The following is a 281757-nucleotide window of genomic DNA, read 5'->3' on the forward strand; positions in this document are numbered from 1 at the left end:
TGCCAAGAAGATAAAAAGTGGAGATAGCATGGAAAATGTGATATGGGGGAGGTTAAGTGACCCCCCAAAATCCTTGCAGGTTCCCCTCTTGTGGGGCGCAGCTTAAGGGAAACTGCAGAGGAGAGAAACTGAGCTCTTAAGAGGGAAAGGAGAAGCAAGAAATAGGGCTTTGGAGGCGCACTTTTTAATCTCAAACACTAGAGGGCAATCTCATCCCCTATAAGCATGTTTTGTTGCCTGCAGGACAGATCGGTGGGAGGATGAGGGGGCAGGGCAGCCCAGCTGTTGCAAGCTGTCATTCTGTCCAGCTCTCCATCCCTTTCTACTGGGCTCCCCTGCAAGTGCAAGCAGAAAAAGCAGCAAGCCAGGAGAGGATAAATCCAGCTTCTCTGCTGGATGAGGGTGAGCCAGAGCTGATTGAGCCTGACCATGCCTGGAGCAAAGGGAAGTTGGGTGCGTCAGGCACTGCTGCTTCCGGCTCCTTCTGTGATTTCAATGGGCTAAGAGTGTGCTTTGTGGAGTCTGAGTCAGCCAGGACGCTCTGCCAGGGTTCTTTTTCTCTCTGTGGCTTCCATTGGTTGCTGCCGTTTTACTCTGCGATGACAAGAGTTTATCAGCACAGCCCCATAGGCTTTCTCTATGGGGCCTTTCAAGGCTGAAAGGGGAGGAGGCGTTCCCCCCGTCAACACCCCTCCTTCACGGGGGGAAGGGAGGGGCAGGGAAGAGAGAAACCAGGCTTTATTGGGGGCTGGTGACAGTGTCTGGCATATATCGCCAAAAGCCAAGCTGGCAGAGAAGGGGAACCCTGGACGGTCTGGGGTGGTTTCTGGGGATCCTTAAGGTAGTTTTCTGTATGGCTGAAGATCCTCAGCTCCAGTTTTGCATGCAGATCCCTAGTGTCTCCTGCTTAAAGGATTTCAGGTTGGAAGCATTGAGTGACCTTGGGCTGTCTTTCAGCCCAACTTACCTCATAAAGGTTATTGTGAGGCTAAAACAAAGGGGAAATGAACCGTGTATGTCACCCTGATCTGTTTGAAGGAAGGTTAGGATAAAAATGTCCCAGAAAGAGCGCTCCAGAGCAAGCTTGGATCGCCGCTGCCAGACAGAGTAAGAATCGATTTGCGCCCTCTTTTGCTCAGGCCAAGAGGAAAGTGTGCAAGGCACCCTCTGTGGGGCAAGTCCCAAGTTCTTCTTTGTTACCCACCCACCCCACCTTTGTCCTCTCCAAAGCATCCATTTTCTCCAGAAGAATCCAAGCTGCTAAAAGGAAGAAGAAGAGCTGGTTTTTATATGCTGACTTTCTCTACCCCTTAAGGAAGAATCAAAGCTGCTTACAATCACCTTCCCTCCCCCTCCCCCCAACAGACACCTTGTGAGGTAGGAGGGGCTGAGAGAGCTGTGACTACCCCAAGGTCACCCAGCTGGCTTCATGTGGAGAAGTGGGGAAATAAATCCAGTTCACCAGATTAGCCTCCGCCGCTCATGTGGAGGAATGGGGAATCAAACCCGGTTCTCCAGATCAGAGTCCCCCGCTCCAAATCGCTGCTCTTAACCACTACACCACTTCTGCCCCAGCTTTTCCCTTCAGCCCCCCTCCCCTCTCCCTGGCCACCTTTCCCTGGCCTTTGGCACCTGCAGCTTGCGAGTGCGGGAGGGGGGCTATCCATCAAGAGCTGCTTGGAGAGGTTGTATTGGCTCCGGGCCCTGCGTCTGCATGCCAAACTCTGCCTTCTGGGCTGCGCTTCTTACTCATCCCTTCGTTTCCTCGTAAATAGGAGAGATCTCCTGGGACAAGCTCAGGATATGCAGCTGTGCCGGGAGAGGGGATGCTGTGCAACTTTTGACCCTCTTGGATGTGTGTGGCGAGGCGGTGGGGGGAGTGGGGGGGCAGCCCCTGGCCCTCGCTTTGGCAGAATGCAGCCTGGGGGGGCGCAACGATGCCTACTCTGTCCACACCGCCCTCCAGATCTTCACATTGCCTCTGAGTCACTCCGGCTCTTATTTTCAGTGGCGGCTTTCCATGGAAGCCCACGCTGGGCAGGGCCCCGGCTGGGAATAAACACTCACCGACTGACTCACAAAGGCCACTGAGAGCGGGTGGGTGGGAGACGGCAAATGCGTGCGCCGCAACCTGGGGAAAGCTGGAATAGGAGAGGAGGCAGCTGCTCAGTTGGGCTTGGCTGGGGGCTGGACCTTTGTTTCTTTGGCAGCCAGCCCTGGTGGGTTTGTGTTCTGACCGGAGGGGCTGCTTCTCTCCATTGTTTTTCACCAGCCGGTTGTGCCTTGAGCGATGCTGAGTGGCTCACTGTGGCTTGCCTCTTGATGTCCAGACACCAGGTGGAACTCCCTGCCCCAGGATGTGGTGATGGCTGCCAACTTGGAAGGCTTTAAGAGGGGAGTGGACATGTTCATGGAGGAGAGGGCTGTCCATGGCTACTAGTAAAAATGGATACTAGTCACGATGCACACCTATTCTCTCCAGGATCAGAGGAGCATGCCTATTGTATTAGGTGCTGTGGAACACGGGCAGGATAATGCTGCCGCAGTCATCTTGTGGGCTTCCTAGAGGCACCTGGTTGGCCGCTGTGTGAACAGACTGCTGGACTTGATGGGCCTTGGTCTGATCCAGCAGGGCCTTTCTTATTATGTTCTGAAGTGATGCTCCCTCCGTCTTCCCACTGTAATAATCTCCTCTGTGTATGTGTGTGTGTGTGAGGTGGGTTTAAATGAAAGAAGGAATGCTACTGCTGAATTTCTGTGGAAAGGCTGAAGGGTGGCAATCCTGGCCAGCCCTCCTTCTGGCATGCACAAATGATACATGAGGCAGGAAATGCTCAGATGGCGCTGTGATGAGCAGGGGACGGGCCTTTTCCATGCACAGCAGGGTGGGGACAATTAGCTGGTGCTGACTGTTCAGAGCTTTAAAAAAAATGAATCCAGAATCAGCAGCTGGGGTTGGGACCCAGCTAAGAGGGTCCAGATGAGGGGAAGCTAGGGTTGCCAGATCTCCCCTGGTCATCGGCAGGGGTGGGGGGTGGGGGGGGGGCTTGGTTGCCAGATCCAGGTTGGGAAATGCCTGGAGATTTGGGAGTGGAGCCTGGGGAGGACAGGGACCTCAGTGGGGCACAATGCCCTAGAGCAGTGATGGCGAACCTTTTAGAGACTGAGTGCCCAAACTGCAACCCAAAACCCACTTCTTTATCTCAAAGTGCCAACACACTGTGAGCTATGCTCCCCTCCAACCTAGCTCCTCTCCAACCCCACCACTGGAATCACCTTCGCCACAGACTCAATATGCTGCCATCTGCGCCGCACCCTCATGCCACATGTGAGCTGCCCGCCATGTGAGCCGCCCTTCCGCATGTGACAGGGGAGGGAGGAAGTGCTCCCATTGGGCTGCTGGGCAGAGGGGCGGGTGATGTGAGAATTGCCCTCAGGCACGCGTGGAGAGGGGGAGGGGAGCAGCCCGGCCCCGTGTCCCTCTGGCTTTCTAGTAATGAACTCAGGCAAACTCTGTGCTGGGGCGATGGTGCGTGTGCCCACAGAGAGGGCTCTGAGTGCTCCCTATGGCACACGTGCCATAGGTTCGCCACCACTGCCCTAGAGTCCACCCTCCCAAGCATCCATTTTCTCCAAAGGGACTAATCTCTGTAGGCTGGGGATGAGCTGCAATTCTGGGGAATCTAGGTCCCACCTGGAGGACTGCATCCTTAGGGGAAGCCTGAGGCTCCCCACTGCCATCCAACAAATGTGACCTAGAGGTTACTGTGGGCAGGGCAGTGCCAAAGGTCAGGATGGAGAGTGACCTGGCAGGTGGTGGTCATGGTGAGCATTTGTCTTTTTTGTGGCTTGGCTCCATGGCATTGCCCTCTCCCTCTTAGTTTGCAGACTGCTAGGATCCCATTGCTGGGTATGGAGCTGGGGGGGGGGGGTACATGGCCTTCTGTCTACTTTCTTGTGTGCCAGACCCTATTCACATGAACACATGAAGCTGCCTTATACTGAATCAGACCTTTGGTCCATCAAAGTCAGTATTGTCTGTTCAGACGGAGAGGGGCTGTGGCTCAGTGGTAGAGCATTTGCTTGGCATGCAGAAGGTACCAGGTTCACTCCCCAGCATCTCCAGTTAAAAGGAACAGGCAGTAGGTTATGTGAAAGACCTCAGCCTGTGACCCTGGAGAGCTGCTGCCAGTCTGAGTAGACAATACTGACTTAGATGGGCTGAGGGTCTGATTCAGTATAAGGCAGCGTCATGTGACTGGCAGCTGCTCTCCAACTTCTCAGGTCAAGGCTTTCACATCACCTACCACCTGATCCTTTTAGCTGGAGATGCCAGGGATTGAACCTGGGACCTTCTGCCTGACAAACATGTGCTCTGAGCCACAGCCGCAAACATGTGCTCTGAGCCACATGGGGTTCATTGCAAAATCCACACTGTCCCGAATCTGCAGCAAGACTAATCCCATGGTCATGGGAGTAGTGCAGACAGGGTTTCCGCAGCGGGGAGGGGACGGTGCACACAGCATAGGTGGTAGGATTACCAGTCTCCAGGTGGGACCTGGAGATCTGCCGGTATTATAATTGATCTCCAGGCGGCAGAGATCAGTTCACCTGGAGAAAATAGCCGCTTTGGAAGGTGGACTCTATGGCATTATACCCCACTGAAGTCCTTCCCCTCCCAGGCTCCTTCTCCTGAATCTCCAGGTATTTCCCAACCCAGAGCTGGCAACCCTAGCCTGCATGTGTGGAGGAAGGGAAGGGAGCTGCCTTGTCTTCCATGTACAAATTGCAAAAGCAGCAGCCTGATGCTTTGGAGGGGCTGTGGTTCAGTGGTAGAGCATCCGCTTGGCATGCAGAAGGTCCCAGGTTCAGTCCCCGGCATCTCCAGCTAAAGGGACTAGGCAGATAGGTGATGTGAAAGACCCCTGCCTGAGACCCTGGAGAGCCGCTGCTGGTCTGAGTAGACAGTACTGACTTTGATGGACCAAGGGTCTGATTCAGCCCAGTGAATTGCAGGAGCCTGGAGAAGCCGCTTCGGCCTCAGGGTAGAAGCTAGGATCTCAGCTCAACACGCCAGGGAGGCTGGAGCACTCCTGGATAGCCCGGGTGTTCCAGGAGTCGAGCCCAGGACGGTGGTCTGGGATGCCCAGACTCTTCTTCGGAGACGCACATCTGCCTAGCACGTGGGAAGGGCCACAATTCAGATTAAGCCTCTCCTTACCCTCCCAGGAGAACGGGAAGTTGCAGCCCCCCGCCATCTAGATGGAGATGCAAGCCAGCCGCTCTATGCCTCCCCCCCCCCCGCAACACACACACCGGCAGAAGTGAGCTGTGTTCTCCCCCAAGCCAAAGAAACTCTGGCAGAATCCTTGCCAGTTTGCGGGGGGGGGGGTTGCGGGTTTACCAGGGGCATCATTGATCAGATTTCTGGAATGGGGGGGGGTTGCTGGTTAATTCCTCCTGGAACATCTGCAGAGACGCTTATTCAACTGGTGTCTCCGGATGCTCCCACGACAGCTCTTCCGGCCAGCCAGGCCGCCTTGTCCTTCTGGGCTGTCTGAAGAGGATCCTGGCCATTCATCCCTCCTGCCGCTTCAAACGTCTTCGGACGTGCCTTTCTCCGGGTCCGTAGAGCATTGCAAAGTCTGGGATCTTCTGAGGGCATTGGCCGGCCAATGGTAAAGGTGGGAGTCTCTGGCCAAGCCCGCTGAGGGGGTCTCCTGGCCCCTGGCATGACTCTTCAGATCTCAGGAGCCCCCTAGACCTCCCGGGAGAGTTACAGTGCAATCCTGTGCAGAGCGACTCCAGTGTAAGCCCATTGAAATGAATGGGCTTGGACTGAAGTAACTCTCCTTAGGCTTGCGCTGTAAGCGTGTGCTATGCAGGGCCAGGTGGGATCTGCCTTCAAGCTCCTGCTGTTCAGAGAGGCAAAGCAGCCCGACCAACCCTGCCGGAGTGAGCCAGCCCCGCAGTTGGCGCCCCCCCCCCCCCAGACCTACCTTCTCCCAGAGGCTGAGGCATTCGCGGTGCCAGCTAAGCAAAGGACTCCGGAGACTGGCTGAGTCCTGCTTGAGATGTCCAGAGTCAGGAAGAAAGCGGGGGGCCCTCTCAGGCACAAAAGGGGGCTTACTCTTTATGGCAGCCTGGCTGGGGGTAGAACTGCTCTAGGCAAGCTGTTCTTGGCATCTCAGCAGTCAATAAATGCTGGGCGGAGCTGAACAGACAACCCACAACTAATGTGGGAGCCAAGCAAGAGACGGCCCCCTCCCTTTAGATCTACTGTTGTCCCTTCTGGCTGGACAAACTTTCTTCCTTTTTTTACTGGAAACACACACACACCCAATAGCCTAGCATCTGGATCAATGCCTAAGGCTTTGGAGACAGCAAACAGAGCAAAGCTGGGCAGGGAGAGCTTATAGCCGGAAAGGGAGACGACTGGTTCAGAAAGGAGGGAGCTGCCAAAGGCCACCGCGGCCAAAGGGCTGTTGCATCCAGGAAACGGCAGGCCAGTTAGCTTAATGCCTGTTCCAGATAAACTAGTGACTATTTCTGTCAAAGAAAGAATGATGAAGCATGTACAGGAACAAACCCTGTTCGGGAAGAATCAGCAGGGCTTCTGCAAAGGGTAGTTCCGCCTCACCAAATGCTTGGATTGCTTTGGGAATGTTAACTCCTGCCATTATTCAAGTGGCTTTGTACACCCTTAAGCGCTGTGAGAAATCTGGATCTATGCTCTCATAACAAGCTGGTGGAAATGTCTGGGAAATGTTCTCAAAAGGCTTGTGTCAGAGTTGGTCAGCCAGCAGTGGAGAGCCCTGGGATAGGTATGGGGGAGGGGCTACTCTGCTTTCTTCTGCTCAGGTGTGATCACTGTGATGTCCAGGATGGTAGAGAGCAACAAAATATTAAGAAGAGGAGTTGGTTTTTAAATGCCAACTTTCCCTACCACTTAAGGGAGACTCAAACAGGCTTACAATCACCTTCCCCTTCCCCACCACAGATACCCTGTGAAGTAGGTGGGGCTGAGAGAGCTCTAAGAGAGCTACTTGCCCAAAGTCACCCAGCTGGCTTCGTGTGTAGGAGTGGGGAAACGAATCCAGTTCACCAGATTAGCCTCCGCTGCTCAAATGGAGGAGTGGGGAATCAAACCCGGTTCTCCAGATCAGAGTCCACTGCTCCAAACCACCGCTCTTAACCACTACATCACGCTGGATATTGCAAACCAAGGCAGACTGTGAAGAGCTCTAGAAGAATAATTACCAATTGGACAACAAGCTGCAAATGAGTTTCTCTTGAAGTAAATGTCAAGCCAGATGCATTTTAACAGAAATCCTGACTTCACATGTTCAGCAACATCTTCTGGTGGTGACCGACTGGGAAGGAGATCTTGGGGTTGTAGTGGACAGCTTGATGAAAATGACCGGGATGGGGGCACTGTATACTAGAAATTATTAGGAAAGGAACTGAAAATAAAATGGACAATATTGCAACGTTTCTGTATAGATCCAGTATCATTTGGATCCTGTATTTGGAACACTTTGTGCAATTCCGGTTGCCGTACCTCAGAAAGGATATTTTTGGAGCAGAAGAGAGCCACCGAAGTGATCGAAGGTTTTTGGGAACTTTCCCCGCTAAGAAAGGCTAAAGAGTTTGGGGCTTTTCAGTTAAGGGGAAAAAAGACTACCGACATGACAGAGGCTTATAAATTAGAGAAAGTGGATATGGCCATTTCCCCCCCCCCCATTCCCCTCCAAGTAATAGAACTAGAGAGCACCAGCCGAAGTTGATGAGTAGTAGATTGAAGACAAGGAGTAATTCTTCACGCGCCACATTATACGTTTGTTGAACTCACAAACAGCATGGAATAAATGCCACCAGTTTAGATGGCTTTAAAACGGACGAGCGGGCTCCATAAAAGATAGCTCTGTCATGGTCATTAGCCAGGATGGTGCCTCTGAATCCTGGGGGCATGGGCAGGGGAAAATATTAGGCATTCTGAGAGTCTGCTTTTTGACATCCCAAAGGCGTTTAAGCTAGCTGATGTGGGAAACAGGATGCTGGTCTGGACGGGCTTTTGGTCTTGTGGCTGCAGGGCCTTTATCGGACTAAAGCTCGCTCTGAATGGCTGGGGATGAGATACGTTGGTGAAAGTTATAGGCAGGCAGTACCAGGAGCTCTGGTTTCAAATCCCCATTCTACCATGAAGCCCACTGTGGGGGACCTTGGGCCGGTCACAAGGCTGTGGTTGGTTCCCAGTTTCCTGAGTTGCAATTCCTAGGTGATTATTTGTGAATCCAACCACAAATGTTGATTATACTTTGAAAGTTCTGAACCCCAGAATAAGCCATGGGTTACTCTGATCATACACACCCAGGCAATAGGGACTGTGACCTGCAAAGTGGCATACCTGGGTGGCCCGGTCCAAGAGGTTCAAAATTAGGTGCCCTCAGAAATTTCAGTGCATTGCTTCAGTAAGATATGCTAAATAAGAACAGCCATGCTGGATCCGACCAAGGGCCATCCTGTTCACACAGTGGCCAACCAGGTGCCTCTAGGAAGCCCATGAACAAAAAAACTGCAGCAGCATTATCCTGCCTGTGTTCCACAGAACCTAATAGAATAGTCATGCTCCTTGATACTGGAGAGAATAGGTATGCCTCATGACTAGTAGCCATTTTTACTAGTAGCCATGGATAGCCCTCTCCTCCATGAACATATTCACTCCCCTCTTAAAGCCTTCCAAGTTGGGAGCAATCACCACATCCTAGGGCAGGGAGTTCCACAATTTAACTATGCATTGTGTGAAGAAATACTTCCTCCAGCTTCAGCAGATGACCCTGCATTCTGGTATTATGAGAGAGGGAGTAAAGCTTCTCCCTGTCCACTCTCTCCATACCATGCATAATTTTATAGACCTTTTATCACGTCTCCCCTTAACCGCCTTCTTTCCAAGCTAAACAGCCTTAAGCGTTCTAACCGCTCCTCATAGGGCAGTTGCTCTAGCCCCCTGATCATACAGAGCTAGGACAGGTCCAACCCTTCTACACCCCCAAAAAAGCTTGGACCACCCCAAAATTATGCCTTCCCAGATTCTAGGGACTATGCCCAATGCAAAGGCTGGTTCTGGTAAGAACTGCTCCAAAGCAGGGTACCTCCAAGGGGAAATAATGAGTAAGAAACCAGGGGCAACTGCATCCCCAAAGTGTTGGACCTCAGGAAATCATAGAATCCCAGGCTCTGCGGACTGTGCCCTACAAGGGGGTGCAGATTGTGCCTCAATAAGCAGAACACCCCCAGGAATCTTATTAGTTTGTACTGCTAAAATGGCCAGGATAAGCACCAGACATGGAGGCCCTTGGCTCAGATACTAGGCTTTGGCCTGGGCACATAATGGCACTAATCTGATTCAAGGTGACCCAAAGATTATTTGGCAGAGAAGAACGTGGCTGCTCTTATTACTGGTCCAGTACATCTTACCAAATGGAACCCTGTGTGATTTCCTTGAAACTTTACCTTGAAACCCAGGCTTTGGGCCCAGGTACGCCCTGTATCCCCTTGGAGGGTGCAGTCCTCAGGGTTTGGGGTGAACACATGAAGCTGCCTTATACTGAATGAGACCCTTGGTCCATCAAAGTCAGTATTGTCTACTCAGACTGGCAGTGGCTCTCCAGGGTCACAGGCTGAGGTCTTTCACATCACCTATTTGCCTAGTCACTTTACATGGAGAAGCTGGGGATTGAGCCTGGGACATTATGCATGCCAAGCAAATGCTCTACCACTGAGCCACTGTGTTTGATTTGGGTTGGCCCAAAGCTGGCCCATGACCTGAGTTCGATCCTGGTTTCAGGTAGCCATCTCAAGGTTGACTCAGCCTTCCATCCTTCTGAGGTCAGTAAAATGAGTACCCAGCTCGCTGGGGGTAAAGGGAAGATGACTGGGGAAGGCACTGGCAAACCACCCCGTAAACAAAGTCTGCCTAGTAAACGTCGGGATGTGACGTCACCCCATGGGTCAGAAATGACCTGGTGCTTCCACAGGGGACCTTTACCTTTTTTTAAAGCTTCTTTTAGGGTGCAGCCACCCCCAGTACTTTCCTTTCTCCTGAGGGCACCCTGCTTTGGATCAGTTAGCACTAAAACCAAACTTTGGAGTGGGCATCAGCATTGTTGCCCTACAGGACAGAGCTCCCAGAATCTGGGGATACACAGTTTTGGGCGCCTGAAGAGGATTTTCAATGACGGGGGCGGGAGAGACTCTCTGCCCCTCCCTACAACTTCTAGGAGCAAGATAATTAATGCCAAGTAGTGAAAAAAATAAAAATGCTACTGTCTGCAGGTTTTGGATTACCTGGGAGGAGGCATAGTTACTTGTGGGTGTTTTAAACTGATCCATAGCCATTTCACTGTCGAAATCCATCTGCTTCCTGCTCCATAACTGATGTGACTTGGAGCCCGGGTGCCACCGCATGAACAAACCAGGCAGGATGGTGTTGCTGCAGTTGTCTTGTTTGGGGGCTTCCTAGAGGCACCTAGTTGGCCACTGTGTGAACAGACAGCTGGACTTGATGGGCCTTGGTCTGATCCAGCATGGCTTTTCTTATGTAACAGAGGTGGTTTGCCATTGCCTTCCTCTGCATAGCGACCATGGTATTCCTTGAGTGGTCTCCCATCCAAGTATTAGCCAGGAGCGACGCTGCTAGCTTCTGAGATCTGATGAGATCAGGCTAGCCTGGGCCATCCAGGTCACTGAACCAGCCCTCGGCTAATCTAGATTCGGCACCAATACAGAACTTTTGACAAATATAAAATTCTGCTTGTTAACACAACAATATATTGGAAATTTTGCACCTGGAAAAAGTTTAACACCCCCCCCCAAGTCAAAGGCTGTTCTGTAAATAGCAAGAAACGCTCCAGCCAAGGACATCTTGCCCATTTGAATGATCAACAATCCCCTCCCCTCATTCTGCTGCCCATATACCACAGCAACCCAGAACTCTTCCAGTGGGGCTCGTGCACCCAGGGAGCTGGAGGCAGGGGTGGACTCCCACTCCCCCAGGTGGTGGTGGTCCCTCGTGGAGCGCTGGAGAGGGGCTGTTCAGGGGCCCCAGGCCAGCACCGGTGGCTCCGACGACGCTTCTGCGTCCATTCCAGACAACCATGGCTGTAGACTGTTACCACTCCCATCCACACAGTAACAATCTAAAGCCACGGTTGCCCTGGAGACACGGGATGAGCTGGCAGCTTTGTGAATGGAATCCTGAAGACGGGGTCATTGCTGTGAAGAAAAGCTGGAGCATGAGTGGTGGGGAAATTAGCGCGCACACACCCCACCCCAAGCTACCAGGCACCATTCCAACAAAACCCCTAGTCCTTTTTCGCTCCAAACCGCATTCCTTCTCCCAAAGTAGTTAGCGAAAATGGGTCTGGTCCCCAGTTACAGCAGATATTGAGCCGATACCAGGAACCACCCACCTTCACTGCTCCGTCTAGCGCCACTGCTTAATGAGGAAGAAGAGTTGGCTTTTATATGCCGACTTTCTCTACCACTTAAGGAAGAATCAGACCGGCTTACAATCACCTTCCCTTCCCTCCCTACAACAGACACCCTGTGAGGTAGGTGGGTCTGAGAGAAGGTGACTAGCCCAAGGTCACCCAGCTGGATTCATGTGTAGGAGTGGGGATACCAACCCAGTTCTCCAGATTAGCGTCCGCCACTCAACAGACACCCTGTGAGGTAGTGGGGCTGAGAGAAGGTGACTAGCCCAAGGTAACCCAGCTGGCTTTGTGTGTAGGAGTGGGGAATCAAACCCAGTTCTCTAGATTAGAGTCCACTGCTCCAGACCACCACTCTTAACCACTAAGCGCAGGCCCATTCCCCACTCTGGTACAGCACAGTCTTTCCTCTCCATCTAAGTCACAAGCCTGAGGGTAAAAATGTCATGAAATGCAGCCTTTGCAAAACCCCAAACCCTACCTCACCAAGAGACCAAGCAGGCTGCCTTCCCCCCACCCCATACTACCTGCTCTTTCAGCCAAGCATTATGGAGAAATGGTTTAATGCTGTCATGAACATGCATTTGACCACCTTGGGTCTCTGCTGGCTTCTTCTGTGGTTTCTTCACTGGCATCAAGTCAAGCTGTGGCTGAAAAACAGGATGGCTTTCTAATGCCTGACATTTAAAGAGCAGCTTGAGACTGGAGTATGGCACTGACTGAAACAGATGAAGGCGCCTCCCTCCGAGTCAAACCCTTGGCCCAGGTAGCCCAGGATGGTCCCTGGCAGCAGCTCCCCAAGGCCTTTCCCACTGTCTGAGACCTTTGAAGCTGGAGATGCCAAGCTCTGAACATGAAATTTATCTGATGCATGAAAATACATGACACTCTGCAATTATGACGGTTCTCTGTTGTGGCTCCCACCTTGTGGGTAGTCAGGGAAGCCCCCACATTTCTGTCATTTTGGAGAATGTACAAAGCAGGAATGTACAGGATGGCAATTTAAAAAAAGATTAGAATGATAAAGGAACCACTCAGGAAGTTCCTTATATAAGGGGTAGTATTGTAGTCTACTGCAATGTTTATCGGCCATGTCACATCCCCTTTTTTACTGCTATGACCTTTACCTTTGTAACCCCCTTTCTTCTTTATGGTATGTCATGCCTCTGGCAGTTATTGCTACCTTCTTTTGTTGCCTGGTTTTCCAGTTCAGTAACCCCAGCCCTGCAGCATTGTTTATTGGAGGTCTTTGCTGTCTGATTGAATTGTTTTGTCCATATTTTGTAATCCATCTTGAGTCTCGTTGAGAAAGATGGGCTATAAGTGAACTTACTCATAATAACGATACATTAACCTTGCTCGGCTGTGGGCGCTTTTTTGAACGCTGGAATATTGAGTGGGTGCCGATGCAAAATGGCTTCGGCAGGGGGCAATCGCACAATACTGGGAAGTTCCAAGCCAAGGGAACTTCCTGCAATGGGGACAGCTGTTTCCAGCTGTTTCCAAATGCAAACCCAAAGGCCTCTTTTGAAGCACCCTCAGCTCCAGCGAGGTGGCAGAAAGCCAGCATAGGCCCTTGGATTTGGGGAAGGAGGAAGTGGGTGCCAGGAAACATCAACAGGTGCCAGGATGGCCATCAGCACCATGTTGGAGATCACCATTTATGGGGGAGGAGGAAGAAGAGGAAGAGGAAGAAGAAGAAGAATTGGTGTTTATACCCCACTTTTCTCTACTTTTAAGGAGTCTCAAAGACAATCACCTCCCCTTCCCCTCCCCACAACAGACACCTTGTGAGGTAGATTGGGCTGTGAGAATTCTCAGAGAACTGTGACTAGCCCAAGGTCACCCAGCAGGCTTCATGTGGAGGAGTGCGGAAACAAACCCGGTTCACCAGATTAGAGTCCACTGCTCCTGTGGAGGAGAGGGGGAATCAAACCCGGTCCTCCAGATTAGAGTCCACCGCTCAACTACTACACCATGCTCCCTTCCATTGAAGCTGGAAATAATCTACTGTTCTCACATGCAAGAGTGAGCACCAAAGGCCCAGTCCCACTGAGCCATGGAGAGCGCAGCAGGTGCTTGACCCCAAGTGTGCCAAACTAGGATGGAAAGTTTCTTCTACCTCATTCTCACCTCTCCATGTGGCATCAGCCCAAGGGTCGGATTTGGCCGTGTTGGGTCAGGTGCTGCTCAAAATGAATAGCACGCCTGGAAGAAAGAGTACCGTCTAGTTCGTGCCCTTGATGCTCCCGCGGCGAGAGAAGTGAGACCCAAGGCCGGTACCCGCAGCCCGGAGCTTGCGTTCACTTTTCACACACAAGTGCCAGGCAAGTTCCAGAAGTTACAGGTGCCACCTTGAATCTGGGAAAGTGCCTCCGGCTTCTGTACAAAGGTTGGCCATGCTGGGAACACACCTGCTCTCCTCGTCAGACACAGAGATCATTCTTATCTTTGGGATAAATCAAAGGGTGCTGTGGTGTAACATGCCTCGGGGTGGGGTGGGGTTGCCTGTTCCGGCAAAAGAATTAACTGGACTAGGAACCAAGGCTGCCGGGGTATTTCAGAACGGACCCCCCAGAACAAAATCCTACTCCAAATACCTTCTACAAACAAGCTCCCCAGGCTGCTGAGGGAGCAAAAATACTTTAAGGATTTCTGAGAGAAGATGCCTAGACACATCTTGATGGACTTGTGTGAACCCAACATCTTGATCTAGCTTGTGCTCCTTCTGAAACCCCGAAGCAGCCCTGTACAACATCAAGCCAAAGCCTGCCAGCCTCTGAACTGCAGCTCCTCAGGAGCTAAGCCCCTGAGTAGTTCCCCAAGCAGCAAAAACTGAAGGCTTATTCAGCTTTCGGTGGTGGGTTCTGCTAAGCTTTGGTACTGAAGCTTCCTCCAAAACTTGAATTATATATATTATTTTAAAAAGTTAGAACCTGAGGTTCCAGAGAACCTAATTGCCACACATCCATACACAAAACCAAGACCCCACAGTATGTACTTGGGTAGATGCAGGGCTTGACCACAGGAAGGTGCTTTACACAGAACCCAAGCCTTGGTCTTTGAAGGTCAGTGCTGACCCCTATGACTGGCAGCAGCTCTCCAGGGTCTCAGGTAGAGAAAAGTCCTCCTCATCACCTATTTTCTGATCCATTTAACTGGAGATCAAACCTGGGAGCTTCTGCATACTAAGCGGTGGCTCCTCTTCCTCTCTGCTCCTTCAGACGGTCGGGTAAAATTGAACTTGATCTCACTGGCCTCTTCAGGGTCACATGACTCAATGCCTTGCGAGGATTGGCAACTAACTTCAGCCCCATCCTGCAGTGCCGCCGCTTCTTCTTAGAAGAGGCTTCCTTCCTTCAAGCCAAGCCATACTTGGGCCTCCGTGATTGGTTGATCTGTACTCTCAGCCACCATTGGCTGGCAAGAGTCACAATGTGTGCCCAAAAGGAAGAAGGCGAGTCTACTTTGTGTGTGTCCCGTGCCCGTTTTTAAACCCTTTGGCTCCAGTTCACCAATCCCAATGAACACATGAAGCTGCCTTTTACTGAATCAGACCCTTGGTCCTTCAAAGTCAGTATCGTCTACTCAGACTGGCAGCAGCTCTCCAGGGTCTCAGGCAGGGGTCTTTTACATCACTAACCTGAGTTTGATCCCAACAGAAATCGGTTTCAGGTAGTCAGCTTAAGTTTGACTCAGCCTTCCATCTTTCCGAGATCGGTAAAATGAGTACCCAGCTTGCTGGCGGTAAAGTGTAGATGGCTGGGGCACTGGCAAACCACCCCATAAACATAGTCTGCCTAGTAAACATCGGGATGTGACATCAACCCATGGGTCAGTAATGACCCGCTGCTTGCACAGGTGACCACTTTTACCTTTTCACTTGCCTGCTCCCTTTAACTGGAGATGCCGGGGATTGAATCTGGGACCTTCTGCATGCCAAGCAGATGCTTTACCACTGAGCCATGGCCCCTGTCTTAAAACGCTATGAACACATGAAGCTGCCTGATACAGAATCAGACCACCAAGGTCCATCAAAGTCAGTCTTGTCTACTCAGACCTGCAGCGGCTCTCCAAGGTCTCAGGCAGAGGTCTTTCACATCACCTGCTTGCCTGAGATTGAACCTGGGACCTTCTGCATGCCAGGCAGATGCTCTACCACTGAGCCACAGTTAGTGAGAGATGCCTTCCCCCCAAGATATCCAAACGGCTGGAGGGCTAAAGGCCAGGCTTACTTGGGGCCCTCCGAGAAAGCAGAAGGAAGAGCAAGTGACAGATCTAAACCAGTGTGGTAATCAGCACCATGGAGAGCACCCGCCAGCTGGCCGACTCCTCTGCTCTTTGCTCCGCCATGTCCCAGGCCAACCCGTATTGCCTTCCTCCCTTAAGGCCTCACTCTGTCTGGGTCCATCAAGTAGGAACAATCCCCTGCAAATTTGCCAAGAGCTGCAGGGGCTGAGGAGGGAACCTCTGGGCCTCTTCGAAGGCTCGACCCTTTGCTCTTGCAATGTTCCTGCCTCACATGAACCTGCCTTCTACTGAATCAGACCCTGGGTCCATCAAAGTCAGTATTGCCTACTCTGACCAGCAGCGGCTCTCCAGGGTCTCAGGCACAGGTCTTTGACATCACCTACCTGACTAGTCCCTTTAACTGGAGATGCTGGGGGTTGAACCTGGGACATTCTGCCTGCCAAGCAGATGCTCTACCACTGAGCCACAGCACCTCCCTAAATGCATGAAGCCGCCTTGTACTGAATCAGAGCCTCGGTCCATCAAAGTCAGTTTGTCTACTCTGACCGGCAGTGGCTCTCCAGGGTCTCAGGCAGAGGTCTTTGACATGACCTACCTGACTAGTCCCTTTAACTGGAGATGCCGGGGATTGAACCTGGGACCGTCTGCCTTCCAAGCAAATGCTCTAAAAACTGAGTTTCCAGGGGGCCCCCAACCCAACCCACCCGTCCTATACCCTCCCTTTCCCACCCCTCCCATCAAGCATCGGTGGACCCAAGGGCAACCTTCTTCCCCAACAACCTCGACGCCTGAACGGGAGCCCCCCCCCCCGCGCGGCATTCCTGGTTCCCCCTCTCCCTTGGCCTCTGCGCCCATCCACGCCACCAAAGGCCATCGCTCGGTTCTTCTGCTTCCTTGGGATCTCTCTGAATCAAAGCCCTCCTGCCCCGTTAAGACACCCTGGGCAAGGCGTCTCGAACATCCTAGTTGCTCCTTCCCTGCGCGTCCGCCACTGAGCCTAGAGAGCATAGAATCATAGACCCGGACGGGACCACCAGGGTCATCTAGTCCAACCCCCTGCACAGTGCAGGACATTCACAACTACCTCCCACCCCCACAGCCCCAGTGATAATGGGGGTGGGGGTCCGTCTCCCCAGGCAGCAGGTATGGAAACTCCACCCAGAACACCTGGCAGGTCCAGGCCCCCGCACAGACCTCCCGTTCGCTCCTGGCGGAAGGTCAGTTGTTGCGGCCAGACTTCAGTAGCCATGACTGTAGACTGTTACTGTTTCTCCCACAGTGCTTGGCAGTAAGCAGTCTAGAGCCAAGGTCCCGACGCGCTGACCAGAGTCTTCTCCACGACCAGCTCTCCTCTCAGCGGGCCACTGGCTTGCGAGGTGGGGTGTGGGGAGAAGAGGCGGAACCTTTCCGATCCAGCTGGGGAGGGTTCCGCTGCTTTCTGGCTCGCCCAAAGCCCTAGAAGAAGCGGGGGCAGCCGTCCAGGACCACCCACACTGGACAAACGGAAAGGCAGGCCCTCCTCAGCACCAGCCCTGATGGGTAGCCCCACTGCCCGGACCCCTTTCAGCCGCGCTCTGTGCAGCCTGAGCGCCATCGGTCAGAGGTAGACTGCATCTGCACAGAGAGGCTCCATCCGGCTGTCACGGTTAAATGGGCCGAACCTCCATGAATGCCGTCTGATCCTTTCAAAGAGGCGTCTGCTAAGCTTGTGGCCAATCGGCTCCTTCCCCCTTTTGCTCGTTTCCGCGTCAGTTGTAGGGCTGGATCCCAACCACAAGGAGATACCCCCTCCCCGCATTATTTTTCGAATAGAAGTGTGTGTGGGGGGTGTTCCCCCTCTCTGGAAGGGGGGAGAAGAACCTAGCAGAGCCAGATTCTGCGGGAAAATCGGGGGAGACGTGTGGTCCCTTCTTCTGGCCCTCTTCGGGGAAAGGCAGCTAGGAGAAGCTTGTAGGGAGAGAGGGGGAAGGGGGCGTTGAGGGTTTAAAGGCTGGGGGGGCTGCAGGAGGCGAAAGGGGGGAGACCAGTCCCTTCAGAAGGAAACAGTACTCGGGTATTTCATCCGATATTCCCTCCCCAACACCGTCCCCCAGGAGGGGTCTTCCTTTCAACGTTTTTTTTTTTTGGGGGGGAGAGGGCGGCTGGAGCGGAACCCAACGGAAAGCAAACAGGTTCCGGGGCTCCTCGCTCCAGCCGCTCTCTCATTTGGAGAGGCGGGAGCCTCCGCACACAACTCTCCCCCCCCCCCCAGGCTCTCGCAGCCTTGAACGAGCCTGCGGAAGAAGGGAAGCAGCCTTGACATTTCGGGGAGGGAGGGGGCGCCTCCAGCCATTGTTCCGGCTCAAGGTGAAGCGCCTTCGCAGGTAGAGTGGGGGCGGAGCGGCGCAGAAGCTGCAGCATTGCGCCCCTCGGACCAAATCGGGGGGTGGGGTGGGGGTGGAACAGGTAGAGGCTCCGCAACAGGTGGCAACGGGGGAGATGCGCAGGAGGAGGGGGCTCCGAAGGGTTCCGTCCTCCCTCCCCGGCTCGAGGATCGCGCACCCGCAAACTGGGGTGGGGGGTGGGCGAAGAACGAGGCTCTGGCAGCCCCGCATCTCCTGGCATTCACAACCCCCCACCCCAAGTCTCCGTAGCTGGGTCTAGCCATGCTCGAGTCCAGGAGCACGTTAGAAACCATCAAGATTTTCGGGTTTCAGCTGTCGAGAGAGAGAGAGAGACCTGGGCCATTTATGCATGGGAGGTTTTGCCTCGGATTTGCCACTCTCGAGATGCACATTTCCCCCATCTGAATTCTCAGAACTCTGCATGGGGGCTTATTGTTGAGTTCCGAGAATCTGGATGGGGAAGATGTGCATCTAGAGAGCGGCAAATCCGAGGCAAAACCTCCCGTGCATAAATGGCCTTTGCTTCCTTCCTCAGATACAGCAGAGTCTCGATTTGTTAATTTCTCCTGGCCTTTGGAGAGCTCTCGGCCTGGGCAAGACACCTCCGGTGGGTCCGAGGGCATCTGGCCGGTGGGTCTAGGGTGGTCTGGCCAAGGGGGCGACGCCCCAGGTCCGGACTTGGTTCCCCCACCATCTATTGCTCCGCCGCCCCCCAGGGTCTCCCTAGCTTCTTCTCCTTGTGGGCTCCGCAACTTGTACCCCTTCCCCTAGGGGGCCGACGCTTGCCAGGCCAGCGCAGTGATGGGGGGGGGGGAGGCTGATCCCTTATGCCTGAAGACCTGGCATTTCTTGTCTCGCCCCCCCCCCCCCAATTGGGGGAGGCAGCAACTGCCCGGCCAAGAGCCACGTGCTTGGCAAGCCAGCCAATAGACTCTGGGTGAGTCATGCATGAGCCCAGGAGGTGGTATTCCGCCTCCCCCCCCCCCCACAATTGCAAGACAGGGCGGCTGGGACGGGACTGTGCTGCAGGGGTCGAAGCCCCCCGACCCAGCCGCTCCGGCTGGCTGGCAACGGAGAAGGGGATCTGGGGGGGGGGGCTGCACTGCCCCTCTAGCCTCTTACCTGCACCTCGACGGCGCGTCCCACCGGCTGGGTTCTCCGGGCATGGGCGCCCTCCTCTGCCAGGCCCGGTTCGGATCCGGCTGCGCCTCTCGGCTGTTAAAGCTCGTCTCCAGCCCGTCGGGGTTTTTATAGAGTCCGGCTCGTAGTAACGGGGATCTCGCGGCTCATTCATAGAAAAGCATCAGCCTACACAATGACGTGGGCGTGACGTCAGCGGGAAATTTAGGGAACGGGCAGAGGCAGCTATTTATATCACGGGGGGGGGGAGAAGGAGAGCAGGAGCAGCAGAAGGGGGGCAGACTCCCCTTGCGCCCCGGTAGCTGAAGAAAAGAGGGGGTCATTGGGGAGGGGGCGCTGAGCAGCCCTAGACTTTTAAAAATGCCCATCAGGAGAGCAGCTTGTGCGGGGCCAGCTCGAGGAGGGGGGTTCTTACAGACCCGCTCTCTGCCCTTCCTCCCCCCGCCCCGGCACCTGCCAGAGTCCCAGCGGGGTGGCTAGCACAAAGGAAGCCTCCATGTTCAACAGCAGTCTACCTCTGAATTCCCGATATGTGGAGGGGGCCTGACCTTCCTGACCTTGATCTTGGGAGGGACTTCTTCTTGATTGCTTTGGGATTCGGGGACTAAACTGGTGGGTCCTCTTCCAGCTCCTTTGACGTTTGGGGAGGGGCCACTGGTAGAGCATCTGCTTGGCATGCAGAAGGTGCCAGGTTCAAATCCGGCATCTCCAGTTAAAGGGACTAGGCAAGTAAGTGATGCGAAAGACCTCTGCCTGAGACCCTGGAGAGCCGCTGCCAGTCAGAGTAGACCATACTGACTTTGATGGACCAAGGGTCTGAGTCAGTAGAAGGCAGCTTCATGTATGTGTTCAAGAAGAGCAGAGCTTCCGCAGCGGTGCAGAAGAGGGAATTCTGCCCCGGGGAACTTCTCGGACGCACCGAGCCACAAGCTGGGCTGGTCAGAATGCCCCCCTTGAGTAACCCGGCGCCTGGTTCTCCCGACCCCAAGCCGAGCGCCCTGGCATCCCCTCCCTGGCAGAGCTACCAGTTTCCTGCCAAGGCGCAAGGCAGCGCAGCGCGCCAGGAAGTCACGGAGATGCCACCGTCCCGGTTAGTTTTTCTTTCTCCTTGATGCCAGGCAGACACCTGCTCCTCCTCGGGTAGAAACTTGCTTCCGGCTGCAATCTTATGGACCCTTTCCTTGGAGTAAGCCTTATTGACCTAACATGGGGCTTACTTCCGAGTAGTCTTCGGATGGCGCCTTCGGTTCTCCCTTCCCTGGGAATGAGACGGTAGCGCGAAGAAATCTCTGCGCTACCCAAAGAAAAAAACCCTCTGTCCAGGGAAAAAAGGCTTTCCCGGCCATTTATGCAAGGGAGGTTTCGCCTTGGATTTGCCACTCTCTAGATGCACATTTCCCCCATCCAAATTCTCAAAACTCTGCATGGGGGCTTACTGTTGAGTTTTGAGAATTTGGATGGGGGAAATGTGCATCTAAAGAGTGGCAAATCCATTTCCCCCATCCAAATTCTCAAAACTCAACAGTAAGCCCCCATGCAGAGTTCTGAGAATTTGGATGGGGAAAATGTGCATCTAGAGAGTGGCAAATCCAAGGCGAAACCTCCCAGGCATAAATGGCCCCACACTCTGCTCAGGCTTGGTCCTGGCTGGGTTTCAGCTTTGTCAGGGGGGAGCAGATGTGGGTCCCCTACCCCTGGAAACAAAGATCCCCCTCCCCGCCCGGAGAGATGCTGTCAATTAAAAAGACAGAGGAAAAGGCCAGCAACTAGGCCTGGGAGGGAAAGCCTGGGTCGCTTGCAAGTCTGGGACATTTTTTTGCAGAAAATAAGCATGTTCCAATCTTCCTGGCCCAGCTGAGCCTACTCAAGTTTGGCCCTGGGTCCTAGGATACCAAAGAGCAATCCTAAAGAGTTACTCCAGCCTAAGCCCATTCATTTCAGTGGGTTTAAAGTGGAATAAGAGTCAGTGTGGTGCAGCGGTTAAGAGCAGCGGTCTCTAATCTGGAGAGCCGGGTTTCATTCCCCGCTCCTCCACATGAAGCCAGCTGAGTGACCTTGGGCCAGTCGCAGTTCTCTCTGAACTCTCTCAGCCCTCAAAAGGCAGGCAATGGCAAACCACCTCTGAATGTCTCTTGCCTTGAAAACCCTACGGGGTGGCCAAAAGTCAGCTGTGACTCTACCGCCAAACTGGAGGAACTCTTTTTAGGATTGCACTGAGTTCAGATCCGGAGCACGTCGGGCACCAGCAGCTGAGGCCTTTCCCAGCGGTTTATCTCCCTGCCTTGGAAAAGCTTCACCGCCTTCCATTCTTTAAAGTCAGAGGGTTGTTGATGGCAGAGCCATGAAGAATAGGTGGAACCTGGGGGCTGGGGTGGATTTGTGGGTGCAAGAGGCAATGGCCAAAAAAGTACGGGGAAATATTTATTACAACTAGTTTTTAAGGCAATGCTATTTATTTTAAAAAATATTCCTCGTTCTCTGCCCGGCACAGGTTATTTCCCCCTGTTACCCTCACAACATCAGAGGTAGTGACTAAAATCCACCCAGTGATTTCTTTACAGATGGGTCTTCCAGTCCGACACACTAACCACTGCACCGCACTACGTTGTTCGATTTAAAACTTGAACATCTTCCTGTGTCGACTTGTGTTTTTCCCCCGATACAGCTAAATTAGTCAGCATCTGCACCAGGGAACCTTGGGGGGAAAGTGACCGGGAAATATATAAACTGGGGTTTTAACAAGCCTATTTATTTAGAAGAATTAAGTGGTCCTATTTCCGCTGCCGAATTAATTTTATTCTAGGAAAGCTAAAATAGCCTGAAAGCTTGGATTATATTGCTGTGCATATTTATCCACAAGTAAGTTTCACTCAAACGAGGCACATTGCTAAACGGGAAAGGGCCAGTGGCTCAGTGGCAGAGCATCTGCTTGGCATGCACGTCCCAGGTTCAATCCCCTGCATCTCCTGTGAAGGACCAGGCAGTAGGAGATGCGAAAGACCTGAGACCCTGGAGAGCTGCTGCCAGTCCGAATAGACAATACTGGCCTTGATGGACCAATGACCTGATTCAGTATAAGGCAGCTTCCACCCGATTCAGTACAACTGGTATCTCCAACTAATGACCAGGCTGTAGATGATGTGAAAGACCTCAGTCCCTGGAGAGCTGCTGCCAGTCTGAGTAGATAATACTGGCCTTGATGGACCAATGACCTGATTCAGTATAAGTCAGCTTCCACCTGATTCAGTATAAGGGGCATCTCCAGTTAAGGACCAGGCTGCAGGTGATGTGAAAGACCTCAGTCCCTGGAGAGCTGCTGCTAGTCCGAGTAGACAATACTGGCCTTGATGGACCAATGGCCTGGTTCAGTATAGAGCAGCTTCTTGTGTGTTTTAAGGGGAGGGACTGAGGCTCAGTAGCAGAGTATCTAGTTGGCATGCAGAAGGCCCCAGGTTCAATTCCTGGCATCTCCAGTTAAGGACCTGGCAGTAGGTAATGCGAAATACCTGAGATCCTGGAGAGCTGCTGCCAGTCCGAGTAGACAATACTGACCTAGCCAGAACCCTGGTCTGATTTAGCACAAGGCAGCTTAATGTTTTCATCTGTGTTCAGGCAGGTGCAGGATTGCCGCCTTGGTCAAGCTCAGGATCTACACTGAGAAGGCAAGAAAAGCCTGCCGGACCGAGCAAGGGCAGCGGGCAGAAGCCCGGGGGTTTCTCCACTCAGCTAAGCGATGCCCTCTTCGTGGGGGGGGGGAGTCTGCTCTGCACCCCCTCTTCCGGGGGTATGAAGAAGTACCAGGGGAGGGGGGGGGATCTGTCCTGAACGTCCTGAAAATCCCCTTCCCTGGGCGACCTAAAGTGAGAGCAGGTCCCAGCCTCCGAAGGGTGGGGCCCATCCGGTTCTGCTGCACCGCGAGCTCTCCGAGGGGCGCTTGCAAGACATGGCAGCCAGCCCCCATTTGGGAGGTGGGGCTTTGGGGAACGGAGCCTCTGGGGGCCCAGCAAGGCGCCGCCTGGCAGGAGGGGCTGACAGGCAGGGACCCCTTCCCTCGCCGCCCTCCATGCCTCTCTCTTCCCTCTCAAACTTTCCCTTCCTGTTGGGTTCTGAAGTGCTTGTTAGACGCACTATGTGGGCGGCCACTCCTATTATCTCTCCGTGAAATGCAAGATCCAAAGGCGGTGGGGGGGGGGAGGCTTTGACGGGGAGTCTGCAATTGGGGGGAGGGGGCTGTGTGCAGCGGGGCAAGCTCCCTCGAGACAGAGGCCCTCGGGGATGCGGACCGGGGATCTGCGGTCTCACCCATCTTCTGCAGAGAGAGCTTTGCACCTGCTCTCCCTGGGGAAGAAGCCCCCCCTTGCAGGCCTTTGCCTTGCAGCTTTGCAAGCGGATACCCCCCCATTCCCATTTCGCAGATGTGGACACTGAGGAGGACCGCCTGGTCCGAGGCTAGAGGAGGGACCAACCCAGCTCTGACACCGATACTCATAAGAACATAAGAAAAGCCCTGCTGGATCAGACCAAGGCCCATCAAGTCCACCAGTCTGGCCAACCAGGTGCCTCTAGGAAGCCCACAAGCAAGAGGACTCCAGCAGTATTATCCTGCCTGTGTTCCAAAGAACCTAATAGAGAACAGGCATGCTCCTCTGATCCTCGAGAGAATAGGTATGCCTCAGGACTAGTAGCCATTTTGACTAGTAGCCATGGACAGCCCTCTCCTCCATGAACATGTCCCCTTCCCTTCTAAAGCATTACATAAGACCATAAGAAAAGCAGTGCTGGATCAGACCAAGGCCCATCAAGTCCAGCAGTCTGTTCACTCAGGGGCCAACCAGGGGCCTCTAGGAAGCCCACAAACAAGACGACTGCAGCAGCATTCTCCTGCCTGTGTTCCTCAGCACCTAATATCATAGGCATGCTCCTCTGATCCTGGAGAGAATAAGTATGCATCATGACTAGTATCCATTTTGACTAGCAGCCATGGATAACCCTATCCTCCATGAACATGTCCACTCCCCTCTTCAAGCCTTCCAAGTTGGCAGCCATCGGGTCTCCAGCCAACCCCTTGGAACTGTTCTGGGATGCTTTTAATTCGGGGTGAGGGCACAATCAAGCTCCCAAGGTGAATTTGATGCCCATTTTAACAACCTTTGGCCAGGAGTTTAACATTGCAATAAGAGCTACTGGGGTGGTATGGGAGCCATGCTCCTCTGACCTATTTGTTTTGATTTGGGAGAAGCCAGTGGCTCACTGGTACAGCATCTGCTTGGCATGCAGAAGGGCCCAGCGTTCAACCCCCCTTCAATCCCAGCCCCCAATTAAACGGATCAGGTAGTAAGAGACATCTTCTACCTGAGACCCTGGAGAGCTGCTGCCAGTGCGAGCAGTCAAGACTACCTTGATGGACCAATGGTCTGATTCAGCATATGGCAACTTCATGTGTCATGTGTTTTTCAGGGGAGGGGCCATGGCTCAGTGGAAGAGCCTCTGCTAGGTATGTGGAGGGTCCAGGATTCAAACTCTTCCCTTCAATCCCAGGCTCGACCTCTAGTTAAATGGATCAGGTAGTAGGTGATGTGAAAGACCCCTGCCTGAGACCCTGGAGAGCCTCTGCCAGTCTGAGTGGACAATTCTGACCTTGATGTACTGATGTTCTGATTCAGTATAAGGCAGCTGCATGTGCTCAAAGAAGTGGGGGGGGGGAGGTCTCAGCGTTTTTCAGTGAAGGCCCCTTTGAAGTGGGAATCCTAACTGGTAATTCCAGAATAACTAGGGCAGAGCCTGGAGAGCTGCTGCCAGTCTGAGCAGACAATACTGGCCTTGATGAACTAATGGCCAGATTCAGTATAAGGCAGCTTTGTGTGTGTGTGTTTTAAGGCGAGGGACTGTGGCTCAATGGTACAGCATCTGCTTGGCATGCAGAAGATCTCAGGCTCCGTCCCTGGCATTGCCAGCTAAAAGGACCAGGTAGAAGTGGGTGTGAAAGACCTCCACTTGAGACCTTGAAGAGTTGCTGCCAGTCTGAGTAGACAATACTGACTTTGATGGACCAAAGGTCTTATTGAGTACAAGGCAGCTTCATGTGAGCCCCAGAACATGCCTGCTGGCCCTCAGAAGGTTGGAAGGAGACCACCTCCCCACTCAACCCTGCCTTCATGCAAGGGTGCCAGGTGGTCCCTGCCTCTTCCACTCCCCCCTGTTGCCCCCCAGGACCAGCCCTTAGGCTGAAACATTTCAGGTTGCTGCCTGCCTTGCCTCTACTCACAGGGAGCTACCCCCTGCTGGCCCAAGCCCAGACTGCTTTCAGATAGACCAGGGCAAGGGGCCGAAGAGTGACCACCCCACTGCCAGGGTCTGGGTGGCTCACCCAATGACCACACCAGGACTTCCTGTGCAACTGTACACCACATGCAAGCTTTGTTCCCTTTCGAAACAAAGAGTTCTGGTGCAGGAGCACATGGGACAGACCCAGAGAATCCAAATGTCATTGTAACTCCTACAGGGGCCATGGCTCAGGGGTAGAACATCTGCTTGGCATGCAGAAGGTCCCAGGTTCAGTCCCCAGCATCTCCAGTTAAAGGGACTAGGCAAGCAGGTGATGTGAAAAACCTCCACCGAAGACCCTGAAAAGCTGCTGCCAGTCTGAGTAGACAATACTGACTTGGATGGACCAAGAGTATGATTCAGTAGAAGGCAGCTTCATGTGTCCAAATATCTTCTCAGAGTAGGGGCTATGGCTCAGTCAGAGATCATCTGCTTGGCATGCAGATGGCCCCAGGTTCAATCCCAGCATCTCCAGTTAAAGGGACTAGGCATGTAGGTGATGTGAAAGACCCCTGCCTGAGACCCTGGAGAGCCGCTGCCGGTCTGAGTAGATAATACTGACTTTGATGGACCAAGGGTCTGGTTCAGTAGAAGGCAGCTTCATGTGGTCAAATATCTTCTTAGGGGAGGGGCCATGGCTCTGTGGTAGAGCATCTGTTTGGCATGCAGAAGGTCCCAGGTCCAATCCCAGCATCTCCAGTTAAAGGGACTAGGCATTTAGGTGATGTGAAAGACCCCTGCCTGAGACCCTGGAGAGCCGCTGCCGGTCTGAGTAGACAAGACTGACTTTGATGGACCAAGGGCCTGATTCAGTAGAAGGCAGCTTCATGTGTCCTGCCCAAGCATCATTTGAGGACTTCCATTTGGACATGCAAATGGAAGAGGTGGGTGGGTGGATGAGAGAGAGAGAGACCAGGGCAAGACCTGGCAGAGTGACCAGCTTGTGGTCTAGGCTTGGTTGGCTTCATCCCCATGCCCTCACCCGGACTTCCTGTCCAATTCTAGGAAGTGACTTCTCTCTCTTATTTATTTTAATTTATAGTGTGCCTTGCTCCGGGCGGATTACAACGGGATAGAGCCATTCAGTCCTTTCAACATGCCCTTTACAAAATACGGGAACGTTGGGGTGATAACATAGGAACCTAACAGCAAAGATTCCCAGCTAGACAACATGATGCAGCGGGGCTGGGACTGACTAACTGGAAGGAGAGCGACAAACACACCACCCCTGGGCTCGTTGTCATGCGCCACTCGTCACTAGATGCTGTGTTCAACAGGTGGTGCACATGCGCACAGGGCTTCCCAATACGAGGGGGCTTAGAGCCAGAGAGTGAAACCGTCCCCAGCGGCCTCCCCTACCCCCAATACATGTATGCAAAAACCAAGTTCTCCTGGTGAGAACAGTCAAGCAGGGGTTTTATTCCAGGGGTTAACACAGTTGAGAGACTCCACACGTCATAACCTAGCCTGGCATTCATGGATGCCATACTGAGCTCCAGTGTGTGTGTGTGTGTGTGTGTGTGTGGGGTGTCCGTTTGCAAAGTTGCTCTTTGCCTTCTGTCTTGCATGAAAAGTCCTCATGTTGATCTTAACCCCCCCCCCCCGGCCTTTTTCTCAGAAGACTAATCCTCAGGCTCCTTGGAAGAGTCGGGATGCCCATTTGCCAGACTTGGCTCAGCACCCCTTGGGCGGGCACGGGGCTTCTTGGCTGGCAAGGAAGGTCAGGCTGGTTTGCTCTTCCCGGGCACGCAGCCGCCCACTTGAGAGACAAAGGCCGGCCCCGATCCACGGACGCTGCCGTCTTCACCGGGGCCCGAAGCTCCTGGTTGGCTCCGTTGCAAAGCAGGAGGAGGGAGGGGCCGTGGCTCAGTGGTAGAGCCTCTGCTTGGCATGCAGAAGGTCCCAGGTTCAATCCCCGGCATCTCCAGTTAAAGGGACGAGGCAGGTAGGTGACCTCTGCCTGAGACCCTGGAGAGCCACTGCCGGTCAGAGTAGACAATACTGACTTTGATGGACCAAGGGGGTCTGATTCAGTAGAAGGCAGCTGCATGTGTTCAGGAGAGGACCGATTTACGCCAGTCGCGGTCAGCTGGAATGGGCTGCCAGGCAAAAAGATCGGAGGGGTGGCGAAGACCCCTCAAGGGGCGCCTGAGGACACGCACCTTCCCTCCTCGGACCGAAGGACTTCCGTTTGGGAGGCTGTCAAGCCCAGATCTCCAGAACCGGATTAATGGGGGGGGGTTTTGCTCACCATCACTCACGATGACGGTCTCTCTCCCCCCCTCCCCTCATTTCTGCATTGAGCAGGCGGTTCTGATGGGCGACAGCCGTTATGAAAATGAAGGGGGGGGGGTCGATGCCATGCCAGCCTGGTAAGGGGGGATCTCGTCTTTCTACGTAGGAAGCCCACTGGGTGCCCCCCTCTCGGTCATGGAAGGAGAGAAGCCGCCGGTCAAGATCCCAGGACAACCGAAGAAGCCACCGGTCACTTCCAACGGACCAGCCCGCTGGTTGCCTGCAGTCAAGGGAGGGGCCAGCAGGGCGTTCTCTGCCCCCCTCCCCATATTTTCTTGCACCGCGCTGGTTGCATCGGTGGGCGAAATCTCGACAACGGCATGCATTGCCGGGGGGGGGGGGGGAATAGAAAGCAATTCTCTTTTGCAAAGGATAGAAAGCAAGACTCTTTTGCATGGGCCCCTCCTTTGCCTTCTTACTTTTTTTGGGGGTGTGTGTGTGTTCTAGACAAGACCAGCTACGTCCTCCTCGCCCCCCACCCCGCCCGGCAGCGCTGCAAGCCTCCCTCCCTGTCACTTCCTTGTCTCCAAGGCTCCCCCCACCCCCGGGCCTGGCTTGGGTCGGGAGGTTTTGGTTCTGACCTCACTCCGTGCCCTGGAAAAGCATCATCGGGGTCTCCTTGGCAACAGAGGCAGCGCTGCGGAGGGAGCTGTGAGCCCACCGGGCTCGGGCCGGCCCCGACGGCGCTAAGGCGGCCCTCCTCTTCCAGCTTTTTTTTTTTGCTCCGGCTCCACCGGAACGCGCCGGAACTGCTGCAGCGAGAGGAGGGAGGGGAAGGGAAGGAAGGGAGCCATGAATGGACGGGGCGGACGGAGCTGGGGGGGGAGAGAGAGAAGGGGCTCCATCCGCGTCAGTCCCCGGCTGCCATCCTCCGTGCCAGGCGCAGGCCAGATGCCGCGGGGGCTGCCCCCAGCGGCTTTCGACGTGTCGTCTTCCCTTTGTCTATTCGATTTCTCCAAACGTTTCCACCCCGCCTTTCCTTGGTTCGCCCTGCGCCCCTGCTCAAGAGGAGGTTCTCTGAGCCTGTGCAGAGGGCGCGTTGGGGAGTGTGCGTCCCCCTCCCGTAGAATCATAGAGTTGGAAGAGACCACCAGGGTCATCTAGGCCAACCCCCTGCACAATGCAGGGGTTTCGCAACTACCTCCCCCACACACCCACCAGCGACCCCTACTCCATGCCCAGAAGATGGCCAAGGTGCCCTCCCTCTCATGAACTGCCTGTCATAGAATCAGCATTGCTGATAGATGGCCATCTAGCCTCTGCTTAAAAGCCTCCAGGGAAGGAGAGCTTACCACCTCCCGAGGAAGCCTGTCCCACTGAGGAACCGCTCTAACTGTTAGAAAATTCTCCCTAATGTCATCATCAATTTTATTAATGTTTTAGTCACAGACCGAAACATTCTAATGTCTAGACGGAAACTCTTTTGATTGAATATTAACCTGTTGGTTCTGGTTCGACCTTCTGGGGCACCCTCCTCTATATGACAGCCCTTCAAGTACTTGAAGATGGTTATCATATCCCCTCTCAGTCTTCTCCTCTTCTAGCTAAACATACCCAGCTCCTTCAACCTTTCCTCACAAGACTTGGTCTCCAGACCCCTCACCATCTTTGTTGCCCTCCTCTGGACACGTTCCAGCTTGTCTACATCTTTCTGAAATTGTGGTGCCCAAAACTGAACACAATATTCTAGGTGAGGTCTAACCAGAGCAGAGTAAAGCGATACCATCACTTCACGTGATCTGGACACTATACTTCTGTTGATGCAGCCCAAGATCGCATTTGCCTTTTTAGCTACCGCATCACACTGCTGACTCATGTTCAGTGTTTGGTCTACACTTTGGACCCCTCCCTTGCTTGGTGTCTGTACTTTGCCCTTCTAGAACCAACAGGTTGTAAAAGCCTGCCAGAGGCTCGCGCCCCCCGTTTCACGTACAGCTGCTCGACAGGCAGAGGTTCAGCAGGTGAAGCCACGCCCGGCACCGAATCGACTGGCCAAGAGATGCTGCACCAGTGTGATTTGTACCAGCCACAGGCCTTTCAAAGCACCTGACGCTCACACGTCAGGGAATCTTCCTGCCAGGGCCACTCGCTTTCCGCTTCCCAGGAAAAGAACCTGTTCTATTATAACGGTGCCTGTGCAGCCCCCCACCCCGGATTCCAGAGGTCACGCTTACATTGCATGTGTGCAAACAGCCCCTGGTGGGTGGAAAGGGCCCTTAAGTCGCAGGTGACTTATAGCGACCCCTAGTGGGGCCGTCAGGCAAGAGACGTTCAAAGGTGGTTTTGCCACTGCTTGCCTCTGCATAGCGACCCTGGACTTCCTTGGTGGTCTCCCATACAAGGACTTACTAGGGCCGAACCTGCTTGGCTTCTGAGATCCGACCAGATGGGGTACCCTGCCTTTCCTAAACTGGGGAGAGAACTTGCAGGAGGCAGGGCCCAGGGACCACCCCCCTTCTGCTGGGCCTTGACCTTTCTGGATACTTAGCAAGCAAAATTAAGCAGGTGTGCTCAGAAGGGAGGTCTCGTTTTATTCAATGGCGTTTACTCCCAGGCAAGAGTTTTTAGGATCACAACTCCTGTGGGTCTCTGGGGACAAGGGGACCATCTTAAAGGCAGAGACCACCGGCAGGCCCAGGAGACAGTTAAGATGGGAGGGGGGGAGAGGCTCAGACTGCTCCTTCCTTGCCCTGAAGGAGTTTTGTTGAGGCTAGAAGAGTTCTTTCCAGGACTGCAGTACCCTTTGTTAGATACTGACGTGAAATTTCATGTAGATGCTAAAGACGGATTGTGGGTGTGTGTTAAGTGCTGTCAAGTAGTTTCCGACTCATGGCAACCCTATGAATCAATGTCTTCCAAAGTGTCCTATCCTTAACAGCCTTGCTCAGATCTTGCAAACTGAGGGCCGTGGCTTCCTTTCAAAGAGTCTGTTGATTTCTTAAGGTAAAGGTCCCCTGTGCAAGCACCGGGTCATTCCTGACTCATGGGGTGATGTCACATCCCGACGTTTACTAGGAAGACTTTTGTTTGCCAGTGCCTTCCCCAGTCATCTTCCTTTTACCCCCAGCAAGCCGAGTACTCATTTTACCGACCTGGGAAGGTTGGAAGGCTGAGTCAACCTTGAGCCGGCTACCTGAAACCGACTTCCATTGGGATCGAACTCAGGTCGTGAGCAGAGCTTGGACTGCAGTACTGCAGCTTACCACTCTGTGCCACGGGGCTCCGTCGATTTCTTACCTAATCAAATTTCAATCTTTGCTCGATTTTGAATTGTTCCTAAGGTTGTACCTAAGAGCTTGTTGTGTGGTTGAAGTCTCATGGCTGACAGATGCTTTCAAGCAATGTTTAAAATCATGAAACAGTACAAATCAGATAAAAGCAACGGAACAAACAGGCTGGAGTTTATGGAAAACTAGTTCTGTGGGTTAGAACCAAAGTGGACTGTGCACAGCATGGATTGGCTAGTGACAGTGTATTTGCAACCCTGCCCATCCTTGGATCACCTGTGCAACTTTTAAAAGAATGGACTGAGTTTTAACATGAAAAATGAAAGCCCAGTATACAGACATAAAAAGCAGAGAGAGAGGGGCCCAAAGCATGATCCTGCACTGAGCAGGGGGTTGGACTAGATGGCCTGTATGGCCTCTTTTAACACTATAATTCCATGTGGGAAGCCAGCCTAGCCAGCCACTGAGGTGGTCAGTGGTCACTAAAACCGAGTAAGCAGGTCTACAGCCTGCAGTACCATGGAGAGAGGCTGAGCGGATGAGAAACAATAGGCCCCAATCCCTTTTGGAGGCATACCTGAATGCCCTGAAGGTCTTAGCCCTGGTTCACTCATGCAGGAGAAGGAAAAAGCTGAAGGAACTGCACCGTTTCAGACTGCAGGTGAGAAAGTCTCATTGTAGACAGTTCCTCTTTGCTAAAACCTCCCGGCAACTAGAAATCTAGCCCAGCAGGGTAAAATACTCTTGTCTCTTTTTCTTCTGCTGGTTGTCTGCTTGCAAGGTTTTTTTTAAAAAACAAACAAACATAAGGGAGCATTTAAAAAACTGCAGGCTGGAGGTATGTAGTCTGTTCTCCAAACCAGTGTTCTGCTGCTTCCTTCCCTTGCACACGTGACCAAGGAACTAGAGAATGAGATGGGTCTAGTGAGGAAGGAGAACAAACCTTGGACAAGAGGGGGTCCCTGGCACTTGGCAGGAAACCCACATAGGGGGACATTTGGCTTCCAGTTAGGGTTGCTCATTCGCCTGCCTGGCCTGCTCCCCTGCAGGAAACTAGCAGATGACCATGGGCTCCAGTAGAAGCCTCTTTAAAGGCAGAGGAGTATGAGCTAGTAGGAAAGTTGGCAACCTGCTCACAGTTGCTTAATACACCTGGCCACTAGCTGTATAGCTGGGTCAGCCTTGTGACCTTGTAGGGTTGCCAACAAGCCTGGAGAAAAATATCCTGTCCCTTTACAAAAACCTGAATATGAGGGAATGGGCTGTAGAAGTTTTTCATGGCATGCAGGACATCTTTTTCTCCAAGCAGCAGGCAGCTGGAGACCTTGGAGATTTTCTAGCCAACTGTAACTTAGAGGTTAATGCACCCCATCTGACTTACTCAGGAAAACAATAAATCAACCCCCTCCCCTAGTTCTCAAGCACAAGTTCTTCCCACCCAGGCAAGTGTTTTGTCCCCTTGTTTCCTGGGAAGCATCTCCTTCCTACAACTGCCCCTTCGCTTCTCAACAGGGTGGCTCTCTCCTCCTTCCCACTATGTTGTTTGTGTGGGGGGGGCTTATTGCTCTCCATCATCAGCTGTCTCTGCTGCAAAGTGCAAAATAATGTTGATCTCAATAGCCAGCGTGGTGTAGTGGTTAAGAGGGGCGGATTCTAATCTGAAGAACCGGGTTCGATTCACCACTCTTCCCCCTGAAGCCTGCTGGGTGACCTTGGGCAGGTTACAGTTCTCTCAGAACTCTCTCAGCTCACATGGAGGCAGGCCACGGCAAACCACTTCTGAATGTCTCTTGCCTTGAAAACCCTACAGTGTCTACCATATCTCAGCAGTGACTTGACAGCACTTTACATACACAATAGCAAAGTTTAGACCTTAGCAGAGAATCTACTTAGGACAAACAAATTATCTTCACAGTCTGTTGTTTATGTGCGTTCAAAATACTCCCCAACCCGTTCTCTTTTCCCCAAACATTTCCATGGTGACCTTGATCTACGCTTCAGGTATTCAAAATAGCTTTGGAGTGCTTTATTCATTCAATTTATGCTATAACTCAGTTTCTATTTCTGATATTTCTTCTTTGGTTGTGTGTTGGTTTTTTGATTCTAGAAGAAGGATCCTCTAGAAGGGCCAGAGGCAGCTTGGTGTAGTGGTTAAGAGCGGTGGTTTGGAGTGGTGGACTCTGATCTGGAGAACCGGGTTTGATTCCCCACTCCTCCACATGAAGCCATCTGGGTGATCTTGGGCTAGTCACACTCTCTCAGCCCCACCTACCTCACAAGGTGTCTGTTGTGGGGAGGGGAAGAGAAGGTGATTGTAAGCCGATTTGAGTCTTCCTTAAGTGGTAGAGAAAGGTGCATATAAAAACCAACTCTTCTTCTTTTTCTTCTTCAGAGTGAGGCTTAACAGTAGCCAGGGCCTAACAGAACCCCAATGATTGACCAGACTTCAAGCCATTCCGGGTAACAAAGTTTGTGTCCACCATCATCCTTGCCTCCTTGTAGATCCTTGTAGATCCAAACTCCCCCCTTGTTCAAAAGTAGTCATCAAAATGGAAGCAAACAGCTGGGGGGCTTTTAATATGATCTGGGAGGGTTGTAATATGATCTGAAAGAGCCAGCTGCATGTCCAGAGGGAGGGGGAACAGATATTTATTTATTGCCCTCATTGATTTATAGTCCGCCTTTCTCACTGAGCCTCAAAGTGGATTACACAGAGCAAGAATCAAGAGGAATGGGCTATCCAATAAACTATACAATAAATGTTTGGATTGCAAAAATCTGAAAAAGGAGCAGATATACGGTGACAGAACTGAAACCAACCATCTGACAGCAATGCTGATTCTGTGAACTTAGGCAGATCATGAGAGGGAGGGCAGGAAGGGCTGTGTCAGTGCTTGATTCTCCTGGCCCTTTCTTACATGCCCAATGTAATGCTGACCACCACTTTGGGGTCAGGAAGCAATTTTCCTCCAGGCATGATTGGCCAGAGATCCTGAAGTTTTTTTTTTTTTTGGTCATCTTCCGGGCATGGAGCAGGGGTCACTGAGTGTGTGTGTGTGTGTGCGGGGAGGAATAAGGAGAAGGAGAAGAAGAAGAGTTGGTTTTTATATGCCGACTTTCTCTACCACTTAAGGTAGAATCAAACCGGCTTACAATCGCCTTCCCTTCCTCTCCCCACAACAGACACCCTGTGAGGTAGGTGAGGCTGAGAGAGCTCTAAGTGCTGTGACTAGCCCAAGGTCACCCAGCTGGCTTCATGTGTAGGAGTGGGGAACCAAATCCAGTTCACCAGATTAGCCTCCGCTGCTTGTGCGGAGGAGTGGGGGAATCAAACCCAGTTCTCCAGATCAGACTCTACCGCTCCAAACCACCGCTCTTAACCACTACACCACGATAGGCAGAAGACAGGCAGAAGAGATCAAAGACAGTCTAATGAAGGTGGGTGCCATCTACAACATCAGACAAACTCAGCATCAGCAAAGGATTACATGATGACCGAACAATATGATGAGAAAAATCAATCCACATCTCTAAAAGGTGGATCTGGTCGAACTGTTGGCAACTGGGAAGTGAGAAAACCCAGTTCTCTGTTTAGGCCAGTAGAGAGAGCACATTCAGTCTCTCGATGGAGTCTAATTCTGCAGTTTCAGGTTGGATTATTCCTTCCAAGGGTTTTCTTTCCTTCTTTCCCTTCCTTCCTTCAGTGGGAGGACAGGGTTTTTTAGATCAGCAACAGAATGTCCTGGAACATTACACTTCCCACCCCTTTGTTTCTGAATGTTGTGGTTTTCATCATCAGCTTTGCGTCCATTTCTTCTTCTTCTTCTTCTTCTTCTTCTTCTTCTTCTTCTTCTTCTTCTTCTTCTTCTTCTTCTTCTTCTTCTTCCTCTAGATAACTGATCTTCTGAAATCACCACACTGCATTTCTGTCTCTCTCCCATTGCCTCATCTTATGCCTCGCCCCCCCCAAAAAAAACCACATTGCCCAGACAGAACCAGCTGAGCCTGACAGGAGCTTGTCCTTTCTCCACCTGGCCCATAACCTCCTGGTCCTGCCCACCAGGGTTCAAAGAGCAGAGATTGCATCCCTAATAATTACTAGTCAACAGGGAGCACCAAATGCTTGAGGTAGCATTCATAGCTATTGCTGCCAGTCGCTTGCCTTTTCTGTTTAGTAAAGTTCTAGCCACTTGCCTGTTTGTTAGGTGAGTGGAAATAGGACATGCGGGCTCTTGCATAGGCCTGGATATATATATATATATATAAAGTCTCTTTAATAGAGGCTTAATGTGTGGAAATGGGCATGGGGGCAAATAACATCTCCTGGTAAATAACATCCTAATAAGCCTCTCCGAAAAGGACAGGACATAATCCTCCAGCTGTGACTCACCCAAGCTCACGCTGGAACAAACCTCATCAGCCTTTAAGGTGCTGCCAGACTTCTGTTCTACTTGAATGTAAAAGCCTGGTCTTCTCTGAGAAGGGGGGTGGGCGGCTCAGATGATTCCCTGCCCGTGCATCATCAGCTGCCAATGGCAAGGGTGTGTGTGTGTGACGCAGTGAGGCTTTGCCCTGAGCTGGGTACCGCGAAGCAAGCTGGGATACTAGCACTGAAGCAGGCTCTCCTTGCAAAGCAAAAGAGACGTCCATTGGCACCTGAAAGCCTAGCGACGTTGATCCCATCTGACTTTGGGGGGCAGGTGAAAGAGCCTGAAACTGGAATGTGCCAAGACGAGGCAGGATCCAGGGACAGTCTGGGGCCGCAAAGCAACCCCAGTTCACATAAGCTGTGTTTCTTTTCTGCGTCTGAATAGATCCGGGCCAGTAGGGTTGCCAGCTCCTGGTTGAGAAATACCTGGAGATTTTGGGGATGGAGCCTGGGGAGGGTGAGGTTTGGGGAGGGGAGGGGCTTCAATGGGGTAGAAGGCCATAGAGTCCACCTTCCAAAGTTGCCTAAATGATCAGGGGACTAGAACAACTGCCCTACGAGGAGAGGTTAAAACGCTCAGGGCTGTTTAGCTTGGAAAGAAGGTGGTTAAGGGGAGACATGATAGAGGTCTATAAAAATTATGCATGGTATGGAGAGAGTGGACAGGGAGAAGCTTTTCTCCCTCTCTTATAATACTAGAACACAGGGTCATCCGCTGAAGCTGGAGGGTGAGAGATTCAAAACAGATAAAAGGAAGTATTTTTTCACACAACGCCTAGTTAAATTGTGGAACTCCCTGCCCCAGGATGTTGTGACAGCTGCTAACTTGGAAGGCTTTAAGAGGGGAATGGACATGTTCATGGAGGAGAGGGCTATTTGTGGCTACTAGTAAAAATGGATACTAGTCATGATGCATGCCTATTCTCTCCAGGATTAGGGTAGCATGCCTATTATATTAGGTGCTGTGGATCACAGGCAGGATAATGCTGCTGTAGTCATCTTGTTTGTGGGGTTCCGAGAGGCACCCAGTTGACCACTGTGTGGACAGACTGCTGGACTTGATGGGCCTTGGTCTGATCCAGCATGGCCATTCTTATGTTCTCCAGGTGAGCTGATCTCTGTTGCCTGGAGATCAGCTGTAATAGCGGGAGATCTCCTGCCACCACCTGGAGGTTGGCAACCCTACTGTCCAGACAGAGTCTCTCCTTGCTCCTCCTCTGTGGGATCCTGGTTCTGGCTTGGCTGCCCTAAGGGGGGGACTGCTTATAAAACTAGAAAAGAGCACCTTAAAGACTAACAAAAATATTTTCTGGTAGGGTATGAGCTTTCGTGAGCCACAGCTCACTTCTTCAGATACTGTACTTCTTCAGATGCTTATAAAACTGAGAACCTCATATAACACCCCCACCCCCACCCCCTGCACCGCCCGGCGGACGGAAAAGATCCGGCCGGGAGCTCAGGGTTGCAGGGGCCAGGGGGAGATTGCACTCTGCACATGCTCGAGGGGTGCCCTGCCGAACCTTGGTACTGTGGCTCGATTGGGGCAAGGCGGATCCAGCCCGGAGGCCTCGGCACTAGACAGCCCCCCCGTCCCCTTCCAGGAGCAGACTGCGGGAGGGGTCGTGGGGGGCACGTCCTTACCCGGCGGCCAAGGGCACCCGCCCCTCTCTGCCGCCACCTCCGTCACCGCCCGGCGTCAGCACCGCCCGCCTGCCCGGTCCTGCCAGCAGGGCACCGAACAGGTCTGGGTCTGGTGCTGCCCCCTGGTGCACCAGGCGGGAACTGGCAGGCGGGCGCTTGCTAGCCGCGCGCAGCCTGGGAACAGCTCGGGAGCGCATCAGACGATGGCGAAACGCCTCTGCGCATACCAAGAGTGCATTTCCGCCCAGGCGATCGACTAGGGTTGCCAACCTCCAGGTAGTAATATACAGCTAGACACTTCTGCGTATATAGTCGTTGAACCAAAATTCACCCAGAAAACAAATATTCCAAGCAGTTTCAGTATAATTCCAATGTTACCATCATAATGCAAAAGTCATATCCAGGCACCGGTCATAAATTACAAAGTCACATGTATTGCTCGCAAGTAGGTGCATACAAACAGGTAAGGGTATAATCCTGGTTTTAAATATAGGCAAGTAAACATATCGTATAGGTAAGTAAACACATACTTCTGGTTTTAAATATAGGTAAGTATGTGTTTACTTACCTATATGATGTCTTTACTTGCCTATATTTAAAACCTGAAGTATGTGTTTACTTACCTATATGATGTGTTTACCGGTACTTGCCTATATTTAAAACCAGGATTATACACTTACCTGTTTGTATGCACCTACTTGTGAACAATACATGTGACTTTGTAATTTATGACCGGTGCCTGGATATGACTTTTGCATTATGATGGTAATATTTGAATTATATTGAAATTGCTTGGAATATTTGTTTTCTGTGTGAATTTTGGTTTAACCTCCAGGTAGTGGCAAAAGATCTCCTGCTATTGCAACTGATCTCCAGCCGATAGAGATCAGTTCCCCTGGAGAAAATGGCCGCTTTGGCAATTAGACTCTATGGCATTGAAGTCCCTCCCCTCCCTAAACCCCGCCCTCCTCAGGCTCCGCCCCAAAAACCTCCCGCCAGTGGCAAAGAGGGACCTGGCAATCCTATGATAGACCTCCCCCGCCGCCTCAATCTTGATGTCATTAATGCCATTCATGTTTGGGGTTGCCAGGGCCCTCTTCGCCATCGGCGGGAGGTTTTTGGGGTGGAGCCTGAGTAGGGCCGTGGCTCAGTGGCAGAGCATCTGCTTGGCATGCAGAAGGTCCCAGGTTCAATCCTGGCATCTCCAGTTAAAAGGACTAGGCAAGTAGGTGATGTGAAAGACCCCTGCCTGAGACCCTGGAGAACCTCTGCCTGTCTGAGTAGACAATACTGACTTTGATGGACCAATGGTCTGATTCAGTAGAAGGCAGCTATGTAGCTTCATTGCTGCTGCACAGTACTTTGCGACCTGGGTGGTGATTGGTGAACTGTCCCCCGGCAGAAACCTTTGGGTCCTCACCAGAGCCCATTTCCATAATCAAAGGGTCAATAATATTGAAGCGGGCTGACTTGTAGAGAGGACATCTGAAAAATATACGCTCAATGGTTTCCAGCTCCCCTGTGTTACACAGGCAAAGTCTCTCCGCCCTGGGGATCTTCTTAAATCTCCCTTCTAATACGGCAGATGGTATCTCAATTACACAATGCAGCTCATTCAAATATCTTGGGAGTGTCATTTGGAGAGACCTTAAACTAGAAGCCCTACTGGGCAGGAGGCCACCTGACCCCACCCCCTTTCTGAAAACACTTGGCAGGCACCAGGAAAGGCGTTGGCTGCTGGCACCATCGTGCCCCCAAGCATCATGTCAAGGACCTGCGTGTGAGTGTTGAGAGCAGAGACCCAGCATGGCATAGTGGATACAGCGCTGGACTAGTATCCTGGGAGATCCTGGTCTGAATCCCCACTTCTGTCATACCAGCTTGCTGGGTGACCTTGGGGCTGTCACAGACTTTCAGCCTGGCCTTCCTCACAGGGTTGTTGTGAGAGAACGGAAGGAGAACGATGTTCTAAGCGAGATATAAATAAATAAAAAAGGAAGACATAATGCAAAAAATTCGACTCATCGGCCCGGAACAATGGAATTTCAGCAAAGGAAGAGGGAGTGTATTTCTCCTCCACACCCCAAGGCCCCACTGTTTAGAGCAGGGGTGTCAAACATAAGGCCCATGGGCCGGATCCAGCCCCTTGAGTGATCTTATCCGGCCCGTGAGCTGGCCCCAGCAGCCACACACACCCAGTCCCGATCTGGGCTGGCAAGGCCTGGCCTGGCCCAACCAAGGGACATTTATGTCATATCTGGCCCTCGTAACAATTGGGGGGGGGGCTGTGGCTCAGTGGTAGAGCATCTGCTTGGCATGCAGAAGGTCTCAGGTTCAATCCCCGGCATCTCCAGCTAAAGGGACTAGGCAAGCGGGTGATGTGAAAGACCTCTGCCTGAGACCTTGGAGAGCCGCTGCTGGTCTGAGTAGACAATACTGACTTTGATGGACCAAGGGTCTGATTCAGTATAAGGCAGCTTCATGTGTTTGCATGTGTTTATGAGTGCGACCCCCACCCCTGCCTGGTTTAAAGCCTGTTGGGCTTGTGTTCAGAAGTTGCCAACGGTATTGGCTAAGATTACACTTGTTGTCCAGTACACTTATTGTACACTTATTGGTATTGTCCAGGCTGTAGCCATGCAAGGGTTAACACCTGATTGCCCGCACCCGCTGGCGTGGCATGGGGAAACAAGCAGGAAGATTAACAGCAAGCTGCCTCCCCCCCCCCCTCCCCAGGGCTCCTGCCTGGCTGCTGCACACTGTGAGTGGTTTGGTGTGGGCAGGCCAGACACTGCTAATGGAAGCCAGGTGTGTGCGGGGGGGGGGGGCTTTGGAGGAAGCTCGGAAATGGTGTGTGTGTGGGGGGTTGCATCCTGTCCAAGAAAGCTGGCCTGGCCCACGTGTGAGCATGCGCCGAAGCCACATCAGCTCCCACATCTGGCCTGCGTTGCTGCGTGGTGATTAATTGTGGGGAAGGGGCTACGGGCAGACCACCCCGCCAAACCAACTAGTTAAGCGGAGCTGGCTCCAGTGTGCCGAACTCGTGAGGAAGAACGTGCCCTTTCCCTGCAGTCCCAAAGTGTTTGGCGCTGCCAGCCGCGGGGCAAAGAGATGAGTCAGGCTGCCCGGCAGGGGAGCGAACGTTTGTCTGTCGTCGCCATCAATGGGGTTTCATTCCACAAGTAAGACAGATAACAAATTGATGCTACGGAGACATCTGATGAATGACCAGCTTTTCTATTCTCTTTTTAAAGAATTTTTAAAAAAATATTATTTGTAAAACACATACAATTCATACACATCACACACTCCTTAAACTCCTTTTTCCTTTTATTTCAAGTTCATCTGACCAAAGATCTTGAGCGCAACATACATAAGATAAAAACAAAATTTACAACCTTATAGAATGTTAATTATAAACGATACAGCCTTAAAATCTTAGGATTCATAAATCATTTTAAAATTACAATTAAATCATATTAAAATAACAATAAATAAATAGCTTTATAGGGATAGTGGTATAAACAGTAAATTGAGACTATCTCCGTTTAGCACATAATTTAACTTTATCGTGTCTTTAAAGGCAGTACTATTGCCACATATTTGGCGACACCTCTTGTTATTTCTGGGTCCGAGTCTCCCATCAGTAATGAAAACACCCAGGGGTCAGTAGGATGATTATGGTCATTAACGCATGGGCAAGATGTCACTGGTTTATCTCTCTCCCATCTCACACCATTTTATTCTGTGATGGTGAAATTAAATGCATGGCGTTTCCCATTCCACACTTTGTGCGCCACCTGAGGCTCCCATGCGTTTGGTATGGGTGTCTTGATAGAACAGGAGCAAACCAGAGGGCCCTGGGTGGCCTTAAACTCCATATCCATGACAAGATCCTCCTCAAATAACAGAGTGGGGCGAACACATTCTATATCAGTTAATGTATTTCTTATTATTCTGGACTCACGCTATATTCTTTACTAAAGCAAACACATACGCATTTATTCTCTATCTTACATTTAATCTAGATTATTTATATTCATTTGTAATTATGTTGATTTAAAGCATTAATACTCCTAGATAAGGCTAATAATTACTATTTTTGAAGTACCATTAAAACCAAATATTTCAATATCAGATCTACTGTCTACTATTATATCGGTACATAGTAACCTAAATGGTCATCAAACTCTCTAATGGTAATTAAAATCTGAATGAATATATCTCTATCTCTATCTATTACTGTTATTTTGTTGTTGTTGTTGTTAGTACATTAATAATAGCATTTTTCTATGTAGATATGTATTATTTTGATACATAGTTAAAATATATCTTCCAAAAATTCTTGCATTGGTCTTGTGTTCACAATATTAGTCAATTTGGCTATCACTGCATATTCTGCTAATTTTCCCATCCATTTCCAGCTTTTCTATTCTCAACGGGAGTCTGGACTTTTCTCATGTGACTTCTCTGTCCAAGTAGCCTTTAGAGCATCGTGAAATCTCACTGGCACCTAAGCCGTCTCATCCAGTGACGTTCATAATGCATCCTATATTCCTTTTGAAGATTCAGCAGAATTGGGTATCCTCCGTCATACTTTATTTATCTTGCCTTTCTCCCCAATGGAGACCCGAAGGGGCTTACATCGTTCTCCTCTCCTCCATTTGCCCCTCACAACGACCCTGCGAGGTAGGTCAGGACCCTGAAAAATACATTTCTGTCCCGTCCCCCACCAACTTTTTAAAATAATCAACATCTAGCTTGATGAAGAATTCCGTGGAACCTGAAAGCTTGCACACTATTGTGTCATATGTTGGCTGGTGCTACTTTAAAAACAACAACAAAATATTACACAGTTATCGCTGAGTCCCACAACTCCACCTTCTGGTAAAGTCCAGGAGAAGCCAGGCTGGATTTTCCTTTGGCTACTTCTGTGTCCTAGCAAAGAGGTGTATCTTTTGCAACTTCAGGGAAGCAGGAAGGAATCTGTGAAAACAGTCCTGGAAATGGATGGGAACTTCTTGCATGCGGTGCCCTCCTCCCCTCTCCGGGGTGGCCAACCAAGCATGTCTATCCACAAGTCCCTATAAAGCCTCAAGGAGGCAGCTGTCTGCAGGCTGTTGAGCAGGTATGCTGGTGCGATTTATACATAGCAGGCCAATAAATCACCTGGATAGGGCCTGGGGGAGCCATTCTTCCCCCCCAGCTGTACAGAGCCCTTGCCAGACCCTCTCTGAAAACTGTTCCCAACGTCTAGATGAAGAGGACAGAAGGAAATTCCAGGGAGGTGAGGGCCACTGGACACCCCCTCTCCACCCCATGGAGGTATGTGGCTGTTGCTTTTGGTGTGCGTGGCTAAATATGTGACACCAGCGCGGTGTAGTGGTTAAGAGCGGTGGTTTGTAGCGGTGGACTCTGATCTGGAAAGCTGGGTTTGATTCCCCACCTCTCCACATGAGCGGCAGAGGCTAACCTGGTGAACTGGATTTGTTTCCCCACTCCTGCACACAAAGCCAGCTGGGTGACCTTGGGCTAGTCACAGCTCTCTTAGAGCTCTCTCAGCCCCCCCTACCTCACAGGGTGTCTGTTGTGGGGAGGGGAAGGGAAATTGATTGTAAGCCGGTTTGATTCGCCTTAAAAGGTAGAGAAAGTTGGCATATGAAAACCAACTCCTCTTCTTCTTCTGTCTTGTTCCAGGATCATTTTTGAAGTGGGTTTAGTGCCTACTTTTTTTCCAACTTGGAGATGCCACAGATTGAACCCAGGGCCTCGGGCACATGCTGTGCCACTGAGCTAGATCCTCTCTGAGGCCGTCCTTAGGCTCAGGGCAGTCCACAGCGGGCACCTTGGTCCTCACACACCTGGCAAACCACTGACTTATGCCAACATTCCCTCAATTCTGGCAGCTGAGCCAGAACTGCCGATCTCCATGCGACAGGCACAAGGGACTCTTGCAGACAGGACATGCATAAATGCCGTCAGGTCACAACCAACTTATAGGCCCCAGCAAGGGCCTTTCAAGGCAAGTGATTAAGCAGAGGTGGTTTGCCATTGCCTTCCCCTGCGGAGTCTTCCTTGGAGGTCTCCCTTCCAAGTCCAAGGAGAGCCAGCGTGGTGAAATGGTTAACAGCGGTGGTTTAGAGCCGGACTCTGATCTGGAGAACTGGGTTTGATTCCCCACTCCAACACATGAGCAGCGGACGCTGATTTGGTGAACTGGATTTTGTTTCCCCACTCCTATGAAGCCAGCTGGGCGACCTTGGGCTAGTCACACTCTCTCAGCCCCACCTACCTCACAGAGTGTCTGTTGTGGGGAGAGGGGAAGGGAAGGTGATTATAAGCCGGTTTGAGTCTCCCTTAAATAGTAGAGAAATTCGGCATATAAAAACCAACTCTTCTTCTTCTTCTTCTCCTCCTCCTCCTCCTCGGCTGCATACCTCGACTGGAGGGACGGAAGGTCCCCGGTTCCACCCCTGGCATCACCAGTGAAAAAGGAGCAGGCAGTAGATGGTAAGAAAGACCCTTACTGGAGACCCTGGATAGCTGCTGCTAGTCAGTGTAGGCAATACTGCCCTTGATGGACCTAGGGCTGGGCTCAGAAGGCAGCTGTGTGGGTGTGCATCAGTACGGGGCCAAGAGTGTCAGGACTCTTCTTTTATTATTCTTTTTTAGCTTCCAAGATCGGACAAGATCAGGCTGTACCATGCTGCCTTCCCTCCCAGACAGACCTAGAAATAAGCATTACTGACATGGGGGGCTGTGGGGTTCCCTTTCAAACAAGAAATTCCTGACTGCACTATATGGCACTGCCAATGGAGAACAGCACAATGGAATCACCACCAGGAGAGAAAACCCTTCCTGCACAGACTTGGCTAGTTCTGTTTGGTCTGTGCCTTGGCAACAAGTCAAGGAACTGCAGAACCCACTGAGAAGATCTGTTTGGCTGGCCAGGACTTTTCTGGTTTGGTTTCCAGCACTGATCCCAAGACATTTCTGCAGCTGATTCTCAGGTTTTTTTGGCTGCTGAATTCCTCCCAGCATTTAACAGCCCAATGGGGGTCAGTGTGATGGAGCAGTTAGAATGTTGGACCATGCCTGGGAAGGAAGCCACGTTAGTCATGGTTGCAGAAGAAAACCGAGGCCAGAAGAAGAAGAAGAGTTGGTTTTTATATGCCAACTTTCTCTACCACAAGGTAGAATCAAGCTGGCTTACAATCACCTTCCCTTCCCCTCCCCACAACAGATACCCTGTGAGGTAGGTGGGGCTGAGAGAGTGTGACTAGCCCAAGGTCACCTAGCTGGCTTCATGTGTAGGAGTGGGGAAACAAATCCAGTTCACCAGATTAGCCTCCACCGCTCATGTGGAGGAGAGGGGAATCAAACCCGGTTCTCCAGATCAGAGTTCAATGCTCCAAACCACCACTCCGAAGAAGAAGAAGAAGAAGAGTTGGTTTTTATATGCCGACTTTTTCTATCACTTAAGGAAGAATCAAACTGACTTACAATCACCTTCCCTTCCCCACCCCACAACAGACAACCTGTGAAGCAGGTGGGGCTGAGAGAGCTCTAAGAGAACTGTGACCAGCCCAAGGTCACCAGCTGGCTTCATGTGTAGGAGTGGGGAAACAAATCCAGTTCACCAGATTAGCCTCCACCACTCATGTGGAGACGTGGGGAATCAAACCCAGTTCTCCAGATCAGACTCCACTGCTCCAAACCACCGCTCTTAACCACTACACCACACTGGCCCTCCTTAAAGACTAACAACATTTATTTCAGCATGAGCCTTTGTGAGTTCCAGAGCTCCCTTCTTCAGATGCTAGGAAAAGGAAGTTCTTTTCTGCATTTTTATAAGGAAATGACAGAAGGGGAGGAGGAAGACGGAGGAGTTGGGGGCAGAGAGAAGCCTGCTTAGTGTGAATACCTTTGCCAATCTTTCTGGTGTGATTCTCTGCATAAAGGACTGGAACAGGATTTGGTTATTATTACCCATAATGGGGGTGAGTGTGTTGGAGTGAGCGACTCAGTATGCCTGGACATTGGGGGTGCTACCGTACATCACTCTAAGTGTGTATAAGTGTTATCTCCTTGAATGAATGAATGAATGAATGAATGAATGAATGAATGAATTTATTTTTACAGTATTAGCCAGAACACAGCACCAAGTTGCAAACATGTAAGTAAGTAAAATAATCTTGTTGCAAAAGGAAATATCAAAAGATTAAAAAAACTAAAATAAATATTTACCAGTTAAAATTAACCAATATCGTTATTAATGTTATTAATCTTTGCCAAACGGATCTTAATTGCTGTGGAGCAAAATTTGGCTACCTGGGAAAGACAAAAAGAATCCCCCTCCCATAGAAGAAATTTCATTTCCTCTTCCTTCGAGTTAAACTCGACTAAATTAATAAGAGGATAAATCAACTTCTGCCAAATACCCTCATAATAACTGCACCTGAGAAGGAAATGGCTAGTGTTTTCAGTTTCTCCTGCCCCACAAGGGCATTCCCACTGTGCTCTTGGAAGCTTCCTAAATTTTCCCTCCAATGATGCTGAGGGCGGTCCCCTTGAATGGGATGTCCCTCTTTTTGTCTTAGGGAAAGAGGGGCCATGGCTCAGTGGCAGAGCATCTGTTTGTGCATGCAGAAGGTCCCAGGTTCAATCCCCGGCATCTCCAATTAAAGGGACTAGGCAAGTAGGTGATGTGAAAGACGCCTGCCTGAAACCCTGGAGAGCCTCTGCTGGTCTGAGTAGACAATCCTGACTTTGATGGACCAAGTCTCTGATTCAGTATAAGGCAGCTTCATGCGTCTTAACCTGGAAGCTTCCCTCTGACCCTTCCTCTCTCTGTGGCCATTTGTGCTTGGTAATTAGCAGCGCGTTCCAGGCTGAACTGCCCCGCATATATTTTTTTTAGCTTTTCACGCTGAACCTTCATTCAGGAAGTGACTGCAAAGCCGGCGCATACCTGCTTCGCATTTCTTAAGAGCCCCTTTTACACCACCTTTTGTGTTTTCTGTGCCCCCACCTCAAGGAATCCCTTCAAGGATGCATACAAAATCACAGCCGTGCGTTAGCTATGCAAACGACAGTTGCTTGTGGCTATGCAAACGAAGGAAAAGGTGAGTGGGGGTGGAATTTCTCCTTTTGCTTCGGGACCGTGAATAGGCATTTTAAAGGTCGCATTTAAAAAAAGAGCTTTGAGCGAGCATCAAAACTGACCCTGCATAAATGGCCTGTGTGTCTACTTTCTTACCACTCTCCACATGGATCTTCATGGAGTCACATGTACCTACAGCTCTCTCCTCTAGAAACGATGCTTCATGATCCCATACCCATGATGCCGGATCAGCTGGCCACATGTGACAGGGAAAAGTACTCTTTAGATTAGGTTTCTCTTCCTTCCTTTCGACTGCAGCTTGAATGTGAGCAGAATCTTCTTGAATAATAAATGTAAGTTTTACTTTTTGCAATATACTTCCTGGGAGATTTATTTGTGTGTGTAAAGTGCCGTCAAGTTGCAGCCGACTTATCGCGACCCCTTTTTGGGGTTTTCATGGCAAGAGACTAACAGAGGTGGTTTGCCAGTACTTTGGAGATTTATTTACTGCCCTCAATATCATGCTTCTATGACTGGGCAAACATTTCTTAATATTTACCAAATATCCCAATAGAGAGAGGTTAGAGGTTTCAGCCTCTCTCAAATGGGATATGGACAAACAAAACTGTAATAAACAACGAAATAAGGAAGTAGCAGTCTGAAGCGGAAGAAGAAAAAGAAGAAGAAGAAGAAGAGGAGGAGGAGGAGGAGGAGGAGTTGGTTTTTATATGCCAACTTTCTCTACCACTTAAGGAAGAATCAAGCCGGCTTACAATCACCTTCCCTTCCCCTCCCCACAACAGACACCCTGTGAGGTAGGTGAGGCTGAGAGAGCGTGACTAGCCCAAGGTTACCCAGCTGGCTTCATGTGTAGGAGTGGGGAAACAAATCCAGTTCACCAGATTAGCCTCCGCTGCTCATGTGGAGGAGTGGGGAATCAAACCCGGTTCTCCAGATCAGAGTCCACCACTCCAAACCACTGCTCTTAACCACTACACCACGCTGACATCTGACATCAGTGATGGGCTATGCTATGATACAGCATGTTAAGGACAGCCAATTAGAGTGTCTAAAACCATCCTGTTGAGCTGTAGAGCTGAAATTAAAGTGAGTAAGGAAATTCAAGTCTCTGTTAAGGCCAGGATGACAGGTTGGGTTGAATTTCTTGATGAGTCCTATTTCATCACTTTCACGTCGTACAGTCCCTTTGAAGTTTGTTTTGTGTGTGTGTGGATAGAACAGTGACGTTCAGATCTGCAACAGTATGCACAGGAAGAGTAAATGTCCCCCCACTGGTTTCTGAGTGCTGCGATTTCTTATGCCACATTTGTGTTCACTGATTCTCTTACGCATGGACCAACCCATTTGTCCGATGCAGATAGTGAAAGGGAATTCCTGGCACAGAATGGCATATATTAAATGGGACAATTTGCAAGTGGATGAGCCTGAGATGACGTAGCTGCTGTTATTGGACCCGTAACAGTCTTAGGTTAATGTAAATGGGGGCAAAGGAGAGCTGTGACTAGTCCAAGGTCACCCAGCTGGCTTCATGTCGTTATAATCTGACTATTGCACACTTTTATGAGTAAATTATAATCTGTACATTGTACACTTTTAGGGTTTCTTTTTTGAAACATGCACAGTTTATATGCCCTTTATATCTTAACATTCTCATTCCAAATAATACATAGACTTCACTGGCTTCATGTGTCAGAGTGGGGAATCAAACACGGATCACCAGATTAGCGTCTGCCGCTCATGTGTAGGAGTGGGGAATTGAACCCGGTTCTCCAGACTAGAGTCCACCACTCTTAACCACTATGCAGCAGCCCTTGCTGGACAAAGCCCCACGGTGTGAACCACACTTCAGGGAGCTCTGCTGATAGGGGTTCGAATCACCTCCTGAGCCCAGGTTCCCTCCTGCCAGAGGCATACACAGGGAAAGAAGGAATATATTAGGTGCTGTGGAACACAGGCAGGATGGTGCTGCTGCAACCGTCTTGTTTGTGGGCTTCCTAGAGGCACCCGGTTGGCCCCTGTGTGAACAGACTGCTGGACTTGATGGGCCTTGGTCTGATCCAGCAGGGCTTTTCTTATGTTCTTATGTTCTTAAGTGGCGCCACTCCAGCCTCAGCAGTCTTCTGCAGCTTCCCCAGCAATTGGGTGGGGGAGAAATGGACAGCAGATGCGACATCCTTTCGCCAGGGCAGCCGCAAGCGGACGTGCAATTGCAGAGTCACAAAATGCATCCCTTGTTGGATTATGAGGGCTTCGTTTTGCCCAAATCTCTGTTAAATTAACAGAGTGCACAAAGGCTGTTGTGAGCAGGAGAAGCACATCCAAACCTCTGTGTGTGCCAGGAACAAAACTGCTTGGAGCCTTTTGTCTATTTAACTAATATACTGCATTTATTGTAGGAAACCCATTTCTGGATAGGATAAAGTATAGTTCCCTATCTATTCTAACTAACTAGGATGGAGGGAGATCCAGGACTTGCGTCCTTCCTTCATGGTGACAAGATGGAGAAGAGGTGCCTGCGTGTGTGAGGAGGTGAGGAAGAAGCAGGAAGGAAGGAAGTTCCCCTAAGAGTAGCAATCTACACATCAAAGGGATAGGTCAGAGCAGTAGAGAAAGGATGACCCAGTGTCTTGTCCCCCCCCCCCCCGCTCTCTCTGACTCACTAGTCTTGTCCCTCTCAGGAGTCTGAGATTTAGAGACAGGGCAAAGTCCTTCACTTCCAGTATCCCTTCCAACCCCCCACAAATAGCTCACCGAGAAAAGGTGGTGGTGGGAGGTGCCATCAAGTCACAGCCCACTTAAGGTGACCCCATAGGGCTTCACGGGAAGAGATATTCAGAGGTGGTTTGCCATTGCCTGCCTCTGAGTAGCAGCCCTGGGCTTCCTTGGCGGTCACCCATCCAGCTACTAACCAGGGCCCACCCTATTTAGCAGCCAAGATCTGATGAGATCAGGCTAGCCTGGGCGATCTGCGCCAGGGCAGAGACAAACAGAGATGGTTGCCATTGCCTGCCTCATCGTAGCAACCCCAGACTTCCTTGGTGGTCTCCTGCCCAAGTTCTAACCAGAGCTGACCCTGATTAGCTTCAGAGATCTGAAGAGTCAGAATCAGGGGAAAGGTACCTTTGTGGTAAACAAGAATCATAGAATCATAGAATTGGAAGGGACCACCAGGGTCATCTAGTCCAACCCCCTGCACAATGCGGGAAACTCACAACTGCCTCCTCCTCCAAGAGGCTTGGGTTTAGATGAGCTGGCGTGGTGTAGCAGTTAAGAGCTGTGGACTCTAATCTGGAGAACTGGGTTTGATTCCCTACTCCTCCATATGAGCGGCAGACTCTAATCTGGAGAACCGGATTTGATTCCCTGCTCCTCCACATGAGTGGTGGACTATAATCTGGAGAACCGGGTTTGATTCCCTGCTTCTGCACATGACGCCTGCTGTGTGACCTTGGGCTAGTCACAGTTCTCTCCGAACGCTCTCAGCCCCACCTACCTCACGAGGTGTATGTTGTGGGGAGCAAAAGGGAAGGCGATTGTAAGCCGCTTTGAGACTCCTTAAAAGTTAGAGAAAGTCAGGGTATAAAACCAATTCTTCTTTTTCTTCTTCTTAGATCCCACTGTCGGGGGTGGCCATGTTTTAACCAGGCCATGTTTTAGCTAGCAACAGGCAAATGGACCAGAACTGCCACACCTCATGCTGTTGAAAGCAGTCCACTAACTGCCTACCCAGCTGGGCATGCTGAGGACCCTTCCTTCCCCCTTGCAAGAGCATCCTGGTGCCAACAGTGGGCACACCATTCAGCTCCCTGAAATATAAGTGGCATCTAAAGTCAGCTGAAGTCAATGACAAAGAGGGGTGGGAACCAACCTCTGCCTACCAAACCCCAATGGAGTGCACATGCAACTCTAGAGCAATCCACACATTTATGGGACAGCCTCGGGAGTTCTGAAAGCAAAGTCAGAGGAATGGGGTGCCAACTCCATTTTCTCCATTTGGGAGAAAAGATGCAGCCTGGTTTATGGCGCCTAAGAATTTTAGAATACAGGCTGAAGAAGCAATAATCTGCGAAAAACTTTCAGAATTCCGGAAGACGTTTCCCATCTATTATTTCGAGTCTTCTGTGGAACTGGGGCTTGCTCCCCTTTCTTGTAAAATATACAAGCTCCAAGACGCGTTTATGTTCAAGTCTATGTTGACACTATTTAAGACTATTGTACTTCGCATCTCCTATGAGAAGTCCGTTGTGACTCGTTTTTGGAGAGTCTGATATATCTTGTCATATTTTTGTGTATATATTTTTGTGTATATGCTTTCTGTTTGCACTTCACTATTGTCTTCACTGTATTGTAATACACCGTTTGGTACCTTTTGCATACAGAGCTGCATGCTGGTTCTTATTTAGCTATTATACTGTACAGCGTAGGTGGTTTCTTGTGTTTAACTCCCTCATCCCAGCAAGGCTCCTGTGCCTTTGTGAGTTGTGTGAACTGATGGCAGAGTCACAGGTAGAGCTATCCCTCTCGCTGCATGCCCATGAGAAGAAGAAGAGAAGAAGAGTTGGTTTTTATGCTCCACTTTTTCTCTACCTTTAAGAAGTCTCAAAGCAGCTTACAACCGCCTTCCCTTCCCCTCCGCATACCAGACACCTTGTGAGGTAGGTGGGGCTGAGAGAGTTCTGAGAGAACTGTGACTAGCCCAAAGTGACCCAGCCGGCTTCATGTGGAGGAGTGGGATATGCGTACTCACATATGACACTTTGCACAAAAAGGGAGCGCTCTGCACAAGCAGGCGAGGCGCAGTGGAGTTATATCTCTAACCCCTACTCTGCTCAGATCCATTATAGGTTTCCCAGTTCAGGACACAGATGCCGAAAGGGAGCCCCTGAGGCTGTGGCATCTCAGGTGAGTCAGCAAAGGGAGTCCCTACCTCGAACTGGGAGGGCTGCAACTGTTCCCCATGCATTTACTCTGTGCATTGCCTCAATCATTCTGCCTCCTCAACAGTTGCCAGCAGTAATTATGCACAGTGTAAAAGCGGAGGGTGGGGTGGCAGCAGATTAGCTGTCATGCTTGTACAACTGTAAATTGTACCCCCCAGGGTTGCCAGGTCCCTCTTGGCAACCGGTGGGAGATTTTGGGGGCGGATCCTGAAGAGGGTGGGGTTTGGGGAGGGGAGGGACTTCAATGCCATAGAGTTCAATTGCCAAAGCGGCCGTTTTTGTCCAGGTGATCTGATCTCTATCGGCTGGAGATCAGTTGAATTAGCAGGAGATCTCCTGCTACTACCTGGCAGTTGGCAACCCTACTGCCCCCCCTTGCAAATGCAGGGACAAAAACCTCGGTCCATCAAGCTCAGTATTGTCTACTCAGGTCTCCCATGCTGTCAGGATGACTTTGGGTCTTTGTGTTGATCACGCATGCCATTTCCAACTGTCAGATGTCGCCTCATTCTCCCTTGCATTTTCCCGCATTTCCCCCTTGTTGGGGAAAGGCAGGGGGAGCGCGAGGCGACCTCTGACGGTCGGAAACGGCATGCATAATCAACACAAAGACCCAAAGTCATCGGAGGGGTGACGGTGGGTGAAAGAGCCATGCATAAAAGACCTCAGACTGGCAGGGCCTTTCTAGGGTCTCAGGCAGAGGTCTTTAACATCTCCTATTACCTGATCACTTTTGACTGGAGATGCCGGGGATTGAACCGGGAACCTTCTGCATGCCAAGCAGATGCTCAACCACTGGGCCATGGCTCCCCCTGTGCATGGCAAGAAGCCCGAGCCAGACAGCCTCATGCTGCTTGCCATATCAACTGAACTGCCAGAGAGGTGGTCCTTGAGCTGCTTAGCAGGGTTGCCAACCTCCAGGTACTATCTGGAGATCTCCTGCTATTACAACTGATCGCCAGACGATAAAGATCAGTCCACCTGGAGAAAAGGGCTGCTTTGGCAATTGGACTCTAGGGCGTTGAAGTCCCTCCCCTCCCCAAACCCCACCCTCCTCAGGCTCCACCCCAAAAACCTCCCACCGGTGTTGAAGAGGGACCTAGCAACCCTACTGCTTAGTAGGGCTGTGGTTGGCTGCAGAATCTTCAGCTGTGCTGGTGCGGGGCAGCAGCATGGGAGGCGGAAGGGGGGGAGAACTTGTATTTCCCCTCGCTATGTGTTCTATAGGATTTTAAAGAGTTATGCATCATGTTGTGCCAGCATCGGGGGCGAGGCCAGGCCTGAAAGGCTTAGGATACCAACGAAGCCTATTCCTCCCCAAGATGCCCGTGGCACGGCCCTGTTTGGTGTCGTCACCAGACTTAAACCAGCACGGCAACACAACTTGGCACTAGTCTATCACCGGGATATGTTGTTGCATCTTCAGGATACACGAGGCAGGGCTTAGCAACCATCCCAGCATTCAGAGGCAGGAATGAAGTCCAAAGTTCTTTTAATTTGTACTGAGTTCTTGCAGTTGCTTTATGCCTCATGGGAGTTGCCTGGAGCATGCCAAAGGAACGAGGCAGAGACTTGTTATAAACCGGCCAAAAATAAACACAATAGTAAAAGCCAGGCGCAGAGTGGCGCAGAGCCCCGTGGCGCAGAGTGGTAAACTGCAGTACTGCAGTCCAAGCTCTGCTCACGACCTGAGTTCGATCCCGACGGAAGCCGGTTTCAGGTAGCCGGCTCAAGGTTGACTCAGCCTTCCATCATTCCAAAATGAGTCCCCAGCTTGCTGGGGGTAAAGGGAAGATGACTGGGGAAGGTGCTGGCAAACCACCCCGCAAACAAAAGTCTGCCTAGGAAACGTTGGGACGTGATGTCACCCCATGGGTCAGGAATGACCCGGTGCTTGCACAGGGGACCTTTACCTTTTTAAAAGCCAGGATCTGGAAGGCAGGAAGTCATCGTAATAACCTAGGGCATTTCTGAGCAGGTAAAGTACATCTCTTTCCCCACTCCTCCACATGAGTGGCAGAGGCTAATCTGGAGAACTGGCAGAAGCTGGCTGTCCTAGAGAGCCGGTGTGGTATAGTGGTTAAGAGCAGTGGTTTGGAGTGGTGGACTCTGATCTGGAGAACCAGGTTTGATTCCCCACGGATGCTAATCTGGTGGACTGGATTTGTTTCCCCACTCCTACACATGAAGCCAGCTGGGTGACCTTGGGCTAGTCACAGCTCTCTTAGAGCTCTCTCAGCCCCACCTACCTCACAGGGTGTCTGTTGTGGAGAGGGGAAGGGAAGGTGTTTGTAAGCCGGTTTGATTCTTCCTTAAGTGGTGGAGAAAGTCGGCATATAAAAACCAACACTTCTTCTTCAACCCACTTTGGTACCCATGGCAGAAAACCTAAGGGGATCCCTCAGTCAGTGAATATGATTCAATCAGGGGTCATTTGGCACTGTTTAAAGGGGTCCCAAACCGCAGCCCTACTTTTACTTTTTCCTCTCACGTTAGCATTTGAGGTGAAGAGAGGAAGAGCAACCAAGTCAGCTGATGCAATTCTTTGCCACTTCCAGCTGCTGGAAACAGAAAGTGCTTGCTGCATATCAACGGCTCTGATTCAAAACCCTTGCTTGCCGTTCCAGTCCTGAGTGGAGCGTGTGAACAGCCTTCTATAATAGTCGGGCTTCATCCATGGCCCACTGGGAGATGATCCTCCCCCCACACCCACACCACTCCAGGGAGGGGCTGTGGCTCAGTGGTAGAGCATCTGCTTGGCATGCGGAAGGTCCCAGGTTCAATCCCTGGCATCTCCAGTTCAAGGGACTAGGCATGTAGGTGATGTGAAAGACCTCTGCCTGACACCCTAGAGAACTGCTGCCAGTCTGAGTAGACAATACTGACTTTGATGGACCAAGGGTCTGTTTCAGTGTAAGGCAGCTTCATGTGTTCTCAATCATTTGGGAGGGGCTGTGGCTCAGTGGTAGAGCATGTGCTTGGCATGCAGAAGGTCTGAGATTCAATCCCCGGCATCTCCAGTTCAAGGGACTAGGCAAGTAAAGTGATGTGAAAGACCCCTGCCTGAGACCCTGGAGAGCCACTGCCGGTCTGAGTAGACAATACTGACTGATGGACCGAGGGTGTGATTCAGTAGAATGCAGCTTCATGAGTTCAGCACCCAGCAGGATCCAACTTCCTGGGCATTAGTTACTCCAAACCACAAGCCCAGCCCTTCCCAGACCACCAGCGTCACCTCTTTGCCTTTGGGATGCCCAGTGGTGCATAAACGACCTATGGGTGTATGTTAACAGAAACCAGAATTAGCAATGTATAATTTGATTAATTATGTATGACAAATTTAGCCTTTAATATAAACAAGCAATGATTTATTATATTGAATAGTAAAAAGCAGTTACCAACATCGGCTCTCAATAATAGCAGCTATCTTATCTTAGGAGAGCAATCTACTGATATGTGGCTTGTTTGTTGCTAATATTCAACACTCTTCGGAAGATTTAATATACTGGATGTAGGGATAGTATGTATATTATATTTTTCTTTTTTTCAATAAAAATTTGTTGTTTTTTTTAAAGAGAACCCAGTTCACCAGATTAGAGTCCACCACTCTTAACCACTGCACCACGCTAGCTCTTATGAATACCTGAAAAGAAATGCCATTCAGATCTAAGAGGCTGCTTTCCATGGTAATGCTTAAGCTGGCAGGTAATGCCACCCGTCCCCTGACTCCGGCTTTCCTTTAGGGACCAGCTCAGTTGGCTTCTTACAGACAGGTGATGTTCACACACACGCACATGGAGTCCCGTGGCTTTGAAAGGGCAGCGATTGTGAAAGAAACAGTGGGAAAGGGGAAATGAAAGACGGGTCTGCAACCAGAGAGACGCTCCCATGCTATGCTGGCAGCTTCCCTCTTCCTTGCCCCAGGCGTCCCTCCCCCTCCGGCACCCATTTCTACAACAAGGCAGAACAGCCGGAAGGTCTAGAGTGTCTTGAACTCAGGGTCCACTGTGCGGAAGGCAGGGGAAGAAGTCAGCTGGAATGGCATTCTGTGAAGGAAGTGGCTAAAGCATCCCATAATAAGGTATAAAATAGATGGGGTTGAACAGCAGTAGCAACTGAACAAAACCTAAACCAAATTTGTTGGTTTAATTAAATAGATTTTACATTGTCAGTCTCTAGCAAGAAAACGTCCTGTTGGTTTTCAGTTTGTACCTCTGTGTGTGTTGTACCTAAAGTACCTAGGGTTGCCAGCCTCCAGGTAGTAGCTGGAGATCTCCTGCTATTGCAACTGATCTCCAGCTGATAGAGATCAGTTCACCTGGAGAAAATGGGTGCTTTGGCAATTGCCTCTATGGCATTGAAGTCCCTCCCCTCTCCAAACCCCGCCCTCCTCAGGCTCCACCCCAAAAATCTCTAGGTATTTCCCAGCCCGGAGCTGGCAACCCTAAAAGTACCATCAAGTCACAGCCGATTTATGGCGACCCCTTATGGGGTTTTCCAGGCAAGCGACTAACAGAGGTGGTTTGCCAGTGCCTTCCTCTGCACAGTGATTCTGGAATTCCTTGGTGGTCTCCCATCCAAATACTAACCAGGGCTGACCCCGCTTAGCTTCTGAGATCTGATGAGATTGGGCTAGCCTGGGCCATCCAGGTCATGAGATCTCTCTCTGCCCCTCTTCAAAGAACATAATTCATGGAGAAATCAATGTATGTGGTGGGGGAGTGGCACAGCCTTAGCCAGAAATATTAAGGTCAAGGGCATAGGGTCATTGAGTGCATGGAGGTCCCCATTCATCCCAAACAACCCTGAGCCTCATTGGATGGGGCCTGGTGATGTCATGGGGTGGGTCCTGATGTTGTCACATTGACACATTGCATTAATCGTGGTACTTCCATACACCACTAGGTGCGTACCCCCTGGGATCTGTGTGTAGTCCCAATCATGCTTCAAGAGCCAGCAGAATATCTACCATTCATAGAGCTGAACAAGCAAAGGACAGCTTTTACACTAGCGAGATGCTCCGCCTCACCTTCGGCAATTTTACAAGGCAGATTTAAGAAGCTTCCAATAACAGAATGGGTGTGCCCTTGTAAATTGGGGGAATTGGAGTCTATAGAGCATGTTTTGCTCAGGTTCTCCTTCTACGAGGAAGTTTGTTGTAAGTTAAACATTCCCCAGCTAAGCCAAATCACAGTCAGCTCAGATGAAGGGAGAATTAAGGGTCTCCTCTGGGAAGGGAATGCCCAGATGGCAAAACTGGTAGCCAAATTTTGTGCAATAGCATATAAAGTTCGACCCCTAAGGTTGGGCAATTGCAATTAGATTAAATCATAATTTGGTCAATTTTAGTCTATTATAAATTATTTGGAAATTTTAATTAGGAATGTTTTTGGTTGGACTGCTATAATTTTTTTACCTTTTGTATAAATGACATATGTGTTTTCACTGGCTTATGCTGTTAATAATAAATCTGAATCTGAGTCCCAATCATGCAGCTTTGAAGAGACGCAGTGTTCGACGGACTAAAAAATAAAAGTAACATAAAAGTCAGTGATGTGCTAAATGGACAATGGAGTTTAGCGCCAACTATTGCCTCCCATCTCTAGTTCACATGTGCAGTCGGTGCCACAAGCAGACATGGGCAGGAGTCTTTGAAAAAGCTGCATATCTGCAAAATGGAACCCCATCAGCAATCCAAGGAATGTGATGTGTGTGTGTTAAGTGCCGTCAAGTCGCTTCCGACTCATGGCGGCCCTATGAATCAAAGTCCTACAAAATGTCCTGTCTTTGACAGCCTTGCTCAGATCTTGCAAATTGAGGGCTGTGGCTTCCTTTATTGAGTCCATCCATCTCTTGTTGGGTCTTCCTCTTTTCCTGCTGCCCTCCACTTTTCCTAGCATGACTGTCTTTTCCAGTGACTCATAATGTGGCCAAAATACGATAGCCTCAGTTTAGTCATTTTAGCTTCTAGGGTCAGTTCAGGCTTGATTTGATCTATAACCCACTGATTTTTTTTTTTTGTGCGTGTGTGTGTGTGTGCGTGTGTGTGTGTGTGCATCTGATCAAATACTAGGAGTCCTTTCTCGTTTCAATTACAGTCTTCGGTCAAGAGATGTTGCAGGGTACAAGGTGCGTCAGTGGGGGGGGGAGTATGATTCAAAACTATGTTGGGAAAGCTGGGGGGGCAGATAGCGATTAACCAGTGCCTTGATTACTAAAGGGAGCCCCGTGGTGCAGAGTGGTAAACTGCAGTATTGCAGTCCAAAGCTTTGCTCATGACCTGAGTTCGATCCCAATGGAAGTCCGTTTCAGGTAGCCTGCTCAAGGTTGACTCAGCCTTCCATCCTTCCGAGGTCAGTAAAATGAGGACCCAGCTTGCTGGGGGTAAAGGGAAGATGACTGGGGAAGGTGCTGGCAAACCACCCCATAAACAAAGTCTGCCTAGAAAATGTCAGGATGTGACATGACCCCATGGGTCAGGAATGACCCGGTGCTTGCACAGGGGACCTTTACCTTTTGATTACTAAAAGGGGGAGATTTCTCAGTTCGCTCAGCCTCCAATCACTCCTTCCAATCCAGAAACAGTCCCCTAGTGCCAGGCAGGTGGGTGTTTGTTGGGGTTACTGTGTAGTGAGGGGAAGCCCATGTGCCGTAGCTCAGAAGGGCAGTAGCTCAGTGGTAGAGCATGTGCGTGGCATGCAAAAGGTCCCAGGTTCAATCCCTGGCATCTCCAGTTAAAGGAACCAGGCAAGTAGGGGATGTGAAAGACCCCTGCCTGAGACCCTGGAGAGCCGCTGCCGGTCTGAGTAAACAATACTGACTTGGATGGACCGAGGGTCTGATTCAGCATAAGGCAGCTTCATGTGTTCATGTGTGCAGAGTGTTTGGAGTCTCACCACGCAGAGGAGGGATTAGTTTCGACTCATTCATATCAGCTTCTCCCAGGACCTTCCTGCAGTGAAATGGGGTAGCACTTCAGACCACCCAGATCTTGGGACTTCTCAGCTCTTTGCCCTTCTGCCGGAAGTACTTCCTTTTCTGCAAAGAGAACCTCTGGAGTTTAACTTTGCCCAAACTTTATGCCTCTTCCACCGGATTGTCTTATGCAGTCCGGTTGAATTATTGCTTTATATTTTTGTAGCCCTCCTTGAGTTTCAATGAAAAAAAGGCTGGCTATAAATGAGGAAAATCAATCAATACATTTTGGAGAATGAAAGGCATTCTGCATGTGCTCAGAGGTGTGCAGTCATCCACAGGCAAGTTACGGCAAGGTGGTGTGCAATTAATTATTAAAACCAGAAACCAGGCTGGGTGAAACTGGACATTTGTTTTTCTGCTCGCTTTTGTCCCTCCGCACCTTCCATAGTCTCTCCTACTCCTGAGGAAATTTCTTACCATAAACAGTGGAGGCTGCCCCAAAATGGCATAAATCTCACTCCACTTTTCCACTGAATGTTTTCAACCGTGACTGCAGATCTTAAAGAGGAGAGAAACAAGAAAAAAGCAAAGGCCTTTGTGGGGGAAGCTGATGGGACAGAGAGAGCAGAAGATATTGCCTTTGGTCAGGAAAAGGATAAATGACTTGCAGCTCCTCCATTCCCATTCCTCCCCAGGAAATCTGAGCAAATGCTGTTTGCACATTGCCCCTTATATCTCCACAATAAAAAACACCAGAGACTTACTGTAAAAAAATTAAAGCTAGGAATTTGGGGAGGGGTGTAGCATATTTCTAAGGGGCACTGTAGCTAAGTTGGTATAAGCATGCTCCCCCCGCCCCACCCCATGCATAACTGCCAGTTTATAAGTATGGCATCTAAGTGCTCACAAAGCATATGCACATAAGTTTCCTCCCAGGGATGCTGCAAAGGTCACGGTCAACACGTTTGATAGGCTAACATACTGTGTTCGACAGCTGCAACCACACGTGAAACAAAAGGCAGTTTTTTTGTCCTATCCACCCTCTTCCTCTAATGGCTGCGGAACAGCTTTGCAGTAGCTTCTGTGGTGGAGTTTCATTTCCTTGCCTTATTGTGTTTGTGTGTGTAGGGGGGTCTTTTGCATCTGAACTGCAGGTGAAATGATTCAACCCCATGGGCAACAATGGTTGGTCAAATCATTAAAAGACATGGGGAGGCAACCACTACTTCCTCATAAGGCTAAGCAAAAACATACGTGTGTGAAATGAAATTGACAACAGGAACAGGGGACCTGACTGCCCACAGGCTCTGCTGAGGGTTATATGCTATTGGGAGTGCCATCCTAGGCTTATTATGCATGGGTACTTGGACTCACGTTCGCTCCCTGTCTGACTCGGATATTCCTTGGAATTATGCACATGTTTTCCTTCCGTGAGAAATGAGATCACTGCCAGCCCTAACAATGTCCGGCTCTTCCCATTCCTCTGCTAATACGACTTTTCCCTCTAACGTGAGCTCAGCCCGGCTCAAATCTCAGTGCAGATGGGAAAGCAGGAGGAACAGCCAATCACGAAGCAGCATGTAAAGAGGCGGGGATTCAAGTGCTTCCTGCTACCTCGGAGCTCTTTCTGAGCAAAAAATAAGGCTTTTTAAAAACGAGGCTTAGATTCCCCCCCCTTTCAGATTGCTCCATTTTTTGTTTTTTGTTCTTAAAATGCTTTTTTATGCCGCAGTTGGGTTTTTTTGGGATGATTATCTTTCACAATGAGCACTGCGAAATGAGCCAATTACAGAGCGGCATTTAAAGGGGCGGGACTTGATTTGAGACTGGGAGGCTGCCAGTGCATGAATTCCCAATAGGAAAGTGTGAGTCCAGCAAGCAACGAACCTCAGGTAAAACGCCCATGCAGAAATGGCCCTAGACAACTGATAATAACCATTCGACTTTGTTTTGGTCATTGACTTCTAGAAACCTGAACAGCAGACCCTTTTCTCCATGCTGTATCTCCGCATCTGAATGGACACAATTTTTTAAGAATTTTTTGTTTCATCTGGAGACCATACACCATGGCCACTTACGCATGGGAGGTTTTGCCTTGGACTTGCTGCTCTCTAGATGCACATTCCCCCCATCTGAATTCTCAAAACCCTGCATGGGGGGCTTATTTTTGAGTTTTGAGAATTCGGAAGGGGAAAAATGTGCACCTACAGAGTGGCAAATCCAAGACGAAGCCTCCCATGCATAAGTAGCACATGTGTTTTGACTCCGACTGACCTCCCCTTTTGGCCTGCTGTTACTAAGCAAGACGTTACCTGTATGATCAAGCGTTAGCACCCAGGGAAGGCTCCAGACTTCGATTTGGTACCTAACAACTTATTTAAGAGTAACCCAATGCGATGGGCCATGATTTTAGCCCTAGTTTTTTCTGAGATCAGTCACGCGGGAATGATCCCCCCCACAATTTTTTGGAAACCTTCCATCATAGTGCCAATTTTCAAGAAAGGCTCCAAGGTACATCCAGCTAATTACCACTCTATCAGTCTCCTCTCTTCAGTGGGGAAGGTATATACTTCGTATTTATATTTTAAATTGGAGGAATGGATAACCTCCAAAAACATTTTAGGACATGAACAAATGAGTTTCAGGAAGGGCTTCGCCCCTCAAGACCATTGCTTGATCTTAGCCCATTTAGTTGAAAAATATACCCTGTTACCTAAAGGTAAACTATATGTTGCATTTATAGATCTGGAGTAAGCTTTTGACACTATATCTAGGGACAGATTGTGGGGAAAACTGGAGCACACTTCAATCGATGTGTACATTTTGTGGATGCTTTTACTGATTATGTTTATGGGGCTAGGTTGTTTTTTTACTTATAAGTGCTTTTAACATGATTTTATTGTAATTTTAGGGTAACTTGTTGAATTAATGATGTGTAAACTACCATTTTGGAGGACATTGATTAATAGGGTTGCCATGAGTCGGAAGCGACTTGACGGCACTTAACACACACACACACACACACAAACCACCCTGAGCCTGGATTTGTTGAGGAGGGCAGGATAAAAGATTAACAAAATAACTAAATAAATAAATAAATAAATAAATAAGACTTCTAAAAATATAGTATTCATTTATAATAATTGGCTGACTGATTCGCTCATTTTTTAAAATACAATTGGCGGCTGAATGCTTACCTTCTGCTATGCTAGAGGGGAAATTTAAGAAGACACCCTGGGAGGAGAGATTCTGCCCTTGCAAATCAGGGGACTTAGAAACTGTTGAGGATGCTCTCCTGAACTGCAATTTTTATACATTACCCCGTTCAAAGTTTATTGAGCCCCTCTTATCGAGAATGGGACCTGACAGGGCAGGAGAAAGGTTTGAGATGCTCCTACAAGGGGATATCCTTCAATCACTCTTCAGGTTGCGAAATTTTGCATGGCAGCAATGAAAATTCGACGCCATAGAACAGCCTCTTCGCGCAATTGACAGATGTGTCCCAGCTGTAATTTTCTTTTTAAGTGTTATATGACTCGGACTGTAATTCTTTGTTTGTAAGAATTTATTAGCCCATATTTTCTGTTTTATCTTGTTTTATCTGGCCAAGGGGCGTAAATAAATTATCTATCTATCTATCTATCTATCTATCTATCTATCTATCTATCTAGCGGCTGAATGACATGAAGAGACAACAGGACTTGGGGTGAAGGCGATCCCCACTGGGCTGTATAAGAATGAACAGGCACGAAAACACTGGATTGCACCATACTCTCTGAGGACACGAAAAGTAACCCAATGAACAGGCTCAAACTGCTTGCAAACAGCTGAAGTGGCCAATGAAAAAGCGACTCCATGATCATGAGGGTGGGGACAGACCATATGAGCCAAACCAGTGAATGTTCAAGCATTCCTAGCCTCCCCCCCCCCATTGGGAATACCACCGGGGAGCACCCAGGAACATTGCATGCATGCATGTTTAGAGGCTGTTCTCATGACAAGAATTGTGAGAACTATACAGGCCAATGTGGGAGTTGTTATAATGTTAATGTGAGCATTTATTTCAAGATTTTAAAAAATGTGATTGGTAATAGTTTTAAGTATAGAAGTCTGACACAGGGGTCCATTATGTCAGTAAGAGGATTGGGGGCGGGGGCTGCAGTGATATGATAAAACTGACAAGAAATCATAAGTTCCCTTTCCCTGCTGGACAAAACCATGTGCAGGGACCTGCCAGGACCTAACAAACCCCGTTCCTCCTGGTTGCAATCTGCGAAAGGAGGCATTGTGTCCGGCCCAGGCGGGCAGGGCGGGTTGCAAATGGCTCAAAACCTAACCCCCCTTCCTGCAAATAGTTCACTAGATGAGGAAATATCTTGGGAGAGAGGGGAGGGACCAAAACGTTTGTGGCATCTAGTCCAACACACCCAGCCAGAGATGCCTTTGGGAGTTTGCAGCGATTCCCTTCCCTGGCTGCCTGGCCTATTCACAGGCCAGCCCTCTTCCGTGAATGTGCCTATCGCTGGAATCGCAAGAGCCCTGACCAGGATGACCCAGGCTAGCCTGGTCTTGTCAGATGTTGGAAGCGAAGCAGGGTCTGCCTTGGGTAGTACCAGCCGGCCCGCCCCCCTGTGGCTTTACCTCTCCTTGGAGATTCAACTTGAGGAAGAGTGCTTGCTACATGACTCAGTAGCGTGTATCCTAAATTTTAAGTACTTTTTGCTAGACAGTGGTTTGTGGGAGCCCAGGCCACCTCCCACATTAAAAAAACAACAACCCAACCATTAGAACAATATATTAAAAAGGATAAAGCAGGGGTCTACAACCTTTACATTAAAAGAGCCAAATCCCATCAAAATGCAAAGGGAGAGACCAACAAAGCCAGCCGAAGAAAGCCCCTTTGCAGAACTGGAAAATACACCGCTCAATAATTTGAATGGGTAGTTTATATAGCCTATATAGTTTACAAAGAGTCCAAACAACTTTTTTTACTATTTGTACTAACCTGTGGGTAGAGCATAACGCTAAGGGTTTTCATGGTAAATTATGCTGTGCTAGTCTATGACTGTTTTTTTTAATAAAGGTTGATCGATACACAGCTCGACATTACTGAGTACTGACCAGTTGATTAATAATCCGTAAAGCCTTCTGCAGCCCAAACAGAGATTGTTAGGAGTCCTTTAACAGCAGGCAGGTCACAACAAGTCACACATGTACAGGGGAGAGCCCTGCACATGCGTTTTAGTGCCCTGATATAATATGTGCGCAATTTGCAATTGGCTTCCGGACAACCGTTCACCTCCCTGATCATTTCCTTCTCTCTAACTCATCTCTAGAAAGCCCTTCAGGCCTACACAGTCGTCCTCTGCGGTTCCCTCTGCAGACTGGCAATTCCAGCATCCCACCACCCCTCCGACATATCCTAATTTAGAGGTTTAATTTTCTTTTCTTTTCTTAAAAAGAGAGCCATATTTAGTTCCCCACTAAGCCAGATGTTGTTGATCTCAGGTAGAAAGGAAACCTTACAAACCGACCAGTCAACTCTCAGGGGAAATCAAAAGCTTGCTCTAAAGGGCGGCGGGGGGGGGGGGAATGCTTTCATTTTCTCCTAAAGACAAGGGAAGAATTGCACAGAGTTGGAGCCACAGCGGGTGAGGCCCTGCTCCTAGCCCGGCTCTGCTGGGGCGTTGTGTACATCAGGGCATTCCGGCAGTGCCCACTTGCAGGGCAGGAGACGTTTCAAGCCAACGTTGAGCCCTCTTTGAGACGCTTAAGCCCGACGACTGTGGATTTGTTTGGAGGACCACCACCTTGACATTGTGGGTTAAGTGCCTAAGGGCTGGGGAGGAGGGATGCTTTGCATCCGTTCCCCGCGGTGGGGTAGGATGGGGTGGGGGGAGAGGAAGCTCTGATGGGCCTGGACTTGGGGGGTGGGCGTGAGGGGGAAAGGCATCCAGGCTGTCGAAGCCCCGACCTCCTTCTCGCCCGGAGCGACTCGGATGCTGGGGCCAAGGAGGGTTTCCAAACGCCCTGCGAGGGCGGCCAAGGAGAAAGCGCCGCCGGCTCCGCTGCAGCCCGGCCCGGCCCCGGGGAGCCGAATCCCCCTTTCCCGGCCCGTCTCGGATCTGGAGGGGTGGGGAGAGTGGCGTCGGTGGTCGATTTTGGTTGCTTTTGGAGTCCTAGGGGCGAAAACGCACGGGCGGTTTTGCCTTGGATTCGCCCCTCTCGAAATGCGCATTTTCCCCAGGCAAATTCTCACAACTCAGCCATCAGCCCCCATGCAGAGTTTTGGGCATTCAGATGGGGGAAAAGGCGCATCGAGAGAGGGGCAAATCCCCGGCAAAACCTCCCCGTGCGTTTTCGCCCCATAGCTCGATTTTCTGTTTGAATTGAATGGGCTGGATTTTTAGGGCTATTCAATGCGCTTCGCCCCTTCTCGGGAGACGGGACGCTCCGAGAATCTCCCAGCTCTTTCCGAAACGAATGGCTCGTTTGCTCAAAACCAAACGCCCCCCCGGGTTTGCCCAAAGAAGGGCTCGTTGTGCAAAAACCCTCCCGCTCCCCCCCTCCCCAAACCCCCCCAACCCCACATGTAGGTCGCGGGTGGATTTTCCAGCTCAACTTTTTCCCCCCAGAGGTTCTGCGTGGCTCTTAAAAATCCAGCCGAGGGGTCCTACAAGGAACCGCGATCCGTATTAAAGAGAGGGAATTGGGGGGGGGGGGTGTCGTCTTTAACAATGGAGGGGGTGTGGGAGGCTGGATGCCCGAGGTGGGACAGTCGGGGGGGGGTGCCTGTAAATGGGGTCGTTCGGCCTCTTTTCGAAACGATTGCGCAAATTGGGGGGGGGGCGCTAAGAAAGGGCGAACCGACGGCCCGACGGCCTCACTCCGTTTTCAAGCTCCTCGTGCAAACCCGAACCAACCCCCCCACGCCAGTACTTCGCGGAGTAGCTCTGAAAAGCTCCCTTTTTTGGGAGCAGGAGATTAAGACGGTCGCTCCCCCCACCCACTGCAAGTAAGCGCAGAAAGAGGCTTCTCCCTCTCCACCCCGGGGGTCTTTCCGAACTCCCCTTCGGCTGTCCAACTCTGTCCTAAAGGGAAGATGGGGAGGGGGGGCAGAAAGAGAAGCCAGCCCGGCTCGCAGCACCTACCTACCTACCTCTCTGTGGCTCGGTTCTCCCCCCCCCCTTTTTTCCCCTCTGTCCCTAAACTCTCCCCTCCCGTCGGGCGCTTCCAAGCGGCTGCAACCTAAGGGAGTGGGGGGGGGGGAGATCTCCCCAAGGGCCCTTTGGCCCCGGCTCCAGCAGCATTCGCGCCGTCGGAGCAGGGCTCGGGCAGGACCCCGCTGCGCCACTAGGTGGCGCCGTGCCTGAAGGGAAAGCCCAGAGGGAGCCGGAGAAGAGCCGGAAAAATGCAGCGCCGGGAAGGTGGTGCTGCGGGCGCTGGAGGCTCCCCGCGCGGGAAGCGCAGAGGGCGTCCAGGGAGGCCGAGGAGGCGGCCGGCCCCTGCCAGCTCCCAGCCCGGGCCACTCACCTCGGAGGCCGGAGACGATCCTTCCTCCCTTGAAGGTTAATCGCTGGGGAGGGGGGGGGGTTTGAAGGCATCTTCTGCACGCCCAGCCGGCTCTTCCCCGCGCGCCGGCCCCGCAGGGCTGCGAGGCCGTCCCTCCCCCGACGGCTGAGAGGTCCGGCCTCCCCCCCCCCGGCCGCCTCTCCCCTCCTACCTGGGGCTGTTCCTTCGGGAGCTCCGACGGGGCGGCCCGGGGCGGCTCCTCCTCCTCCGCCCCCTCGCTCGCTGGCTGCCTGGGAGGCGGAGGAAGCGGCGGCGGTTCAGGCCGGGGTCAGAGGGAGTTCGCGGCCCGGCCTTTACCTTTCTCCGCCGCCGCGACGCTGCCGGCACCGGGGGCCAGGCTCCGCCGCTGCCGGGCTCGAGGGGGCGGCCGGGACGCAGCCGCCGCCGCCGGGCGAGCCATGCGGGGCCACCCGGACCTCGCCTGCCTGGCGCACTCGACGGGGCTCCCGGGTAAGTGCTCCGGGAAGGGGCCCCGACGGGACCCCCGAGCCGTTCCCAGGCAGGGCTTGCGGGGCTGGGGGGCAGCTCTCGCTGGGCGAAGCCGAAATGTCAAAGCGGAGCGGGTGGGGGAATTCGATTGGAACGGGAACCGAATCTCCTCCGGGAAAAAGGAGTGGGGTTTTGGGGTTCGGGGGACTCGCTGCTTTGTGGCGCGTCCCGTCGCTTCTTCTCAGCCGCCCGGGGGTTGCAGGGAGTTCGCCCTGGGACCGGCCAGCCCCACAAGCCGCTCGCTCGGGGACCGGACGGGCCTTGTCGGGGTGTGGGAGCTCAGCCGCCTTCGCTAACTGTTCCGGGGTTCCTGGAAGGCATTTTCTCTTGCCCACCCCGCAGAGGGTTGCCACCCCGAGAAAAGCGTCTGGCGACCCTCTTGGCGCTGTGTCTGCCCTGTCAAAAAAGAAAGAAAGACAGGGACCCGGTCAAAAAAAGGAAGACATTTATGCCTGGGAGGTTTCGCCTTGGATTGGCCGCTCTCTAGGCGCACATTTCCCCCATCTGAATTCTCAAAACTCTGCATGGGGGGCTTCTTGTTGAGTTTTGAGGATTTGGATGGGGGGGGGGGAATGTGCGTCTAAAGAGTGGCAAGTCCAAGGCGAAACCTCCCAGGCATAAATGGCCACAAAGAAAAGAAATCCTCCGGTTTTTGTCTTGCTTTTCGAAGTCGTTTTGGACGTTTCCGCGCCAGGCCTTTTCCCCCCGGCGAGTTTTCTGCTGCGCCTTTGCCTTCCATCCCGGCTGGGGAGAGGGTCCCGCTTCCCTCGCCCTCTTTCTCCCCGGTCCGCCGATCCTGCCTGCCGGGGCCGGAGACCCCACGGCTGTGGCGTCCAGCCGGGCCCGAAGGCTGGCAGGGTGGGGTCGGGGTCCGACCGCCCGGCGCTCCGGAGCCGCTCTCCGGCGTCGGGCAGCTGGGGGAACCGAGGGGCGCGCCGGGGTCGTGGCCTCCTGCTGGCCCAGAAATGTGGACCCGGGGCCGACCCGCCCGGGCCCCTCGGGAAGGACCCCCGACCCGACCGATGCCTTCGAAAACTGAAGGGCTGGAGGAAGAGAGGCGCTGGCGGTGGGAAGGGCGCTGCTTGGCGTAAAGTCCCGCCATCGAGGGATCCGGGTAGAGAATTGGGGGTGGCATTGCTATTCGGGACCCTGGGCGGGGTCCCTTGTGAGTCCCCACGGCAGCCAGCGGCCTGCGGCTCTTGGACCGGAGGGTGGGAGCGAGGACCCCTTCGGCACCCCCGACGTGACTCCGAAGACAGGAGCGGCAGCCGCCGGGGGGGGGTTTCCTTGCAGCTGGGGTCTCCGCCGGCGCTGCCCCCCTTCCAGGTGTGCCTGCTCGGCCCGGCCCCCACCTCTCCCGCCGGGAGGGGGCGTGCGATGCGATCGGCGGAGATACCGGGGGGCCGGGCCCCCTCCTCCTCCTTCCTTCGCCCGCCTGCGAGGGAAAGCCCCTCTATAAGGGCGGGCGGGCGGGCGGGAAGGCGGCCAGAGCGGCGATGAGAGGCGCCCCGGCCTCGCCCACCCTGGCGGCAGGTCGCGGTCGCCGGGGCTCCTCTGACGGCGGCCTCTCTCTCTGTGCCCTCCTTGCAGGCGGCGGCGGCGAGGGCGGCGCGATGCTGGACGCCTCGGAGCCGTCGGGCCACTCGCGGCAGCTGCTGCTGCAGCTCAACGTGCAGCGGACCAAGGGCTTCCTCTGCGACGTGATCGTGGTGGTGCAGAACGCGCTCTTCCGGGCCCACAAGAACGTGCTGGCGGCCAGCAGCGCCTACCTGAAGGCCCTGGTGGTGCACGACAACCTCATCAACCTGGACCAGGAGATGGTCAGCCCGGCCGTCTTCCGCGCCGTCCTCGATTTCATCTACACCGGCCGCCTGGGCGAGGCGGAGGGCGAGGCGGGCGGCGGCGTCGAGCCCAGCCTGGGGGCCGTGCTGGCCGCCGCCAGCTACCTGCAGATCCCCGACCTGGTGGCCCTCTGCAAGAAGAAGCTGAAGCGCTCGGGGAAGTACTGCCAGTTCCGAGGGGGCTTCCCCCACCTGGGCAAGCTGCCGCGGGGCCTGCGCGCCGCCACGCCGGTCATCCAGAGCTGCTACTCGGCGCCGCCGCCCCCGGCCCCGCCGCCGCCGCCGCCGCCCCGCCCCGTCGAGCCGGGCAACCCGCTCAGCACCCACTGCGGGGAGCTGTACGCCGCCGCCTCCGGGCAGGGCGGCGCGGCGCTCCACCCGCACGGCCTGTGCCCCCCCGAGCGCCTCTGCTCGCCCCTCTGCGGCCTGGACCTGTCCAAGAAGAGCCCCAACGGGCCTGCCCTGCCGCCGCCCGCCCCCTCGGAGGGCCGCCTGCGGGAGAGCCGGGAGAACTCGCTGCCCCCCGGGGGGCCCGACAGCCCGGTTCTGCTGCCCGCCCACCCCTCTTTCGGAGAGCCGCCCTCCTACCGCGGCAGCCCGGGGCCGGAGCCGTCGGGGCGCGGGGAGGCGCCGCCGCCGCCCGAGTTCCTCTACCGTTGGATGAAGCACGAGCCCCTGGTGGGGGGTTACGTGGAGGACGAAGACGACGACGAGGAGGAAGGGGACTGCCGGGGCCGGCGGGACAAGGGCGGCGGGGCGCCGGGGGAGCTGGAGCGCAAGGCCGAGTCGCCCTCGCAGCGCCGCTACGCCGGCCTGGACGGCGCGGAGCCCGACGGCGAGGCGGAGGACATGGAGAACGACAAGAGCACCAGCGAGGAGACGGGCTGCAGCAGCGGCGGCCCGTCCCCGGCGGCCGGCAGCCTGGAGCGCTACCTGGGCTACGAGCCGGAGAGCTTCGGCGGCGACAACCTGTACGTCTGCATCCCGTGCGGGAAGGGCTTCCCGTCGTCGGAGCAGCTCAACGCGCACGTCGAGGCGCACAACGAGGAGGACGAGCTGTACCGCAAGGAGGCGGCCGAGGCGGCCGGCCAGGGCTCGCCCTTCCTGGACAAGCCCCTGGGCGCGCCGCCGCTGCTGCCGTCGGGGGCCGCGGGCGGCGGCGACCTGCTGCGCCCCTACCGCTGCTCGTCGTGCGAGAAGGCCTACAAGGACCCGGCCACCCTGCGGCAGCACGAGAAGACCCACTGGCTGACGCGGCCCTACCCCTGCTCCATCTGCGGCAAGAAGTTCACCCAGCGGGGCACCATGACCCGCCACATGCGCAGCCACCTGGGCCTCAAGCCCTTCGCCTGCGACGCCTGCGGCATGCGCTTCACCCGCCAGTACCGCCTCACCGAGCACATGCGCATCCACTCCGGGGAGAAGCCCTACGAGTGCCAGGTGTGCGGCGGCAAGTTCGCCCAGCAGCGCAACCTGCTCAGCCACATGAAGATGCACGCGGCGGCGGCGGCGGCGGCGGCGGCGGCCGCCTCGACGGGCCCCGACGGCAAGCTCAAGCTGGACTTCCCCGACGGCGTGCTGGCCATGGCCCGCCTGGCCCAGCAGCAGCACCCGGACAAGGACCTGCTGGCCTCCCACTTCTTGGCCGCCGCCGACCCCAAGATGGCCATGGAGAGCCTCTACCTCGGCCTCAGCCCCGACAAGGCGGCCGAGGTGCTGGCCCAGGGGGCGGCCGCCGCCGCTGCCGCCGCCGCCGCCCACCTGCACAACGACCACCACGCCCGGACCATAGACCGCTTCTCCCCGCCCTGACCCGACGGCCCCCACCGCGACTTGAGGGTGTGCTTACCGGGAGTGGGCTGGGGGGGGGGGGACCGCGTCTGCCGGCCGGAGGGACTGCCTGCCTTTGGGCTAAAGGGCGCGCAGGAGGGGTCTCTCCCCCCGCCCGCCCCGTCTTTTTGGCCTCTTTGGACCTGCGCCCCCAAGTACAGGGAATCGTGAATTTGACCCTACCTCACATGCGCCCCCCGACGAAAACGCTCCCTCCTGTATTTTGAGGGGTCCAGAAAAAGGAGGGCGACGGGGGACCCCGGACTGTGGCCCGCCAGGTCCGAGAATTGCCGGCTGGACCATTTTGGGGGGGTGGGGGGAGCTGTTGTGTTTTTGAACTTTCCCCGCCTCGCCTGTCCGAGATCAGAGCGCCGCGGAAAGGCCTCGACTAGTTTACTGGGGGCAGCAAAGAGGGGTGTTTGGTGTGAAGGGGGGGGCGTGAATGATTTCCCCTACCAGCCCAGCGACTGCCCCCCTTCTTCTGCCTGATGGACTCTGCTCCTCCAAGAGGCAGAGAAGAAACTTTTCAAAATTATTGAGGGGGCCCATTTTATTCCCACCCCAGCCTTGCCGGAGGGAACCCCCCCTACCTGGCTCAGGTAAGGGGCCTCAGCCATTATGGGGGAGCAGTGTGCTCCCTCCCCTTTGCAAGCAGACAATCCAGGGCTCTTGCTCGCTCCTTCAGTCTGTTTGAGGATCCCCTCCGGGTAGACCTTCTGGAGCAGGCATGCCTTGCCCCACCACCGGCTCTAGGGCCACCCTTCAGGGCTGGTTCCTGGAGCCGTCACAAGCAGGGGCTGCTGCTCTGGGGGTGTCCCTGAAGGGGAAACGCTGGCCGCTTAGGCCCAAGGCCCCTCTGCCTTGCTGCCTGCTTGGGAGACGGTTGCCCCTCCGCCAAGCCATCCGGGTCAGCCGGAGGCCATGGCCAGGCGGTCCCTTTTTGGGTGGGTGGGGGAGTCGGTCTAGAAGGCTCGGGCGGCTTCTGTGATAGCAGCCCAAGGGCTGATGTCGGCCTTCGGCCCCCAAACCCCTTTGCAATGTGACAGATGCTCATGTGCTCGCCTGTGGGAGGTTTCCCCACGGCAGACTCTGGAGCCCGCAATTAAACACTGCCCTCACCCGCACCTCCAACCACTTCTGAAGCCAAAGATTCTTTTGAGGGGGGGGGAACTCCCTTTTCTTTTTCCCAAGGGAGGACAACCCCCCCAAAGCTACTGTGGCTGGAGGGAACGGCTGCTTCACCTCCCTCAAGGGGCGGGAAGGACCCTCCCTCTGCTTTAAGCAAGGGAAAACCCGGCTCCTGCCATGTGCAATTTCTTAAGACCAGCAGGGAGGGATGAGTCCGTCACTTGCTGGTCACCAGCACTTATCAGGAGGGTGTGTGTGAATGTGGACCCCCCCTCCCTTGCGGCTTTTCTCCATTTGTAACCAAAAGCCGGACAATGTGAAGCTTCTCTTCGCTTTTTGCGCACCAGGCAAAAAGCCCCCCCCCAACCCATATGGGTCCGTGACTTCACCTGAGCCAGCTGCCCCTCTCCCGAGCCAAACCGAAGTACTCAGAAGGGGCAACTCCCCGCTGTGCCTCAGGTAGCTTTTTTGTACAGGGGATATCCTTCCCTCTCTTTTATACCAAAAGCAAACAAACAAAATGCCAGCAATAAAAGTTTTCTTTTAACACACAAGGCCTCCCTTGCTTGTGTGGGGTGGGTGGGAGTGTCTAGGCCAGAGAAGCTCCTGTGCCCACCTACATGGGATAGCAAGGAGGTGCCCAAATGCCAGGGGAGACTCTGAGGGTATGGGAGAACCGGTAGGGAGGCCTGACCTTGGGGGAGGGAGGGATCAGGTTTAAACTCCTGAGCAAGCCTGCCTCGCAGGGAGCAAATGGGACACGCTATCCTGAGCTACTTAGGAAAACGGCACTATGCAATGTGATGCTCTAAATCCTTTTGCTCCCCCTTCTCCCAGAATGACTGCTGGGAGCACACAGCGGGCAACCCCGGGGAAAGGGGCAAAACCTGTTCTGCAGAAGGGAAGAAGGGAGCTTTCTCTCGAGAGCTTATACCCCAAAAATCTTGCGTGGAGTAGTGGTTAAGAGCAGTGGTTTGGAGCGGTGGACACTGATCTGGAGAACCAGGTTTGATTCCCCGCTCCTCCACATGAGCGGCGGAGGCTAATCTGGTGAACTGGATTTGTTTCCCCACTCCTCCACATGAAGCTAGTTGGATGCCCTTGGGCTAGACACAGCTCTCTCAGCCCCACCTACCGCACAGGGTGTCTGTTGCAGGGAGCGGAAGGTGATTGTAAGCTGGTTTGATTCTGCCTTAAGTGGTAGAGAAAGTTGGCATATAAAAACAACTCTTCTGCTCCTCCTCCTCTAAGGTGCTACTGGACTTGAATCTAGCTGTTCTGCCAGCGTGCCTTGGTGCTTCAGTGGCTGGCGCCAGAGGAACTGGTGCCATTTGCTGTCGAGGCATTGGGCCCTGCCCACCTCAGCTTCTTTCAGAGAAAAGGGCACAGGGTGGCCGGCCTCTGAGGCTGCCCCTCCCTCGTCATCAGCCATGCTAGACGCTTCTGACATCAGGTCGGCCCTCTTTTCAGCCACTACCATATTTTCACAGCAGGAAGAGAAATGAGGAGGAAGTAGCGGCTCCCCCATTTGCACTTTACTGGGTTCCGACAGGGTCCTAAGGAGAGGCACAGTAGTTCCTGCACTAAACCAGATCAAGGCTTGACATTCAAACGTACAAACTTTGGGCTTCCGCAGAATTCTTCTTCAGATTCCCGCTTGCTGAAGTGCCCTGTGAAAGTCAAAACATTGCATAGGGCCATAGAGTTGGAAGGGGCAGAACAGGCAATGTAGTCCAACCCCCTGCTCAATGCACGATCAGCCTAGAGCCGTGTTGGCGAACCTATGGCACGGGTGCCACTTCCGGCACGCGTAGCCCTCTCTGCCGGCACGTGCGGTTCCTCCAAGCCGCTGGCCTTTCCGGCTCTGCCCTACCCCGGATGGGGGAAAATGTGCATCTGGAGAGTGGCAAATCCAAGGCAAAACCTCCCATGCTTGAGTGGCCTCTTTCTTTCTCCGTCCTTTTCTTTCCCTACTTTTCTTTCTCTCCCTCGCTCCATTTCTTTCTCCCTTTCTCTCTCTTTTTCTTTCTTTCTCTCCCTCCCTCCCTTCCCTTTCCCCCTCCCTTCCCTTTCTCCCTCCCTTTCCTTCTTTCCTTCCTTCCTTCTTTCCCTCCAGCGGCTTCTTCGGCGCCCTCTGGGTCAGTGCGGGCGGAGGGGCGTGCAGTCCTTTTCCACCTTTGGAATGCCCACAAGCCATCCTCCAAACACCTTTCCATTTGTCTTGATATGTAGAGAGAAAACACTAAGCAACTAGTTGCCAATCTCCAGGTACTAGCTGGAGATCTCCTGTTATTACAAGTGATCTCCAACCAATAGAGATCAGTTCCTCTGGAAAAAAATGCCACTTTGGCAATTGGACTCTATGGCACTGAAGTCCTTCCCCAAACCCTGCCCTTCTCAGGCACCACCCCAAAAACCTCCCACTAATGACAAAGAGGAACTTGGCAACCCTAGCCTCTCCCTCTGGGCCCCCTCTGGGGGTGGTATTCAGGTTAAATTGCCACACTGGCACTCGGTGATAAATAAGTGGGTTTTGGGTTGCAGTTTGGGCACTCAGTCTCTGAAAGGTTCGCCATCACTGGCCTAGAGCATCCCTGTCAAGTGTTTTACTGTGTTCTGAAACAGATTAAAAAAAAATGATGGAGGTTCCTTGTGACCACAGCCAAGCCTAGCTCCCTCCATCACATCAGTTCTTCTCCAGTCAAAGGCCTCCCTCTCTGGGAACATTCCCCTTCTTCTCTTGTCCATGAAACCAGGCAGGACACAGCCACATTCCCTACTAAAACTTTATTAAGAAAACAACGTTAACACAAATCAGCAAAACCCTCCATCAAACCCAGGCAGGCAACAGCAAAACTAGGGGGCAGCTTCCTGGAGAGAAGCTGCTACGTTCAGCCCTTCTTCCTCCACTTGGATGGATCCTCGCCTTTGCTTAGGGTGCAGGCGCCAACGATGCTGAGCGCAGAGCCCCCCATGGGCAGAAGAGATTGTTCCCTCTCTGGACCAGCTGGTAACAGGCTAGGGAGCCGTCCCCCACCCCCGCCAAACTCCCACCAGAGGCCAAGCTATCACGTCAAAGGTGTTTCCCAACACGCACCAAGACTCCGCTCACTGGTTCGGAGCTGCCCCTGACCCATGGCTCTGGGGCAGGGCAACAATGCGGCCGTCTTGGTCCCTTCTCTGGATACCCTCTGACGGATGGGACCCCTTCCCCACAGGGGGCAAACCCGGCCTTAATGTCTCCTGGCAGGACAAAGCCCCACAGCGAAGCATCCCCCGACCAGGTCACCAAAGAGGCTTCAGAGGGGTGTCTGTGATAGCTCTAAAGTCCCCCCCCCTTGTTACCTCATGTCCTCCTTCGCAAGGAGACCACCATGCCTGCCTGCCAGCTTCAAGCCTTTAGTTTCCCCTCACAACCACATCAAGTGAGAGGGGCTAAGTTTACGAAGGGGGTGAGGTGAGGGGTGACAGCCAGAGGACCCCCCCTCAAGGGGGTGGAGGGAGGGGTGTCACAAATCTTGGGGCAACTGCACAACAGACGGAGCGGCACAGGGGCACAGGGGGGCTGGCCAAGGGGCCAGGCTGGGCCCGGCAAGCTTGGCACAGATAACCCTGAAAAGGGAGCTTGCGCTGACACGGTGTCCGGGCGCTGCCGTTAGGAGGGAAGGGGGAATCGGGCCCAGCAGAAACAGTTCACAACTTCCATGCTCCGTAGTGGCCTCACCTTGGCCTTCTGGACGGAGGAGCTGAGGGATACTCCCCCACCCCACCCCACCTCTCCTGGGGTGCTTTCCTCCCCATCCAAAGGCCCAACGATCCTAAATGTTCTAGCCCCCAACCTTCCCAGCATGCCTCTCTCTCTCTCTCTCTCTCTCTCCTCCTCCTCCTCCTCCTCTCGCACCCACAGCACGGCCATTCCGGTGGGGTAGGAGAGGCTGCATTTATTGTTCCGGTACGGCTGCAGTGGCAGCGGCTCGGCCCGAGGCCGTCCGCCTCAAGGCTGCCGCCCTTCCTGGAGGCAAAGAGCTGCGTGGCTTCCGGGGTTGGCCTCGGCCTGCTCAGCCCTCCTGCGCCCACCTCAGGAAAGTGGGCATGTCTCTCACGGGCACGTTGCGGGTCAGCGCCTTCACACGCAGGTTCCGGTCGTCCGTCAGCAGCACCACCTCCCGCAGCAGCCGGATGGGGTCATCTGGAAGAGTGCGGGGTTGGGGGGAGGGGGTTAACAGGGCAGGCCTGTGCCTCGGGCAAGGCCCGCCAAGCCTCAGAGAGTGTGCGTGGCCCGCGGCCCGGATCCCTTCGGAAGGGGCTTAACAATAACCATCCCCGTCTCAGGCCAGGCGAGGAGGCAGATTGTTACAAAACAGAGGCTGTCAGAGTGTCAGGCCCCATCCGCCGTAATCCCCTGATCGCCCGGTCCTGCCCCAGCGAGGCGTAAACACTCAGAAACGCCTTCTCCGTCAAGCTGACAAGTTAAGCTGAGGAGAATTCGGCCCCAAGAAACGCACGGCGGGGCCTTGGGCAGCTGCTGCCCTCCCGCCTTGCAAACTGCTCCGGCACGGCCCCCGTCGGTTGGCGGAGGCAGAAGACAGCAAAGAGCGCAGAGGCAGGACAGGGGAGAGGCCGGGACCCTCCGCTGCTGCCCGCCGGGCCGACCCGCTCCCCCAATTTCAGGGGGGTGAGGTTAGTCTGAGTCACCCCACAAGAGTCACCCGGCTGTGGGATATGTTTAGCCTGAAGAGGAGAGGTGATATGATAACCATCTTCAAGTACTTGAAGGGCTGTTATATAGAGGAGGGTGCCGAGTTGTTCTCTGTTGTCCCAGAAGGTCAGAGCAGAACCAACAGGTTGAAATTAAATCAAAAGAGTTTCCAACAGTTAGAGCGGTTCCTCAGTGGAACAGGCTTCCTCGGGAGGTGGTAAGCGCTCCTTCCCTGGAGGTTTTTAAGCACAGGCTAGATGGCCACCTGTCAGCAATGCTGATTCTATGACCTTAGGCCGATCATGAGAGGGAAGCCATCTTGGCCATCTTCTGGGCATGGAGTAGGGGTCACTGGGGGTGTGTGGGGGAGGTAGTTGTGAATTTCCTGCATTGTGCACGGGGTTGGACTAGATGACCCTGGTTGTCCCTCCCAACTCTACAGTTCTATGAGGAGAGTGGGAATGTGGGTGAGGAATGGGCAGAAGCCCCTCCCAATATGCTTTGCTTCACTTTGAACCAAGGCTCCCCCCCACCCGGCCATCAGCTCTGCAACTCCAGGCCATAAACGTGCCTGATCCCCGGGCCGAGCCAGACCCCCTGCAAGCCCCCCTCCCCAACACACCTTTGCTTGCTGGCATGAAGTCCTTGGCCTTGTCGTTGCAGTAGTGGAGGCAGCAGGAGAGGATCAGGTCGTCGTTATTGCCCTGCGGAAAGGCAAGGGACAGAAAGCCACCCTCAGGCTGGAGGGAAGGGTGCTTGGGAGGGGGGGAATCCAGAACTGGCCCATTCATTGGCTACCTTTGGGCTGGCTAATTGATCGTATTTGAAGATAAACATCCGTATTGCCAAACCTTCAAAATCGGGGCCTTTCTAAGATAATCACAATGTAATGAGCTGCAGCTGCTAGCAGGGAAAGCTCATTCCCCAGCGGCAGAGCTGACACAGCCTCTCCATTCAACAAGTGGCCCGTAACTGTCAGGCTTTTTGGTTGAACACACATGAACGCATGAAGCTGCCTTATACTGAATCAGACCCTTGGTCCATCAAAGTTAGTAATGTCTACTCAGACCGGCGGCGGCTGTCCAGGGTCTCAGGCTGAGGTCTTCCACGTCACCTACTTGCCCAGTCCCTTTAACTGGAGATGCCGGGGATTGCCAAGCATGCCAAGCAGATGCTCTACACTGAGCCATGGCCCCTCCCAAATGACCGAGAACACCTGAAGCTGCTTTAAACTGAATCAGACCCTTGGTCCATCAAAGTCAGTATTGTCTACTCAGACCGGCAGCGGCTCTCCAGGGTCTCAGGCAGGGGTCTTTCATGTCACCTACTTGCCTAGTCCCTTTAACTGGAGATGCCGGGGATTGAACCTGAGACCTTCTGCATGCCAAGCAGATGCTCTACCATTGAGCAACAGCCCCTCCAGTTACTGTCAGGCTTTTTGTGGTCAGTCCCAAAAAGGTGTGGACAAGAAAGCTTGCAACCGTAGCTGGAGGCGAAAGAACAGCAGGATCCGGCCACCAAGCAGACCTAGGAGACGGGGATGCCGCTGCTGGGATGGGCCGCCTGTCACCCTCCTCACAGGAACTGCCCTGCTGGACCAGGTCCCAATGGCCCATCTACAGCAGCATCATGTTCTCGCCCGTGGCCAGTCAATTGTTCCTAGGAAGCCCGCACAACAGGGTGCAGAGGCAACGGCCGGTCCCTGCGATCCTCTGCAGCGCCTGCGTTCAGAGGCAGACTCCACCGTTACCTATGACCTGACCTCTCTTCCCCCAGTGGCTGTGGCCATCTAGGGGTTAAACAGCTTCGAAGCTAAGCAGCGCCTTTTCTTACCAGTGCCACCGAAATGACGCAAACCAGCATGCAAGCTTTCGAGTTCTCCAGAACTCTGCATCAGGCTGGAGGTATTAATCAAAAAGAAAGTGGGGAGGGAATAACTCAGGCCATGGTCTTGACTTATGGTCTGAGATCTCTTTTTTTCTCCCCCGCCCCCTTTAAAACATCCAGGATGATGCTGAGTTCCGGGGGGATGTGAAGGCTCTCGAGCTGTTTTGTGTTATTTCGGTTACTCCTAAGAAAAGGAATCCCGTGCCTTCTGTGCCCGGATTCTGCTTCCCAGCTGCTGCTCCCCTTGGGAAGCCCAGACCAGCCAAGACGGACAGCAACGGCGGGGTGACTCCCGCTTACCTTGGGTTGCCAGCCTCCAGGTACTAGCTGGAGATCTCCTGCTATTACAACTGATCTCCAGCCGATAGAGATCAGTTCACCTGGAGAAGATGGCCACTCTGGCATTTGGACTCTACGACATTGAAGTCCCTCCCCAAACCTCACCCTCCTCAGGCTCCGCCCCCAAACCTCCCTGCCGGTAGCGAAGAGGGACCTGGAAAACGCTTACCTGCTGCCTTGAAATGTCCTCGCTGCGGAAGGAGATGGATTCCAGCTCGTTGCCCCGGCTGGTGAGGGCTCGCATGTAGCTGTCTCGTTGCTCAAAGCGGGCCTCCAGGAACTCCACGGCCTTGCGGGCCCGCTCCTGCAGCAGGCGCGCGTAGCCCCCAGCCCGGTTCTCAGACTCGGGGCCCTTGGCCAGGCCATCCAATTCGTTTATTACTGACAAGGAAGAGAGAGAGAGAGAGAGAGATGCATTTGGGGTTTTGGCTGGCAAGTACCAGGTAGCATCTAAGAAGCCCTGGGGCTCTGGGACACGGCCAGCCGCTTCGGACCCCCACAGCTTGACTGCTGCACCCAACCAGAGGAGAAGACAGGGGCCGGCCACATCAGGCCTCCCGCTTTGGCTACGGGCAGCAAACTAACACCTCTCCTTGCCCTACAAGAAACTTCGAAGGGACTCCCAGGAGTTTGTTCTCATCGAGAGACGGTTTTGGGAGTGCACGGCAGAGCGAGTGTGCCTGGCAGAACACAAATGAGTCTGCGTACATGCAGGGGCGGTGTCTGGGTAGGCCACGTGTCCGCGAGCACCTCTTTTCCACTCGCCCAGCCTCATCTCCGAGATGGTTAATCCAGCGGCTCTTTCCAGCTTCCTCGCCAAGCGCTGAGATCAAGTGGGAAGTATGCATTCCTCGGGGACTGGGAGGTGGGGGGGAGTGGGGAGAGAGAGCAGGGGCAAAGGCCTCTCTCCTTAGTGCTGTGAAACTCACCCCCCCACTCCCCACGTTCTCTGGATTTGGTGCTGGTAGCCCTACCCGCCCAGCCATCAGGATTCCTGCGGCAATCTGGCTGCAGGGCGCGCACCTCCCCCCCTGCAAAACACGGCTTCTTGCTCTCCAAGCCTGGATGGGGATGGTTGTGGTGGGGGGGGGAGAAGTCCAGTGCAGGGAACATCAAATGGGAGAGAGCGGCTGCTGCGCCATCCTGAACTCCGTTTCTCAGCTGCTTCCAAGCCAAACAGCCTTCAAAGGAGAAGCTTGTTTGCACTCCTGCCAGAGCTGGCTTCCCCGCAGCGGGGTCAGGGGAGCGTGGGGTGGGGGGCGAGCCAGCAAAAGCAGCCCTGGGGAGAGGCTTGGGTGGGCTTTCACCCGCCTCGGCTGCGGGAGCCCTGCCTCTGAGCAGAAATGGGCTGTGGGGGTGCCGGTTCTTTCCCCCCGCCTGGCCAAACTCTTCTTGGGCAGAGGGTTCCTTCTGTCAGTCAGCGATGGCAAAGGATCCAAAAGAGGGGATCTCCAAGCAGGGATCCAGAGGCAGAAGCGTTTGCCCAAGGGGAGCAGGATCGAGAGGGAAGGCCGAGGCTGCAGCTGGCTCAGCATGGATCCTTGCTCAAGCCCCCAGGAGCTCTCTATTTTTTTTTGGGGGGAGGCTGATTTGTGTGGCTGGATGGCAGTTTGACAAGGGGTCTTGCTAACCCTTCTGACCTCCTGACAGGCAGGCAAGGCACTGAGCTCTCTATGTAGCTGTGGCGGTAGCCCCTGAGCAGGTACCGGTGCTCCCCGGGCTCTAATCCTCCCGCTGGACTTGGGCCTTCCTGACCTGCAGCCACAGGCCAGATTTCCCCGCTGCTAGGTGGGGTCCTTTCCTTTTATTTCAAGCTCGTTTGACCAAAGATTTTGAGTGCAACATACATAAGATAAAAAACAAAATTTACATCTTCGCAAAGCCCATTGGGTTTGATGTTGATGGGGTGATAATGAGCCCCCACAGACTGCCCTGTGGCAGCCAGTTCTCCCAAAGGTAGTGGGATTTTTAATTAAGCAAATGCGATCAGGTAAGAGCCCCGTGGCACAGAGTGGTAAGCTGCAGGACTGCACTCCAAGCTCTGCTCACGACCTGAGTTCGATCCCAATGGAAGTTGGTTTCAGGTAGCCGGCTCAAGGTTGACTCAGCCTTCCATCCTTCCGAGGTCGGTAAAATGAGGACCCAGCTTGCTGGGGGTAAAGGGAAGATGACTGGGGGAAGGCACTGGCAAACCACCCCGTAAACAAAGTCTGCCTAGGAAACGTCGGGATGTGACGTCACCCCATGGGTCAGGAATGACCTGGTGCTTGCACAGGGGACCTTTACACAGGGGACCCCTGGGCCTGATTTAATACCAGTAGACCTGCTGAAAGCTAATTTGGTATGGTGGAGTAACCTATTGGCCCCTCTCTTTACTCAAATCAATGCTTCAGGAATCATTCCTACAGTCTGGAAACATGCAATAATAGTACCTATACATAAAAAAGGGGCCAAAAACGATCCCATAAATTATCGGCCCATTAGCTTGTTGTCAACCGTAGGTAAAGTTTATTCAGCTTTTTTGCATTCTAAGCTCCGGAATTGGACTGATACAGAATCTATACTGTACCCCGAACAAGCTAGGTGGGGCCTTGCTGCCGGGCCCCAAAGCAGAGGAGGCCGGGCCGCCTAGGACGGTTGCACTCGAGGCGAGAGATGATTAGCCCCCCCCAACACACACACGGGGGGGGGGAATTGGCTGCTGACCCCTTCCTCCAGGCTTGGCGAGAGCAACGCTCACTCCCAGGCGAGGGAGCGGCACGCTAGTGTGCCCAGCCCCCCCCCCGCGAAACAGACCACCCAGCGGCAGCGGCAGCCGTCGCCTGCTATCTGCCAGGGCCAAGTGTTTACCAATAACAGGAACCAGCTTTGCTGAATTGCCGGACTGCAGCTTTATAAGGAGAAAAGTCAGAGCCGAGCCAGCGAAAGGACACGGCCCGGGACGGGGCCTCCCTCTGGTCAAAGTTCCCAGCGAAACGTTAGAAGGGGAGTTCTGCCGGATCGGGCCAAAGCTCCGCCTAGCCCAGCACCGTTTCCAGCGTGGGCTGGCCAGCGGGCTTTGGAAGCTCGCCAAGCAGAGCGAGGAAGCAACGGCCCTGCAGCTCCAGGTAGACTGCTTCTGGCCACGGAGGTTCTGTTTAGCCCCACCACTGCGCTTGGTCCCTTTTATCAGGGACCATCCTTCACGGGAGGAGAAAGTCCATTTGCGACCTGACAGCAGCGAGTTCTTCAGGACGAGCCAAAAGCAGTCATTCTTCACATTAAACACATGGAGCCCTGTCAAGACGTGAAGCTGTGAGGGCAATCACCATTCGGATAAGCCTGACGGCCAAAAACTAGACGTGATGACGGCCACGGGGCCAACCTGTGCCTGCCGATGCCATTTTCGAGGAAAACCGAGCCATTTAAAAATTGCTGCGATGGGGCCCACAGCATGGTGGCAGCAGGGGTGGATCCTGTCTCCACCCCCGAGCCTTTTAATGTGATGTACCGGATGCGGCCGGGGGGGCCCTGCCGCTTTGGCGCTTTAAAAGGAGCGCGGGGGGGGGGGGACAAGATCCCCTGGTACTGCTGCACCACGAGTCCAATCGGAATCAGACCCTCACAGCAATTTTTAAATGGCTAAATTCTCTAAAATGGCACCGACGGCTGCGGGTTTGTCCTGGGCCGCCATCCTGTCTAGTTTGACTCTTAAGACACATCCCCAGGGAGATAAAAGCTTTCCAAGGGGCTATTAATCATGATGGATTTTTTTAAAAGCTTCCAGATCCAGAGGCAGTCTATCTGGTGATCAAATAACTGCAACAGGGACGCTGCTGGAAGTATTTGACTAGTCACTGCTGGAGACAGGACACTGGGCCAGATCCAATGGGGATATTCTTACTCTCCAAGAAGCCTGATTCGGCAGCTTTTCCCAACCCCAAGGGACAGATACCCCACACTCACCAATCAGGGGCACCACTATGATGAACTGCCGGCAGTCCAAAAGTTTGGTGAGACTGTCCAGGTGGTCAATGAAGCCGTTGGTGTCCGGTACCAGGAAGACGGGGCGGATCTCCAGTTCCATCTGCCTCACTTGAGCTTGGTCCTTCAGCACCGCCTGCAAAAAAAAACCACCGTGCCAAGTCAGCCTCGACAGCAATCACAGACCTGGGTGTTAAATTGCAACAGGCCCAAGAGTGACTTAACGGAGATCATGAGAGGGAGGGCATCTTGGCCATCTTCTGGGCATGAAGTATGAGTCACTGGGGGTGTGGAGGGGAGGTAGTTCAGAACTGTTCAGGGGGTTGGAACAGATGACCCTGGTGGTCCCTTCCAACTCTATGATTCTGACGACTGTCCCCACAGAGACCGATCACGTCTTCTTGTACAACTCATAGAATCATAGTTGGAAGGGACCACCAGGGTCATCTATTCCAACCCCCTGAACAATTCTGAACTACCTCCCCTCCACACACCCCGTGACCCATACTTCATGCCCAGAAGATGGCCAAGGTGCCCTCCCTCTCATGATCTGCCTAAGGTTATAGAATCAGCTCCTCCCTCTCCACATTCTGCTCACTTTATACAGAATTCATCCTGGTAGGTGCTAACCACTTTGGGACCACTGGAAACCACATGAACACACATTAAGCTGCCTTCTACTGAATGAGACCCTTGGTCCATCAAAGTCAATATGGTGTACTCAGACCAGCAAGTGGCTCTCCAGGGTCTCAGGCAGGGGTCTTTCACATCACCTCCTTGCTTAGTCCCTTTAACTGGAAACGCCAGGAATTGAACCTGTGACTTTCTGCATGCAAATGCTCTACCACTGAGCCACAGCCCCTCCCTCTTGCTCTGCCCCTCTAGCGGCTTTTCAGATTCCATACATCTCTCACCTCCAGATGAGCTTGAGGCTTGCAAAGTATGCGTATTTTTTCTTCCCTCTCCCAAGAGCAGTTGGTTTTCATATCTTGTTTTTCCCTGCTATAAGGAGTCTCAAAGCAAATCGCCTTCCATCCCCCTGCCCCACAACAGGCGCCTTGTGAGGTAGGTGGGGCTGAGAAGAATTCGGAGAGAGCTGTGTCTAGCCCAAGGTCACACAGCAGGCTTCATGTGGAGGAGCGGAGAATTGAACCCGGTTCTCCAGATTAGAGTCCACCGCTCTTAACCACTACACTACGCCGGCTGAATTCTGCAAAAAAGAAAACCTCCCCATGATCCTAACAATGCAAATGCAAAGATGCACCGGTCACCAGCAACATACCCGCCCGGCACATTAAAAATCCAGGCATGGCGCCACATGTGCTTCCCAGTACCCACATGTGCAGCTGATGCCCAGAAGGTGTCTCCCTGCGCTCCTGCCCTAGACTTCCAGGCTCCTGGCTGCCCTGAAAAAGGCCCTGTGCTGGCTGTCACGTCCCATCCTGCCCCCTAGGCTGGCCAAGGAGAGGACGACCGGATGAGAATGGCTGCGGGGACGGTGCCAAGTTCCCCCCCCCTCCCCATTCAAGGAGCTGGAGGGGAACTCGCCTCAGCAGGGTTCAGAGGCCAGAAGGAGGTTTATTTGTGTTTGGCAGCTGCTGGCCAAGGGGGTATGAGGGAGTGCCGACTTCCAGCCAGGCACAACGGGGGTGGGGGGGGGGTGGGAGAAGGGGCTTTATGCCAGAAAGGAGGGTGCCTGCATCGGAGTGAGACCAGGCTTGGCGGGGAGGGGGGGGGGAGAGCAATACCAGGAAGCGTTTCCGTGTCAGAATCTGGTATCCTCTGCTTGCCGGCATGTCCCCCAGCCTGTCCCATCTTGGAAAAGGCGCCACTAATGGCCTCTGAGCGTGTGCAGTCTGCACTTCTCCTAGCCTGTATGAACAGACCCGAGATTAACAAGCGGGGCTTCCGGGGAAGAGGGCCGGGCCCCTCTCGGAAAGAAGAACGTGCGCCGCCGGGGCCGGTGGCAGACGGCGCCTCTGCCCTGCCCGCTCCGTGAGATGGGAGCGGTTTCCTCGATGTCAATGGGGGTCGGCCGGCTCTCACTTTGAGGACCGACGTGCCCGCTGTCCAGTCGTGGGCCATCGGCTCTTGCTGCCACCGACGCGGCGGAGCCGCTCTTCGGGGGGTTGCCCTTCCGCTGCTGGCAGGTGTGTGAACTCCGGCTCATTGTTTCCCCGGTGTGGAGGGCAAGCAGGACAGGGCTATATTTAGCCAGTGGCTCCCACCCCTCCTGCAGGAGAGCAGCTGGGCCTTGCAAGGACAGGAGCAGAACTATTCTTGGCAGTCCTGTCAGAATGCCCCCCCCCCGCCCCACGGGAACTGAAGCTGCTGCTGCTGCTGCTGCGCCCAGAAAAGAATAGGGGTTGATGAGAGGAAGGGCTTGTTGTGTTTCAGGTGGGATGTGCTCAGTGGCGCAGGAAATGCTGCCGCTGCTTGCACAAAGAGCTAGGCAGCCAGTGCAGCATCTGAGAGGCAGAGCTGGAAGCACATCTCCAAGGGCACCATTGCTAGCTCCCCACTGCCAGCTCCCCAGGGACGGTTTTCAGCACCCTCATCTTGAACCCAGAACACAAGAGAGCAGAAGGGAAAAAAGGCCCTCTGAGCTTGTGGAGTGTTCCTAAAATCTGGATTTAAGGGGGCAGGGTTTGCAGCGACCCCCCCTTATTATTTGTCACGTGCGACAAGCACACCCCACCTGCTTCCCCTAAAGGCAGTGCCTGGCGGATTTCCCAGGAGGCCTCTGCTCCAGGTCCCGATTCAGGCACGCTTAGCTGTGCGAGGCGGCAGCATCAGGGGCCTGCTAGCCACAGCCCCTCCTCAGGAGAAGGTCACTGACTGGTGTGGAGGGGCCCCGAGGCTCGGCCGTGCTCTCTTGGGGGGGGCCTCACACAACCCAGAAATTGGCCTCTGACCTGCCAGCCCCCCTTCCTACATTCATCCCCCCTTCCCTCAGGATCACTAGCGGAGACCCAAAGCGGCTAAGAGGGGCCTGCCCTGTTCGGCTGAGCCGGAACCTTCCAGGGAGAGCTGGAATCAGGGAGCCCAGCCACCTGCTCGGACAGCTCCGTTCCTTTAAACGAGGGGGGTGGGAGAAAAGGAAGAAGCGCCGAGGCCTGAACACCATCTCTTCAGACTTGAAGTCCACCTTCCCAATTCCCAGACCTGAGCAGAACTCGCATTCCTTCTCTGAGAGCACCACATCTGGAGTCTCTGGTCCGCCACACTCCTGTCCTCAGGAGCCAAACAGGGAATCTGCCAGGGGAATCTGAGGCGGGGGGGGGGGGAAGGTTCAGTCCCCGGCATCTCCAGTTAAAGGGATTTGTGCACTCAGACCGGCAGCGGCTCTCCAGGGTCTCAGGCAGAGGCAGGGGTCTTTCGCATTCCCCACTTGCCAAGTCCCTTGAACTGGAGATGCTGGAGACTGAACCTGGGACCTTCTGCATGCCAAGAGGATTCTCTACCGTTGAACCACAGCCCCTCATTCCCACATGACGGGTCCTTGCCGCCATCAGGTTCGGACCGCGGGTGTCCTTTTCTAAAGCGGTGCCGCCGCAAGGCCTTGAGCAGATTCGGCACTCGGGCTCCACCACTGCCTGAGTGGAACTGAGCGAGTTGCATTCTCTCTCTCTCTCTCTCTCTCTCTCACACACACACACACACACCTCTCTCGCTTGCTAGAATCCAGGCCTGTTCCCCCTGGCAGGCAGAAGGCTCACTGCGGCAGGCAACGGTGGGCCTGGAGAGCAAAGAGCGGTGGTTCTGGGCCTGCAGCCAACAGCCAGCGGGCACACATGTGCACGCTCTCCCAGTAGGGCCTTCAGCGGCCCTGTTTTACAACCACCTCGGCACAGACTCCAGAGTTCACGCATATGGCTAGACAGATGTGTTTGGCCGGCGTTCAAGGCTGGGAAATTAAGAGTTATGGAAGTGAAGGGCCCTGGGCACTGCAGAGGATGGAGGGGGGGGGAATTTCCCTCGGCTGCTGAGGAACCCTTCTCCGGGCTTCAGGGAGTCAGCCAGCGAGCGGGGTCGAGAGAAAGCCAGGCGGCCAACGCCCGTGGCTGGACTCGCTCTGAAAGGGCCAGCGCAGAGAGGCTTCAACTTTGTGTGTGTGTGTGTGTGTGGGGGGGGGTGTCAATGGGACTGCTGGGGCTCGATGAGATATTGTCCAGTTCAGCCGTGGTTGGGGGAGAAGGCTGTTTTAGGAAAGGTACGTCCAAAAGGAAGTGGGCCCGCATGTTCTGAAAAGGCTGGTCCCGCTGCCCCCCAGACCCTCTGGGCCAGCCCCGCAGCCTGCTTTCGCTGGATCCCGGGGAGACTGCAGGCTGGTGGGAGAGAATGACCAAGCCCCGCCCCAGCATGGTGTAGTGGCTAAGAGCGGTGGTTTGGAACGGTGGACTCTGATCTGGAGAACCGGGTTGGCTTCCCCGCTCCTCCACATGAGCAGCGGAGGCTAATCTGGTGAACCAGGTTGGTTTTCCGCTCCTACCCATGAACCTGGCTGGGTGACCTTGAACTTGTCCCACTCTTTAAGTGGCAGAGAAAGTCGGCGTATAAAAACCAACTCTTCTTCTTTTTCTCCTCTAGGACTGGCTCCCTGCAGGGGCACAGTGGAATTCTATACCTTTCCCCCAAGCGGACATCTCTTGGGAGGATTTTGCAAAGTGTTCCCTCCCCGCCCTCCTCCCTGAAGACGGGCTACACACCCAGACAGGGGAAGATCTCGGTCCTTCTCATGCAATACCCTGAGGTGCTTCCCCTCCTGCCCTCCCCAGCCCACCTGGATTTTGTCTTGGCGGCGCTGCTGCTCAGCAACCTTCCTGGACAACGCTTGCTTCCTCGCCCGGAGCTCCCGGATGTCCAGCTCTCCACCGCTGCCTTCGGCCTCCGAGTCATCTTCAAAGGCCTCGATCCTGACATCCTCCTCCTTGTTGCGGAATGGGCCGCCAGAGAGAAACGGGGGGTGGGGAGAGAAGAACCATTGCGATGCAAGCCGGGATGGAGGATTCATATGCCTGTTGCCTCTCCCTATGAGAAATCCTTGGAAGCGCAACCCAGGAAGGCCGCAGAGTGCTGGGGATTCCCACCTCCCTTTTCTGTACTACAATTCCCAGAATTCCCCAGAAGCCCGGCTCAACCCGTCCCTCCAGAAATGGCCAGGGTGCTGCTACCAGAAGAATTTCCTGCCGATGTGGGAAAGAACACAGCAAGAATGTGCGCATGGGGCACGCAGCCAGCCTCAGCGCCCTCGCTTATACAGACAAGCGCCCTGAGCACACACATTTGTAACATGTACACTTCCCAAGGTTTTACCAGTACGAGCGAGAATATTCTGCCGCGGACGGAATCCACAGAGGATCCTAACCTTGCGGGCCCCTACAACAAGCACTGTGGGCCCCGCAGGGCTGGGGCCAAACACCCCCACCCTACCCTAAGCGGCCTCGTCTCCTGCGAGGTCCTACACAGGACAAGCGTAGCTCCGTAGAGTGGCTGGCAGGGACGCCACATACACGCAGGCACGGCCTGTAGAGAACCCCGGGCTAAAGGAACAAGCCGGGGCAGAAAAAACAAGAGGAGAAATTCCTTAATCACATCAGGATGTGAACGGTGAGGGAGGGAGGGTGGGGGGAGAGGAGGAGAAGAGCCAGCACCAATCCCTCTTCCTGTACGTGTGTTGGAGGCTGCTGTTCAGTGCTGTCCCCCCGCCCGCTCCACCGCTATAAACTCGATCCTGAGACTGAACCCTAACCCCCCACCCCGCTCTTCCTCTCCACCCCCTTCCTGCTGCGCCGGAGCTGCACATTATTAAAGCTCTGCTCCCCCCACTGAATCGTATTTGCAAGGCGCATCTGGAACTCATCGCTGTTGCCAGAGAGCCAGAGAGAAAGGCTCTTGGGTGGGACTGGCAGGAAGGGGCACATGAGCGCAGCATGCTCAAGAGACATTGCGCAGCCTTCTCTCCCCCCCCCCCCCGTTATAAATAGCAGGCCAGCCCAGGCCCACTGGGGGCCTCGCTCCTGCCGTGCATGCCCTCCCCACCCAGTACCTGATCTTGCAGTTGTTTTCCCTCTTGGCTTGCCATTTCCTTTCCCATGGCGTCTGGGACGGGGGCCACTGACACATACTTTCCACCCTTGAATGCCAGCAATGGCTCTTCTTGGCCACAAAGGGCTTCCAGGAAATACTTCAGCACCGTGACCCTCTTGCAGTCGGCCGCAATAACCTACAAAGTGGGGATGGGGGGAGAGGAGAGAGGAGGAGGAAAAACAAAGTCAGAGCACTGAGGGTGGGTCAGCGGGGGGGGGGGGAGAACGGGATGGACACTCAGAGGCAGAACCTTCCCGAGACCCGATTTCGAGTCTCACCTTTGCCATGGATATCAAAGAGGCATCTTGCACGCCACGGGCAATTGCAAAGCCGTGGCCAAAGAAGGAAGTTTCCCCCTCTCCTCCTGCAAACTCATCCAGGAGGGGCTGTGGCTCAGTGGCAGAGCCTCTGCTTGGCATGCAGAAGGTCCCAGGTTCTATCCCCGGCATCTCCAGTTAAAGGGATTGGGCAAGTAGGTGATGTGAAAGACCCCTTCCTGAGACCCTGGAGAGCCGCTGCCAGTCTGAGTAGACAATACTGACTTTGATGGACCAAGGGTCTGATTCAGTATAAGGCAGCTTCATGTGTTCAGGACTTGACTGTCACCCCAGCACCCCTCTCAGTGGCAGCTCGTCTCCACCTCCCCCCCCCTTCACAGCCCATGTGGGGAGGACATCCGTTTGCCCCCTTCAGCCAGAGCCAGAAACAACCTGGGAGGCTGGGCAGAGCCAGCCTCAAAAGTGACTCCCGCCCAACCCCTCAGTGGGCAACTGATCGAGAGGGGGAAAGGCAACTGGAGCTCTTCCGTTTGCCTCTATCACCCTCGAGTGCCTGGCAGCTTCTGCTGCAGGGGGGCGAGGCCAAGGGCTCTTTGAGCAGCGGAGGGTCCAGGTGAGTGCAGGGGTGGGAGGCGAGGGCAAAAGCCCCTAGCTGCCAGCTGGGCTGGAAGGTGAGCAAGGGCGCAGCTTAGTCTCAGCTGCCGGGGCGTGTGTGTGCATTCACATGAGACAGAGACACTCTCCCTAGCAGCAGGGGAGATACGAAACAGACAATTGGCACCCTTTACAGGAATAAGCTTTGCAGTTACACAGAAGCCTTCATCAGGCAGAGAAGGTATTTTTTTTTCATTGGCATTTTAATCAGTTTCCTCATCCATCCTGTCCCCGCCCCCCCCAAACCCTATCTTCTTCTCTTCCTAAATTGAGAACAGAGTGATAAGAAAGGGTGAGAGGATCCAGCTGGCTCTCTTAAGACTTCTCAGGAACTTTCAATACCATCAACCACAGTATCTTTCTGGATCATGTGGCTGGGAAGCATTTTAAGGCAGCTCTATTCTTTCCCAACTGGGAAGGCCACAGAAGAAGGCACTGGGAGAAGACTACAGCCAGAGCCCAAAGACCTAGTATTACCCTACCTTGTTAACATCTACATGAAGCTCCTGGGTGAGGCACCCGGAGACTTAAGCCCAAAGAATCATCAAGATGCTAAAATCCCCAGCTCTCTATCTGTCTGTCTCCTTTTCTGCCCAATTCCAGGGAAGTGCCAAACATAAAAAACATAAGAAAAGCCCTGCTGGATCAGACCAAGGCCCATCAAGTCCAGCAGTCCGTTCACACAGTAGCCAACCAGGTGCCTCTAGGAAGCCCACAAACAAGACGGCTGCAGCAGCACCATCCTGCCTGTGTTCCACAGCACCTAACATAACGGGCATGCTCCTCTGATCCTGGAGAGAATAGGTGTGCATCATGGCTAGTATCCATTTTGACTTAGTAGCCATGGACAGCCATATTCTCCATGAACATGTCCACTCACCTCTTAAAGCCGTACATAAGAACATAAGAAAGGCCATGCTAGATCAGACAATCAAGTCCAGCAGTCCACACAGTGGCCAACCAGGTGCCTCTGGGAAGCCCACAAACAAGACGACCACAGCAGCATTGTCCTGTCTGTGTTCCACAGCACCTAACATAATAGGCATTATCCTCTGATCCTGGAGAGAATAGGTATGCATCATGACTAGTATTCATTTCGACTAGTAGCCATGAATAGCCCTATCCTCCATAAACATGTCCACTCCCCTCTTAAAGCCTTCCAAGTTGGCAACCATCACCACATCCTGGGGCAGGAAGCTCCACAATCTATACTATGCGTTGTGCGAAGAAATACTTCCTTTTATCTGTTTTGAATCTCTCACCCTCCGGCTTCAGCAGATGAACCCCCCCCCCCCGGTGTTCTAGTATTATTACCCTGAACTACCGGCTGGATTATGGATAGGCAAACCAAACGATACTCATCCCAGGAGAGATGGAAGCACCATGGGGCACAGGTATACAAGTTTGTTCTGGGTGGAGTCAGGGCTCTGACAGCGTTCCAGGATTTGCTGCTGTTCCTGGATGAGCAGACGGCAGCGGTGGCTGGGGTGTCTTTCACCAGACTAGACTGGTTCGTCCCCAGAGTGCGGCCATCATCATGCCTGCCTTGGTCACACCCCAGCTGGATTACTGCCTTGTCCTCTACAGGGGGCTGCCTTGGAAGCTGAACGGAACACGGTGCATTGAGCCGTCACTCCTGCAGAGGTTTTTGAGTCTGCTACTTAACTTTGTTAGGTGACGGTTATATGGTTTCATTTCTATTTTTGCTGCTGTTAAAACGGGCTTTTTTAAATGGACCGTTCGAAATTTGCTACTACAAAGTTTGCAGTGCCTTTTATTGCCATTCCTGCTGCTTTTTGTATTGATTCCCCTCCCTCCCACCTTGTTATTTTTATTTCTGTTCACCACAAGCTGCCTTGGGTACTCAGAGGGGTCAAAAGGTGGGGCGTGAAGTCTCCAGATGAATACGATAAAGGCAAAAAGAAGAGAAATAAAAGACCGTGCCCTTCTTTAGGACATTTGCCAGAAAGATTTCTGGGAGGAGGTGACGCGAGGAGCGCTTGCGACCTCCGTCAGTCAAGCTGGCCCAAACAAAAGCGGCCACATAGCCAGCGAGGCGGCTCTCCTCTCCAGTAAGGCCCCACAGGCACAGTGGAGAGGTATGGGGCATGCTTCAGGGGCTGTACATGTCCATTTAACCATGGTACCTAGACAGAACCTGCAAATATGCAGGCAATATATCTCTGGAGTCCAGGTTGTAGGGTCCAAGGTGGAGATGAGCTGCTGCACTGCTTGTGAACTTGGGGTGGGGGGGGGAAGGGAAGAAGCTGGCAGGGGGTCCGGCTGCTGGAAACAGAACGCTGGACCAGACAGCCCTTTGGCTCAACCCAGCAGAGCCTCCCTTGCTTTTTATGTGCTCAGAGGATGATTTTACTCGGCTCCTCCTTTGCATCTCTGCTCCCACTCTTCTTTGCCAGGGCTGCGCCAGTCACCATCCATGCCTTTCTCCCCCCCACCCCCCGCTGCAAGCAAAGCAATCCCAGCAGCAAGGAGAATGAATGGGTTGCCCATGTTTCCTTCTCCCTGTCAGAAACAGGAAACCCCTTTCCATGGACTGGAGGCCTGGCTTAGAGCAGAAGGGAGAGGAGACCCCTTAATGGTCAGCACAGAAAGTACCCCACAGAAAAGCTCAAGGCTCCCTGGCACATCAGCCACCTGAACCCATCATAGGTAAAGGTAGTCCCCTGTGCAAGCACCGGGTCATTCCTGACCCATGGAGTGACGTCACATCCCGACGTTTACTAGACAGATTCAGTTTACGGGGTGGTTTGCCAGTGCCTTCCCCAGTCATCTACTCTTTACCCCCAGCAAGCTGGGTACACATTTTACCGACCTCGGAAGGATGGAAGGCTGAGTCGACCTCGAGCCGGCTACCTGAAAATCGACTTCCATCGGGATCGAACTCAGGTCGTGAGCAGAGCTTTTTGACTGCAGTACTGCAGCTTACCACTCTGCGCCACGGGGCTCTCTCGAACCCATCATATGGCAGGGAAAAGAAGGGGAAAGGAACCTCCCCTCCCATCCACTGGCCAGAGGCAAGCACCAGGGGAGAGAGGGATAAAGATGGGGGACAGGCAGAATCCAGGCCAGGTGGTGGAGTGTGCCAGTTCAAGGGGTGGGGGAGGATGCCCAGTACAACACAGGCGCGCCTGATCTGGGCACCGATTCTCCCTGTGGGGTAATGCTGGCTTCCTGGTTGGTGCAAGGCGCACTGGGAGAATGTTCTGTGGAAGGCTTGGAGCACTTCGCTGTTTTCACACAGCACATTTCCTATTTTGTTTGCCATTTGTAACACATGATTGCTACCTTCCCACAGCATTACTCAAGACCATGTACAAAACAGCACCACCAACAGATGTAAAGTCAGTGCACCTACGTCACAAAAAACTTCTTTAAAACAGAAAGGGAAGGAAGGAAGAAAGGAAGGAAGGAAGGAAGGAAGGAAGGAAGGAAGGAAGGAAGGAAGGAAGGAAGGAAGGAAGGAAGGAAGGAAGGAAGGAAGGAAGGAAGGAAGGAAGGAAGGAAGGAAGAAGAGGAAGGTTGGAACTTGGAATCAGGCCTTAAAAGGATTAAGAACTCAATGGATTCGTTTCCAGTTATCTAAAATTACCTACAGAAGCAGCTGGGCTTGACAATGCTCTCTTGTAGAGGTGTGTGGGTACACTGCGTAGTTACAGAACTGGGGCTCAGAGCAAACACTTTGCACAAACAAGGTCCCAGAGAAATCCCCGGCATCTCCAGCCACTTTATTTAATAGGCAGATGTTTATTTACTTCATTAACCATTTGTGCCCCGCATTGTCAGACACACTTGACTTCCAATGTGACTTACTATAAAAAAGAACTTATAGTGAGTTACAATAATACAATCACCACCACAAAGACACTTTAAAAGCACTAGTGTCAGCTAATAAAACAATTAAATAAAACAAACTAATGAATTTGCCGACCACTGACCTAGGAAAACAGGTAGCAGCACTCTCAAAAATCACCCCAAGTTTCCGTGCGCGTGCACACACACACAAATCAGTTTCTAAGCCCCAGAAATTACTGTGCTGTGGACAAGTTAGAGAGGGGTACAGTTGTCAGGACTCTCTTTGCCGCCAACGGTAGGTTTTTGGGGTGGGGTTTGGGAAGGGGAGGGACTTCAATGCCAAAGAGCGGCCATTTTCTCCAGGTGAAGTGATCTCTATCGGCTGGAGATCAGTTGTAATAGCAGGAGATCTCCAGCTACTACCTGGAGGTTGGCAAACCTAGAGAGGAGGCGACCCTGGACTTTATCCTGAGTGATGCTGAAGAGATGTAAGCATTGTTGGGAATAGCGACTGAGCGCTATTCAGTTCTGCAGGTATGTATGAAAAATTACCCCTTCAAAGCCCAGCCCAGCACAACCACATTTGGTTTCAGTAGAACAACTTCTAAAAAAGGAAGGGGCCAGCCAGAAGGAAGTTGAAAGGGACAGCAAAGAGGGGCAAGATATAGTCAGGATCCTTGGAGGCTCTTGATTTAAATCAAGGATAATCCAAGCTCAGATAGCATATATGGTGGAAAGTGCCCTCAAGTCTCAGCCAATTAATGTGACCCTGCAGAGCAAGAGATGAACAGAGGTGGCTTGCCATTGGCCGCCTCTGCGTAGCAACCCTGGACTTCCTGGGGGATCTCCCATCCAAGTACTAACCAGGGTGAACCCTGCTTAGCTTCCTATATGATAGGGCTAGCCTGGGCCACATCTCTCACTCTCTGCATATAAGAACATAAGAAAAGCCCTGCTGGATCAGACCAGGGCCCATCTAGTCCAGCAGTCTGTTCACGCAGGGGCCAACCAGGTGCCTCTAGGAAGCCCCCAAACAAGACGACTGCAGCAGAATTATCCTGCCTGTGTTCCACAGCACCTAAGATAATAGGCATGCTCCTCTGATCCTGCAGATTAAGAAAGATGCAGTCAAAGCTTAGAGGATGCCAATGTGGCTAATCAGCTAAGTCAAGGAAGCCATAAAGGACACAGCAGCTTCCTTTAACAATCAGAAGTCTGGTCCAAATGAGCACAACACAAAGGAGCTCAGACTTGTGGCACAACAAAAAGAAGGCAGCAAAACGAGAATCTGAGGAGCAGGTTGTAAAAGCAAAAAAACCCCATGTATTTAAATACACCAGAAGCATGCAAAAACAAACAAACAAACAGAGATGGGCAATTGGATAATATAAGATTGTGAAAAGAAGACAAAGAGACTGCAGATCAACTGAATGAACTCTTTACATCTGTATTCACTGGAAAATGTGGGGCAGTTACTCATCCTGGAACCATTATTTTTGGAAGGTTATTTGAAGAATGGGGCCAAACAGAGAAATGCCAGAGTAAGTTCTAGAGCCTCCTGTCAAATTAAAAAGTAATAAGTCACTGGTATCCACATGGGGTTTTCTCAAGAACACCTCCAGAATTCAAATACAAAATGGCTACGTCCCATATGTGCAGCTTGCTACTAAAACTGGCATTCTTACCAAAAGAATGGGAAGTAGAAGATATAATGTCTGTATTTTAAAACATATCCAGTAAATATCGGACCAGATAGGCTAACATCTATTTTAGACATATTGTTATTAAAAGAAAAGAAAAGAGGAACATAGAGGAAGAAGTACTACTAAGGAAGGATCAGCATGGCTTCTTTGACCAGTAGTTCTGAATCACCCAACCTCTGGACTTTTTTTCGGGAGTTTTAACAAGTATGTGGAATGGGGTGAGATGGCAGACACGAAACAGTTTGGAGAAGTCCTACACCAAAGGCTACTGAGTAAACTTAGTCATGGGATAAAAGGGGTGCTGATGTGATAACAATCATATGCCCCCACCCCCAGCCCGACAACCCCCCTTTCTCCCTTCCCAGCTGTCAAAAGGGGGGGGGAAGCCTTACAAAGTGGTGGTGGTGGGGTTCTAAATGCAGAGCCTGCCTGTCATTTGGGAGGTGGAGATTAGCTGCAGGCAGAGCGTCCACATGAACACTCCCCTTTCAGCCGTTGGGCAGTTCTTCCTGAGCCGGTCCTGGGAGGCCCACAAGTTGTGCCTGGAAGGAGCATTATGTTGTGGGGAGCTTCCTGTAAAAAGCGGGGGCACGCTGCAGTCCATTTGGGTAAAAAAAACCTGCGTAGAAGCCCAAGTGACCAAATGAAACCAATTTCAGAGCAGTTTGCAAATTAATCATTGCCACTTGGGAATATCTGGAATGATAGTTCTGTGAAGGAGGCAGGAGTGCTTAATAAAACTATGATTCCAAGGATTCTTTGGAAGGGAAGCAATAATAATTAAACCCTTTCCCAACCACTTCGGAATTTTAGTAGACCTTAATGATTTGGTGCTAGAACTTATGAATTTGGGCTCTGTACCCAGGCATGGCTTCCAAAGGTTTGATTCTGGCCTCGAGAAATTTGAAATGTGTTTCCAAGCCTCCTGAAAACCACCATGAAGAGGCTTTGGATGTTGGGTGGGACCCCCTGGCTTGCGAGAGAGAGCTTAGATTGACATGAAAACGTGAAACTGCGTTATACTGAATCAGACCCTTGATCCATCAAAGTCAGCATTGTCTACTCAGACCGGCAGCGGCTCTCCAGGGTCTCAGGTAGAAATCTTTCTCATCACCTACTTGCCTTGTCCCTTTAACTGGAGATGCCAGGGATTGAACCAGGGACCTTCTGCATGCCAAGCAGATGCTCTACCACTGAGCCACAGCCCCTTCCCACAGTTCCCCCTGTGCTGTGTCAATACTAAAACAACTGCAGAATCTCTCTCTGGGATGGCTGACTCAGTGCATCCCAGCAAGGTCAAGATGGAGTGATCAAGAGGAAGGTGTCATGGAGACCTACTCAGGACTGGAAAGAGATGGAAGGATTCGGCCTGCCTAGCACAGTCTTATGGCTCAGCATCATGGTGCCCCAAAGCCACACATATCTTCCTCCTTGGTAACATAAGGAAAGAGGCTGTCTTTCCTCTTGGCTAATTACTGACAGCCCTGACCTGGATGGCCCAGGCTAGCCTGATCTTGGCAGATCTCAGAAGCTAAGCATGGTCGGCCCTGGTTAGTACTTGGACGGGAGACCACCCAGGAATACCAGGGTAGCTAAGCAGAGGCAGGCAATGGCAAACCACCTCTCAATGTCTCTTGCCTTGAAAGCTCTACTGGGTTGCCATAAGTCAGCTGTGAGTTGACGGCACTTTACACACACAGAATTATTGACACCCTCCACCAGCTCTAAGAACTGGTTAAGTCAGATGCAACCTTTACTTACATTACATTTATATTGTGCAAACTTCTAAGTTATTTTAATGTTTCGATCAATCACTTCCTTGGGGACTCTAAGCTGAGTGGAAAGGTGGCATAAAAATGTTTAAATAAAATATAATAAATAACCCTTCAGATTGGCCGCATATGGAATTAGCAGTGTACACAAAGCCCTACCCTTAGAAGAAGAAGAGTTTGTTTTTATACGCCGATTTTCTCTACCTTTAAAGAGTCTCAAACAGGCTCACAATCACCTTCCCTTCCTCTCCCCACAACAGGCACCTTGTGAGGTAGGTGAGGCTGAGAGAGTTCGGAGAGAACTGGGACTAGCCCAAGGTCACCCAGCAGGTTTCATGTGGAGGAGTGGGGAATCAAACCCGGTTCTCCAGATTAGAGTCTGGCGCTCATGTGGAGGAGTGGGGAATCAAACCCGGCACTCCAGATTAGAGTCCGCCGCTCATGTGGAGGAGTGGGGAATCAAACCTGGTTCTCCAGATTAGAGTCCACCGCTCTTAACCACTACACCATGCTGGAACATCTGAAGCCACCCACTCTACCCACCTCACATCCTCTGACTGGCAGAGGCCCTCTAGAGCCTCAGGCAGAGGGTCCTGCCCGGGACGGCTCCCTGCGATCCTTTTACTGGCGGTTAAACCTGTTAGCAGAACATGTGCTCTACTGAGCGAAGGACTCTCCCCTTCGGAAAGGCTCAGCCCGGATGCCATCTGGTTCTCCACAAGGCATTCCACAGTCCTGGGCCACAGATGGGGCCCACCCAGTCCTTACAACTGCAAGCTGGTAGCAGCCAGAAGAAATCAACCCCGTTCTTGAGCAATCTCATCCTTCAGCCAACCACACCTTCAGCATGAGGCTTTCTGATACGTTCTGGGTTGCTGCCTGTTGCAGTCCCATTGGTGGTCCTTCACGGAGACCATAAAGGTGACTGTGGCATTCACACGGAACTCTGGCTCACTCTCACTGCCCAAATAGCAGCCATTCTTCAGGTTTGGGGATTTTGCACAACATAGTTGCCCTAATAACAGCCATGCTTCAGATTTGGGGGATTTTGCACAACATAGCTGTCTGGTCGTTCCCCTTCTGGGTTTTCCCTTGTTCCGCTGCAGTTTTCCCCAAACCTGCTTTTGTATGATCTTTCACACACAAAAAATGACCCCAAAATGGGGTCGGGGAAAGAGTGGAAGAGAAGGTGCCGGTTTCCACACCTGGCATCATTGCTTCTCCCACCCTTCCCCTCCCCTCACTTTCAGTAAGCTTTCTGCCAACTTCAAATAGGCAGTTATCATGGTTGTAAGGAGTCCCGTGGCGCAGAGTGGTAAGCTGCAGTACTGCAGTCAAAAGCTCCACTCACGACCTGAGTTTGATCCAGACGGAAGTCGGTTTCAAGGTAGCCGGCTCAAGGTTGACTCATAAGAACATAAGAAAAGCCCTGCTGGATCAGACCAAGGCCCATCAAGTCCAGCAGTCTGTTCACACAGTGGCCAACCAGGTGCCTCTAGGAAGCCACCAACAAGACGAGTGCAGCAGCACCATCCTGCCTGTGTTCCACCGCACCCAAAATAATAGGCATGCTCCTCTGATACTAGAGAGAATAGGTATGCAGCATGACTAGTATCCATTCTAACTAACAGCCATGAATAGCCCTCTCCTCCATGAATATGTCCACTCCCTTCTTAAAGCCCTCCAAGCTGGCAGCCATCACCATATCCTGGGGGAGGGAGTTCCACAATTTAACTATGCGGTGTGTGAAAAAATACTTCCTTTTATCTGTTTTGAATCTCTCACCCTCCAGCTTTAGCAGATGACCCCGTGTTCTAGTATTATGGGAGAGGGAGAAAAACTCCCTCTCCCATAATACTGAGTTGATGGACTCAGCCTTCCATCCTTCCGAGGTCGGCAAAATGAGTACCCAGCTTGATGGGGGTAAAGGGAAGATGACTGGGGAAGGCAGTGGCAAACCACCCCGTAAAACAAAGTCTGCCTAGTAAACGTGACATCACCCCATGGGTCAGTATTGATACAGTGCTTGCACAAGGAACTATCTTTACCTTTCGATTATGGTTAAAAAACATTGTGATACACAAACGACCTATTTAAAAAAAACTAGGGAGAACCCGCAGAGTGGGGGGAAGACAATGGTGAGCACAAGGGGAGTTGCCTTTTGCGGAGACTCCATGCCACTGAGAAAAGCTGAGGCTCGAAAGGGGTGCCCCCCATGTTGCCACCCTCAACAGGCCTAGCACAACGGGGTCCCACACCCCTCCCGAGCGAAGGTCTCCACCAGCATTTCCAAACCATCAAATGGTATTGAGATGGGGACGGGCGGGCCACAACCAGCCAACGGCAAACTGGGTTCATTTTATCACTTTGCTTGTGGGGAGGTAGGATCACTCCAGGCATTCTCAGTGCTTCCAGGCACTTGGCCAGGCACTTTGGCAGCTATCAGAAACCTGCCAGAATGAGATAGCCAGTGTGACATAATGGTTAAGAGCGGTGGTTTGGAGTGGTGGACTCTGATCTGGAGAACCGGGTTTGATTCCCCCACTCCTCCACAGGAGCGGTAGACGGTAATCTGGTGAACTGGATTTGATTCCCCACTCCTACACATGAAGCCAGCTGGGTGGCCTTGGGCTAGTCACAACTCTCTCAGCCCCACCTACTTCACAGGGTGTCTGTTGAGGGGAAGGGAAGGTGATTGTAAGCCAGTTTGATTCTTCCTTAAGTGGTAGAGAAAGTTGGCATATAAAAACCAACTCTTCTTCTTCAGAATGGCAGGCAGCTGAATATTCTGTCCTCTCCCCCATGTGCAATGAACAGCCCCCCTCCCTATCAACAGCACGGCCAGCCAAGGCCGAAGGTGGCCGTGCTACATCCAGCAGCATCTATAGCTTCTGGTTGGGCTTGGCAAGCATGTGGGTACAGCAACTGAGGTGTGGAGGACCATGTGGAGTCTATCTTCTCTAGAGCCCTAAGGCAAGGCCCCTTGTGCACAAAGACCGCTTCCATGAGATGCCTGCTGTGAAAAGCAAATTCGGGAGGGAACCCGAAGGCCACAACCCATTCAACCCCCTGCCCTAGAGCAGGAGGCAGCTGCTGCCATTCGAGAAGAGATTCGACCCCCGCTGACCCCGTCCGGCAGGCAAAAAGGGTTTCCTTAGATCTGTCTCAAGTTTATGATCAATGCAAGGTGCTGAACTTGGAGAGGAAACCAGGACAAGGGGAGCAGGATGCGGCATGCCAAGCGCCCAGAGACTTGGGGCCTGAGCTCCCCTGGCATCTGATTGCAGCAGACAGCCTCTGAGTGGAGCAGCGTGGAAAGGAGAACGGGGCAGCCCTCCAGGCTCATTTCTGACACCTAATTAATTACCAAGTAGCATCATAGCAAAAACTGCCAGCAAGTCTCGGCATGAAACAGGGGGAATGAACTCTACAGCAAACAAAAACATTTCCCTTTGCCTCCTGCTATATCCCCAGGCTCTGGTGGGTTTCTTTTGGGGGTGTCAAAACCAGATGGAGGTGGCGGGCTGTCCTCTGCTGGCTCACACCACAGATACCTGTCCCATACGATGCCCAGTGTGAAGGTTACATGCTCATCTGCTGGACTCTGATCTGGAGAACCGGGTTTGATTCCCCACTCCTCCACATGAGCAGCGGAGGCTAATCTGGTGAACTGGGTTTGTTTTCCCACCCCTATACATGAAGCCAGCTGTGTGACCTTGGGCTAGTCACAGTTCTCTCAGCCCCACCTACTTCACAGGGTGTCTGTTGAGGGGAGGGGAAGGAAAGGGAAGGTAATTGTAAGCCGGTTTGATTCTTCCTTAGGTGGTAGAGAAAGTCGGCATATAGAAACCAACTCTTCTTCTGCCTCTCTTTCCAAGGGACTCATTAGACACATTCTCTCCCCCCACCCACCATTCCCCAACTTCACTTATTATTGGGGCCAAGGAAAGGGGGAAATCGATCACCAATCAATCACCAAAGTCACCAGAACCCATCCACCCCAGAAGTCTAACAGGTGCAAAAATGAGTCTGGGGCCGTGTGACCATTTCCTGTATCTGTCAATCGAAGTGTTAGATTGCATTCAAAACTTTGGTTTGTCTGTAATAAGAATGACCCTGGTTTACCTTCAGGGGTGTGTGCTCTCCCTCTGTCCTTCCCCTGGTACATGGAGCCGATACAGAACTCTTTCCCATTTGAAAAAAGAAAACGCAGTATGAGGAAAAGTCCAAATCGGGGCTCACTTACAAACTGCATCTTGTTCCTTACCAGCAAACCAGGAATCTAAACTGAGATTTAGCTAAAGGGCAAGAAACAAATTTCAATTTGTTAAAGAGCCCCAACGGAGACATTTGCACATATTGGCCGGGGTGGGGTGGGGGTCTTCTAAAGCTTGTGAGCAGGAGGGAAGGAGCGTGCATAAGCCAGGCTTGTTCTCATCATGAAAAAATTGGGACTATTGTGTTCAGAAAGCTCTCCTCTGTGCTTTTGGCCAAAGAAATAAAACCAATTTGAAAAGTAGGCTGAAGATTGGAAGCAGGTCTTGTAAAAGGAACTGTAGAAGAAGCACCGCTTCTGGGCCTCGCCAACTCAAAATAAGCAGAACAGGAATCAAGGGCCTGGAATAAGTACTTCTCCCTGCTGGCTCAAGGCCCTCGCCTCTCTGGCTTACTGGGAATTCCCTGTGCTCTGCCCGGGAAAGCAAGTATATATGAGTGCGTAAAGTGTCATCAAGTCCCAGCCGACTTATGGCAACCCCAGCAAGCTTTCAAGGCAAGTGAGAAGCAGATGTAGTTTGCCATTGCCTTCCTCCACAGAGTCTTCCTTGGTGGTCTCCATTCCAAGTTCTGACCCTGCTTAGTTTCTGAGATTTGATGAGTTTGGGTGATACCATGCCGCCTTTTCTTCCAGGAAAGTAAGCACGGTGCACCCTAAGCACGAGACCAGCCTTCATGGAGATACAAGAGCTGCTTCTACTTGGTGTGGTGTAGTGGTTAGGAGTGGCGGACTCTAATGATAGAATCATAGAGTTGGAAGGGACCACCAGGGTCATCTAGTCCAACCCCCGGCACAATGTAGGAAATTCCAAACTACTGCCCCCCCCAATGATCCCTACTCCATGTCCAGAAGATGGCCAAGGTGCCCTCCCTCTCATCATCTGCCTAAGGTCATAGAATCAGCATTGCTGACAGATGGCCATCTAGCCTCTGCTTAAAAACCTCCAGGGAAGGAGAGATCACCACCTCCCGAAGAAGCCTGTTTCACTGAGGAACCACTCTGACTGTTAGAAAATTCTTCCTAATGTCTAGACGGAAACTCTTTGGATTTAATTTCAATTCGTTGGTTCTGGTCCGACCTTCTGGAGCAACAGAAAACAACTTGGCACCATCCTCTATATGACAGCCCTTCAAGTACTTGAAGTTGGTTATCATATCACCTCTTCAGGCTAAACATACCCAGCTCCCTCAACCTTTCCTCATAGGACTTCTCTTAGAGCTCTGTCAGCCTCAGCTACCTCTCAAGGTGCCTGTTGTGGGGAGAGGAAGGGAAGGAGATTGTAAGCCGGTTTGATTCTCCTTAAAAGGTAGAGAAAATCGGCATATAAAAACCAACTCTTCTTTTTCTTCCTTCTCTGGGTAGAGACCCCACCAAGCTCCCCACTAAGCCAGAGGACTTCCTCTCTTACACAGTCCCCTCCTGGTGACCCTGGTATCTATCCAGGTGCAGCTATTCTCCACCAAGCCAGAGGCATCACTTTCTCCCGGGAGGCTCCTTGATGTGAATCCAACTGAGGCAAGGACATGAAAGGGCTGGTTGCTGTGCAGGTTCTTTCCATAAACTCACAAGAATGCCGGTGTTTAAATGCAAATTTCAGTATTCGCACAGGTTTGTTTTTTTTATATTGCCAAAGATAAAAGGAAAGCGAGGCTTGCCTGAAGGTGCCTGTCAGAGATGGGCCCTTCTGAATACTTATGAGGGGCTACGGTTACCTTCGGAGGGTCGTCCTGGAACACTGGGACCAATGGTCACGCGTTACCTTCACACAACAAATACTAGCTTAGGGAGTATACTACAACAGGACAGAAGAACAGGAGATTCAAGGCAGACAAAGGAAGTACTTCTTCACACAGCCACCTAGTTAAATTGTGGAACTCCCTGCCCCAGGATGTGGGGATGGCTGCTAACTTGGAAGGCTTTAAAAGGGGAGTGCACAAATTCATAGAGGATGGGGCTATTGACAGCTTCTAGTCACAATGGCCACTTTTCATGATGGGCATGCCTCTTTATGCCATCTGCTGGGGTGCATGGCTGGAAGATGCAGTTGATCATGGGCCTCCTAAAGGCAGCAGGTCGACCGCTGTGTGAAGAGAATGTTGACCTGAGGGGCCTTTGGTCTGACCCAGCATGGCTCATCTTATGTTCTCCAAAATGGCCATTGGCACAGGGGGTCTCAGTTTTGGGCACTGCAATTAAAGAAAGATGGAGACAAGCTGGAATGTGTCCAGAGGAGGGCTACAAAGATGGCGAGGGGTCTGGAGACCAAGTCCTATGAGGAAAGGTTGAAGGAGCTGGGTATGTTTAGCCTGGAGAGGAGAAGACTGAGAGGTGATATAACCATCTTCAAGTACTTGAAGGGTTGTCACATAGAGGAGTGTGCCGAGTTGTTTTCTGTTGCCCCAGAAGGTCGGACCAGAACCAATGGGTTGAAATTAAATCAAAAGAGTTTCCATCTAGACATTAGGAAGAATTTTCTAACAGTTTGAGCGGTTCCTCAGTGGAACAGGCTTCCTCGGAAGGTGGTGAGCTCTCCTTCCCTGGAGGTTTTTAAGCAGAGGTTAGATGTCCATCTGTCATCAATGCTGATTCTATGACCTTAGGCTGATGATGAGAGGGAGGGCAACTTGGCCATCTTCTGGGCATGGAGTGAGGGGTCACTGGGGGTGTGGGGGGGAGGTAGTTGTGAATGTCCTGCATTGTGCAGGGGGTTGGACTAGATGACCCTGGTGGCCCCTTCCCACTCTATAATTCCATGAAAAAGTAACAGACACATTCACCCGGGATCAATGGCTATCAGCCAAAAGAGCAGGGGGTGGAATCTCTGCGTTCCAAGCTGGGATGCTCCGGAATGCCAGTGGCCCCAGACTGCTGGCCGAGCACAGCCAAATGCCATAGAAGCCCTGCTTTTTGAGGCTGGCTGCTGAGAACAGAACATGGGTCAGATGGGCCATGGGGGCCCGATCCAGCATGGCGACGCGAGACCAGCTCTGCAAGTCTTTGCAGGCAACGAGGCACAGCTTTGCATTGGCATTTTTATGAGGAATGGCGCACTCTACGATGCCTGTAGGGCACTGCAGAAATTGCTCTCTGTCCTGTCTCTGTAACCGTACAGATCTGGAGCAAACCTGGCTCCCAGTTTCCACAGACTAGAGTCTACCTACAGCTGCGTTTCTCATCAAAAAAAAAGGCTGACTGAGCAGCTGGGATTTCCAGGAATCGTCCGGCTTGCTGCTGGTACTGCGTGGCTCTTTTCAGTCAATTTGCTTGCTGTGGGTTTTGTAGTTGATCGAACTGATCATGGCTTCTTTTGGGATTCTGTGTGTGTTAAGTGCCGTCAAGTCGCTTCCGACTCATGGCGACCCTATGGATCAAAGTCCTCCAAAATGTCCTATCTTTGACAGCCTTGCTCAGATCTTGCAAATTGAGGGCTGTGGCTTCCTTGATCGGTCTTCTTCTTTTCCTGCTGGGATTCTACTGTTCCTTTATTTAAGGGTGCCCTCTGTGAGTGAGTGAGTGAGTGAGTGAGTGAGTGAGTGAGAGAGAGAGAGAGAGAGAGAGAGAGAGAGAGAGAGAGAGAGAGAGAGAGAGAAAAGGGGCAGGCTCAATGAGATACACTGAGAAGGAAAAAAGTGTTGTTTAGGGGGGTTTGTATTTCTAATCCGTTTAGTTGTTTTGAAGTAATGAGAGCAGGAGAAAGACAGTTGGGCAAGCATGCACTCCATTTCCACCTGAAGGACTCCAGCAGCCAGTTATCAATCTTTACCTTGCACCTGGCAACCTGATCCAATCGGGTAGTGGGGTGTTGTTTCCAAAACCGGTGTCCCCCCCAATTTTTTTTCTACACCAGCTAAGCATGTGAATGCCTCTTCCCTGACACTATTCCAGGCCATTTGCTGAACCAGCACTGGAGACCTACAGCGGCGGTTTGTGACCCTTCCTCCAGGGAGGAGGCAGCTAACATGACGCTTAGCCCGGAGAGGTGGTCTTTGGGGATTCCAGCCACGAGCTGCCTGACTCAGGTGCCATCATTAGTGTGGTGTAATGGTTAAGAGCAGAGGTTTGGAGCAGTGGAGTCTGATCTGGAGAACCAGGCTTGATTCCTCACTCCTCCACATGAGCGGTGAGGCTAATCTGGTGAACTGGGTTGGTTCCCCACTCCTACACCTGAAGCCAGCTGGGTGTCCTTGGGCTAGTCACAGCTCTCTTAGAGCTCTCCCAGCCTCATCTACCTCACAGGGTGTCTGTTGTGGGGAAGGGAAGGTGATTGTAAGCTGGTTTGATTCTTCCTTAAGGGGTAGAGAAAGTTGGCATATAAAAACCAACTCTTATTCTACTGGTTGAGTCTTGAGAGAATTCTCCATCAGAAAGGTTGCCTCTCTCTCCCTTGCCCGCTGAAAAGAGGTGAATGCAGACAGAGTTGCGACAGCCTCTTTGCTTCCCACAACCACAATTTTGCAATCCAATCTGCCATGGAGGAGCTAGAAGACTCCCCAGTCACCACTAAGGGCCTCTGGCCTCAGTTCTACCAGCCAAAAGTGGTGCCGTGTGCCAAGCAACCCAGCACCTATTCCCAGGAAGGGCCAGAGCTCAATGGTAGAGCATCTGCTTGGCATGCAGAAGGTCCCAGGTTCAATCCCTGGCATCTCCAATTAAAGGGACTAGGCAAGTAGGAGATGTGAAAGACCTCTTCCTGAGACCCTGGACAGCAGCTGCCGGTCTGAGTAGACAATACTGACTTTGATGGACCAAGGGTCTGATTCAGTATAAGGCTTCATGTGTTCATATGTTCTAAGCAGATGCCCTGGCAAAGGGGAACAAGGAAGAGATGGATAGGAGAGGCACGTTAAACATAGTGGGGCAAAGGAGGCGAACCGCTGGGGATGGACGCATTGTCAAAAAGTCCACACTCTTCTCATCTGGCAGGGGAGTGACACTCGGGCCTCCACAAAGACACCTACTGCAACCTGACATTCCACCTGCTTCCCTTCAAAGAAAGTGCTGACCATTAGAAAGAACTTTCTGACAGAGCAGTTTTTCAGTGGAAAAGTCTTTCTCAAGAGATGGTGGGCTCCTTTTTTTAAAAGCAGAGGCTAGATGGCTGTGGCTCAGTGGTAGAGCATCTGCTTGGCATGCAGAAGGTCCCAGGTTCAATCCCCGGCCTCTCTAGTTAAAGGGACTAGGCGAGTAGGTGATGTGAAAGACCTCTGCTGGAGACCCTGGAGAGCCGCTGCTAGTCTGAATAGACTTTGATGGACAAGGGTCTGATTCAGGATAAAGCAGATAAGTGTGTTCATGGCTAACTGACAGCAATGCTGATTCTGTGAACTTAGGCAGATCATGAGAGGGAGGGCAGGAAAGGTTGCGTCAGTGTTTGGCTCTTGTGGCCCTTTCTTACATGCCCAGGCAGGGAAATGCTGATCGCCACTTTGGAGTCAGGAAGCAATTTTCCTCCAGGCCAGATTGGCAAGGGATGCTGGAGGGGTTTTTTTTTTTTTTTGCCATCTTCTGGGCATGGAGTGGAGGTCACTGGAGGTGTGTGTAAGGGAGGGAGTTGAGAATTTCCTGCTTTGTGCAGGGGGTTGTACTAGAAGACCCCCGGCAGTCCCTTCCAGCTCTATGATTCTACACACCAAGCACTGGGAGGGGGGGAATGGATACTCCATTGGTCGCAGGCATCACAAAAATTGTGCTGTGGCCAGCCTGTCCATTGGGATCTGGGACTGCTATGTTCCAGGCGGGTGGGGCACTGCTAAAAGTGGTACTTCTGTCCATGGCCCCCTCAACAGAGGGCCACATCTTTTTCAAATTTGATACAATTATCTCCTTGGAAGTTACTGCATGCAGCCCTCTTAGGATCTGAAGCAATTAAGAGAAGATAAATTCCTTTTCATGGAGCGAGCTGTCAAACGGATGAAGCAATTTCATTCCCCATTTGAAGTGGAAGTTTTGGGTCATGCCTAGTTTATTTGAAACGGTGCCATCACCTCGAGCGGCTGATCTTATCTCTCTCTCTCTCTCCCCCCCTCCCGCTCCCCCCCTTCCAATGGCAGGGCACTGCCTCGAGTGATGACACCTGGCACAGCGCCAGCTCCTCCCCAGACACGGCGCAGGAAAAGGCTGCTGGGGGCTCCAATCCAAGGCGGGGGGGTGGAAAGGGGGGAGGAAATAGTGTAGGGGGTGGGGGAAGCTGGGAGCGATACGTGGCAGTGGGGGGGGACATGGGGGCACCGGAAGGCGAGGTTTGGTTTCTCATGGTCTTCCCTGCATGTCATGGGTTGATCTGGAGATCGATGCAAGCCCACAGTGAAAACATCTTAATATTTTGCAGCCGCTGGGCAGGCAACACCCAGATGGGGGAAACTGGCCTCCTCGCCGTCCGAACCGCAGAGGGAGTGGGGAGAGCACTCAAGCCCTGTTTCTGCCTCCAAAGCAGACTTGTGCCATCACTAAACCTTGGGGTCTTCTGGGACAAAAGGGTGGCAGTGGGGCCAGCATCAGATGGGAAGGGGCCGTGGCTCAGTGGCACAACATCTACTTGGCGTGCAGAAGACCCCAGATTCAATCTCCGGCATCTCCAGTTAAAGGGACCAGGCAAGAAGGTGATATGAAAGACCCCTGCCTGAGACCTCGGAGAGCTGTTGCCGGTCTGAGTAGATGATACTGACTGTGATGATTATGCCAATAAAGGTTATCTGATTCTGATTCTGACTGTGATGGACCAAGGGTCTGGTTCAGTAGTAGGCAGCTTCATGTATTCTTAACCCTTTAGGAGAGGGGCCGTGGCTCAGTGGTAGAGCATCTGCTTGTGCATGCAGAAGGTCCCAGGTTCAATCCCCGGCATCTCCAGTTAAAGGGATTAGACGAGGTGATATGAAAGACCCCTGCCTGAGACCAGGGAGAGCTGCTGCTGGTCTGAGTAGACAATACTGACATCGATGGACCAAGGGTCTGGTTCAGTATAAGGCAGCTTCATGTGTATTCATGTTTCTCCTCTCTCTTCACCTGACCCCCCACAAATGGGACACTGAAGACCCAACGCAAACCTCCCAGCCCATGGTTGGCTCTGAACTGCTGACTTCTTCTTTTTTGCTGGGGAGTGGGGAAACCAACCCAGTTCTCCAGATCAGCCTCCGCAGCTCATGTGGAGGAGCGGGGAACCAAACCCGGTTCTCCAGATTCCACCGCTCCAAACCACCGATCTTAACCACTACACCACGCTGGCTCTTAAGGGAAAGAAAGCAGTTGCCTGATATGGTGCTGAGCCAGGGACACATTTGGGGGTGGGGGGGGTGGGGGTAGAAGGGGACACAAAAGCAAAGTGATACAGCGTCGCCTCTCCAAAGAAAGGCCAGTGTCCTGAGCGGATCCAAAAGATGGCCTGCAAAGGTAGGGGCCAATACTCCCACCCTCAGGGCTGCTTCCCACAGCTGGCCCTTCCCCTGCTGCCCCCTTCCCCCCAACTTGCAGCAAGCACCGAGGGAATCCCCCAATGAGCTTTTTGTACTGCCAAGGAGAAGTCCATATGGAACAGGGAAGATAACTGGTCAGAAACAGCTCTGGTGCCATTTGCGGGGGTGGGAGGGATTTGAAGCTGGTTTTTATATGCCGACTACCTCCACCACTTAAGGAAGACTCAAACCGGCTTACAATCACCTTCCCTTCCCCACAACAGACACCCTGTGAGGTAGGTGGGGCTGAGAGAGCTCTAACAGAGCTGTGACTAGCCAAAGGTCACCCAGCTGGCTTCGTGTGTAGGAGTGGGGAAACAAATCCAATTCACCAGATTAGCGTCAGCCGCTCATGTGGAGGAGTGGGGAATCAAACAGGGTTCTCCAGATCAGACTCCACCATTCCAAACCACCACTCTTAACCACTACCCCACGCTTGCCCAAATTTCTACGTGGAACTTCCTGAGCAAGTCTGTTCCCTCCCCACAGGCACCCCAGTCAGGTTTGTCCCCTGACAGCTGCTCTAAACATGCTCTAGTCAACGGATCCTATCTGTTCTAAGGGCTTCATTAATCATTTCAGCCTGTATACATCTGCATATGAATAAAACAATAGTTTGTCAAGAAAAAAAGCCCAATTCCTTCTATTTCAGATGATGCAGGCACCATCTCGGAAGAGGCAGACAGCAACTCTCTTTTAAGATAGGGTTTGCCGTTTTCAGTTTTTCAACGCATTCAAATTCAAAATTATCTATGTAAAAAAAAAGTGCAGCCTCAATAACCTTTTCAGAAGATCAAAATGTACTATGAATTACCCGATTAAACACTACTGCCTAAATTTCACCGTATTCTTTTTGCTCTGACTACAAGTCCCTGATGAAGAGATATAAGTTAACTTAAAAACCTGAATATTACTGTGGTGGAAAGTGCCATAAAGTCACCACCGATTCATGGCAACCCTCTAGGGTTTTCAAGGCAAGAGGCAAACAGAGGGGGGGTTGCCATTGCCTGCCCGGGGAAGCTTCGCCTTCCTTGGTAGTTTCCCATCCAAGTACTAAGCAGGGACGACTCTGCTTAGCTTCCGAGAGTTGATGAGGTCAGGCTAGCCTGGGTCAGCTCAGGGCACATTAACAGGTTTATTATAAGTAGAGAGCCAGCGTGGTGTAGTGGTTAAGAGCGATGGTTTGGAGCGGTGGACTCTGATCTGGAGAACAGGTTTGATTCCCCACTCCTCCACAGGAGCGGCAATCTGGTGAGCCGGGTTGGTTTCCCCACTCCTACACATGAAGCCATCTGGGTGGCCTTGGGCTAGTCACAGCTCTCTCACTCTCAGCCCCACCTATCTCATAGGGTGTCTGTTGTGGGAAGGTGACTGTAAGCCGGTTTGATCCTGCCTTAAGTGGTAGAGAAAGTCGGCATATAAAAACCAACTCTTCTTCTTCTAGGTCTGGTCAAAAGGAGCACCCTCCTCCACCTTCATTTTCTTCGTTTTCCAACATACAACACCTTTTGGCTTGGAAGGGGAAGGAGGTGAAGAGGACATCAGCAGCAGCAAAGGGGGACAGGTGGGAAAGGAGAAGGGTTAGCTGGCATCTGGGGACTGAACGGATGGAGGCACGACAAAGTAATTTTTAGCTCCTCTGGGAACTGAAGTCTCCCTCCCAGGAGAGGCTGGGCCCCGCTCAGTTCCTCCTGTTCTGGTGCTGGGTTCTGGTGCTCCTGCAGGGACTGCTCAGGAGGGAGGGTTTTACTCCTGCAGTTCCCAGATTTCTTATGCCCCAGAGTGCAGGGGTCCTCACATTCAAGGGGCCCAGGGGGAAGATGCCCTAGAGCAGGGGTGTCAAACATAAGGCCCACGGGCTGGATCCGGCCCCCTTAGAGCTCTTTATCTGGCCTGCGAACCAGCCAAGGCAGCCACCATCACCCACTCTTGATCTGGGCTGGCGAGGCATGGCCAAGTGACATTTATGTCATATCCGGCCCTTGTAACAACTGAGTTTGACACCACTGCCCTAGAGCTCTCTTCTGCTCTGCTCTGAGCGGCAGCATCACCGGAAGCATTCACCAGCACAAGCCACTCGGCAGCTGGAGCACCACGTTTCTTCGACCAAACCTGCCCAGCAATGTGGAGGTGGCTTGGGAGCAGAGCCCAGAGGTGGCAGTTAGCTAAGAATTGCCAGCACGGCCATTTAAAAATGCCTACATCGTCTTTCTGCAAACAGGGTTCACAGGGACAAGCCACAGTATGAAAATCACAGCTCCTGGCTCGGCATGCAATGCCATCCCCAAGAGATGGCGAGTGGCTGCCCCTTATTTCGTGGGCAAAGAGCAGGAAACCTGGCGGCAGCAGGCAGCACCCTCTCCCGCACGAGGCCCTTCTTTCAACCCGTCCCCGTGACGCCTCACTTCTCCCTGCAGTGCGAGGCAACTCTTTCCAGAGCGCGCACCCCCGCTTTTAGCTCAGGGCACCCTGTGGGAGGCAGTCCCCCCACGTGTGCAGTCGCACCTGAGCACTGTATGACAGGCCCTTCAGCAAGAAGCGCTCCGCGGTCCTCCCTCCCCGTCTACCTGCACAGCTGTTTCCTTCCTGGAGGCTGCAGCCCCCAGTGGGATGCAAGAGGCTTCTGTAGGTGCTTGGGAACAAGACGGAACAGAAATCGCTTCACACCTGGCTCCAGGAGTTACAGAACGCTGGAGCGGAGCCAACACAAGCTGGCAGCGCATCAGCTCCGGCGGACATCAATTAAGCGGGCCGACAGCGGGGCGGCTTTCCACAGTTTGCAGCGCCCCAGAAACCTTCAGCAGTCCCAGCACCGGAGAGTTCCAGGTGAGAGCCTTTCCCTTGTAATCCATGCCTGAGATTTATTGCTCCATTCAACCCCCCCCCCAACCATGCTTTCTTCTCTCTCCCCTCCCGTTTTGAGACATTCGGAGGCTTCCTCTAGGGCTCCTCTCTTCGGCCTCCATGCTGCACTGGCTTTGCTTCTACAGAGGTCCCCCTTGCTGAGCAGGGAAATGTGCGCTTGGAATGTTCCTTTACGATGCTGTGATTGGTGGGAGCCACCAAGCAGATGCTTTAGGTTGGCAAGCCAAAGCAACTGGCAAGGCTCGGGACTGCCTACCCTCGGCCTGGGCGACAAAGGGGCATAGTTAAATTGTGCAACTCCCTGCCCCAGGATGTGGCGAAGGCTACCAACTTGGAAGGCTTCAAGAGGGGAGTGGACATGTTCACGAGGGATAGGGCTATCCATGGCTGCTAGTCAAAATGAACACTAGTCATGATGAATACCTATTATCTCCAGGATCTGAGGAGCATGCCTATTATATTAGGGGGAGTGGAACACAGGCAGGATGCTGCTGCAGTCGTCTTGTTTGTGGGCTACCTAGAGGCACCTGATTGGCCCCCGTGTGAACAGACTGCTGGACTTGATGGGCCTTGGTCTGATCCAGCAGGGCCTTTCTTATGTTCTTCATCATTTGTTTATTACGGTCAAAGACCAGCTTGCACAAAAAGAAATATCATAAGTAATTAAAATGTAAATTTAGTTACCTCAACTCTTGGTAAAATAGTATGTTTAACATGAAAAGTCATTATAACAGCTTCTTCTGCCTTATAGCGCATGCCCTGGCACAGAATCTCGCAACCTGATAGGTAATATCTTTAACAGAATCATCTAATAATAAAGTAGAATAGCTAACTACTTATGTTCTTATGTAAGGCTTTAAGAGGGGAGTGGACCTGTTCACGGAGGATATGGCTATCCATGGCTACTAGTCAAAATGGATACTAGTCATGATGCGTATCTATTCTCTCCAGGTTCAGAGGAGCATGCCTATTATATTAGGGGGAGTGGAACACAGGCAGGATGGTGGTGATGCTGCAGTCGTCTTGTTAGTGGGCTTCCTAGAGGCACCTGGTTGGCCACTGTGTGAACAGAATGCTGGACTTGATGGGCCTTGGTCTGATCCAGCAGGGCCTTTCTTATGTAATTTTGATTGATGCACTTTCAAGCCCCCAGCTTCCCCCAGCCAACTCCAGCAAATGCCCCTCAAGGGCCCCAGGCTGCAGAACTCACCCTTCTGGCCTTGATCCAGGTATGGAAGCCCCTGGGCCTTCAGGAAGCTGAGCAAGGAGTAAAAGGAGAGCCTCGGGGGGGCTAGGGGGTCAAAGAGGCTGGCGCCTTGCCTGGCAACGTTCAACAGGAGGGCCAAACCTCTGTCCAGCACATCCTACAAAAACACACGGCTGGCCCCAGTTGCCCTGTACAAGCACCACCCAAACCAAGAAGGCTGGGGTCGAGGAGAAGTGATTGGACAGACAGTTCAGAGCGCTGTATGCTCTACAGCAGCAAAGGAAAACCCTGAGCTTTGAACTGTGGTACTCCGAATTCTGCAACAAGAAAAGCTAAACTCCATAACCTGAATAAATTAGTTAATCCACCCTAGCAATATGAAGGCTGGGGGGGGGGGAGGAATAGAAAGATCCCGGGTAAAAAAACTTCGTTTTCGTTAGCAGTTTGATTCCCCCCCCATTTTTCCAACAGAAAAATATGGAAATCTTGGGAGCATTGTGTGTTTGTGTGTGTGGGGGGGGAAGCAACCTCATATGAAACATTCTCTTCTTTAAAGGTAAAGGTCCCCTGTGCAAGCACCGGGTCATTCCTGACCCATGAGGTGACGTCACATCCCAACGTTTACTAGGCAGACTTTGTTTACGGGGTGGTTTGCCAGTGCCTTCCCCAATTGTCTTCCCTTTACCCCCAGCAAGCTGGGTACTCATTTTACTGACCTCGGAAGGATGGAAGGCTGAGTCAACCTTGAGCCGGCTACCTGAAACCGACTTCCGTTGGGATCAAACTCAGGTTGTGAGCAGAGCTTGGACTGCAGGACTGCAGCTTACCACTCTGCACCACAGGGTCCTATTCTCTCCTTTGGAATGAGTTAAATGCTACTTAAGACAAGGTTTTAGTCACTTCAGCTGTATAGTGTACGTAAAACAATCCACAGCACTAAGATCTATAATGTATATTATTCTTGGAGAGTTCAGAGGCACGTATCCAACAACACAGTTCCTTCAACGGGATGGCATTTCCGTTCCCAAAAGAGTGTCACTGATTGCTACTGATTACCCCCACTACAAACCCCTACTGGCTCTGATGACACCCAGGAACAATTTGGGGGGGAGGGGTTAATGGGTTGCAGCAGGAAGGAGAAGTGGGAAAGTCTTGCTCTACAAAGTTCACGGATGCTTGGATATGTGTGTGTAAAGTGCCGTCAAGTCATAGCTGTCTTATGGCGATCCCGTGGGGGTTTAAAGGCAAGAGACGTTCACCTGCCTCCGGGTGGGCTGAGAGACTTCTGAGAGAACTGTGACTGGCCCAAGGTCACCCAGCAGGCTTCATGTGCAGGAGTGGGGAACCGAACCCAGTTCTCCAGATTAGAGTCTGCCACTTTTAACCACTACTACACCATGCTGGCTCATTGCTTGGATATACACCAGGTTATAAAATTTAACCTTGATGTCCAAATAGGCTAACAGTCCTATTGTGCCTGTAAGAGATTTTTCTAAACAACACATATTCTTCAAGACAAGATTTGTAGTAAATATAGTGCCTAATGAAGAGTTCAGTATTACATGGCATTTGTTTTTGAATTCTGCTATGGACCGACACAGCTGCCTACTTTTTTTTTGCCTATAAAATTTGTATTTTCCATTTTCAACTTTTATTTTTTTCCCCTACCTCTCAAGGGGCGAAAACGCACGGTCGCTTTAGCCTCCTTTCTTCCCTGTTCCAGCCAGGATTCAGCCAGGATCGAACTTAAAGGAGAATCAAACCAGCTTCCCCTTCCCACAACAGACACCCTGTGAGGTAGGTGAGGCTGAGAGAACTGAGACTAGCCCAAGGTCACTCAGCTGGCTTCATGTGTAGAAGTGGGGAAATCAACCTGGTTCACCAGTTTAGTGTCCATCACTCATGTGGAGGAGTGGGGAATCAAAGTCGGTTCTCTAGATTAGAGCCCACCGCTCCAAACCACTGTTCTTAACCACTACACCACGCTGGTTCTCTCTCAAAAGCATTCTATGAAGAAAAAGCAAAAAACAGAGCAATCTTAAAGGGGAGGGGAAGAAAGCCAAACCTTGTTTTTAAAAAGCCTTTCTTCTGCTCAGAAAGAGCTCAGAGGAAGCAGAACACATTTGAATCCCCGCCTCTTTACATGCTGCTTTGTAATTGGGTGCATGTTTTCTGGGATAGAAGCCAAGCTTGGGTGTCCCGCGCTTTGCATTATACATGGAGATTTCAGCTGGGCTGAGCTCAGGGGAGAGGGAAGAGTTGGGTTAACAGAGGAAAGAGAAGGTCTGGGATTTGTGAGGGCTGGCAGCGAGGTCATCTCTAATGGACGGGGAATCAAACCCAGTTCTCCAGATTAGAGTCTGCTGCTCATGTGGAGGAGTGGGGAATCAAACCCAGTTCACCAGATTAGAGTCTGTCACTCTTAACCACTACACCATGCTGGGGTTGAGTCTCGGACCTTCTGTCTGCAAAGCAGACACTCTACGTAGCCAGCAGGCAGCTGGGTAACCCCCATGGTGCCCACCCAATATTTCCCCACAGTTCTGGCAGAGACCAAGGACATTGGGGAAGGTGCGGGAAGAACCCCAGGCCTGCAAGGAGGGAGGGGGGGGATCGGTGGGCCCCAGCGGGTGGCAAGGGCACTAGCAGGGCCTCCTCTTGCCCCCCCCCCCAGCTGCTTCCCTGTCAGCTCTTCAGAGGAAGGCAGACAGTCCTGCCTGCTTCCTCCTCACGCAGGGTCCTGCGGCCAGCCAGGGTGGGGAGGAGGGAAAAGAAAGGAGGCTGCTCCGAGCGTGATGCAAGCCATTTGGAGCGGAGGGGGAGCACTGCCAACGCAAGCTGCGCTCTTTAAACAAGGGAGGAAATGACCGTATATACAGCATGCCAGCAAGCAAACACACATAGACACACACACACTCTCTCGCACTCTCTCTCTCACACACACACAGCAAAGGAAGTCAAGAGGGGGTTTCATGACAGAGCTGGATGTCAGCGGCTAAAAGGTCGATATTTTCCCTTAACACCCTTTCTCAATGACTTAATCGTGTTCCGTTTGCAAAAAAATGCTTCCCAAGAAGAAAAGCGGGGGGGGGGGTGGGGGGAGAGGAGAAGAGGGGGGAAGAGAGACACCATAGGGAGGAGGAGGAGCCCTCTGCCCCGGCCCTGACCTTGTCCGAGGATTTCTCCACGTAGCAGGGCTCCTGAGGGGCAACCAGCAGCGGGACGAAACCCGAGAGCAGCTGATCCTCCTCCAGGCTGAGCAGAGCCAGGTCCTCGTCCGGGTCCTTGTAGAGGGGCACTTCCGACTGGTTCACGGCCGTCAGGATGTTGCAGAAGTCCGCCAGCGTGGCCCACACGTCCACCGTGACTCTGAGAGGGGCGAGGGAGGAGAGGGAACATCAGAACCTGGGCCCAGCATGGCCAGCCCGAGTGCTCTGGGTGCAAGGGATGCCGCCCCGTTGTCTGGGGAGTACATATGAACACATGAAGCTGCCTTATACAGAATCAGACCCTTGGTCCATCAAAGTCAGTATTGTCTACTCAGACCGGCAGCGGCTGTCCAGGGTCTCAGGAAGAGGTCTTTCACATCACCTACTTGCCTAGTCCCTTTAACTGGAGATGCCAGGGATTGAACCTGGGACATTCTGCATGCCAAGCAGATGCTCTACCACTGAGCTACAGCCCCGCCCCTCCCCACTTTTACCCATACTGGTAATGTCCCTTAGAATATATTTAGGGACCTTTACATTAGTCTTCTGGGAGGGAAGGCGGCATGGTGAAGCCTGATCTTGTCAGATCTCGGATGCTAAGCAGGGTCGATCCTTGGAGGGTAGACCACCGAGGAAGACTCTGCAGAGGCAGGCGAGGGCAAACCACCTCACTTGCCTTGAAAGCCCCTTGCTGGGGTTGCCATAAATTGGCTGTGATTTGACGGCACTTCACTCTCTCTCTCTCTTTCACACACACACACACACACACACACACACACACACACACACACACACACACACACACACGTCTTCTCATTTGGCCCATGGAGTTTAAATCAAATCCTATCAAACAAGACTCTAGTTCTCAGTGCTGAGAATTTGGTTAAAAACCTGGGAATATGCCCTCAAACTGACCCGTGAATACTTACTGTGAGCCAGCGTGGTGTAGTGGTTAAGAGCTGTAGTTTGGAGCCGTGTACTATGATCTAGAGAACCGGGTTTGATTTCCCCACTCCTCCACAGGAGCGGCAAACACTAATCTGGTAAATCGGGTTGGTTTCCCCTCTCCTACACATGAAGCCAGCTGGGTGACCTTGGGCTAGTCACACTCTCTCAGCCCCACCTACCTCACAGGGTGTCTACTGTGGGGAAGGTAAGGGATGGTGATTATAAGGTTGTTTTGATTCTTTCTTAAGAGGCAGAGAAAATCGGCATACAAAAACCAACTCTTCCTCTTCTTCCTCTCTGAGGTAAGGAGGGCATCTGGAGAGAGGAGCTGGCACACCCTGGACCTCAGACGCACCCTGTGTATCTACCTCGACCACACACAGGACATCAGAAGGACAGACACACTGGTCATCTCCATCTCTGGCCCCAACAAGGGCAAGAAACTGTTCAAGACGGCTGTCAGCCGCACTTGCGCAAGTGCATCGAGGAAGCATACAGAGCCAGTGATGTTCAATTCCCGAGGGAATCACAGCACATTCCATAAGGAGCACGGCCACATCGGCGTCCTTCAACAAGAGGCATTCGTGGAGATGATCTGCAAGGCGGCCACGTGGTCCTCAGTATCCACATTCGTGAGGCACTACTGCCTGAATACCTATTCCTCTGCGGACGCAGCCTTCAGCAGCAGAGTGCTCCGGTACGACACAGACGACGGCAGTTGGTGCTCAAACCCTTGCTAATGTTAAGATTGTCCCCTCCAACACTTCTGTGCCCGGGAGGAGGGTTTTTGCATCAGACCTCTCTGCCCATTTACCAGCCCTCTGTTGAAGAAGAAGAGTTGGTTTTTATATGCCGACTTTCTCTACCGTACCACTTAAGGAAGAATCAAACAGGCTTCCAATCACCTTCCTGTCCCTACAACAGACACCCTGTGAGGTAGGTAAGGCTGAGAGCTCTAAGAGAGATATGACTAGCCCAAGGTCAAGCAGCAGGCTTCATGTGGAGGAGTGGGGAATCAAACCCGGTTCTCCCGATTAGACCACCACTCCAAACCACCACTCTTAACCACTACATCATGCATACTTCAGTGTGTGTGTAGGGGGGGATGAGACTCGGCTTAGACATTGAACACCTTGCAGAAGTCTGCATCCCGAGAATGCCAGAGCAAATGTGTGTGTGTGTGTGTGGGGGGGGAGACAGAGGAAGCACCTCCGAACCCTAAGCACATTCCAAGACCAAGTGTCAAGTCAGTGCTGCTGTCCGGGGAAATTGGGGGATGCTTTCGCTCCCTCTTCTTATACTCCCAAAAAAAACATGAAAGTCACACACGTGCATATATAGCTAGCATTACACATTTTGGTTTGCAAGACCTGAACAGGACTATAAGCGACAGGATATTTTAGAGATTGTTGATTCAGACAGTTGGCATAAGTCGGAAGCGACTTGACAGCACATAACACCCAAACGCTTCCAACTGCAAATACCTGTAATTCTACACCACAGAAACCCCTGGCCCTTGGCAGAACCACCCCCACCACCAAATCAGACCAGCCTCCACTTGGACAATGAGGAAGTCAAGAGAGGAAAGGGAGGGATGGGAGCAAAGGCAATGCCCTGGACTGAGGCGTACTTGCAGGGGGAAGTGGAATCTTGGGGGCAGGGAAGTCTGAGGCAGTGAGAGACGTTCCAAGCTGGACAACGGGGTGAGTGGCAGGGCAGAGCACAGTGCATTCTGACCCATGCACTCTTCCTAGATCTGCCCTGCCACCAGGATAAGCCAACCGTGAGGTGCTGGAAGACACAAGCATGCAGCAGCCGACGGGGCCTGAGGGGCCTGCAATGGCACCACAACCTGCTTCATTTTTTAATACAGCATCCCTTAAGAGCCAGTGTGGTGTAGTGGTTAAGAGCGGCAGGCTCTAATCTGGAGGGCCGGGTTTGATTCCCCACTCCTCCCCATGAGCGGCGGACTCTAATCTGGAGAACCGGGTTGGTTTCCCCACTCCTACACACATGAAGCCAGCTGGGTGACCTTGGGCTAATCACAGCTCTCTTAGAGCTCTGTCAGACCCACCTACCACACAGGGTGTCTGTTGTGGGAAGACGAAGGGAAGGTGATTGTAAGCCGGTTTGATTCTTCCTTAAGCGGCAGAGAAAGTCGGCATACAAAAACCAACCCGTCTTCTTCATCTAAACCTTTTTTAAAGCGTTCCTTTAAAACAGGGAGAAAGAGGTGGGTGAAGCAAGAGACACGACCTCTTCGAAGGGCAAGAGAAAGGGGAACTGGAAGCAGGAAATGGAGCCACCCCCGTGCCAACCTCCCCCTCTCTGCATGATCTTCCCCAGGACATGCTCCAAGGCCAGGGAGGGGCGCACAAGGGAAGGTTCTTGGCAAGGGGACCTGCAAAAAAAACCCCCTAACCCCTGCATGCCCCCCCTTCTCTGCAAACTGCTCCAGGTGGACAATGTGCACTCGTTTATTTGCTGGAACCAACATGGGGGCGGAGGGAGGCCATCGGGCTGAAATGAAACATCTTGTTTTCAAGACTGTCCTGGGAGCTTGGGCGGAATGAGCTGCCATTAATCAAAAGCCCAGCACAGCGGCACCATCCGCAGGCCCGTGCCCTGGCCGTGGACCGGCACGCCAGAGGGAAGGAGGGACCAGGGGTCTCTCCCTCTCGGCAAGCTCGCCCCGAGCCAAAGGCGAGAGAGCTCTCCGCTCGCCCCGAGCCAGGTCTGGCTGTCAGAAACGTTTAAAGGTGGAAAAAAACCAAACAGCCCCGCTGGGTTTTTTGCGGGGAGGGAAGGCCGCGGTGTCCGAAGGCCCTCCTGATGTAATGGGAAACGCTCAGCCTGTGCCACCGGCTTGAAAATAAACAGGACCGCGAGGGTTAAAGGAACTGAACTTTCCACGACCCCGATCCGCTCCAGAGGCAAATAATAAGAGGAACCATCCCCTTGCCCTGTGGCCCGGAGTTTATCCTTGGGGCCAGGCTGCGGAGACAAGCGCCGGATGCGATAGGGCAGCTTGTAGGCACGCTGCCCGAGGGGCCCGGCGAGGTTGAGGAGGCTCCATCCTCACCCCACTGGCAGCTCCCCGAGGCAAAGCACACTCCCGCCGGACCAGCGCTGTCCAGGAAGGAGCTGGGGACGGGATCAGGGAAACCTCCCCTTCCCGCACAGAACCTCCTGCTGTGGCCGTGGGCAGGCTGTCCCTTGCTCCTGATGTCCCAGGAGGGAAGGGGCAGCAGAAGTTTCTCTGACGGATGGGCCGGTTTCGAAGGGAAGGCCTTTTACACCCTGGGCATCGAGAGCAAACGCATGATCCAGCTTCGCTTTACGAATCAAAGGTCATCTTTCTCTTGCAGCTTGAGGGCAGATTAAAAAAAGCACACTTGATAACCACACATTGGCCGAAGAGCCACACAGCACAAATTGTGGCTGCTCAGACTTCACGAGCAGCCCAGCCGGGATGAAACGCAGAAAGGGGCGTGCCTGGGAGTGCCCGTTGCTGGCCTTGCCCATGGCAATTTTGGGCTGACCCTTCCTTGGAGGCGGGCTGACCAGTGGTCCCCCTACAGAGCCCTGCCAATGGCGCCCGTCTCAGAGGCCACTGGTGACCACCAGAAAACTGGATGCTGCCTACTTTTGAAGCAGAGGGGAGGAGGAGGAACAAGAAGAAGAGGGAAAAGAGGAAGAAGAAGAAGAGGAGGAGGAAGAGGAACAGGAAGAAGAGGAACAGGAAGAAGAGGAAGAGGAGGAGAAACAGGAAGAAAAAGAGGAAGGAGGAACAAGAAGAAGAGGAGGAAGAAGAGGAGGAGGAGGAAGAAGAGGAGGAGGAAGAGGAAAAGGAAGAGGAAGAAGATGATGATGAGGAGGAACAGGAAGAAGAAGCGGAAGAAGAGAAGGAGGAGAATCAGGAAGAAGAGGAAGAAGAAGAATTGGTTTTTATATGCCGACTTTCTCTACCACTTAAGGAAGAATCAAACTGGCTTACAATCACCTTCCCCTCCCCACAACAGACACCCTGTGGAGTAGGTGGGGCTGAGAGAGCTCTAAGAGAACAGTGACTAGAGCACTGTGACAAAGCCCACCCAGGCACAACCATCTCCTCTCCTTGAACACCTGGGCCGGCCAGGGAGACTGGGGAAAGGGCACTGAGATCAAGGCCACTCCAGGTTTGCCAGGTTGACCTGGGGAACTCGCGCTCTCCTCACGGGCACAGCTTGGGAAGCGCCTGGTGCGTGAGTGGGTTCTGCTGAAACTCACCTATGGGGGTAAGCAGGCGGGGGGGGGAGGCAGTGGTGGGCCTGGGCAGATCTGCTGCCTCGTGGGACTCGACTGGTGCAGACCTTGGCCTGCCTGGGGGCCTTCTCATGCAGGCGGCGATTAGCGCCGAACACAATGACCCCATGTTCCAGGCCTGCAGGGGCCCCACGGAGGTGGCCGTTTCCTGTGCAATACCAGCCTGTTTAAACACTCACACACCAGCCCCACAGCTGCAGAACAAACCCGGAAAGGCTGCGGTGGAAGGAGACCAGCGCTGCGCTCCAGATGGCAAAACGCTCGGGCCTCTCCGCTGCTCTCGGGTACGGGAGGGGGGAAAAGATGGTTCAGCGCCCCCACCCCCGGCCATCGCCTGCCCCGGAGCAAGACTGTCCTCACAGGCGGTCCTGAAGCCCACCCTCCCTCCCCCGTTTTTAGAAGAAGAAGAGTTGGACTTTCTCTACCACTTAAGGGAGAATCAAACCGGCTTACAATCGCCTTCCCTTCTCCTCCCCACAAAAGATACTTTGCGAGGTAGGTAAGGCTGAGAGAGCTCTAAGAGTGCTGTGACTAGCCCAAGGTCATGCAGCAGGCTTCATGTGGAGGAGTGGGGAAACCAACCTGGTTCATCAGATTAGCCTCCGCCGCTCATGTGGAGGAGTGGGGAATCAAACCTGCTTCTCCAGATCAGACTCCACCGCTCCCAACCACTACTCTCTACCACTACACCATGCTGGCTTCCAAGAAAGGCGTCTCCACAGCCTCCACTGGGAAACCACAAAGCCGAGGGCAGAGAGGCCGACTCTGCCACACCTTGGTGGTGATTCCTGGCGCAACAGGTGCCACATGAACATGGCAACGCAACCCCAGGGAACACCATCTGGAGGGATGGCTCAGTGTGTACGATGTCTTCACTGGGGTAGAATAGCAGCAACGCTTGCATATTAAGGAGGCTGATTCTGGAAGTTAGTTCTGAGCGCAAGGGGGGAAAGGGACTGCTTGGCATGCAGAAGGGCTGGGGTCGCCAGCTCCAGGTTGGGTAGGCTGCCAACTTCCAGGTAATATAAAAAAGACTCAAGGTACTGGATGCTAAACATTTACTTGTGAAAATGACATCAACTTGAGAAACCTATTTAACGTCATATATACAATTGCAATATTTACAAAACATAGAAAAAATACACTCCTGCTATTACAACTGATCTCCAGCTGACAAAGACCTGTTCCCCTGGAGAAAATGGCCGCTTTGGCAATTGGACTCTATGGCACTGAAGCTCCTCCCCTCCACAAACCCTGCCCTCCTCAGGCTCTGCCCCAAAAACCTCCCGTTGGTGGACAGGGGGACCTGGCAACCCTAAGGTTGGGAAATACCTGGAGATTTGTGGGGCAGAGCCTAAGGGGGGTGGAGTTTGGGGAGGGACTTCAATGCCATAGAGTCTCATTGCTAACGTGGCCATTTTCTCCAGGTGAATTGATCTCTATTGGCTGGAGATCAGTTGTAAAAGCGGGAGATTTCAAGCTTGTACTGGGAGGTTGGCAACCCTAAGAAGAGCCCACGTTCAATCATCCAAAAAAATTATTTTAAAGGATTTCAGGAAGAAGAATTGATTTTTATACGCTGACTTTCTCTACCACTTAAGACAGAATCAAACTGGCTTACAATCACCTTCCCTTCCCCTCCCCACAACAGACACCCTGTGAGGTCGGTGGGGCTCAGAGAGCTGTGACTAGCCCAAGGTCACCCGGAAAGCTTCATGCGTAGGAGTGGGGAAACCAACCCGGTTCACCAGATTAGTGACCACTGCTCATGTGGAGGAGTGGGGAACCGAACCTGGTTCTCCAGATCAGAGTCCTGATCTGGAGAACCAGGTTCGGTTCCCCACTCCTCCACATGAGCAGTGGTCACTCCAAACCACCACTCCTAACCACTATGCCACGCTGGGAAGTGGTACTGGGCCTCTCTGCCAGAAATATTAGAGCCACTGTCCATCGCAGCACAGAGCAATAGGTGAAATGGACCAAGGGCCCGCCTCCATCTCTGGGAACTCTGGCTGATGTGCCACCAAGACAGGCCCACACAGCTCACAAGACAAGCCCACATAGGGATTCCTCCTCTTTTCCCACAGGAAAACCTTCAGCCCCCAGTCCAAAGGAGCAGGCAAAGGAGTCTTCCTTTGGCTGCTTCTGCCATTGCACGCACTTGCCAGTTTCGAACTCTCCACCCAGCCTCTCCGGCCTCCATTTAAAAAACTTCTCCTCTCTGGACCGTGGCAGAAAATACCCCTCCCCTCCCCAGTCTGCCTCCAAGCACCGGGAAAAGTCCTTTCAGAGCCTGAATCAGCATGCCAATTCAAAGCCCTTGGCCTCTCGGTATCATTCATTCTCCTTCCTGGATACAGGTTTTCAGGGAGCATGGGATTTCCCAGCACATGCATGAAGAACATGGAGCCTGAGAGCAGGCAGAGGTGGACTGCAGGGAACAGCCAGGGTCAAGGGGCAGGAGAACACGTTCCAGGCTGTCCGAGCTCAGGTTTTGTCCTAAGGCTCCACCGGGTTTCACCCTACACCTACTTCCGATCTGATTCCCAAAGCCTATAAGTGAGCAATTCACGAAGAAGAAGAATACGAAGAGGAAGAAGAGGAGTTGGTTTTTATATGCCCACTTTCTCTACCACTTAACCGGCTTATAATCACCTTCCCTTCCTCTCCCCACAACAGACATCCTTTGAGGTAGGTGGGGCTGAGAGAGTTCAGAGAGAGCTGTGACTAGCCCAAGGTCACCCAGCTGGCTTCAGGTGTAGGAGTGTGGAAACAAATCCAGTTCACCAGATTAGTCTCCGCCGCTCATGTGGAGGAGTGGGGACTCAAACCCGGTTTTCCAGATCACAGCCCACCGCTCCAAACCACTGCTCCAAACCACAAATCACACCATGCTGGCTCTCATGAAGAGGGAAGTGCTTAGATTCTTGGGGTGCTGAATTTGGCAGCTTAGATTCTTGGGGTGCTGAATTTTTGCTGCTTCCTATACCTTGCAGGCATGACTGCAGAACTGCAAAATACTACATGGTGCACCTGTGTGAGAGAGAGGTGCGTGTCTTTTGGGGGTTGAAAAACAGAGATCCCCAAATATTCCGCTTTGCACCTGATGCAGTCCCATGGCTACATAGGATATGCACAGCCCTGATTTTCTCTCTCCCCCACCCCAACTGAATATACCGTCAAACCTCTTGGAAAGGTCACGGCCCCCCTGCGCTTGGCTACTCTCCTTGCCCCCGAATGCAGGCTTCCTTCCTAGGCCCGAGGAAATGCCTGCTTCCCCGTGCCTGGTGCTCCAGCAATGCCACATCCTCTCTCCCCGCCCCCCCCTCCGCTCCCGCCTGCATCCAACGGGAGAGCAGAGTGGAACGCAGCCCCGTTTCCACCAGGAGGACTCCAATCCGGGCGGGTGATAAATGCACTCCAGCGCCAATTAGGAAGATATATAGCATCGCAGTGCGGGCAGCCTGGTGAGGCGCGGAGGGCTCTCCAGAGTCCCAGCTATGTTTCCCATTATGTAACCCTGGTCATGGGCAGGCCGCCAGACTCCAAATGAAAAAGAGACTCTGGCTTGGCACAGCTTCTATTTTCCTATCCTCATTCAGGGTCAGCGGAGTGTCATACAGCTGCAGAGAAAGCTCTGGGGATTAAACCTGGGAATGGCTCCAAAGGCTGAGACCCGGGTTCAAGTACCAGCTGAAAGCAATAAGCCAACTGCCAGAGCCTGCACAGAGCTGAGCAGAGCCGGCCTCGGCACCGGGGACTCCTGGGAAAAACGACCGCCAGGGATGGAGAAAACAAGGAGCGCCCCAGCCGGCAGGCCACTGTAGCGGCTTGGGGTGACGGGGCGGGGGGGGAGGCTTCTGAGCCTCTCTATGCTGCTTGAGGCACCTCCGCGAGGAGGATAGCGCCCCCCCCCCGGGTTCCCTCAACCGAACGCAGCAGAGACAGAAGGTGCTTAAACCTGAACTGGTCAAGGGAGGGGAAGACAGGACAGAAGTTCACAGGGGTTAATTCCTGAAAACGAGAGATGCCAGAAGTAACGCCCTGGCAGTTCAGCCAGCGAATATCGGAGGCGGAGGAAAAGAGCGCTGTGGTTGCTCTCAGGCATCGACTGCAGCAGTGCGCCCCACATTCCGGTGCTGGGCCCAGGCTCAGAGCACAAGTCCAAGAGCTTAAGCCCGGCCCTGCTCCCGTCCGTCCCCCCACCCCACTTTTCTGCGCTGCTCACTACTTGGCCTGCGTTCATCACACCTGCACGCAAGACCCAGAGTGGGCAAGAGGCCTGCCGGGGTCCCGGGGAGCCTGGGAGACCTCCCCCTCCCCGCAACGCAGAAGACTGCTGCCCAAGAGCTGATAAGGGTTAGAGGAAAAGAGCTTGGGGAGAGCAGAAGGCAGGGAGAGGGGAAATGCCCACTTCGGGAAGATGGGGGGGGGGACACCAGTTAGCCTGTAAACAGAGAGGCCTGGGTGCGAGTCCAGCCTCCGGCAGGGCTTGGACATGCCCTTGCGCGCAGTCTCTGGTCCCTGTCTGGAAAATGGGACGGGGGCAACTTCCGCGCGTGACTCGCACCCCTCCAGCGCTGGAAGAGGGCAACAGGAGTCAGCCGTCTGACCGCCATGCCGGTGCCGGTCCAGGTTGGAGCGCCTGCCCAAAGATGGGCAACGGTTCACATGAGCAGGCAGCAGTCCCCACCCACCTGAACCAGCCGGCAACACAAAACAGACGCGCTCCCTCTCCCCAAAATGGGGCCCGGCACTTCCTGTGTGAGATTTCCATTTCCTCAGCCAAAATGAAAAAGCAGCAAGAAGTGGTGGCAATAAAATGGGGAAGAGGGCTGGGGATGAACGGATATCCTGCCAGCTCCACGCGGGAGCGGGAGCCCATTTTTAGCTGAAATCTCTTTGCTGGATGATTCCTGATGTGCCTTCTCTGTCACCCCAAGCCCTGCCTCTGTGGTGGTGGGGGGGAGAGAAGGGAAGCTCTGGATCTGGTGGAGGGCGGGAAAGACTGCAAGAAAGTGGCAAAAGAGGGAGCATGCTCAGATGGTGCCTTGTGGGAGAAGGTTTTTTTTTGGGGGGGGGGTCCATTCCCAAAAGATTCAAATAACCAAACAGATGTAAATAGTATTCAGCCAGAGCTGTTAACCCTTTGAGACGCACTGAGCCACCGGCACCCAGCTGCCACAGCTTTGGGGGGCAAGGGGGGGCAAGGGGGGGCGAGGGGGCACGCTGCTTCCTTGGTGGGAACACCAAGGATACTCTTAACCCTGGGGTACACATGAAGCAGCCTTAAACCGAATCAGACCCTTGGTCCATCAAGGTCAGTATTGTCTACTCAGACCAGCAGCGGCTCTCCAGGGTCTCAGGCAGAGGTCTTTCACATCACCTCCTTGCCTAGTCCCTTTAACTGGAGATGCCGGGGACTGAACCTGGGACTTTCTGCATGCCAAGCAGAGGCTCTACCACTGAGACACAGCCCCTTCCCAAAGTACACATGAATCCATGAAGCTGCCTTATACTGAATCAGACCCTTAATCCATCCAAGTCAGTATTGTCTACTCAGACCGGCAGCGGCTCTCCAGGGTCTCAGGCAGAGGTCTTTCACATCACCTCCTTGCCTACTCCCTTTATCTGGAGATGCTGGGGATTGAACCTGGGACTTTCTGCATGCCAAGCAGAGGCTCTACCACTGAGACACAGCCCCTTCCCAAAGTACACATGAATCCATGAAGCTGCCTTATACTGAATCAGACCCTTAATCCATCCAAGTCAGTATTGTCTACTCAGACCGGCAGCGGCTCTCCAGGGTCTCAGGCAGAGGTCTTTCACATCACCTCCTTGCCTAGTCCCTTTATCTGGAGATGCCGGGGATTGAACTTGGGACCTTCTGCATGCCAAGCAGAGGCTCTACCACTGAGACACAGCCCTTCACCTAAGTATCTGAGCTAGTCTGATTTTCTGGGCGGACAGCATAGGATACAAGAGTTTCAAATAAATAAAGAAGGAGAAGAGCCGGCGTGGGGTTCTGCTGGACCTGGACTGGGTAGACCTGGGCTCGAAGCCTTACTCAACCACGAAGCTCATTGGGTGACCTCTCTCCACCTCACAGATTAACCTTTCCATGCAGACCGTGGAGGTGGACAGGGGCTTGCTAGGGGGTGGCCTCTACATCATGATGAAAGAGGCCAACCAGCTGGCTCCAGGGTGTAGTGAATGTAGTGAAGGGATCATGAATCGCTAGGTGTCCCCTGGACACACGAAAGGACTTAACAACTCCTGCCCCGGTGGTGAATGTCTCCTTTTTGGGCATGGTGCTCAAGCAGGACACTTCCAGTCTTTCTTAGAGGAGACCCATACCAGTCCATATACAGTGGAACAGCCTTGCTCTCTCTGACCAATGACCTTCGCCAGCAACCCTACTGGTGCTCCTAGATTGCTCCCTGGCTTTCAGAGCCAGCGTAGTGTAGTGGTTAAGAGCGGAGGACTCTAATTTGGAGAGCCGAGTTTGATTCCCCACTCCTCCACATGAAGCCTTTTGGGTGACCTTGGGCTAGTCACAGTTCTCTCAGAACTCTCTCAGCCCCACCTACCTCACAAGGTGTCTGTTGTGGGAACAGATGAAGGCAATTGTAGGCCGCTCTGAGACTCCTTAAAAGTAGAGAAAACCGGGGTATAAAAACCAACCACTACAGAGTGGTGTAGTGGTTAAGAGCGGTGGTTTGGAGCAGTGGAGTCTGATCTGGAGAACCAGGTTTGATTCCCCACTCCTCCACATGAGTGGCGGATGCTAATCTGGTGAACCAGGTTTAGTTTAGTTTACTGCTGTCATGGTCATAGACCAGGTTGTTTTTCCCACTCCCACACATGAAGCCAGTTGGGTGACCTTGGGCTAGTCACAGCTCTTAGAGCTCTCTCAGCCCCACCTACCCCACAGGGTGTCTGTTGTGGGGAGGGGGAAGGCCAGGTGATTGTAAGCCGGTTTGATTCTCCCTTAAGTGGTAAAGAAAGTCGGCATATGAAAACCAACTCTTCTTCTTCTTCCTCCTTCTCAATAGGATTCATCTGGACAGGTTGGCTGAGATGAAAACTACGAAGAAGCTCTGGGCCACGGGGTAAAGCAGGAACAGCCCCTGGGTGAAGATTGAGGCTTTCCCCAGAAACTTAAAGCGTAGCAAGTGAGACACTGCAGGGAGGACATTCTGCGGGCAGAGGCCTGAAAGTGGGCACCCCAGAGCACGTGTGTCAGAGTGCTCTGAGCTTCTTGCTTCTAGAGCAGGGGTCCCCAACCTTCTAGAGCAAGGGTCTGGGGCACCGTGGGCCAAACATCCCGTCAAGTTGGCCGGTGGCAGGAAAGTGGTGCTGCTCAGCTCCACGACATTTGTACAGTGGAGTCCCACAAGGCTCCACCTTCTCCCCAGGCGCCTGTTCAACATTTAGGTGAAACTGTGCAGAGATCGCCAAGAGAACCTGGGGCAAATTATCACCGACTTGCGGACACTGTGACACTGCAGCATTGTGGTTAAGAGAAGGAGCTGTGATTCAGGAGGAGCCCAGCTCAGATCTCACCTGTGTCACAAACCCACTCAGTGGTTTAAGGAAAGCTGTTTGTTGAAACTGGGCGGGGCTTTTGCCCAGACAGGCTTCTGAGTGGCCATTAGTGATCTGATTGGCTGTACAGATTTTTTAAAAACATTGCTTCAGCAGCAGCTGCCACCACACCACCAGGATCTTCACTGTATGACTGGAGGTAAGCTGCAGCTGCTACTTTGTGGATGGCTCTGCCTCCTGTGGCAGCCATTTGCGGCAGCCACTTTGTGGCTGTGCCCACCACCCTGTGCCAGAATTCCAAAGAGGCCTGCAGGCTCAAAAGGCTGGGGACCCCTGCTCTAGAAGCAATGTGCTCGAGGCACTCTCACACACTTGCTCTGGGGTGCCCACTTCTGGGACTCTACCTGTAGAATGCTTTACCTGCAGTGGGTTGCTTGTTATAATTTAGGCTTCTGGGAAAAGCCTCACTTTTCACCAGGGCTGCTCCTGCTTTACCCCTTGGTCCAGATCTTCTTGGTAGTTTTCATTTTTTGCTCTTCTGGTGCATTTCAGCGTGAGAGCCAGCATGGTGAAGTGGTTAAGAGTGGTGGTTTGGAGAGGTAGACTCTGATCTGGAGAACGGGGTTTGATTCCCCACTCCTCCACAGGAGCGGTGGACTCTAATCTCATGAACCGGGTTGGTTTCCCCACTCCTCCACATGAAGCCAGCTGGGTGACTTTGGGCCAATCACAGCTCTCTCAGCCCCACCTACTTCATAGGGTGTCTGTTGTGGGGAGGGGAAGGGAAGATGATTGTAAGCTGGTCTGATTCTTCCTTAAGTGGCGGAGAAAGTCAGCATATAAAAACCAACTCTTCTTCTTCATTAGGAAGCTGAATTATTGATGGTTGCTTCATTTGTTCATGTAGTGTTTTACCTGATCTCTTTATCACACTGCGATTTTATAGACTGTGTTGTGAGCCATCGTGTCTATTTTCTAATGGACAGTATGGGATAGAAACATTTTAAATAATGAACCAACCTCATAGAGATGTTCTGGGTATAGGGAGGAGCGGAAGCCTTCAGGAGCTCCTTGAAGAAGGCAGAAGAGACAGATTGGACAGGTAAATAAATAATCGTACAGGTAAGTGGAAAGTGCCATCAAGTGGCAGACGACTTATGGCGACCTTGTAGAACTGTCAAGGCAAGAGACGTTCAGAGGTGGCTTGCCACTGCCTTCCTCTGCACAGGGACCCTGGACTTCCTTGGTGGTCTCCCATTCAAATGCTAACCAGGGCCGACCCTGCTTAGCTTCTGAGATCTGATGAGATCAGGCTGGCCCGGGCCATTCAGGCCAGGGCAGGTAAGTGAATAAGGGTAAGAAATTCAAACTGCCCCAAACACAAGCTGATACACAATGGGGAAACCAGAATGCCCTTGCCTTTCTGGAGGAGGACGAAAGGGTGGTAAGGCAGGAGGGAGGGAGAGAAGCACAGGGCCTGGAAGGACTGACATACGGTCTAGGCAGCTCCAGAGCGCTGGGCGGGGGATTCCAGGTGTCTGAGTGGCCCAGCATCCAATCCGACCAGACCTTGATGCTGGGAAGAAGCTCTTTGACGTCCTGCGGCAAGGAGGAGACCTTGATGTCACCCTCGGTGGAGCTCCCCTGGTGCCCTGCTGCCAAGAGAAAAAGGGGAGGCCTCGTTAAGGTTCACCTCTCGGCCAAAACTCCTCAGAGCCATTGGCAGAATCTTCCCTGCCATCTCCTCCTCCCTCTCCAGTCCTCATCTTGATGGTCTGAGGCAGAGGGAGACCCCACTGGGCCAGACCAGTGTCTTGTTTGTGGGCTTCCTAGAGGCACCTGGTTGGCCACCGTGTGAACAGACTGCTGGACTTGATGGGCCTTGGTCTGATCTAGCAGGGCCTTTCTTATGTTCTTATGACCGAGATCAACAACCCCAAGCTGTGTGCTGTAAGGAAGGCTGAGGAGGGCTTGAAAAGTTAAGGCAACATGTTGGCCCCATGTTGGCCTCTTCATACATGAACACATGAAGCTGCCTTAAAGTGAATCAGACCGTTGGCCCATCAAGGTCAGTATTGTCTACTCAGCCTAGCAGCAGCTCCCCAGCATCTCAGGTAGAAGTCTTTCATACCACCTACTGCCTGGTCTTTTTTAACTGGAGATGCCAGAAATTGAACCTGGGACCTTCTACGTGCAAAGCAGAGGCTCTTGAAATGAGCCACATCCCCTCCAAGACTCAAGAGCAAAAAGGCTCCCTGACGTAGCCAGCACTACAGCTTTGACAGGCCACGGGGAACCCAGAAAACTCTGCCCTATTCCTGATTTCCAAGTGGAGGGTTAGGCACCAAGGGGCCATGTTAACTGGGCTGCCCATTCTTCCAGGAGGTCATCCAGAAAATAGTCATGGGTCCTCTTGAGTGCTCAGAGTGAAGCATGCCTCCAATTTCAATGCACACAACAAAACCTGTTTTCAAGTTTCAAAAAGTCTACAAAACACTAGTGGTGGGGAAAAAAAATTGTCCCCCCCATTTGGGTATATTGCACCTGCACAACATTGGTGTTCCCAATATTCCCAAATTCCGGTACCAATATGGTATTTGGATTTGAGTTTTTTTTCAGGAATCCAAATTGGGGGGGGGGGTGTCTTTTATTCGCTATGGGGGAAATGTCTGGGTGGCTGGGTGGGTCGTTTTTGAAGGTACAGGCACCAAAATTGCTGCAGAGCTGCTAGCGCCTGTCCTTTAAGTAACCCCTCAAATTTCAAGTAGATTGGACCAAGGGGTCCAATTCTGTGGGCCCCTGAACAGGGTGCCCCCAACCATCCTCCATTATTTCCTATGGATGGGGGGGAAGGAAAAAAACCCCTCCAAGCTGCTTCCAGGCAAAAGCCATGCCTGCAAGCGGCATCACTGGTCAAACCACGCCTCCCATGGAAGAACCAACACAACAAGCCCAACAGAACCATTTCAGAACCCAGGAATCCCAGCAGAACCACAAGCCAATGTGCCAAGCCAAACAGAACTAAATCAAACCAGAGAATCTCTGCAGTGGAACTCAAGGTTGGGGGATTTTGCAAACCCAGCAGAAGGAAGGGCAATGCAGAATGCCCAGGAGAACCCAGTGTCAGTCTGACAGTGCAAGCTCGACAAAGGTCATGTCAAACCAGAGAATCTCTGGAGTGGAAACTGGGGGCAGGGGGTTTGTAAGCCCAGCAGAAGAAATGGCAATGTAAAGAATGCCCAGCAGAACCCAGTGCCAGTCTGTCAGTGCAAGCTCAACAAAAGTCATGTCAAATCAGAGAATCACTGGCAGCATTCCACATTGGGGGGGGGATTTTTGCAAGCACAGCAGGACCAATGACAGAATGCCTAACAGAACCCCAGTGCTAGTTTGGCAGTGCAAGATTAACAAGGCTAATGTGCATCCAGAGAAACACTGACAGCAGAACACATCCACGCCGGGGGTGGGTTGGTGGGTTGCAAGCCCAGCAGAACCAATCACGGCGTCCAGAATGCCAAGCAGAACTCCAGTGCCAGTCCAGCAGTGCAAGCTCAGCAGAAGGACTAATGTGCATCCAGACAGAGCAGAAGAAACCCAAGCACAGAGTGAGCAACAGTGTAAATGCAGCAAAGGGAACACAAAGCAACACTTGCAAAGAAAAAAACCCTCCTGAAACTGACAAAGAAACCTGAAACTGACAGTAGCAGCCCTCTAAACGCCCAGAGGCTCAATCACAAAGGCAAGGCAAGGGAGGGCAAAGGAAAAAACAGTCCCCAGGAGCCTGAAAACACTGGCTCCCAATCTTCCTGAAAATGCTGAATATTTGGGGGACTTTTCAGGACCTTTTTTTTTTTTTTTTGGTTTTCTAAAAAATCTCAAATATTTGAGAGAGCCAAAAGTACCCCAAAATACCACAATAAGGTATTTTCGGGCATATTTTTGGCTCAGTTTCACCCAAATGCACACCCCTACAAAGCACTATATAGCTCCCAGCACAAGAGGCCACTACATGAACATTGAGGATAAAGCCAAATCCTGTCAGTAGAACAGCTAGGCCAGAATAAACGAAGCAAACATGCATGTCTTTGCTTCTTTTGTGCCTAATTCGTGGGGATGAGCAAATCATAACTCTGACTCGCACAAAACCCACACGCACCAACCAACAGAAATCCTACCACCCCCACCCCCGGTTTCTGTGATTTCACCAGGCATCATCATGATCATAACAACCAGATAGTACTTTGAACGCTTCTTAAAACTCAAGTTGAACTCTGAATCCAGTACCAAATCCTGCACTTGGGTGGGTGGGGTGTGGTTGCAGGAGGCCAGAATACACATAGCAGCAGAGCTTGGGCAGGCTTCCATTTAAACAAAGTCAGGGATTAAAAGCACCCATATCAGAGAGGCTCTTTTATATGTTAACAGGCAGAAGAGCAGAGGTGTGTGTGTGGGGACGACGACGAAGGGTGGGGTCTTCTTGCCTGAATGCAAGCTTCCTTCATTCCCTTTGATATCTAGAAGCTGATGCCCAAGTGCCAAGATTGACTGCCACAAACTGCAGTGATGGCTACTAGGATATATGGCTTTACAAGGGGAGTGGGACCACTCATGGAGGAGGGGAAGTGAAACAGTGACCGTTAGCTGTGTTGACTAAATTAGGCCACCATAAGAACATAAGAAAGGCCATGCTGGATCAGACCAAGGCCCATCAAGCCCAGCAGTCTGTTCACCCGGGGGCCAACCAGGTGCCTCTAGGAAGGCCACAAACAAGATGACTGCAGCAGCATTATCCTGCCTGCAATCTCCTCTGATACTGGAAAGAATAGGTATTCATAATTAGTATTCATTTTGACCAGTGGCTATGATTAGCCCTCTCCTCCATGAACATGTCCACTCCCCTCTTAAAGCCTTCCAAGTTGGCAGCCATCACCACATCCTGGGGCAGGGAGTTCCACAATTTAACTACCCGTATTTTCCGGTGTACAAGACGACTGGGCGTATAAGACGACCCCCCATTTTTACAGTTAAAATATAGGGTTTGGGATTGTCCCGAGTCCGCGGCCTAGGGCCAGCCCTCGGGACTGCGCCCCAACCCCGAGGCCGCCCCCAGACCTCCTGGAGCGGCCCAACCCGAGTCCGCGGCCTGGGGCCGGCCCTCGGGACTGCGCCCCAACCCCGCGGCAACCCCCTGTCCTCCTGGGGCGGCTCAACCCCCGGGGAAACAACACCACTTACCGGGGCGGGAGAAAGAGGGGGCGGGGGCGGCCGGACGAGCTGGCAGCACGCCGGGAGGCAGGGCTGGCGGGAGGAACAGGAGGAGGCCGGGGGCCGACCTCCCGGCATGGAAGAGTCTGTGCCGACCCGGCCCGGCTGGAGCAAATCCTGGAGGCGAGGCGGGGAGGGAGCCTCCCCGGGCAGCGGGAGCCCCGCAGCCAGAGACGCCGGCTGTAGCCAAGGCTCAGCCCCGGGCTCCGGTGGGAGGGTGGGAGCCCGAAGCGGCGGGACGTGGCTCTCAGGGGGAGTCGGCGAGGGGAGAAGGGAGAGGGGAAGAAGAGGGGGACGGGGGCAAGAGTAAGGGCCCTCGAGAAGGGCGAGGCTAAAGGCGAGGGGAGGACTGAGCCGACGGCCAGTGGAGGGCGGGGCTAAAGGAGGGTTTGGAGGGGAGGGAAGCCCATAAAGACAGAAGCTGAAGCGGAGGCCGGGGAGGAAAGGGGGCATGTTGGGTGTGCTAGGCAGCAGCAAAAACACCCTGTGCCGGGAGAAGAGAGTGGCCACCCCAGCCCCGGCCAGCCAGCCGCCTGCCTGCCTTGCGCTGCCACTGGAGCGCAGCCGAGCACTTCCCTCCGTGCACCCCGGTGCGCCTGGCTCCGACTCCGAGCCAGGCAGTGAGCGCCCTCGCCAGGCTCGCCTCCCCTCCCTCCTCCGGCAGACATGGACAGAGCAGAGGCGGCTCCCCAGGCAGATTCTCCAGTCCTGCTCGGAATTCAGCATCCGGCGTATAAGATGACACCCGGCGTATAAGACGACCCCCGACTTTTGAGAAGATTTTCCTGGGTTAAAAAGTAGTCTTATACACCAGAAAATACAGTATGTGTTGTGTGAAGCATGCAGTCTATCTCTGATAGGGATAGCTGCTGGGAGGCAATGACGGGAGGAGGAATCTTGGCCTGCTTCTTCAACATCTGGTCAGCCACCGAGGGAAACAAGATGTTGGACTCGATGCACCACTGGTGTGACCAGCAGAGTTGCCCTCAAGTTCCCAAGCTCAGGCAAGCAAACTGTGGACTCAGCAGCGGAGCAGAGCCGCCTGGCCCGGCCTATCCTTTCAAGCACCAATCCACCCCTGCCCAGCTTACCGAGGGAGGCTTCTTGTAGCAAGACGGTGCAGCGGTTGACTAATATGGCAAACATGGAGAGCCCGAAGGCTGTGGCCTGTTCCTGGATCACTGAGCGGCAGTCTTCAGCGAGGCACTCTGTGGGTGAAAGCAAGGAACGGGTGAGAGTTCAGCACCAGGACCCAGCAGGGCAGAGCAGAAGGCAATCCAGTGCAGGCCCATTTTCTGGTGGGCTGGCTCATGGCTGCCAAGCAAAGAATGCTGAAAGAGGCAGACGTCAGCCTGATCCAGACAGAAAAATTCCCAACTTGTGTCATAAGAAAGAGCAGTGATGAGGGAATCGTTTTAAAGTTAATTTTAATTTATTCATACCATTTTTCTCCCCAACAGGAACCCAAAGGGGCTTATAACATTGTTCTTCCCTCTTCCACGTTACCCTGACAACCCCCACCCTCTGTGAGACAGGTTAGGCTGAGAGCGGGAGTGACAGACCTAAAGTCACCCAGTGATCTTCCATGGGAGTTGGCATGTGAACTTGGGTCACTCCGATGCTAATTGGACACTAACCACTACACCATACCGGCTCTCATTTCACTCAGTTTAGTGCTGCCTTGGCTGATGAAAGTTCTTGAGCCTGGGGAAGGGCTGTGGCTCAGTGGTAGAGCATCTGGTTGGCATGCAGAAGGCCCCACGTTCAATCCCTGGCATCCCCAGTTCAAGGGACTAGGACCTCTGCCTGAGACCCTGGAGAGCCACTGCCGGTCTGAGTAGACAATACTGACTTTGTTGGACCAAGGGTCTGATTCAGTGTAAGGCAGCTTCATGTGTTCATGTGTTCTTAACTGTTTAGGAGCGGGGCCGTGGCTCAGTGGTAGAGCATCTAATTGGCATGCAGAAGGCCCCAGGTTCAATCCCTGGCATCTCCAGTTAAAGGGACTAGGCAAGTAGGTGATGCGAAAGACCCCTGCCTGAGACCCTGGAGAGCCACTGCCGGTCTGAGTAGACAATACTGACTTTGTTGGACAAAGGGTCTGATTCAGTAGAAGGCAGCTTCATATGTTCTTAACCTTTTAGGAGAGGGGCCGTGGCTCAGTGGTAGAGCATCTGGTTGGCATGCACAAGGCCCCAGGTTCAGTCCCCAGCATCTCCAGTTAAAGGGACTAGGCAAGTAGGTGATGCAAAAGACGTCTGCCTGAGACCCTGGAGAGCCACTGCCAGTCTGAGTAGACAATACTGACTTTGTTGGACCAAGGGTCTGATTCAGAGTAAGGCAGCTTCATGTGTTCATGTGTTCTTAACTGTTTAGGAGCGGGGCCGTGGCTCAGTGGTAGAGCATCTGGTTGGCATGCAGAAGGCCCCAGGTTCAATCCCTGGCATCTCCAGCTAAAGGGACTAGGCAAGTAGGTGATGCGAAAAACCTCTTCCTGAGACCTTGGAGAGCCACTGTTGGTCTGAGTAGACAATACTGACTTTGATGGACCAAGGGTCTGATTCAGTTTAAGGCAGCTTCATGTGAACTCTTGCTTGGTACCTTTGAAAGACATCAGAGGGCCACGGAGAGGCACTAAACAAAAAGGCAGACCAACTTAGGCTGAAGTCAGCTTCCTCCCCGCCGGTGCTCTCTCTCTGCCACACGCAAGCAGCAGGATGCTGCCACTAGACAAGAGGAAGACAGGAGGGCTCTCCATGAAGGGCTCCATGCAACTCTTGCTGCCCCTTCCTCCTGTGAGTGTTTGGTTGGGAGGAACAAGCAGAAACTCTGGAGGTTCTAATTGGGAAGTGCTCTGCCTCACACATGGAGGACTGCTAAGTGGTCCAAGCTGGTAGAATGCTGAATCTACCTGGACTCAACGAATGTGCTAAAAGACAGGCATACGGACTGCTCTCCTGAACCAAGGAGAAGCAGAGAAGGCCCGAAGCACTGGATGAAGGTGGGAAAGAGCAAGGAGAACTGGAGAAGGTGTCCACAGGCATCAGCTGAAAAAGGGGCCCCCATGACAGAAGGGCCTATGGTCACCAGCCAAGGCAGCACCAGCAGCATCTCTGCCTGCACAGAAGAGCAACGTGGAAGCAAAGCGCAGCGAGCAGTGAGCGGTGCAGCTGGTTGCAAAGCAACCCTGGATACCCCCACCCCTGCTAGAACGGCCGGGGATGTGTCTATCCTGGGAGTGAAGGATGCTCGACTGGAGATCACGGCCACTGGGAACTGCCCTTGTCCAAAAAACAAGCCTTTGTCCAACCTTTAGTAAGCAAATCTTCATCCAGCTCTCTTATAGACAAGGGCTGATTCCTGTGCAGATCCAAAACACACATAAACACACACGCAATGGGGCCAGCCACAGCTACCATTTGTGTGTGTGAAGTGCCATCAAGTCACGGCCGACTTATGACAACCTCAGCAAGGGGTTTCCAAGGCAAGTGATCAAGTGGAGGTGGTTTGCCATTGCCTTCCTCTGCAGAGTCCTCCTTGCAGGTCTCCCTTCCAAGCATCAACCCTGCTAGCTCCTGAGATCCGACGAGACTGGGCTATACCGTGCCGCCTTCCCTCCCGCAGCTACCGTTTGGTAGACTACAAACCCCAAGGAACTCCAGGGTCTATAGAAAAATATGATTTGCTAAACAAAAAAGGGGGAGGGAGTAAAATTACCCCAGATGTTAAGAGCAACGTCTGCACCTTCAGCCTGACCAAGGAAAATACAGTTCCAGCAGCATTTGTAGGTTGCAAGCCAAACTGGCACCAAACACTGACAGAGTGGGGCTGGCTGCCAGCCCCACGGGAAGGGTGGAAGGGTGTGTGTGTGTGTGTGTGTGTGTGTGAGAACCAGTGGCAGCGGAGATGGGGGGAAATGGAAGCAGGGGGGAAGGGGGCATCAGAGAAAGACTATGATTTCCTTGCAGGTAGATTTCGAACACTGATTTTTTTTTAGTCCGCCACTCACCCAAAGAGTCTTGCGGCAACTTACTACATCAAAACAATATAAACGAGTTAAAAACATTACAATAAATAACAAATATATTAACATTAAACTATTAAGCTGGACAATAAGAAAGCTGACAGGAAGAAAGTAGACTCCTTTGAAATGTGGTGTTGGAGGAGTGTGTTACGGATACCGTGGACTGCCAAAAAAACCAAATCAGTGGGTTATAGATCAAATCAAGCCTGAACTGACCCTAGAAGCTAAATCACTAAATTGAGGCCATTGTATTTTGGTCACATTATGAGAAGACAAGAGTCACTGGAAAAGACAGTCATGCTAGGAAAAGTGGAGGGCAGCAGGAAAAGAGGAAGACCCAACAAGAGATGGATTGACTCAATAAAGGAAGCCACAGCCCTCAATTTGCAAGACCTGAGCAAGGCTGTCAAAGATAGGACATTCTGGAGGACGTTGATTCATAGGGTCGCCATGAGTCAGAAGCGACTTGACGGCACTTAACACACACACATTAAACTCTTAAAATATGGCGCCTGCACCATCCCATTAGTAAAACACCCCAAGCTTGCGGATTACACTCCAAAGCCAACCTAAACAATTTGGCCTTGCATGCCCTGTGGAAACTAAACAAGTCCAAGGAACGCCCCCCCCCCCATCGTCCCCCCAGACCTGGCTTGGTTATTTTAGTGGAAATTGCTCAGCAGCTTTGAAGGCTATCTTTGCAGCCACAAGGACTAGAAACTTGCTTTTTCTATCTCTTAAAAAAAGTGAAAGATTCTTTTAAAAAACACCCCAAAACTCTGGAGCAACCGGCAAGTCCCACGTTTTGGCAACCCTCACCGCACAACAGCAGCCTTGCAGAATCAGTGGCAATTTCAATCACCATTTTTTTCAGCACTGCATGAAGCTTTTTCCATTTTGACTTTAAAATCGACGTTTGCATTTCCCACATCTGCCAAATGGCCCCTTGTCTAAACGGCAACTCACTGGCACTTTCTGTACCACACAGATGTTCTAAAGTCAGGCAACAACCTCCTTTAGCAAGACCGACCAACGCTTCACAAAACAGCGGGCAAACCTTTGAGTTTCCCAGAACTCTGTAACTTTAGATGGTCAATATACAAAAAGCGGGGGGGGGGGAGAGGAAAGAAAAAGACATTTCAGAGCATGGTGAGAAAAGCCCAAAGGCTGCCATTGGTGCCCTGATGAGTGAGAAGCAGGTTTTAAGATGCACCAAAGGCTACTGGGAAGAGGAGAAGGAGAAGAAGGAAGCAGAGGAGAAGAATTGTTTTTTATATGCCAACTTTCTCTACCACTTAAGGGAGACTCAAACCGGCTTACAATCACCTTCCCTTCCCCACAACAGACACCCTGTGAGGTAGGTGGGGCTGAGAGAGCTCTATCAGAGCTGTAACGTGCCCAAGTTCACCCAGCTGGCTTCCTGTGTAGGAGTGGGGAAACAAATCCAGATCACCAGATTAGCCTCTGCCGCTCATGTGGAGAAGTGGGGAATCAAACCCGGTTCTCCAGATCAGAGTCCACCACTCCAAACCACTGCTCTTAACCACTACACCACGCCGCTCCCTCCTCTCTTTAAGAGTGTTAAAGCCGGCGTAAGTCAACCTGCCACCTCCCCAGCACAGATAAGAACCTGCAGGGCCCTAGGAAGGCAGGCAGCAGGAGGACAGAGTGGTATAGGGGATTCTCCCAGCAACAAAGCTAAAGATTGACTGCTACAGATGCAGAAGACATCCCCCCTCCATAAGCAGAATCCCATCGGAAGATCTGAGACAGCGGAAATTTACAATGCAGAGGGCCAGCAGTCCTCTCCCAGGTCAAGGCCAAGTATGATTGAGCCAGGGGGGTCAGCTGACAAGATCTGCTTCCATCATCCGTACTGAGCCTGGTGCGGGACGCCAGAAAGAAGGGCCAACGGCACCCCAGCAGAACCCGGAGGAAGGCTCCTCGCTCCCTGCCCTCTGGACGGTCCCACGTTTGGACCTGCCTGCTTGTCCTGGTGCCAGGCACTGTTCCGGCCTCCATAAATCTACCTGGATCCTCTTACGTAGCGGGGGGACATTTTGGTTTCCAGGAGAACATAATATTCATGGAAAACATAAACCAACTGTCGTCAAAGTTGTCGGGGCTCAGGAAATGGAGCGGCCGGGAGAAGGCTGCCATGTGGCCGGATGTTATGCGTTTCTAATTAGCGCGATACATCTTTCAGCAGCCGCGAGTGTCCTTTTGCTGGGAAACGGAGAGTGCTGCCGTTGTTATTGTAACTGTCAAGGAGTGCTTAAACAGATAATCTCCAGGAAAAGTGATAAACACAGCCCTCTCCCCACCAGGGTGTGCTGGACACCATCACCAGGCCCTCCTAGAGGGCAGCGTGGCCAGGTCACGAGAAGCAACGGGATAAGGCTCCCACTGGAGATGCAGGGGGCGCCGGGGGTGGGTGGGCTGTCCGCTGGGGCAGGAGAGGCAAAGATGTCAACGCCAGAGCTTCTGCTCACAAGTCTGGCTGGACTGCAAGGAAAAAACAAGAACTGGGTTACGGAGCGCAGCCCGGCCATCCTCAGACCAAACGCCGAGCCGTCAGGCTGATTCAGAGGCATCCTCATAGAATCAAAGAGTTGGAAGGGACCACAAGGGTCATCTAGTCCAACCCCCTGCACAATGCAGGAAATTCACAACTACCTCCTCCACACACACCCAGTGACCCCTACTCCATGCTCAGAAGATGGCCAAGATGCCCTCCCTCTCATGATCTGCCTACGGTCATAGAATCAGCATTGCCTCTGCTTAAAAACCTCCATGGAAGGAGCACTTACCACCTCCAGAGGAAGCCACTAAGGAACCGCTCTGTTAGAAAATTCTTCCTAATGTCTAGATGGGAAACTCTTTTGATTTAATTTTAACCCATTCGTTCTGGTCCGACCTTCTGGGGCAACAGAAAACAACTTGGCACCATCCTCTATATGACAGCCCTTCAAGTACTTGAAGACGGTTATCATATCTTCTCCTCTTTGGGCTCCTCACCCCACTCTAAGCCACAACTCCTCATGCAGGCCTGTCTGCAAATGTCCAGACTAGCAAAGAGTCACATGGGTATTCATTTTCACCTGTCTCTTCGGCCCACTAAGGTTGGTGGGCAATGTTTGAGTTCCCCAGAATGTTTTGCCAAGCAGAAAAATTCTGTGAAGCTCAAAGGCATGCACAACCTTAACCTAAGCCTGTGCACTAAATATCTTGACAGATATTATAAAAGAAGGCTTGGCCTGAGGGCTGAGAATTAGGGACTGGGAAGCAGCAGAGAGAGACCAGGGTAGCACAATTTCATCAGATCTTGGAAGCCAAGCAGGGTTTGGCTTGGTTAGATAAAAGAGAAGGAGAATGAGGAAGAGTTGGTTTTTATATGCCCATTTTCTCTACCTTTTTAAGGAGAATCAAACTGGCTTACAGTCTTCTTCCGCTCCCCACAACAGACACCCTGTGAGGTAGGTGAGGCTGAGAGAGCTCGAAGAGCATTGTGACTAGCCCAAGGTCACCCAGCAGGCTTCTTGTGTAGGAGTGGGAAAGCCAACCCGGTTCACATGAACACATGAAGCTGCCTTCTACTGAATCAAACCCTTGGCCCATCAAAGTCAGCATTGTCTACTCAGACTGGCAGCGGCTCTTCAGGGTCTCGGGCATGGGTCTTTCACATCACCTACCTGCCTAGTCCCTTTAACTAGAAATGCCGGGGATTGAACCTGAGACCTTCTGCATGCCAAGCAGATGCTCTACCACTGAGCCACAGCCTCTCCCCAGATTCGAGTCCGCCACTCATGCAGAGGAGTGGGGAAACCAACCCGATTCACCAGATTAGAGTCTGCCGCTCACGTGCAGTGGGGAATCAAACCTAGTTCTCCAGATCAGAGTCCACTGCTCTTAACCACTACGCCCCACTGGTACTCCAGGAGGTCCAGGGTTGCTATGCAGAGGCAGTCAATGGCAATGAATGCCTCTTGCCTTGAAAACTTTGTGGGGGGTCAGCATAAGACAGCTACAACTTGACATCCCTCCGCCCCAAAAAAGAGCCAGAGATCTGCTCCAAGGAGAAAAGGAGAACAGCGAGGAGATGGCTTCCTGGCCAGCCGGGCCAGTGAAAGTGAAGCAATGCAGGGAGCCGGCCTTGCTCTGGCTCATCAGTGACCCAGCGGCAGCAGCTGAGAAAGACACCCCCTTTTCCACCAGCTGGCTAGCCCGACAAGGCGGGAGGAGGCAAGCGGACACCACCTGGAGGCATTCGGCCGCCGCCGCCCTTATCGCAGCTCAGACGCTGGGAGTGTTTGTCTCGTGAGTCACTCGCAGCCAGACGGTGCTGGCACTGCAAAGCCCCCCCCCCAACCCCCACATGGCTGGGTTTCTGCAGGAAATGGGCAAGAGAGGAGAGCATCAAAGTGGGGTCGATGCTCTCGGAGCACCAGGGAGATGCATCGGGAGGACAGCATGCAAACCAGACAGGAATGCAAGCCCCCCAAACTGGGTGGGAGGAAGGAGAGGCGGGCCTGGCTGGGGACGTTTCCCTGCAGCCCCAGCACCAAGTGAATCACAGGACACGCAGCAAACACGTAGCTCCTTCCAGCAGAGGCAAACCCTTTACCCTCCCCAGTGCTTAAGTGTCCCATTTAGGCTGGCTGTTTAAGGCAATGAAATCTGTCAAAGTCTTCCATTCCCCTAAGTGCCAGAAAACCAATATGGTGGGACAAGGGGTGGGTGGGTGTGAGATTTGCTGGTTTGGGGGCAGCAATGAGAGGCAGGAGAGCTGGGACCAAGGGCAAAGGAACTGTGGGGGGGAAAAACCCGAAAGTCTGAAACATTACAAGACGCTGTCTTCAGGTTGTTAAACTAAATCTTCTCCCAATCGGAAAATCCACTCCCCTAAAAGAGGGGAGGGGGTTCCTCTCAGCAGCCCAACAGAGGCAGGGGTCGCCAGATCTCACCACTGATGCCTCTACGCTTCTAGAAGAGCAAGTCTACCTCTTCTCCCTGAGCTCAGAAGAAGAATAAGGATGCACTCTCCTCCCCACTGCAAAGCAAAACCAGTGGCCTATGAAACTCCCTGCCTGGTGGGAGCCCTTCCTTTACGGAGCTCACAAAGCTGCAAAAGAGGGCATCTTAAAGCCCAGCATATCTCAAGGCCCCATCTGAATTCCGAACAAAGGCCTGGGAAAAAAACAGTTTTATTTGAGTGATTCTGCCGGGTCACAAATGAAATGTCTAAGACACTTCTTTGGAGAGTTCTCCATTCAAACGGAATATAAATTATTACACTGCAATCTTCCAAGTCAAGGTTCCAATGCAATCCTCCTGGCTGGCGACCCTACCACAGAGCCCAGAAAAGAAGAAGAAGAGTTGGTTTTTATATGCCGACTTTCTCTACCACTTAAGAATCAAACCGGCTTACAATCACCTTAACCCTCCCCTCCCCACAACAGACACCCTGTGAGGTAGGTGGGGCTGGGAGTGCTCTAACAGAGCTGTGACTAGCCCAAGGTCACCCAACTAGCTTCATGTGCAGGAGTGGGGAAACAAATCCAGTTCACCAGATTAGCCTCCACCGCTCATGCGGAGGAGTGGGGGAATCAAACACGGTTCTCCAGATCAGAGCCCACTGCTCCAAACCACTGCTCTTAACCACTACATCCAAAGCCAAACGCACTGCTCCTTCCACCTGGGTTCTGTTGTATCTTTTTGCAGACTGGGGGCGGTTGTGGGGAGTTCTGGGTTCTTGTTGTCCCAGGACAGGCACTTCACCATTCATGCTTGGTAAGGATCAGTGCCTGTGGATCTTGTAGGAGGAGGGGGCAACTGTCAATAGCCCCCTACTCGCTTTTCAAAGCACAAGCGGTTATGCTCGGGGAAGGGGGACAAGGTGATACATGCTGAGAAGTGGGAGGGGGGGCATGAACGGAGCAGCACTCCCCATGGAAGCTATTAGATACTCAACACTTCATTTGTTTCTCTCCCCCCCCCCACACCTCCACCCGGGGAGCACAACTCCCAGCTCTAGGACAAGAGGCTCTCCTCTGACGTAACCAGGAAGCAGCTGCAAAATTAAGGAATCCCTCCTGACATCATAAAAAGGGGTCGACGGTTTACAGGGGAAAGTATAAAAATTAATGACATATTCCCAGCCGACGCTGCAGGCCTGCCTGAGACTTACACAGGAAGCCGAGCCGCACAAGGTTGTGCTTCCTCAATCGCTTGCCCGGGGAGACACCCCCTCCCCTCCCATTAGAGCACAGATGAAGCTGGTCTGGGGGAAGTGGGGGTGATTCTAAGGACAGCCTCGGGGCTGCCCCCCCTCCGAACTTCCCTCCAGGGCGCTGCCCTCCAAGGGACAGAGCGGGCCTTGAGCCTGCGGGGCTTTTTCTGCTGGAACGGGAAAAGTGGCACGGGTGCTAAAATTAACCCGGTCCTCTTCCCGGAAGTATCTGTGGAAAAAGGCTGCCGTTTATAGAATGTGTTATTCTCTAAAATTTCCTGAAAAGGCCCCTAAAGCCCAAACATGCCGAGAAGCCATTTCCACATGCGGTGGGACAGAAAGTCCAACGGTTCAATGAGGACCACTGGCGGGTTTTCTCCCAGCTACACACCCGTAGGGGAGAAGCTGTGGCTAAGGGAGGGGCTGTGTCTCAGTGGCAGAGCATCTGCTTGGCATGCAGAAGGCCCCAGGTTCAATCCCCGGCATCTCCAGTTAAAGGGACTAGGCAAGTAGGTGATGTGAAAGACCTCCGCCTAAGACCCTGGAGAGCCGCTGCCGGTCTGACAATATTGACTTTGATGGGCCAAGGGTTTGATTCAGTAGAAGGTAGCTTCATGTGTTCAAGCAATATGCAGAAATTTGCTGGTGCTCAGTCAGACAGATGCCCACCCAAGGCCGTCCACTCTGGTCTGAGAGTTTTCTGCAGACTGCTTCAACACATGAAGCTGCCTGATACTGAATCAGACCCTTAAGTCCATCAGGGTCAGTGTTGTCTACTCAGACTGGCAGCAGCTCTCCAGCTCTTGCCAAGACAAGCTGGAGGGATGGATCCCACTTGAGCCCCACTGCTGGCTGCACCCTAACAGGATGCCACCCTAGACTCCCCCGACCAGGGCCTCAGAGGACCTCAAAATCCATAAACATGCTAAGCAGCTTCTCGTGCACACTCCTCTGCCCCCTCTCACAAGTCCGGCTGGCAGCCCAGTTAGATCCGTACAGTCTGCAGTGAAAGAAAGCTGGGGAGACAGGCAATACACTCACCTGGCCTCGCCAAGAGAAGATCACGGCTACGCTAAGCCACAGACTAAATTGAGGCCATCGTATTTTGGTCACATTATGAGAAGACAAGAGTCACTGGAAAAGACAGTCATGCTAGGAAAAATGGAGGGCAGCAGGAAAAGAGGAAGACTCAACAAGAGATGGATTGACTCAATAAAAGAAGCCACAGCCCTCAGTTTGCAAGACCTGAGCAAGGCTGTCAAAGACAGGATATTTTAGAGGACTTTGATTCATAGGGTCGCCATGAGTCAGAAGCAACTTGTTGGCACTTAACACACACAGTTTGGCCCCATGCCCTCACGATTCTGGCGCAAGTGGGCACAGGTGGGCAATGCCTGTCGAAACCTCGGAAGGATACATGAACCCACCATATTCGGAAAGGACCTGCACGTGTACTTCTGGTTCTATTGATTCCCTAGCACACGCACTCCTGGAATGTTGTTTTTATAAGGATCCAAGATCAAGATATATGATTCTTCCTCTAACAGATAGGAATAGTAACCCTGAGTCTGAGCTAATACCCTATTTACTGACAGCGATCCTAAGGTTACGTTGGTAGTGGCAAAACTTATCACAGTCCTTACATCCCTTAAACAACAGATTTAGAATTATGCTGCTCAAGATTTATGAATCAAGGAGCTTCAAGGGGGAAAGGAAAGGAAAACTTGGATGCCAGAGTATCATCTTTACGACCCACATCAACGCAGAACTTTTTCCCTGGCCACGTTTATCATGCCATCTGCGATTTTGGAAGGAGGATTTTGGAAAATCCCGCTCTTTCAGATAGGCTTTACCCCTGTGGGGACAAATGCATTGAACCAATTGTACATGTCTTATTCTACTGTAGATTTTATGCAGAAATGCGCAGCAAATTTTTAAGCCCTATTTTGACAAATAAGTCAAATTCTTCTGATTTTAAAAATATTGTCGAAGGCTTTCACGGTCAGAGTTCATTGGTTCTTGTAGGTTATCTGGGCTGTGTGACCATGGTCTTGGTATTTTCTTCCTGACGTTTCGCCAGCAGCTGTGGCAGGCATCTTCAGAGGAGTAACACTGTCCTTCAGTGTTACTCCTCTAAAGATGCCTGCCACAGCTGCTAGCGAAACGTCAGGAAAGAAAATACTAAGACCACGGTCACACAGCCCGGATAACCTACAAGAACCAATCTCCTGATTTTCTTCATGCTCTTTTTTAATTGAACACTCACTCTCCTGTAACATAGGAGAGCCCCGTGGTGCAGAGTGGTAAGCTGCAGTACTGCAATCAAATCTCCGTTCACGACCTGAGTTCGATCCCAATGGTTTCAGGTAGCCGGCTCAAGGTTGTCTCAGCCTTCCATCCTTCCGAGGTCGGTAAAATGAGTGCCCAGCTTGCTGGAGGTAAAGGGAAGATGACTGGGGAAGGCATTGGCAAATCACCCTGTAAACAACGTCTGCCCAGTAAACGTCGGGATGTGATGTCACCCCATGGGTCAAGAATGACCTGGTGCTTGCACAGGGGACTTTTACCTTTTTAACATGGAGAAAGTGGCACAATTTCTGAGATTTGCTGTGAAAGTTCGCCAGCAAGTTAATTAGAGGGTTTTAAATTAATTTTAGCATCCTTTTATGCTCTAACCTTGTTAGCAATGCTCCACTGCCACAATTTTATGGTATTATGTAGCCACCCCATGTTTTGATTTTATGTCAATAAAGGAGATTGTGTGTGTGGGAAGCCAGAGTACCCTCCAATGCCTTGTGATTGGCAGGAGCTGAAGAAATTGTGAAGATTAGTTAACCTCTGCAAGGGAAAACTCAGCCCAGGTGCTTGAAGTGTGGGATTCAGACAGGCTGCAAAAACCCAGTGGTGCTGGTTTCACTGCACAGTTTTGACGGAACTCCTTTCCCTACCGGAGGTGCTGGGACCACCCATGCGCCTCCAGAGCTATGCCTATACCAAACCAAACTTATTTAATACAGCCCAATAAAAATAAAAATAGAATCAATACAATAATTCAAACTTCCAGAATATCAATTAACTGATGGGGGGGGGATTTTAAAATTGTAGAATCACAGAATTATACAATACTTTATGAAACTTATTGCTAAAAAGCCTATATATGGCTTCCCAAAGTTTCCCTAATCTTATAGGCTATCCGTCCAAATTTGGCGACCTTAAAAGTGATCTCTTGATTCTTATCTGCTACCATTACTAAGAGGAGAGTCCTTCTATTTTTACCAGGATGGCGGGAAATTATGGGGATTTGAAACCAGGTCTCCCAGCTCCTAGCTTGACACTCCAACCACTAGAGCACACATATTTCTGTTTTTTTTTTTTTTTAAGCTCTCATGTAGGCAATGCCTGTTGAAATCTCAGAAGACTGAAGGCTGGGGGGGGCAGGAGGTGGAGCTTCGGTGTCTTACAGATTTCCTTCCTGATCCCTCCTGCCAGCGTGGTGTAGTGGTTAAGAGTGGTAGAATCTAATCTGGAGAATTGGGTTCGATTCCCCACTCCTTCACATGAGAAGCCTGCTGGGTGACCAGGGCCAGTCACAATTTTCTCAAAACTCTTTTGGATCCACCTAGAAGAAGACGAGTTGTTTTTTATACCCTGCTTTTCTCTACCCTTTTTAAGGAGTCTCAACGCAGCTTACAATCACCTTCCCCTTCCCACAACAGGCACCTTGTGAGGTAGGTGGGGCTGAGAGAGTTCTGAGAGAACTGTGACTAGCCCAAGGTCATCCAGCAGGCTTCACATGGAGGAGTGGGGAATCAAATCCAATTTACCAGATGAGAGTCTGCCACTCGTGTGGAGGAGTGGGGAATCAAACCCAGTTCTCCAGATTTAGAGTCTGCCGCTTGTATGGAGGAGTGGGGAATCAAAGCTGATTCTCCAGATTAGAGTCTGCCGCTATGTGGAGGAGTGGGGAATCAAAGCCAGTTCTCCAGATTAGAGTCTGCCGCTCTGTGGAGGAGTGGGGAATCAAAGCCAGTTCTCCAGATTAGTCTGCCACTCATGTTGAAGAGTGGGGAATCAAACCCACTTCTCCAGATTAGAGTCTGCCGCTCATGTGGAGGAGTGGGGAATCAAACCCAGTTCTACAGATTAGAATCCACCATTCCTAACCACTTTACCATGCTGGCTCTCACAAGGTGCCTGTTGCATGTGTGTGGGGGAAGGCGACTGTAAGCTGCTTTGAGACTCTTTACGGTGGAGAAAAGCGGGGGTATAAAAACCAACTCTTCTTCTGCCTAGCCAACCCAGAATAAAACTGTGCAAAATGAGGAATTACGTAGATTGGCTCAATCGACGGGATTGTAATTTCTTTTTGCTCCGCTTGTGGAGTCTCTTCCGACCCCTGCCTCCCTTCTGAGGCACTCACACCCCTGCGCCCCCTAAGCGTCCCTCGCTGGCCACAGCGACACAGCCAGGGCAGCGGCTGCCACTGCATTTCCTCACAAGCCGGGGAAGGCGATCCTAGCGCGAGCTTCGGTTTCAACTTTGACCAGCAGCTCTGAGACTCGCACTCAACTGCGCGGCCGAATAAAATATTTTTTCATAAATTTAACGCCAGCATGTCTGTGTTTGGAAACTCTGAAAATCCATGTTGTATGGTTTACTGCACTGGAAAAGGTGCCAACAGAGTTTCAAAGGAAGGGAAGTGTATAACTGTTTCCTTTCAAATGTATTTTCCAATGGGATCCATTGAGGGGGGAAAAGCTGGAACTAACTAAAACATTATTAAAAACTGTTACGGAGAGAGACACAGAGATGGAAAAAGATAGACAAAAAGAGAGACAGAGTGAGAGAAAGAACCAATGTGAAACTGAGGAAGAGAAGGAGGGTTACTGCCAGAACGGGGGTAGGCTGCAGGTCGAGCCCCCCCCCCCCCCGTAAGGTGACCTCTCTGCTCACAGCCACAACTGGTGGTTTTGAGATTTCAGTGCTGCTGGCCCTGGCGCACCAGACCGCCAACCACACCACTGGTGGAGAGCGCCACCTTGGCAAGCTGCTAGCCCTCTGCGTTCAAATCCAGCCAGACAGTAACTTTGATCGCTACTGAGTGTTTTTTTTTTTTTTTAAAGAGTCAAGTCACAGGCATCATGCCAGTTAAGTACATTTGCATGCATCTCTTCTGCCTCTGCCGGGGAGGGAACGGGCTGGGCAGCTAGCTCGCTTCGAGACTTCAAGGGGATGCCAGCAGCCGCCCGCTTTCTGAGCCTATCGACGCGGCCACGGAGGATGCGTCGCTTGCTTTTGAGCTCTGGGAGCGGGGTGGAGGAAAAGGGAAGCCGAGATCGGGACAACGCTCGGCTTCACATGCGCTGCACGGTTGGGAAATGCGCACCACCCCTGACCTTCCTCTCCCTGCGCTCACAAGCCCGATTGCAGGAGTTGGTCTGGCGAGAGGCTCGGGCGGCCGTGCTTCTCGACACGGACATTCCATCGAGGGACTGAGGCAGCCTCCCCTTTCCAAAGGGCCTTGTCTGTTAGGGGGCGAGCCCTGCCGCTACCCCCAGAGCTCGGTGCGTGTGTTTTGCAAAGCCCTTCCGCCACCGGCCTCCAATTCTTCAGGGTGCCTCATCTGCAGGCTGCAGCGCACATGTGGAGGGATGAGGGGAAAAATAAACAGACAGACAAAAGAATGAGGATGCCCTGCCAATTCCAATCGAGCAGTGTTTCGTTTAAATGCTTATCAAGCTGAGAAAGAGCAGGGTTCCTGGAAGAGCAGGCTTCCTTTCTTCCAGTGCCAGCGTCGGACACCCTCCAGGACGGGCACAGGCCAGGCATGGTGGCAGGCAGCCCACCCCACCCAGCTCGGCAAGCAACCCCTCGACGGCGGCTGGCAAAAACAAAAACAAACCAAGCCCCCCCTCCCCAAAAAAAAAAAAAAAAAAAAAACAGAGTGCAAGAAGACTTTATGTTATTAATCTCGGATCTGGCTGCTGCCAGCGGGCCAAATTACCCACCAACGCTCTCTGCTAATAAAACTCTTTTTTAAAAAAAGCTCCAATTGCAGCTTCTGCCAAAGTGCTCAATGGAACAGAAAGACGAGGATCCCTGCTCCACATTAAGAGGGCAGCGCTGGGGAACTGGCAGGACCGGGGGCATTGAGTCACCAGCAGTCCATGCAACACATCGCCCCCCCTTCCCATGGCCTCTCCCTTGTGCCACAGCTGCTGCGCCAGCCAGCCGGGCTTCCCTTCTGTGAGCTGCGCAGCCAGGCATGCCCTTGCAGGGAGCAACCGAATGGGAGGAAGCAAAGCCACTCCCGGCCAAGTGACACGCAACGCTGGAACTCCAGCCGTGTTCTCTGGCTGGTTGGGGGGGGGGGGGTAAGACGTCTGGCTGATTCTGATTGGGCCGATGGTGCTGGGGAAAGGGTGTGACTCTTCGAGAGCCAGCGTGGCGTAGTGGTTAAGGGCGGCGGACTCTAATCTGAAGAAAGGGGTTCGATTCCCCGCTTCTCCAAATGAAGCCTGCTGGGTGACCCTGGGCCAGTCGCAGTTCTCTCAGAACTCTCTCAGCCTCGTCTACCTCACAAGGTGTCTGTTTTGGGGAGGGTAAGGTGATTGCAACCCGCTTTAAGGGTAACTGTCCCCTGTGCCTACACTTTAACCCAGCAAGCTGTGAACTCATTTTACCGACCTCGGAAGGATGGAAGGCTGAGTCAACCTTGGGCTGGCTACCTGAAATCGACTTCCATCGGGATCGAACTCAGGTCGTGAGCAGAGCTTGGGCTGCAGTACTGCAACTTACCACTCTGCGCCACGGGGAAAACTGCTTTGAGACTCCATAAAGGTACAGAAAAGCAGGGTATAAAAACCAACTCTTCTTCTTCCTCTCAGAGTTACTTCCCTGCTGGGGAGGGGCCGTGGCTCAGTGGTAGAACCTCTGCCTGGCATGCAGAAGGTCCAAGGTTCAATCCCTAGCATCTCCAGTTAAAGGGACTAGGCAAGTAGGTGATGAGAAAGACCTCTGCCTGAGACCCTGGAGAGCCGCTGCTGGTCTGAGTAGACAATACTGACCTTGATGGACCAAGGGTCTGATTCAGTATAAGGCAGCTTCATGTGTTCATGCCCCTTCTGTATGCTTCAACCCCCAGTAGCTAATGGCGGCAGGGATCCATACTGTGCCTGTCTTTTTTTTCTTTCTATCATGGGGGGTGGGGATTTTTTGATCAGCTTCTCCTTCCCCACTACCACAGCGTCCCGCTACTATGTTTCCCCACACCCAGTGCCTTTCAGGGCCAAATTACACATCAGGAGATCAAATCATAGAACTCCCAGCATCCCGTGTCCTTTGGCCTTAATGGTGTTGCATTTTGAAAGCTTTTGACTGGCACAGAAATTGTATCTCAAAAACTGGGGGGGGGGAGATTAAGGGCCTTGTGAAACATTAAAAAAACCCTTATATGATCCCTGCCTAAAGTGGCATAGAAAAAGATGATGAAGAAGAGCTGGTTTTTATATGCCGACTTTCTCTGCCACTTAAGGGAGAATCAAAGCAGCTTAGTTACCTTCCCTTCCCCCCTTCCCCTCTCCACAACAGACACCCTGTGAGGTAGGTGGGGCTGAGAGAGCTGTGACTAGCCCAAGGTCACCCAGCTGGCTTCGTGTGTAGGAGCGGGGAAACAAATCAGTTTCAGTTTTTCAGTCAACCTTTAATGGCATGATATGCAGAAACAAATCCAGTTCACCAGTTTAGCCTCCGCCATTCATGTGGAGGAGTGGGGGAATCAAAGCCAGCTCTCCAGATCAGAGTCCGCCACTCCAAACCACCGCTCTTAACCACTACACCACGCTGCCTCTAGCTTTGTCTGTTCTCAGAGGTCAACGACACACCTCCTGTCCAAGACCCTCCTGGCCTGTTTCTAACAACGCACGGCTTGTGATTGTGGAAGGGCTCGACCCCACAGCCCGAAATGGGACAGCAGAGCCCTGATTGAAAGCTGCTGCCAGAACCCCCTTTCTGAAACACCCAGGTCCAGGGCACCAGCAGCTGACGCAGATCCACAGGCGCAGTTCGGAAACACGGCCCGGTTCTTGACCGGGATTACTTCAATTTGGGAGCTAATTGACTCCAGCTGTGAGCGAAAGAAAAGCCAGGCGTTGGGATCAAGGTGGCTCGGAAGCATCCGCACGAGCACCGAAAACGATCCGCACACGGAGCGCTACGAAAGAGAGATGCAACAGGTTGGTGCATTTCGCTCCCACAAGAAACAAGTTTGTGGATGCATGCCCCCCCACCAACATTCCGACTTTTAAAGTGTATCGTTGAAGACTGAACCTTTTGCAATAGGCAGAGAGAAGCGGGGGGGGGGGAAGACACCGAAGGGGGGGAAAAAACCCGGGTTGATAAAAGGAAACGAGGGAGACGCGAACAATTGAAAACTACCTAAAGCTCGGGAGAGGCTTATTTTATTAGTCCTTAATAAATATCTTGCAGATTTCCTGCAGGAAATACACCAGATCACATGTAGAATAGTTTGATACTGATGTCAACGGCATCAACATATGAAATCTATTAGGGGTGAAGCCACAGCAGGGCGATCAGTGTGCAGAAAAGCTGCACGGCACAAGGGTGGGTGGGGGGGAATCTCACGGCCCTTCCAAATTCTTCGAGAGGTAAAAAAGTCAGCCAAGACACAGAGAGAGAGAGAGGGAGAAAAAAAATCCCACATCCTGCTTTGGGCTGCCAGCAATCTGAAGTGCCCAGAGATTAATTCTATGTCTGGCCTGGAAATGTGACTTTAAAGCAAGGGGGGGGTGTACCGGGGAAGGTTGGGGGGAGGCCAGGCTAACTGGGGCTGGCACCACGCCATGAGCCCCCTCCACACCCCCAGCCATGTTTCAATGTAGACAGCAGTAAACCCCAACAGACATCAGCTCCTCGCTCTGCCAGGGGCTCACGGCAACAGCAGCTGCGGCGCGTCTCGCTCGGCAAATGCAGATGGGGCTGGGCAGGCTGCTTCTGCTCTGCACACTTTCCAGAGGCAGGTCGGTCTTGCTGGCCTTGGCCAGAGGGGCCCTTGCAACCTGAGCTCCCAATGTCCTGGCTGGGGAGGTGCCCAGAGAAAACCGTCTAATGGAAGGCGGCTTTGCCAACTAGCAGAAGCCCCTTCGGCTCACAGAGAAATGCAGAGAAATGTTGGGAGAGGTCGCAAAGATGTGGTACCCAGGCTGGGGGAGAAAGGCCAGCTGCTTTTCATCTTAGAAGAAGCCCCTGTGAGCTTTAGGGCTGGTTCCCAGTGTCTCAAAAAGAATGTAAAACACTGGCACTGGAAAGACTGCCAAGGAGGCACACAGCCACCAGGAAACTCCACATAGTGCATTTGGAACATTTACACACAGGGTGGTGCAGTGGTTAAGAGCGGTGGTTTGCATCTGGTGGGTATACCAGAAACTAAAGCAAACTGACTGCTTCTGGGCACTGGTACAAGAGATCGAAACACCCCAACGGTTTACTGTGGGGCTGGAAGCTGCACAAAGCCAACGAGGTGGGGTAGGGCTCAATACTCCTCAGCTCTCCCTCCCCTGAAAATCTGGAAGGGCAAAGGGCACAGGGAGGCCAAGGATGGCACGCCCCAGCCGGTGACGATAAACCTGACATCAACCACGTCTCAGTCTATCACTTCTGAGGTCGGCTGGCAGACACAAAGCTGAGAAATGGCAAGCACAAAGACCTAGAGAGTCCTGCCACTCTGTGGACAACCAGGAAGAGTTCAAGCCTGGAGGGTGGGGTGTCCCTGGGTGCCCCTCCACCACTGGCTGCATCTCCTGGCCTTCAAAGAGAAAGCAGCAACATCCTCAGCTTGTGCTCATCCACAGAGACTGGGGAGGGGGAGGCAACTAGGGAGCAGGCTTTCTCAGCTGCCGCCTCCTGGCTTTGGAATGCTTTCCCCGTAAAGGTTGCCCTGGTGCCTGATCTGTGGATACTCAAGTGCAAGGTCAAAACATTTTGAGCCAGCATGGTGTAGTGGTTAAGATCGGTGGTTTGGAGTGGTGGACTCTTAATCTGGAGAACTGGGTTTGATTCCCTGCTCCTCCACATGCACAGCGGATGCTAATCTGGTGGACCAGGTTGGTTTACCCACTCCTACACATGAAGCTGGGTGACCCTGGGTTAGTCACACTTCTCTTAGAGCTCTCTCAGCCTCACCTACCTCCCAGGGTGTCTAGTGTGGTGAGGGGAAGGGAAGGTGACTGTAAGCTGGTTTGATTCTTCCTTAAGTGGTAGAAAAAGTTGGCATATAAATTCTTCTTTTTATTCAACCATTTTTGTCTCTTTTATGGCCTACTGGCCCATATTTGGTAGGTTTGTGCATTTTTAGCATGTTTTTATGCTGGAGTGTTTGGCTGCTGGATTTCTCTTGCTGAATGAATTCGTGTTGTCTCGTTGGACCTGTTTTCCATTTGATGCTGCGAGAGCTGCCTCAAGCAGCTTCCTGCAAAGGTGGCACCTCCAGTGTGGCCACTAGGCGAGGCAGACATCACCTCCCCCCACCCTGAACAGACCCCAAGGCCTTGACCAAGAGGTGAAAGGGCGGGACGAGCAACTATCAAGAGATGTTCTCTTAGAATCAGGAGTCACAACTTCCAAGTGGCCACAGAGGCCATGCACACATTGGCAGAGGGCAGCAAGGACGTTCCAATGCTCCCGTATAGGCTGTAGAAATCAGGGAGCCCAAATGGCTGCCTTCACATGCCAGACTGACTCCACTTGGCCGGATTCCCAGTTCCAAGTCTCAAAAGGGCTAGTCAAGCCAACTTGCAGGTGGCAGAATAAGCCACTGGAGGTGGGCTGGGGGTGCCTTAGAATCATAGAGTTGGAAGGGCCCACCAGGCTCATCTAGTCCAACCCCCTGCACAATGCAGGAAATTCACAACTACCTTCCCTACACACACCCAATGACCCCTACTCCATGCCCAGAAGATGGCCAAGATGCCCTCCATTTCATGACCTGCCTAAGATCATAGAATCAGCATTGCTGACAGATGGCCATCTAGCCATTTAAAAACCTCCAGGGAAGGAGAGCTCACCACCTCCCAATGGAAGCCTGTTCCACTGAGGAACCGCTCTGTTAGAAAATTCTTCCTAATGTCTAGATGGAAACTCTTTAATGTCAACCCACTGGTTGTGGTCTGACCTTCTGGGGCAACAGAAAACAACTCGGCACCCTCCTCTACATGACAAGTACTCGAAGATGGTTATCATATCATCTCTCAGTCTTCTCTCCAGGCTAAACATACCCAGCTCCTTCAACCTTTCCTCATAGGACTTGGTCTCCAGGCCCCTCGCCATCTTTGTTGCCCTCCTCTGGACATGTTCCAGCTTGTCTACGTCCTTCTTAAATTGCAGTGCCCAAAACAGTCAGTTCTTGCCAGACACACCGCTATCCACTTTGCCAAGTCTAGTTGTGCTGCTGTTTCAGCTGCTCCCAACGTGGAAAAAAATGAAGCCGGCAAAGTGAATTGGGGTGCAGGCAACCCTTCAATGAAACATTTCCAGTCTGCCTCAACCATCTGTGCCCAGATGCTTTTAGTCCTGGTGCCCCCGTGCAGAGGAGAAGCCCCTCAGAGCATCACATGCAGGATGAAGAGCCGACAAATGGCCGGGGAATTCTTGCTTCAGTTCTAACTGCACCTCATAACTGGCTTTGCTTGTTGCTATCAGAGCAGCCTTGCTAGTGCCTGCCGTGCCTTTCCCAGGGCTCAAAGTGAAGCGTGCCGTGAATGTCACGGCTATCCAGGCCTGGGAGCTGGACTGGTCTGTAGGACTGTCAAATGTGATCGGAAAAGTGATCCATTTCTACTTTAGAAGAGGACGAATTCTCACTAGTGGGGCCAAAGTGAAGGCCGCTTTGGCCTCTGGAACAAAACAGAAAATAGCAAAGAAGGTCTATCCTTCTAACATTAATCACATTCATATCCTGGCGGCCTCCCAAGAAGCTCAGAGTAGCATACATGGTTCCCCCTTCCTCCAACAACCCTGTGAAATCAGCCAGGACAAGCGTGATTGGCCCAAGGTTGGCCAGTGAGCTTTGTGTCTGAGTGGGGATTTGAACCAGAGTTTCCCCATCAGTAGTGTGACAGATGAAGCACTATGTCACGCGGGCTCACATGAATACATGAAGCTGCCTCATATTGAATCAGACCCTTGGTCCATCGAAGTCAGTATTGTCTACTCAGACCGGCAGCGGCTCTCCAGGGTCTCAGGTAGAGGTCTTTCACATCACCTATTTGCCTGGTCCCTTTAACTGGAGGTGCCGGGGATTGAACCTGGGACCTTTTGCATGCCAAGCAGATGCTCTACCTCTGAGCCACAGCCCCTCCCACTGAGGGGGAGCGGAGGCTCTACCACTGAGCCACAGCTCCATGCCCTAAGTGATTTTATTAAATTGGAGGATGTCGCACTTCTTTCTACATCTCAAATTAAAACCTGCGTTCTGATTTATTTACGACAGGGTCCCCAACATGACTCCTGCTGACCCCTTGCCTGGGACCCACCAAGTGTTCTTAGAAAGGGGGGCAGGCTGGGTGGGGCTTTTGCCCAGCAAGGGTTTTGGTTGGCCACTGGAGATCTAACTGGCTCTGTGGATTCAAAAAACGTTGCTTTGGCAGCAGCTGTCCCCACAGCACAAAGACCTTCACCGTGTGGCTGAAGGTAAGCAATGTGTAAGCAAGAACATAGCTTTAAACTATATGTTCATGTTAAGCAGAGGACTTGCCTGAAATGTTGAAGAGTTAGAACATAACAACATAAGAAAGGCCCTGCTGGATCAGACCAAGGCCCATCAAGTCCAGCAGTCTGTTCACACAGCGGCCAACCAGGTGCCTCCAGGAAGCCACAAACAAGATGACTGCAGCAGCACCATCCTGCCTGTGTTCCACCGCACCCAAAATAATAGGCATGCTCCTCTGATACTAGAGAGAATAGGTATGCAGCATGACTAGTATCCATTCTAACTAATAGCCATGAATACCCCTCTCCTCCATGAATATGTCCACTCCATGAATATGTCCACTCCATGAATATGTATATGTTAATAGTAACCTTGAGTTACTATTAAAGAGTTTACGCATAAGCTCACTCCCTGACACATTGTGCTTGGATCCACTTCCTGAAGTAGCCATGTTGGGGCAGCGCCCACCACCCTGTGTCAGTATTCCAAAGGAGACCAAAGGTTCGAAAAGGCTGGTGACTCCAGATTTAGGATATTTCTAAGATCTCTTCAGAATCCTAATCAATGCGGCTTACAATTTTAAAAAGGTAAAAAGGTAAAGGTCCCCTGTGCAAGCACCGGGTCATTCCTGACCCATGGGGTGACGTCACATCCTGACGTTTTCTAGGCAGACTTTGTTTACGGGGTGGTTTTCCAGTGCCTTCCCCAGTCATCTTCCCTTTACCCCCAGCAAGCTGGGTACTCATTTTACTGACCTCAAAAGGATGGAAGGCTGAGTCAACCTTGAGCCGGCGATCTGAAACCAACTTCCGTCAGGATCGAACTCAGGTCGTGAGCAGAGCTTTTGACTGCAGTACTGCAGCTTACCACTCTGCACCACAGGGCTCTTGGTTTACAATTAAAACTACCTCACAAATATACATTAAAAACCAGTCATTGGAAGTAATGGTGTAAAAAACTATCCATAAAACAGTAGCTGCCCATCAAAAAGCTGCTAAGATTAAAAACCCCTACTTAAAAGCCTGGGTAAAAAGATGAAGTTTGGTCTAGTTGCTAAAACAAAAGTAAAGTAGATGTCAGGCAAGCCTCAAAAGGAAGGGAATCCCAGAGGCAAGGTGCCACCACAGAAAATGCTGTGTCTCTAGTCGCCACCTGCCTCACCCCTTAAGACAGGGTCACAGAGACCAGGACTTGAGAGGCAGATCTAAATGGCGGGCTTGATAGTATGGGAGGAGATGGTTCTTCAGATACCGTCCTTTTGACCCAAAGAGTTTAAAGCAATCATAACTGGAAAACGGAATGCAACAATCCGGGGGGGGGGGGAATTAAGCACCGACATTCAACAATCAAACATACAAAAACTTTTTAAAAAACCTTTTGTCAGAAAAAGCCAACGCACCGCACAAAACAAGTTGTTTCAGAACGTTCTAAGAGGGTGAATCATATGAATCGGGATCTCCCCTACCACAGGAAATTCCCTTGTTTGAAGAGCCGCTACCAAAAACGCTCATGCTCTGAACACGTTCCAGAGAAATGCCTTTAAAGGCCCACTCCAACACTGGGAATCACTAACTGGTAACATCACGTGGTGCTACACATTCCACGCCGCTAGCTCCAGGTGACAACTGAACTGCTATGTTCCAGACTGGCTTATAGCCTAGGAAATATGCAGATTTATTTAAATACCATCAGCCAACGACTCAGTCAAAGGGCAGATATTTAATCAGCTCAAAGTTCTGCCGGTGGTTATTTTGCGAGAAGCTAGCTGCCCTCAAACCCAGCATCCAACAGGAAGGGGAAGGTCTTTGCAAAACCCCATTTTCCTCCCGCGACGAGGCAGTGGGGCTCGACCTGTCCCAGACTCGCCCAGAGACATTGGACCCCCTCCCATCTCTCAGGCTGCTGATGGGCCAGTGGGACTTGAGAATGGGGACTGGAGACCACTTCCCCACAAGGCTGTTTCTGCTCCTGGGAGCCTGAGGTTTAGTCAACGCTCATGGGAGCCTAATTTTAAAACGCCACCAAACTGAGGCACACAGCAGAACCGGGAGTTATTTTTACCGCCAGCCAACAGAACTTGGACTGCTCGGAGACCTCGTACGTGAGCAGTGTGGTTAAGACCGCTTTCCGCAGTTGTCTTGTGGGTTCTTGGGCCCGTCTGTGGAGACTGCAAGTGCGACAACCGCATGGGGCTGGCGCGCTGGGCTCTGCGCAAGGCCCGCTGGGAAAGGGACCTTGCCACGGATGGCAGGGGGGCTTCATTTGATTCTGCAAGACCTCTGCCGTCGCGCCGCTAGAAGGGGCAGCGGTATGGGAAGGTCATTCCCCCACACACACACACATGTACGAAGGGGCTCTCCGGCCCCCAGTGTTCAGAACTTGCCCCTCTCTGCTAGCTCAGCTCACCAAAGGCTGGGGAGATTAAAAAGGGGGGAGCAATCTGAGGGTCCTGCTGTAGAACAGAAAGCCACAGAGACAACTGAGGGAAGGTTCCCAGGTTTTTTTCCTACCTTGTGTGTGTATTAAGTGCCATCGAGTCGCTTCCGACTCATGGCGACCCTATGAATCAAAGTCCTCCAAAATGTCCTGTCTTTGACAGCCTTGCTCAGATCTTGCAAACTGAGGGCTGTGGCTTCCTTTATTGAGTCCATCCATCTCTTGTTGGGTCTTCCCTCTTTTCCTGCTGACCTCAACCTTTCCTAGCATTACTGTCTTTTCCAGTGACTCTTGTCTTCTCATAATGTGACCAAAATACGATAGCCTCAGTTTAGTCATTTTAGCTTCTAGGGTCAGTTCAGGCGTGATTTCTTTTTTGGCAGTCCACTGTATCCGTAATACTCCCTCTAACACCACATTTCAAAGGAATCTACTTTCTTTCTATCAGCTTTCTTCAATGTCCAGCTTTCACACCCATACATAGTAATAGGGAACACGATGGCATGAATTAACTTGATCTTGGTGGCCAGTGACACATCCTTACATTTCAGAATCTTTTCTAGCTCCTTCAGGGCTGCCCTGACATGGCTGCTTTGGAGGATGGACTTTATGGCATTACACCCCACTGAAGTCCCTCCCATCCCCAAATCCCGTCCTCCTCAGGCTCCACCCCCAAATCTCCAGGTATTTCCCAACCTGGAGCTGACAACCCTATTCCACAGTTTCAGACACTGAGTGGGCTTGGCCACAGATAATACCTGGCATCTTTTCAACTGGGACCTTGGGTATGCAAAGCACATGCTCTGCTGCTGAGATAGTCGGTCCTAGCAGCTCAGATCTGGAACATGTGAAGATGAGAATACCCCTGAGCATGCACAAAGTCACACAACCAAGTAATCACATTCAGCTCCCAAGGGCTTGCCTGTAAGTGAACCCCAAAGATCAACATATGCAAAAGCTGGAGGCCAACATAGGCCACATGGTTATATCACAACCAAACGCTGCACAGCCAGACTGAGAAATGCCCCTTGGCTGCTTGGGTGGGAAGCCACAGAAGACCAGTATGTAGGACTGTGGTTGCCTGTATATGAGGGGAGGGATCTATAAGGAGCAGGGAAGTGATCCTGTCGGTGGCCTATGAACTATCTCCAGAGACACTGCCCTTCAGTGTTACTCCTCTGAAGATGCCTGCCACAGCTGCTGGCGAAACGTCAGGAAAGAAAATACCAAGACCACGGTCACACAGCTCGGATAACCTACAAGAACCAATCTCCAGTGATTTATTGGAAGTATAATCCAATCATACGGTAAAACAGAACAGTATGTCTGAGATGGGTTTGATTCCAGGAATTATAAAACAAATTATTAAAAAGAGAGAAAGAGGAGCAAGAGAGAGAAAGCCCCACGGAATTACAGCTTGGAGTAAATTGGGCACAGGTGGGTGGGGGAAGGGCCTTTCCTTCCCCCTTCCAAGATGCCCTGCCACAAGGCCCGGCTTCAATTAGCTCACTTGCAAACCAGAAATTGATTTCCCCTCAAATTATGGAATATATATAATATATATAAAACATTTTCAGTGTGTTTGCAAGTCAGGATAAAGGGACCCACCAACCTCCCTCCTAGGCAGATCTTTGAATGGCTACCAAGCAGTCGGATGTGGCCACCCAGAGGTGGATTCGATGGTCTCCCCAGCTCACACGGGGAGGGGGAAAAAAGAGCCCACACATGCTTCCCCTCTGAGCAAATTTCCAAAGAATGTATCTCCTGGTTCTGAGAGTCCGTGGGACTTGTGGGGGCAGGCAGGCACACACCCTTTCCCAACAGATTTTCGGTGTGGGGGAGGGATGGCTGGGCACCAGTGACCAAACTGTGGGAAAATACGCAGGTCTCATCAACTCCCAAAAACTCTGTGGGCACACATGACTGGTGGCAGAACATAAGAAAAGCCATGCTGGATCAGACCAAGGCCCATAGAGTCCAGCAGTCTGTTCCCACAGTGGCCAACCAGGTGCCTCTAGGAAGCCCACAAGCAAGATGGCTGCAGCAGCGTTATCCTGCCTGTGTTCCACAGCACCTAAGATAATAGGCATGCTCCTCCGATATTGGAGAGAATAGGTATGCACCGTGACTAGTAGCCATGGTTAGCCCTATCCTCCATGCACACGTTCACTCCCCTCTTAAAGCCTTACATAAGAACATAGAAAAAGCCATGCTGGATTAGACCATGATAATAGGCATGCTCCTCTGATACTAGGGAGAATAGGCATGCATCATGACTAGTATCCATTTTTACTAGCAGCCATGGATAGTCCACTCCCCCTCTAAAAGCCTTCCAAGTTGGCAGCCATCACCACATCCTGTGGCAGGGAGTTCCACAATTTAACTGTGCAGAGCAAGAGACCGACAAATCTGACCAGTAAGGACAAGTCGCAGGGACGGTTCTGGGGCACAAGCCACCCAGAAATTCACAAGAGCTGCTCAGGATTCCAACGGACTTCTTCCACTGGGCTTGTGAAGAGGAACTGCCTGGTGGACCGGGCTTCACATTTCATTTGCTAATTAAAGACAGAGGGTGGGTGAAGGGGGTGCCGTTTGGATTAACCACCTCGGAAACAGCACAAATGCTGCTGGGAGCGGGAAAGACATCATAGCCTTCCTCGGGCCAACTGCACTGCCTGGGGTTCACACAGCTCCTTCCCGTGGAGAAAAGCAAAGCCGCAAAGGGATTCAGAGCCACTCGAGAAACAGGAAGAGGGGCTCTTGCTACCCCTCTGCTTTTGGAAATCAACATGATCTGGGAGCCTTGCTGGGATCCGCCGCCACCTGTATAATATTCAGAAGGTTTCCTGGGTATGAGCAGCCTAATAGCCAAGGCTAGCTTGATCTCATAATACTAGAAGTTTGCATGGTATGGACAGGGAAAATCTTTTCTCCCTCTCTCATAATACCAGAACGCGGGGTCATCTGCTGAAGCTGGAGGGCGAGAGATTCAAAACTGATGAAAGGAAGTATTTTTTCACACAACGCAGAGTTAAATTGTGGAACTCCCTGCCCCAGGATATGGTAATGGCTGCCAACTTGGAAGGCTTTAAGAGGGGAGTGGACATGTTCATGGAGGAGAGGGCTATTCGTGGCTACTAATTGAAATGGATGCAAGTCATGGTGCATACCTATTCTCTCCAGGATCAGAGGATAATGCCTATTATGTTAGGTGCTGTGGAACACAGACAGGATGCTGCTGCTGCAGCCGTCTTGTTTGTGGGCTTCCTAGAGGCCCCTGGTTGGCCACTGTGTGAACAGACTGCTGGACTTGATGGACCTTGGTCTGATCCAGCATGGTTTTTCTTAAGTTCTTATGTTTTTATCTCATCAGAGCTTGGAAGCAAAGCAGGGTCGGTCATGGATTAGTACTTGGACAGGAGACTGCCAAAAAAGGCTGGGGTTGCTAGGCAGAGGCAGGCAATGGCAAAACCACCTCAGCTCGTCTCTTGCCTTGAAAACCACATGGCCATGGGGTCGCCGTGAGTCGGCTGTGACCTGATGGCACAATTCCTGGGTGTAAGAACCTGCAAGATCTGAATTTGGTGGCTTACCCCGACCAGAAGATAAGAGGCCCAGGTGAGCTAGCCCCTCCATCCTGCTTCTGTACCCGCAAAAGCAAGCAGCCCCGACCCCACCCACCCCGGGCCCGGCTATTACCTTTGGGCTGAGCATTGTACACAGCAAACATGTTGATCGCCATGAGCTGCAGCATGCGGGTGCTTCCAATGGGCGGGGGGCTGTGCTCCAGCAGTGCCTGGAACTCACTCAGAACCTCCGCAGCCACCATGGGGAACGTCTCCATTCTGCAGGTGCCAAGAGAAGAATGACATGAAGAAGAGTTGGTTTTTATATGACGAACTTCTCTATCACTCAAGGCAGAATCAAACTGGTTTACAATCACCTTTCCTTCCCCTCCCCACAACAGACACCCTGTGAGGTAGGTGGGGCTGAGAGAGTGTGACTTGCCCAAGGTCACCCAGCTGGCTTCATGTGTAGGAGTGGGGAAACCTACCCGGTTCACCAGATTAGCATCCGCCGCTCATGTGGAGGAGTGGGGAATCAAACCCGGTTCTTCAGATTAGAGTCCACCGCTCCAAACCACCGCTCTTAGCCACTACATCATGCTGGCATCTAAGCCACATTCATGGCTGGCAAGTCACCCCTATTAAACTTCTCAGGAGATTTTAAATACCGTGCCCCACATTTGCTACTTCTGGTCAACACCTTTGCTCCCCACAACCCAATTTTTACAGTTTGTGGAATTGGCAGCCCCATGGCTTACGGCACATGAAAAATTAGGCCAGTTGCCTGCAGTGCATTCTACCACCTTAGGGTCTTCCCCTTCGTTCTCCTGTGTGAATCTGCTCCATTTCACAGGGTTGCGACAGCAGTGTAGGTACAATGCAGGAGCGAACGTAACCACCCTACATTTCTTAGAGGAAGGGCTGGGTTTAAACGTGGTTGCTATGTGAAGTTTTCTCAATGAGAACAGCTAGAGAGGCTCTTGGGAAAGCCCCGGATCAGGGCCTACGGAAGATGACGAGGGACATCTCCTGACTCTCTGAGCAGTTCATTCTCTGCCCCCCCCACAGCTCCACCTAATCCTTTTCCTTTTTCAGAAAAGAGGGGAACTGTGCTGAGCATTGACTACCTATCCCGTCCAGGGGACAGACACACTAGTGTGCTGTGCAGCCACATGTTACAGGCCTCCTGTGCTCATTGACTATTTTAGAAAGAGCAAGTTCCTAGGCCTCAGCATGGTGAGGATGAAAGGCAGCGGCAGTTATCTGCCCAGAACATTAGAGGAGAGGCCTGTGCAAGCTTGAGACGAGGCAGAATTTCTCAGCCTCACACCTTCATTTGGAAGATAACCAGCCCGAGCTTCCATACAGGGTTGAACCGTGTGTGTGTGTGTGAGAGAGAAGAGGAGTTGGTTTTTATATGCCGACTTTTTCTACCACTTAAGGGAGAATCAATAGGGGCCCCGTGGCACAGAGTGGTAAGCTGCAGTACTGAAGTCCAAGCTCTGCTCACGACCAGAGTTCAATCCCAACGGAAGTCGGTTTCAGGTAGCTGGCTCCAGGTTGACTCAGCCTTCTATCCATCTGAGGTCAGTAAAATGAGTACCCAGCTTGCTGGGGGTAAAGGGAAGATGACTGGGGAAGGCAATGGCAAACCACCCCGTAAACATAGTCTGCCTAGTAAAAGTCGGGATGTGACAACACTCCATGGGTCAGGAATGACCCGGTGCTTGCACAGGGGACCTTTACCTTTTAAGGAAGAATCAAACGGGCTTACAATCACCTTCCCTTCCCCACAATAGACACCCTGTGAGGTAGGTGGGGCTGAGAGAGCTGTGACTAGCCCAAGGTCACCCAGCTGGCTTCACATGGAGGTGTGGGGAAACAAATCCGGTTCACCAGATTAGCCTCCGCCACTCATGTGGAGGAGTGGGGAATCAAACCCAGTTCTCCAGAGCAGAGTCCGCCGCTCCAAACCATCGCTCTTAACCACTACACCACACTGGCTCTCTGAACCACTCTGAAAAGTGTGAGGGGAATGCTAAGTGCTTTTATTACAGAAGCAGCCTCTGGGAAGAGACAGAGCGACAATTTCCATGTTCGTTGAGGGGAAGTGTGTGTGAGCCAACCACTGGGCACAGCACAGCACTGAGTGGGCCAGCACTTTGGCCATTCTCGCTCCAGTTCAGAAAAAAATTCCAAGTCCAAATCAGGCAAGGCGCATTCAGAGTAAGTTAAAGAATTTATTTAATATGCCTGGTAACAATGGCCAAGAAGGGCAGCCCTCTTCAGACGGATGCCCAGCTGTTCCTAGATGCCAACAGAAGGGGACTGCTCTCTGCCAGGGGACACTCCTGGAATGACAATGCTGATCGTTCTGCAGTCACGGGAAGCAAAACTGCCTGACCCTGAAAAGACCAACTCACAAAGGAATTCATCGTCAGTCGGCATGGTGTAGTGGTTAGGAGCGGTGGTTTGGAACGGTGGACTCTGATCTGGAGAACCGGGTTTGATTCCCCACTCCTCCATGTGAGCGGCGGACGCTAATCTGGTGAACTGGGTTCGTTTCCCCACTCCTACACATGAAGCCAGCTGAGTGACCTTAGGCTAGTCACAGTTCTCTCTGAACTCTCTCAGCCCCACCTGCCTCACAGGGTGTCTGTTGTGGGGAGGGGAAGGGAAGGTGATTGTAAGCCGGCTTAAATCTGCCTTAAGTGGTAGAGAAAGTCAACATATAAAAAACCAACTCTTCTCTCTCTCTACCTTTGTAAGAAACAAAATTCCTGGAAGAGGAGCTTGTTGATGAGTAACAGCCACGATAACCAAATGGAACCTCCAAGTACAGAGGCTTTTTATCTTTAGATATTACATGGGCAAACAACAGGGAGAAGCTTTGACCTTCAGGCCCTTCTCTGTGGGCTTCCCAGAGGCATCCGGCAGGATTAGATAGACCTTGGCCTGATCCAGCAGGGCGTGAGATCACAGGGCAGAGGCTGAGCTCTAGTGTCCTTTCTCCTGCCCTCTGACCTCGCCCATGTCCCACCCCTGCCTTGCCCTCAAGTGAAGGCTGAAGGGGCCGGGCCTGCCGGCTTCACTCCCTGTGCCCTCGGCTCCAAACACAAGCCCAGTTGCTAACAATATTGAATTCCAAAAGGCCTCGTAATGTAGGAAAATAAAACAAACATCCTGCAGCCTTACCCAATCCTGGTAAACAGCTTCCCATGGGCATGTAGAAAACTCAGGACAAGCCTTTTGTTCAGCTGCATGGGGGGAAAAGGGAAAAAAAAGAGAGATGGCGAAGATGAGAAAACAATTCAAACTCACTCTCTTTCTCCCCTTTCCTGTGAACGAGCTCACGGTCCCGGGTGACAGGATAACCTGGCCGGGATGTGGGGGTGGGTAAGCAGATGGGAACCAAATGGCTGTGCCCCGGCCCTCTCTCGCGAGTGCCAAACAGCTGGGCCAGAGAGCCACGCCAAGTGTACGGCACCCTCTGCTGGCGGCCAACTACCTCTGCAATGGGAGCGTGTGAGGGGTGGGGATGGGAGAACTTCCTCTTCCCAAACTGCCAGGGCTCTCAAAGCCACTGGATCCCCCTGCCCTGCTGCAGGCCCAGCTCTTCTCGCAAGCAAAGACCCCGTGAAAGAACAAGTCCGGTAAGGAAACAGAAATGGCTGGAGCCCAGCCTGGCATGCAAGGAAGATCTTTTCACAGCTGACTTGGTGAGAGGAAAACGCAACGGCATGGACTGGAAGTGTAAGGAGTGTATGCGCTGCCCCGCCGAGCAAGCATGCCAGTGGACCCACCCATTCGACACTGCCCCATGCCCCCCCCCCACACACAGAGGAAAGTACAAAACCAAAACACCTCTGTGGCCCACAGCCAACCCAGCCCTAGAGAAAGAGCCCTCCAACAGGGGCTGTGGCTCAGTGGTAGAGCATCTGCTTGGCATGCAGAAGGTCCCAGGTTCATTCCCCGGCATCTCCAGTTAAAGACACCTGGCAACTAGGTGATGTGAAAGACCTCTGCCTACGACGCTGGTGAGCCGCTGCCAGTCTGAGTAGGCAGTACTGACTTTGATGGACCAGGAGCCTGATTCAGTGTAATGCAGCTTCATGTGTTCGTGTGTTCAGCCCTTGAGTCACACCACAGCCTTCCGCATCAAAATAGCCTCCCAGTGTCTCTCACTGTTTCTTCAAGCTAGGTTTGCTCCCTCTCCCTCTCCCTCTGGCTCTTAGAGGGGCAGTGTGGTGTAGTGGTTAGAGGTCTCAGGCAAAGGTCTTTCACATCACCTACGACCAGACCCCTTTTGCTGGAAATGCCATGGAATGAACCGGGAGACTTCTGATTGGTTAAGCAGCTGCTTAACCACTGAGCTGCGGGCCCCTCTCCACACGTGCAGCTGCCTTCTACTGAATCTACTGGTCCATCAAAACCAGTATTGTCTACTCAGACCGGCAGCGGCTCTCCAGGGTCTCAGGCAGAGGTCTTTCACATCACCTACTTGCCTAGTCCCTTTAACTGGAGATGACAGGGATTGACCCTGGGACCTTCTGCATGCCAAGCAGATGCTCTACCACTGAGCCACGGCCCCTCCCCTCCTCGAGCCATCTGAGCCCACTGTTGGATACGAGTACACATACTGCCAATCCCTCTTGCTGGGAATCTGCGTTGTTACAAGCAAGCAAGAAACAGCATGCGTGGAAAGAGAGAGTCCTGAAAACCAGCAGTGGGATGGAGCGTTGGATCGAGATCAGGGAGCCGAAACCGGGTGGGGAGACCATGAGTCAGGTGTGTCCTACGTAAGACAGCCTCGTCTATGCTGCCATGGGCTCCTCGAAGGGTGGGACGCAACGCAGTGCCAGAGGGGGAGAAAAAGAAAGAAAATGATGACTTGCCTCCCTCTCGGCAGAGGGAAGACTGAAATGTGGACAGCGTTACTCTAAGGCCGTGTTGGCGAACCTATGGCACGCGTGCCCGACCTGGCACGCGTAGCCCTCTCTGCCGGCACGCGGGTAAGTGGCTCGGGACGGGACCGAAAGTCCAGGCGGGCGAGGCAGCGACGGATGGAAGCGGTGGAGAGAGAGCCAGCCCGCTTCCCGAGGGACGGGGCGAGGAACCGGCAAGCCAGCAGCCAGGAAAAGACGGAGCGCAGAGACGCGGCGGCGCGCTGCCGCACCCCAGCTGTAGCCCCGCCGCCCGGTCGCGCCTGCGCCAGTCAGAGGACTTGGCTGGGGGCGTGGGGAGGAGGGCAGGATGTTTCAGCCCTAATAAGGTCTTGGGGGCGGGACATCCTGCCCTCCTCCCCACGCCCCCAGCCAAGTCCTCTGACTGGCGCAGGCGCGACCGGGCGGCGGGGCTACAGCTGGGGTGCGGCAGCGCGCCGCCGCGTCTCTGCGCTCCGTCTTTTCCTGGCTGCTGGCTTGCCGGTTCCTCGCCCCGTCCCTCGGGAAGCGGGCTGGCTCTCTCTCCACCGCTTCCATCCGTCGCTGCCTCGCCCGCCTGGACTTTCGGTCCCGTCCCGAGCCACTTACCCGCATGCCGGCAGAGGAGGCTCCACCCCCACCAAAGGTCGACCACGAAGCCTCTCCTCACCGCCCCATTTCTGGTTTATTCCCCCCACACACACACACACAAGAGAGGTGGTGTGTGAGGTAAAGCGCCACCCTCCCCCTCCCCTCACAGCGCGGCCGGGTTTTGAATGCGCGCTCGAGGGCCGGCAGCGCCAAGGCGGGCGGCGAGGAGGAGGTCGGGGCTCGGGGTGGGGGGTGGGGAAAGCAATGTTTGATTCAAAACTCTGCATGGGGGGTTATTGGCCATTTATGAATGGGAGGTTTTGCATTGGATTTGCCATTCAGATGCACATTTTCCCCATCCAGATCCTCAGAACTCAACAATAAGCCCCCTTGCAGAGTTTTTTTTCAGACGGAACCCTCTGAATATAGAGCAGGTTTTGCTTCATATATTTGCCTTAGGGTTGCCAGGTGTCTCTCCCCCAATCATTTACCTCTTTCCCTGATGGTTCAGTTACAAATATCAAGTTTCACTTTGAAGAAGAGTTGGTTTTTATATGCCGACTTTCTCTACCACTTAAGGAAGAATCAAACCGGCTTTCAATCACCTTCCCCTCCCCACAACAGATACCCTGGCCATTTATGCATGGTCAGTTTTGATGTTCACTAAAAGCTCTTTTTTAAAATGCGAATTTAAAACTGCCTATTCACGGTCTCGAAGCAAAAGGAGAAATTCCACCCCTCCCACTCGCCTGCTCCTTTGTTCCTGTTTGCATAACCATTAGCATGTGCATAGCTAACCCGCCACTGTTATTTTGCATGGTTCCTTCAGGGGGATTCTTCAGGTTAAATTGCCGTGTTGGCACTTTGCGATATATAAGAGGGTTTGGGGTTGCAGTTTGGGCACTCAGTCTCTAAAAGGTTCGCCATCACTGCTCTAAGGAAAGGGAAGGGAAGGCCACAAAGCAGGTGGTGGTCTCCCAATTCTTACACAAACATGTGGTTGCCTTGCCCTGACTCTGGCCCCTCCACACTAGCAAGTTCCCACCCACTGCTGGGCAAAGACCCGCAACCCCTACCCCCAAATAAAATCTTTATTCAAAACGGCCATAGACCAGCACAGCTCTTCACCCCACCCCCAAAGTTTGCATCTGGTGGGCGCACCGGAAACTGAAGCAAACTGACAGCTTCTGGGCACTGGTACAAGAGATCGAAACCCCCCAATGGTGTACTGTGGGGCTGGAAGCAGCACAAAGCCTACGAGGTGAGGTTGGGCTCAATACTCATCAGCTCTCTAAGAGGTGGGGAGGGGCTGTGGCTCAGTGGCAGAGCTGCTTGGCATGCAGGAGGTACCATGTTCAGTCCCCAGCATCTCCAGTTAAAGGGACTAGGCAGGTAGGTGATGTGAAAGACCCCTGCCTGAGACCCTGGGGAGCCGCTGCCGGTCTGAGTAGACAATACTGACTTTGATGGACCAAGGGTCTGATTCAGTATAAGGCAGCTTCATGTGTGTTCTCCCTCCCCTGAAAATATGGAAGGTCAAAGGTCATGGGGAGGGCAAGGATGGCACGCCCCAACTGGTGATGACAAACCTGACACCAACCAACCCAGCCTGATACCACCGTCACCCCGATGAACTTGGCACTGGGGGAAACGCCATGAGAGGGTCAAACTCGGGCCAGCGGCTGCTTTCCACATGACTCCTCTCCTCGTGTGACTCACTTGCCCACCAGGCCCCTGGGAACCTCCTGCTTCTCACAGGCAGAGAGAAAGCCCTGGGAGAGGAAGCAGCGTCACCGGCTCTTTGTGGCAGCCGTGGGGAAGAGGAACACTTCCCCAAAGCCGTGGTGGCAAGCTGCACCTCTCTCGCCTGCAAGCCGCAGAGAGGAAAAGCCCCCCCCCACACACACACACACTTCCTCTGCGACACGGCTTTTCCAGTTGCCCTCTCACGCAGGCCCTCGCCATGACCTCGGGAGTGAGCTGGCAGAATGAGCGCAAAGACATCTTCAAGTACTTGAAGGGCTGCCATATAGACGATGGTGCCGAGTTGTTTTCCGTTGCCCCAGAAGGTCAGACCAGAACCAGCGGGTTGAAATTATATCAAAAGAGTTTCAGTCTAGACATTAGGAAGAATTTTCTAACCGTTAGAGCAGTTCCTCAGTGGAACAGGCTTCCTCAAGAGGTGGGGGGCTCTCCTTCCTTGAAGGTTTTTAAGCAAAGGCTAGATGGCCATCTGACAGCAATGCTGGTTCTATGACCTTAGGCAGAGCATGAGATGGAGGGCATCTTGGCTATCTTCTGGGCATGGAGTAGAGGTCACTGGAGGTGTGTGGGGAAGGTAGTTGTGAATTTCCTGCGTTGTGCAGGGGGTTGGACTAGATGACCCTGGTGTCCCTTCCAACTCTATGATTCTATGACTCTTTGGAGTGGAGATCCCCGAGGCCAGTTCTATGACCTTAGGCAGATCATGAGAGGGAGGGCATTTTGGCCATCTTCTGGGCATGGAATATGGGTCACTGGGAGTGTGAGGGGGAGGTCGTTGTGAATTTCCTGCATTGTGCAGGTGGTTGGACTGGATGGCCTGATGGCCCCTTCCAACTCTCTGATTCTATGACTGACACTGAATGGAGGCTGCCCTGCTCCACGGCAGGACGGGGCTGGACATACTGCTGTACCTGAAGCCCAGCAGGGATGCCCTCAGGTGCAAACGTTCCAGGGAGAAGTCGGTGAGGAGGGGTGCAGGAAAAAGCTCCGCAGAGGCCTCCATCTGCTGCAGGCCTGCTACCGACAGACCAAACCGAACGCCTTTTTTACACCCTCACTTTAAAAAAGGTAAAGGCAGAGGCCTGTGCAAGCACTGGGTCATTAATGACCCATGGGGTGACGTCACATCCCGACGTTTACTAGGCAGACTATGTTTATGGGGTGGTTTGCCATTGTCTTCCCCAGTCGTCTACAGTCATCTGTCTTGCACCCTCACTTTAGGAACAGCAAACATCTGGTCGAGAGCAGCAGATCTGGGCACAAGGCCGCCCAGCTGGTCCTTAGCAAGCTGTCATGGAATCATAGAGTGATGATTCTATGAGTGATGACCAGAGTCATCTAGTCCAACCCCCTGCACAATGCAGGAAATTCACAACTACCTCCCCGCCCACACCCCCGGTGACCCCTACTCCATGCCTAGAAGATGCCCAAGATGCCCTCCGTCTCATCAACTGCCTATGGTCACAGAATCAGCATTGCTGACAGATGACCATCTAACTTCTTCTTTAAAACCTCCAGGGAAGGAGAGCTCACCATCTTCCGAGGAAGCCTGTTCCACTGAGGAACAGTGTCCTTCTCTTCCATCTCCCCCATTCTGCCTCAGGCACCAATGAGCCAATGCTGCTGGCAGGGGGCAGGGGATTAGCCCCCCCCCAAACCAGGGCCTCTGGCAGGCAGGTGGTTGAGGCCAGAGCAGAGCCCTGGGTACAGGCGGAAGCCCATCTGGCCTCGCCCCAGGAGCCGCGCAAGGCACCTGGACATTGGCTCCCAGATGGGAACAGGGGACCAAATAAGGGAAAAATTCCAACACAGCTGCTGGGGAAGGCGGGAAGGGGGGGCAGCAGAGAGAGGCTGTTTCAAGTTAAAAATTGTGACTTCAGGTTTGGAAGTAAATTTCTGTATCTGTTCTTTATCAAGCGAGGCAAACTTTCTCCCCGCGCATCTGCAGAGCAGAGCGTGCCATCAGAAGGGGTTGGGAAAAAGAGGAGGCACCGGATGTGGATGGAGGTGGCAGTCATCTTACCGGGGGGGGGGGGAGAAGAGTACCTGGCGGGGTCCAAACCAGCTGCTCCCGCAGCCAAGCAAGACCACTTACAGACCTCCAGTTCCTGGAGTTGTATTCTCATCTGCTTGCAGAAGGACACAAAGCAAGCTAGGACTAAACATGGAACCCAACCTGCTAAACCTCTTAGCGTCCTCTCCTTTCTCCCTTCGTCTCTCTGAAAGATTCTAGCTCTCACTACTTCTCACAAGCTTGCAAGTTTGAAACCTCAGAAGCCAGAGAATGGCTGGGCAGGATTGTGAGCGGGGGGAAGGCTTCATTGTTCTGCAGAACACTAGCTAATGCAGAGAACACTCTGCAAAGAGAACACACACAGAGAAGCAAATCACTCTCTTGGTTGACAACCACATATTCAGAGGGTTTAAAAAACACACACAGAGAGAGACACAGCTCCAAACTAAGTGAGCAGCTTATGTCTCTGCAGAAGGTGCCAGGGCAGTCCAGGACTTGACTGGGCAACCCATTCCCCTCCAGTAGAACAACAGAGACCACCCCTGGCCTTGCAAGGGTCCCCCTGCCTGTCAAAATCCTCATCAGTGATTCCCCCCTCCCGTCCCCTTCCTTTCCATCGCATATGACAGGTTTCCTTTGCACGCCTGGAAACTCCTGGCGGTAACTTCGCCCTCCCCCTCATGGGTGTTAACAAAAGGCCAAGCGGGCCAGACGGAAGAGAAAGGCTACAGGTTCTGCTAAAGTCTTGCAAACAGGTCTAAGAGCAAGACGCTCGAGCTAGAGGGATAGGGTGCAAAGCTCAACGTCCCAGGCCGCTTCTGCTCTCAAGTGCTGGGAGCCAAGGGGCAGGAGCAGCTGCCGGTTGGGGTGGGAACAGCAGCCACCCTGAGCCCCATGCCGTGTGTCACGTCCCAAAGCCGGCAGAGCCAGGCATGTGGTTTTCGCGTCTAACCAGCCCAACTGCAGCCTGGCACCCGCGGCTTCCTCCCCAGAGAACTTCCCCCTCGTTTAGAGGAAAGAGACTAAAACCTCGCAAGCTCGAAATGAAACGGTTCAAGTCAAAATAAAGCCCTGAAGTGGTTTTGGTGACCGGGGTCAAGCAGCGCAGCGTGGGGCGGGGGGGAGAGAAGCAGCACAAAAGGTTGCCAAGTCAAGACGCAAGCGAGAGAACCCCAACCCGTGAACTCTTTCTGAAACAGGAAGTGGAAAAAAAAACCCAAGTGTACACTTTAATAAGCCCAGCCGCAGATCTCTGCGATAGTTTCCCAAGCATGGCACAGCGAGCAACCGAAGCACGCAATGGCAGAGCTGGGGCTCCAAACCTCTCCACTGGGCTTCGCCACCCACAGGGCAGGCCAGAGATCGGACAGAGCCCTGCAAGACTTCCACCCCCAGCCAACAACTCTCCAGGAGATTCTCACTGCTCTAAACAAATACTTTCCTTCTGGAAACCACCATGGGCCAAACACATAGGAGAGACCCTGCCAAATGTCATACCCTAAAGCAGAGGTTCCCAAATTGTGCTCCATGGAGCACTTGGTGCTCCACGAAACATCCCCTAGTGCTCCGTGAAGAGATTGGAAAGAAAAATACTACTGTCATTTGGTTTAGTATACAGTTGCTAGGTGAAAATTAGTGCTCTGTGACTAATTTATCTCCCGAAAAGTGCTCCACGGAGTCAAAAAGCTTTGGAACCTCTGCCCTAAACCAACCCGGGTACAATGTCACATCTCATGCGGTATCATGGGGCTGCCACTGATGCTCTGTAAGCTTGACTGCAAGGCAAGCATCAGTCATGGGTCATCATAGCTCTCTGTTCCAGGAGAGGCAGCCCAAGACCAGCGTTGCCTCCTGACAATCCTCCATCCTTATTGCCATGCGCTTCTTGGCCAGTAGAGCCCCAGTCCCAGTAGCCCTGCTTCCTCGGAAGAACACAGTACATGTGCCCAGGGGCCTAAAGATAACCCTGGCTAGGAAATGTGCCCCCCACTTCGTGGGCGCCTTGCCTCAGCATTAGCGAAATTGCCCCTCCATCCATCACTGGAAGCTCAAGGTAGTGAACACATGAACACATGAATATGCCTTATACTGAATCAGCCCCTTGGTCCATCAAAGTCAGTACTGTCTACTCAGACCGGCAGTAGCTCTCCAGGGTCTCAGGCTAAGGTATTTCACATCTCCTGCTTGCCTGGTCCCTTTAACTGGAGATGCCGGGGATAGAACCTGGGACCTTCTGCATGCCAAGCAGATGTTCTACCACTGACCCACAGACCCTCCCTCAGTGGGAGGCCCCTGCTGCAGAGCCAAAAGCAACCATCAGAAACACAATGGCCAGAGCCCAGGTGCATCATTCTACCTGCGCTGAAAACTTTCCTCTATTGGAAACAGCAAAGCCGCCTGGCTTGGGAGAGACAATTTTCTGGACAGCCTGTGAACAGCAGAATGAACCTGGGGCCTTGTCCACATGCCACCCCATGTCATTGGCAAACAGGCTGGCGAGAAAGCAAGCAGCAAGAAAAGCCACGACACTGCTGCTCCAGGCTGTGCCTGTCCTCTGCACGGAGGGTCCTCCCCATCTCAGCAGCCTGTTTTGCAGAACAAGAGAAACAGCACCACACAGTGGCAGGAGGGAGCACTGCCCAGCCCCGAGGCACCCCTCTCAGGCTGCCCAGAGGTCCAGATCATAAAACTTCCAGAAAGAAAGCAGCATCCAGGCACCGCAAGACTCACATCGCTGGGGCTGAGGTTCCCAAGCCCATTGTCTTGCTCGGAGTCTCGGCCGGACTCGTGGCCCTGGGAGGAGCGAGCGTGGGAAGGATGGATCCACAGCTCCAGGCGGGTGGCGTCATCACCAACGTGTCGGAACGTGCCGTTCTTCCCCTTCCCCCTCCGGGCGGGGCTCTGCTTCTGTTCCACCTGCTCAGCCTATTCAGAGGAGGAGGAGGAGAAGAGTTGGTTTTTATATGCTGACTTTCTCTACCACTTAAGGAAGAATCAAACCGGCTTACAATCACCTTCCCTTCCCCTCCCCACAACAGACACCTTGTGAGGTAGGTGGGGCTGAGAGAGCTCTAAGAGAGCTGTGACTAGCCCAAGGTCACCCGGCTGGCTTCGTGTGTAGGAGTGGGGAAACAAATCCAGTTCACCAGATTAGCCTCCGCCACTCATGTGGAGGAGTGGGGGAATCAAACCCGGTTCTCCAGATTAGAGTCCACTGCTCCAAACCACCGCTCTTTTTTTATATATGATTTTTTATTATTTTTTATAATAAAAAGAAAAACATATAAATACAAAGAAAAAGAAAATACAAAAGAGCACTTACACATCAGTTAAAATTGCTTAATATAGTAAAAAGTTACAAAGTTCACAGTGCCCTGAAAAACCACCACCCACCTTAATACAGTGTCCCATCACCACGATGAACTTCCTGAGAAGTGTTATGACAGTTTTAGAAATAAGTATAATAACAACATTATAAAAATATTAACCAGTTATCTATAACTCATTAACTAAATTAGTAAAATTCATTCTTGTCAGTTTGTCCCAAAATGTGATGGCCTTTGACGATATTTTTTTAAATTATTCCATATCCTTCCCATGTAGGGAATCTGTTAATTTGGCCATCCGCATATACATCCATAATTTCTCTCTCCGGTCAATAATTGAAGGTTTATTTACTTGCTTCCAGGTTTTAGCTATTGTAATTCTTGCTGCTGCAAAACTATATTGACATATGACTCTATCACATCTATCCATTTTATCTTTAGGTATTATTATTAGTTTCATTTAATACTTTTCTCCAAAATCTTTTTATTTTTTTACACATCTACCATGCATGCATAAATGTTCCTTTTTCATTTCCAACATAGATCCGAATCGCCTTTTTTCATTTTACTTATCATAACAGGGGTAATATACCACCTATAAAACATTTTATATAGATTCTCTCTTATTTCATTAGTAATTGTAAATTTATATTCTTTTTTCCACAATTTTTCCCACATTTCAAATCAATATTATATCCTAACTCCTTCATCCATTTCACCATCACTGGTTTAATCCTTTCTTGTTCTAGATTCACTTCAATTAATAGTTTATAAATCCGTCCTATCAATCCTTTATTTCACTTATTTAATATAATTTCTAATTTGGATTTATTTTCATTAAATCCCTTCAGCTTATCTTTATTAAATATATCTTTTAATTTATAATACATAAACCAATCTTTTATTTTAAGCTCTTCTCTACTCTTTAACGACCAAACCCCTTCCCTACACTCTGTGATCTCTCTATAAATATTCATATCTAAATTTAATTGTATACCTCTTTTCATAAAAGCTTCTACTGGATTAATCCAACCTGGGGTTTTATTTTCCAAAAATCCTTTATATTTTTTCCAAATTCTAAATAAACCAAATCTGATAATATGAGAATTAAATTCTTTATTTACTTTCTCCTTCTCATACCATATATGCATGCCATCCAAAACGTAAATTAAATCCTTCAATTTCTAAAAGTTTGGTATTTTCTAATAAAATCCAATTCTTGAACCAAATGAAACAAGCTGCTTCATAATACATTCTTAAATTGGGTAAACCCAAACCTCCTGTCTCCTTTAATTCAATTAAATTATTATAGGCTATTCTATGTCTTTCTTTTCCCCATAAAAAAATTTAAAATGTCTTTCTTCCAACTTTTAAATATTTGTAATCCTTTTAAAATTGGTAAATTTTGAAACAAAAAAAACATCTTGGGTAATATCATCATTTTAATCACAGAGATTCTACCCCATAGCGATAACGGTATTTTTTCCCAATTTTTAAGATCTATCACAACTTGTTGCCATTGTTTAATATAATTATTTTGAAATAAATTAAGATTGTTTGGGGATAACCATATGCCAAAATATTTTATTTTGTGTTCAATAGTGAAGCCCGACTTTTTTATTAGTTCTTGTTGCTGTGAGAGAGTCATATTTTTAACCAATATTTTAGTTTTAGTTTTATTGATTTTAAAACCTGCAAGTTTTCCATAAACCTCCACTATTTTATTCCAATTTTCAACTTGATCATTAGGATTAGTCAAAAAACATACAAGGTCATCTGCATATGCTTTAATCTTATAATGGTTTCTCCCAATTTGAAATCCATTTAAATCTTCCGTTTGTCTAATCTTTTTCAATAAAACTTTCAACACTAATATAAACAATAAAGGAGAAAAAGGACAGCCTTGTCTAGTACCTTTTTGAATTTCAAATTGTGGTTATAATATACCATTTATCAACAGCCTAGCTGTTTGATAACTATATATATTTTCAATAGCTGTCTTAAAATTTGTTCCGACATCCATAAACTCTAATATTTTCTTCATAAATTTCCAATTCACATTATCAAATGCTTTTGCCGCATCCAGGAATATCATAGCTACCGGAGTTGGAACATGTTCTGCATATTCTAAAAGATCTATTACCACTCCGACATTTTGATTAATCAATCTACCTGGTAAAAACCCAGCTTGATCTTCGTGTATAGTCTGATTTAAAACTCTTTTTAATCTTGATGCTAAAATCTCAGCAAAAAGTTTATAATCATTATTCAATAGTGAAATAGGTCTATAATTTTTTACATCTAGCAAATCCAAATTTAGTTTTGGTATTAATACTATATTTGCTTGTTTCCAGGTTTGAGGAATAGATCCACTCTGCAAGCAAGCATTCATTACTCTTAATAAATGTGGAGATAATTGCTCTTGAAAAGTTTTATAATAAAATCTGTAAATCCATCCGCCCCTGGAAACTTATTTAATTTACTCTTACCTATAGCATCTTTTAATTCTTCCACAGTTACCGTATTTTTCGCTCCATAAGACGCACCTGACCATAAGACGCCCCCACACCAGCTGGCTGTCAGATCGGGGAATGCCGGATCACGCCGTCCCGACGCGCCCAGAGGGCTCTATGCGGACCCGCCCGCCTCCCAGCTGGCCGTCGGGGCGGGGAACGCCGGCTCGCGCCCTCCCGCCGCGCCCAGCTCTGTGTGCCCCGCCCGCCTCCCAGCACGCCGTCCTGACGCGCCAAGATCTGTGCGCCCCGCCCGCGTCCCAGCTGGCCGTCGAGGCGGGGAACGCCGGCTCGCATCAGTCCAGCGCGCCCAGCCGGCACTGTGCGCCCCGCCCACCTCCCAGCTGGCCATCGGGGCAGGGAAAGCCAGCTCGCGTCATTCCGGCGCGCCCAGCTGGCTGGCGGGAGGGGAGGGGGTCCCTCCACCCAGCTCTGGGACTCCCGGATGGACCGGACTAGGGTCCATAAGACGCACATTCACTCCATAAGACACACAGATATTTCCCCTCATTTTTGAGGAGGAAAAAAGTGCGTCTTATGGAGCGAAAAATACGGTATTTTAGATTCTAATAATTCCCTATTTTCTTGAGATATTTTTTCCCAGTCAAATTGGTTAAGATAAACATCCATTTCCTTTTCTGATGCTAAATTTTTCCTATATAAATTTGTATAATACTCTACAAATGTTTCCATAATTTTTAGTTTATCTATTGTTACTTTACCATCTTTCCTAATTTTCAAAATTGGTAATTTTTTCTCTTTACGTTTGATAAACCACCGCTCTTAACCACTACACCATGCTGGCAGAGACACAATCAGCAGAGCACCACGGAAGGAGAGGGTGCTAACAGGCTCTGGAAGAAGGCCGAGAAAGGCCCTCCCCTTCCCCTCACCTTCCGCTTGATCTCTTCGAAGAGGCTCATGAGGCTCTCCTTGGCTGTGAGGATGGGGTTGCTGGCGGCCAAGCTGCGCATATAGTAGTACACGGCATCCAATTTCCTCCTCTGCAGACAAAAGACCAGACAACAGTTACAAGAGCTGGTGGAGTCTCACTCTAGCCTTGTCCAGAGATGCCAGCTCCAGGGGACCTCAGGGATCTCCACTCCAAAGTCATAGAATCATAGAGTTGAAAGGGACCACCAGGGTCATCTAGTCCAACCCCCTGCACAATGCAGGAAATTCACAACTACCTTCCCCACACACCCCCAGTGACCTCTACTCCATGCCCAGAAAATAGCCAAGATGCCCTCCCTCTCATGATCTGCCTAAGGTCATAGAACTAGCATTGCTGACAGATGGCCATCTAGCCTCTGCTTAAAAACCTCCAGGGAAGGAGAGCTTACCACCTCCCGAGGAAGCCTGTTCCACTGAGGAACTGTTCTGTTACAAAATTCTTCCTAATGTCTAGATGGAGGCAACCACACATATCCCTCCAGCAATCAGTGAAGCAGAAGAGAACAGAGGGGAACTGGGGGGGGGGGGCAGGGAACAGGGCTTTGCGCCAGAAGGTTTTCTGACAAGCAACCTGCACATGCCCAAAATGTATAATTCAGACCCACCCAGGGCAATGTCCCTTGTCAGCCGCAGTCATCTGACAGTAGGTTTAACTAATCACAGCTCGGCATACCTTTCTCAATGCTATGGACATCAGGCAGTTCATGTTTGGACTGTATCTTACCGTGTAGACAGCCAGGAGAGCCAACTGATTGTACGGGCGTCCGTTCTTTGGGGCAACGTGCTGTGCCTTCAGGTACCAGCTGGGGACAAAAGTGACGGTGAAACTGACAATACGGCCTTTGTTAAGACTAGGGACAGGAAACTGTGGATTGCAGGAATTAAATCCAGCCAGCAGGCCAGTGCTTTTTGGGTCCACCCCAACAGCCTGCCTGTGACTACAAAATGGCATTTCTACCCCTTCCATGAAAGCCAGCATGGTGTAGTGGTTAAGAGTGGTGGTTTGGAGTGGTGGGCTCTGATCTGGAGAACTGGGTTTGATTCCCCACTCCTACACATGAGTGGCAGGGGCTAATCTGGTGAACTGGATTTGTTTCCCCACTCCTACACATGAAGCCAGCTGGGTGACCTTGGGCTAGTCACTCTCTCCCAGTCCCACCTACCTCACAGGGTGTCTGTTGTGGGGAGGGGAAGGGAAGGTGATTGTAAGCTGGTTTGATTCTCCCTTAAGGGGTAGAGAAAGTCAGCATGTGAAAACCAACTCTTCTTCTTCTTACACCTGCAATGCCTGTCCTGAACACCTAGAGGGTGCTATCGTACCCTCTTTTTTCAATTCCGGACTCAAAACCCGCCTTTTCCACCAGCCGCCAATGTAATCAATTACATTTACATCCAAACTTTCTTCCACAACAGAACTTAACGCAGCACGCAGAAGGCTGTGCGTCCAAGCATTGACCAGCCCCAGGTCTGCTTAGGCCTAGAAAGATAGCTGAATCCTATGCATTCCAACGGTGCTTTTGGCGTCTCCCTTATTCCTTGCCTGCAGGGGTAATGAAGGATAGAGGTCTGTGCACCTGCATGAGTTCACATTCACCCCTGGAATCCCTCATCTCACCCTCGTGACTTCCCTCCATTGCCTTCTCTACTGCTGAGATTCCAAATGCATACACCTTGGAGGCAGAGGCCTCTCTTCTGTTGCTCATGAAAGCAGCACACACACTGACAGAATTGCCCCAGGTACAACTGATTAATTTTAATTCCCGCCAAACTCCTTACTACAACAGCTAAAGAAGACGACTTGGTTTTTATACCCAGCTTTTCTCTACCTTAAGGAGTCTCAAAGCAGTTTATATTCACAATCCCTTCTTCTCCCCACAACGGGCACCTTGTGAGGTAGGTGGGGCTGAGAGAATTCGGAGAGAACTAGGACTAGCCCAAGGTCACCCAGCAGGCTTCATGTGTTGGAGTGGGAAAACAAATCCAGTTCACCAGATTAGAGTCCACTGCTCTTAACCACTACACCACACTGATTTGCTGAGCAACGCCCAGTTCCATTTCACTCTTGTGTCGTTCCTCATGGTACACTCTTTCGTTATCCAAATTCTATATCCTTACAGCCTCCTGCCTGCCCGCAGAGCCTATCCAGGATCAGCTGGGGCCAAAACCACACCAAGATGCCTCCAGCCCCATTTTGCCAAGCAGAATTTTGTCATTCCCTCTCACCTGCGTGCTTTCCCGTAGTTCGCCGTGTCGCTTCCTTGCTCCCTGTACCTGCAGATGTCCCCTTGGCAGATCAGGCTCCTCTGGGCACTGATGAGAGCGTATTTCACCTGGCAAAGGGAGAGACAACAAGACACCATGGATGCCAGCAGGTGACTGGCAACCAGACACTGGTGGTGGAAAGCACAAGGTGGACAGGGGATCGGCCTCTGTGGAAAACTCTCACATGGTAAAGGGATCAAAGAAAGACGAGGAGTCCAAAAGGGTATTGGCAATAAGCCATTCACTTATTTATTTGAGAAGCGTCTTTACAATGTCAACTAGCAGGGCTATTATTCAGGAAGGGGCAGAGTTCAGCACTTGACCTACAGATGCCCAACTAGCAGAAACAAAACAAAAAATAGCCGAGTAGCTATCACCATGTGCTTAGCCTGAAGCACACCCCTCTTTGTGCAACAAGGAAAGGTGTCAAGTTTTTCCAGGCAATCTGCCATCTCCCAGGTGGGACAGACAAAGATGCCTCAGGAGGACTTTTTCTGGCAGGGTGGTCACGTGGCTTAGGTGGCTGCTTTTGGCCCGAAACTCTCTGTGCACCTGGAGCTTTTTGGCTTATCTGGGTGCTGCACCTAGAATCACAGAATAGAATCATAGAGTTGGAAGGGACCACCAGGGTCATCAAGTCCAACCCCCTGCACAATGCAGGACATTCACAACTACCTCCCCCCACTCCACACCCCCAGTGACCAGAAGATGGCCAAGATGCCCTCCCTCTCATGAACTGCCTAAGGTCACAGAATCAGCATATCTGACAGATGACCATCTAACCTCTTCTCAAAAACCTCCAGGGAAGGAGAGCTCACCACCTCCCAAGGAAGCCTGTTCCACTGAGGAACCGCTCTGTTAGAAAATTCTTCCAAATGTCTAGACGGAAACTCTTTTAATTTCAACCCGTTGGTTCTGGTCCGACCTTCTTGGGCAACAGAAAACAACTCAGCACCATTCTCTATATGACAGCCCCTCAAGTACTTGAAGATGGTTATCATATCCCCTCTCAGTGTTCTCCTCTCCAGGCTAAACATACCCAGCTCCTTCAACCTTTCCTCATAGGACTTGGTATCCAGACCCCTCACCATCTTTGTTGCCCTCCTCTGGACACGTTCCAGTTTGTCTACATCTTTCTGAAATTGTGGTGCCCAAAACTAGATGATTTATGGGGGGACATATCTTCAAACCCAAGTCTATTCGAGGGGGCATTTTCCCACTCTTAACCACTGCACCTCCATCGCCATCTTCTAGTGCTCTTTGCTTGTCGCTCCTGTTACTGTAGCCTCACAAACTCCCTCAGTCTTGCTGCTTGTCTCTCTTTGACTGCTCTTATAGACACCGCTGGATGCCCTACAGTTATGACAGGAGCCTGCTGCTCATTCTCCCCAGGCTTCTCTCTTGCCTTCCATGCGCCCCTCTCAGCTTTTCTCTTTCTTTTGCCCCACTACTTGAATTCACTTCTGTTTGCCCTTCTGACCCTCACACTTTTGTTTTTTTTCTTGCAATTGTTTTACATTTTTCTAGGTCTCACCAACTCTCTCTCTTGCTAAGCAAGCCTCTTTCTCTAACTATATTCATTCTCCTTTCCTCTTGCATTAATTTTCTTATCCGTGCCCTCCCTTTTTTTTCTCTTTGAGCTCTTGCAGTGCAGCCTATAAATGTCTAATCAGAAGTCAGTGCCGCTACGTCTCTCTTAACTGTGCATGTGCTCAATAGTTCTTGAACATTCCATTTTCATTCTTGGCTTTCCAACAAAGCTGCTCATTTTTGTTTCCAGCTTGCTAATTCATGGGACTATTCTGCCGCTCCACTTCTCTCCTGCCTCAGATCTGGGCCGTTCGATTCTCTGTCTGTTACATCCTCTGGACTTTAGAAGATGCAGGCTTCCAAGCTTCCCTCTAATCTTTCCAAGGGACCCTTTTCCATTTTTGTTAATGTTAAGTCACTGTCTGTTCCTTTCACCATTGATAATTCAGTCCTGGGCCCTCATCTCTCTGTCTCTCCTTCCTCTTGGTCCTCTTCCTATTCTCATAACATTATCTCATTTACGCTGAGTTTGCAGATTTACTTTTCTTCTTCTGATCTATGTTTCTCTGTCCTTCCCAATATCCTTAAGATTAAATTTTTCAAAACCAAGCAACTAGTCCATCCTCCTCCTTCCTCAGCAGTACTTCTTTTCTTTGGCCCCTTTTCCTCATCACTGAGCCTGTGTGTCCTCTTGGACTTCTCGGACTTTCCCCCTTTTCATTCAACTACTGCAAAAACTTGCCCTTTCCAACTTGAGACACAACACCATCATTCAATGAACCCCAGCTTAAATAAGACGTGGCCATACTCACTTTCCCTCCTTGGCCAAAATTTCTGAGCCGTTATGGCATCCCTGCCCACATAAGTAGCAACTTTAAGGAAGGCTTTAAGAGCCGGCTCAAGGTTGACTCAGCTTTCCATCCTTCCGAGGTCAGTAAAATGAGTACCCAGCTTGCTGGGGGTAAAGGGAAGATGACTGGGGAAGGCACTGGCAAACCACCCCGTAAAACAAAGACTGCCTAGTACACGTTGGGATGTGACGTCACCCCATGGGTCAGGAATGACCCAGTGCTTGCACAGGGGACCTTTACCTTTTTAAGAGGGGAGTGGACATGTTCATGGAGGAGAGGGCTATCCATGGCCACTAGTCAAAATGAATATTAGTCATGATGCATACCTATTCGCCCCAGGATCAGAGGAGCATGCCTATTATGTTAGGTGCTGTGGAACACAGACAGGACAATGCCGCTGCAGTCGTCTTGTTTGTGGGCTTCCCAGAGGCACCTGGTTGGCCACTGTGTGAACAGACTGCTGGACTTGACTGTCTGATCCAGCATGGCCTTTCATATGTTCTTATGTAAGGCTTTAAGAGGAGAGTGGACATGTTCATGGAGGATATGGCTGTCCATGGCCACTAAGTCAAAATGGATACTAGCCATGATGCACACCTATTCTCTCCAGGATCAGAGGAGCATGCCTATTATATTAGGTGCTGTGGAACACAGGCAGGATGGTGCTGCTGCAGTCGTCTTGCTTGTGGGCTTCCTAGAGGCACCTGGTTGGCCCCTGTGTGGACAGACTGCTGGACTTGATGGGCCTTGGTCTGATCCAGCAGGGATTTTCTTACATCCTTATGTAACTCTAAGAGCACAACTAGACGTGATGGCATCCACAAGGCCACAGCTGCTGTTTTTAAATGATTTGAAAAATACTGTGAGGGCCTGATCCTGATTTGTCCCCAAAGGACAGCCCCTCTCATACCTTTCCAAATGCCAAAACGGTGGCGGGGGGGGGGGGGGGAGAGGGATGCCTGGGTTGGGAGCATAATCCAGCCCTGGTAGCCCTTTAAAATGGCAGCAGCATCCCCATGGCAGCCACAAGTGTCCCTGTGTCCATTCTAGTTTGGCCTTAAGTAACAGCCCTGAAAAGGGCCTACTTGGCTGCCGCCTATGAAACCTTCAGCCCCCCCCCCCCCGACTGCCGCTGAAGCAAAGCCCCACACTTCTTTTTCTGGCCCGGAACAGCCTCAGGACTCACCATCTTCCGCAGGGGCTTGCTGCGAACAGCCATGCCGTCCATGTAGTCCTCCAGCTTGAACTGGTACGATACTTGCAGCTTCTGCAGTAAACCGTCAAAGAAAAGTGTGCCCTGTGAAGGGAAGAGAGGTTTCAGGAGGGGAGGGGAGGGGCCATGGCTCAGTGGTAGAGCATCTGCTTGGCATGCAGAAGGTGCCAGGTTCAATCCCCGGCATCTCCAGTTAAAGGGACGAGGCAAGTAGGTGATGTGAAAGACCTCTGCCTGAGACCCTGGAGAGCCGCTGCCAGTCTGAGTAGACATTGCTGACTTTAATGGCCCAAGGGTCTGATTCAGTATAAGGCAACTTCATGTGGGTTAATATGTGCACCCAGTTCAGGCTCCCCTGGTGGGCAATTGGTGTCCCAGACAGCCGGAAGCATCTCCAGCTCAGGAGCAGAGAGCTCCTTAATGCCTCTGATTTGGGGGGGGGGGTATCAGAAGGCAAACTGCGAATCAATTTACAGCGGACCATTTCACCCCGGCTGAGATTCTTGTCAAGAGCACTGGTTTACGATGTCCTCAGCCTGATCCAGCAAGGCAGCTTTTCCAACAACGATGGAATGGGATCCCATCACACATTGTCCACTGACAGCCAAATGAGCCTGAAGGTGCTCTCTTGGTTTACATGCTTAAAATGCAGTGTTGGCCTTGTGAAAACAAAACACGCTGTGCTAAACTGAAGCCAGTCCTCCCGTGCTTCAGATGCCCAGTTCACAGTCAACAACCACACTCTGACACAAACGGAGAAGCTGAAGCAATACAACCAAAGCTCCTGCAGAACAGGTGGGCCACAACTCAGGTTTCAACCGTGGGCTGTCCCAGTTTCTCCTTTGGTGGGTACCCTTGGAAGATTTCCAGATTCAAACTCAATTCCAGTGGTTGTCCTCCATGACCATGAGGCAGCAAATCTATTAGCATACCACCAGAGGAAAGAGAGAGAGCGTGCGCAATGGTTTGGTCGCAGGCGCATGCACAGCTGACTCGGCATGCTGCTTCTCAACTCTAAATATTAAACTGAAAAATGAGTTATTTCTTCAGCTGGTGGCAAACATTTAAAGAAACCTGAGGCTTTCCAGGATTTCTCTTTACATTCTCATTTAGTTGAGTTGCCACAATCAAGAACAGGACTCCGGATGACATGTGGAAAGCCACACAATGAGACTTCAACAGGGAGTAGAAGAATTGTTGGTTTTCATATGCTGACTTTCTCTTACCACTTAAGGAAGAATCAAACCAGCTTACAGTCACCTTCCCTTCCCCTCCCCACAACAGACATCCTGTGAGGTAGGTGGGGCTGAGAGAGCTCTAAGAGAACTGTGACTAGCCCAAGGTCACACAGCTAGCTTCGTGTGTAGGAGTGGGGAAACAAATCCAGTTCACCAGATTAGCCTCCGCCACTCACATGGAGGAGTGGGGAATCGAACTTCCCCCCACAGCCAAAACAGACTGGAGGAGCTGGGCCTCGGATTACCTCATCCAGGATCTGGAGCAGTTTGCTGCGGAGCTCCTGGCTGTTCTCTGCAAGGGGGTCCTTGAGCAGCTGCCGGAACTTTTCCATCACCTGGTAGAAGGCATTCTTCCACAGCAGCTGGTCCACGTTCTGGGTGTCGGAGAACTCAATGTCGCTCAGGAGACAACGCTCATAAAGCTGCAGCATCTCAGCTCTGGGGGGGGGGGAAATCACACCCACAGCTGTTCAGCAGGCAGACCCATAGCATCATAGAGTTGGAAGGGACCACCAGGGTCATCTAGTCCAACCCCCTGCACAATGCAGGAAATTCACAACTACCTCACCCCACACACCCCACTGACCCCTACTCCATGCCCAGAAGGTGGCCAAGATGCCCTCCCTCTCATCATCTGCCTAAGGTCACAGAATCAGCATCGCTGACGGATGGCCATCTAGCCTCCCTGCAAATACAAAGCTAGCAAGCCAGAACAGCACCCTCCGCTATTTGCCTGCAGTACTGCTTTTCTATTTACAGGGAGGTTTTAATACAGGGGAGTGTTGAAACATGTGATCATCCTTTTGTAGTCTAAACAAGGCCTGTAAAACAGAGCTTTTCCACCAGGCCTACAATTGAAGGCAGCTGTGTATGTCATCAATGTTGGCCTCCCTGTCTCTTCCCCCGCCCCCTTTACCTATTTTTCTTTATCATAACCTAGAGGAGGTGGCCTGCTGCTCGCTTTCTCAGCGGCACTGGACCTAGCGCCATCTAATGTTTTAGATTGTTTTTAGACCGCTTAAATGTTTATAGTTTTAAATAATTTTATATACTGGGAATTATGTTGGTTTTAATATTGTTACTCGCCCTGAGCCTGGCTTTGGCCTGGGAGGGTGGGTTATAAATAGAATATATTAAAGCTCTGCAGTCCATTCAATCCCCTTAGGGCTCTGCTACCTCTTTTCCCTGAATGCATGAGCAAGTCCTAAGGCTCCCACACTGGAGTACACTATCGGGGAGCCCTTGTCACTTCCTATAGCCTGTGAAGGCTGGATACAGTCCGGGTGCCACTCCCTGCTGACTTTATCTCCAAAGCTGTATCTCTAAAGCTGTTCATTTACGCTGTGAATTCCCGGGAAGATGTTTCATGCATATACATCTCCTGTCTAGTGCTGGAACCAGGGAAGCTATGCAAAACGACTGACGGCATGTCGTCTTCAGTTTGTGACTTTCATCTTCAACTATATCTCCTATCAGGATTGTTTCAAACAGTGTCTTTTCATATACATTGGACTTGAATAAACTGGACTTAAATCAGACCCGTTATCCACATGAAGAACTCATGCAGCATTCTATGTGGTTTTGAATGGCATTTGCAATGTTATCCTTAGTAGTATTTTTATAGAGCTGTGCAATGATTTTGGGATCGCATTATAAATTGTTATTTAGGACCTTCTATATATTTGGTGGCCTTGTGGTGCTGTTATTTCCTTACTGTAAATTTCACAGCATTGGTTGTGTATTTTGTATTGACTAACTTTAACACAGCACAACCAAACAGTTGGGTAGATAAGCAACTGCTATGACCACAGTCCTCTACCACCACCACCCCACCATTTTCAGCCGACGGCCTCCTCCCTGCTCCAGCAAGTATTCCTCTCCCGCCGCAGAAAGCAAGCCTCAAACCTGAGCTGCCCCATCTTCTCCAGGCCCTCAGGACTGAGCCGGTCCCTGGAAAGGAGATTGCTCAGCTGCTGCTCTAGGTTGCTGGCTTCCCGAAGGACCTTCGTGAGCTCCTGCTGCTGTAGGCTCCGCACCTGCTGCTCCATCTCAGGGCTCAGGGGACTGGCCAGGAGGGGGATACAGAGGTAAGGCTCCACTTGGCTCGTGTAGCCGGCAGGGTAATAGGGACCAGGGAAAACCCCATTGCTGGGGCCCACTGGATACTGCAGTGAATATCCTGGGTAGGGGTATGAGGGGGCCTGGCCCACCGAACGCCCGTAGTAGTAGGGGTTATCTGAGTTCTGGAACCTGTAATAGGATGTCTGGGCCTGGCGGGTGTCGGCCCGAGGCACAGGAGCCACCTCGTCGTCCGTGTCGAGGAAATGCAACTGGGCAGTCTGACTCTTCAGCGCCGGCTTTTGGTCTGGGTTATTGGGGTCCCAGAGCCGGCGGGCAGTGCCCCCCCGGCCCCTGCCCCGGGTCCCTTTGCCACCACCCCCGAAGAGCAGCCTGGAACCCGAGTGAGGAGCCTCAGGTGAGCCAGTGCCACTCGTGGTCAGGTCCGTGTTCGCTGGGAGGACCAGGATGCCCCGGCCTCTCCCGGGAGGCTCCCTCCTCAAGCCCTTCCCCTCGCCAGTCTCTGTGGAGTCACTCAAGCTGGCGCCGGACAGCTTGCGTTTCTGCTGGTCCCCGTCGGTCATACTGAGAAACTCCCTGCTGACAGCCCTGCCACCATGCTGGGCTCCTTTGGCCTCCTTCCTGTCGGTGGTCCTGGAACCCCAGCTGTGCTCCAAGCACCGTTTGGTCTCTGAGTCCCTCCTGGGGCCGTTTGCGTCTGCCTCCACAGCCCGGTCATCATCAAGGGAGTCCGTGGATGACGTGGAGAGCTGCTTCCGGGGACGAGGCTTTTCCTTCACCAGCTCCTGACGCCTCTTCCCGGCCTCCGCCTCCCCCCGGACTCCGTCTGTGCTGTTGTTGCTCCCGGCTGAACTGGTACTGCAGGTGCGGTATCGGTTCCGGCGCTTGTCGGTTCGAGAATAGCGCTTGGGAGTGTTTAGCTTGCCATGGGCCATGTCAGTGCCGCCCTTTTTGGCTCTGTCCGTTCGCTCAACCCGCCTGCCTTTCTCCCCCTGGGCAGGTTTTGTTCCCTCTTTGCTTAGGTTCCCTTCCCTCCCCTCTTGGGTTGCCTGCTTTCTGCAGCTGTCATTACTTTTCCCAGTATCCCTTTCACACTCTTCATCCCCCTCTCCCTTAATGGAAGTTTCCTTGGCGGAAGACTGCCCGAGGGTCTCCTTGGACAAGCTTTGCAGGCGTTTCCCAGGCTGGTAGATTTGCTGGTCTGGTTTCTTGACTCGCCTGACAATCTTTGGACACCAGTCCTCAGGGACATTCGCCTGGTCTTGAGGGGGTCCTGTCCCAACACACGGTTCTGAGGGGGTATTTGACTCCTGCTTGCTTCCTCCTTGTGGGTCTCGAGAGTCACGGGATTCCTCTTTGATGGCAGCGGCAGAAGGGCTTGTGTTTTCAGCCACTCTGTCCTTGGCTTCTTCAGGCCTAGAAGGCTCCTGCTTTTCTAAGATGTGCTTGTTGCGCATCCGGGAGAGGCCGGGTTTGTAGATTTCGAGGTCTGGGCGCCTATTGTCTTTGCGATGCCGTGGTTCCTTCATGGTCTCTACAAAACAAAACGCACATACAAATGGCTGGTCATACATCAGACAAAGATAAAGACCATACAGGAGCAGAACAGATAGAAAACTGGCAAAACATTACAAGCACTCGCTTGCCTCTGAATGTAGTTTTATTTCATGACAACTGCCGTACTGATCCTAAAGGATAAGAAAAGGCAGCTGTTTGCAAATTTCTTCAGCTCTTTTCCACAAGACTTCTTTGTGTGTAAATTAGACACTGTTGGTTGCCATCTCTGTCTTGAAAGTATTCAAAGCAATAAACAAACATCCCAGATGTCTTTTAGGCTGATACAGCAAGAAGCTTTCAGCTCCACAGACCAAGTAAGAGCTCTGCATTGCTTGAAAACCTGCAAGTTGTAAGCCATCTTGAGCAGATCCCTGAAGAGGCGGCATATATGTTTTGTAAATAAACATATTCCCACTCCAACCTAAATCAGTCCAAGAAGAGCCTATTATTTGAACTTTGCTCTATCTCTGCATCATCAAACACTCACTGGTAAACATGGATCAAGCCCCTGACTATAAGAAGCTGAACTTGCCAAGGGCAAAGGCCAGGAAAGAGCCAACCTGGGGCCTTCTGAGCTCCTTTTCCATGCCACAAGAACAATTCCCTGTAGATCCACAACCCTGGCTCACACCTTTCCCCCAATCAGTGCTGAAACAACCAGGGATGTGTTGGCTGCTTGGACTCCTTTGAACCTGGTGGTCAGTTATTACTCTGAAGTTTCTTTTATGCAGACCTGTGCAGGACAGGGTTCAAAAGTGTGATGCTGTCTATTCCTTCCCAAGAAATCAAACATTACCGTCTATTATTTTAAATGTACGTCTAGCTCTCCACAACCTCAATGGCTGTGGACCAAGAAACCACTTCTTTCACAGGCCCCCAAATATTCCTTGTTGGTTTCTCCCCACCCCTACATTTCATTTAATATTTTATCCTGCCCTTCCCTCTAAGGATTTCAAGACACACGTGGCTCCCTTTTCCTCATTTCATCCTTACATCCAATTGATAGGTTAGGCTGAGAGTATGCGACTGGCCCAAGGTCACTCAATCAAGCTTCACAGCACAATGGGGGTATCCCAGATCCCATTGAAATGCTACGTTACACCTTCCCAGAATCACTATGGCAGAGCCAGAACTGACCTCCTGCAGGAGAGAACATCCTAACTGCAGCTGATGCCTTCCACTGGTTAGCTCTGTGTGCCACTACCAACCTGCAGGATACAATGAATGCCAGATACCTCTAACTGTTCTCAGCTTCCAGGCATCAGAACACTGGGGGAAGCTGTGTCCACGGCAACAAGAGCCCTGGCATGGCAGAGTTCTGGAACCAACAAGGTGACCATTGGAACTAGGTTTGTTAGGGAAAGTTTGCTTAACTCCTGAGCAGCACTTCAACTGAGCTAGAGGCCAGCCTCAAAACATATTTTTAATTATTGTAAATGAAAAGTTCATTTAACTGTCTCAGAGAACTGCTGTTACCAACTGCTGCTTTTGAGCCTATGCAGAGTATCAGCAAGTAACTCTCCTTCCAATAAGCAGGCTGCCAATCCACGTGATTATTTTTGAAGCAATTATTGCTGAGAACATCAGAAAAGCCATGCTGGATCAGACCAAGGCCCATCAAGTCCAGCAGTCTGTTCACAGAGAAGCCAACCAGGTGCCTCTTGGAAGCCCACAAACAATATGATTGCAGCATTATCCTGCCTGTGTTCCACAGCACCTAATATAATAGGCATGCTCATCTGATAGTTGAGAGGTATGCATCTTGACTAGTATCAATTTTTACTCATAGCCATGTATAGCCCTATCCTCCATGAACATGTCCACTCCCCTCTTAAAGCCATCCAAGTTGGCAGCCATCACCACATCCTGGGGCAGGTAGTTCTACAGTTTAACTATGCATTGTATGAATAAATACTTCCTTTTGTATGTTTGAAATCTCTCACCCTTGAGCAGATGACTCTATGATCTAGTATTATGAGAGAGGGAGAAAAGTTTCTCCCTGTCCACTCTTTCCAATCCATGCACAATTTTATATTCTATCATATCTCCCCGACCCGCCTTTTTTCTATGCTCAACAGCCCTAGGTATTTTAACCTCTCCTTATAGGGCAGATTCTCTTGCCCCCTGATCATTTTGGTCGCTCTTTCCTGCACCTTCTCAAGCCTTGCCATATCAATTTTTAGGTGTGGTGACCCCCTCAAAAGACCACCAAGCTGCTACACCAGGTTCAAGAGCATGCGGGGGGGGGGGAGACTGGGTGCTTTTCAGCTGTACAGCTGGGATGGCATGAAGCAAGCCATAGTAACTTGCCGGTGATGGGATGCAGATGTTAGTTGGGGTTCAAGATGTATTTAGCATTTCAGGCAATGTTTCATCAAAGAACCCATGTACTGCAGAGCTGAGAAGCAACACAGCTCAGAAAATGAGAGCAAAACTTCAAGGCCCACCCCTCCGCTAGAATTACTGTCTTTGGACAAAGTTGTTCTCTCGGCCTCAGCTCTCCAACTGTAGTAAGATACCATGGTTAGAGAACAAGAGTTAGGTTTAACGAAATGATTTACATTCCTAAAAACAGCTACAACCCAATGCAAGGGTTTAGTGAACACTAACATGTGTGGACTTCACACGCATCTCTAGCTCTATATTGGCTAGTGGTCAATCAGGGGAATCAGAGTCAGGCTTCAATCTACGTCTCTGCCATGCTCACTGCATGTGTGTGTGTTAAGTGCCGTCAAGTCGCTTCCGACTCATGGCGACAGTATGAATGAAAGTCCTCCAAAATGTCCTGTCTTTGACAGCCTTACTCAGATCTTGCAAATTGAAGGCTGTGGCTTCCTTTATTGAGTCAATCCATCTCTTGTTGGGTCTTCCTCTTTTCCTGCTGCCCTCAACTTTTCTTAGCATGACTGTCTTTTCCAGTGACTCTTGTCGTCTCATGACGTGACCAAAATACGATAGCCTCAGTTTAGTAATTTTAGCTTCTAGGGTCAGTTCTGGCTTGATTTGATCTATAACCCACTGATTTGTTTTTTGGCAGTCCACGGAATCCGTAACACTCTCCTCCAACACCACATTTCAAAGGAATCTATTTTCTTCCTATCAGCTTTCTTCACTGTCCAGCTTTCACACCCATACATAGTAACAGGGAATACAATGGCATGGATTAATCTAGTCTTGGTGGCCAGTGACACACCCTTACACTTCAAAATCTTTTCTAGCTCACTGCATGGCCTCTGACATTTCCTTCTCTCATCCTGTTTTTCCCAGCAGTAAAATGGGAATTATTACTAACATCCCAGGACTGTTGTGGGGGCAAAACACAATTGAAGATCTTTAAAATAAACTACACCAACACAGGAAGTGTGTGAACGCACTATGTGTTTTATATACACGCGTAGGTGCATATACTTGGGGGAGGTGGTGTGAATTTCCTACATTGTCCAAGGGGTTGGACTCGATGACCCTGGTAGTACCTTCCAACTCTATGATTCTACATCACCATTAAGGAACTGCATACATACAATGTATATAGAGCTTCTATATGAGGTTTACATTTTGAGAGGAGAGATCCCCAGGTACAACTGGAAGTCACCCACTAATTCTACTTTTAAGTGTATGAAAGAATCACATAACACTCGTAATCCAACATCCCCTCCCATGCAGGGATCAGCCTGTCCCATGTTGGAATACCAGGACTCCAAGGTGAGGTTAAGTTTCACACCCCACATACTGGAGTGTTACAAACTTGCAGATCAAGACTATTACGTGCATTCGATGGATTGTGAGGTGACCCGAAGCAGCATATAAACAAAAACCACGATGAGTTCTCCATGTTCGACTAATGTAGCAAAGTCAGAAACGCAGCCTGGCAGTCCCAGAATGACTCTCTTAGGCTTAGCGGGCACAGGCCATTTATGCATGGGAGTTTTGCCTTGGATTTGCCCCTGTGTAGATGCACATTTTCCCCATCCGAGTTCTCAAAACTAAAAAAAAAAAAAGCCCCCCTGCAGAGTTTTGAGAATGCAGATGGGGAAAATGTGCGTCTACAGAGTGGCAAATCCAAGGCAAAACCTCCTGTGCATCAATGTGTGTGTGTGTGTGTGTGTGTGTAAAGTGCCGTCAAGTCGCAGCCGACTTATGGCGACCCCTTTTTGGGGGGTTTTCATGGCAAGAGACGAACAGAGGTGGTTTGCCAGTGCTTTCCTCTGCACAGCAACCCTCCCTGGTCTTCCTTGGTGGTCTCCCCTCCAAATACTAACCGGAGCTGACCCTGCTTAGCTTCTGAGGTCTGACGAGATCAGGCTAGCCTGGGACATCAATGTGTGTGTGTGTTAAGTGCCGTCAAATCGCTTCCGACTCATGGCGACCCTATGCATGAAAGTCCTCCAAAATGTCCTATCTTTGACAGCCTTGCTCAGATCTTGCAAATTGAAGGCTGTGGCTTCCTTTATTGAGTCAATCCATCTCTTGTTGGGTCTTCCTCTTTTCCTGCTGCCCTCAACTTTTCCTATCATGATGGTTTTTTCCAGTGACTCTTGTCGTCTCATGACGTGACCAAAATACGACAGCCTCAGTTTAGTCATTTTAGCTTCTAGGGTCAGTTCAGGCTTGATTTGATCTATAACCCACTGATTTGTTTTTTTGGCAGTCCACGGAATCCGTAACACTCTCCTCCAACACCACATTTCAAAGGAATCTATTTTCTTCCTATCAGCTTTCTTCACTGTCCAGCTTTCACACCCATACATAGTAATAGGGAATACGATGGCATGAATTAATCTAGTCTTGGTGGCCAGAGTCACATCCTTACAAGGGCCATCAATGGCCACAGTCTATTCTACTGCCGGAGCAGAGAAAAAGCGAGGCTCGCGGAGCTCCCAAAGCTGCTTGCAACAGCCACCTATCAACCACCCTCACTGGGAAAGGCCATCGCAGAGGATCTCTACCGGACCGCCAGATCTCCCCGCCCAGCATCCGCGACCAGAGGCTCGGGGCCGCTTCCCCGGATGCTGCCCCCGGTCGGGCTCCGGCGAGGGGCATGAGCAGGCGCCCGCCCCACTGGCGCCGCCCCTCCTCCGGCCCAGGCTCTCCTCGCCACACCCCCGTCCCGCGTTAACACGGGGGAAGAGGGCCGCGGGAAGCGCTCCGAGCCGCCGAGCAGGCCGCGCGCGCGAGCCCGGCCCCCCCGCCGCGGGCCTCACCTGGGCCGCCCCTCCCCAGCGCCGCCTCCGCCGCCAGAATCCCCCTCCTCAACTCCGCCGCCGAGACGCGGACCCGCTCCAGCTCCGCGGCCGCCATTTTACTTCCCGGCGCCAGGGAAACGGACGGCGGCCGGGAACGGCCAAACCCCGCGCAGAGGCGTATGGGAGTCCTGCCGCCGCGCGCTGCGACCCCGCCCTTCTCTTCGGGGCCTCGCCGGAAGCGCCCCGGACGGCGCGAAAGATGCTCGGGCGGCAGGGAGGCATGCGGCCGCAGACAGCTGCAGGCAGGCAGGCAGGCAGGCGGGCGGGGGTCGGCCGTGGGGAAACGGGGCTTGGAAGCCCCTCTGCACATAGCAAATCTGGTAATAGCAGCACGAGGGCTCTTAAAGCGTATGCATTCAAAATGGTTTACTACAAATGAGATATAAATCAAACAAGATGCATCAGCTACATCCAGTACCTTCTATACAATGGTCACTGGTTCCCAACCATGGGTCCGTGGACCCCCAGGGGTCCGCGAGAACTAAATTAACGTCCGCGAAACAAAGTTATAAACCCATAATAAATTGATATTTTCAATTAAAAGTTCTCTATTATAAAAATATATATTCAAATATTATTCTAAGCTTAATGTTTAACTAACAGTTATGTTTAAAGTTTATTTTCAAATTCTCGGAATTTTTATTTTGAACCTTGGGGTCCCTGCACTGAAGAAAAAAGTCCTAGTGGTCCCTGGTCAAAAAAAGGTTGGGAACCACTGATGGTAAGGAACCAATATCAATAGATGTATCTCAATCAGGTTCAATGCACCTTACAATAAATAAACATACAAAATGTTTCTGCGCATAGCGGCTGCGAGGCGGCGCAGAAACCGAGCGAAGAGTCACGTGCGAGAGCCGTGTTCGTTCCTTGAAAGAGCAAAGGAGTAACACCCGCCGCAGGGCAGTGGGGGCCCTGGCAGGAAGCACGAACAGAGCAAAGCCCACAAGTGCGCCCCTCTGCATCCCCCGCGGGATGGGGAGGAGCTGTGGCTAAGGGGTGGAGCATCCGCTTGGCATGCATAAGGTCCCAGGTTCAATCCCCGGCATCTCCAGTTAAAGGGACCAGGCAAGTAGGTGATGTGAAAGACCCCTACCTGAGACCCTGGAGAGCCGCTGCCGGTCTTAGACAATACTGACTTTGATGGACCACGAGCCTGGTTCAGTTTAAGGCAGCTTCATGTGTTCATGGGGGGGGGGGAATCTGAGAGAGACCCTTACACAAAGCAGGCACATGATAATTTTTTATTCACTGAACGTGTGTTAAGGCAGCTGCAGGAGGGGCCCAGACCCCTCGGAAGCACTGAGCAAGAATGGAGGCAGATAAACTCCTTCCTGCCACCCAGTCCCCAGCTCTTCCAAGTGTAGAGGGTATAAGCCTCTGGGCCCCTTAGGACCAACACTTTTCTCAAACCTCCCTCCACAAGGTGCAAATGAAGCCAGGCAGCTTCTAGTCCATTTCCTCTCCTTGGCAAAGGGCGCTCTCCCCCATCTTGCCCAGTCCTGGAACATGGGCATTATATATCCATTTGGGGAAGACCCGCTTGTACAGGGTCATCAGCACTGTGTCCTGGGACTTCAACTGCCCATCAAACTGGCATTTCATCAGGCCATGGGTACCTGGCAACAGAGAATAGAGGTGATAAACTGCTTACCCTGTAATCAGGGGGGGTAGATCCACTAGGTTAAATCCATACCACTGGCCCAGCCCACTTACCCACAGGCTCTTTGATGTGCCCCCGCCGACCCCACTTGGTCCAGAGTGCTACTGGCTTAAACCACAACACGTCCTCTGTAGCGAGAGAGAAGAATGAGAAGGAAGCAGATACCACACATATCATTAGATACTGCCATATCCCTGCCCATGGGTGCATCCCAGAATACAGCTCTTCATGCTTGCAACTGCACAGGCTGCCTGCATGGACAGACGCTCCCTGAAATTTAAGCAGGCTGGGTGGTGGGTTAATGTCTTCCTTCCTGCATTCTACAGAGCCCCAGCACTTCTCCCAGAAAATATAATAATGCCAGGAAAGTTTCCTTGGTCATCAGCTTGCCCTACCACTCCTGGCCTCAAGACTCCTCTAAACCACTGAGTGGTTTCATTAAGTTTCAACAGCGTTATGCTAACGGAACTGGCCTTTTATTCCAGCGCTGGCTCTCAAAGGGGTGACAGGCTGGTGTGTGTGGAGAGGAGCCGTGGCTCAGTGGTAGAGCATCTGCTTGGCACGCAGAAGGTCCCAGGTTCAATCCCCAGCATCTCCCGTTAAAGGGACTAGGCAAGTAGGTGATGGGAAAGACCTCTGCCTGAGACCCTGGAGAGCCGCTGCCAGTCTGAGTAGACAATACTGACTTTGATGGACCATGGGTCTGATTCAATATAAGGCAGCTTCTTGTGATGGTGCCATAAAGATGATAAAAATATGACTGTCTTTTAGGGGAGGGGCTGTGGCTCAGTTGTAGAGCCTCTGCTTGGCACGCAGAAGGTCCCAGGAATCCCCGGCATCTCCAGTTAAAGGGACCAGGCAAATAGGTGAAGTGAAAGACCTCTGCCTGAGACCCTGGAGAGCCGCTGCCGGTCTGAGAAGAAAATACTGACTTTGATGGACCGAGGGTCTGATTCAGTATAAGGCAGCTTCATGTGTGCGGATGCACATATGGGATCTTACTTCCAAAGCTACTTAAGGCCAACCAGAGCAGCACATGGGCTGCACCCTGCCTGCTGACCAAAGAAGACTAAGAGATTTCCTCAGTTGCTGTGTTAAGCGTGCCAAGGGTGCACTTGGGCCCTAGGGAATCCTCCCTCAGGACCTGTACCTCTGTTGAAGAACATGTAGCGCACGACAGCCATCTTCCTATGGATCTTGAAAGGGTGGCCACTGAGCACCACCCGTTTGAGGATCACCCTGTTGGGGTCAACGCTGTGGAGAGAACCTGTGGCCAGAAGGTCATGTGATCCTAGGGAGAAAAAAAACAGATGGCACTAGACTACTGAGCAGTAGACAACGGAGCAGAAGTCACTAGGCTGACAAGCAAGCTAGGATCGGGGTGAAGAGTCCTAGAAGCGTTACATTTGTTTATTGAATGTGTAAGCTACCTTTCCAGCTGGCTGTTCAACAACAGGGAAAGAGCCAAAACTAGCCAGTTACAATGTGCAGTGAGTGAGTTGAGAAGCTCCCAGCCCAAATCTGAAAGCAATTTTAAAGAAGCCTAGGGATGATCAACCTTTTTGGCCCAAGTGCTGAAAAATGCAATGTGAAGGTGCTAAGCCAGAAAAAAAAAACTGGTGAGGAGAGACACACTGATTTGTACTTGCAGCAAGCCAAGTCCCAGCAGCAGGATTTGCCTTGGCTGGTAGCCTGTATGGATCTGAAAGGCAACAAGGGGCATAATCCATGGCTTCTTCCTAGGCCACTGCCCCCAGCCATGTTGCCAGGGCCTCAGTTGGCTCTTGAATGCCAAGCAAAATGTTTTTATGTGCTGCTGTTGGCATATACCAGGAACCACCTAGCCCTGTTGTAGAAGATGCCGACACCACTAATAGTTACAAGCTTTGGTTACAGAGAATGATGTGCTAGACAGGCTTGTTTGAGGAGACTTCCCACAGGATGCACCACCACTGAAAAGGCCCTGCTTTCTCAACCCCTCACAAACATCTGTTCATTCATTAACATAGAACACAGAACAGCGTCCCAATGGACGTTCCTAAGGCAAAAGGAGGCTCCAGCTGGAGAAGGCTCTCCTAAAAGTTAGCCACAACGAGCTGCACAGCTATTACATTACATGCTCAAAGGAAGACTTGGTGACATGCAAGCTCTCCCCTCCTTTTATTTCCTCCACTGCCCAATGAATTAATTGCAACTAGCTCCAGGTCAGCCAATGAACTTTGTGGCTTCCGGGCCCAAGTCTACTCTGGCCCTTCCAACACACAGGCTTTCAGCCCTCTGGCTTTGTGGCATGCTAAAACCAGGAACGGCAAGTTCACCTGGGGAGAAAGCCAAAACCTCAAAAGCCCTCCGTCGTGTGCCTGACTCACCATCGCTCTTCTGCTTGAAGAACAACACAGAAGCTGGCGGGAAAGTGATGGGGCCATACATGGTAGCCATGGTGGTGCCATCAGCCCGCAGAAACTGCTCCAGCTTGTACTTGGATGCTAAGGGAAGGAAATAACACATTTAGACTCTGCAGCTGTCCTGCAAGCCAAACCTTCCTTCTGAGCTGGCTTCAGGGACAGATGATGAGAGCTCTTGCACAGGTATCTTCAGTAAAACACACCTGGATTGAACCCCTTTTCCAATTGCAATGCAAATGTGCCCTCAACCGCTGCCTTTGCTCCCAGACCGTAATTCCCAACTTGGCGCAATCCTCATGGGCCAGCCTTCTATTCTGGGAGCAGAAGTAAACCAAACAGTCTGTTGTGCTCTCAGACAGAGGTCCTTCCCAGTCCTGCTTTCCTATTAACTAGACACCAAAGATTAAGCCTGTGACCTTCGGCATTCTGAGTTATGGCCCCTTTTATCCCCAAAAAATGTCCCCTGGGGCAAATACACACCATTGTAGATGTGGCTGGTCCCATCAGCCGACTGGAAAATTGCAATTTGGACCAAAAGTATGGTGGATTTTCAAGTTTCTTTCCCCTTAAGAGAACATTATTTGGTACGTACATCCAGACCTACTGAAGAAGATTCCCTCCCGTGTTTGGCTCTGCTGTTGAATGGACTCATGAACGTCCCATTTACGGATTTTGATTCTTTTCTGTCAGAAGTCACACTGTCTGCATGTACACACTTGCAGTTGGTTTCATTAAAATTTGAACACATAATGTATTATTTTGTATAGAAAATTGTCTGCTAGTCTTGTTTATTGTTAAATTGTTAGATGTTGTCCAGATTTCATGATCGTTATGATTTTAAGATTGGATCTTATGAATCTATTTCCCCTCCCTCCCAGGCGTAGAGGCCTCCCACCAGAATCTTGGGCTACAGAGCAAAACTCCCCCACCTGAGCTGTGCTGAGAATAAAGTGGCGAAGTTTGGAAGCGGCGGAATCCACAATGAACTATCACCTCTTCCTTGGCCTGAACAGGCTCAGTGTAGCCCGCGAAGCGCCTGACCAGGAGATTCAGTACAGACATCTGCAAATGGGAAGGAAAACCAGAAGGAAGTCTGAGCCCTCTGCATTACCCAGTTTGCACAGTGGCTGAGACACACACCTCTGCAGGGACAAGGGAAACCTCAGGTCGCCAATGGCTCGTCAGGAGGCATCGGACAGGTTCAGACATTGCGGTGAAAACTCATCACTGGCTTCCCTTCTCTTACATGGAGAAGGAGGCACAATTTACCTCCCAACCCCACTAAACAGACATGCAAATCATCTTCCCAATTCACCTTTTGCTCATAAGGGAGCAGTACGTAGACCACCAAAGGCATCTGCTCTTGGAAACTTTCCATTACAGAGGCCGGAGCATTGCAAATGTGAAGCGTCACGTAACGGCCAACCTGGGGAAAGGACAGGGAGGCAGAGGAGACAGGATGGCACCGTGAACGAAAAGTTGCACTGAATTGTAAGCAGCAAGTATAAGGAAGGGAGGTAGTGTCTGCTGCCAACCAAGGAGAATTTGGAAAGCCTCTTCCCAGCAGCTAAAGGAACAAAACCTCTTTCATTTCATGAAGAAGTGGGCTCCATGTGTGAAGAGCCAGCCCAGATACTTGGAGCCCTTCCCCTCCCTCTAAAAGATTCAAGGACAAGCCCAGATGAAGAGGAGGTCCTGCAAAGCAGCAGCACGCCTCAAAAAGTTCTCTTTGAGTTCCTCAGAGAAGAAAAGCTTGGTAATGTGCTGAAAGCCACCCAAGAGAAATTCTTTAGAAAAATGGACATACGATGCCAGTTTACTTCTCTCATTTTGCATAATCTCAGATTTTCTTGATCATGGGAGAGGCATGTATTCTGCAGCCCCATCCCCTGGAAATCTCATTCCACCTCTTCTCTGGCCTTCAGCAGGCATTGCTCATGGGTGACCAACCACATCTTTGCTACCAGTTGCCGAAGCAAGGAGTTGCAGCCAAACTGAGCCAAATCCCTTTCAAGTCTCCCCTTTTCAGCAAAGTGAAAGTCAAGACAGACTAACGGCTACCCCCTGTGGCCCTGGGGAGGGGAAGGGACGGGTGTGCAACAAGGCTGCACTGAGAAAGGAAGCGCCTACCACAGCTCCATCGTCGTCCTCTTTCTCCAGCTGTCGGAAGACGTGCTTCCTAGTCTGGAAGAAATCCTGGAACTGGAAGATCCGGGCGTAGTCCCTGGGCAGATTCTCGCTGGGGTCCCATGGAGATGTCCGGAAGCTTTTCAGTCCCCTGTATTTCTGGAAGCTGCAGGTCAACGTGCGTTAAGGTCATCCCATGACTTATAGCACAATCCTAAACTCAGTCTCCAAACAATGTAGGATGTCCGCTAAACCGTACCCCAACTTATCGTGATGCTGGTGCCAAGCCTCATTTGCACAAAACTGGTGTAAGTACTATCCTGGAGTAGAATTAGGACAACATTAAGGGTGTCTCATGGAGTAGTGCTTCCAAGTGCCTAGTTGGGAGGCATCTGCCACCTATTTACCCTCTCCAGTGGTCACAGGACACTGGCTATGCCTCCTACAATGTGTTGGGAGTCTTAGAATTGGATTGCCCATCATGTCAGCATCCTACCCTCTGCACATCGCTACAAACCATTCGGGGAGGATGGGGAAGGAGCCCCCCCCCCCACGCTCCAGCACTTGTCTACCTAATACAAGCTAGCCTGGCTATGTGACCTGGCATGATGGGGAGCAAGCTGCTGCAAGTTCTGCCCCCCCCCCAACTCATTGCTTTCCCCCTTCCGGAACGAAGTAGTGCTCTTACCGGATCTTGGCCGGCACATCCCGGGGAGTATCCACTTCATCTGGAAACATCTCATCTTGTCGCTCCCGCCGGTACTTCTCCAGCACTGCCTCCTCTTCCTCCATCTTCTCAGCATCCTCTTCGGTCTCTGGCAGCCCCATAGACTCGCACTCTTCATCCTCTGTAGTTACTGCCTCCTCCTCCTCACTGCTGCTCCCATCCTGGGACACAAAAACAGCACAGTGTCTGTAAAGGGTCAGCTGACACAGAATATAGGGCCAACCCAAGCTCACAAAGCCAGGACATAATTCATTGGGCCATTTATGCATGGTTGTTTCCTCATGGTCACTTTACTCTCCCCGGGCATTTTCCTTGTGTTTTCTGTATGCTGGCTAAACACAAACCAAGAAAATGTGGGCAAAACCCAAGGAAACCACGGGGAGAATGAGGCAACCTCTGACAGTCGGAAAATGCAAACGTAATCAAAGCAAAGCCCCGAAATAGTAAGCGGGGTGACTGAGAGGAAACAGCCATGCATAAACGGCCCATGTCTCCAGCAAAGTCTCTCCTATACTGCCAGCCTTTACAGCAAGACTCTTCTGTATATCCCACCACACATTTGCTTTCTTCTCAGTTCCCTCGCCTAGTTGCCCCATCAACAGGAATCCACCGATCCACTTGCCAGTCTAGTAGGGACACGAACCTCAGCCAAGTGGGGGAAGAACACCCCACCCAAGTCCTTACCTGCATTGCACTGAGGAAGGCAGGAAACAGCAATCATCCCCAGCACCCACAGCAATGCCTCCTCTCCTTCTAGGCTTGGGTGAGGGAGCTAGTAACCAAGCTAACGTTTGCTGCCCTCCAGATCAGCATACTTGATTTCTGCCATGCCTCCAGTTGGTTCATCACAGGTCTCATTTCTCCCTAGCTTTGTGCTGTCCTTACCAGTAAAGCCCACTAGACAGCAACCACTGCCCTTTGACGTCCTGTACACATTCTAGCCAGGCAGCCCTGGAACCAGCAGTTGTTTTCATCCACCAGTTCTGTTACCTGGGAGACTGCCTCTTCTATAAACATCTCTTCCTCCATCTCATTTGCCTCATCATCTTCATCATCACTGCCACTTTTGCCTTCTTGCTCATCTACAATCCAGGTGGCCTGGTAGGCGGAAGTGCCTTTGGGAACCCTCTTGGAGATCTTCTTGGTCTGCTTGAGGCATTCTACAGGGGTGCGGGAGAAGGCCAGTCAATGTCAAACACAGAACCCTCATCACCCTGGGCCAAGCCTCCTCTATAACAGCGGAGCTTAGCCTTGAGACTGCAGCAGTATACGCTGCGTTCCCGAAAAAGATGTGACAAACGTAGGCATGCACAATCAGAAATGCCAGGTCCAGAGGACTGCCAATGTCTTGTGTGGCACATGTTTTGTTTTCAGCTGCCACAAGGAATTGGAAAGCCTTGAGGGAGAGTTGGATGAGACACACACTCTCCCCAAACAGGACAGTTAGAAGAGAACAGAGAATATAGTTCTGCAGGGCCTGTGAGACCAAACTGTTCCGCCATGTCTTTGGTTGAGGGCAGCAAGAGTTTCCATCATGTGTGGCCTCCCCACTACTTTTCTCCCTCCATCGGATCTTATAGGGGACCCAGATTGCTTCCCCTCTGGTCGGCTCTTGGCCCTGTGGGCAGACAGTGAGCGCTTACTGTTTTAGATTTTGAATTTGTAATTTAATAAGATTGAATTTTTGAGATTTGTTATTGTATGTATTGTTTTTTTTTTATCTGATATAACCCGCTCTGAGACCAGCCAGGGATGGAGGGTGGGCTAGAAGTCCAAATATAAATCATTCAATAAATAAGAAGTCTCGTCCTTCTCAGCCACTCCAGACTTCACCTGCTGCCTCACTCAGCTCTTCCGCGGTGGGCCAGGTCTGCTCTCCATCCATGGGATCGGGGACGATCTCTGACTGCAGAGACTCCTGCTTGCTAGGATCAGCTCTCATTAAGACCTGTACATCTTCCTCCATCTCAGCCACTCCGCCGAAAGGGTTGTCCTAGGAAGCAGAAGCACCAATGCTGCCACCCGTGGGCCACAGGGGGAAGCTTTATAGCTCACTGGAGGTGGCAGTCCTCCTCTGAACGTACAGATGCTTAACCCCTCGCTCACTCCCAGCCTCCCAGCAGGGCAACAGAACCCAACCGTACCTGCATGCCATGGCCTTTTCTAGGCTGCCCTTTAGCACCTCTCAGGTTCCGCACAAATGGCTCTGGAGTGGCATCCACCTGGCTCATCTGAAAGTCCCCATGGCCCAAGATATGCACCAAACTGTTTACGTTCAAGCTGTGCCCTCTCACATAGCCAGACACCTTCAGAGTCCCCACCAGGGCACTGCCTGGCCCAAATACAAATTCCACAGCATCAGCCAGCAGGTGGGCTCGCCGGTCCCGGAATGCCAGGTGCCGCTGTTTCTGGGTGGCCAGGTGATGCAGCAGGAGTGCAGACTCCTGCTCTGAGTCGAGGGGGAAGAGCTTGGCCTCGGGGAACCTCTTCTCAGTAATCTTCCTCAGTTTTTTCTGCAAGTCAATTTGTTTCTTCAGGGGCTGGTCAGCAAGACCTTGAACAGCAAGGCCTGCAGACAACACAGAGGAGGTTAAGTTTGGGCCTTGGCAGGGCAGCACAAAAGCCACGGGAACCTAGGCACATACCCTGCAGCAGAGGAAACCAAACACAGTATGGCAGGAAATGCCATGCAAAAGCTTAACACCCTTGCAATGCTGCTTAGAAATCCACTGCCTCCCCTTCCAATCATTCTACATTAGACAGCCAGTATAAAACAAGAATAGTCTTGCAAGATTACACCAAGTACTGCATCCGGCATCTTGCTTTCATCCAATACTAGCCAAATGGGAAGTGCATAAACTGGTCCTCTCTATCCTCAACATTTGATATTTACTAATTTTTTTTCAATTTCTAACCTCCCCTTCCTGGCCGAAGCCAGGCTCAGGGTGGGTAACAGCACTTAAAATCATACATCAACAACATCAATACAAATAAACATTTAACAATAAAACCCTGTAATTTAAAATAATTAAAATCAGATGGCGCCCAATTTCCATTATGCTGGCAGAGACAAAGAGGCAGCCACCCCTTCAAATCCATATAAAGTTTAGAATAAGGGAAGGGGGGGCTGGGAGGCCACTGAAGATGATACCCGCAGCTGTCCTCAACTATAGGCCTGGTGGAAGAGCTCTGTCTGAACTCTAAGGTCCCGAGGGCCCTGATGTTACCAGGCAGAGCATTCCACCAGGCCGGAGCTAGGACCAAAAAAGCCGTGTCTTTTGTCGAGGACAGCCATGCACAGACATACCGTACCCAGCACTAATGGGTACCAGCCAGCAATAGGCCTAGTCCTCATGAATGCTACTAACCAGTCTTTCCACAAAGGAGAAGCTTTCCCTTTTGTCTTACCTCCCCATCAACAGGTCTACACTGCAGGCATTTCTCCTGGTCATTAAGGCTGAACCACCCTATTACAAGCTACAAGGAATCCAGGGAAGCAAGAACTCACCAACCAATACATTTGGTTTTTTGCCACACTCACCATAGCTGGGGAGGCCCTGTGCAAATATGCAGGAGAGGCAGTTGTTGCCAATGGTATCCCAGCCTTCAAGTACATCCAGCACAAAAAGAAGGGTGTCAGCAACTTTAGCAAGGTCCAGGACAGCAAGGAGGTTCCCTAGAAAAATAAGAATTGCACTAGTGAAGATTGAGCACACCCTGAATGTGTCAGTAAACAGCCGAATCTGTCTGTGACGACGTCCTCACCTCTGTCAGCTACCACAAACTGCCATCGCAACTTAGTTCGGGAGCACAGAAAGGTGAAGCTTGGGAAACCCCTCTCAGCCTGGTGCACAACGGAAGAGTCGTTGCTTTGAAACAGGTGCAAGACACTTTGGCTGTCAATGTTAGCATGCAGTGGGACCACAACCACCAGGTGTGGCGGCCCATCCTTGCGGCCCAAGTTTCGCTTCTCTGCCAGCACCTGTGATGACAGAGAGAAAGAGTGAGTCCTCTTTGCCCTTCCTCAGAGCAGCAAACAGCTTCAGTTCCTCCTGTCTTCCATGCCTGCTGATAAGCTTACCGCCTCCTTGGACTGCTGACGGAGCTGCGATGCCCGATGCTTGCGATCCAACTTGGCCAAGTTCTGCCGCTTTTGACAGCTGAGGGTTTTGGCAGAGACCCCGACTAAGAAAGAATAAAAGTGACTCTCAGTACTTACTAAGCAGAACTATAATATTCACATGCAGGTACATAAAGTGCTTTTGGAGATAGAAAATGTCGTTTCAAACCCCTACAACTTTTCTACCTGCTGCCCTAAAGGACTAGGGTTGCCAGGTCCCTCTTCGGTTTTGGGGGTGTAGCCTGAGGAGGGCGGGGTTTGGAGAGGGACTTCAATGCCATAGAGGCCAATTGCCAAAGCGGCTAGTTTCTCCAGGAGAACTGATCTCTATCGGCTGGAGATCAGTTGTAATAGCAGGAAATCTACAGCTAGTTCCTGGAGGATGGCAACCCTATAAAGGACCCCTGAGAGCCTTTACAAAAGTCCTGAAGATGCTTGCATGGACTGGGGCCCGCATTACCGTTGCAACCCTCCTCCTCAATCTAAAAAAGCTTTACAAAACTTTATTGCGTGTTAGACAGAGAAACGTCCTTTAATGAAAGGGGACGAGGGGAGCAGTTTCCTCGCTGTACGGACCCGAAGCACGCCCTTCTCCTCGTTCCCCCCCCCCCGCCGACCTCTGGAGACTCATAAAGGCGGGGCGCAGAAGGTGCCGGGGTCTGTTCTTGCCACCCTCCGGGACTCAACTACCTCTGCAAAGAGAATTCACAGTGGGTAGCCGTGTTAGTCTGTCTGCAGTAGTAGAAAAGGGCAAGAGTCCAGCAGCACCTTAAAGACTAACAAAAATATTTTCTGGTTGGGTATGAGCTTTCGTGAGCCACAGCTCACTTCTTCAGATAGTAGAAAAGGGCAAGAGTCCAGTAGCACCTTAAAGACTAACAAAAATATTTTCTGGTAGGGTATGAGCTTTCGTGAGCCACAGCTCACTTCTTCAGATAGTAGAAAAGAGCAAGAGTCCAGTAGCACCTTAAAGACTAACAAAAATATTTTCTGGTAGGGTATGAGCTTTCGTGAGCCACAGCTCACTTCTTCAGATACAGCTTCGATAATGCAGCTTCTTCAGATAAGCTGTATCTGAAGAAGTGAGCTGTGGCTCACGAAAGCTCATACCCTACCAGAAAATATTTTTGTTAGTCTTTAAGGTGCTACTGGACTCTTGCCCTTTTCTACTATCTGAAGAAGCGAGCTGTGGCTCACGAAAGCTCATACCCAACCAGAAAATATTTTGTTAGTGTTTAAGGTGCTGCTGGGCTCTTGCTCTTTTCTACTTCTGCAAAGAGAGGCTCCATCATCCCTTCAGCGGCCCCAACCTTCCCCGGAGAAAGGGAAAGCGAGACCCCGGCCGCATGCCGCCCCTCCCCCGGCGCGCTCACCGGCATGCCTCCGGGCGCTGTTGCGGCGGTGCCTGCCCGCTTTGTGCGGCTTGTTCTGCTGTTTCAGGGCCCCGGCCCGGTGGGCGCCGCCGCCGCCCCCCTCCTTCGGGACAACCATGCTTCGCTCCCAGGCCTGGACGACACTTCCGGGTCGCGAGCCGGAAGTAGCGTCTTCGCGCGGCTGCTTCCGGGGGCGGGATCGCTCGTGGGGGCTTAGCCTCCTGCTCGCTCGCAGCCTGAAGGGAAGGAGGCGGGGTGTGGAGAGGCTGGGCTCGAGCAGGGCGTTGAGCGGCAGGCCAAGTCCTCCAATGGGGAGAAGGGGAGGTCTCTATCGGACCAGAACCGACGGGTTGACATTAAATCTAAAGAGTTTCCGTCCAAGGTTCAAAATAATAATTCTGAGAATTTGAAAATAAACTTTAATCATAACTGTTAGCTAAACATTAAACTTAGAATAATATTTGAATATATATTTTTATAATAGAGAACTTTTAATTGAAAATATTAATTTATTATGGGTTTATAACTTTGTTTCGCAGACCTTAATTTAGTTCTCGCGGACCCCTGGGGGTCCACGGACCCCCGGTTGGGAACCATAGGAAGAACTTTCTAACAGTCAAACCGGTTCCTCCGTGGAACAGGCTTCCTCAGGAGGTGGTGAGCTCTCCTCCCCTGGAGGTTTCTAAGCAGAGGCTAGATGGCCATCTGTCAGCAATGTGACAGCAAGGTAGACTTCTCCTGACTATGGAAGTTCCACTGATTAAGCAATTTGTAATAATCCCTTTTCCTTTCTGTAAATGTATTAGGACAGCAAGGGAATAGCTAGTTGCTGGGCAGGATATCTCTGTGTGTCTGTAGTGCTGTAACTGGGGCAAGAGTCACGGAGGGTTACAGTAAACAATAACAAGAACTGGGTGAAACTGTTACTTTACTGCCGCGCCTCTATGTCTGTAGTGCTATCAGCTTTACCCTGAATGTTGATGGGTTGTCATATCTTGAATTTGGATAAATATCTCTCCCTAAGTACAATCGGGACTCAGAGATTTCTGCCCATTAGGGCCTCTGGGTCGCAGCTGCCAGAATAAACTGTTTTCTTGAAATAACGGTTCGGGTCTCTCCCCCCCCCCCGAACCCCCGTTTACCACAACAGCAATGCCGATTCTATTACCTTAGGCAGTTCATGGGAAGGAGGGCATCTTGGCCATCTTCTGGGCATGGAGTAGGGGGTCGCTGGGGGTGTGTGGGGGAGGTAGTTGTGAATTTCCTGCATTGTGCAGGGGGTTGGACTAGATGACCCTGGTGGGCCAAACCATCCTTGTTCTTCCATCAATTTGATATTTTTCCTCAACCAAAGCTGCTGCAGCCATGCAGAGGGCAATTTGCAGGGGAAGCTGGTGGTCAGAAGCATCCATAATACCAAGGAACGCAGGTTACTTCAACCACATTTATTGAATAGCGATTTTTTTTACAGTTATTTACATGACGAAGCCAGACTCTGCATAAGCCTCAAAAGCTCCAACGCACTGTAGGAGGTCTTGCCCCTTCTGGGGAAAATGGCCTACAAGAAGTAATCTGAGAAAGCAACATACTCCCAGACCCACCCCCCAAAGAGCCTTTCCCCTTAGCATTCCATCTAAGAATGCCCCCCTGCCATTTCCACTGCTGGCTTGCTCAGTTACCACAAACAGGACTAAAGAGAAAGCTCTCCCAGATGTGTAGTGTGCTACTCTTCCAATTCTGAACCTCAGCTGGGTTGGTTCTTTTTTTTTTTTTTAAAGGGCTGTTGGCAGACACAGCAGCAGAGAGGGAACCTGGGGCAGAGGAAGTGTTACTACAGCAAACTCACACCACTGGCCTGTTCTGTGACAAACACTTTGGCATTTGCAGTAGCTGCACCAGAATCACTAGAGAAACAGCTACGTTGGAGGTATTTTTAATTTAATTGCTTTAAAATATGCAGTCCAGTAAGGAAAGGACTAGCTGAAGGTGCTCATCCCTGCAAGCCCAGCTCATCTAGCTCTGCTTACTTAGAGGCGAAAGTGCTCCTTGTGTTGTGAGCATCTGCTGCCTTTTGCACCTTAAAAAACACTGCCCTTCCCCTAGATGGCGCCATTCTACCTAAGAGCGTGAGGGGAAAACAGTTGGCAGCTTTTCACCTGGGGAGAGCATTCTGCTGTAACAGCAAGAGAGTGTGCAACTGTAAACCACCCCACATTGTAATTCAGTTTGCCTTGCTCTCGCCTCCTGTCTTTTGCATCAAACTCCAAGTCATGCTCCACCCAAGTAGGAAAAAGCCAGTGAATGGATTGTCACGACACGGAAACAGGAGATGCCACACACTGACCGTTTGCTACCAAAGCAAATGGCCCAGCCCTGAGGGTCAGGAGCTGGCAGCTCCAGTTCCTCTGGAAAAGATCCGCCCGCTGATATTCCTGCAGGAGGGACAACCCACCCAAAGTACCAGGGGGCTTCAGGCTCCCACTAAGAAAAAAGCAATGCAAAAGAGAGTGCCCAGAATCTGAAGCGGGTGCTCCAGCTCTGCAGTCCTGGGTGAGAGATGGGATGGAGCAGATGGGGTATTTCCTCGCTCCTATCACAACCCACCTCCAACCTAGTGATGTTAGACAACCTCTGTCAGAGCGGAAGCTAGAAATGGCACTATTGGGGAAGACAGAGATGTCTTGGGGCTATGGAGGAAGACTGGCCCATAACTGGGGAGGACATCTTCATTGGGGGGGGGGGTTCACATTCCCAATGGTTCACAGCAAGTGCACCTTTAGGGGCTCCATCCGCAGCAGCTTGGTTCTCTAGGTACCCCTCTAACAGGCACCAAAGGGAGGGGAAAGGGTTAATGGTGCCAAGTAGCCCCCGGTGAGCCAGATTTAAAAGCTCTAAACTCTTCCCACCCACCTCACAATCTCTCAGCAGCTGGTAAAAAAAAAAACAAAGGGAGGGGGGATCAAAATGTTTTTTAAAAACACAATCCATTTCAGCCTTTGAAAAAGGGGGTGCCGGTTCCTGGAGTGCCTGGTTTCCTGAGGACAGCTCTACCAGTGGAGACCGGAAGGGGGCGTCTTCTCGTCCTTGTTGCTTTCCAGAGAGAAGGGTGGGATTCGGACATCAAAGTGAGAGCCGTCGGGCCGTTCAAAGCGGAAAGTGCCCCTGGGGAGCCAAGCAGAGACCAGAGTGAAGGGCTGGCAGTTTATACTTGTAAGCGTTCCAGAGACCAGGGAGAGGAGGAACAATGTAGAAGAAAAAGAAGAGCTGGTTTTTATATGCCGACTTTCTCTACCACTTAAGGAAGAATCAAACCGGCTTACAATCACCTTCCCTTCCCCTGCCCACAACAGACACCCTGGGAGGTAGGTGGGGCTGAGAGAGCTCTAACAGAGCTGTAACTTTGCCCAAGGTCACCCAGCTGGCTTCATGTGTAGGAGTGGGGAAATAAATCCAGTCAACCAGATTAGCCTCCACCGCTCATTTGGAAGAGTGGGGAATCAAACCCGGTTCTCCAGATCAGAGTCCACCGCTCCAAACCACTGCTCTTAACCACTACACCACACTGGCTCTCTGTAATGTGTAATGACCCCCACACACATATCTCTTCCTCTCCCCACTTTACAACAAGGAATGTGGAAAATTTCTCTCTCCTGACCACAGTGGCTCTTACTGGCTGGTGCAGGTGATTCTTGGCAACTTGATGATATGGGGGAGAAAGGAGGAAAGTTGCTCCTTCTGGGAACTCAAGGCACCAAAGAGGCCAGCCCTGATCACATGTCCCCACACCCCTGGAAGGTTTATCTCCCAGGAAGCCTGCTTCCCACAGTGCCTTGCAGCTCTGGGGGGGTGGTGTTCTCATTCACAAATTCCTTACCACATGTGACCGCTGGATGCCTGCAAGGAGACGTGGCTGCTGTACTGGAAGGCTGGCTGCTCTTTGGACAGGACTGGCTCCTGAGGAGACAAAAGTACATTCAGAACAGATGAACACTGCATGGGATCTGCCTGCCCAGCGTGCAAGAGACACTGCTTTCAATCACCACCTTTCCCTCTCCATACCAGCACAGCCTCCCTCCCCAGCACAGAGGTCACTGCCTCTGTGTGCACTTCCATTCCAAAACCCCTGAGAGAACCAAAACAGTCCTTGCTATGGAAGTCCCCGAGGGCTGCCAGGGCTCGGCTGATCACCAGATGCACCAAGATGCCAGCTAAGCCCTGCGCTTACAAGAAGAGTTGGTTTTTATATACCGACTTTCTCTACCACTTTAGGGAGACTCAAACCGGCTTACAATCATCTTCCCTTCCCCTCCCCACAACAGACACCCTGTGAGGTAGGTGAGGCTGAGAGAGCTCTAAGAGAGCTGTGACTTGCCCAAGGTCACCCAGCTGGTTTCGTGTGGAGGAGCGGGGAAACAAATCCAGTTCATCAGATTAGCCTGTTACTGGCTGTGTGGAGGAGTGGGGAATCAAACCTGGTTCTCCAGATTAGAATCCACCGCTCCAAACCACCGCTCTTAACCACTACACCATGCTGGCTCTCCAAGGGGAGGAGGCCCTCTCCTTCCCGCGGACATACTGCTCTTGCACTCACTCGCCCCACTACTCCCCGGCCACGAACAGTCTCCAGTGTTCCAGACAAGCTGAATATCCGCCAGTGCCTTTCCCGGAGCTGCACCACTTCGTTTTCCAGATTCTCCAGGCGGATACAGTAGCGCCACTGAATGAGGGAGAGAGAAAGAGGGAGGGGAATCACAATGGGAGCCAGAACCAGGGCTTCGCAGCGCAATGGCTGGGTGTTGCTGGGGAGCCCTTCAAGGAAAGAGTCCTTCCCTGCTCCCCTTGGCCTGAGGTCAGCACAGGAGGACCGTTAAGAAAGAGACTCACCCAGTAGACATGGGAATTCTGGGCTTCCTGTGAAGAAAGAGAAACGACATTTGTCATAGGTTGAACCGCAGGCCAAACTCCTCCGAGGCTGAGGAAAGGACCATCCCAGGCAGACTAAGCTACTCCCAAGGAACTCACAAATCCCACATCTATATAGTAATATTGTTCTATCAAACTTTTCTCCTCTGTTCATATAACAAAATTTCCCTTCCCTTTGTTGGGCTGTGATTTTTCTCCACTCTGCCCCCCTCCCTTTTCCCCTCTGCGACATTCTGTATACAATGTGCTTTTTTTAGGCCTGGAGTTGGCTTTTTTTATGATAAAAATAAAAAAATCCCCCTCCCCTCCCCCTATGAAACTGTTATTCGTAGAGCTTTCTCCACACCCTTGTACCCTTCTTCACCTTTTGCATTTAATTTTAAAGTCCATGTACTTCAAGAAAATTGGATGCAAGATACATATTATACTTAAATGTACTGTTATTTAAGATGTAATAATTAAAAACAAACAAATCCCACATCTGTAGGGAGACATGAAACAAATTAGACTTTAGCCAGGACTCCTAAAAGGGGCCTCCATGCACAGAACCTGAATACCAGCAACAAGGAATCGACGAGTCACGGGCCTGTGAGAATCTAAGACTGTTACCAGCAAGGCAGTCCTTATCTTCTTGCGACCCTCAGCCTGGTAAGGGAAGACTCAGTGAGGAGGGCTCTCTGGCAGTGCAAGGAGCCGCAAACATCCCTTTAAGCCCTTCGTTTTGCCAGCCTTGCCAGCCTGCCCAAACTGGAAACAGACCAATACATTTCCTTTCCCAACAGCTGCAAAGTCTGTAGGGAAGCTCTCCCTTGTAATGCCTTTGCAACCTGACTCTACCACTCGGCTGTGCTGTAGTGTGGGATCCACGGCCGATAAGGCAGTATTTCTTCAGTCTCAAACGTGCAAACTTTTATAACGAAGTCTGTAAGAAGAACCAATTAGAGCTACAGTTCCTATATATAAAGACTGGCCTCCCTAACCTTCCTATTGGGGTTAACACCTTTTATTCCATCTGGTGCCTTCCATCTGCTCGCCTAGCTGGGTTGTTGTATTGTGACTCATATGTTAGAGGCGCCTAGGTAAATCAGTATAACGATTATGATTTTATAGGGCTATTTTAAAATGTTTTAATGCTTTTATTGATTAATATGACTTTGATATTCTGTAAGTAATATTCCCTATTACTATGTATGGGTGTGAAACCTGGACAGTGAAGAAAGCTGATAGGAAGAAAATAGATTCCTTTGAAATGTGGTGTTGGAGGAGAGTGTTACGGATTCCGTGGACTGCCAAAAAAACAAATTAGTGGGTTATAGATCAAATCAAGCCTGAACTGACCCTAGAAGCTAAAACGACTAAACTGAGGTTGTCGTATTTTGGTCATGTCATGAGACGACAAAAGTCGCTGGAAAAGACAGTCATGCTAGGAAAAGTTAAGGGCAGCAGGAAAAGAGGAAGACCCAACAAGAGACTCAATAAAGGAAGCCACAGTCTTCAATTTGCAAGATCTGAGCAAGGCTGTCAAAGATAGGACATTTTGGAGGACTTTCATTCATAGGGTCGCCATGAGTCGGAAGCGACTTGACGGCACTTAACACACACACACAAGGGAAGATGACTAGGGAAGGCACTGGCAAGCCACCCTGTAAACAAAGTCTGCCTAGAAAATGTCGGGATGTGACATCACCCCATGGGTCAAGAATGACCCGGTGCTTGCACAGGGGACCTTTACCTTTTAAGCTGCTCTGAGCCCGGCTTTGGCCGAGAAGAGCGGGGTAACAAATGGAAATAATAAATTAATTAATTAATCAAGCCCGGCACTTACTCGCATGCCCATGTAGAACGGGATGACCGTCACGCGGATGTTTTCGGTAGTTTCCCGGTGCACATCGGAGAGTTCCAGCCAGGGATGGTTTTTCTCCTGCCAAGCACACAGTGTATCCCTCGCCACAAAGGGTGGAACTGCAAAGGGTTCCCCAAGGAAAACTACTTCAGTACGGAAGATGTCAAGGTGACCTGGAGACCCTCCCCCATGGGCATGACACCCATCTTCTTAACAGCAGCTGTGAAGCTACCTTCTTTAGACAAAAGAGTAGCTATGCCACACCAACACTGTAATTAAACCTCAAAATACAAAAGTATGTGGCTGAGGGACATATACTCATAAATATAATTATCATATGCAAACATTATGACTACCTAAACTACATCCAAGATTATAATCTACAATAATTCTACAGGCATAGAATCAAGAGCCTTGTTTTTTCTTCCATAGATTGTGGATATTTCTTCAACGATGCAACACCAGTAGATCAGTTATTAAATTAAAACTGTAAATCAGGGGTGGAGAACATCAGGCCCGGGGGCCGTTTAAGGCCCCCGAAATCATTTGGTCTAGCCCTTCGTGGGTACTGGCAGATCTCTAACTGAGAAGGATCTAAGACTGATGATCCGCTCCCTCTTGCAGACAGGAACAGCCTTTATTCAAGGCAGATGGGAGTTTGTTTTGCTGAGAAAAGGAACCTTTTCCCCCCTTGCAGAAGAGTCATTAGCTATGGAGCTGCTAGGACCGCCCAAGAAACTGTGTTAACCCTTTCCCACCAGGACCATGGAGAAACGTATTCCCTCTGTACTACACGAGGGCTGGGGGTGGAAGTGGCAACAATGGAGGGGTTAAAGGGGTCAGGGCCAGAATGTGTGTGGGGGGGGCGAGTTCTTAGCCAGTGTGTCCTAATTTCATCCCTGCAGGCGGAGGTAGCAGGAGCCGGCTGTAGAATCTGGCCCCAACCGTACGGAGAAGGAGCAGACTTTGAAGAACTGGACGGCTACACAGGCTGGTTCAACAGACCATCCTGTGCCACCAGGTGGACAAGTGTGTCACCAGTTGGATGCCTGCCTGTTTGCCACACAGGGGGTCATCTGGGGCAGCTGCCTCTTGGGGCTTGGTCAGCTAATTTTTAAGTTGATAATTTTGTATGGCTTGCGAATGATGTTATAAATATCCAAATGGCCCTTGGTGGGAAAAAAGGTTCCCCACCCCTGCTGTAAATGATCTCTTCGGTATCAGTAGAAAAACAGCAATAAATCATCTTCTTCAGTACTATTAGATAAATGCGACAGGTTTCTGGCTCCTAATCCGGTTTTGTAAAGATCTTCATCAGAACTTCACATTTGTCTTATTTGTCCAGAATAATATATAATCTAACGAACTCCTTGTAACCTTGTATGTATTTTAGTCAATATATACGGGTGGTCATGTTTGTATATGATAAATTATATTTATGAGTATATGTCCCTCAGCCACATACTTTTGTATTTTGTGGTTAAGCTACCTTCTTTACCAAAAAGAATGCAAGAGGCTGCTGTTCTGTCCTCCTTCAGTGGAAGAGGGCATCTCCTCCAGGACAGGGTGGGGGACTAAGAGTTCCCCTCCTGGTACTCATCTTGCCTTTGCTGGCTTCAGTAGCTTCTCCTAGCAGAGCCATCAAGTGGAATGATGTTTCCCTTCTTTACCCTGCCACATCTGGGGTCTAAAAACCAGACAGCTCCCTCGCTGGACTGTTATGGGCAGAGAGCCCCACAAGAGGGCAGCTCTCCCTGTGTCAGTTGGAGAATGAGCCCATGACAGATGGTGCTGCTGTCCACCTGATTCCGGGAGCCACTACCATCTCTCTAGGAGGGGGTATCTGCAGGACTGGGACTTAGGGCTCAGCTTCTGTCATTACATAGCAATGTGCTACATGTGAGCACAGCATCCTAACAGCAAATGCTGTATCAAGAAATTCCCACCAAGGAAGAAGAACAGTTGGTTTTTATATGCCGATTTTCTCTACCTTTTTAAGGAGAATCAAACTGGTTTACAGTCTCCTTCCCTTCCTCTCCCCACAACGGACAACTTGCAAGGTAGGTGAGGTTGAGAGAGCTCGAAGAGAACTGTGACTAGCCCAAGGTCACCCAGCTGGCTTCATGTGTAGGAGTGGGGAAACCAACCTGGTTCACCAGATTAGAGTCCGCTGCTCATGTGGAGGAGTGGGGAATTGAACCCGGTTCTCCAGATTAGAGTCCAGATTAGAGTCCACCATGCTAGCTGGAAGAAAAAGGGGGCCATACCAATATCCCTTTTCATGATATTTCCCTCCCTCTATCAAAGGGAACTGGAACATGGGCCTTGCGGTGAGTGTTCCATCTCTTCAGCAGAAAAGGAAGGCATTCTGCCCCCATCTTGGGCTTTTTTTGGGGGGGGGCAGTGTTTTCTTTATTCTGCCCTCCCGGGCTCAAGTTAGTTTCATGCTGAGAGAAGCCCTTACTCTCTCCTCCTCTTGCTTTAGGTCAAATTTTGGCACAAAGTCAGCAGGACATTTTTTCAGAGCACCTCAAGGATATTTCAAGGTGCTCTGAAAAATGTCAAGGAGAAACAGGAAGTCTGCGTAGTTAGCCCTGCCTCCAGAAGCCACTGGGGGAAGTACCCTCTTCCTCCTGGAAAACACTCACAGCAAGTCCAATGTCCTGTTCGAAACATTCTTGCCACGGATCTCGGCAATTTTCCCCAGGGCAAGGAGTTACCTTTTGTCTGATCGAACAACAGAAACCGTTCAAACAGCTCATGCTGGATGGGCACTTGATCGGTGGATGTGTATGGAAGGATGTCTTCATGGCTTACATAGTCAAGTCCTGGGGTGGGGGGGAGGAGAAATCCCAAAAGAAATATGTAGGCTACACCTCAAGAAGCAGCAGCTACGTCAATGGCACTGGCAGAAAAATTGGTCTTCAAAATGTAGAGGGACAGAGCTTGACAAGTGAACCATCCATGCTTCTGTAACTTCATGGTTGGATTACTGTAATAAACTCGGCATTGAGCTGCCCTTAAAGACAAGTCAGAAACTGCAGTTGGTTCAGACCACAGCAACCCAGTTCTTGTCAGGGGCTAGCCGATGGCAATATCTCTTGCTGACCCTAAAACGGCTTCATTGGCTGCCAGTTTGTTTCCAAGTCCAATCCAAGGTGCTGATTATGACTTTTCAAGCCCTTCAGGGCCTAGGACCCACATCTGTCCCCGTGCATCAGTCACGGTCTGCAGGCCACCAAATGCTAGCTGTCCCCCACCACACTTAAAAGTGGCCCACCCAGCATCAACCAGAGCCCATGCTTTTTCCACCATTTCCCCCACCCTGTGGAATGGGCTCCAGGGGCATTGTCTCTAGAGGGGGGTGCTGAAAGCCTATTTTATTTGCCAGTGCTTTTGGTGGGGTGTAGGCCGCTAGCATTTGGGAGAGGGTGTTTGGGGGGCTTAGTGTATTTTTAAAGTTGAGCTTGTCAGCTACCTTCAGTCATGGAGAAAAGCAGGTTACAAATATTTAATTAATAAATAAAAATAAACCTCTGTTTCATGACGTAATCCACAGCATAGTCCCATAAAAAGGCAATTCCCAGCTTGTGACTATTTTGGACCTAAACGCCTGTACAAGAATCTTCTGCAGGCCTTTGCCTCTTCCTCCATTCCCTTCCATTCTCTCTTCAATCTCATTTCTACCTTCCTGCAAGACTGTACTATGGAGGACGGATGGACACCACTGAAAGCAGCAGTTCTATGTCTGCAAACCTGGGGCTCCATTCATTCCCGCTACCTGTTTCTAGCTCCATTTTGCGCATCTATTGAGCTACACTCTAAGCCCAGTTTGGAATTATATATATAAGGTTTTGATAATGATACTGTGCCTTGAGGTTTTTCACACTGACTTACCCAGACCACACTGTACTCATGTTATCAATGTTGCTCCTCAAAAATACTGGGATTGTTTACCTCTTTTATAAAAGGTTTAAACAAGTGTCTTAGAGGACCTTTAATATCCAGTGGTATGACCGCTGCTCTGTGCTGCCCACAGGATTTTATATAGTTATTCAGGTCTGGAACCTTGGCTGAGCTCCTGGATACACTTGAGGGTGAAGGAGCTTACACAGAAAGTACATAGGCACATTCCTGAGGCCTACCCAGGATGGCCACTTACTCACCTGGTATTGCATAGAGGGCTCTGCTATCATCATGGTTCGCTAAGAAAGTCACAGCTTCTGTCTGAGATCTCTGGGACTGAGGAACAAGAATGAGAACAGTGTTTACAAGGCACAAAACCATCTTAGATATTTTTAGCAATATGAGTTTCTCCATAATCACACCAGGGCCACCACCATCTCGACCCCGCACCACACATAGCAGCAACTATTATTTCTTAATGGAATTAGATATTTAAAATGGGGACATAGTTCATAACAATGAACTATGTGGTTCATGACCGGGGGGGGGGGGGGGGTTAGAATTCTGAAGTCTCAGAAAGTCTGCAGATTTCCCACAACTACCTTCTGAAGTCTGGACAAGAATATTGTACTTTATATAACTCCCCTTCTACCCTACAAAGGCGTTCAGGGCAGTTCACAAATTTTAAGAAAACTAAACCCACCCAAACCAGTCGAAAACCTCTAAAAGCAGTCACAAAGCATATCAATTAAATCAATAAATACCACCTTTGGAGTAAGAGGAGGAGGAAACTCCTAGCAGTAAAGAAGCCCCATAACCATCCATTCATTCTGTCATAAAATGTCAGCTTGGAAAAAGAGAAGCACTCACTATATGGGGACAGTCGCGAGCATCTATGAGCACTTGGTAGTAAGTGTGCGTCTTCCCCTTCACTTCTTTGGATCCGTGGCCTGCTGAATTCTCACCCCTGAGCAAAGAGAAGCACAGCTCAGAGGCTCTCTTGTGAATGCCCCTGAAGAAGCCAACTTTGTTTGCAGCACACAAATGTTGTTGGACAGCCTCTGGGCAGCACAGAGCAGCGGTCCCACTTTTCTACAGAAAGCGCCCCGTTTTAATCTAGGGAGCTTCAGCTTCTGTCTTAAAAATGAAGTCTGCACCCACATTGTTTCCACATCCCGATAAATATATAGGTCAAATGTCCTCCTGACAGGCCCCCCCCCCAATTGTATCTCCTTGGTGGCCCCTCAAATCCCCAGGGAGGCTTTGTCACTTGCAAGACTAGTGAGCAAGTCCAAACAGCAAGGCAAGCACACACTTTACAAAACAGAGTAGTATCCTACCTTTACATTGGAAACAGGAGGTGGAAAATAATCACACTATAAAACCACCCTGAAAACTTGAACAACACCTAGAAACTTTAACACACCCTTAAACAAATAAGAGCCCCGTGGTGCAGAGGGGTAAGCAGCAGCACTGCAGTCAAAAGCTCTGCTCGCGACCTGAGTTCAATCTCAACGGAAATCGATCTCAGGTAGCCGGCTCAAGGTTGACTCAGACTTCTGAGCACCCAGCTTGCTGAGGGTAAGTGTAGACGGCTGGGGAAAACAAAGGCAAACCACCCCGTAAACATAGTCTGCCTAGTAAACATCGTGATGTGATGTCACCGCATGGATCAGTAATGACCTGGTTCTTGCATCTATATATACCACAGAAAACCTTTAAGACCCATCAACTGATAAAGAGTCTATACTCACTTTCCTCTACATTAGAGATTCATTTAGTATATCCTGCTTGTTACTCGCCAAGGTTTTGTTCTAAATTGTCCCTTGAAGAAACATTTTTCAGCATACAGTAATCAAGCATTTGCACAGATGCAGCCACCCCCCCACCGAACACTTACTTTTCAGGCACTGGAGTAGTAACGTCTCGATCATACAACCTAGCTTGCCAAGGAAACAGAACTATTCCCCGGTATCCAAACACGCTATGGAGGAATAACTGAAAGAGAGAGGGGGAGGTTCAAGGCAAGGTACACATGACCTGAGTCCCTCCCCATGTGTTTCTGCTGCAAGGAGAAAAAATCCAGTATTAGGAAGGAGAAAGAAGACAGCTTCAGTTACTTTTGAAAAGAAGTCCATGCAAGTAGTCCTCAAAAAGTCTCTTTGGATGCCAGTCAACTACCTCGGTGAATTACTATTAGCATGTTGGTGGCACACCAAAATGACATGGTTTTGACTGAGAAGACCTTCTCTGCCTGACTGTCTAGAGTTACCGTAACTTTGACTTTCCACTATGGTTTATAAGCGCATAGGTACTGAATGGCCCAGGCTAGCCTATCGCGTCCGATCTTGGAAGCGAAACAGGGCAACCCTTGGTTAGTATTTGGGTGGGAGACCGCCAAGGAATTCCAGGGTTGCTATGTGGAGGAAGACAAACCTCCTCTGTTAGTCTCTTGTATTGGAAACCCTCCAGGGTTGCCATAGTCAGCTGTGACTTAATGGCACTTTACACACACACACACATACAGGTACTGGCAGGGCACAGCTAGGGAGGACCTGCCCTCACAATGCCAAGTGAGAAAGACGAAGAAGAGTTGGTTTTTATATGCCGACTTTCTCTACCACTTAAGGGAGAATCAAACCGGCTTACAATCACCTTCTCTTCCCCTTACCACAACAGACACCCTGTGTGGTAGGTGGGGCTGAGAGTGTGACTAGCCCAAGGTCACCCAGTTGGCTTCATGTGTAGGAGTGGGGAAACAAATCTAGTTCACCAGATTAGCCTCCGCAGCTCATGTGGAGGGAGTGGGGAATCAAACCCGGTTCTCCAGATCAGAGTCAGAGCACTACTAGGAGAGTCATAGCCAGAGACCACAAAAATTTGCAGGACGCACATCCAGAAACATCCCCCCCACCCAATCTCATTTTGGAGTCTATTTGTTGTCCGCAAACACTTACCTGCCCTGTTTCATATTTGCCATTCTGTTTTGGCACTTCAAATACACCCACTGTTTCCAGCACTTTGCCCTCAGGACGGTTCCTGGGTGGGGGACAGACAGAAAAGAAACACATGAGGGTCGCTAGGCACATGGATCAGACAGGGTTGAAAAGTACACAAGAATCTGAACAGCTGCTTAAGATCCAAATACAATTTTCAGGTTACTGTTCAGCCGTGAGCCTAGCACACGATGGGTAGCCTTGTTAGTCTGTCAATAGCAGTAGAAAAGAGCAAAAGTCCAGTAGCAACTTAAAGACTAACAAAATTGCTGACGGCTTTCATTAGCCTTAGCAGACAGCCTTCACCCTCTTACAGGTTCTGTTCCCTCCACGAAGAGGAGGTTGTGTTGAACAAAGTCAACTATTGAACCACAGTTCTGCGCAAACTACTTGCTATCACAGGGACGAATAACTTAGATGCCTTTTTAGAAGGAGCACCAAATTCACCAGAAAGGGGAAACTGTCGATTGACATTTATTTGCCACATGAGCTATATGGCTCCTCTATGCTCAGAGGCACCCTGAGTGCCAGGTGCTGGTGAGAAACAATATGGAGAGATGGATTCTCCCTTCCCTGCATGCATGTTTCCCAAGTGAGCATCTAGCCAAACACTGCTGGAAACAGGACAAGGGATTAGACAGGCCACCTACTTAAGTCGGCAGGAGATCCTTGACCTACAATCGCCCAGTAGGAATGGCTCTCTGTTATAGGGGCCAAATACAGCACCTGACAGCAGGCCCCACAACTGCATGAAAGAAGCACTTTATTGATTGATTTAGTTCAATTTATACCCCGCCTTCAATACCCGGCCAAAATGATGGAGGGGGGGGGCTCCGAAAAGCTGCACCCGCCAGTTCCCAGACAATGTGAAGGGGCCATACCAAGCAGCTCTTCCGCAGGGGGCAGATCATGAGAGGGAGGGCACCGTGGCCATCTTCTGGGCATGGAGTAGGGGTCACTGGGTGTGTGTGTGTGTGTGGGGGGGAGAGATAGTTTGGAATGTCCTGCATTGTGCAGGGGGTTGGACTAGATGACCCTGGTGGCCCTTCCAACTCTATGGTCCTACGAGTAGGGGTCACTGTGTGTGTGTGTGGGGTGGGGAGAGATAGTTTGGAATTTCCTGCATTCTGCAGGGGGTTGGACTAGATGACCCTTCCAACTCTATGGTCCTACGAGTAGGGGTCACTGGGTGTGTGTGTGTGGGGGGGGAAAGATAGTTTGGAATTTCATGCCTTGTGCAGAGGGTTAGACTAGATGACCCTGGTGGCCCCTTCCAACTCTATGGTCCTGCGAGCCAGGCCACTCACCGGGAAGAGAGGAGGCGCTTGGGGGCAGATCCTGCCCACAGCCCCGCCGCCCCCGCCGCCGCCGCGCGGAGACCCCCCCAGGGCCGCGAGGAAGCCGAAGCGGCCCTGGCCCGGCTTAGCGCCGCCGCTGCCAAGCAGCGGCCTCGCGCAGCGGCAGCCGCCACCGCGCAGGCCGACATCGACTCCGCCGCCGAGCCGGTCGCCTGCCTGGGAGAACGAAGGGAGCCGGAAGACTGCAAGGCCACAGCGGCCGTGGCCACCCACAATCCTCCGCGCGGCGGCCCGGCTCCCGCCGTCCTTTGCGCGACCGCTCTAGGCCTTGGGGGTGTGCCATAGAGGCAGAGCCGCTGTTGCCATGGGAGCGCGCCTGGCTGAGGTTTGCAGCCTCCGCGATGCGGGGAAGCCAATCTTCCCTCGATGCACATTTCCCCCATCCACATTCTCAAAACTCTGCATGGGGGCTTATTGTTGAGTTTTGAGAATTTGGAGGGGGGGAAATGTGCATCGAGAGAGAGAGAGAGAGGGAAATCCTGGAAAAATTTAATTCTAAACGGGACCATTTAAAGGATACTCTTTGATCTAATCCCTTATCTACACTTTTTATCAATTTTATATTAGGGGTGTGTGTGTTAAATGCCGTCAAGTCGCTTCCGACTCATGGCGACCCTATGAATCAATGTCCTCCAAAATGTCCTATCTTTGACAGCCTTGCTCAGATCTTGCAAATTGAGGGCTGTGGCTTCCTTTATTGAGTCAATCCATCTCTTGTTGGGTCTCCCTCTTTTCCTGCTGCCCTCCACTTTTCCTAGCATGACTGTCTTTTCCAGTGACTCTTGTCTTCTCATGACGTGACCAAAATAGGACAGCCTCAGTTTAGTCATTTTAGCTTCTAGGGTCAGTTCAGGCTTGATTTGATCTATAACCCACTGGTTTGTTTTTTTGGCAGTCCACGGTATCCGTGGTATTGATCTAATAATGTTAGATAGGACAAGAATATATTAATTAAAATAGTATTGGGATTAGTTCCGTTAGCAAAAATGTATACAATTTATTTTTAGATGGGAGAGGGGGAAGTCAATTTGTGGTTAATTTAGTAATATTATTTGATTCTTTAGTATTATTATTATTTTTTAACATTGGATAGTGTTTTATATGTTGATATTTTAAATCAAGAAAATTAAAAAATATTTTTTTTTAAAAGAGAGAGAGAGGGAAATCCAAGGCAAAAACTCCCGTGCATAAATGGCCGCTGCCGCCGTGAAGTCCCTGTCGAATATTTTCCTGGGCTGTTTTCCTTGCATGTGACAAAGCCAGCTCTAAGTCTACCAAACAAAGCATGAGACCGCCTTCAAGACCGAAGAGCCTTTATTCCAGGCAGCAGCTGAGCTTTTGCCTGTCAGCGCTCCCTTCCTCGAATGAGCTTTCGCAATTTTCTTTCTTTCCTTGAATCTTAATTATTTGTATCCTGTCTTTTCCCCCAAAGTGGCTCACATCATTTTCTTCTCCCCTGTTTTATCCTCACAACAACCCTGTGAGGTAGGTTAGGCTGAGAATGTATGACTGGCCCAAATCCACCCAGCAAGCTTTCATGACAGAAATGGATTTCGAACCTGGGTCCCTAACAGCTTAGTCCAACACTGTAAACACTACGCCACAGTGGCTGTCTGAGGAAGGGAGCTCCGGCTGGCAGAAGTTCATCTGCTGCCTGGAATAAAGGCTCTTCATCTTGAAGACGCTGCCAGACTTGTGCTTTATTTTGCTGCCCCCCTGGCAGAGCTCTAGCCCTCTACAGCTTCTGCCTCACCAGCCTCGTGCTGATCCTAGCAAGACTAGAGCCAAGCCCCAGAAGTCAGGAGCCAAGCACTCTAAGGCAACTGGAACTAACAGGATTCATACACGTTGCTTCCTAAGCCGACTTTTGTGAGCACGCACAGGAACGGGGTTCAAATGTGTTACATAACGCATGGTCGCTTTATCCTCCTTTAATCCCTGTTTTAGCCAGGAGTGAACGCACATTAGGCGAAACGCATGTGTTCGATCCTGGCTGAATGCTGGCTGAAACAGGGATTAAAGGAGGATAAAACAACCATGAGTTTTTGCCCATTAAGAGCCTGAACAGACCTTAAGATCTTCGTGCCAGAGGCTGCTCTCTCCTCCCTCTTTAAGGAAGGTGAGATCCATGACTGCTGGGGCAAAAGCATCTTCTAGGGCAGCCCCATCCTTATGGAAGGGGCTGCCAGTTGAAGTCGGGCTGGCCTCTTCTCTTGTCCAGTTGAGGAGACAGTTTAAGAGTGTATTGTTAGGCAGGCTTTCTCCTCGCTTATTTTTAATGGTGTTTTATTTATTTATTTACATTATTAATACAATCTACAGGATGGGACATTCAATAAATAATACAACAGGATGAGGGTTGTAGAACCAATCAGAAATCTAAAAACAGAACTGAAACAAAGAATAAGTGTTAACATGACACATTGTGTGGATAAAGTGCTGTCAAGTTGCAGTCAACTTACGATGACAACGTAGGGTTTTTAAGGCAAGAGACTAACAGAGGTGATTTGCCATTGCATAGCAACCCTGGTATTCCTTAGAGGTCTCCTATGCAAGTACTAACCAGGACTGACCTGCTTAGCTTCTGAAATCTGACCAGATCAGGCTAGCCTGGGCCATCCAGTTCAGGGCACATGCCACATTACATGCTGTAAAAATTACATAGTAGGATCCTAGATTCAGCAAGTTAAACACGGTAGTATAGACCATGTGTGTGTGTAAAGTGCCGTCAAATCGCAGCCGACTTATGGCCACCCCTTATGGGGTTTTCAAGGCAAGAGACTAACAGAGGAAGTTTGCCAGTGCCTTCCTCTGTACAGCAACCCTGGACTTCCTTGGTGGTCTCCCCTCCAAATACTAACCAGGGCTGACCCTGCTTAGCTTCTGAGATCTGACGAGATCAGGCTAGCCTGGGCCATCCAGGTCAGGGCAATATAGACCATAGTCCCTAATAATGTATCCAAGTAACTTTGTGAATCATTTAGTACACTGCAACTCTATTGCCTGCATAATAAAGCCCTCTTGAATAATAAGAATTGGCTTTTATATGCCAACTTTCTCTACCACTTAAGGAAGAATCAAACGGGCTTACAATCACCTTCCCTTCCCCACAACAGACACCCTGTGAGGTAGGTGGGGCTGAGAGAGCTGTGACTTGCCCAAGGTCACCCAGCTGGCTTCATCTGTAGAAGTGGGAAAACCAACCTGGTTCACCAGATTAGCCTCCGCTGCTCATGTGGAGGAGTGGTAAATCAAACCCAGTTCTCCAGATCAGAGTCCACTGCTCCAAACCACTACACTACTGTTTTAATGTTTTACTGTGTCGCTTCTCTGAAGCGGTTTTTTTTAACTTGCTTGCTTCATCGTAAGCCGCATTCGCCCAAGAGGCAAAGTGGTGTAGAAATAGACAATGCATTTAAATTATGCATGCATGCCACGCACTGCCGTGTGTGGACTCTCTGGGGCAGATAATTCACAGTGGGTAGCCGTGTTAGTCTGTCTGCGGTAGTAGAAAAGGGCAAGAGTCCAGTAGCACCTTAAAGACTAACAAAAATATTTTCTGGTAGGGTATCAGCTTTCGTGAGCCACAGCTCACGAAAGCTCATACCCTATCAGAAAATATTTTTGTTAGTCTTTAAGGTGCTACTGGACTCTTGCCCTTTTCTACTATCTCTGGGGCAGAGCAGATGCCTCTAGAAAAAAATCCCCCATACAAGAAAAGAGCTGCGTGTAGAGGCGTGCACGAGGCTGGGGAGAAGCCAAGACTGACAGCAGAGGAGGCAGGAACGTCCTGGTAGGCACGTGGAGACCGCGGACGGCCTCGCTCGGCCACCGTCCGGAAATGGGACCGTCTAGCCCTTCGCGAGCTCTATGATGATAGTCCCGCCCCTTCGCCCGGGCACGGTCATGTGACTCGCGGACCAAGATGGCGGCTTCCCTGCGGGCAGGGGAGCGCTTGCGGCGGGCCTCGGTCGACCCTGAACTGAGGCGGCTGGATCCAGAGCTGCTGGAGGAACTCGAGGCGGCCTCGGTCGATTCCGGCCTGTCCTTCGCGCTCGTGCGGAGGCTTCACCGAGCTCTGCGAGATGCGGGTGAGGGCAACACGTAGAGAGCCCCTGCTGTCACCTGAATCTGGGAGGGAGCGTGTTGGTCGTAACGGGCACGCGCATGCTTTCCCTTGGGAGGAAGTGTGTGCGTGTTAAGTGCCGTCAAGTCCCTTCTGACTCACGGCGACCCTTCGAATCAAAGTCCTCCAAAATGTCCTGTCTTTGACAGCCTTGCTCAGGTCTTGCAACTCGAGGGCTCTGGGGCTTGGGAGGAAGCCCCGTTAAAAAAATAACAAGCGTTCCCACAAATGTGTGGGAGAATGGGAGGCAAGGACAATATACGGTGAAAATGAATTAAAGCTGGGAAGGCTTAAAGGCTATATTTTGATCTAATTCAAACGAGAGAAGTAGAAGTATTATTAAGGATATCGATTTAGATTAAAAGAATTGTAATTAGATTGATACAAGAAAGATATTATAATGAATTAGAATTTAAATGCAAAGGGGATAATTAAGTTATCAAATAGATAGAGGAGGGGAGAGGGGAAGTCAATGAAATGTTAGCATTAATTAGTTATTTGGTTAAGAAAAATGATGTTTATATCATATAACAATGTTATTGAACGATTCAAATTATTGTGAGATAAAAAAAATAACAAATTCTTATAAAAAATAACAAGCGTTCTTATAGTTTGATAATTTACAGTTATTACTGAATTAATTAGGAACAAGGCATAATTAACATGCAACTCATAGTCACACGATCTAGTGATGGCCACTAATGCTGAAGGCCTTACAGGAGGATTGGGTACATTTGCGTGGAGGAGTGAGACATAAATGAGATGGTGTGGTGTACTGGTGTGTTGGTTCAGGATCGGGAGACCCAGGTTTGAATCCCTGTTCTGACATGGAAGCTTGCTGGGTGACCTTGGGTCAGTCATGCACACTCAGCTTAACCTTCCCATCCAGTTGCAAAATTAGCTAGCAGGCCCAATGGGCTTTATCTTACATCATAGAAACCACTTTGTCAGCATTAATACTCTTGCTATCCCTGTTTCTTATATAAGCAGCCCCATTCCATTTTTCTGTTCTCACATTTCAGTCTCTGCTTTTCTTCCTCCCTATGTTCACTGTGCCCAGACCTGGATGGCCCAGGCTAGCCTGATCTCGTCAGATCTCAGAAGCTAAGCAGGGTCAGCCCTGGTTAGTATTTGGAGGGGAGACCACCAAGGAATACCAGGGTTGCTGTGCAGAGGAAGGCACTGGCAAACCACCTCTGTTAGTCTCTTGCCATGAAAACCCCAAAAAACGGGTCGCCATAAGTCGGCTGCGACTTGACGGCACTTTACACGCACACACATGTTCACTGTGTCTTTTCGTGACCACTAACATATTTCCATCTCTGGCAATCAACAGACTATGGACCTTTAGATACTTTTATTTTAATCTTACTGATTTTATTCCTAGGTTCTCAAGTATATCTTCATGAACTTCTTGAAGGCAGTGAGGTCTTACTTCCTGAAGTGAAAAAACCTCCCAGGGTTTGTATTAATGGCTATTTTCTGTGTTCAAAGTGGCTGGAAACTGAGTGTTTTTTGAGGTGTAAAGGCCTTGGTTCCCCCCCCCCACGCTCTGGATATATCAATTTCTGTTTAAAACATTTCCCTTGAGAGGGATTTTGAAGTCAGTAAAAGAAAAGAAAAAGTATGGTGTAGCATTTTCACTCTTACTTTGTCGCTGTGCCTGTTTCAGAACCCAGAGTTAGTGGCCCGGCTGGAGACTCTCAAGGCGAAGCTAGCCAACGAGGAGTACAAGCGGATGACAAGAAATGTCAACAGCCAGGTTAGGAGAAAATGAGGGGGAGGTGTGAAACTGAGCTGTCCCTCTCATTTGCTGGGATGCACTTTATCTCATTAAGCCAATGATAAATATTAACATGGTGTGATTCTTGCTTTGACGGATTCCCAGAGATAGGCTCATGTGCAGAGAGGAACAGGCAGCCCAATCTTAACATTCCAACACATTGCCAGAGCTACTAGTTGGTATGCTGTGCCCATTCTGCTGATGGAACGTAATTGACAGAGACAAGGCGCAAAGAACATAGCAATTGCATCAGAGCGTATAACAAACCTGCCACAAGTTGCTAATCTCAGCAGAATTCTGGAAAAGAATTACAGCAATTGAGAACTGAATAATTTTGTGGTGAAAAGGAGAATAAAGCCTGTTTCCTCTGTGTAGGGCAAAGCATGCACTCTGAAACCTATGTAGCACGAACCCAGTTCTTTTGCCACTAGTAAGCAGGGTTGGTAGTTAAAGTTGCACCCCTTTTCATATATTAAAGTAAAGAAGGCATGAGAGTGTGTATTAATCCTGGGATTGAAGCAGAACAGAGGGCAGAACTGTAGAAAGCTACCATATTTCCCTTGTTTTCCCTTCTAGGAACTGAATCGATATGGCACTCTGGCTGACCTTGGAAGGCAAAGTAAGTTACTGTTATGGGTACTGAGTTCTCAGGTAGCCTGAGCCCAGCAAGTAGGAGAGGGGCATAGCTCAGTGTGAAAGGACCAGCTTCAGTTTGTGTGGGCATCTCCCGTTAAATCCTTCCAGACATTTAAAAGGGGTAAGACAGATTCAGCCCTGACCTGGGTGGCCCAAGCTAGCCCAATCTCATCAGATCGCTGAAGCTAAGCAGGTTCAACCCTGCTTAGTATTTGGATGGGAGACCACCAAGGAATACCAGGGTTGCTGTGCAGAGGAAGGCAATGGCAAATCACCTCTATTAGTCTCTTGCCTTGAAAACCCCATAAGGGAGTCGCCATAAGTCAGCTGCGACTTGACAGCACTTTAAACATGCACAAGACAGATTCATGGTCCATCCGTGACTGCTAGCTTTGTTGTTCAGAAGCAAGGAGGCAACATCAAGGAAAGGCCTTGGCTTCTCTACCCTGTTTGTTGGCCCTCCTGGGCAACTGTTTGGCCACTGTGTGAAAAAGGATGCTGGGCACGGTGGGCCACTGGCCTGATCCAGCAGGGCTCTTCTTATGAAAGCAGACAGCCCTTCAGAAATCTTGGTCACCAACACACATAAAAGCTTGTACTTTGGATTGGGGCGAGTGGGCTTGTCCAGAGCATTGGTTGAACAAATAGCATGTCTGACCATTTGTTTTAGTTTTCAGATTTGCAAAACGTGTACCGGCTCTACTTTCTCGGCTATGTTGTCAGCTCCATCCTGGGAAAAGAGATAACTTTGAATAGATGGGTTGATGCCCAGAAAAACCTCTGAACAAGCTGATCTAATAGTTCACAGTAGTAGAAAAGATCAAGAGTCCAGTAGCACCTTAAAGACTAACAAAAATATTTTCTGGCAGGGTATGAGCCAGAAAATATTTTTGTTAGTCTTTAAGGTGCTACTGGACTCTTGATCTTTTCTACTACTGCAGACAGACTAACACGGCTACCCACTGTGAATTAATAGTTCACAGTTTTGATGCATATATTTCTATGCGAAATTTCTTCCAAGTTCAGAGAAGTGCTCACATCATACTATCAGTAGTGACAAAGGAAGGTTTTGGGCCTATTTAAGATAGCCACACCCCTTAATCTCTCATGTGGGCTGTGTGAGACTCTAATCTTGAAAGCACTTTGGTGAGAATGTCAGAAATTGTATTTTTTAATCAGATTGGAGAAGGGTTAAGTAATTATTTGTATGTATTTCTGTTTCTGATTTCATTTACATATATGAGTATGTTTTGTATCCTAGTGATTCTTTCATATCTACTCATTTCAAGAATAATTAGATTCATTTTAAATGCAAACCTTAAAAGATAAACCTGAGTGATTTTGGGCTGGTATGCAAGGTTTTTACTTAACAGCTAGAAAAACTTCTAACTCCTCTGCAGTCAAAGGGCTATAACTTGTAGAGATTGAATATTAAATAGATTAGCCATCTGATTCAGTGGGTAATGCGTTGCTTTGAAAGAGGCAAAGAGACCCTTCGTTTCCATGTGTCTGTTTTAAAAATGTTTCTCTTACCGGGGGTGGGGGTAATAGTCCACCTATAACAGGCTAGCTGCAGTGCCAGAAAAAGGCAAAAGAGGTTTTGAGAGAGAAAGGTGTTTGAGGATCTGCAATGGAGATGCTGGGCTGGCGTGTTCCCATCCTGGGTCTCTCGCCTCCAGTTAGGTCCACCAAAGCTGTGTTCGTCACCATATTCAACTTCCTTGTCACTGTGGGAGCAACGTTTGCCTGCACCTATCTGGGCAGCCAGTACATCTTTGCAGAAATGGCAGCGGTGAGTGATGATTGGGGGGGAGGGTAGGTGGGTGGGGGGAACAAATGCTCAAGCACCTATTTAGTGCCAGCGAATTTCTACCCATGAAGCTCAAAAATGCTATAACTTTCCTGCTGAGCCTTGTTTTTATAAATGAAAGAGTGGCTAGTGGAGATGCTGAATGATGGGGGGGGGGGTATACTTCTTTGACAGCTGCAAAAGCCAGGAGTACTGTGACTGCCTGGCAAGCTCACCCAGTGGAAATGCTTGAGGCCGAAATGACTTGTCCTCCTTCTTTCTCTCTAGCGGGTGTTGTCAGCTGTGATTGTGGCCTCCGTGGTGGGTTTGGCAGAGCTGTATGTGATGGTGAGGACACTGGAAGGGGAACTGGGAGAGCTGTAACCTGAGTGGACTCGCGAAGTCTTTCTGGCCCTGATTCTTCAGTGTATCAGATGCCCCCAAAGCAGCCAGAGATCATGTATCTCCTCCAGCACTGCTGGAGAGCTGCCTACTCTGAACAAATTCAAGTCTTCTGCTCTCTGGTACAGAAAGCTGCCTGGGGACCCTCACGTGCCCCCTCCTTTCTTCTTCTCTTGAACAAGCTCACTCCTGCTCTCCATGCAAGCACGGTCGTTCGCATCTGTCTGGGTGTGAGTGGGGCCTCCCTACTGCTTTTGACAAGGAAAGCAATGTCCTGCCAGCCCTGGAAGATCCATGGCTGTCCAACATCTTGATACTGCTCTGTGGGCCATGACACCACAACGGGCATGGACAGAGGGACTTGTGCTTTCGCTGTTGTGATAAACCTGTGAAAGGCAATGTCTCATTTCTGGCTGTTTGGCTTCTGTAAACTGATGCTTTGCCTTGTTTAGGAGCAGATTTCTACCTTGTGCAATAAACTCACGAATGAAAGCAGATCCCAGGTTACGTGTCAGCCCCAAGAGCTGAGCCGAGTCTGCATTTGTCATGAACGGGGCTCGCTCTCATTCTTCTGGCCTCTCTCTGCTCTGTTCCTAGAGAAGGTGGGGGTTGGGTCTCCTCTTGAGTATTCTTCCTTGTTTTTCACTGAATTCCAAATAAGTACAGACATACCTCGTTTTATTGCGCTTCACAGATACTTCGTTTTTTGAGCAAGTCTTATCGGCACCATTTTTCCAACATCATGTGCTCCCTTTGTGTCTCTGTGCCACGTCTTGGTAATTCTCACAATATTTCAAACTTTTTCATTATTACAGTACATCTTTTTTTAGACATAAAGCTATTGCATACTCAATAGACTACAGTATAACGTAAGCATAACTTTTATATGCACTGGGAAACCAAAAAATCCATGTGACTTGCTTTAGTAGTTTAGTGCAATATTTGCTTTATTGTGGTGGTCTGGAACTGAACACGCAATATCTCCAAGGTATGCTTGTAGTTTTCCTCAAGCAGTTGGCTTCCAACCTATATACTTGTGAGTAAAAGTTGCAAATACCAGGTCATTACTGACCCATGGGGAGACATCACACCATAATATTTACTAGGCAGACTTAATTTATGGGGTGGTTTGCCAATCCCTTCCCCAGTGTTCTAGACTTTACCTCCAGCAAGCTGGGTACTCATTTTACCAGCCTTGGAAGGATGAAAAGCTGAGTCGACCTTGAGCCGGCTACCTGAAACCAACTTCCGTTGAGATCAAACTTGGGTCGTGAGCAGAGCTTGGACTGCAGTACTGCAGTTTACTACTCTGCACCACAGGGCTGTTAGTATACTTTTGGGAGGGTGCTGTGAAATTCATGTAGTGCATTTCGAACGTAGATGAGGCTGCAGTTTTTGAGAGGATGGAAGCATCTCAAGTGGAGGGGGCCGTCTTCCCACAGCAGCCTTGTGCCTGCCTCCTTTTCAGTCAGACGCTACTTTACTTGCCCCCTTGCTCCCATGTCTGATGTTGCTCACAGCAGCCAGGCAGGTGCCGCAGGGAACATTATGTAGTTGCAGTTGGGAATGAGAGGAACGCTTCCTAAGTGCATGGAGGCACCCTTGGGCTAGCTTGCCTCTTAGCCCTCTCCCATGGGAATTTGTCTAATCCTTGTAATCCTGTGTGTAGCCCTTGTGATGTGACATCATCCTGTTGCAATGAATCCCACAAGGGGCCACATGAAGATGCGCTTCTCCCATCCTGAACCTGCTTCTCATCAGTGTCACTGAAAGAGCCCTGAGTTTTGGTGTTTGGGAAGAGTAATTGCTCTTTCCTGCTCACATTTCTCCCCATAATTACCTTGCCAACAGAGTGGAGTAAACCCGCTAGAGCTGGCTTCCCTATCGCTCCCCCTATTTCCCCCTATGTTTTCTTACCATCTAAGCAGGGTGTACCTGTTTTCTCCAAGTCGGCCAGCCCCCCCCCCCCCATATGCCAAAATCGAGCGCCGTTGCTATTGTTTTTAGCCTGGAACTGTTGGTTTTTATTAGTACTGTTTTGAATTGATTGTTTTATTGTATTTTATGGTATATTGTTGATGTTAGCCGCCCTGAGCCCCGCCTTGGCCGGGATAGGGCGAGATATAAATCCAAAAATATAAAATAAAATGGGGGAATGACCCAGGGTAGTGAGATCTCAGAAGCTAAGCAGGGATGGCCCTGGTTAATACTTAGATGGGAGACTAGCAAGGAAGTCCAGGGTTGCTTTGCAGAGGCTGGCAATGGTAAACCACCTCTGTTCGTCTCTTGCTTTGAAAACCCTACGGGGACGCCATAAGTCAGCTGTGACTTGACAGCACTTTCCACTGCCATCACAAAGTTCAACCACTGCTGCGCTCTGATGCTCTCTGGCTTTACACTTCTCTCTCCCCTGAACCTGCCACACAGTTGTGAGAATGAAACAGGACGTTCTCTAGTGCGCTGCCCGGAACTTGAGCTAAAGCCAACGTACCTCATCACACAAGTCACGGCTGGCAGCTAGCAAAAGGGATCGGCGGTCCGTGGATATTAGCCCTGGAAGCCCCAGAGGCGGGCTGCTGATCAGAAGCCAGTGGGGAAGGCTGTTAACCATCTGCCCTGCCCCGCCCCAGAGTGCTCTTGGGGGCACCCTTAGCAGAGTCTTCAGGGGTCAGACCAGAGGCTCGTCCTGGTCTGTGGCCCTCAATGGCCAGCTGGGCTGCAAACAGAGGCCACTGCCTTGCTCTGCGGTGCCTCCCCCGACCAGCAGCTAGCATTCAGAATTATGCCTCTGAGCATGGAGGCTCCACTTAAATAACAGTGTGCCTCTCCTCTGTGGATGTGTCTCAATCTACTGCCTAGCTGGCCCAGGCTAGCCCCATCTCATCAGATCTTGAAAGCTAACCTGGGTCACCCTTGATTAATACTTGGACGAGAGACCCACCCAGGGTTGCTACGCAGAGGCAGGCAAGGGCACCCCGCCTGTTCCTTGCCTTGAAACCCCTAGAGGTAGCCATTAGTTGGCTGCAACCTGGCGCTGCACTATAGTTGAGTAGAGGAAGGAAACGTTATTTCTCCACACCATGCAAAAATGTTGAAACCTCTCTCAGCTTGCTCTACCAGTGTGGTGTAGTGGTTTGGAGCGGTGGAGTCTGATCTGGAGGACCGGGTTTGATTGCCCACTCTACAGGAGCGGCGGCAGCTAATCTGGTGAACTGGATTTGTTTCCACACTCCTACACACAAAGCCAGCTGGGTGACCTTGGGCTAGTCACAGCTCTCTTCGAACTCTCTCAACCCCACCTACCTCACAGGGTGTCTATTGCGGGGAGGGGAAGGAAGGTGATTGTAAGCCGGTTTGATTCTGCGTTAAGTGGTAGAGAAAGTCGGCATATAAAAACCAACTCTTCCTCTTTCCCCCTGTCTTTTTTCTAAATTCAGCCTTTCCTCATAAGGGAAGTAATACAACTCTCTTCCCCCCCCCCCAAAAAAAAATCACTTTAGTTCTCCTTTTTGGCACATTTCCCAACTGTCCTTTTCAAGATGGGCACAAAAGAGGACCAGTGTGGTGTAGTGGTTAAGGTGTCTGACTAGGACCTGGGAAACCCAGGTTCGAGTCCCCACTCACACCATGGAAACTTGCTGGGTGACCTTGGGCCAGTCACACACTCTCAGCCTCCACCCAGGCTGGTATTTGGATGGGAGACCTCCAAGGAACACCAGGGGCAGGAGGCAGGCAATGGCAAACTACCTCCGAACCTCTCTTGCCTTGAAACACTAGGGCAGGGGTGTCAAACATAAGGCCCAAGGGCCAGATCCAGCCCCTTGAGGACTCTTACCCGGCCCACAAGCCAGCTGAAGCAGCCACCTCTCCCCACACTCAATCTGGGCTGGCAAGACATGACCCAGCCCAGCCAAGCAACCTTTATGTCATATCTGGCCCTCCTGACAATTGAGTTTGAAACCCCTGCACTAGGGGGTTGCGGTAAGTCAGCTGTGACTTGGGGGCAAAAAAGTGTATATTGGGGGGGTTGTTCTGAAGCTGTGTTCCTTTGGCCTCATTTCTCGAGGGGTTAAGCCACCCAGCAAGGCTCCGGGCCCTCCAAAGCGTTGATTAAGGTTCTGATGTCGGCTCATCTCCCCCCACCCCACCCCCGAAATATTAATATAGTTGCTACGTGCAAATCCGGCGGTGGAACCCTGGACCTGCCGCCGGCGGTGGATTAGAGGATGTCGTTCAATCATCCCCGGATCCCCCAAGAGATTAAGGTATTTTTTCGGGCAGATTAGGGGGCATTACCAGCGATTGTGGGACGCGGGGGGGGTCGCCCCCCCCGTACAAATCCGGAATGAAAGTGACCAAGCTAAACTGCGAGGGCATCATAGCCGCTTTATTGAATTTGCGGGGGGGGGGATTAATTTGGCAAGGTGTGTTGGGGGGGGGGGCATCGTTTAATCCTGGGTTCCGGGCAGCCCGCATGAATTTCTCCCTCCCCGCTCTGCTGCATGACCAGCCGTCGAGGACACCCGGAGCCCCCCACCAGCCCCATCCTGGACGGGGCGAGCGACCCCTACAGCTCCCCCAGGTTGGCCACCAGAGCGGCGCTGTAGATGAGGTCGGAGATGGAGCCCAGGGTGGTGGGCGGCGCGGGGAAGGCGTCCCAGCAGCTCGACAGCGCGGTCCAGACGGCCGCGCCTTCCTCCTCCTCCTCCACCGGCCACCGAGGGGGCGCACCCGGCGCGTCTCCCCCGCCGAGGAAGACCGAGGCGGCTCCGGCTAGCGGAGAGCCCAGAGCCGGCTGCTTGGCGGAGACGCCCAGACGGGGCTGCTTGCTGCCGGCCATGCTGACCCGACGGCTGTCCGGCGGCTCCACCGCGGGGCTGTTCTTGATCCTCCGGGCGCGCCGGTTCTGGAACCAGACCTGGGCCGGGAGAGGAGGAGATGGGAGGGCGGAAGGAAGGAAGGAAGGATGGAAGGGAGAGAGAGAGAGAGAAAGAAAGAAAAAGAAAGAAAGCAAGAAAGGAAGGAAGGAAAGGAAGAAAAAGAAAGAGCAAGGAAGGAAGGAAAGAAAGAGAAAGAAAGAGAAAGAAAGAAAGAAAGAAAGAAAGATGGTTTTTATATGCCAACTTTCTCTACCATTTAAGGGAGAATCAAACCGGCTTACAATCACCTTCCCCTCCCCACAACAGACACCTTGTGAGGTAGGTGGGGCTGAGGGAGCTGTGACTAGTCCAAGGCTACCCAACTGGCTTCATGTGTAGGCGTGGGGAAACCAACCCGGTCCACCAGATTAGCCTCCGCCGCTCATGTGGAGGAGTGGGGACCCGGTTCTCCAGATCAGACTCCACCGCTCCAAACCACCGCTCTTAACCGCTACACCACGCTGGCGGGGAGGGGCCGCGGCGACGGGGCGCTCCCCCTGCCAGGCGCTCACCTGGATCTTGGCCTCGGGCAGCTGGGTGAGCTCGGCCAGGCGCTCCCGGGTGCCGATGTCCGGGTAGGGCAGGGCGGCGAAGACGCGCTCCAGCTGGCTCAGCTGGCCCCGGCTGAAGGTGGTCCGCTTCCTCTTCCTGGGCCCCCCGGCCCAGCCACCTCGCTCCGTCCTGGGGCACGGGAGGGTCCCTGCGGGGAAGAAGAGGGGAGGAGGAGCGCTGGGCGAGGGCTGGACCACCCGGACCCGAACCCTCGACTCTCCTCCTCCGGGGGAAGCCCTCCCATGAACACATGAAGCTGAATCAGACCCTTGGTCCATCAAAGTCAGTATTGTCTACTCCAGTGGTTTTCAACCTTTTTTTGCTCCATTCCCCCCTTTCACCATTGTTCAGAATACAATTCCCCCCTTCCCAAGATAGTCTAACTAAAAAAAAAAAAAAAACACTACAATTTTACAGATTGTACATAATCTACAGAACATCACACTTTGCTGAATAGTGGTCCAAATGTCCCCCCACCCTAAAATTTCCCCCCTTGTTGAGAACCCGTGGTCTACTCAGATCTGCAGCGGCTCTCCAGGGTCTCAGGCAGAGGACTTTCACATTACCTTCCTGCCTAGTCCCTTTAACTGGAGATGCCGGGGATTGAACCTGGGACCTTCTGCATGCCAGGCAGATGCTCTACCACTGAGCCACAGCCCCTCCGCACTCACCCCCTCCGTGATCCGCTGCCAGCTCGCCGGCCGCCCCGTTGGGGAAGCAGTAGGGCAGGAAGTGTGGCACCTCGGCTGTGCCCATCCTGGCTGTAGCCTCCCCCCCCACCACACTGCCCATCCAGCTTTTATCCCTTCCCATCAAGGACCGCCTCCTACCCTCTCCCTCCCAATCTGGGGCCAGCTGCCCGTTATTGGTGTAGTCCCAGCTGAGCAAAGCCGTCTCCTTTGTCAGCCAGGACAGGTGTTGAGACTGACAATCTTCTCCCCAGTTGCAGTTCTTGTGGTGCGTCTCTCTGTTTCTTCTGGGTTCAGCACTGAACTGCTTCAGGCCAAAGCCCTCTTGTCTTTCACGGCCTCACCTTTTGTGTTCCACGTTTTTTCTTCTCTCTGTTTATGTATCTGCTGGTTGAGAATTCTTTTCATGCAGTGCGGTGTGTGTGTGTCCTGCCCAGGAAATCCTCTTGAACAATAAATGTGTTCAAAACTTTGGATGTCACAAGACTCGTTTTTGTCCTAGTCTTGCCAAGGCACAAATGGCGAGGCAGTCTCAGACACCAAGGGAGCAAGATCTCAATGGGTATCTGAAGAAGTGAGCTGCGACTCAGGAAAGCTCAAACCCTGTCAGGAATTTGTCGGTCTTTAAGATCCTACTGGACTCTTGGGCCATTTATGCAGGGTCAATTTTGATGCTCACTCAAAGCTCTTTTTTAAAATGTGACTTTAAAAATGCCTATTCACGGTCCCGACACAAAAGAAATTCCACCACCCCCGCTTGCCTGCTCCTTTGTTCCTGTTTGCATAGCCATTAGCATGTGCATAGCTAACGCACCGCTGTTATTTTGCAAGGTTCCTTGAGGGGATTCTTCGCGGCGAGGGTGGAGCAAACACTAAAGGTTAAATGGACTCTTGAGTAATGGGAAGCAGGTATGCGCCGGCTTCGCAATCACTTCCGGAATGACGGTTCGGCGTGAAATTTTTTTTAAAAATGTGTGGGGCAATTCAGCCTGGCACGCGCTGCTAATTACCAAGCATAAATGGCTCTTTTCTGCCAAGGGAGCTGTCCTTGGTGCTGATTGGGTACATCAACACCAGCTTGCTGAGCTCTTCATGGACAGCGGCAACCGCTGGCCTCCCAAGAGACCCTCTCCCCAGCCCATTTGAAGAAGTGTAGGACCTCAGTCCACACTACTTCATCTCCAAGGTAGAAGCCATCTGAAGGGGGAAACATCTAGCACAACCCTTCCCATCAGGTTGGCAGCCACGCGTGCTTTCTCTCCAGCAGGAGATCAGGATGCCCACCCATGGCAAGCTTCTGCAGATCAGGATGCACCAACCTGTGGTGCCTGGAATGCAGGCGAACCAAAAAAGGGGGAAAGATGCCAGCTGACAACTTTATTGCCATTCAAAGCCCCTACGCATTTTGCTGTATAAGCTTCATCAGGGGGATCAGAATTTCTTTATGCCGAACCTTTCCACAGCGATTGAGTTCTATTATTGGGCTTTGCATGACAATAAAGCTGTCATCTGGTATCTTTTCCCCCTTTGTTTGGTTTGCTGGCATGTTACTTGGTGTAGCCCTGTTTTTCTTTCTGGCCTGGAATGCCGAGAAGCTGATCATGGTGTGTGTGTGTGGGGGGACGGGGGCTGAGCTCTCATTTGAGCACCAGGAAGAGACCTGGTGATAGTGCTGGCACAAACAGTGGCTCTGTGGGGCCCTTTGGGTTTTCCAGGATGTGGCTGGCAGAGTGGCAAGGGTATGAGAGCGCCACTTGTTTTTTCCATGTGTTCACATGAATACACGAACACGTGAAGCTGCCTTATACTAAATCAGACCCTGGGTCCATCAAAGTCAGCGTTGTCTACTCAAACCGGCAGCGGCTCTCCAGGGTCTCAGGCAGGGGTCTTTCACATCACCTACTTGCCTGGTTCCTTTAACTGGAGATCCCGGAGATTGAATCTGCCAAGCAGATGCTTTACCACTGAGCCACGTCCCCTCCCCAAGAGAAGTACGTATGCTAGATGTGTGTCTGGGTGAGTGAGGCCCATTTCCTCTTTGGTTCTCAGTTCACTCTGAGGAAGCCAACTGTCAAAGAGAAAGCTGTCATTTGCACCTTTGATTCCAGTTCTGAAGGAGCGGCAGGCTTAAGGGATATCTCCTGGCCTAAGGGGGAATCACACAGACATAGGCATCTGAAGGATCTTTAAAACAAAGCCCAAAGCTTTGAAGCAGGTTTGGAAATAGGGTTGCCAACTCCAAGTTGGGAAATTCCTGGAGATGTGAGGGTGGAGTAGGGGTGGGGTTTGGGGAGGGGAGGGACCTTAGCAGAGTATAATGCCATAGAGTTCAGCCTCCAAAGTCGCTATTTTCTCCAGGGGAACTGGTCTCCATCATCTGGAGATCAGTTGTAATTCCGGGAGATCTCCAGGCCCCACCTGGAGGTTGGCAACCCTATTTGGAAATGAAAAACAGAGGCTGGAATTTAGCAGAATATTCAGGGACAGGGCTCATATGTAAAGTTTATCAACACACATGCGCTGTCAGAATGTTTTTAAACATGTACATAGCAACAAATACCAAAATGCTTGCAGTGGGTGCCAGATATTCCTGAATGCAGATGCAATTGTGTGATATGTACCTCAAAGGAGAGGTTTAATGTGATTGGGGGGGGGGGAGAGAAGAAAACAGGGAAAGTAGAGGCTCTTATTACCTTCCCTTGTAGGGTTCTGCATGAGTAAGCTGTCTGGGGTAGTTTCTGAGCACCTCTGCTACTGGTAGCATCACCACTTGGGAGGCTAAGGGGCCCCAGGAGAGGCTCTGGCCAAGACCACAGGGGAACTCGCACAAGCAAGGCCAGGAAAGAGTTCAGGAGAGAAAGCAGATGGAAAGAGCCCTTCAGAGAGGGGGGGCTGAGCAAGGGAGCACAGGCAGGGTATTTGCCTGCCTGCCTGCCTATCTGCCTATCTATCTGCCTACCTACCTACTTCATTTATACTCTGCATTTCTTCCCAATGGGGACCCAAAGCAGCTTACACCATTCTCCTCTCCTCCATTTTATATTCACAACATCCCTATGAGGTAGGTTAAATGGAGAGGGGGAGAGAGAGGTTGAGCTTTCCTGGCAGAGTGGGGAAGCAAACCTGGGTCTTCCAAATCCTAGTCTGACAGTAAGCACTACAATGCACTGCAACGAACAGCCACAAAATCAGGTTCCTGAGAACCATTTGGGAAGATGATGTCATAAGGAAAGACTTGGGATTTCTTGGGCTTGGAGGGAGGCCCTGGGGAAGTCCAATGTAGCCTTCCACTAGGGACAAGGAGAGGCTTAAGTGGGGAGGAGGTGGGGGGGCTTTCACAGCAGGAAGGGGGAGAGTGCGAGGTGAGCAAGAGGTAGAATTAAGAAAGCAGCAAATATTCCCTCTAACCCTCTGCACCCAACTTATGCTGCCGGGGCTTTCCTCCCACCTGCTCCTCAAAGGGCACTGGGGGAGGGAGAGGGCACAGGTTCCAGAACACTTTGAACACTTGACATACGTAGATACCAGAGGCCAGAGAGGTCCTCTTTCTTTGCCATCCTGGCAGGTCTTGGAGAACTGGCCGTGAAAGCCCCCACCCTGAGCTCTCAACCACAGTGCCTGTTTTGCTAGGGAAGGTGGGAGGGTTGCTCCAGGGAGGATGGTGTGGGCACAGTGCTTTGGACCAGGTGCCAGTCAAAAAGAAATGCCACCAGCCATTGCTGGGCCTCTGCCGGCACATTGCACCAGTGCAAAATGAGTAGGGCCCCGCAGAACGGGGGTAGGGTTTCCTGGTCCAACAAGACGGTTCTGGTGGGAGACACACCTGTGATACCATCTGCATCTCCCAGCATGCTTTGCAGAAGCTACCATGGTGGTGTATTACCCATGGTTTAGAAAAAACGGATTCCAACAGGCAGGTATTGGGGAGAAAAAGGTATGCAGCTTTATTAAACAAAAATAACCCTTTATCCAGGCTAATAACCTTAAGATGATGGGAAGTCGTCTCCTGGGAGGCAAGCAAGCCGCTCCGTCCTGTCTGGCAGCCCGCCCTTCTTCTGCATACGCTCCTTCTCTCTGGCTTATCTGGAGCCCTCTTCTCCTCTCTTCAATAGGTGCTCATTATCTACAGTGCAGTGTGACAATTAACTCCCTGATACCCTGAGATTGCTCTCACATGGAGAAGGGCTGCATTGAGCACCACCTACCTCCTTGTGAGTACAATTGTCTTCCTCAATTTCCACTACAGGTGGGGTCACCAGGGGATAGTGCAGTGCCCAGGGCAGAGGATCCTCTGGCTGTGACGCTCAGGCCTAACCTGCACTGTTGGCCATTAATGAGACAATGGGGTGCGGTGAGAAGCTGGGATCAGGAGGGTTCACAATGCCTCACTTATTGCTTTAAGCGAACGCAGTTTCACTGACAGAAGCCCACGGAATATGTCAAACCCCTGGAATAAATCAGCTTCCTGTCATTATGGGGCCCATCCTGTTGCAACCACAAAAAGTCCTGTAAAACCAGTAAGCTTGCCGTGACGGCACCCCTGGTCTGAGACAGACAGGAGCTGTTGTTTTGAACCAAATGTAGCCTCCACAACTACTAGGCAAGGCTGCTTTGTTTGTGAATGTGTGTGGGAGAAGGTCCAGAATGCAAGCAGGAGCTGAGGAAGGCCTTCCTTTCTGCCATGTAGTGCTGGCTTGATTCTGGAGCCTGACACACACACACACACAAACACACCAACTATTTAAAGGGTTGAGAAGAAGAGTTGGGTTTTTATATGCCGACTTTTTCTATCACTTCAGGAAAAATCAAACTGGCTTACAATCATCTTCCCTTCTCCTCCCCATGATAGACACCCTGTGAGGTAGGTGGGGCTGAGAGAGCTGTGACTAGCCCAAGGTCACCCAGCTGGCTTGATGTGGAGGAGTGGGGAAACCAACCAAGTTCACCACATTAGCCTCTGCCACTCATGTGGAGGAGTAGGGAATCAAGCCAGGTTCTCCAGATCAGACTCCACCACTCCAAACCACCGCTCTTAACCACGACACCACACTGAGCTCATGTTTTGTTTGGAGGATGGGTTCCGTGTCCTCCCTCAATCAGCCATCCCTCACCCCGATATTCCTCCCCTTGGACAGGACTCTGGATGGGTTTGTGTCTGCAACTATCAGTTTGCAAGGAGATTCCTGCCCCTTCCCTTGCCCCAAAATCACACTGGCAGGTGCTGATCAGATCCTAACAGGGGCCCTCAGTGCAAAGCAAGGCAGAACTTCACCTAGGGCTGCCAAATCCAGGTTGGGAAATTCCTGGAGATTTGGAGGTGGAGCCTGGGGAGGGCAGGGTTTGGGGAGGGACCTCAGCAGGGTACAACGCCATAGAATCCAACCTCCTACAGCGCCATTTTCTCTGGGGGAAGTGATCCCTGTGGTTGTGATTTCAGATCTCCAGGCCCTGCCTGGAGGTTGGCAACCCTATTGACATCACCCAAATCCCAGTCTGCTGTGGCAAAACCCAAAATGGTATCTGAAGAAGTGAGCTGTGGCTCACGAAAACTCATACCCTGCCAGAAATGTTGTTAGTCCTGAAGGTGAAACTAGACTCTTGGGCCATTTATGCAGGGTCGATTTTGAAACTCGCTTAAAGCTCTTTTTTAAAATGCGACCTTTAAAATGACTATTCACGGTCCCGACGCAAAAGGGGACATTCCACCCCCACCCCCCACTCGCATGCTCCTTTGTTCCTTCCATTAGCCATTCGTTGTTTGCATAGCTAAGCTGTGTTTGTGATTTTGCATGTTTTCCTTCAGTAAATGCTTTGGTGCGGTAAATGCTTCGTGAAAAACTAAAAAAAAAGATGCGGGGCAATTCAGCCTGGAACATGCTGCTAATTACCAAGCATAAATGGCCGCTTTTCTACTGCTACAGACAGACTAACACGGCCACCCATCGGGATTTGGGGGCACTCTGAAAATGAGCCGATTGCCCTGGACCTTCATGGCAGCTCCTGCTTCTACGCTGCTGTTACGTCTTTAAGGTGCCAGGACGTTCTGTTGGTGCTTCCACAGAACGCCCAGATCCCACAGAACTAATCAACCCCATCCCACCCACCCCATCTGGTCCCCAAAGTCAAAGACACACTGAAGCTGGAAGGAGAGGCTTTATTTGGCTGCTGGTGTCAGTTTGAAGAGAGCAGCTAGGCCCTTTCTGCATCAGACGGGCAACCCAGCCAGTACTTGGCAATGTTGCGTGGGTACCTGGGGTACACGAAGTCCACACGCCGCGTGAGCAGGTTAAGGCGATAGTACTTGTCTGAGAGAGAGATGCAGGGATGCAAATGTCACTGGGAATCGAGCCCCTCCAGACTTGCCTCCCCCTTCATCTTTATGCTGAGCACCCCCAAAGCTATTTGACACCCCCACACACAGTTCCTAGCCTCTTTGCTGCTCCGTCAATATGTTTATTATTTATTGTTTAACAATGGAGAGCTGGAGGTGTCTTAAAACATCCCTCCTTGTAGTGAAAGTGTGTGGGGACATTGTGCAAGCACAGATGTCTGGAATGCACCCATCCCTCCCTGCCCATATTTTATTCTGCCCCATTTTTGCCGTTTCCTCCCCATCCCCATTCCTGGCCAGCTTTAGGAACACCAGTATTGCATTACAGAATTGGACTAGCAGAAGAAGGAGTTGGTTTTTATATGCCAACTTTCTCTACCACTTAAGGGAGACTCAAACCGGCTTACAGTCACCTTCCCTTCCCCTCCCCACTACAGACACCCTGTGAGGTAGGTGGGGCTGAGAGAGAGCTAACAGAGCTGTGACTTGCCCAAGGTCACCCAGCTGGCTTTGTGTGTAGGAGTGAGGAAACAAATCCAGTTCTCCAGATTAGCCTCCTCTGCTCATGTGAAGGAGTGGGGAATCAAACCCGGTTCTCCAGATTAGAGTCCACTGCTCCAAACCACTGCTCTTAACCACTACACCATGCTGGCTGATGTAGTGGTTAAGAATTGTTCCCAAGAGCGGCCAGCCAGATATGTCTGGGGAGCCCCAAACAGTTGTTCTCTGTTGCTTTGAGTACCAACAGCTGGTACTCAGAGCTTTACTAGCTCAGAATATGGTGGCTACATTAAGCGAATGGACACACTGCATTGGTTTGCTGTTCCTTTAAAAAAGAATATCCAGTGGCAATGCATTCCATAGGATAAAATTGAAGTTGCATAAAAATATGCAGTCACAAGTAATAGCAGGAGTCACATTACTAGGGGACATAAACATACATCCCCTCCCAGTTCTTTATTTACAGCCCCCAATTCCCTTATTCCCTAATCCAACCAAAAATATTGGCTGTTATTGCACCGAGTGTTTACAGCTAGAATCTCGCCATCTTCGGTTCCAAGTGTTTTAATTTATTTTCAGTACACCAAAGTAAATGCTCACCACCACCCCAAATCATACACCCCAACCTCAGAGACTGCTCTGCAAGGAGCCATAAACTGTTCTCCAGTCCCAAGCTTAAGCTTTAGACCCCCAGGGGGTCAGATAGAGCCTCTGCTTGGCATGCAGAAGGTCCCAGGTTCAATCCCTGACATCTCATCCCCGGCATCTCCAGTTAAAGGGACTAGGCAAGTGGAAGACCCCTGCCTGAGACCCTGAAGAGCTGCTGCCGGTCTGAGTAGACAATACTGACTTTGATGGACCATGGGGTCTGGTTCAGTATAAGCCAGCTTCATGTGTTTATGTGTTTAAGTTGGGCTGCCCCCTCTCCAAGAACTATTGTGACAATTCTGTGCGAGGGCAGGTTTAAAGGGTCAGTGGGCTAATGACCCTCCACCAGGCTCACCTTCCACGAAGAAATAGACGCTCTGGATGGGCTGGCAGGAGGTGGGTGTGCCCAGCAGCCAGTCCAGGTCCATGGACTCTGAGCTAGTATCTTCTGACCAATCCCAGGCCCTCGACTTCCGCTGGCCCCTGCGGCGGCTGCGATACTTCTTGCGATGCCGGCGTGATGACCGCTTCTTCGAGCGACGTTTCGAGGGGCTCTGCGCCACGTAGATCCGGCCGACCATGGCGGCATCCAGCCGGCTCGGCACCCCTCGCCAATCCCGGCTAATGTAGCGTCGCCTGCTGGCCCCGCCTGGCAAGGGAGAGAAAGAGGGAACCGGGGACTTGAGCTAGCCAGAGGCTCTAAGAGACAGGTGGGGCCTGGCACAGACCCAGTGGGGCTAATACAATATCTGAAGGCCCGAATCTGCCCCCCCCCAAAGAAGCAGCACCTCAGAAGAGCCCTTCTAGAAGGCCCTGCTCGTCCAGCATCCACAGAGGCCAGCTAGGCCTACAGCAGAAAAGCAGACACCCGAACTGATGTTGGTTACCAGTAGAATTTCCAACCTCCAGGTGGTGCCTGGAGATCTCTCACTATTACAACTGATCTCCAGGTGATAGAAATCAGTTCCCCTGGAGAAAATGGCTGCTTTGGCAATTGGACTCAAGGGCATTGAAGTCCCTCCCCTCCCCAAACCCACCCTCAGATTCCACCCCCAAAATCTCCAGGTATTTCCCTACCCGGAGCTGGCAACCCTACTTACCTGTAACTGCAATTCAGAGGTACACTGCCTCTGAACATGGAGCCATCGAGGATACCCACCTCTATGAACTCATCTAATCCCTCTTGAACCCTGACACAGTTGGCCTAGGCCCTAGGCTAACCTAGTCTTGTCAGATATTGGAAGCTAAGCAGGGCCAGCCCTGGTTAGTATTTGGATGGGAGACCACCAAGGAAGTCCAGGGTTGCTACGAAGAGGCAGGCAATGGCAAACCACCTCTGAACGTCTCTTGCCTTGAAAACCCCAGGGGGTCACCGTAAATTGGGTGCAACTTGATGGCACTTTCCACCACCAATCCCATCAACTTGATGGAAAGTGCCATCAAGTTGCACCCAATTTATTGTGACCCCCTGGGGTTTTCAAGGCAAGTAGGATTGCCAGCTCTGGGTTGGGAAACACCTGCAGATTTAAAGTGGAGCCCAAGAAAGGCGTGGTTTAATGGGGGAGGGACTTCACTGCCATAGAGTCCACCTTCCAAAGCAGCCATTTTCTCCAGGTGAACGGATCTCTGTCACCTGGAGATCAGTTGTGATAGCAGGAAATCTCCAGTCACCACCTGGAGATTGGCAACTCTACTCGAAAGCCATCTCCTTCTATGGCCCATGACTACATCATGTAGCAGTGAGGCCTGCAAGCTGATTGTGTGAAGAAGTGCCCCGAGGGTCGGGTTGCCTGGTTGCCTGTTCTGGGTAGGGAAATACCTGGAGATTTTGGGGGTGGAGGCTGAGGAGGGCGGGGCTTGGGGAGGGGAGGGACTTGGGGAGGGGAGGCAGTGGGGTACACTGCCATAGAGTCCACCTTCCAAAGCAGCCATTTCCTCCAGGTGAACTGATCTCTGTCGGCTGGGGAGCAGTTTGAATCCCAGGAGGTCTCCAGCTGCCACCTGGAGGTTGGCAACCCTACCAGAGGGCGGGCCTCCCCCTAGGCCTCTCTCCCATCCGATGGCCCCACTCACTCCTCCTCACGCCCCCGAAAAGCTCCATAAAGATTTCCTCCCAGCTGTCGTCCAGCAAGAGAGCAAAGTGGTCAAAGACCAGCGACGGAGACGTCTCCTGGCAGTCCTTGTGGCTCGGCTGCTTCTCAAAGTCGTAGCTCCAATAGTGCTTCCCTGTCAAGGGGGGAGAGAGAAAGAGAGGGAGAGAGGGAGGGAGGGTGGTGTCAGGTAAGCCTCAGGCCTGGCCTTTCTTTGGCTTTGGTTGCTTCCTGGCAGCTCAGTGCTCAGCTGAGAGCAGCGATAGGAGGGTGCCTCCATTACAAAGTCTGTGGTTTATCATGCCTCCTCTTCCAATTAAATCTTCATTGGCCAGTCAGAAGGTTTGCTGGGCAAAAGCCCCACTTGGTCCCACCTACTTTCTTGTCGGCGGGCATCACGGTGCCCACGGGCATAGGGAATAGAAGGCGATGCCCCATTTCAGCCCCAGATTTTCTCCCCCAAATTAACTTCTTGGGGCACAGGGTCTGTGATGATTCAGCTTCCCATACGCAAGTAGCTTGTCTTCAAGGGACAAATGTTTGTAGGCAACCCAGCCCCTGGTTTCCCCTCGCCCTTTCTGCAACAAGCTGGATTGCAAAGGGGGAAGGGAAGGTTGTTCTGGGTCACCTTTGAAGAAGTAGACCCTCTCGCTGGTAAAGTAGTTCTGAGCAGGTAGGGCGAAAGCAGTGTCGATATCGTCGGGGATCCCTTTAAAACCGTCAGAGATGTTGCGGGGGAATTTGGGGTCCAGGACTCCGTCCTCAAAGCGCCAGTACTGGCTCCCCTGTCGAAGAGAGAGAAAGGTTCCAAAGAGGGGGGAGGTGTGTGGCCTCATCACCCTCAATGGACAATTTGTCCCAAATCAACAGGTGCTGGGGCTCAACTGTGCCTCCAAGGTGCGTGCTCTGCCCCCGGCTGTGCTTCCGCACTGCCCTTTGGAGACCCCTTCCTTCACACACCTTGTCCATGGACGTTTTAGCCCTGCTTCTAGTTCAGTGGGCTCTCTGGGCAGCTAACTTCTTCCTAGCAACAGTACCCCTCCCACGTTCCCTGCTTTGCCCAGCGTTGTGATCCTCATGCACCACCCTTTCTTCTCTTCCTGCTCTGTAACATCACAGAGCAGCGGACTGCGAGCTGAGACACCTCTGTGCCCATGACTTAAGGGTTCAGAGCTTCCCTGTCTCCTGCTGTGAGGCTCTGTGGTTGTGGCTCAGTGGAAGAGCCTCTGCTTTGCATGCAGAAGGTCCCAGGTTCAATCCCTGGTATTCCCAGGTGAAAGGCCCATGCAATGAGTGATGTGAAAGACCTCCACCTGAGACCCTGGAGAGCCCCTGCTACTCTAAGTAGACAATACTGACCTTGGTTGTTTATGCATGGGAGTTTTACCTGGGGTTCGATGTTTGCTCGACCCACACTTTTCTGTTGTGAATACACAAATCACTGTGCAACAGCAAAGTCACCAAGCTCAAATCAGGAAGCATTTGAGTCCCTGCCCCTTGAAATGATGCTTTGTAATTGGATGTGCTTACTGAGAGAAAAACGTCCAGTTCTCCTCTCCCCCCCTGGTGGAAACCAAACTGCCTTTTTAAAAACCAACAGAGCTCTTAAAAAAAATGGGGTGGGAGGGGGAACAACTGAGTCAGCCCGAGGATGAACGTGAGTGAAAGTACCCATGCATAAAGGACCCTTGATGGACCAACAGTTAGATTCAGGATAAGGCAGCCCCATGTGTGGGTGTATCAATATCACAACCCACCTTGAAGAAGTAGGTCTTGCCCTGACAGTTGATGCGGGTGAAGGCTGCATCTATAGGTCCCTCAATGCCCCACACTTCCTGGATAAGTTTAGGGTACCCAGGCATCGCACTCTTCTCATCAAGTTCATATAAATATTTTCCTGGATTGGGAAAGAATATTCTGTTTGTACCCTTTCTTGGGCACCATGCCAGTTCTGAAGAGTGTCCCTTGTTTTCCCTGGGATTGTTCGCTTCTTCCCCAGAAGTGCCAGTCCATCTGGGCAGCCCTTGGACTCCACTTGAAATGGGCACCCACATCACATGCCACATGGCTGGCAGGATGCTTTGGGTTGCACATCCCTGCGCTTCCCCGCGCAGGATCTGCTTTTTTTTGTTTGCAACTGGCACAAGACCCTCTTGCAAGGTGGCAGAGGGAGAGCAGCCCAAATTTTAGAGGGTCGCATGCCAAAAAAACCACTGCCCCAAGAGAGTGTTTGGACATTCAGGCCAGCAAGGGACACCCATAGCCTTGGGTACATTTGCCACATTTGCTGTGGGCGAGTGGGGTCTTGCCCACTACCCAAGAGGAAAAGAGCTCTTTCCCTCTCCCTCCTGATCGTGCCGTACCACGAAAGGCATAGATGGAGCCATTTTTCAATGCCGTGAAAGCGTCGAAGGGTTTCCCACTGCACAAGAATTCCTCTTCGGGATCTTGGGTGCCTGTCTCTGGCTCAGGCCAGAAGGTTGGACCAGCGGCTGTGTCTGACTCTTCCGTCGGCCAGAACTCCTGTGGGTCGCTGCTCACTGGCTCCGAGAAGGGGTCGGTGGGTATGGTGGTCGTGGCATTGGCAAGATCGCCATCGTAGTAATCCTGGTACTCGTCCTCTGGCTGAAGAAAGACATCCCCACGGGTCACTGCGGGGGGGGGGGGGGGAATGCCGCACAAAAAGGTTAGCCATTTGGGGACACCCTCAATCTCGCACATTTAATGGGAGCCTGAGGTCATTGAGGCTCGGCTCCCAAACCATTTCCGGTGCAAGGCCTCAGGCTTGGAAAACTGGGTGTCAATAATCACTCTCTCTCTGAGCATGTGAGAAGTGTCTTTTCTGCACCTCTAAGATTAGGACCAAAGTTGCCACATTTTCTTAACAGGCCTGTGTGCCTTTAGCATCTTTCATAAGTGAAATTTTGCCTAGCATAGCAATAGAAGCTTCACCAAGTGGAAAAGGGCATTTTTATAAAAGTAAGGGGGCTATATTATAATGTTTGAGGAAGGTGCTTTTATAAAGGGAACAGTACTGTGGACTATACCACTGATCATAGTACCGTACGTATTTTCTGTTTTTAATCACTACATCATTTTCTACTTACGTAATTGGTTTATACATCATGTCTAATACTTTATGCTTTGTTTCAGGCTTCTAGCCAGATCCTAATCTTATTACATTGCTTATTAGATGTCTCATTCTATGGTTGCATTGACTTACACTGTGTAATCCATCTTCAGTCTCAGTAAGAAAAGCCGACTATAAATTAGTAAATAAAATAAAATATATTAAATAATGTTGCTGTGTCTTTGGGGATCTGTTGCAAGCAGGGTTGCACCTCTGTTGGGAAAATCCTGAGATTTTAGAGGGGGAGCTGGAAGAGCCCACAGTTTTGAGAGGGGAGAAAGTCAGTGGGGATTTGATTCCAAAGTGTCACCCTCGAAACAGAGTTGCTAACCTCCAGGCAGGGCCTGGAGATCTCCAACTAGTACATGGAGATTGGCAACTAGGATTGCCAACCTCCAGGTACTAGCTGGAGATCGTCTGCTATTACAACTGATCTCCAGCCGATACAGATCAGTTCACCTGGAGAAAATGGCCGCTTTGGCAATTGGACTCTATGGCATTGAAGTCCCTCCCCTCCCCAAACCCCACCCACCTCAGGCTCCGCCTCAAAAATCTCCTGCCGGTGGCGAAGAGGGACCTGGCAACCCTAATTGCAACTGATCTCCAGACAACAGAGATCAGTTCCCCTGGAGAATATGGCTACTTTGGAGGCTGTACCCTGCTGAGGTACCTCCCCTCCCTGCCCTGCCCAGGCTCCACCCCCCAAATCTCCAGGTTTTTCCCAAACCAGAGCTGGCAACTCTACAAAAGCTGCCATTTTCTCCAGGGGAACTGATCTCTACCGACGGGAGATCAGCTGTAATATCAGGAGATCTCCAGCTAGTACCTGGAGGTTGGCAACCCTACTCTTAAGTAATGCGAAGCAGGTATGTGCCGGCTTCGCAGTCACTTCCGGAACGACGGTTCAGCGTGAAAAATTTAAAAAAATATGCGGGGCAATTCAGCCTGGAATGTGCTGCTAATTACCATGCAAAAATGGCCACTGTCCCCTGCAAGAAGACTTTAAATTATCCTCCATATCATTCAGGAACTAGGAGATGTGAATAAGGAACTGGGAATGAACTGGGAACCAACTTCAGCCTCCTCCAGCAGCGCTACAAGGGTGCTGTCTCCACTCTTCTGGATTTTCGGGTCTGAACCTGACCCCTTGTGGGCTGGCCAGGACCAAGGGAGGGCACTGGGAAAGTGCGTATGCCAGGCCAGCAGAGAGCTAGGGCCCCCTTTCACGCTCGGAGGAGGAGATACCTTTGGGTTTGCAGACCGTTGAGTAATCATTGCAGCAGCTCTGGTAGTACACGCAGAGGTCGTCGCATTGACATTTCTTCTGCTCATCAAAGCCCTTGTCACAGCGCCCCTCACAGGACTCTGCAAAAGAAAGACCTCCGCCAGTCACAGGGAGGGAGGGGAGATGAGCAGCGGACCGGCCCTCTTGCCCCCAGGGCTGTCCTGTGGCTCCCGTCCCTCCTCTTTGCGATTTTGCAGCTTGCTCAGCTGGAACAGAACGAAAAACTACCTCGTTCCATATCCTGCATCCAGTCCATGAATGCCATCCACTCAGTATGTAAATCAAACTTGAAGGCTAGAGCCCCCAAAGGAGGAATTACAACAATAAGCAGGCACTTATGGCAAAGAAGCACAAAACTACTACTGCTTAACAAAGAAAGTCAATGTAATGTAAGCACATAAACATAAGCAAAAGGTAACAACAAAGTACATGTGCAAACTCCCAGACTTTTTACACAAGGTAAGTGCCAAAACAACCATATAGGTCAATAAAGTCCAAGAATGCCAAAAAATATATAGGTTTCCGGTATAGAGTCCTATTTCGCATAAGCTTTTTCGATTCTGGCAATCCCACTACGATCAGTCACAGTTCCACAGAACACATGTTCTATAAAATACATACATGTATATCCATGAAGACAATTAGTATGGGCAGAGAAGTGCTACCTTTTGTCAAATTCCGATCTCCTGCCAGTGGACTTAATTGGGGTGACCTCGTTCTCATAAGAGGCGACACAGAGAGAGGGAAACTCGACCCCCCCCCTCGCCCCCAGCTTCGCTCCCAAGATCAAGCTGTTCCCACTTTCCCGCAGGGCTTCTTATTCATCGACCCAAACGGGGTGGGAACGGGGACCCCTTGGGGGGGGGCACTGCACTCACCCTCAGCGGCAAAGGCCCCACACAGCCAGCCCAGCAGCAGTGCCCCAAGCAGGAGCCGCATGGCTCCCCACGCTCCGTCCCAGTCTGACTGGCACTCCCCGAGAGGCTGGCGGCTTGGCCAGATCGGGAACAAACAAGGTCAGGAGGGTATTGGCCCGGGCAGGCCCAGCTCCTCCCCCTCTGGGGATGGCTCCAGTCTTTTGTGTGCTTTCTGGGTCAGCAACTGCCTAGCTGTCTCCAGTTGGCCTGCATCAACCCTGTGAGGTAGGATGAGCGGTAGGCTTGCCAACCTGGAGAGCTCCTGCTATTATAACTGATCTCCGGGTGATGGAGGTCAGTTCACCTGGAGAAAATGGCCACTTTGGCAATTGGACTTTATGTTGGGTTGCCAGCCTCCAGGTGGTAGCTGGAGGTCTCCCGCTATTACAACTGATCTTCCGGCAACAGAGATCAGTTCACCTGGAGAAAATGGCCGCTTTGGCCATTGGACTCTAGGACATTGAAATCCCTCCCCTCTCCAAACCCTGCCCTCGTCAGGCTCTGCCCCCAGCATCTCCAGGCATTTCCCAACCTGGAGCTGGTAACCCTTCTGAGCAGAGAGAAAAGTGACTGGCCCAAGGTTGCCCAGGGAGCTTCAGGGCTGAGTTGAGCATTCTCACATTACGTGTGTGGGTAAAGTGCCGTCAAGTCGCAGCCAACTTATGGCCACCCCAGCAAGGGGCTTTCAAGGCAGGTGAGAAGCAGAGGTGGTTTGCTATAGCCTTCCTCTGCAGAGTCTTCCTTGGAGGTCTCCCATCCAGGTAACCAACCCTGCTGAGCTTCCGAGATCTGATGAGATCAAGCTGTACCATGCCGCCTTCCTTCCCTCTCATATTACACCACACTGGAAATTTGGCTCTGGGGGGTTCCTTGTCCCCTTCCTCTCACTTTTCAGCACAAAGGGGCAGAGAGAGCCCCAAAGCTGTAGCCATGGCTGTGAAAATTGCCTTCTGGAAGGACAGGGACCTCAAAGCAAAGGGACTCAGTCAGTCCGAATGGGCATGATCAGCTGTTTCAGAGCCTGCTGGAACATAGCAGAGTTTCTTGCAAGAGCTATTCTTTTTCCAGCACAGTGTAGAGCCAGCATGGTGTAGTGGTTAAGAGCAGTGGTTTGGAGCGGTGGACTCTGATCTGGAGAACTGGGTTTGATTCCCCACTCCTCCACATGAGCGGAGGAGGCTAATCTGGTGAACTGGATTTGTTTCTCCACCTGTACACATGAAACCAGCTGGGTGCCCTTGGGCTAGTCACCCTCACTCAGCCTCACCTACCTCACAGGGTGTCTGTTGTGGGGAGGGGAAGGGGAGGTGATTATAAGCCAGTTTGAGTCTCCCTTAAATGGCAGAGAAAGTCAGCATAGTTCAGTTTATTGATACAGCGATTGCCAGCAAAAGAAAACAAACATACTTTAAATACACTATAAATAGGAAATAAGCAATTACTAAAAACCCAGGTAAAATATTCTCTCCCTAAAAAAATGGCCAAATTTTTTAACAACTTAGGATTTAAAATTATTGACTCTACCCACCTTTTCTGAGCAAATTTTAACCACTACAGAACAGAATTTAGCTACCTGTAATAGTCTGTTATTACGATCTCCTTCCCACAAGAGGTATTTCAATTTCTCCACATCTGGGCTAAAATCTGTTGTATTAATAAGTGGGAAAATCAATTTCTGGCACATTTCCTCATAAAAGGCACACTGAATAAAACATGACCTACATTCTCAATTTCTCCTGTCTTACAAGGGCATCCCCACTCCGATTTTGCTAACTTCCTAAATTTTCCATCTATAATCAGCATAGTTCAGTTTTTAGCATTTAAAAACCAACACCTCCTCCTCCTCCTCCTCCTCCTTCTTGCTTAATGGGAACACAGCAAATGCTTTGGAATTGTCAGACTCTGTGCTGAATGAAACAAAAGGACTCCAGTCTCTTACGCAGCCTTGGAAGATGGAAGTGGGTGGGATGAGTTCTAGTATTTTGCTTTTAGGAATGTGATCAGAAAGGACTTAACCTGTGAAACGTGGGCCACTGTTTACCATTTCAGCATGGTCTGTCTGTGGCAGAAGCTGGAGCCAAAATTTACTTTCAGATGTTCAGTATCAGGCAGCAGCAGTGCTGGGAAAATGACCTAGGAGCTGGGCAGAGTTTGGGCAAAGGAAGATGCTCAGCAGGGATATGATATTGTTGTCAAGTTGGCCCTCTGAATCTGCCATTTCCTGCAAGGGAACAGATCCCTGTAGTCTGGAGATCAGTTATAATTACAGGAAAACTACAGGCCCTGTCTGGAGGTTGGTAGCCCTAGGGTTGCCAGCTCTAGGTTGGGAAATACCTGGAGATTTTTTTTGGGGGGGGGAGCCTGAGAAGGGCATGGTTTGGAGAGGGGAGGAACTTCAGTGGGGTATAATTAGGGTTGCCTCCAGGTACCAGCTGGAGATCTCCTATTACAAATGAACTCCAGCCAATAGAGATCAGTTCACCTGGAGAAAACAGCTGCTTTGGCAATTGGACTCTATGGCACTGAGGTCCCTCCCCTCCCCAAACCCTGCCCACCTCAGGCTCCATCCCAAAAACCTCCCGCCGGTGGCAAAGAGGGACCTGGCAACCCTAGGTATAATGTCATAGAGTCCACCTTCCAAAGCAGCCATTTTCTACTTGTGAACTGATCTCTGTCGCCTGGAGATCAGTTGTAATCCCAGGACATCTCCAGCCAGCACCTGGAGGCTGGCAACCCTGCCTATGACCCTGGCCCTGTGCCCCTCAATGGAAGGAGCGGGGTCAGGGGCCAGCCCTTCCCGCATCATATGATGGAGTTTGTTCCCTGTCTGCCCTCCCAGATCAATTTGTCCCAGTTACTAATTAATATGAACTCCTGGTCTCCCTTTCAGCTTCTGCCTCCTCCTTCCCCCCCCCCTCTCCCCTTTCGGGACAGAGAACAAATGAAGCTGGGGCCAGCCCGGGCTTGGCTTGTATCGTGGCCGTTGCTAGGCCCAGAGGATGAAAAGAGCCAAGTAACCAAGCAGCCTTTCAACCAGCGCCCGTTCCGAAATGAAAAGCGACATCTCCGACCTTACTGTTTCCTATTTTAAAAAGAAGCAAGTTCCTTTCTAGACCGCAACATTCTAGAAAACATGACAGCAAAATAATAATAATAATATAATAGCAGGCTAGGGTTGCCAACTGCCAGGTAGTAGCAGGAGATCTCCTGCTAATTCAACCGATCTCCAGCCGATAGAGATCAGATCACCTGGAGAAAAACGGCCGCTTTGGCAATTGAACTCTATGGCATTGAAGCCCCTCCCCTCCCCAAACCCCACCGTTCCGCCCCCAAAATCTCCCGCCGGTTGCGAAAAGGGACCTGGCAACCCTATAGCAGGCTTTGAAAGCTTTAATGGGTTTGATTACTACAGGCCATCTCTTGCTGCCTTGGACTGTCAGGCAGAAGTAGGGTTGCCAGGTCCCTCTTTGCCACCTGCGGGAGGTTTTGGGGGGCGGAGCCTGAGGAGGGCAGGGTTTGGGGAGGGGAGGGACTTCAAGTGCCATAGAGTCCAATTGCCTAAGCGGCCATTTTCTCCAGGGGAACTGATCTCTATTGGCTGGAGATCAGTTGGAATAGCAGGAGATCTCCAGCTAGTACCTGAGATGACTCAGCAAGCCGTCCACCAGAAATGAAACTCTATACGCGCAGTTCCGGAACAAGTGTTTTGTGAATGAATCTACATCATAGGATTGCCAGTATTGATGAAGCCTGAGTGAAATGGGAATTAATACCGGAAACCCATCTTATTAGTGGCATCTATGAACTTTGATGTATGTATCAAACATTGTTGTGCTGCAGAGCTTGAATTTTTTCTTCAGTTGTATTCTAATTCAATGTTTACTGTTCTTCACAACTGCAAACATATGCTGTCTCTTTAAGTGGTTGTTTCAATACACTCACTTTTGTGCATAAGTGTGCTTATTATTGCTTTATTGTGCCATAAGTAAACAGCAAGCAAAAATCTAATCCCCAGCAGTCCCATGACGGGGGAGGGGGGAGCAACCAAGGGCAAGGTGAGCATGCCACCCTGGGTTGCCAACCTCCAGGTGCGGCTTAGAGTTAGGTTTGCCAGCCTCCAGGACTGGCCTGGAGATCTCCCGCTATTACGGTTGCTCTCTAGACGCCCGAGATCAGTTCCTCTGGAGAAAATGGTTGCTTTAGAGGGTGGACTACCTTCTTAGTAGGGTTGCCAGCTCCAGGTTGGGAAATACCTGGAGATTTTGGGGGTGGAGCTTGAGGAGGGCAGGGTTTGGGGAGGGACTTCAACGCCATACAGTCCAATTGCCAACGCGGCCGTTTTCTCCAGGGGAACTGATCTCTATCGACTGGAGATCAGTTGTAATAGCGGGAGATGTCCAGCCACCACCTGGAGGTTGGCAACCCCATTGGCAGAATAGGATATTGGGTAACTGTATACACAATGATGAAGACAAAACAAAGCTCTCCTCACCTCGGGCACAAAGTAGGTAAAAGCCCTCCCCCATGTACACAGATAATCTTTATTCTCTTTAAAACCGGAAGATTTTGGCTCACAAGCTCTCCCCACCTCCAGCTGCCCTGGAAGTCATGGCCCTATGCACATTCAAAGGCATCAAAAGGCCTCCCTCAAATCAGAGGCATGCACTCTGCACATGCTCATTACCACCTTCTGTTCCCTTCCCATAAGCCAAGGCACTGAAATAGGTTGCGGGGCCTTGCCTGATGGGTTAATATTAAGCCCCCACAACAGAGTGTGTCATAAAACAAGCCAAGGAGCCCTCTCTGCTCAAGAGGGGAGACAAAAGTGCAGATGGGGGGGTCCTACTCCATCTTCCTGAAATATTTTTCTCCCCTCCCCCTCATTTGTTGTCCTGAACATCCGGTCTGACGAAGAATTCTGGGCGCTTGAAAGCTCGCCTGTTTTGTGATTCTGTGGTTTCATCCTATTTGAAAGGTATTGCACACACACACACACCCTTTTGGCCCAACGGAGCTATCTATAATGCTTTGAGACAGTAGGAAAGGATGCTGATGTTGCCATGGTGACAGACCCTCCTTTCAGGGGTGGTTCCTGTGATGGCTGACATCATCACGGGGAAAGAGGGAGGAGCAGGGATGATTGGGAAGCTGTTTCTCTTGGCGGGGAGATCTCCGCATCCCAAGCCGGCAGCGGGAGGTGAAGGCACCACCCTGGCGCCAGCTGACCGTTGCAGCTGGTGGTACCCAACACCACCCCCTCCTCCCTGCATCCCTTCCCATCCTCCCTGCATCCCTTCCCATCCGCCCTCTTGGTGACTCCCCAGTTCCTCCATTTGGGGCACCAGACCCGGGGAGGCGGTTCCGGAATAGCTCCCCTTCACTGACCCCCACATGGTGCTCACCCTCCTTGTCTCCGCGTACAAACTGTGCCGCTTAGCTATGGCCAACCCTGAGACCCTGGCGGCAGTGCCCACCTACGAGGGGGTGTGGGCACCAAGTCCTGGGCCGTACCAGGAGGTCTCCCCCGGGGTGAGCACCGACATCCAAGCTGCCCTGCACAGGATCCTGCCCGATTTGCACCAAGCCATTTCTGCCATCAAGCAGGCTGCTGGCCCCAAAGACCTCCAGGCTGGCATGGCAGAGATCCTGACACTGGTGGAAGAAGCCTGGGTGATGCCCACAGTGGGCAGGGAAGTTGCCAAGGGCCTGTGCGACGGGATTCGCCTGGAGGGAGGACTGGACCTGCTGCTCAACTTGCTTCAGTCAGCGGATCTAGAGACCAAGTGCCAAGCCGGGAAACTGCTGGAGCAGGTCCTGGTGGCTGAGAATCGGTGAGCTCAGAAGGGGAAGGGGGGTGGGGGATTGGAGGGCTGGCTGCAGGGGGGGGGGCGCGCACCTCACCTTTCATACTCACCATATGGATGTGGTCAGGGCAGGTGGTGGCTGGAGATCTCCCGGAATTACAACTGGTCTCCAGGTTATAGAGATCAGTTCCCCTGGAGAAAATGGCTGCTTTGGAAGGCGGACTCCACTAGAAGATGGCACTGTACCCCACTGAGGTCTCTCCCCCCAAACTCCACTTTCCACAAGCTCCATCCCCTAAATCTCCAGGAATTTCTGAGCCCAGGGCTGGCAACCTTAGGTTAGGACCACAAACCCTGACTCACAGAGACAACTGACTATCCTTAGTTGCTAAGTATGTGATACTCAAATTATTATGGCTGTTCTTTAACAGAAGTTTATTGTTATTAATTTATTTACTTATGTCATTTATAGTCCACCTTTCTCACTGTGTCAAATATATTCGACAGGATTGGACATCCGATAGACAGTGCAATTGGATTTTGGACTGCAGAAGTCTGAAAAACAAACAGAAATCTGAGACAGCCGAAGCAAACCTGAAGCGAAGCATAAGGAATACGCAAGCTTTCAGTTGTGACAGAATTCTGTTTCTAAACAAAGCTACAGCGCAAAAACAAGGGCATTCCCTGTTCTGCATCAGTCTAAACTGATTAGAAGGGGAGGGGCCGTGGCTCAGTGGTAGAGCATGCTTGGCATGTGGAAGGTCCCAGGTTTAGTTCCCGGAATCTCCAGTTAAAGGGACTAGGCAAGTGTGTGTGTGTTAAGTGCCGTCAAGTCGCTTCCGACTCATGGCGACCCTATGAATGAAAGTCCTCCAAAATGTCCTATCTTTGACTAGGCAAGTAGGTGATGTGAAAGACCTCTACTTGAGACCCTGGAGAGTCGCTGCCGGTCTGAGCAGACAACACTGACTTCGATGGACCAAGGGTCTGATTCAGTATAAGGCAGCTTCATGTGTTCATGTGTTCGTGTGATCCACTGGAATCAGTCCTTGCCCCAATCCCCCCAGTAAACATCTAGTACAGCCAGGATTTCAACCCAGGCTCTGGGCAACTCTGCTTTGGTACTCTGGCACCCAAACTGCCTGGCTGGTTCAGACTGCATATTTTGGGAGTGACACCGGAATGCCACGTGAGAGAAGTAAACACCGTTTTGTGGGAGATGACAGGGTGCGATTGCGTAGATGCGCATCTGAGCTCATCAGCGCTCCTTGTGCAAGATGTTCTCTGAGCCAGGAACAAGAGCTACTGCTCTGTGCTCGGGAAGCTGGCCCAAATCGCAGCCACTCCCCCCCATGTACACATCCAAGACAGAGAGAGGTGGGCAGGGGCACAGGAAGAGAGCAGAGTTCCTGGGGCTTTAATTGTGGCCAAGGGGTGGGAGGATAGGCCACTGTAAGCTGTAGTGCAGAATGAGAAAAGCTAAACTGGCAAAAATCCTCCCTGACGGTTTCATTTCTGTTAAGAGCCTTTTGTTTATTTATTGTGGCACAAATCATTCTCTTGCATCCGCATGCTTCAGAAAACTTTGGGAATTCATGTCTTAAAAGGGTGTAGTAGTTAGGGCTCCCAACCTTCAGATGTGGCCTGGAGATCTCCCGGAATGACCTGTGATCTCCAGATCGTCAGTTCCTATGGAGGAAATGGCTGTTTGGGAGGATGGACACTGTGGTATTATTCCCCTCTGAGGTCCCTACCTTTTCAAAACCTTACCCTTTCCAGGATCCACCCCCAAATCTCCAGGAATTTCCAACCTGGAGTTGGCAACCCTAGCTAGCCGATGCTCCCATCCAGTCTCCTTAAGATGCAGGACTCTGTTGAGGATGCTGTCAGGGGAATGTGGTTCTGTGGGACTGTTTGGACTTCTGACTTGAACATTGCTCAGGAGGAAGAACCCCCGGGAACTGGCGTGGATTCTGCCCACATAAAAGAGGATTCTGCTACGAGAAGTTTCTACTGTTGTCTTTGGATGACCCCACGCCCCTCAGCAAGGCTTGCTTCTAGTGACGGCCTCACTTGCTTCCTGCCAGCTAAATGTAAACCACTACTTGTGGTTTGGTTTATTTCTGTGAGAAGCCAAGGAGCATAAGCTAATGGCTCAGCTTCATCCTCTGATGCTATACACTGGAATACTGTGTACAGTTCTGGTCACCACACCTAAAAAAGGATATTACAGAGCTTGAGAAGGTTCAGAAAAGAGCAACCAAAATAATTAGGGGACTAGAGCAATTGTCCTGTGGGGAGTGGTTAAGATGCTTAGGGTTGTCTAGCTTGGAAAGAAGGCAGCTGAGGGGAGACATGATAGAGGTCTATAAAATTATGCATGGTTTTGGAGAGAGTGGACAGGGAGAAGCTGTTCTCCCTCTCCCATAATACTAGAATGCGGGGTGGAAGCTGGAGGGTGAGAGATTCAAAACAGATAAAAGGAAGTATTTTTTCACCCAACACATAGTTAAATTGTGGAACTCCCTGCCCCAGGATGTGGTGGTGGCTGCCAACTTGGAAGGCTTTAAGAAGGGAGTGGACATGTTCATGGAGGAAAGGGGTATTCATGGCTATTAGTTAAAATGGATACTAGTCATGCTGCATACCTATTCTCTCCAGGATCAGAGGAGCATGCCTATTATATTAGGTGCGGTGGAACACAGGCAGGATAATGCTGCTGCACTCGTCTTGTTTGTGGCTTCCCAAAGGCACCTGGTTGGCCACTGTGTGGACAGACTGCTGGACTAGATGGACCTTGGTCTGATCCAGCAGGGCCTTTCTTATGTTCTTATGTCTCTTCTCACTGTGAAAATCTGGCACTGAAATTTTGCATTCTGAGAGCACCAGCCCCCTTTTAAAAATGAGCAGGTTTCTAGACACCCCCCCAGAAATTTTAGGAATGGCTGTGAGCTGAGAGTGGGCTAACCACGCCCTCCTCTGGCAATAGGGTTGCCAACCTCCAGGTACTAGCTGGAGATCTCCTGCTATTACAACTGATCTCCAGCCGATAGAGATCAGTTCCCCTGAAGAAAATGGTTGCTTTGGCCATTGGACTCTATGGCACTGAAGCCCCTCCCCAAACCCTGCCCTCCTCAGGCTCCACCCCAAAAACCTCCCGCCTGTGGTGAAGAGGGACCTGGCAACCCTATCTGGCAAGTGGCTGCAGTGAGGTAGAGCGGAAGGCACCTGAGCCCTGCTGACTGGACCCTCTTTCTGCGCTGTTTCGACTGTATCATTATATCCAGGGCTAGAGACTTTGCGAATTGTAGCATTACCTATTTATGTCTATCTGCAAGTAATATCACCAGTTTGTTCTGGTCCGACCTCCCTGAGCATCATGTTAAAATATTCCCCAAATACCTTTCTTTCTTTTTTCTTTTTGTGCCATCAAGTCACAGCTGACTTACGGTGACCCCCGTAGGATTTTCAAGGCAAGAGACTTTGGGAGGAGGTTTGCCATTGCCTGCCTCCACGTCATCCTTAACCAGTTTGTGTGTCTGGCTGTTTGACTTGGGACAAAAGCACCAAGGCCCGAACCTTAGCATAACCTACGGGTGGCGCTAACAATGCCCCTGGTATTCCTTGGTATTTGGCAGTCTCCCATCCAAATACTTGCCAGGGTCAGGGCTGTAAATCTTGGGCACCAAAGAATCACATGAGCCAGGTCCTCAATGGATTTATGGTTGCAAGAGCAGACTCGTTCATTATATGGAGTATCATTATAACGACCTCTTAACATTGCCAAATAATGCCCCAGGCTCCACCCCCAAATCTCCAGGAGTTTCCCAACCTGGAGCTGGCAACCCATCCCCTGCCAGTGGCCAGGGCATACCTGGCAACCCTAATTTGCAGTGAAATGATGAAATGCTCTTCAGCTGTAAGAAACTGCCATCTTTCATTTATTAATTTATTTGGAAGAGCCAGCATGGTGTAGTTGTTAAGAGCGGTGGTTTGGAGCGGTGGACTCTGATCTGGAGAACCAGGTTCGATTCCCCACTCCTCCACATGAGCCGTGTACGCTGCTCTGGTGAAGCGGGTTGGTTTCCCCACTCCTGCACATGAAGCCAGCTGGGTGACCTTGGGCTAGTCACAGCTCTGTTAGAGCTCTCTCAGCCCCACCTACCTCATAAGGTGTCTGTTGTGGGGAGGGGAAGGGAAGGTGGTTGTAAGCCAGTTTGATTCTTCCTTAAGTGGTAGTGAAAGTCGGCATATAAAAACCAACTCTCCTCCTCCTCCTCCTCTCCATTCTTTGAATGTTAATCTTCCCTTCTGAATTTTGTATAGGACTTGCAGGACATTTATTTCTTGTCTCTGCAGCAGAACACACTTTGAAGGGGAACACCACGTCCTCTCCTCCAGACTCAGGGAACAAGGGGGCAAGCAGGGGCCCCTCCCTTCTGGAGGCTCCTGGCCTGTTCTCTCCCTCAGACCGCAAAATACATTTTCCTCTTAAGCCACAAAATTACTGGAGCTGACCCTGGGAACAGCCACAGGGCAGGCTGTTGACCCTCCGTGGGGCGTGCCAGTGATAAGATGCGCTCGGTGCCACCTGGGAAGGGCTGGTATGGCCCCTTCCCTGGGCCAGGTGTACTTTGAAGAGCCTGCTGGGGAGGCTAATTGGGAAAATGCATTACACTCACGTTAATGGAGAGAAAACCTCACCCTGGAGAGTGTTTGGATCCATCAAGTTGCTTCCTGGAACCAGGATGTTGTACCTCCTAAAAAAAGAAAAGAAAGACAACCACATGCCCCCTCCTTCCTCAGAGGGTGGGCTGGAGGGGCAGGTGGGAGAGCCACTTTGTTCTGGGAACAGGCTGTACCACAGCTGCTGCAGCTGCACGCTGGTTGGTCGTCTCTGCCCTTGGGAACTGCTGGCTTAGTTGTGCCAAGTGATGCCAGCTCCAAAGGCACAGGAATCATGGATAAGGTTACCAGGTCCCCCCTGGCCGCCGACACTAGGGGTGGGGGTAGGGTTGCCAGCTCCAGGTTGGGAAACTCCTGGAGATTTGGAGATGGAGCCTGGGTGGACCTCTGTGGGGTACAATGCCTCAGAGCCCACCCTCCAAAGCATCCGTTTTCTCCAGGGGAGCTGATCTCTGTTGTCTGGAAATGAGCTGTGATTCTGGGGGATCCCCAGGTCCCACCTGCAGGATGTCTTCCCTAATCGCGGACCTCGTGGAGATTATCCTGGTGAGACCATGGCGGGGAAGGAAGCCTGATCCCCAGACACACTATCAGGCGAGATCCTATTGATGAACCCTCTCTCAGGCCTTTCAGAATCCCACGCCCAAAATCACCAGGTATTTCCAAACCTGGATCTGGCAGCCCTAAGCAGGGTGTTCGCATGTTTTAAGGAAGCTTCTTCTTCTATGCTGTGCCAGGCCCGTTCGCAGGCGGCAAGGAGGAATGGTTTCTGGTGAAAAAGAAGCTGTCGGGACCAACAGAGGCAGTGCCAAGAGGGCAGGGTGGCACGACAGTGCCTGATGAAATATCTGCATGATAATCCTGTCCCCCCGCTAGGACAGCACCTGACGGCTGTTCTCTCCTTTCTCAGGACTGCAGCGGCAGATGGAAGCAGGGCCTGGCTCTGGATCTAGCCTCAGGGAGGGGGGAGGGGGAACTGCTCGCCTGCCAAATTTACAGCAAGGTCAACACCAGCAGAACAAAGAAGGAGCATGAGGTTTCTGGGAAAGCTCCTCTCACCCGCTTCCCGGAAAAAGGGAGCCTGTCTGAACGTCTCCCTCTGGTGGGAGGCAGCCTCCTCCCTAGGTTTGCCAACTCCGGGCTGGGAATTTTTTGGAGATTTGGGGGTGGAGGCTCTGGAAGGGGACATTTGGGGAGGAATTTCACCTACAATCTATGGTATCCCATACAGTTGAACCTCTGAAGCTCCCATTTTCTCCAGGGGAACTAATCTCTGTAGTCTGGAGATGAGTTGTAATTCTGGGAGAGCTGCAGCCCATACCTGGAGGTTGGCAACCCCACCTCTTGCCTCTGCCCTCATCATTCCAAGTTCTGTGACACTTTCCCAGGTTTGAGCTTTGTCCCCAAGTGAGTCCAAGGTCCTCATTCCTATATGATGGTGCCGGTTCCATGGCACCCTCCACCATGCCCTTCCTTTCTGCCCCTTGCCACCTCAGCCAATTCATCATGGGTGCTCCTTCTGCTCACAAGCCCTTTCTGCAGAGCTCTTAAGCAAGGGTGACATGTCAGCATGAGCCAGGATTGTGTTACAAGGGTACCTCTGAGCACATACAGAATGCATATCCCTCATGACTGCATAACAACAGCTGCAGGTCCAACTTTGGGTCCAATATGCTTTCTTTTTCCTCCCATCACATTAGGGTTGCCAACCTCCAGGTGGTGGCTGGTGATTTCCCACTATTACAACCAATCTCCAGGCAATAGAAATCAGTTCCCCTGGAGAAATTGGCCGCTTTGGCAATTGGACTCTATGGTATTGAAGTCCCTCCCCTCTTCAAACCCCGCCCTCCTCAGACTCCACCCCCAAAATCTCCAGGTGTTTCCCAACCCGGAGCGGGCAACCCTACATCACATGTAGATAACAAAGCCAGGCATGGCCAGCAGGTATCACAACCCATGCAGCGAGCAGCTCATAGTGTGGGTGAGGAGTATGCTTGCCAACCTCCAGGTGGGGCCTAGAGATCTCCTGCGATTACAACTAATCTCCATGCAACAGAGATCAGTTACCCTGAGGAAAATGGTTGCTTTGGAGGGTGGACTCTATGGCATTATGCCCCACTGACATCTCTGCTTTCCCCAAAACCCTGACTTCCACAGGCTCCAGCCTGAAATCCCAGGAATTTCCCAACTGGGAGTTGGCAAACCTACCCAGAGCCATCACTTCGATGACCCTCAGCAGTTAAGTGCTTTTGGGACAACAGCCTCCCCCCTTAGGCTTTGTGAATCAGCCTGGGTAGAGTAGCCAACCTCCAGGTACTGTGAAAAAATCACAGCAGTAACAGAGCCAAAAAAATTATCATAGAGTTATTCTATTCAGAACAAGTGGTGATATTTATCAGATATTAATAGTATAATATGTCTACAACAGTGGTCCTTAGGAAGACCTAAGTAGTTGAGGTCGAAACAGGGCGATAACCGGACCCCTGTCTGCTGCACCCCAAGAACATGAAAAGGGGAACCACCAGAACCACAAGGCTACAAACAGAGAAATCTGTAACAAGCTTCGCTGAAATTGACAAATGCGTCTATTGCGGAAGACTTTTGTTGAGCTATTTGGACATATACTAACGACTAGGAATAACGAGTCCAACTGATTCATGTAGCCTTTTCTTATGTTCTGTTTATTGTTGTTATAGAAGATGTTATATATTACAACATTATAACAATACTGTAGCAAAATTGAAAACACTTGTTCTGAATAGAATAAGTCTATGATAAGAAATTTTTGGCTCTGTTACTGCTGTGATTTTTTCACAATATTTGTACAGCAGGCTAACTTTTGTTTACCAAACCTCCAGGTACTAGCTGGAGATCTCCTTGCTTTACAACTGATTTCCAGCCAATAGAGATCACTTCACCTGGAGAGAAATAGCCACTTTGGCAATTGGACTCTATGGCATTCAAGCCCCCCCAAACCCCACCCTCCTCAGGCTCCACCCCAAAAATCTCCAGGTATTTCCCAACCCGGAGCTGGCAACCCGAAGCCTTGGTGAGCAGGGTGGTCCAGATCCTAACCCTTCCCTTTGTTGCCAGGGACCGAATTGCCCGGATCGGCCTGGGGGTGATTCTCAACCTGTCCAAGGAGCGGGACAGCCCTCTCTTGGCCCAGAGCACCTCCGGCATCCTAGAGCACATGTTCAAGCACTCGGAGGAGACCTGCTACCAACTGATCTCTGACGGTGGTCTCGACGCCATCCTCTACTGGTGCCGCTGGAGCGACCCCGTGGTGCTCCGCCACTGTGCCATGGCCCTGGCCAACTGCGCCATGTACGGCGGGCATGCCAACCAGCGGCTGATGGTCGAGAAGAGGGCGGCCGAGTGGCTTTTCCCACTGGCCTTCACCAACGATGACCAGCTCATCCGGTTCTATGCCTGCCTCGCCATCGCTGTCCTGGTCACCAACAAGGAGATCGAGAAGGAGGTGGAGCGCTCAGGGACTCTCGCCTTGGTGGAGCCTTTCATTGCCACCCTGGACCCAGGGCAATTTGCTTGCACCCTCCTGGGCAGCAGCGACAGCAGCCAAGGAAGGACGGCGGACGACCTGCAGCGCCTGGTGCCTCTGCTTGACAGCTCTCACCTGGAAGCCCAGTGCATCGCGGCCTTCTACCTGTGCGTCGAGGCAACCATCAAAGCCAGGCAGAAGAAAACAAAGGTAATGCTTAAAATGGGAGGGAGTGTGTGTGTGTGTGTGGGGGGTCTAACCGTATAGTGCACCTGGAAAGGTGGAGGGGCCATGGCTCAGCGGTAGAGCATCTGCTTGGTATGCAGAAGGTCCCAGGTTCAATCCTCAGCATCTCCAGTTAAAGGGACTAGGCAAGTAGGTGAGGTGGAGGACCTCTGCCTGCGTCCCTGGAGATCCGCTGCCAGTGCCAGTCTGAGTAGACAATATTGACACTGATGGACCAAGGGTCTGATTCAGTAGAAGGCAGCTTCATGTGTTCATGAGAAAGGCTTGGACTGAGTTCCCTCCTACAAGGATGTAAGAGCTGCTCTAGATGGATCCGGCTGCAAGATGTAAGCTGCTTTGAGCCTGGTAGAGAAAAGCGGGGTATAAAAACCAACTCTTCTTTGTTTTGCAGTGAATGCAATTTCATATGGTGGGGGAGAGCTTAGTTTAAATTCCTCTTCATCGCATCAAGTGTTTATACCTACCTATAGTAATCTCAGTTTTATTTGGTTGTTTCAAGTAGATTCTAATTTACAGTACCACCTGTGAGCTGGGAAGATCCAGATTGCTTGCTTTCGGCCTTATCAGTTGGGGGATAACAATTGGTGTACTTTGCAAAGTGGGTGAAAATATGTAAAATGGTCATATCCCACATTTTGCTGAAGCCCTTAAGGCAGCTAACAGCTTTCTTAATATTTCAACACTAATAAACAATGACCTGGATAGCCCAGGGTAGCCCAGTCTTGTTAGGTCATTTATGCTTGGGAATTTTACCAGAGGTTTGTTGCTAGCTGGACTCACACTTTCCTGTTGGGAATCTCTGCACCAGTAGTCTCCAAGCTTTAATCAAGTCCCCACCCCTTTAAATGCTGCTTTGTGATTGGCTTACTTTGCAGTGCTCGCTGTGAGAGAACCCCCCCCCAAACCCAACTGCCGCATGAAAAAGTATTTTAAGAACAAAAAACAAAAAATGGAGCAATCTGAAAAGGGGGGGGGGAGAGAAATCCAAGCCCCAGTTTTTTTAAAAAAGATTTTCTTCTGCTCAGAAAGAGCTCCCAGGAAGCAGGAAGTATTTTAATCCCCACCTCTGGACATACTGCTTTGTAATTGGCTGTAAGGGGAGCCAAGCTTGCATACCCCACACTTTGCCTTATGCTTGTGGATTTCACCCGGGCTTTGCTCAGGGAAGATGGAAGAGTTGAGTTAATAGAGGAATGGGACATTGCGAGGGCTGGCAGCGAGGTCATCTCTAATGGATGGAAAACTCATCCATAACTCCAAAGAACAACCAAGACAGACTGGGGGCGAATGTGAGTGAAAGTACCCATGCATAAACGACCTTAGATCGCAGAGGTTAAGCCCTGGTTAGTGCTTAGATGGGAAACCACCAAGGGCCTGGACTGGTATAAAGGCACAGAAAGGAGGCTGCTCTCCCCATAGCTGGTTTGCCAGACTGACTTTTCCCTCTTTCGCTGCCTAGATTTTCACTGAGATTGGGGCCATCCAGAGTCTGAAGAGGATCGTATGCTACTCCCCCAATGGCACCACTTCCTCCTTGGCCAAGAAGGCTCTCTGCGCCATGGGGGAAGAGGTGCCCCAGCGCCTTCTGCCCACGGTGCCCAACTGGAAGCCCCTGGAGGTGCAGAAGTGGCTCCAGCAGATCGGCTTTGTCAAGTACTGCCCGCAATTCTTGGTAAGGCTTGTGGGGTAGTTCCCCTGGAAGAAATGGCTGCTTTGGAGTGTGGACTCTTTGGCATTGTCCTCTGCTAACGTCCCTCCCCTCCCCAAACCCTGCTTTCCCCAGGCTCCACCCCCAAGTCCCTAGGAATTTTCCAACCCTGGCAACCCCACATAAATCTCATCCCAAGGATCCAGCCTTCTGGGTCTTACAGCATTCCCACTGCTTCTTCCGTAGCGAGGATCTCTGGCCAACCCAGATTTATCTAGACTAAGGTAAGTTGCCCATGCCCGCCCCTTTCCAGTCCCTTCCTGTTTCCGGAATCCTTGAACATTCAGCAGTAGGAATTAAACAACATGCTTCCGTTGGCAGGAGCACCAGGTGGACGGCGACCTATTGCTGCGGCTAACCGAGGAGGACTTGCGGGTGGACCTTGGCATGGACTCCAGCATCACTCGCAAGCGGTAAGGCTAGGCCAGTCCCTTGCTCTGCAAATCCCTTTGTATGTTAGCCAAATGCCACTGTAGGGGGGGGTGTCTGGTGCAATTACAGATGGAGTGAAGGGCTCCAAAGGGGGGGGGAAGAAAACACCTTTAAGGATCGAAATGTGACACTCAACAGAACCATCTTGAAAACTCCTCTACGAGGCTTAGCTTCTACTTTTTATAGTGGTCTTTCCAAACTTTATTTTAAAAATGCAATTCAGATAAAATGCCAAATAGTTAGGGTTGCCAACCTCCAGGTACTAGCTGAAGATCTCCTGCTATTACAACTGATCTCCATCCGATAGAGATCAGTTCGCCTGGAGACAATGGCCACTTAGACTCTGTGGCATTGAGGTCCCTCCCCAAACCCCGCCCTCCTTAGGCTCTGCTCCAAAAACCTCCCACCAGTGGCAAAGAGGGGCCTGGTAACCCTACAAATAGTGCAGACTTTCACTTCATTGGCACTTCCTGTTAAAACTATCCAGCGACAGGAGAAACAGCAGCAAGAGGTCTAAGAGGTCCCAATCATGATGCTGAAGACCTGGCTTTTTGATCACTGAAGTGTGATGAGAGTTGGGGTGTTCTCTGTCCCGGATCCTGCAAGGATTTATTCCTGGGTAGGGTTGCCAGCCTCCGGGGGGGGGGGGGGTGCTGCTGAAGATCTCCCCAAATGACAGCTGATCACCATAGAGATGGCTGCTTTGGAGGGTGGACTGTATGGCATTACGCTCTGCTGAGCTCTCTCCCAAACCTGCCCCCCCCCAGGAATTTCCAGGGATTTCTCATCTCAGAGTTGGAAACCCGATCCCTGGGCTAACCCTGTGGGAGAGGTAGGTTTCTTCACTCTCCTCTACTCATGTTGCATCTGAACACTGACCCCTAACCACCCGGTCAAATTGTTTCCGTTACCTGGAGGCCAACTTCTCTCTCCCCAGGTTTTTCCGGGAACTGACCGAACTGAAGACTTATGCCAATTACTCCACCTGCGACCGGAGCAACCTGGCTGACTGGCTGGGCAACGTGGACCCCAAGTTCCGCCAGTACACCTACAACCTGGTGACCTGCGGCATTGACCGAAACTTCCTCCACCGTGTCACCGAGCAGCAGCTGCAAGAAGACTGCCAGGTTGACATTGGTTTCCATCGGGTCCGCATCCTCAACGCAGCACGTGGTGAGTTGCGGGGTGGGTTGGGGGGAGTCAGGCCTGGGCATCAGGGCCTGCCCAAGAAACCCACAGGGAAAGGACAGTACAATCCCACAGTACAATCCCACAGCTTCTCCCAGAATCAACCAATCTTTGAAAGGCACTCTTGTAATGATTCTTTACAGATAAAGGTAAAAGGTAGTCCCCTGTGCAAGCACCGGCTCATTACTGACCATGGGGTGACGTCACATCCCGACATTGACTAGGCAGACTTTTGTTTACAGGATGGTTTGCCATTGCCTCCCCCAGCCATCTACACATTACCCCCAGCAAGCTGGGTACAAATTTTACTGACCTTGGAAGGATGGATGGCTCAGTCAACCTTGATCTGGCTGAAACCGCCTTCCATTGGGATCGAACTCGGGTCGTGAGCAGAGCTTGGACTGCAGTTCTGCAGCTTATCACTGTGCACCACGGGGCTCTTCTTTGCAGATAAGTCCACAACAATCCTAAATCCCCACGAACACATGAAGCTGCCTTACACTGAATCAGACCCTTGGTCCAGCCACAAGTTCACAAGGTTGAAAGAGACCATAAGGGCCATCCAGTCCAACCCCCCGTCATGCAGGATCCCACAATCAAAGCACTCCCAACAGATGGCCATCCGGCCTCTGCTTAAAGACCTCCAAAGACGGGGACTCCACCACCCTCCGAGGCAGCGCATTCCACCGTCGAACAGCCCTCACCATCAGAAAGTTCTTCCTAATGTTTAGGTGGAATCGCTTTTCTCTTAGTTTAAATCCATTACTCAGTGTCCTAGTCTCTGAAACAACAGAGAACAAGCTTGTTCCCTCATTAACATGGCATCCCTTCAAATATTTAAACATGGCTATCATGTCACCCCTTAACCTTCTCTTCTCCAGACTAAACAAACCCAGCTCCTTAAGTCTCTCCTCATAGGGCATGGATTCCAGACCTTGGACCATTCTGGTCGCCCTCCTCTGGACACGCTCCAAGTCAGACCAACAGCAGCTCTTGTCTGTTCAGACCAACAGCAGCTCTTCAGGGTCTCAGCTTGAGGTCTTTCACATCACCTGTTGTCTTCTTTTAACTGGGGATGCCAGGAATTGAACCTGGAACCTTCTGCATGCCAAGCAGATGCTCTACCGTTGAGCCCCAGCCCCTCCCCAAAATATTCAGCTGTACATGTATTGAACATATGAATGCATGAAGCTGCCTTGTACTGAATCAGACCCTTGATCCATCCAAGTCAGTATTGTTTACTCAGACAGGCAGCGGCTCTCCAGCTTCTCAGGCCGAGGTCTTTTATATCACCCACTTGCCTGGTCCCTTTAACTGGAGATGCCAGGGATTGAGCCTGGGACCTTCTGCATGCCAAGCAGATGCTCTACCGCTGAGCCACGGCCCCTCCCCTTGAATGGGACACAAGAATTATTCAACACATGTTAATGAAAGAAATCAAGCGTTTGCTGTGTGTAGACTGTTGATTCGGTGTAACTGGGGGACTCTGGCCATTCAGTTCAGTTCAGTTTATTTCGATCCTTGATCAGCTCAGAAAGTATTAATAAGAACTGCCACATACAGTACCAATAAAAAAGGCTTATAGGTGCTATTATAACCCAACATTTCAAAATTCTCACACACATTTCCCAATAGATGGGTTCAGTTATTTGAAGATTCAACCATCTGCTTTTGTATCGCACTTTTGTATCACTGCTTTTGTATTATACAGACATTTTGTTACCTTACAAGTAATTTCTTTAGGGGAGTCTGAAAGGAGGAGGGAAGTATAGGACTGTTTTGCTCTTCCTGGGGGATTTATTAAAATGGGTGTAATGTATTGGGAATGTACATCATTATAGTAGGGGCAGTGTAATAATATGTGATCAACAAGTCGCAACCTTTCCCATTTGACAAGGGCAAACCTGTTGGGAATAAGGAATGCTAAGATAGTTGCCTTCCAGAAAAGCTGAGGGCAAGGCATTGAAATATGCCCAAGTGAAGAGAGCCAGAGTGGTGTAGTGGTTAAGAGCGGTGGCTTGGAGCGTTGGACTCTGATCTGGAGAACCGGGTTTGATTCCCCACTCCTCCACATGAGTGGCGGAGGCTAATCTGGTGATCTGGATTTGTTTCCCCACTCCTCCACACAAAGCCAGCTGGGTGACCTTGGGCTAGTCACAGTTCTCTTAGAGCTCTCTCAGCCCCACCTACCTCACAGGGTGTCTGTTGTGGGGAGGGGAAGGGAAGGTGATTGTAAGCTGGCTTGAGTCTCCCTTAAGTGGCAGAGAAAGTCGGCATATAAAAACCAACTCTTCTTCTACTCTGGTCATTCATGTGTAGGGTTGCCAGCTCTGGGTTGGGAAACACCTGGAGATTTTGGGGGTGGAGCCTGAGGAGGGCGGGGTTTGGAGAGGGGAGGGACTTCAATGCCACAGAGTCCACCTTTTAAAGTGGCCATTTTCTCCAGGGGAACTGATCTCTGTCTCCTGGAGATCAGTTGCAGTAGTGGGAGGTCTCCAGGCACCACCTTGGCTACTCCCTGGACCTCCCATGCTCTTCGGTTTTAAAGGGCGTTTTACCTTTTATATATGAAGTGGTCCCGGAAGCCAACAAAGCTCCCTCCTGTCCCCAAGTTCTGCCGTGCACCTGCTGCTACCAAGATAATCCATGCTTTTCCTTGGAGGAGGAAAAGAGATTCCTTACCATTTCCCGTTTCGCTAATGAAAAACAGAACTATAAAATGGAAAGAGGGTGGAAATGGCGAGATGACTTATTAAAAGGCTGGAAACAATTAATTTAAAGGCCTGATTGTGATAATGCAGCAGCTGCTTTAAGCCACTGCAAACGCTGGTGGAGACTTTTATTGGTTGACACAAACCCCACGGGATGCAAAGGGAAACATACTCAGGATTTTACTGCAAGGCAGTCGTGCACGGCCCCGTTTTGCTCTGGCCATGGAAGGTGAGCATCATGGCATTGCAGTGGGAATATAACACAATATTGTGCTGAACCATGCTTTGCCTTCTAGCTGACTGCAGCTGAGCAAGACAGTGGCAGTGCTAGTTGCACAAAGTAAGGTTGCCAACCTCCAGGTAGCACCTGGAGATTCCCACTATTACAATTGATCTCCAGACAACCAAGGCCTTTTATGCATGGCTGTTTCCCTCGTAGTCACCCCCCACAACTACTTTGGTGCATTGTTTTGATTAGGCATGCATTTTATGACCTTCAAAAGTCACCTCACTCTCCCTGCACGTTTCCACACGTTTCCCCTGCATTTTTGAGATTCTGGTTAAACAGCATTCAGAAAATGTGGGGGAAACGTGCGGAGAGAGCGAGGCAACCTCTGAAGGTCAGAAACGGCATGCATAATCAAAACAAGTAGTTGAGGGGTGACCGCGAGGGAAACAGCCATGCATAAAAGGCCCAAGATTAGTTCCCCTGGAGAAAATGGCTGCTTTGGCGGGTGGACTTTATGACATGGTACCCTGCTGAGGTCCCTCCCCTCCCCAAATCCTGCCCTCCCCAGGCTCCACCCCCAAAATCTCCAGGTATTTCCCAGCCCTGAGCTGGCAACCCTAGCAGGAAGTGAAAGCAACCAGCTCATGCCCATCTCTCTCTCCCCCCCCCCCTCTCAGCCTTGTGGGGACCCATCCCCTTTCCCATTTGGCTACTGAAATGACAGGCATGCATATCAACGAATTGATCAAACGGATCTCTGGTTCAGCCAGCCATCTCCCTCCCTCCCCCCTGCCCATGTTTTCGACATTCTGTCCAGCTTATGTTTTTTAAGAGCATCACAAACACTCATACATTCTCTGTTCCTTCTTTATCACCTTTTCACTTACAAACTTTTAAATACAGGAGGCTGGAAGCAGAACAGGTTTCTTGGTGGCATTGCCAGGGCTCGCCAATCAGTGCAGCTTCCACTTCAAACATTCCCCTCCCAGAGAAGAAGAAAATGCACCGTTGGACTGGAGACAGAGAGGGCACTTCCAAAGCAGATCCACGTCTTTAAAAATGTTCCACTTGCGCCCACACTTTAGGAAGCTCTGTTGAATTCTTGACTTGCCTTTTGCATTGAAGTCTCTGTGGTGGGGAGGATCAGCGGAGGACAAGCAAGGGGAAATGTTTTTCACAGGTCTCCAAGGCTTGCCAACAGCGGGCAGGCCTGGAGGTAGGGTTGCCAGGTACCTTACCTCCTCCGGCGGGAGGCTCTTCTTGTTAAGTGCGTGTGCGTGCGCACGCATGCTGACGCGCACGCGTCCCTTCTGGTTTAGAACTGGAAGTGCCGCATCACAAAAGGCCTTTAACTCTTAGTTTGAGTGGTAAAGTGGCCCTTTCCCACTCAAACTAAGAGGTAAAAGGCCCCTTGCAAGGTGGAACTTCCTGTTCTAAACAGGAAGTGATGTGCGTGGTATGCACGCACTCGTGCACATCTGCCCGCCGACCCTCAGGTGGTTGGCGGGCAGAGGGGGAAATTGCCGGGGGGTTGCTCGCCACGAGTGGGCACCTGGCAACCCTACCTGGAGGCAACAAGACCCACAGAACCTTCTGCCCAGAACCTTCTTCAATGAACACATGAAGCTGCCTTATACTGAATCAGACCCTCGGTCCATCAAAGTCAGTTTTCTCTACTTAGACTGGCAGCGGCTCTCCAGGGTCTCAGGCAGGGGTCTTTCACATCACCTAGTTGCCTAGTCCTTTTAACTGGAGATGCCCGGGATTGAACCTGGGACCTTCTGCACACCAAGGAGATGCTCTACCACTGAGCCACAGCCCCTCCCTGCGTCAGCCACTCCTGCAGCTGCTTGGCCAAAATACAGGCAGGAGCAGAGCAGCCTAAACTCTGGTTTGCTTCAGCAGGTCTGCGATTGCATTCCGTACCATTCCTCTGCTGGCTTCTTGGTTCCCCTCTTCTCTTCTCTCTGGGGTCCTCTTAAAGGCTTGAAGATCCTTTTCAGAATTTGGAAGGGACGACCAGTCGGTGCCTATGGCCCAAATCAAGCCATTCACCCTTGCTTGCTCCTTTCTTCCCCAGAGATGCTCCACTCCCCCCTGCCGTGCAGCAGTGGAAAATCCACCTTGGAGGGGACAGATGTGTTCATCAGCTATAGAAGAGTCACAGGATCCCAGCTGGCCAGGTGTGAGGGTTACCAAGCATGGCGCATGGGGTGTGACGATGCATGTTGTTTGGAGATGTTTTGACAAAACAAAAAGGGCCTGCCGTCATGGGATTAAGCTAGGAGGGGTTTTCTGTTTACTTAGAGACCTCTCCAATTCGGATTCCCTTAGCTATAGCCACGTGGGGAGCTTCAGGGATGACAGCATTGAGTTGGGAAATTCTTGGAGATTTGGGGGTGGAGCCTGGGGAGGGAAGGGACCTCAGGAATGTATGATTTCATAGAGTCTGGCTTCCAAAGCAGCCATTTTCTCCAGAGGAACTGATCGCTGATAGCCATTTGCATGTGCATAGCTAACATACCGCTGTTATTTTGCATGGTTCCTTCAGGGGATTCTTCGTGGCGGGGGCGGAGCTGGAGATCAGGATCTGGAGATCAGTTGTAATTCTGGGATATCTCCAGGCCCCACCTGGAAGTTGGCAACCCAACCTGCTTGCCAGACTTGCCCAGGGTCATCCCACTCCCTGTTGCTGGAGAAAGATTGCTGGGCTAGAAGGCGCTTTTGGCCTGAGCTAGCCAGATAGTCCTTCCTTTCTGACGCCTCCTCCCTCTCTTCCTCAGCCTCTTGAAGGTCCACCTCCAGCTGCACGGATTCAGCGTCTTCCTTGATGTGGAGAAACTGGAGGCTGGGAAGTTCGAGGACAAGCTGACCCAGAGCGTCATGTGTGCCCGCAACTTTGTGCTGATCCTTTCCTCCCATTCCCTGGACAAGTGCATGGAAGATACCGAGTGCAAAGACTGGGTGCACAAGGCAAGCGCGCCATCATGGGGAGGGGAGGGTGGCAAGGACCAAAGGCTTTGCAGCATGATGCAGCATGGGGGTCGGGCTTTTCTGAGGGGTCCAGAGCACACGCCTTGCATGTAGAAGGTCCCTGGATCAGTCTCCAGCAGAGCTGGGAAAGGCCCCCCACCTGGCAGCTGCACTGCAGAAAGTCACTGGCAGAGCCAGTAGCTCAAGGGGCCCTTATTCCCCAGGTGGGCATTCCGTAATCTCTCCGTGCTTGCAGAACCTGGCCTTGGGCACAGATCTGACCACTCCGGCACTCTCTGCTTTAATCTTTTAGGCCATTTATGCAGAGTCAGTTTTGATGCTCGCTCAAAGCTCTATTTTTAAATGAGACTTTAAAAAATACCTATTCACAGTCCCAATGCAAAAGGAGAAATTCCACCACCCCCACTCACCTGCTCCTTCGTTCCTGTTTGCATAGCCATTAGCATGTGCATAGCTAACGCGCCACTGTTATTTTGCATGGTTCCTTCAGGGGATTCTTCGTGGCGGGGGCGGAGCTTGCACAAAAGGTCTCTTTAAAGGGGCTCTTAAGTAATGCGAAGCCGGTATGCACCGGCTTCGCAGTCACTTCTGGAATGACGGTTCAGCGTGCGAAATTCTACAAAATATGCAGGGCAATTCACCCTGGAACTCGCTGCTAATTACCAAGCATAAATGGCCTTAGTTCATTTTTTTTCTGCAAAGCCTTGTGGGCAATTCCAGGTCAACTTCCAGGAGGTGGAAGGGAGTGTTTCTGATACAGAGATTGTGTGTGTGTGTGTGGGGGGGTGTTCTTTCTGGTTGGAAGATGGAAAGAAGACGCAGAGTTGCAACAGGCAGCCTCTTCATGGGTGGCTGCTTTTGGGTCCCAAGAAACACTGTAAACAGATTCATTTCTGATGGCCCGGGGGTCGGGCTTTTCTGAAGGGCCCAGAGCACATGCCATGCATGTAGATGGTCTCTGGATCAGTCTCCAGCAGAGCTAGGAAAGGCTTTGGTTGCCAGTTAGAGGCAGCAGGAAAGGCTAGCTGTACCAGTCATCTGACTTGGACAGCTTCACATGACTGGTTTCCACAGATCTTGCGAGTTTAAGAAATGTTGGGTTTACAAATTAGATGAATCGGACTCCTTATTGCTCACGGCATCTCCCAGACTTTGGTCTTTTATGCATGGCTGTTTTGCTCACCATCACCCCTCCAACAACTTCGGGTCTTTGTGTTGATTATGCATGCCGTTTCCGACCGTCAGAGGTCGCCTCGCTCTCCCCCCTGCCTTTCCCCGTGTTTTGTCTGCGTTTTCACATTCGAGATAAAACAGGTCCCTGAAAACGCAGGCAAAATGTGTGGAAACGAGCGGGGAGAGCGAGGCGACCTCTGATGGTCGGAAATGGCATGCATAATCAACACAAACACCCGAAGTTGTTGGAAGGGCGACGGCGAGTGAAACAGTCATGCATAAATCGGGCTGCCAACCTCCAGGTACTAGCTGGAGATCTCTTGCTATTACAACTGATCTCCAGCCGATAGAGATCAGTTCACCTGGAGAAAAAGGCCGCTTTGGCGATTGGACTTTGTGGCATTGAAGTCCCTCCCCTCCCCAAACCCTGCCCTCCTCAGGCTCTGTCCCCAAAATCTCCAGCTAGTGGTGAAGAGGGACCTGGCAACAGTATGCAGAAATGACCTTTGTTGATTCCCTCACATAACAGTCACTGGCCAGTCTTTCCTGGGGAACTTCCTTCCTGAGAAGAAATCCTGTGCTGAGTCAGAGTCTAACCTGGAGTGACCTTAACTGGGCGCCTCCTTCCCCATAATATCCAGTGCTTTCTCTGTCTATTTTATGTGCTCCAAAAGAGAAGGGGGAAAAAGACATCTGATTGCTTTTACAGGAAATTGCCACAGCCTTGAGATGTGGGAAAAATGTCATCCCAGTGACAGACCACTTTGAATGGCCCGACCCTGAGACGCTCCCCGCGGACATGCGCGCCGTCTTGAAATTCAACGGTATCAAGTGAGTGGGCAGAGGAAATCCCATAGAGCAATGCATGCCGCCACAAGATAGGTGCACATAGGGTTGCCAGGTTCCCCCTCCCAATCGGCAGAAGGTTTTAGGGGGCGGGGCTGGGGTGGCCATGTGTGCGCACAACCGCGCACATGCGATGATGGCACTTCTGGTTTTACTTCCAGAAGCGCCACATCGCTGCGACCGATTTAACACGTAAAACCCCAAATTTTGGGGTTTTGAGTGTTAAAACATTTTTTAAAAAATCTGCACAGCCAATCAAACCTTTAATAGTCAATCAGGAGATTTGCTGGGCAAAAACCCTACCTGGCCCCACCCACTTCCCAAAAACACTTGGCTGACACCAGAAAAGGTGTTGGGGACCCATGATCTAGAGCACGGGATGCCTTCATCTAGGTTTGCCAACCTCCAGGTACTAGCAAAACAAGAAAAGAGCACCTCCGTGCTAATACCGTCAGGTTTGGAAACTGGCACGGGAAGAAATCAGTACAATAATACAAAATGTGTATATTGTGTTTCAAAACATTTCAACAAGTACAATGGACTACAACAAGTGACAATAAACGATATATACAAAATATACAAAACGTGTTTGATGCAGTCTATGAATAGTACAGTCTATAAATAGTAGAATCTTCTTAGTATATAGAAAAGTATTTTAAAAAGTCCATCAGGTACATGTATAAATGATCACAAAATCTTCATTAAGCATGATGGGTGGGGGATTGGATTGGAAATGGGGCTGAAGAAATCTTCTTGAAACGGCCGTCCCCCACCCACCCATCATGCTTAATGAAGATTTTGTGATCATTTATACATGTACCTGATGGACTTTTAAAAATACTTTTCTATATACTAAGAAGATTCTACTATTTATAGACTGTACTATTCATAGACTGCATCAAACACGTTTTGTATATTTTGTATACATCGTTTATTGTCACTTGTTGTAGTCCATTGTACTTGTTGAAATGTTTTGAAACACAATATACACATTTTGTATTATTGTACTGATTTCTTCCCGTGCCAGTTTCCAAACCTCCAGGTACTAGCTGGAGATCTCCTGCTATTACAACTGATCTCCAGCCGATAGAGATCATTTCATCTGGAGAAAAAGTCCGCTTTGGCAATTCGACTCTGTGGCATTGAAGTCCCACCCCTCCCCAAACCCTGCCCTCCTCAGGCTCCGCCCCAAAAACCTCCCATTGTTGGCAAAGAGGGACCTGGCAATACTTCCTTTAGTCCAAGTGCCGTAGCAGGAATTCTTCCTTGCTTGCCCTAACCGGGCTTGTTTCTTTGCCCTGCAGGTGGTCCCACGAGTACCAAGAGGCCACAATCGACAAAATCATCCGGTTCCTGCAGGGCCGTTCGTCCCGGGATTCTTCTGCCGGTTCAGACAACAGCCTGGAGTGTGGGCCCCCCATGGGACAGACCTAGAACTGGCAGGAACAGCCTTTCTGTTAGGTGGAGGAAGGGGGCCAGAGCAACTTCTCCTGTCCTTCCCTTCCATCTTGGTAGCAAAGAGTGGCCTTAAAACATCACCCACCCTGCCTTTAGCAAGCTCGGATGCCGCAGTCTGCTTGCCCAGGGCTGCTCCCTCTTTGGCGTGTGCCACTTTGGAAGTTGCGTGAAAGTTCAGGGGGGGGGAGAGTCCCCTTCAGCCTGAACTAGGGTTGCCAACCTCCAGGTGGTGGCTGGAGATCTCCCGCTATTACAACTGACCCCCAGGCTACAGAGATCAGTTTCCCTGGAGAAAATTGTCGCTTGGGCAACTGGACTCTATGGCATTGAAGTCCCTCCCCTTTCCAAACCCCACCCTCCTCAGGCTCCACCCCAAAATCTCCAGGTATTTCCCATCCCAGAGGTGGCAACCCTAGCCTGAACGGTCCTTGGCTGACCCCCCCCCCCATTATTTTTTGTAACCTTTCAGCCAAGGCTCTTGATCCTTTGGGACTTTGTTGATCAGGTAGCCTCTTCCTGCTTAGGAGGCTTTGTAGTGGGGGTGGTCTTCTATAAAAAGTTATCAGCTGCTTGGTTATTTGAGTTTCCCTATGCAATAAGGCTCTTGCTTTTCAGGCCTTTTGGTTCAGCAAAAAAAAACTTCACTGCGGGGGGGAGCATGATAGATGTTTCAAAGATTAGTATGCCAATAGTCTGCCAATATAGTTTTGCAGCAGACAGAGTAACTATAGCTAAACACTGGAAGGAAGACAAAAAGTTACACAAGAAAGAATGGAGAGACAAATTATTAGATTATATACAAATGGCCAAAATTACTAATAGCCTAAAGGGCAAAGACACAGAACTATTCAAAGAACAGTGGCAAAAGGCATTTGTATATTGGGGGGAAATGGCAAAAATTGACTTTAAAAATATGATGAAAGGATTGTAAATAAAATAAATAAATGAAAAGGGTAAAAAAACCAGAATAATTATAATCTAAGAGAGCTTTCACCGGAGGCCGTCCACTGGAGGAGGGGGTGACTCACAGGAGATGGGGGTGGTGGGTATATTCTATATTTTATTTTGCTTTTCTTTTGGATATAATATTATAATGTATACTAAGTTGTTATGTAAATGACTTTTATATAGATAATTTATAGGTTATTATAAATGATTAAATAGTACAGATGATAGAGAGTTGAATTAGACTCAAATAGGGATAGAAATTGTTAAAAATATCAAATGATGTTATATTGTATCCTGTACTTATCCTTTTTCTTTTTTTGTTATTAATTATCACTTTTTGAAATAAAAAAAATATTTAAAAAAAACAAAACAAAGATTAGTATGGAGAGATTTTTCTCCTTTTCCTACCACCTCAGTCCAAGCCAGCAATCCAGTTCCTTCACCCTAAACGACATTGCATGAACCTTGGTCACACGAATAAACATGAAGCTGCCTTATTTTGAATCAGACCCTTGGTCCATCAATGTCAGTATTGTCTGTTCAGTCTGACAGCGGCTCTCCAAGGTTTTAGGCAGAGGCCTTTCCCGTCACCTACCACCTGATCCTTTTAAGCTGGAGATGCCAGGGATGGAATCTGGGACCTTCTGCGTGCCAAGCCGATGCTCTACTACTGAGCCACGGCCCTTTGCCTGGCCCAGCTCCCTTCTCTGAATATAAGACCGCCAACTACCCCACTTCCCCTTTCCTCTTCCTATTTGCGCCATTGCCATACATCACATAAATCTTAGTCACATGAACACAAATAAATGTTGACACCTTGCAGAAGAGAACATGCAGAAGAGATCTTGAACTGGTTCAGGAAGTGGGTGGGGTGGATGCCTCCCCCAGCTCTGCAAACCAAGGAGGAACCACTGGGCTGAGCCCCCGCCCACCTCTTTGTGAATGACCTGAAGTACATTTTTTTCTTTTTAAAAGTAGACACGTTACCACTTAAAAGAGGCCATGGTTAGTCACAGGGACCTGCTTCCACCTTCCCAAAGCCCCCCTTGTCACAATCTGGCTTTTGTCCACCCCAACACCGAGCTCTGCCATTCCAGATGTGGCTCCAGCATTAAGCCCCTTCTCGTATCCAGCTCCCTCTCAGCGTGTGTCCTCGGGCCAAGGCCCATTGAGATCATGTTGGATTGCACCCAGAAATGGACTTGTGTGGTTTCCCCATTGCTCATGCGACAGCGAATACAGCTCAACAGCAACAAGGGTTCCACATAGCAGGTTCCCCTGCAGTTTTTCTGCCCAGTCCTCGGCCATTTATGCATGGCTGTTTCCTCGCGGTCACCCCGCCGACTACTTCGGGGCTTTGCTTCATTTTCCGACGGTCAGAGGTTGCCTCGCTCTCCTCGCACATTTCCCCAGCTTTTTCTGGAAGCTGGCAAATCCAGAAAACGCGGGCGAAAGACGTGGAAACGCGGGGAGAGCAGGGCAACCTCTGAAGTTGGAAAATGCAAACATAATCAAAGCAAAGCTCTGAAGCAGTCAGTGGGGTGACCAGGAGGAAACAGCCATGCATAAATGGCTCTCCAGCTGCAGCCAACCCCCAGGTCACTGGGCTTTCCCCAATTTTTCTTAAAATCAGCTGCTGAATGTTGAATGAATCTATGCTATAACAACACGTTTAACAGATTCTCTTGAGTTCCCAGCTTTCATCTTTAAAAAAAAGGTCTCTAGCCCCTTTGGTTGCAGAGATATGCCTTTCCCCCTATATCTCTGCAACGGAAAGGGCTAGAGACTTAAAAAAAGAAATATGGGAATTCTGAGACTCTGTTACACATATTGTTATAGTGTTATATTGATATTCAATTGCTGATTAAAAACAAAAACAAAAAAGCTTCCTGGTAGGTAGGCCATTGTGGAAACTGTCCTGTGGGCAGGAAAACTTCATTCGGGCCACCCAGTCAGGCTTCACTGTGATTTTTCCCAAAACTTTGCAGCAAAGCAAATCTGAGAAAGACTGAAGAAAAACTGGGGGAAGCCCTGGAGAGGCACCTCAGTGCTGAAGGGAAGCAGGGGAAAAACCTGTCCCCCAAAGCACTGAACCCACAGTGATGACCAGTAGACAGAACCCTTGGGTGCTGTGGAACGAATGCCCTGTGCTGTGCCAGGACCTCAGAGCAGCTGGCATGCGAAGACGGTGAATGCATGACCAAAGCACCAGAAGAGCGCTGCCACGTCAAACTGGCAGTCTGTCTAGTCCAGTATCCTGCTTCCC

General features: G+C 51.2%; 8 protein-coding genes across 10 annotated transcripts; 3 read left to right on the forward strand and 5 right to left on the reverse strand.

Moving 5' to 3' along the window:
* Window positions 1–66135: 66135 nt before the first annotated feature.
* HIC1 (HIC ZBTB transcriptional repressor 1) lies at window positions 66136–69879 on the forward strand. Its single transcript, XM_056865003.1, has 3 exons — window positions 66136–66187; window positions 66897–67313; window positions 67553–69879. Exons 1-3 carry the CDS (start codon window positions 66136–66138, stop codon window positions 69877–69879), a joined length of 2796 nt encoding a protein of 931 aa, XP_056720981.1.
* Window positions 69880–75033: 5154 nt separating this feature from the next.
* Window positions 75034–194436, reverse strand: SMG6 (SMG6 nonsense mediated mRNA decay factor). Of its 3 annotated transcripts, none has more exons than XM_056865207.1 (19): window positions 194362–194436; window positions 187357–189064; window positions 185697–185889; window positions 184187–184297; window positions 180581–180687; window positions 179082–179160; window positions 178297–178407; window positions 174295–174489; window positions 165469–165530; window positions 162407–162552; window positions 134386–134502; window positions 129525–129684; window positions 115187–115388; window positions 87963–88139; window positions 86697–86843; window positions 81896–82049; window positions 78120–78331; window positions 76347–76428; window positions 75034–75214 (listed from the first exon to the last, which is right to left on the reverse strand). In XM_056865207.1, the coding sequence occupies exons 2-19, from the start codon at window positions 189057–189059 to the stop codon at window positions 75084–75086; spliced, it is 4089 nt and encodes a 1362-aa protein (XP_056721185.1). In that variant the 5' UTR covers window positions 189060–189064; window positions 194362–194436; the 3' UTR covers window positions 75034–75083. The 3 variants fall into 3 exon arrangements, with proteins under 3 accessions (XP_056721185.1, XP_056721184.1, XP_056721183.1); XM_056865206.1 differs by having other exon boundaries at window positions 129525–129681; window positions 194289–194424; XM_056865205.1 differs by having other exon boundaries at window positions 194289–194424.
* A 1322-nt stretch (window positions 194437–195758) lies between these two features.
* Window positions 195759–206865, reverse strand: TSR1 (TSR1 ribosome maturation factor). The gene is made up of 15 exons (XM_056865092.1): window positions 206743–206865; window positions 205331–205434; window positions 205015–205231; window positions 204791–204925; window positions 203394–203818; window positions 203083–203242; window positions 202240–202409; window positions 201211–201410; window positions 200526–200688; window positions 199711–199821; window positions 199325–199457; window positions 198360–198476; window positions 197141–197281; window positions 196044–196118; window positions 195759–195946 (listed from the first exon to the last, which is right to left on the reverse strand). Exons 1-15 carry the CDS (start codon window positions 206858–206860, stop codon window positions 195777–195779), a joined length of 2439 nt encoding a protein of 812 aa, XP_056721070.1. The 5' UTR covers window positions 206861–206865; the 3' UTR covers window positions 195759–195776.
* Window positions 206866–209685: 2820 nt separating this feature from the next.
* POLDIP2 (DNA polymerase delta interacting protein 2) lies at window positions 209686–221896 on the reverse strand. The gene is made up of 11 exons (XM_056865152.1): window positions 221718–221896; window positions 220372–220453; window positions 219315–219412; window positions 218285–218381; window positions 217675–217750; window positions 216229–216336; window positions 213491–213627; window positions 211627–211653; window positions 211334–211459; window positions 210617–210696; window positions 209686–209904 (listed from the first exon to the last, which is right to left on the reverse strand). Exons 1-11 carry the CDS (start codon window positions 221894–221896, stop codon window positions 209790–209792), a joined length of 1125 nt encoding a protein of 374 aa, XP_056721130.1. The 3' UTR covers window positions 209686–209789.
* Window positions 221897–225657: 3761 nt separating this feature from the next.
* TMEM199 (transmembrane protein 199) lies at window positions 225658–230555 on the forward strand. Its single transcript, XM_056865313.1, has 6 exons — window positions 225658–225859; window positions 227282–227355; window positions 227567–227656; window positions 228254–228296; window positions 229993–230105; window positions 230391–230555. The coding sequence occupies exons 1-6, from the start codon at window positions 225694–225696 to the stop codon at window positions 230484–230486; spliced, it is 582 nt and encodes a 193-aa protein (XP_056721291.1). The 5' UTR covers window positions 225658–225693; the 3' UTR covers window positions 230487–230555.
* Window positions 230556–235050: 4495 nt separating this feature from the next.
* Window positions 235051–236731, reverse strand: SEBOX (SEBOX homeobox). Its single transcript, XM_056865422.1, has 3 exons — window positions 236647–236731; window positions 235936–236123; window positions 235051–235422 (listed from the first exon to the last, which is right to left on the reverse strand). Exons 1-3 carry the CDS (start codon window positions 236729–236731, stop codon window positions 235072–235074), a joined length of 624 nt encoding a protein of 207 aa, XP_056721400.1. The 3' UTR covers window positions 235051–235071.
* Window positions 236732–242810: 6079 nt separating this feature from the next.
* On the reverse strand, window positions 242811–251590 carry VTN (vitronectin). Its single transcript, XM_056865347.1, has 8 exons — window positions 251528–251590; window positions 250610–250729; window positions 248598–248885; window positions 247992–248131; window positions 246863–247019; window positions 246218–246370; window positions 244500–244793; window positions 242811–242969 (listed from the first exon to the last, which is right to left on the reverse strand). The coding sequence occupies exons 1-8, from the start codon at window positions 251586–251588 to the stop codon at window positions 242854–242856; spliced, it is 1329 nt and encodes a 442-aa protein (XP_056721325.1). The 5' UTR covers window positions 251589–251590; the 3' UTR covers window positions 242811–242853.
* Window positions 251591–256957: 5367 nt separating this feature from the next.
* SARM1 (sterile alpha and TIR motif containing 1) lies at window positions 256958–278519 on the forward strand. Its single transcript, XM_056865219.1, has 9 exons — window positions 256958–257397; window positions 265150–265768; window positions 267264–267476; window positions 267834–267925; window positions 268882–269117; window positions 274153–274255; window positions 274856–275045; window positions 276949–277070; window positions 278390–278519. Exons 1-9 carry the CDS (start codon window positions 256958–256960, stop codon window positions 278517–278519), a joined length of 2145 nt encoding a protein of 714 aa, XP_056721197.1.
* The last annotated feature ends 3238 nt before the right edge of the window (window positions 278520–281757 follow it).

The sequence above is a fragment of the Euleptes europaea genome, chromosome 19 (genome assembly GCF_029931775.1).
Source record: "Euleptes europaea isolate rEulEur1 chromosome 19, rEulEur1.hap1, whole genome shotgun sequence".
In the NCBI taxonomy this organism is placed as follows: Eukaryota; Metazoa; Chordata; class Lepidosauria; order Squamata; family Sphaerodactylidae; genus Euleptes; species Euleptes europaea.

Excerpts from the sequence above, each read along its gene's own strand:
- TMEM199 (XM_056865313.1), top strand. The coding sequence starts at position 225,694 with ATGGCGGCTTCCCTGCGGGCAGGGGAGCGCTTGCGGCGGGCCTCGGTC. Across the intron at positions 227,356-227,566 it reads AAGTGAAAAAACCTCCCAGG|AACCCAGAGTTAGTGGCCCG; the intron begins GTTTGTATTAAT and ends TGCCTGTTTCAG. Across the intron at positions 230,106-230,390 it reads TCTTTGCAGAAATGGCAGCG|CGGGTGTTGTCAGCTGTGAT; the intron begins GTGAGTGATGAT and ends CTTTCTCTCTAG.
- VTN (XM_056865347.1), bottom strand. The coding sequence starts at position 251,588 with ATGCGGCTCCTGCTTGGGGCACTGCTGCTGGGCTGGCTGTGTGGGGCC. Across the intron at positions 247,020-247,991 it reads GCAAGACCTACTTCTTCAAG|GGGAGCCAGTACTGGCGCTT; the intron begins GTGGGTTGTGAT and ends TCTCTTCGACAG. Across the intron at positions 242,970-244,499 it reads CGTCTATTTCTTCGTGGAAG|ACAAGTACTATCGCCTTAAC; the intron begins GTGAGCCTGGTG and ends TCTCTCTCTCAG.
- HIC1 (XM_056865003.1), top strand. The coding sequence starts at position 66,136 with ATGCGGGGCCACCCGGACCTCGCCTGCCTGGCGCACTCGACGGGGCTC. Across the intron at positions 66,188-66,896 it reads GCACTCGACGGGGCTCCCGG|TCGTTTTGGACGTTTCCGCG; the intron begins GTAAGTGCTCCG and ends TGCTTTTCGAAG. Across the intron at positions 67,314-67,552 it reads TGGGAAGGGCGCTGCTTGGC|GTGTGCCTGCTCGGCCCGGC; the intron begins GTAAAGTCCCGC and ends CCCCCCTTCCAG.
- SEBOX (XM_056865422.1), bottom strand. The coding sequence starts at position 236,731 with ATGGGCACAGCCGAGGTGCCACACTTCCTGCCCTACTGCTTCCCCAAC. Across the intron at positions 236,124-236,646 it reads GGCAGCGGATCACGGAGGGG|GGACCCTCCCGTGCCCCAGG; the intron begins GTGAGTGCGGAG and ends TCTTCCCCGCAG. Across the intron at positions 235,423-235,935 it reads TGCCCGAGGCCAAGATCCAG|GTCTGGTTCCAGAACCGGCG; the intron begins GTGAGCGCCTGG and ends CTCCCGGCCCAG.
- POLDIP2 (XM_056865152.1), bottom strand. The coding sequence starts at position 221,896 with ATGTCGGCCTGCGCGGTGGCGGCTGCCGCTGCGCGAGGCCGCTGCTTG. Across the intron at positions 220,454-221,717 it reads AAGCGCCTCCTCTCTTCCCG|GAACCGTCCTGAGGGCAAAG; the intron begins GTGAGTGGCCTG and ends TCCCCCACCCAG. Across the intron at positions 211,460-211,626 it reads AGAATTCCCATGTCTACTGG|TGGCGCTACTGTATCCGCCT; the intron begins GTGAGTCTCTTT and ends TCCCTCATTCAG.
- SARM1 (XM_056865219.1), top strand. The coding sequence starts at position 256,958 with ATGGTGCTCACCCTCCTTGTCTCCGCGTACAAACTGTGCCGCTTAGCT. Across the intron at positions 267,926-268,881 it reads TCCAGCATCACTCGCAAGCG|GTTTTTCCGGGAACTGACCG; the intron begins GTAAGGCTAGGC and ends CTCTCTCCCCAG. Across the intron at positions 269,118-274,152 it reads CATCCTCAACGCAGCACGTG|AGATGCTCCACTCCCCCCTG; the intron begins GTGAGTTGCGGG and ends TTTCTTCCCCAG.
- SMG6 (XM_056865205.1), bottom strand. The coding sequence starts at position 194,385 with ATGGCGGCCGCGGAGCTGGAGCGGGTCCGCGTCTCGGCGGCGGAGTTG. Across the intron at positions 184,298-185,696 it reads TGCTCCAGATCCTGGATGAG|GGCACACTTTTCTTTGACGG; the intron begins GTAATCCGAGGC and ends TTCCCTTCACAG. Across the intron at positions 76,429-78,119 it reads AGGACATTTCAAGGCAGCAG|GGCAATAACGACGACCTGAT; the intron begins GTAAGCGTTTTC and ends GCCTTTCCGCAG.
- TSR1 (XM_056865092.1), bottom strand. The coding sequence starts at position 206,860 with ATGGTTGTCCCGAAGGAGGGGGGCGGCGGCGGCGCCCACCGGGCCGGG. Across the intron at positions 205,232-205,330 it reads GTCAGCAGTCCAAGGAGGCG|GTGCTGGCAGAGAAGCGAAA; the intron begins GTAAGCTTATCA and ends CTGTCATCACAG. Across the intron at positions 199,458-199,710 it reads TGCTCCCTTATGAGCAAAAG|ATGTCTGTACTGAATCTCCT; the intron begins GTGAATTGGGAA and ends TCCCATTTGCAG.